The sequence below is a fragment of the Lutra lutra genome, chromosome 3, assembly GCF_902655055.1.
Source record: "Lutra lutra chromosome 3, mLutLut1.2, whole genome shotgun sequence".
Lineage (NCBI taxonomy): Eukaryota > Metazoa > Chordata > Mammalia > Carnivora > Mustelidae > Lutra > Lutra lutra.
Window position 1 is genome coordinate 119564802 of NC_062280.1, and position 288358 is coordinate 119853159.

Here is a 288358-nt window from a genome sequence, read left to right on the forward strand (position 1 = left end):
GATATAAAGAATATATAAAGAACCCCTACAACTCAACAACAGCAAAACAAAACAGTTCCATTAAAAAGTGGGCAAAGGGGGCACCTGGGTGGCTCAGTGGGTTAAAGCCTCTGCCTTCGGCTCAGGTCATGATCCCGGGGTCCTGGGATCGAGCCCCGCGTCGGGCTCTCTCCTCGGCAGGGAGCCTGCTTCCCTTCCTTTCTCTCTGCCTGTCTCTCTGCCTACTTGTGATCTCTGTCTGTCAAATAAATAAATAAAATCTTTAAAAAAAAAAAAGTGGGCAAAGGATTTGAATAGGTATTTTTCCAGACAGATACATACAAACAATTGATAAGACACTCAACGAACTAATCATTAGGGAAATGCAAAACTAAACAAAAATGAGATACAACTTTACACCAATGAGGATGGCTATTATAAAACAAACAACAACAACAAAAGCAGAAAATAACAAATTCTGAGATTATAAGGACATTTGGAAACCTTGTGTGTTGCTGTTGAGAATATAGAATTGTTTAGCTGCTGTGGAAAACATATGGCAAACCCCCCAAAAATTAACCACAGGATTATCATACGATCTATTTCTGGTATATGCCCACAGAAATGAAAATAGTGACTCACGCAGATATTTGTACACCCATTTTCAAAGATTTTATTTATTTATTTGACAGACAGAGATCACAAATAGGTGGAGAGGCAGGCAGAGAGAGAGGGGAGGAAGCAGGCTCCCTGCTGAGCAGAAAGCCCTATGTGAGGCTCTATCCCAAGACCCTGGGATCATGATCTGAGCCAAAGGCAGAGGCTTTAACCCACTGAGTCACCCAGGCCCCCCTGTATACCCATTTTCATAGCAGCATTATTCACAGTTGTCGAAAGGTGACAATGAAGACACTATCTAAACATCTTATCACTTCTGAACTTTAGAGGTCCTATCATCTGCAGACATGGCTGGACAAACCAAGGAACACAACAGCTCAGGCTCAAGGGATGAGAAAACTTGCCTATCAGGAACCTGTAGGACAAGTAGTTACTAGAGATATCATCACCAACTGTACCTAATGAAATCTCTAACATGAAGAATAAAGTTATTTTTTAGATTCCAAGTCTCTTGAGATGGTAAAGACTTCCAGGGACCTTGATGAGGTGGCACCAGAATGCCTGCTCCCATGACCTCATGGGCCTCCAATCAACTGCACCCACCTTCCCAGGAGACTCTTGCCCCTGTCAGCTAGGATGCAGGAGGGAGTTATTTAGAGTAGAGGCTGAAATCTATCAGCAAAAGGGAGCAAGGGGAAAGGACAAAAACAGGGAAGGAGTGTGTTTTGTTTTGCAGTTCCCACTAAGGAGCTGCTTAGCTAGGTGTTTTGCCTGATAGCCCCTTATGTGAGTGAGTTTGAGGTGATTTGGAGCTGAGGACCTACCCAGAAGCCCCCCTGAGTTGTCCCAAAATTACCTGTAGCTCATTATAATACCAAGATCTTCTCATATGGGCTGGGTTTTCCTCCGTTTTTTGAATATCCAATGTATGTTGACATGCTAGACATGTGCAAGTGAACCAAAGTGCCTAAATAATAGAATATGCATAGGTTCCTTAATGTATGGACAAGCTCCCTTCCCCCACCACCTAATACACTGAATGAAATTTCCTGTACTAACCCTATGGTGAAACAGTACCTTGAAAGCTATTTCCCTGTCTTCGAACTTGTAATATGTAATAAAAGTCCTTTGCTTTCAACACTTCCTCGGGCTGTGTTCAATTTAATGGACCCCAAGCAGTGAGCCCCTTGAGTTCGGCTACAATAGCAACCCAAGTATCCATTGTCAGAAGAATGGATAAACAAAATGTGATATATACATACAGTGGAATATCATCCAGCCATAAGAAGAAAGGAAATTCTGACACATGCTACAACATAAATGAATCTTAAGGACATTATGCTTAAGTGAAATAAACCAGTCACAAAACGACAAATAATGTGTGATTCCACTTATGTAAGGTACCTAGAAGGGTCAAATTCATAGAGACAAAAAGAAAAATGGTGGTTACCAGGGTCTCGGGGGAGGGAAAATAGGAATTATTGTTTAATGGGTATGGAGTTTCAGCTGCAGAAGATGAAAAGTTCTGGTACTTTTCATCTTCTGATACTTAGTACCCCTGACCTGCACACTTAAAAAAGGTAAATTTTATGTTGTGTGTTATATTTTGTCACAATAAAAAGAGTGGAGGCAAAGTAAAGACATTTTCAGACATGAAAACTTACCACCTACAGACTCTCACTGAAAGAGCTATTAGGTGACTTATTTGAGCACGTAGAACAGTGATCAGAAAGAAGGTATTCGAAACAAGAAACAGTGGTGAATACAGCCGTTGGTAAAGTATGTTTGTGAATTTAATTGTAACTAATGCAAAAGCTTAAAACAACCTTCTTTTATGTTTAAAAAAGAGTAAAAGGAAAGCTCTGGCCAGTGGTAACCAGATGAGGGAGCGGATGGTACATAGAGGTAATTAGATGTTAAGCTTGGTGAGAGGAAAAAAAAAATACAAAAAAACAAAACAAAACAAAACCCTAAAGGCCTGAGATATAAGGAAAGCCATTTTAGATTTCTTTTTAAGTCAGCATGACTGTACATAAACTTTGTATAGTCTGATTTATGGCCCATCAAGCATACATATATGGTGCGCCTACTTTGTAAATGAGTAGCCTAAAGGGAAACCATCTTGTCCTTAAGATATTGATCAATGCTCCTACTCTCTGCCTTTCTTGAGGTTACACTTGTGATTTCTGCCTCTATGCTAATCTATAATCTTTTGAGCTTTTACAAGATTGAAAAAAGATATAATCCTGTAAAACTGTTCATTCTTCAGAGCATGTTCTTCCCTGTGAAGAATATGTTTTCCTGGCAGCTGCCTAACTTGGGATCAAATAAAACTCTCTGACTTTTAGAGATTCAAAAAAGTCTGTTCATTTTGTGTGGAAAAGCTTCTTTTAGTCACAAACTGGAGATGAATAGTGAATAATTTTGTTAGAAAAAAATTTAAATATGTATGCTCAAGGGTATTCACTGAAAGAATAGAAATACAATTTCTAACTTATAAACTATTAGAATAGCAGTTGAGAAAATAGAGAAAAGTTCTTCAGTCCAAAAGAAGATAGGAAAAGAGAGGGAAAAAATCGACAAAAGAAGATTAGAAACAGAAAACTTATATGAAATGAGAAAGCTAAAATCAACTAGATAAGTAACTACAATTAATACAAACAGAGTAAACACTAAATTTTTTTAGCATAAAAGTGCTTGGGAAAAAAACTGGAAGCAAAATGTTAGCAGCAGCAATTGCTTTGGTATTTTCCACAGTTCTGCAAAAACATACTTTTATATGTGATCATTTTTAAAAAGAGGAAAATCCCTGGCATACAGGAATGGGTAGTAATTAATACTCATTAAAAATGTCAAGATAGGTGTTGGGGAGGAATAATTTTTTTCTCCCCTGAGGGTCCTTCTAGCTAGATTGCGAATCAAATTGACGCAAGACAGATTAACAGGAGAAAATCAAATTTAATAGCATACATAAGGGGAATCCACACAGACATGGAAATTCCAAAGGCAGTGAGGAAACATGAAGTTTATAGGAGCTAAGGAGAAGGGTTGAGGTTTGAGGATACAAAGGGAAGGAAGACCTTTAAGGAGGTGAGAGGAGATGTTTGGAAAACTTTGCTCTATTAGGCAGAAACGTTTCTTAGGTAAAGAGGAATATGTCAATAGCTCTCTTGTGGTACAGATGGAGGGCAGCTGAGGGGGAAGTAAATAACTTCCCCTGAATCTGCTGGGTTTCGATTGCTTTTAACCCCAAATAATCTTCATGCCAAAGTTGCCCAGGCTGCCCTTGGGGCAGGCTGCCCTGGACCTCCACTCAGGCCTTTGTCTTGGCTTTCTTATTGTAGTGAGAATGAATCTTACCACAGTCTTTTGAATATGTCAGGCCATCCAAGTGTAGGGGATAGTCTGAAACACATGAAAAAACAAAGCCTTGTTTCCCTATTTCTACTGAGAATAAAACAATATTCTTTGAGGATTTAAGAATGACTGTGTCTTGCTTTAGGAGCAAGTGAGTTGGGGAAATTTACAAATCCTCATTCTTTACTGATGCATTCAGAGGAGAGAAGGGAACAGGGGCAAGGTTGGGGGCAGGGCAGTAAAAAGAGGGGTGTGGACAGCTGCTTCAGGAAGCAGAGTCATCACTTAAGGCTGGGGGCCTGCTTCCCTCACTCAGTTGACTTGTCTCCCGGTAAGTCTTGTGTCTGCATTAGCTCATCCACCTCCCATCTGCTCTTCCCACACTGACCTCCTCCAATCCATTTTTACATATTCATTCATTCCTTTACTCACTCATTTAGTAAACATTTTCCGACTGCCTGCTTTGTGCCAGGCACTATTCTAAGTGGAACAGGGACAAAATCTTGGCTCACATGCAGTTTTTCTTCTATTGTTCTTTCTTGTATTCTGTTCACCTCCATGCCATGGTTGGAGTGAGCCCTTAGAAAATCAAATCTTAACACATTAAATGATTTGAATGATGTCTGATGGGGGCTTCAAAGGCCCTACTACCCTGTTGCCTTCCCACATACCCCCACCTTTTCTCAGCTCTTTCTTTCCAGCTTTCTCTGGGCCTAACACCCTTACTCACTTACTCACTTCCCTCTTTCCCCCATGGCTTCTTTCCTTCCCCTTGAACCTCCAGGCTTCCTCAGGTCCTGGCAATTCTGTTCTGTCTGCATATTCCCCCCACAAATTGTCCACTCTGTCCTCCTCACCCTGGTATTTCCCATCCTTCCTTCAGACCTGGCTCAATCCTGCCCCAGGGGAGCCTTCCCTGAATCCTCCTGTGTCCTGGCCTGGTTGTTAATGGGTTAGGTCCAGTTCTTAGGGGACCAACTTCTCCTCTGCAGACCACATCTTTGTTGAATGTAAAAGTAACATTCTATTACTTATTACTTAAACAGCAGACATGCGGTATGCATTAGTAGAGATGGATTCCAGCTTCTGGTGGCTTTTTCCCCTTTTCTTCTTTAATCTTTTTATTGCAAAATAATTTTAAATTTGCAGAAAAGTTATTAAGATAGTATAGAGAGTTCCTATATAACCTTCACCCAGCTTCCCTTACTGTTAGTATGTTACATAACCGTGCCATATTTATCAAAGCTAAGAAATTCACATTGGCACAACACTTCTAACTAAACTACAGACTGGTTTTTACCGGTTTTCCTTTTACCGGTAATTTCCTGTTCCAGGATTTGCATTTAGTTATCGTATCCTCTTCGTCTCCTTCTGTACACTCAAACTGCAGTAGGTGACTGACGTCAGCCTTCTGTGACTATCTCAAGTGACCTCAAGAAAATACCCAAAACAGGAAGAACCGGGAAACCAGTTAAGTAGAAGCATGCAGGCAATCCTTTTGAACCATCAGATATAATAGAAGCATAATGTATTAAGATGACCCAAAGGTCTTTCTCGTGTCTACGTGGAAATCAGAAAACCTTAATTTTTGCAACCAGAGTATATTTTGTGAAGCACAAGTATTTGGAGAACTGCTTACTGGCATGTACACCCCTTTACCTTTTTAAATATAAACTCCTTTATAACTAACAAGCCTTGGATCAGTTCTTCGAGCAATCTGAAGGAGTGTCTCCCAGGCTACAGTCCTCAGTAACACAAGGAATCAGGTCTTCCTTACCTACTTGGAGGTCGGCTTTCAGTCAACAATTCTTTCTCCGACTTTTCTCTGACTTCCCTTGCTTTGCATGAAAAACACTTTTGAGAAGGACTGATGAGGTATATTTGGGGAATACCCCTCAATTTGGTTTTGTCTGATGCTCTCCCATGACTAGACTGGGGTTATGAGATTTGGGGAAGGAAACCACAGAGATGATGTGCCTTTCTTGTCATGTCACGTCAGGGTGGGCATGATTTCACGGGTGATACTAGTGTCACTAGTGTATACTAGTGTATAATGATACTAAACCTCCACTAGGGTAAGATGCTATCTCTACTGTAAAGCCACGGGTTTCCCCTTTCCCTACACTATTCACTGGAAAACAGTCATTAAATCTGGCCACACTCAAAGGACAGGGAATTAAATTCTACCTCCTGGAGAGAGGAATGTCAAAGACTGTGTGGACATCTAGTCAAACCCTTACAGTGATTAGTAAGTATTTTGGGGGAGGTACTTTGAGGCTATACCAATACCCTGTTTCTCTGTGAGGTTTCTCCCACTAGTTTTAACGTCCCTCTGGGGACCTAGGCTGCAGCAAGGCCTTTTTCTTTGTGGCATAGTTGACTAATGATCTGTTTCTTGACTAATGAAATGCGGCCAAAAAGGGAGTCCAGAGATTTAGCTGTCATGGTGGGATGACAGATTCCTGTCCATGATTACTCTAAGAGTTTCTGGTTTGGTTACATTTATGTTTGCACATCTGGAAGTCTGTCCCCCAGAAAGCTTCCTGGCCACTTGTTCATCGATCAGACCAGGTATGTGTTACTGCTCACGTGTAGGTTACTGAGAAAAGTCTGGGCTTGGCTGTTGCCGTTGGAAACATTGATTGACTCCTTATGAGAGAAGAGCAGGTTTTTAACAAATGTTACACAACTCCACAGTCTCTGCTGCTGTGATAGCTCTCTATGATTTGGATTAAGAGCTGACAAGTTCTTGGAAAACAAAAGCAGAGAAGACACACCATGCTAGACAGGAGATGGGTAGACGCCAAGGTCTTGTGTGGGTGAGTGTGTGAATGTGAGTGTGTGTGTATGAGTGTGAGTGTGTGTGTGTGTGTGTGTGTGTAGGGGGTTCAGCATTTGGAACTGCCCTGTAGTCATGCAGTTTGTCTATGTAAAATTCCTGTATAATACGCTCAGGTATCTGTCCTATGGGTGATTATTTAATTAAAAACAGCCACTCTCCCCAGACTATAAACTTTTTGAAAGCATGAGTAGGTTCTGTTTTGTTTACCACAGAAAGCCCCGAGAATTGCCAGGGACCTAAAAGGCACAAAATCGTATTAACTGAACAAATGAATGACATGTACCCTAGAACTATGGATGTCCGTGCTTTCCCAATTTTTCTTGAACTCCCCATAACTTCAGTCACGGAGGCAATCTTGTATAGGAAGGTTATATTCTCTGGTGTTATTAGAATAGAGTTATAGTTTGTATTATGGGGTAAAAAACATTCGTGGACTAGCCTAGGGATTGACCTTTGACAGCACTATTCAGGATAAATTGACTTTGAGCAGAGTAGAAAAAAGATACATTGGGGAGTTCGTGATATTTGCACTCAAATCCTAGCTTCATCACTTGTGATCTATGTAGTATTGTAGAATTTATGTCAGCTCCCTGAGACTCACTTTCTTCTTTTGTATAACGGGGGGTAATAGCATCTATCTCATAGCATGTGTTGTGAAGAATAGATGAAATTTTAAGCACAATGTATGCCTGTGGGTATATATGTAGCATATGTAAAACAAAGTACATATATTCTTGTATGTATATACACATATGTATATAAGCACATATATTCTAATATGTATATGTGAACCCATCTATCTTTCTTTTTTTTTTTTTAGATTTTATTTATTTATTTGACAGAGAGAAATCACAAGTAAGCAGAGAGGCAGGCAGAGAGAGAGGAGGAAGCAGGCTCCTTGCTGAGCAGAAAGCCCGATGTGGGGCTCGAACCCAGGACCTGAGATCATGACCTGAGCCGAAGGCAGCGGCTTAACCCACTGAGCCACCCAGGCGCCCCCATCTATCTTTCTATGTATCGTCTATCTATATTATTATCTGTAATTCCTGCTATGTAGTCATGATGTCAGTTCTGGTTTTTCAGTATTTCAACAGAGAAAAGGTAATGTTAAGGAATGGGTCAAACAAGTGTTAGAGAACTAAAAAAGCAAAGGGCGACACAGAGAAAGTACCTGTACCAAAAGCTACCGCTCCTAAGACCAGGGGCACAAAGGGAAGAGGTTAGGGGTCTCAGAGTCTGGAAGCTTCAGGGAAAAGGCCCTGTCCTGCTCAGGGAGGGGGCACCTGCCAGTCAGTGCTCATCCTCTAGGACACAGTGAGCTTGGTTCTGGAAGGTCCAAAACAATCACAACAAAAGCCGGAGCCTGGTACCGACCGCTGCCAGGGCAGAGGCTGTGACTGTGGGAACACAACCAGGACAGCCTTGCAGAGCCTCCCAACAAAGGGGAAACAGGCTTTGCAGTGTCTGCCCAGCATCAGAGAGCAGAGCATATGGAGGGGAGGGATTGGAGCTGAGAGACAATAATAGCTTAGTGACCAGCAGAATCGTGTAACTTCATTTGATTCATTCCTCATTTTGACAGCCGCCTAGAATTCCATGGTACAACTGTAGCACGGTATATTAATTCATTTTCATGGCACTGTATATTCAAGTTGGGGGCCCAATTTTTCTCATTTGAAATGATGCTGCAATGAGCATCCCTTTAGTACTCTTTGGTTTCTAAAATTTTGTAGTTGGGGAAAGCTTTATGACGTTCTGCAAACAATAATGGAGTTATTAATTAATACTTTTTTTTTCTGCAATATTGAGGATCTAAATATTATGTAAATCTAGGTGGTATCAATGTTATAAGCAAGATATTTTCTCCCGTTTCCATCTTTTTGGAAAGAAAACTCTTATAGAAGGAGAACTAGCACCTAGCTAAGTGCATCAAACAGAGCAGGTCTCAGTAAAGGTTTGAGTCTAAGGCTGCTGAAGAAATAACCTGCCCAATTACAAAGTGTCACCTAGTGATTCCAGAGATTAATTTTCTTCCTCCTGAATGTAACCTATCACAAACAGCACATGTTAGTGGTAAATATGGTAACTCACTGTATTTATTTCTCTAAGACCTGGTAAATATTTAGTTTAGGCGTGTCGGTCCAAAGTCAGTCCAAAGTCAGTCCAAAGTCTCCTACAGTGCTTCTCCTTCAGTAAGGAAGTCCTCTTTGAAATGTTCTGTAATTTTCCGTACATTTGCTTGTTTTTTCTATTAAAGATCATGCTTGGTGCTCAAGGCAGATAAAACATTTCGGAAAAGCAAGACTGCCATCTTGTGGAATATTCATATTTAGTTTTTTTTTTTGTTTGTTTGTTTGTTTCTTTTTTTTTTTTTTTTTTTTAAATGATTTTAAATGAATTCTAGAGCTACTACAAATGATTTGCGGGATTGTCCTGAGCACGGTGTGAAGGCATGCACACGGATTGTGTCTTTCCACAATGTCAGCTTTATTCAATCGTAAAGCGAAGTTAAATCACAATGATAAAGCAGGTTCAGGATTCCAGACTCAATGACATTTCACCATGTGATTAAACTTGGCTTCTTACGCAGCACACAGAGGAGGACGGAAGATAAGCCACACAACGAATAAGCTAACAGAAGGGTGCAGGAAGTTAAGGAACTAAATGTGAAGTCAGTCTGGGGGCGCAGAGCTGAGATAAGGCTTTGGTGTGGTCCCGGTCAACTCCTACTGCTTATGATGTTCAAGCAGGGAAGACTCCCGGTTCTGTTCCCAGATCCGTAGTGGTCGCCTTTTTTAAGTGGTCAGACATAGAGGGCTCAGGCCTGAAGAGTCTGACAGTTTGCTGCCAAAATCCTCCCCTTTTTAAAGGGATTTCATCAGTTTGGGGTCTCTGCAGACCTTTGGTTCTATTCGTATCAGTTCTGGGGTGTCATCTGATGCTGGTCCTGTCGATAACTCCTTAAGTGCTTGTGTCATTGTTTGACACAGGCTCCCACTTGACATGAGAGACTCCATTTTGCTCTCTCCAAGGACTCTTTAAAATTTTCTCACTTCTTCTTCTTCTTCTCCTCCTCCTCCTCCTGCTCCTCCTCCTCCTCCTCCTCCTCCTCCTCCTCCTCCTCCTCCTCCTCCTTCTTCTTCTTCTTCTTCTTTTTTTACATTTCATCCTTTTGATATTGGGGTGGTATTGGTGTTGATTTGCACCCCAGCTTTTGAGCACAGGTAATTTCCACTAAACAAAACCTAACCCCTCCTGTCCTGTGCTGCCTTTATCTGTTTGCCTGTTTTCTTATTTGCATCAAACTCCGATTTTCTAGTTTGTCTTCCAGTTCCCAGGTAACATCTTTTAACCATTACAGTTTTGAGGTAAATATCTGCCACTTATGAGGAGAGGGGAGAGAATGTGGAGTTAACTCTCTAAAGGTGGCGTTCAGCTCAGCTGTTCAACATGTGATTTGTTGATATTGGTTCTGCTTTTCGTTGGAACAATGTTGGCAGAGAGGCTGCAGTCTGGAGAAAGTTTTCACATATCATAAAGAGAAGGATTCCAGGCACTAGTGCTTCTATTGAAATATGGGATACCTGAGGGCTTAGAAAGGAAGACCCAAGGACTGAAAGGGCTGGGAGCTGAAGGCCTAGCTGCCTGCTCTCTGCTTACCCAAAATTTCCTACTATTTCACCTCTTGGCCCCATACAAAAGTATAAAACATACCCTACCAAGAGGAGGAAAAAAATCAGACATACAAATCAGATTAAAACCTTATACACAGCTCTTCATTTATTGCATGCTATTGTGAAATGTATTGGTGAAAAAGGGTTAAGTATATTGAACTTTTGGAGTAACTTGCTCAACTGTATCTTTTTTTTGGCCAGACAGCCAATTTCTTGAAAGTTTCCCTAAAACTTATTTGTAAGTTTCACCCTGCTCCTCCAGCATGGAGTACTAGTATGCCCTGCATGCCTCTAGAGTCCGAAACTGGTTTTAGCTTATAGAATTTCAACTTGAGGAGAAAGAATCTACTGTGCGTCTGCCCCATACTTTCACACTCTTCTGAAAGCAGTAACCCCTTTTAGAAAAGGCCGCCTTCCAACCACGCAGACTCCCAGAAGCTGCCATGTTCGTACAGACCCCACCTTCCTGGCTGCAGTTGATTGGTCTAGGATGGAACCGAGCCAGAGGGTCAGCCAATCAGCACCTTTCCCAGGAGTTTCTGAATTTCACAGAGAGCAGCATTGGTCCTTCTCTGGTGCATGCGCAGTGGAAGAAAATGAAATGGATACATAAGCAGAGCCGAGCAAAGGGTTATGAAAGTACTAGTGGTTTTCAAGTCCTTCGGTGGAGTTTTTTTTAAGTTCCAGCAGCTCCTCTGACCTTCCCAAGGTTTGACTATGTGAGACACCTCTATGTGCTTTCATTAAATTCTTCTTTTGTTTAACCTATTTCAGACTAGCTTTCTACTGTTTGTGTCCGAGAGTCCTAATGAATACACATGGGAAGGACCACAGCAAGGTCATAGGATGGTCAGGAAAGACTGGTCTGATCAGAGTTGGATCGTTTTTTCCTTCCTTCCTTCCTTCCTTCCTTCCTTCCTTCCTTCCTTCCTTCCTTCTTCCCTCCCTCCCTCCCTCCCTTCTTTTCTTTCTTTCTTTTTCTTTTTTTTTTTTAAGATTTTATTTATTTATTTGAGAGAGAGATAGCAGGCGAGAACACAAGCAGGGAAAGGGAGAAGCAGGCACCCTTCTGAGCAGGGAGCCCAATGCAGGCTCATCCCATCCTCGGGATCATGACCTGAGCTGAAAGCAGATTCTTAACCGACTGGGCCACCCAGGCACCCGCTGACCAGAGTTTTTCATCCCTGTAAGCAGACAAGATGGAACCAGATTGTCAGAAGGTTGTTTGGTGAGCATAAAATCAGAACAGGGGGCACTAACTATGTGATCAGAGGGTTTGATAACCATAGGTTCTGGTAGCTTGATGTGCTCATCTTTTAATAGGGATCGATCTGTCTCAGAAGAAGGATGCTTCAGTGATCAGCCTCCTTCTCTCTGGAAAGTTCTGCATTGCATTGCTTTATTCCTTTTTTTTTTTTTTTTTTTTTTTTTTTTAAGATTTTGTTTGACACAGAGGGGGAGCTGCAGGCAGAGGGAGAGGGAGAAGCAGGCTCCCCACTGAGCAGGGAGCCTGATATGAGGCTCCAGCCCAGATTCCTGGGATCATGACCTGAGCTGAATGCAGACTCTTAAATGACTGAGCTACCCAGGTATTCCCAGGTTGCTTATTTCTGTAATGTCTTTTCTATGCTTTCATAGCTGGTCCATAGCTCTTTCTGAAATATTTATTGAGTGATTCAAAAATATTTGTTGAGCATCAATTATGTGCCAGGTGTTGTTTTAAGTATTAAATGAGAATTAAGAAAAATGGTGAGTAAAAAAAATTCCCTACTCTAATGAAACAGAAATTCTAAGAGGATAGACAGAGAAAAAATAGAGTAAGAAGAGGGAGAGTGATTGGACATCACAAGAGGATGGGCATTGGTCTGTGAGAGTCTCTTTGATAAGAATAGTTTGAGCAGGGGCACCTGGGTGGCTCCGTCAGTTAAGCATCTGCCTTTGGCTTAGGTCATGATCCTGCGGTCCTGGGATAGAACCCCTAGGTGGACTCCCTGCTCAGCCAGGGAGCCCACTTATCCTTCTCTCCCACACTGCCTGCTTGTGTTCTCTATTGCTATCTCTCTCTCAAATAAATAAATGAAATCTAAGAAAAAAAAAAGAAAGAAAGAAAGAAAAGAAAAAAAAGAATGGTTTGAGCAGAGAGCAGCAAATGGAAGAGTGAGTCCCATGGAAGACCCAGAGTCAGAACAGTATAGGGCAAGTGAAGAGCAGGAGCAAACAGCTTCAGGCAGGAGTGAGCCTGGGAAGGTAGGGGCGGTTCCAGGAGAAACAAAATGGCACAATGGTGGAGCAAGAAGGAGAGCAATAGGAGATAGAGTTGAGAGATTTCAGAAGGAAGGGGAGGAAGAGCCTTGGGACCATGGTAGCAGTTTATATTTTACTGTTAGGGGAAGCCTTTGAAAGTTACCTAAATGGGTTATTTATTTTTTTGGTGGTTACCATAGTTTTCAATATACATTCAACTGATACATGTCCCCCATGTCAAAGAACACTATACACTTCACAGACTGCTGCTGGGTCCTGCAAGGACGTTACAATAGGGTGTTGCCAATTCCTTTCTCATGTCCAGCGATTACAGCATTGCTGTCATTCATTTCACTTATCCACAAGCTGGTGATCACAAATCACCCAAGACATTGTTGCTGTTATTATTCGAGCAAACAATTAGATCTGTTAGATCAATGAAGAATAAGAAAAAAAAAAACTTCATCTATACCTTCTCTAGTGCTGTCCCTCTATGTAGAGCCAAGTTTCTGACCTCCATAATTTTCTTTCTTTCTGAAGGATTTCTTTTAACATTTAATGCAAAGCTGGTACACTGGCAACAAATTCCCTCAATTTTTGTTTGAGAATCTTTGTTCGTCAGCTTCACCTTCAAAGGATGTCTTTGCTAGATACAGAATTCTAGATTGGTGGTTTTTTCTTTCCAACTCTTACAAGTCTTTTAGCCCATTCTCTTCTTGCTTTTGTGGTTTCTAAAGAGAAGTCCAGCATATAACCCTGAGAGAAAATTTTCTTTGGGTATACTAATATATTCTATTAAATTATAATATGAAGCCATTTTACTAGGTGATGCTGCCTACCTCAGATCCTTTAGGTGATGATTCTTCTTCTTCTTCTTTTTTTTTTTTTAAGATTTTATTTACTTATTTGTCAAAGAGAGAGACTGGGAGAGAGAGCGAGAGAGAGAGAGAGCACAAGAAGGGGAGTGACAGGCGGAAGGAGAAGCAGATTCCCCACTGAACAAGGAGTCCAATGCAGGACTCGATCCCAGCACCATGGGATCATGACCTGAGCAGAAGGCTGATGCTTCACAGATTCAGCAACCTAGGCATCCATGGTGGCGATTCTATATTTTTGTTTTATATTGGACCTCAGGTGCATAGTGTTGAGTTAGTCATACATCTTATTTTGAGGCACACCATCATTATTGGTCTAAGCAATGCCTCTCATTTTATTTATTTTTTAAGATTTTTATTAATTTGTTTTCCCATTATTCCTTTTCCCCAGCCATTCTCCCACATCCACCCTCTGCCAGTATTGTCATTCTTATATTTTAAATTTGGGTAAATTGTATTTGTTGTCAATCTTATTTGTTTTTTTATGTTTTAAGCTCAATATTATATTTTGCAGATATATCCATGTTGTTCTGGTTTATAGCTCTCTGTTCTACCTAGTATTCCTAAGCATGCACTCACCACATTTTACTTATGCATCTCTTCGTGATGGACACTGTGTTCCTCCAACTTCCCACTACTACAGTTAATGCTGGGATGAACATCTTTGGACATGCCCTCTTGTAGATTTGTGCTCATTTCTCTGAGGGCATCTGTCCAAGAGGGAGACTTCTGAGTCACGGGGTGAACATCTACTTAATTTCACTAAAGACTGTCAGATTGTTTCTGACTGGTAGCACTTGAGGGAGGGATTCTGTTGCTCCATGTCCACATGAACACTGGGTATTATCAGATTCCTATTTTTTGCCAATCTGATAAGGTATAAATTGGTATCTTGTTTTAATTTGCATTTCTCTGGTTACTAGTTAGCAAACATTTCTTTTTTAATCACTCAGATCCATCTGCTGCTGAATCCCTCTAGTGATCTCTTTGATTACTTTTCATAATTTCTTTATTGACATTCTCATTTTGTTCAGACATCATTTTCCTGATTTCCTTTAGTCCTTGTCCATGGTTGTCTTTAGCTCATTGAACATATTTAAGGCAGTTAATTTAGTGTCTTTGACTATTAATTCCAATATCTGAGCTGTTTCAGGGATGGTATCTGTGAAATACTTTTTTTCCTATGAATGAATCATACTTGCCTGTTGCTTTGTATATGGAATTACAAATGTAATTTGAATTTGTAATTCCATATGTATGGAATATACAAAGCAAATTCCATAGTTTTTAGTTGAGAACTCAACATTATAGGTATATGCTGTAGGAGCTCTAGAAACCTAATTCTTCCATTCCTCTGGGATTGCTTGTTTTTACTTTTTTTGTGGGTAGATCCATCCTCTTGGCTTTTCCAAACTATTTTTAAAAAGCATGTATTTCTTGTTTTGTGGTTCCTGAAGTTTTCAATTTTCTCTGTGGCCAGCCACTGACCTGACAAAGATTTCCTTATATAAGGAGAAAAAGGTCTTGTCTCTTTAAATCCCCTGTAGCTGGGAAGCTACTCGTAGGAAGTGGGTGTTCAAACATGGCTGATCTCTGTGCTGGTCCTTCAGTGAGCAAAAGCAGCCATCAGCTATCAGTACAATGTTCTTTTTGCCCACCCTGAGTCTAGTAAGTAACACCTGAAATGTAAGCTATGTCCACAGCTGCTTGCTACTGGGCTGGAGACTGTAACCTTGCAAAAGGCTCAAATTCACCAAAATTTACCCGCCTCTTCACTGAGTTCTCCCACGTGCTGAACCTCTTCTACTAAGCTCCAGAGTTCTAAAATAGTAACTTTAGACAGTTCCTGTCAGTTCAATAGGTAGTTTATGTGGAGGGATAGATTCTTAGTTTCCTACTCTGCTATATTCCTTGACATCACTCTCTACATTATGTTTTGTTTATATGATTTAACTCCCAGAGGGTAAACCTATTTCTTTCTAACTTTCGGGTCGGCACTTCAACTTTGTTTCTGTCTCTAGCACCTGTTCTGTCTTCCAACCATAGCAGAGCCCCTGGCCAGATTCTTTCACTTGTCCTCTACGTTCAAGGCAGAGGCCAAAGCAGAGCTGTCTTACAGTTCTGAGAAGACAGCTCCTGAGAGAGTCTTTTCTTTTTCCTGCCCAGACCTGTGACAGAAAAGCTGAAGTATCAGGAAAATTCATGCACATATAGGGATATTACTTGTCTCATTTTTTCTTCCTCCCTTTCTGCCTCCCTCCTTTCCCTTTTTTACTCTGTATTTCCCACATATTTTTTGAGCAACCAACTCTTTGATGGATGCTGGGGAGATGGTGATAAAAGAATGATAGGTCCTTGTTCTTAATGAGCTATTATTTGAGTGAGAGAGGCAGATGAAAAATTCCAGTATTCTTGGTGAAGTTTGAAAGAGGTGGAAAAAAGACACTGAGGGAGCTGAGAGGGGGAATGCCTAAATGAGTTTGAGGGAAAAGCAGGAAGAAAAATGGGAAACTTCACAAATGAAGAAGTACTTGAGGAAGTTAGTCAGGTAGGAACCTCTCCCAGAGCACTAGCAAGTCCAAATACTTGGAGAGTGAGAACATGGACAGTTGGGGAGCTAGAAAGTAATTTTGGTGTAAGGTGTATGGGGGAGGGTCAGGAGATGAGGTGAGAGGTAGGTGGGGGGCAAGAGCATGTAGGAGTTGAATTTTATTTTGCAGTGACTGTAGTATCATGGGATTGTCAGTAGTGGTGGCATGATCGGATTTGTTTTAAAATAATTAATCTGTTGTGAGGCATATGGATGGCTTAGTTGGTTAAGTGTCCGACTCTTGATTTTGGCTCAACTCAGGATCTAAGGATCATGGGATTGAGCCCCACGATGAGTTCTGCACTCTGTGGAGTCTGCTGGAGGTTCCCTCTCTCCCTCTCTTTCTCCCTCTGTTCCCTCTGCTCATTCACTCCCTCTTTCTAAAATAAATAAATCTTAAAAAAAAAAAGAAAAATTTGGAGTGAAGGCAGATTTGAAAGACGTCAACAACAGTAATTTAACACAATTTGCTCCCATGCATTTTATGTATGTCTCATTTAATCCTCATAACACAGTATTACATTGGAATTCTGATCATTCCCACTTTTTAGATGAGGAAATGGGCACATAAAATTTAAATACTTCGCCAAAGATTAGAGAGTTGTTAAGTGATGGAGTTGAGATTGAATCCAGTAGTCTAACACTAGTGTGGATGCTTAATCATTGTGCTGTTAGTGGGGGCCAGCCCTGGAGGGCACCAGCATTCTGTTGTGGTGATCTAAGGGCTTGAACTAAGGCAGTGGCAATGGGGCTGGAAGGTGGAGAACAAGTCTGGGAGATTTTGAGGAAGTAGAATTGAGAGGGTTTCATTCAATATGGAGGAATAAAGGAGTAAGTAAGAGTCTAGGACAACTGCTTTGTTCCTGGTTTGGCTCTCTATTGAGAGACACTCACTGAAAAAAAGGAGCACATATGAAGAAGCAAGGTTTCGGAAAAGAATGGGGAGATGATCAGGTCAGTTTTGGACAGGTTGAGCCAACAAAATGGAGACATCCAGAAGGTGATGGGGGCAGGAATTCAGAGGAGGGAACAGAAGCCAGAGGTGTGCATGAGATCCCTAAGGGAGTGGACAAGAAGAAAAGAGGTGGAGGCAGGGCTCAGGAAAGGACAACTGCCACCCTCCTGCCTTCCAGATAAGCAGAGGAATACAAGGTAACCACCAAAATATTAGCGGACTCAATGATCATTTATTCAATAAAATCACAGGAAAGGAAAGGACTGAAGATTGAGTTCAGATTAGGAAGTGCAGCTGCTTTCACGGTGACTCTTTTCACAGTCCTGAGAGGAGACACTAGCAAACCCAGTTTGCTTATTTGATACAAATATTTCATCCATCTTCTTTTCAAATGGGATCAACTTGTTTGCAGCAATCATACAATAATGATGAAAATGAATTATTCATTTTTTGGACTTTTCTCAGTTGTAGAATATTTCCTTTTGTCTTGGAAAAATTGAACTGTCTCCTCAATCCCATCCCCGAAAACTCGTTTTAAGAAAGTCTACTCCTCTGTTCTCTAACACTGCTTTATTGTTAAAAATGTTATATTTAAAAAGTTTTCTGGTTAGAGGCACCTGGATGACTCTGCTTTGGGCTCAGGTTGTGATCCTAGTCCGGGATGGAGTCCCATGTCAGGCTCCTTGCTCAGTGGGGAGTCTGCTTCTCCCTCTTTCCCTTCCCCTACTCGTGGTCTCTCAAATAAATGAACAAATGAATAAAATCTTTTTAAAAAAGATTTTATTTATTTGACAGAGAGCGATCACAAGTAGGCAGAGAGGCAGGCAGAGAGAGAGGGGGAAGCAGGCTCCCCACTGAGCAGAGAGCCCGATGTGGGGTTCCATCCCAGGATCCTGAGATCATGACCTGAGCCAAAGGCAGAGGCCCAACCCACTGAGCCACCCAGGCACCCCAACAAATGAATAAAATCTTTTTTTTTTTTTAAAGATTTTATTTTTTTATTTGACAGACAGAGATCACAAGTAGGCAGAGAGGCAGGCAGAGAGAGAGGAGGAAGCAGGCTCCCCGCTGAGCAGAGAGCCCGATGTGGGGCTTGATCCCAGGACTCTGGGACCATGACCTGAGCCAAAGGCAGAGGCTTTAACCCGCTGAGCCACCCAGGCGCCCCCAAATGAATAAAATCTTAAAATAAAGTTTCCTGGTTAATTTTCAGTCTCTACTTTTAGACTATATGTTCTGTGACAACAGTGACCATTTATCTTAATTCACCATTTTGTTTGGCAACCTAGAAGGTTCTTGTTTGCATACTTATTGACTGATGTTAAAAGCCACCCTTCCCTATTTCTTTCCCACTCCTTGCCTTTCTCCTTCTCTGTCCCTTTCTCCTTTTCCTTCCTTTATAAAGATATTTGTTGGATGACTTCTATAAGCCAGGTAGATTTAAAATTTTAAAATTTTGTATATATTGTCTTTAACATATATTTTATATGTTATTAAATTTTATAAATTACATAAATTTTATATTTTAATGTATATATAAAATATAAATCATATATAACATATAAACATAAAATTTAATTACATAAAATTTTATATAAAATATATAGATGACTAAGGCACTGTTCCTAATCCTGACTTAACAGTTTAGCAGAGACATATTTGATATGTAATCAGAAAGTGGATTTCTAAAGCTTTGCCACAACGACAGGAGAGTGAAAAGCATTGCCATCAGGTGAAGCTGGTGTGTGTAAAGGCTTGGAGGTAGGGAAACATGGAAATGAAAAGCATGGGTGTATGTGGGGAAGGGCCAGAAGTCCTACAGGGCTGGAGCACAGTATTCATGGGATGCTGTGCAAAGTGGTCAGAGGGAGCCAGTGCCAGGCAGAAGCTGGAAAAATTGACACCGTGAAAACACTAGAAACTATTCTAGGTTTTGACTTTTATACCCCTAATCTTTACCCATAAGGACAGCTGGGCAGTCAGGTAGGAGAGAGTCAGATAGAATTTTTATGGCTATTGACCGAGATGCAAATCCTCTATTTGCACTACTTATCTTTTCTCGTGGTTTGGTTTTACAGTAAAGAAATACAAAAATTAGTTATTTCTAGAATAATGAGAACAAATTTATGTTTCCTAATCAGCAGCAAAATTAATTTTTTTTATAATAATTGGACAAAAGCTTTTACCATTTGTCGTTCTTAAGCATTAATTGTACAAGAGTCTTCCATGTAGCAGCTGTCAGGGAGCGGTCTCTCTTGTCCCATTAATCAATTAGTTAATTATCAGTGTTAAGCTCCCTGATTGTTAATTTATTCAATAGGTTATGATCCATTAGTGGCATTAATTACTTTGATACTCAAATTGTACCAGATTTGGCCAGAGAGAGCCCCTTGAAGTTGGCTCTTGTCCTTTTGATAAGTCCTCATTGTTTTTTGAGTACTTCTTTACTTTCAGGCTCATCTTGTACTTTTCCTGCTCCAGTCTCAGAATCAGCCATTTAACAAGAAATGGAATGTGTTTTAAATATTTGCAATATTCTTGTTTGAATAGCATATTTTTATTTTTATTTTAAAAAAGATTTTATTTATTTATTTGACAGAGATCACAAGTAGGCAGAGAGGCAGGCAGAGAGAGAGAAGGAAGCAGGCTCCCTGCTGAGCAGAGAGCCCGATGCGGGACTCGATCTGAGGACCCTGAGATCATGACCTGAGCCGAAAGCAGAGGCTTAACCCACTGAGCCACCCACGTGCCCGAGAAGCATATTTTTAAAAAATAATTTTCACTTACTGTGTTAAAAGTGCCATTTTATTAACAGCATTTTATATTTAATGCCAATTAATTTTTAGTGCCATTTTAAACATTTACCTACCACCCAATATATCCCATGAGACCCAGATCTTGCGATCAAGATTCCCCAATCACAGTAGTTTATTTGTTTGCCTTTATTTATTTATTTTTTTAAGTAGGCTCCAAGCTCAGTGTAGAGCCCAACATGGGCCTTGAACTTATGGCCCTGAGAGCAAGACCTGAGCTGAGATCAACAGTCGGACATTCGACCAACTGAGCTACCCAGGTGCCCCACTACTTTTTTTTTTTCCCCACTACTTTTTAAAAAAAAATTTATTTTTAAGTAATCTCTACACCTAGTGTGGGGCTCAAACCCACAACCCCAAGATCAAGAGTTGCATGCTCCACCAACTGAGCCAGTCAGGCACCCCACCAGTTACACTGGTTTTTAAGAACTGGTTTTTAAGAACACCAATGAGGTGGTCAAGGTTGTCAATACTAATGAGAGAATTTACGTTTATAAAAAAAAGCTTTAAAAAACACATGTAATTTTTGTATCTGAGTAAATATTTTATTTCTACATAAGATATTGACATTTACACATTTAAAAGACAACTAATATACAGCTAACTGTAATAAAATACACAAGAAGCTTATGAGATATGAGAACACAGATAAGAAAACTCGAGAAATTAATTTAATAAATTAATTTAATTTGCCCTACTGGGAACATCAGGACTCCTGGACTTGATATTGACCTTATGTACCAAGTATTTTTTTCTGTAAGTACTAAGGTGACACCCTTCCAAAAAGCACGTTGTACTACTGTGTCTAAGAAATCAGTGAATAATTACGTTTTCCGTCTTATCAAAGTACAAAGCATTGCTTCAATTCTAGGCCTTCTGACAGAATCCAGTATCTACTTTTACTAAGTTCTTTAACAAAATTTTATTAAGAAACTATTGATTCAGAAATACAAGGCATCTTTATATTACAAAGAAAATCAAGAAGACAAACTCTAGTATTTTAGACAAATTCCCAATTCTGACATCTGGCGCAATAGGATTCCCAGATTATCTTTTTCTAAAAGAGATTTCGTCCAGCTTGTTTCCAGACTTCTTTTACTCCTTTAATGCTCTCTTTTTTTACACATTTCCAGTATTCTTGTACACTTTGTTGTTGTGGTACCTGTTAACCAGAAGTAAAAGTAGAGATCATTCTCTTCAGTGTTAAACATGATTTCACATGAGCTCTGTTATTATTTCCCGCATGCCTCCAAAAAGTACTTGAGGTGGATTATGTTGTAAAAAATAAGTGCAACAACAGGACAGGACAGGACAAAAGTACAACAGGACAAAAGACAAAAAAGTGAATGTGATGTAGGAATATCCTCGGGGGAACTAGGGAATGGAGGCTGATTATACATACCCGATTGGAGCTTCCTCCTTAAGAAGATAATGAAGACTTTGGGTGATCTTCTTTCACATATTGGTTTAAAATGTAATCATTTCATAATACTTAATAATATTTTATGTTTCCCTTTTTATGGTGAACTTCATTTAGCTATGTGGAATAAAAATTAAAAGCCTAAAACTTTGATTTAACCTTGCTGAAGTTAAAATGAAACAATATATTTGATACAAACCCTTAAGAAGAAATAATATAATTCACCTAAGTGCTCTGTGAATTAAAAAGTTCTGTATGGGTATTATTTCTCTCAGTTAAACAAGAAAGTAAAGGTTAGAAAACATTTGTATCCTGGTCACCACAAGAACATAGCATTACAGGAAATCTGTCAAATGGAAGCAAAAGTTTACTTTAGATTATTTTATATATATATATATATATATATATATATATATATACACACACACACACATATATATATATAAATATAAAAGAATCAGAAAAAATTTATTTTTTTCTGATCGATTTACAGGTCTTCTATTTAATGTCTCTTGAGAAATGGCAAAGGGGTTCCTTAGTATATTAAACTGTTAACTGCAAAGGCTGGTTTAATTTCCAGGGGTATGATCATTAACTATGAGGTACTGTATGACTACAAAGCTTATAAAACATGTTTGCTAACAGAAATTATATTTGCTCATTTTTCCACAAATGTTTGTGAGAGGAAAACAAAGGTGTTTTGAGTTGTAAATAAACAGATTTGTTTATGAACCTACCATATTCTATCCCTCATTTTCCTTTCTTCTGGCCTAACGACCTACTTATCACATAGTTCTCTTTCCACTGTTGTTTTCAACCTGCAGACTGCTTTAAACAAAATTTTAAGCTTAATTTGTCCCACAGACCAATATATGAATTTGAATGGCTAACATTTACTTCAAGTGTCTCAGGCACTATACTAAGTATTTTATACTTAATTCTCACAAAAATTTTTTTCTGGTAAATTCTGTTAGTTTCCTCATTCTACACAGATGAGGAATGTGAGGCTCTGAAAAATTAAGTGGCTTTGCAAGATTAGGCAGTTCATAAGTGACAGAGTTGGGATTCGAATTTAGGTGTGTTCAACTACAGAGCCCAAAGCAAAATTCTAGCCCATGATTTCTGAATAGTGGTTTCTGATTAGACTCAGATTAAAAAAAAAAAAAAAGGCAAAGAAAAATACTGGATCCCATCTGTAGGAGATATCTCAGTGTTGTGTTCATAGCTTATAATCTCTTTATAAATGATAAAACCTCCATTTAAGACTATAGGTTCGTCTAAATTCTAGGCGAAATACCATTCATTTAATTACATGTAAACATGTAATTATTTAAAAACTCAAAATTTTTACCCATAAACCTCGATGCATCCTGTTTTTTAAAACCCCGAGAAACTCTCCATGACTAAGACATTCATCACCATCCACATCAAAGATCTTGAAGACGGTGTCCAAAATATTGTTGGAGAGCTCCTGTCCTGTTGCTACTTTCACGGCCCTCTTAAACTCCGCTGAAAGCAAACATAAAAGAACTCATCAAACATGTGAAATAGTCTAAGTGGAATTAATCCAAATTTTATTATTTGAGAAGCAAAAAACAAAACAAAACAAAACAAAACCCTAAAAGTATTCATTAATGGGACGTAAAACAAAACCAAAAATACTCAGTAAGAACATACTGAAATAACAAATTTGGCTGAGAAATGTCATGAAAGTAACTGAAAGAGAAGAAGGCTATTTTAATTTTAAAAAATTTATTTATTATTTATTTTTAAAGATTTTATTTATTTGACAGAGAGAGAGAGAGAGAGTGAGCACAAGTAGGCAGAGTGGCAGAGAATGAGAGAGGGAGAAGCAGGCTCTCCACTGAGCAGGGAATCCAACTCAGGGCTCCATCCCCAGGACCCTGGAATCATGACCTGAGTTGAAGACAGACACTTAACTGACTGAGCCACCGAGGTGCCCCTTAATTGATGTTTTAAAGAAGGTACTTAAATATTCCCTTTTCCTTCTTAGGGGAAAATAAGGAAAGTAAAAGCAAATAAAGTAATAGTTAAATGTGAGAGTCAATGTTGTAAGTCTAGAGTAACCACAAAGAATTAAAAGGCAAATAAACTCTTTTATTGATAAATGGCTCCCTGATTGGTATGTTCTAGTTGAAGAAGAGACTGATACTGTTTATAGATGATAAAAATTAAATTAAGTCATGTAACTTACCCAATCTGACAGGACGATGAGCTAAACTGAACATCTGCATAGCAATAGCAAAGTCTTCCAAGTGAGTTGTAAAATGACAAAATGATTTGAACTCATCCAAACTAATGCTCTAATAAAATAACAAAAGTGAATTTTAATTACAATTTTGTAAATACATTAAATAATCTTAGCATATAAGCCTAAGTCCTGTTTCTATAATAACGCTTATGAACTTTTATAGCTTTCTCAAAAAGCCTATTGAAGAGAATGGGCACACAGTGAATGGTTGTGTAGACTGCACAGTGGGTGAAAGGTCTCCTGGAGCAGGGCAAGACCTGGAGTGACCCTGTGGTACAGACTGGATTCTGTCTTCTCAAAACTCATAGGTTGAGCCCTAACACCCAACATGATTGTATTTGGAGACAGGGTTGTTAGGGAGGCAATGAAGGTTAAATGAAGTCATAAGGATAGAACCCTAATCTGATAAGGACTAGTGTCCCAATAAAATGAGGAAGAGACACCAGAGCTCTCTCACTCTGGGTGTAAGCACAGAGGATAGGCCATGTGAGGACACAGTGAGAAGGCAGTGGTCTGCAAACTGGGAGGAGAGACTTCACCCAAAACCAACTTGCCAGCACCTGATCTTGGATTTCCAGGCTCCAGAATGTGAGAAAATAAATTTGTTGTTTAAGCCATCCAGGCTGTAGTATTTTGTTATAGCAGCCTAAGGAAACTAATACATTCTGTTAAGTGGTCCGCCTCCTTCCTTTTCTGCTTTATCAATGGACACAGCACTGAGTAAGAGCACTGGGTTTTGGAGTTAGAGGAACCAATGTTGAAACTTCAGTTCTGCCATTTACTATGTGCATGGTCTTACCCTCTCTGAGCCTTAGGTAAGTAACCTTTCAGGAATTAAGTAATTTGTTCAAGGTCTACTAAATGGAACACTGGGATTTGAACCTTGATTCATCTGACTTTAAAACCTATGCACATAAAAACAAAACAAAAAATAAGTTAGAAAAACTAGTTTTTCTGTTGAAAAAGTAAACAAAGTATGAAAATTCTTAATTTGAAAATAAATTCTTCCCTGATTGAAAACATTTCTCTTTGTAAGGACCTTCAGGATCATGTTCTCTGTTTATCTGTGGTCTTATTCAGGTTTCACTGAGGAATTTTTACTTTTAAAATTTTAAGTAAGTTTTTGAAGACGTAACATATACACATGGTAAAAAAAAAATCTAGCAATATTATAGATAAAAAATAAAGTTTTCTTTCTTCCTTTGACCTTCAGTTCCCTTCCCCACAGGCGAAGCGAATTCTTTGTGTGTCCTTCCAGAAATATTCTACTCATATAAAAGAACACACACACACACACACACACACACACACACCCGTTTTACACAATGGAAGCATCCTCTTTGCATATTTCTATACCTTGTTTTATACTTAAAAAAAGATTTATTTATTTGAGAGAGTGGGGGCAGAGACAGAGAAGGAAAGAATCCTCAAGCAGACTCCCCACTGAGTGCAGAGACTGAAGCAGGGCTTGATCCCAGGACCCTGAGATCATGACCTGAACTGAAATCTAGACTCAGACGCTTAACCAACTGAGCCACCCAGGCAGTCCCCACCCCACTTACTTTATACTTTTAACAACAGATCTTACTAACACAAATAAGAGTGGCTGTTTCTCTGCATCATAATCTCAAAGCCGTCACTGGGTGCAATCTTTCTGATTTTTCTTTCACCGATAAGTGAAAAATGGTATGCCATCAATGTTTGAATCTGTATGTCTTGAATTGTGAATGATGTGAAACACTTTTCAGTTTTATGGTCTTACTAGTCATTCGTGGATTTCTCTTCTTGTGTCTTTTTTATGTCCTTTGCCCAGATTTTTAATGAGCTGTTATGTGACTTATTGCTGGGAGACAAGTCTCCATGGGCCTCTCATGTTTCTGCACATCTTTTAAAGAGAGGCTCCAACCACCTTTTTATTCCAGACTATCTTTCCAAGGACGTTTGTCTAGTGAACAGCCTTGAATATTGACAATGTCTCGTTTGGAAGCAGAGGACAGTTTTGCTCACTGCCCATTATAAAAGATTCAGATTCCTGAAGATGAGCTTTCTTGGCTATGTGCATGGGCAGCATCCAACAGGGCCCCCCAACGTGGTCTCTGTAGGACTTGGGAGATGAGGAGGAAGACATAAACATGATGCTCAGCTATTGCTATGCTATGAATAATAAAGTTTTTTTCTCTATGACCCAAGCATGTGTCTTTTGTCAGCATCCATGAAATGGCGCAGGCTAATTTCCAAATAGATAAAACCTCAGATACTTTAAGTTATTAACACGTTGATTTTTAGGATCCTATTATATATTAAATAGGGCAAAATGTGAGACCCTTTAAAGTTCTTTTTTTTTTTTTGTAAGACCCTTCAAAGTTCTTGATTTTAAAACAAATTTTTGAGGGGGAAGGAGCAAAGGGAGAGGGAGAGAGAAAACTCCAAGCAGGTTCCATACCCAGTGCAGAGCCCAATATGGGGATATCTCATGACCAAGAGATCATGACCTGAGCCAAAATCAAGAGTCAGACACTTAAATGACTGAGCCACCCAGGTGCCTTCAAAGTTCTTGATTTTTAAGATCTCATTATAAAGAAATGGGCCTATTACATGTAATGCAAATATTCCTCCTCTCACCATTTTGTTATTATTATTATTTTTTCTTTTCACTTGGATTATAACTTTGCGGGGGAGGAATGAGGGAAAGCAGTAGAATTTTAACTTTTAGGTAGCAATTTCACCAATTTTCCTTGAGAGCCTTCTGAGTTTTGCCTAGAAAGATATGTATATCCCACTCTAAGATGACTGCTTCCCAGTTTTCTTCTAAACACACTCAGTTTCATTTTTCTCTCTTTTTTCTAAGATTTTATTTATTTTTGAGAGAGAGAGAGAGAGAGAGAGAGAGAGCATGAGCAAGTGGGGAGAGGCAGAGAAAGAGGGACAAGCAGACTCCTGCTGAACAGGGAGCCTGATGTGGGGCTCAATCCCAGGACCCTGAGATCATGACCTGAGCAGAAGGCAGACGCCTAACCAACTGAGCCACCCAGGTACCCCATTTTTCTCTCTAACATTTAATTCTTAGATCCATCTGGAATTTTAGGGTAATGAGTAAGGAAGAGGTTTACCTTCATTTTCTCCCTCAGATGACCAGTGAATTAACCTATTATTAACTTATTAACTATTAACTTATTATTCCTTGTTTACTCAACTAATTTGCAGTATGAATTTACATATACTAAATTTCCATGCATATTTGAGTCTATTTTTGGACTTTATATTCTGTCCAGTTGATAGATCAGGCAAATTCATTGTCAATAACAGGCTGTTTTAATTATCAATGTTTGATAATACATATTAATATCTCAGGATTCTTTTTTTGAAGACTTAATTTTTTTAAAAAAGCTTTTATTTATTTATTTGACAGAGGGAGACACAGCAAGAGAGGGAATACAAACAGGAGGAGTGGGAGAGGGAGAAGCAGGTTTCCCGCTGAGCAGGGAGCCCGATGCGGGGCTCGACCCCAGGACCTTGGGATTGTGACCCGAGCCCAAGGCAGATGCTTAAAGACTGAGCCATCCAGGCTCCCCTAAAGACTTAAATTTTTTGAAGCAGTTTCAGGTTCACAGCAAAACTGAAGGAAGGTACAGAGATTTCCCATATAGCTCTTGTCCCCTCAGCATTCTTCTTGTATAAACTTTCATGGTTTGTCTAGGTCACTTGTGAGAATCCAGTGGCATTTTTTTTTTTTAAAGATTTTATTTATTTATTTGACAGAGAGAGATCACAAGTAGGCAGAGAGGCAGGCAGAGTGAGAGGAAGGGAAGCAGGCTTCCTGCTGAGCAGCGAGCCCGATGCGGGACTCGATCCCAGGACTCTGGGATCATGACCTGAGCCGAAGGCAGCGGCTTAACCCACTGAGCCACCCAGGCGCCCTCCAATGGCATTTTTATTGGAACCCCAATATCTGGCTCTCTTTTGATTCCTGCACATATGAAAGATTAGACCTTTTTGCTCTGTGTAGTTATGTGGCAGTCATGTGATTAGTCTGGCCAATAGCCAAGTGTGACATTTCTAGGCCAAAACATTTAATTGCTGGAATGTACTCACTCCTTAATTTTCCTGACACAGCCTCTGCAGATGATGTTTTTTCCAGATGGTAAAGCTCCAAGATGGCAGAGCTTGGAAAGTCTGGGTCCCTGAGCAACTGTATGCAGAGCCTCCTATCAGCCCACAATGGAAATGTAGCATGATTGAGAAAGAAATCTTTCTTGTGTTAGCCATAGAGGTTTCAGGGTAAATTTGTAACTGCAACAAATCTAGTCTGTTCTGACTAGAATAACCGTTACATTTATAGATGAATCTAAGAGAGAACTGCTATATTCATAATACTAAAACTTCCCATTCAATAATAGGAGATGTCACTCTAATTAGGTAAGTTTTCTTTTATATCCAACAAGACTTTAAAGTCTTTTTCATATATTTGTTGTTAATTTATTTCTAATTGTTACGTGTTTCTATCATAATTATGAATGGAATCTTCATTATATTTTGTTATCTTTTTCTTCACTATAGAAATAGCTTTAAAAAATTACATAAAAATACACGTCCACTCCAAAAACATGTATTGAACAATGAACTAAAACCAACACATAAAGTAAAAAAATCACACACAAAAATCTCACAACAGTATACTAGTCATTATTAGTAGTTTGGCAATCATTTCTTCATATATATATATATATATATATATATATATATATATATATCTACACACACACACTAATGCGTTTACATTTTCTAACTTGCAATTTGTACATAGAACAGTTACTGCTAATACATTAGGATTATAACAGGTACTTTCTTGAATTTTTATGGTTTCTAATGGCTTTTCAATTTGATCTCTTGGGTTTTCTAGGTATATCATCACATCTATGCAAACAAAGACAACTGTGACTCTTTTCAAATGTTTATACTCTTTTATTCTATTAATTTGCACTGGCTAAGATTTCAAGAACAATAAAAGTAATAGTGGTGACAGTGAACATTCTTGTCTTATTCCTGACTTTACTGGAAGTGCAAAACTCTCATACTTGCTATACTGATTTTATCTTAGGCAATAGTTCATTGATATGAAAATAGTATATAAAACATTTCTCACCTTGACTTTATACTTAAATAATAGAGCGTAACATGGTTTTTACTTTGAAAGTTACTTTATTTAATTACATAAAATATTTCTAATATCATTTCATCTTTACCAGAAGCATAATAAAAAGGTATACCAACCTCTCCTGCAGTCAACTTCTCTCTTACATTTTTCCAATAGATGTCTTTATTTTCAGTGTTAGTGAAAAAAAGCAGCCACTCTGCAAAGTCTTCTTTTCTCATGAAACTCAAACCTTTAGAAAACTGAATGAATTCCATTTCTTGGACCTCCGTTTGTAAATTCTCCATAAATCTAAATGTTAAAATACAAAATTGATGAAGGAGCTAGTAGAATGCAACCTTAATATTGTAAATAGAACTGCAAAGCACCTTCAGCACTACCTACTGGATTGGCTGGTCTCTTGAAATGTTGAGTCAAACAAAGTATTAGTGCTGTGCAAGGGGTAGGGGAGTGGAGGATGCAGAGAAGCTGATTAAGTCCAATACTTGCCTCAATCTGTCACTCCTTATACTCAATTTGTTTATGCAAATTATACTTGGCAACCTACATTCTGATAAAGATTTACAAAATTATGTAAAATGTTGCTTTGATGCATCTATAACATTTTTTTTCCCAACACAGAAAAATTACCCATAATCAGAGAAACTTAACATTCAGTTGTGCTACTATTTTTAGAATGTTAATTATAATTAACAGCTCCTAATATTTTTCAGATACCAAAGTTGATTAATGTAGTCAACGACTTTGCATCAAAAGCTTAGATTTACCTAAAAATATTTATAATCATTTGGATAATAACGTATGAATAAATGACTCAGCATTCTTTTAAAAATAAAAACACGTCACTCTGATCAAACTGTCACAACAGCTCGCTGAGAAAACGCCCTGATAAAGGACATCAGATTAAAAAAAAACCTCCTTTGAACAAGAACTCAGATATGCTGCATATGATTTATTTATAACCTAAGTCATATGAAAAGTCTTATTATCTCCCTGTGTTTTAACATGTTGCAGATAGCTTTATTCACCTCTCTACATGTTAAAAATCTGTCATGTCAAAATTCAATGGAATTATATACATGGGGTGAAAAATGGGTCTATTGCAGTTCAGTGGGAGAAAAACTGCCACTGTTCAAAACTACCCTAACCAAAGCAGCTCTACATTTCAGCTCTACATTTATCTCATAAATCTTAAAAGCATGAAGGGGGAGTTTGATTTTAGGCTTCTATCTGTGTGATAGGTAACAATCTGTTCCCTACAACATCTTCTGAATGTACTAGGTACACAGATTTATCAATGCCATGTGTCTTTCTGAGTCAAGGCAGAGGTTTACCTAAAATATGAAGCATTTCCAATTTGGGCTGATAGATCGATGAAACCTTTTACTGATATGCCTTGTCCTTTGTTAGTATTACTGAGTTTTATTATACTGTGTACTGAGAAAATTCAACTTCATAGGATTGTTAAAAAAATGCTTTACTTGCAAATGAATGTACAGTAAATTTAGTAAAGTAGAAAATACGATATAAACATATTACTAACTCATTCCTTCCCTTTTTCTTTTTCTTCAGGCCCTGAAGTTGAAATATTATAAATTTAACTGCTGTTAAACTATACATGGTCTGGTTTAAGCTACTTTCATCTTACTAATTATACTACTTCTGAAGAACACAAATATATTTTTGGAAAACCATCTTTCCTAACTCTAAAATTATAGATCTCGTTATGACTTGAAAATCCTGGAACATGATTACTGGACATAAATATATCAATTGAAGAATTTGTTGTAAATAGAGCCACCAGATACATCCTGAACAAATTAGTTTATAAATTAGTGGATTAATTGGGAACAATGGGGAAAAAAATCTGCTTTTCCTTATCTTCTTTTTTTTTTTTTTAATTTTTTTTTAGGTCACAGGGTGCTGGAACTGGCTTCTACAGCTCTGAGAATCCATTGCGCACATGTTTTCCCACCTCTATTTCATGTACAGCAGCTTGAAATTGGCTTGGTAGAGTATTTACATTACTCATTGGCAAAATGCAACAAATCAGGCTGTTCTTCCTGAGAGCAGATTGTTAAACATATTTATTAGCACACCATAGCTTATAGACATCTTTGAATTTATAAAAACTCCTCATGAATTTAGAACATCTTCAACTAATTGGAATTTTAGAATTATAGTACCTTAGGAACATGGCACATACACACACAGTCTCCAGTTACATACCAATCAATTCTCAGCGAAAAAGATTTGAAAACTAGCGGATGAGCTCCCCACAACAAAGGATAAAAGGACCACACTGTAGTCTCTGTAAAAGCCCCACCCCAGGAGAACCAGTAAGGAGGGATCTCACAAATAAGCCGGGTATCCCTGAGGAGTTACGGTCCTACTCTACATCAGGCACCCCAACCTCTGGCACCCACACTGCAGACAAAAGCTCCCAAAATGTGTGGCTCTGAAAGCCAACAGGGGAAACATACACAGTAGGAAAAGAAATGTAGAAGAAAAGACCCTAAAGAGAAAGGAAAGAAAAAAGGAAAAGAGAGACTCGAAAAACATAGAGGTAGTGAAGGAGAATCAGTAAGGGCTACCAATAGCTACCTGAGGAGCATTTTTTTCCCCCAGAGATATATATATCCTGGAAAGAAATGGGTTTTTCACAATTAAATGACCTCTTGATTTCATAACAATGAGTAAACACTGAAATTCCAGCAGACAGAGCTTAAATTATACTTTAGTTTTTATTTAAATGGCTAAGAGCTATTTCAGTCTTTTGTCGAATTGTAAAAAACCAACCAAACCGACACAAAAATCAATAACCCAAACAAATCACAAATCTATCCAGATACTCTCTCATTAACTGGTAAGTTTCTCTTGACATGTGGTAGTATCTACCTAATGTGTCTTCTATCCCTCTGGTCACCTGGTCTAGTGCTAGTTCCTTGAAAGCGCATCCACTGTACCTAACCACCTACCAGGGAACTGTGGGACTAATTCTTTCAGAAACTTTGTGACCATTTAAATCTTTTAAGAGAAACCTGGATCTGAATTTCTAAGATATTTAACTCTGGACCAAGTACCTTATTAATCTCATCAAATTTCAGCTGTAAAAAGGGAAGACTAAGGATAGGTGAAATAATATATATGAAATACTCAGATAAGTATCAGGCATGTAGTGATGGCATTGAGGATCAGGATGCAGGTGACCACCCTTCCTTTTCATCCTCACTCAAGCCAAGAATTAGCTACTATTGCTTCAGCTCCCTGGGGCTGTTGAATGACTTCTTCAAGGGCGGCCTGAAGAAAATCATACAATTGCTACAGTGACAACAGCAGAAATTAATGGTCTACACCTGTAACTGGATCCTCAACCCTGCCAACACCCTGCTGCGAGGCCAGGGAGCTCTCTTTTTTATTTCATATGGTGGCTATTTCAATTTGTTTACATTCTCTACAAATCTATCCCACTGGCTTTCTATTTGTCCTCCGCAGATGACTTGCCCCAACTTCTCAGAGAAATTAGAGGTCACTGCTTAGGAAATTCTCTCATTTTCTTGCTATCACTCTAGGAATGTAACAGTAGGCATTCCCATTCTTTCCACCCCCAATCTCTATTCTAATCCTAGTGAAAGGAGTCCCTTTTCCTCTTGAGGGCTACCTGTGCTCTTAATTCCACCTATATTCCTCTATTTCTTCCTTCTCTGGGGCCTTGCTCCTCTGGTGACTCCATTCACTCCTGCATTGTCTTTCCTTCTTCAAATCACGTAAACATATGGGGGGAAACCTTTCTTACATTCCCTTCCCGCTACTGCCCCCTCTCTTCCTTTGCTCTAGTTAGTCTCCTTCAAAGAATTACCTGTGTTTCTTTCTCCATTCACCCCTCACTCACTTCTCAACCCACTGCAGTTTGCCTTCTGCTCCCACTGACCACATCCACCCTACATTCATAATTTTTTTTTCTTAAACTTATTCTTGTGTTCTCTAGTTCAGTGAATAGGTATCACATGTGTCATTGGCTCCACTCAGAAATCAGGCAATAGCTTAGATTTCTCCTCATTTACTCTTCATCCAGTCACCAATACTATTAAGTCCCTTTTCCGAAGTAATCCTTCGGATTCCTCCACTTTCCTTCTGTTTCCCGCTGCCACCACGTTGGTCTAATTATTATCCTTTCTTCTCTATTAATGCAACAGTCTCTACCAGATCTCCTTGCCTTTTGTTTGATTTCCTTAGCCAAGCTGCTGGATCTGATGATCACCCTACTCCCATGCTTCAAGGCCTTCACGTCACTCTTGTTCTTGGCATGGCACAAAAGCCTTTACAACTGTGCTCGTGTTGACCTTCCCACCTTCATCTCTCATATTGCTGGTTAAGTCACAATGAACTTCTAGTTTCTGAATCTGCCATGTCTTCTCTTGAGTTCAGACATATTGCCTATTAGTAATCATTGGGTTCACACTAACACTGGCTTGATAATTCTTTCCAATATTATGCAAATATGGGTTCATTTCCTGAGAAATTAAAAACATGAAGTATCTGAACAGAGCAGTAGTCTATCTACATTATGTCAGTTAAATTATTCTGTGGAATGACAATAAACTTAAAAAAATTCTGAGAATTTTTTTCTAACTTAAATTCACTGTGTATTGGCAGTATGACATAATGGACCTATCTAGTACCAGATATTCTGTATATTGTCAGTCCATAATCAGAATTTTGGACCAAAGACTTAGATAAAAACATCAATATTTTGTAAAGTAAAATTTGACCCAGAGATTTAAAATTATTGTTTTATTGGACTGCAAAACAGATATTTATTTATTTATTTATTTATTTTTAATTAATTTATTTTTTAAAAAAGATTTTTACTTATTTATTTGACATACAGAGATCACAAGTAGGCAGAGAGGCAGGCAGAGCGAGAGAGGAGGAAGCAGACTCCCCGCAGAGCAGAGAGCCCGACTCGGGGCTCGATCCCAAGACCCCGGGATCATGACCTGAGTCGAAGGCAGAGGCTTTAACCCACCGAGCCACCCAGGTGCCCCAAAACAGATTTTTAAATAATGGCTTTTTCCTTAGTGTAAAGTTACTTTGGAATGTTTCTGTCCCAGAAACTTCTAAGTTCTTTTGTATGAAGAATTTAAATTTATAATTTAAGAATTTAAATAATTCATGAAACAAAATCTGGAATATTGGTTGGTTAAATGTGACATCAATACCTTTTCCTATTGATAAAAAAACAACAAAATGGAATGTTTTGCTAAAAGAGTCACTTAAAATGGAGTCGGGAGGACAATGAAGAAGTAGGGCCTATGCATATTTCCTGTCTCAATCCTCAGAAAAAAGCTAAACTTGGATTGTTGCCAAACTGCAAACATCCTGGATGAACATCTGCTGTATGCAAGAATGGACTCAAATGGACTTTCTGCCTAGCACTAATCTTAGCAACCGATCACGTACAGAAAAGTGTCACTAAAACCCTGCCAGTACCAATCATAAAAAAACAACTTATGTAACGTGCCTAAAATTCCTCCTTGCCTTTAAAAATCCCAAGCTCCTCTAGGTCTTTAAAGCACAACCTGGATTGCTGCCTTAATTTCTGTCCTCTGAACTGTGATTCCCAAGATCCCAAATAAATGCTTTTTTCCCCTTACAGTCTTTCCTTTTTTTATTTGACATATCATATATATATATGTATATATAATATATATATATAAATAGTTGCTTTCTAACTTTGTATTTGTTGGTTTAATTACATTACTAGTGTATTTCCAGAAGACTTTATAAAGCTAAGGAACCTTCATAAAACTGATATAACTTCTCAATTACTACTGAATTTTCAAATACAAAATTGGTAATGAAGGTGGAAACAACTTTGCCACTTGTGATGAAAAATACAAGTGGTGTGTAGTTTGCTCTTCTAAATGAAAAAAATCCTTCTCTCTGAATTTTAAAGCAGTCAGTCCTTGCGGAAAAAGAGGAACATGCTATAATTTTATTTTAGTTCTCATTTCTTTCTTTAGAAGTTGGATTAAAGAGCCTTCAGGAAAAGAGACCGAGGAAACTCTAAGCTGAAGAAGTGTCCTGACCAAGAGAGCTGGGGAAATGCAAACAGAGAAAAAAGCCAGAGAAAAAGAATTCCCTAAGGAGAGAGATCTGGGAGCTGGGAAACAAAGCTCCTAGAAACTCAAAATAATTTAAGTAAAAAGAGTTGGGCACATATTCTGAGTGCCTACTATGTGTTACACATTGTGTGTACTTTAATATGTTATCTCAGATCAACCTCAGACTTCTTATGTGGGGGGACAGAATATTAACATAAATAAGAGTAGAAAGAACAGAATAAAGATTAAGAAGGGAGAAATATGCATGAATTAGAGATCTGCTCTTTTCCTTTATTAGATTGCAAAATTGTTATAATTTATAATTTTTAAATTTACTTTTATATTTACTTATAACTCCCTAAAATGGGCAGGACAAGTATTATTTTATAAATTTTTACAGGGCACCTGGGTGGCTCAATTAGTTAAGTGGTTGCCCTTGGCTTAGGTCATGATCCCAGGGTCCTGGGATGGAGCTTGCACTGAGCTCCTTGCTCAGCGGAGAGCCTGCTTCTCTCTTTCTTGCTCCCTTTGCTTGTGCTCTGTCAAATAAATAAAATCTTAGAAAAAATTAATTTTTACGAAGAATAAAAAAGGTACATGATTTGACCAAGATCATACAGCTATATAAATGCTAAACAGCGTAACTAGGAATTACACCTATTTCTATCCCAAGTCCAGTGCTTTTTCCCTTTTATATTGGTACCAACTTCTAGATTTTTGGTATTTGTTAGTACTTGTACTTGCCTATTAAAGCATTAAGTGGTTTTAAAGAAAAAGAAGCAGAATTTTAGAAGCTGAAGTGAAGTATGCCTTCATGCTTAAAACTGTGATTTTAGTTGTTCTCTGCTGATAGATGCTATAAAAAAGCAGCCTGTGAAATCTGAAGTTTGCTGCTGGTCTTACTATAACATTAAGAATGTAAGTCCTTTTATTACACAGTGTCTTTTTTTATAGGAACCCATGGGAAACTTTCTTTCTGGCCCTATGAGGAATAATGCCCGCTCTCCCCGCTTACGTGGAATCCGTGCTAACTTAGGGATGTAGTGAATTGTGTAACTGATCATGTATGCTTTTTCGTATTGTCTGTCAGAAAGTCCAGAGTCAAATTTGTGGTTTCTTCTCAGCAAGCACATAGAATCTCATGATTTGTACTTTGTGTACTAGCCTATTTACTGACTCCATTTTATGATACTGCCATAGCTTTTCTTCTCTTCTTCCTTCTCACCTGCTTCTGATAAGCCACTTATTTATATTCTCTTACAAGTGCCAATTTACAGTTGGGCTCTTGTTTAGAAAAAGAAGTTATATACAAATCAACATATTAAAATTATGCATTAATCAATACCTTAATTATATATAATCACATAATAAATTAACATATATATATATATACATATGTAAACTTATTAAGTAGTATTGGGCACGGTCATCTCAGAAATGAAGAAATGGACTGCATTGGAGACTCAGGTTAAACCGCTTGTTCATCAAATCCCACTTAATAAACTGTGAAGTTCTGCATTTGAATCCAGGTCTGTCTAAATCACGTATTTTCAAAATATTGTTTCTCTAAATGAGAAGCTAATAGCTGTAGGCAAATACTGTAAGTAGCTACCACAAAAGCTGTAATTTTGTGTCACCTTCTTTGCCTTTCCTTGATACTAATAAGCTGTATCTCCTAAAATAATTTCCCTTATTAGAGAAGTTGTAAGAAGGTGGCTGAGACCAAGGACAAACATCTCTTTTATAAGGAAGAGGACATATTACACTCCCATAAAAACCAGACTCAAAGCTCCAAATAACAAAGACCACAAAAATTTTTGTGGAATTTTAATCATTAATATGGTCAGTATGTTGGTGAAAACTTTTTAGAAACGTTATACATACACAGAGGCTATTTTCTGTTACTTTATGACATGCAAAATTTTAAAGACATTTTATGATTATCCATTCTAGCTAGTATAATAATAATTTTAACTTTAGGAGAACTTTGCTCTGTCCAAGAGACAAGTTCTTAAAAAAACGCATTTAAAGCATTTGTTAATTGGATCTTTTTAAACTGCATGATGGCATGACAAATTTCACTGAGTCCATTATTTACAGAAATGCTAGTAAAAATTTTTTTAAAGTAAGAATTTTAAATAAAATTATCCCTTTAAAGAAAATTAAAGTTAGCACAACTGTAAAAATCAACTAGGTTAGGGAATCCTAAAATGAAGGGGGAGTAGTGTATTATTAGTATGAACAAGTATAGTTGATGATAATGGCTTTGCTTGGTTCTAAATCATGGTATTTATTTTAAAACTTAAAGACAGTAAGTTAAGTAAGTTAGTTAAGTAAGTAAGTAAGTTAAGTTAAGTAAGTAAGTAAGTTAAGTAAGTAAGTAAGTTAAGACAGTAATATTTTTCAAGTATATAAGAAGAGACATTTTAAAAAATTTTGTGGAGAAAAACTGTTCTAGAGAGGTTAAAATGACTTACTGGAGTTTAGCTATGGGGTACACACTGTGATTGGACATAATTCAGAAACTTGGGTCTTCACACAGTCCACCTCATTCCTTAATCACTAAGCCCTACAATTTCATCTCCTAAATACGTCTTGAAAACTCTATTTCAAAATCCTTATTGCCACTAAACCAGTTCAAGGCTCTCATCATTTCTTATTTGGAATATCTGAATGGGCTTCTTTCTCATAAAATCTATCCTTTATTCTGCTGCCAAAATGTCAGGCACATCTGACTAGGTATCCTTCATGCATCATTCTTCAGCACCTCCCACTGTTAACTCAAGCTTGATCTTTTGGAGTATGAAATCTTCTGCAGGCAAGTACACACTTTTCCACCCTCTGTTCTTAACTTTATCATACCACCTTACGTCTATTACTCTAGACTTAACTGCTTATAATTCCCTTTACAAACCAGACATTTTCATGCCTCTAGGTCTTTTCTCATGTTGTTGTCTTTTCCTCAGATGCTTTCTCGTCCACACATTTCTGCCTGGGTAATTTCTGCTCACATGTCAAGACTCAGCTTAGGTGCCATTTCCTTCAGAAATTTGCATTTACCTTCGAAATTCCCTATAATGAAGTTTTCTTTCTCCTCTTTTTCCAAAGAAATATATCTGAAGGGTTGTGGTAATTTCAGGTTCTTTCACTGTTGATTCCTATAAAAAATGATATAATAATTTCAAGTAATTATAACCAAGAACAAAAAAATAGTCCCTGTAGCCTGGACCTCTTTAGGATAATATCCATGAAAGATTCTTCTAACAATAACAACAAAGGCAAAAGAATCCTATCTGTTACTTTGCATAATACTATTCTATAACTGTCTCTGTTCAAGCAAGAGAAAAACGAGGGCTAAAATACTCAAGATGGACTTCAGCAGTAAACAAAATCTTAAATCAATCCAAAAAGAGAGCTTTAGAATAATGAAATATTATTTCAAATGTGATCTCGAGGTGTTTTTTAGTAAGACTCTATTTATTTATCTGACACAGAGAGAGAAAGGGCACAAGCAGGGGGAGCGGCAGGCAGAGGGAGAGGGAGAAGCAGACCTCCCCCCAGGCTGAGCAGGGAGACTGATGTGGGGCTTGATCCCAGGACCCTGGAATTGTGACCTGGGCTGCAGGCAGACGCTTAACTGACTGATGCAATGCCTGCAGCTCTGAAGGACAAAGATAAATTAGTTCAGATGAGGTGGGAAAGTATCAAGGAGAATTTCATTTGTGCTCTACCACAGCAATGAGAAGATCTGGATAGACCATGAGCATGAGCAAAAGAAAACAGCATGATAACTAAGCAAAGGCACCATACCAAGAAATAGAACAAATCCACAAAAGACAAAAAACACCCAGTCTAGAATACGTAATGCAAGGAATAATGTATGACCCCATAAATGCTTTATTTATATTAAAATTTTTTTCTATTTAGAGATAGTTGTAGATTTACATGCAACTGTACAAAATAATACAGAAAGATCTCTTGTACCCTTTACTCAGTTTCCTCCAATGGTGACTGGTGACATCTTATAAAACAATGTAACTTGACACAGTCAACACATAGAAGAACATTTCCTTCACTGCAACAATTCTTTATTTGCTCTTACACAACACTGATTTCTCTCCCACCCACCCTCTCTTTGACCTCTGGCAACTGCTAATTGACTTTCTTTTCCCATAATTTCGTTATTTCAAAATGTTATATAAATAGAACCAAATATTATGTACCTTTATATTACATAATTACAATACAATTACAATACGTATTATGTATTGGCATTTTTTGTTTAGCACAATTCTCTGGTTACTCATTCAGGCTGTTGCTGTATCAACGGTTTGTTCCATTGTATGGATTACCAGTTTAACCATTCACTTGTTGAAGGATATCTGGGTTGTTTCCAGTTTTTGGCTATTATAAATAAAGCTGCTAAAAACATCTGTGGACAGGATTTAGTATGAACACAGTTTTTCATTTCTCTAGGACTGATGCCGAGGACTGTATTACTGTTTTATCACAGGGGCAGTATCATTGTACTTTCCCACTGGTAGTAGATGGGTGATCCAGTTTCTCCACATCTTGTAGTCATTTGATATTGTCAATTATTTTATTTTAGTCATTTGATGGGTTTGTTAATTGGCACTGTCCTATGATTGGTGTTGAGCATCTTTTCATGTGGTTGTTGGCTATTTGTTTATATCCTTTGAGAAAATGTCTGTTCAAGTCCTTCACCTAGTTTTTAACTGGGTTGTCTTCTTTTCTTTAAGTCTTTAAGTTCCAGTTAAACATATAGTGTAATATTAGTTTCAGGGGTACAATATAGTGATTCAACACTTCCATACATTACCTGGTGGCCATCGCAACAGTGCACTCCTGTCCCATCACCTATTTAGCTCATCCACCCATTCACCACCCTTCGGTTAACTATCAGTTTGTTCTCCATAGCTAAGAGTCTGTTTTATGGCTTGCCTTTCTTTTTTCTTCTCCATATCCACTTGTTACATTTTGTTTGTTTCTCAAATTCCACATGTGAGCAAAATCATATGGTATTTGTCTTTCTCTGACTCAATGTTGCTTAGCATAATACTCTTTAGCTCCATCCATGTCATTTTAAATGACAGGATTTCATTCTTTATGGCTGAGTAATATTTGCCCACTTGGTATGTTTTCCTGCTTTGTTGAAGATTAACCAATTAATCTTCAATTGACTCTATAGTTGTGGGTTCATTTCTGAGTTTTCCACTCTGTTACACTTAACTGTGTGTGCCAGTATCATACTGTTTTGATCACTACAGCTTTATAACATAACTTGAAGTCTGGGATTCTGATGCCTCCAGTTTTTTTCTTTTTCAAGGTTGTTTTGGCTATTCTGTGTCTTTTATGGTTCCATACAAATTTTAGGATGGTTTGTTCTAGTTCTGTGAAAAATGCTGTTGGTATTTTGATAGGGATTGCATTAAATGCGTAGATTGCTTTGGGTAGTATAGACATTTTAACAGTAGTTGTTCTTCTAATCCATGAACATGGAATGTCTTTCCATTTCTTTGTGTCATCTTCAATTTTTCATCAGTGTTTTATAGTTTTCAGAGTACAGGTCCTTTACCTTTTGAGTTAGGTTTATTCCTAGATATTTGATTGTTTTTGGTGCATGTGTACATGGGATTGATTCCTTAGTTTCTCTTCCTGCTGCTTCATTATTGGTGTATAGAAATGCAACAGATTTCTGTACACTGATTTTGTATCCTCTGACTTTACTGAATTCGTTCACCAGTTTTAGCAATCTCTTGACAGAGTTTTTTGGGTTTTCTATGTAAGCTATCATGTCATCTGCAGAAAGTGGAAGTTTAACTCCTTCCTTGCCAATTTAGATGCCTTTTATTTTTTTTGGTCTGATTGCTATGGCTAGAAGTTTTAGTACTATGTTAAATGACAGTGTTGAGAGTAGACATCCCTATCTTGTTCCTATCTATAGAAGAAAAGCTCTCAGTTTCCCCCCATTTAGGATAATATCAGCTGTTTATTTTTCATATATGGCATTTATTATGTTGAGGTATATTCCCTCTAAACCTACTTTGTTGAGGGTTTTATCATGAATGTTGTTGTACTTTGTCAAATGCTTTTTCTGTATCTACTGAAATGATCAAATGGTTATTATCCTTTCTTTCATTAATGTGATGTATCACAACTGACATGCAAATACTGAACCACCCTTGTAAACTAGGAATAAATCTTAGTTGATTGTGGTGAATGATTTTTTTTTTTTGGTGAATGATTTTTTTAACGTATTGCTGGATTTGGTATGCTAATATTTTATTGAGAATTTCTGCATTTATGTTCATCAGGGATATTGGCCCATAGTTCTCTTTTTTACTGGTGACTTGTCTGGTTTTGGTATCAGGGTAATGCTGGACTCATAGTATGAATCTGAAAGTTTTCCTTCCTCTTCTATTTTTTGGAATAGTTTGAGAAGAATAGGTATTAACTCTCCTTGAAATGTCTGGCAGAATTCGCCTATGAAGCCACCTAGTCCTAGACTTTTGTTTGTTAACTACTGGTTCAATTTCTTTGCTGGTTATTGGTCTGTTCATTTTCTATTTCTTCCTGTTTCAGTTTTGGTAATTTATATGTTTCTAGGAATTTAACCATTTCTTCCAGGTTGTCCAATTTGTTGGCAATGGGTTCTCTTTCTGTTGTTGAATTGTAGGAGTTCTTTATCTTTCTTGATAATAGATAGACCCTTATAAGGTCTGTAATTTGCAAATATCTTCTACCACTCTGTAGGCTGTCTTTTTAATTTTTTTTTAAAGATTTTATTTATTCATTTGACAGAGATCACAAGTAGGCAGAGAGGCAGGCAAATAGAGAGGAAGGGAAGCAGGCTCCCTGCTGAGCAGAGAGCCCGACATGGGGCTTGATCCCAGGACCCTGACATAATGACCTGAGCTGAAGGCAGAGGCTTTAACCCACTGAGCCACCCAGGCACCTCTGTCTTTTTAATTTTTGATAGGGTCCTTTGATACACAAAAGTTTTTTAACTGTAATGAAGTTCAATACATCAATTTTTCATCTATTGCTTATGCTTTTGGTGTCCTAAGAAATCAATGCCAAATCCAATGCCATGAAGCATTTCCCCTTTCAAGAAATACTTCTAAGAGTTTTATAGTTGTAGCTTCTATATTTAAGTCTGATTGATTTCAGTTAACTTTTGTATATGGTATGAGGTAGAAGTCCAACCTCACTCTTTTACATGTGGCTATCCAGTTGTCCCAGCACAATATGTTGAAGAGATTTAGGCAAAAGAAGTCATTATTTATGTGTTTTGAAAACAGCTTTTTTTTTTCTTTTTAAAGGGGGTCACTTGCCATAACCAATATAGGTCTGTCATAATTTTTACTAGCTATTGCACTGTATGTGCCATTGAGCAGGTATGTATACACACAAACATTTTTTCAAGGTAGCAAGCATGGTTACCTTATTTCTTCTTTATTAACATGCACCCCTCCCCCCCACTCTTGTGTTTGTCACAGAAAAGAGCAAAAAGGTCTGAATTTTCCCATGCCTATTAGCAGTAGGGAAATTCCTGCATATGACATGTGAGCTAGTCAAGGTCGCTAGCAAAATATAATGAATGTGCTGATATTTAGACTGTTTCCAATTTTTTTTTTTACTATAAACACTGTTGTGAGATATACTGTTATGCACTTATCTTTGTACACTAGTCACTATAAATTATTATTCATTTGCACCTAAACTTTGTTAGATGTCTTTACAATTTACATTGCCAATCAATAGTACAGAAGAATGCCCATTCCCTCACATCTTGGAGAACACTAAAGATTATCAAACTTATCTTTGTTAATCTGGTAAGAAATAAAACAAAACAAGTCACTATTATTTCAACTTGCATTTCCTTGATTATTCATATTTATTGGTCATTTGTATTTCTTCTGCTAACTGCCCCTTCATGAACTTTGCCTACTTTTCTATTGAGATGTTAAGTCATTTTAAAAAAGTCACAGTAGTCAAGTTTACTACAATTTTCTTTTATAGCTTTTGGAACAGGACTACATTGCTTAGCTCAATAATATAAAAACATTTACCCACTTTTTCTTTTCAAATCAGGTATAACTGACATGCAATACTACATTAGTTCAGGTGTAGAACATAGTGAATTGACGTTTGTATACATTGCAAAATGATCACCGCAGTAAATGTGGTCACCATCTTCTACTTTACAAAGTTAATACAATATTATTGACTATATTCCCAATGACTTATCTTCTCCAAGTCAGTAAGCTGCCCTTCTGTTCAGCTGAGGATTTCCTTTTGTAACTAAAAGTATGTACTTTGTGATCCTATTCCATTTCTTCCGAACACACCTCTCCTCTGGTAACCACCAATCTGTTCTCTGTATCTATGATTCTCGGGGTTTTTTTTTGTTTTGTTTTGTTTTTAGATTCCACATATAAGTGAAATCCTGCGGTATTTGTCTTGCTCTGACTTACTTATATTACTTAGAATAATACCCTCAAGGTCCATCCATGTTGTTGCAAATGTCAAGATTTTCTTATCGCTGAGTAGTATTGGGTATATAAACCACATCTTTTTATCCACATATCTATCAATGGACACTTAAATTGCTTTCATACTTTGGCTTTGTAAATAGTGCTGCAATGAAAAAAGGGGTACATATACCTTTCTGAATTAGTGTTTGTTTTCTTTGATTAGATACCCAGTAACAAAATTGTTGTATCATACTGTAATTCTATCTTTTTAAAAAAAAAAATTTTATTTACTTGGGAGACAGACTGAGTGAGATAGAGAGCACAGCCGGGGAAGAGGCAGAAGAAGGGCAAGCAGACTCTCCCTGAGCAGGGAGCCTGATGTGGGGCTCAATACCAGTACTCTGGGATCATGACCTAAGCTGAAGGCAGATGCCTAGGAAACCGAGCCATTCAGGCACCCCCTGTAGTTCTATTTTTAATTTTGAGGAGTCTCCATATGGTTTTCCACAGTGGCTGTACCAATTTACAATGCCACCAACAATACAAAGTGTTCCCTTTTCTCCACATCCTTGCCAGCATTTTGTTATTTCTTGTCATTCTGACATTAGCCCTTCTAACAGATGTAGGTGCTATCTCATTGTGGTTTTGATTTGCATTCCCCTGATTAGTGATGTTGAGCATCTTCACATGTGCCTGTTTGCCATCTGTATGTCTTCTTTATGAAAACGTTTATTCAGATCATCTGCCCATGTTTTAATTGGATTGTTTTTCCTATCGAACTGTATAAGTTCTTCATATCTATTTTGGATATTAACCCTTTAGCAGATATATAATTTACAAATATCTTCTCCCATTTTGGAAAGTTGCCCATCTGTTTGAGGGTTTCCTTTGCTGTACAGAAGCTTTTTAGTTTGATGTAGTCCTATTTGTTTATTTTTGCTTTTGTTCCCTTTGCCTTTGGAGTCAGATAAAAAAAAAAAAGTCACTAAGACTGACTTCAAGGAACTTACTGCTTAGGTTTTCTTCTTCGGCATTTATGGTTTTAGGTCTTACATTCAAGTCCTGAATCCATTTTCAGTGAATTTTTTGTATATGGTGTAAAATAGTGGTCCAATTTTATTCTTTTGTGTGTAGCAGCTGTCCAGTTTTCCCAACACTATTTATTAAACAGACTGCCCTTTCCCCATTGTATAATCTTGCCCCCTTTGTTGAAACTTAACTGACTGTATACATGTGGGTTTATTTCTGGGTTATCTATATCTATAGTTCCACTGATCTACATGCTTGTTTTTATGAAAATACCACACTGTTTTGATTATTATAGCTTCATAATACTGTTTGAAATCAGGCACAGTATAACCTCTGGCTTTGTTCTTTCTTAACATTCCTTTGGCTACTTAGGGTCTTTTGTGGTTCCCTCCACAGAAGTTATAGTATTACTCTAATTCGGTAAAACAATGTCATTGGAATTTTGATAGGGATTGCAATACATCTGTGGATTGCTTTGGGTGTATGAACATTAAACAATATCAATTCCTCTAACCTATGACAAAATATATCTTTCCACTTTTTGTGTTATCTTCAATTTCTTTCATCAATGTCATATAGTTTTCAGGCAATAGATCTTTCACATCCTTGGTTAAATTTATTCCCTGGCATTTCGATGTTTTTAATGCAATTGTAAATAGAATTATTTTCTTGATTTCTCATATATTTTGTTAATGTACAGAAATGCAAGAGAGCTTTGTATATTAATTTTATATCTTGCAACTCTACTGAATTCACTTATTAGTTCTGATAGTTTTTTGGCGGAGTCTATAGGTTTTCTACATCCAGTATCATGTCATCTGCAAACAATGAAAATGTTACTTCTTCCTTCCCAGTATGGATGCCTGTTATTTCTTTTTCTTGCTTAATTGCTCTGGCTAGGACTTTCAATTCTATGTTGAATAGAAGTGGCAAGAGTAGGCATCCTTATCTTGTTCTTGATCTTACAGGAAAAGCTTTAGCTTTTCAACACTGAGTAAGATCTTAGCTGGGGCTCTGTCATATACAGCCTTTAATATGTTGAGGTATGCTCCCTCTATACTCATTTTGTTGAGTTTTTTTTTTTTTTTAATCATAAATGGATGTTGAATTTTCTTTAAAATTTTTATGCATCTGTTAGAATATAATTTTTGGCCTTCATTTTGTTGATGTGGTATATATCACCTTGATTGATTTGTATATGCTGACCATACTTGCAACCCTAGAGTAAATCCCACTTGATCATGATGTAAGATCATTTTAATGTAATTCTGAGTTTGGACTATTTTTTTTTTTTTAAAGATTTTATTTATTTATTTATTTGACAGACAGAGATCATAAGCAGGCAGAGAGGCAGGCAGAGAGAGAGGAGGAAGCAGGCTCCCTGCTGAGCAGAGAGCCCGATGCGGGGCTCGATCCCAGGACCCTGAGATCATGACCTGAGCCGAAGGCAGCGGCTTAACCCACTGAGCCACCCAGGCGCCCCTGAGTTTGGACTATTAATATTTTGTTGATTTTTGCATGTATTTTCATCAGGGATATTGGCCTGTAATTTCCTTTCCATTCTTTTCCCCCCTCCCTCCTCCTTTCCCTCTCTGTTTCTTCTTGGTGTTCTTCTTTGCTTTTGGTATAAGGGTAATGCTGGTCTTGCAAAATCAGTATGGGAGCATTCCCTCCTCTTCAAAATCTTGGAGGACTTTGAGAAGTATAGGCACTGAAAGTTCTTTGAATGTTTGGTAGAATTCACCAGTGAAGCTGTCCTGTCCTGGACAGCTTGTTAGGAGGTTTCTGATTACTGGTTCAGTCTCCCACAATATCTAAGGTATGCCTGCATTCTTGGTTGGAAGTTGTTTTCCTTTCATCATTTTGAATATGTCATGTCGCTCCTTTCTGGCCTGCAGTTTCTGCCATGAAATCTCCTAATAGCCTTATGGGATTTCCCTTCTATGAAATAATTTGTTTTTCCTCTTTCTGCTTTTGAGATTCTCTCTTTAAATTCTGAAATTTTAATTATTATGTGTCTTGGTATGGATCTCTTTGGATTCATCTTAATTAAAACCCTCTGAGCTTCCTGGACCTGGAGGTCTATTTCCTTCCCCTAGTTAGGGAAGTATTCAGCCATTATTTTTCAAATACATTTCCTGACCTTACCTCTCTCTTCTCCTTCTGGGTCCCTTATAATCCAAGTGTTATTCTATTTGATGTTGTCCTAGAGGTCCCTTAAGTTACTTAAATTTTTTTTTTTTTCCTTTTCATTGCTTTGCTTTGGTGAGTTCTATTGCAGTCTACCAGATCACTGATCTGTTCTGCTTCATCTGGTCTGCTACTGAACCCCTCATGGTCCTTTAAAAAAAAAAAAAAAAAGAGGGAGAGAAAGAAGTGGGGAGGGGCAGACGGAGAGGGAGAGACAGAATCTTGAGCAGGATCCATGCCCAGTGTGGATGCAGGACTCAATCTCACAACCCTGACATCATGACTTGAGTCGAAATCAAGAGTCAGATGCTTAACAGACTAGGCCACCCAGATGCCCCCTTCTTCATTCTTTCTTATACTTTCTATCTCTTTGTTGAAGTTCTCACTGTATTCACCACTCTCCCTGAGTTCCATGAGCATCTTTATGATTATTACCTTAAATTCTTTTTCAGACAGAACACTTTCCTCCACATTATTAAGGTCTATTTCTAAGGTTCTGTCATGTTCTTCTATTTGGAACACATTCCTCTGTTTCTTCATTTTGCTTGACTCTTGGTGTGTTTCTATGTACTACCTGAAGCAGCTATCTCTCTCACTCTTAAAGCAGTGCCTTGTGTAGGTGATGAAACTTCTCTTTCAGCCTTATTTTTTTAGCTCTTTGTTGTCTCTTGAACCTTTGTGATTATCTAAACCACCTGACTTATTCTTGATATGACCTTCACGTGATACTGTTAGGGTGTGCCACGACCTGCCTATTCCAAGGGGAGGAATTTCATTTAACACCCAGGGTTGATTGGAAGCAGACACTTAGGCAGCAGTTTTTAAAATATAAAAGTATATACAATCCTGTAGGAGCTACAATCATAGTCTCTGCTGCCTCCAGACCAGATTTAGAGGTGTCTCCTGGGTAAGAGCTGCAAAAACCAGGGCTCCAGGTAAGTGTGTAAGCTCCTGAGAGGTCTTGTTAAGATGCAGAAGGCCGAGGGGGGTGCAAGGGCGGCGTGTCTCTAACTAGGCTCCCCAGGGGCACTTCTTTCATCTTTATATGCTTGGGAACCTGAAGCTAAAGCTCTGAACTAAGCAAACAGGCCTCTTTTCCATAAGACTCAGGCTGTGTTTCAGTCTGCTGCTGTGCAGTGTCCTGATGGTGGTGGCTTGCCAAGAACTGTCTGGGTGTTAACATTCTTGTGGAGCTCAAGAATGCCAGCCACTTTGGCCACCAGGGCCAGGCGACTGAATGGTGATCCCATGTGGACTGCATGTATCTGCTGGCTTTATCCAGGCAGAGTGTATGGGGCAGGGCAAGTCTGCCAGCTTCAGAAAAGCAGGTGGCAAATGTCTTGACTGTACACCTGTGGGCTTCAGGAATGTAGTGGCTGAGTACCTTGTCTGTGCATGCACGCTGGCTTTAGGGTGGGAGGTGAGAATGACAGTCCCAGCCAGAGAGTGGGGGAGCGCTGCAACTGCCTACATTTACCAACTTTATTTAGGGAATGAGAGGATGCCATGAATGTTGTGCTTGCCTGCCCCAGCTACAGACTGGGGGAGTGCTACAACCTTCTGCACTCTCCAGCTTCCTCAAGGCAGTGGGATGGTGTGGTGACTGCTTGTCCCCACCTGTCTTAGCAATGCAGCAGGAGGGTGCTGCCTGTGAGCCCACCCACTTGTGCTAGAGAGTCAGTGGAGAGTGCAAAATTGGCTTCTGTCTGCACCTCTATTTCCAGGGAGAGTTTCAATGGTCCCTTGCCCTTCTAGCAGATGGTTTTAGATTGCCAAATGAATTTTACAACAGACTCTTGGCATTTTTCAAACTACTATTTTTCTGCTGGGTCTTGGGGACGATGAGACTGTATGTGAGCCCTTTAAAAGGGGCATCTCAGTTTCCTATAGCACTTTGGGTCCCTTAGATATCAGCCCCTTTGCATTTTCTAAGCCAGATGTTTTGGGGCTCATCTCTCTGGTTCAGAGGGTGCTGTGAGACACCATCCCCTCACTCTTCCAGGAGAATTACTGGACTATTGTGTCGCAGTGCTGGGTGTCACAGTGCTGGGGTGGGGTTTCTGGTAAGACCATCTGACTCTCCTACCTATCTTTTTCCCTTCTGTTGTGGAGAAACAGTTCATCTAGTTTTTAGATCTTTTTCAGAGGGAAATAATCCATATGTAGCTGTAGATTTGGTGTATCTGTGGGACAGGGGGACTTCAAGATCTTCCTATGCTGCCATCTTGCAGAAAATCCCCACATTTCCTCAAGCATTTCCATTGTTTGACTTTTGACATTATCTGTGATTCCTCTGGAATTTATTCTGCTATAGGAACTGATACATACACCCAGCACAGTCAGTCACACCATTAGTCACAAAGATGTAGTAAATGCCCATTATGTGTCAGACACCATGTTAGGCCTTGGGGCTTCATGGTTCTCTATTCCTGTTGGGTAACTGGGCATTCAACAAGTTATTAAAAATAATAATCTAAGCATGAAAATATTGGGAAGAAGTTCAAGAAGCTTTGGGAGCATATAAAGGGTGTCCAACTCACTTATCAGCTTAGACAAGGCTTTCCTGAAAAAAAAAATACCATTTAAACTGAGATCTAAAGTTTGAACCAAAGTTAAGAAAATAAGAAGTGGGAATAAACATTCCAAACAGGAAACATGTATAAACGCCTAAAGGTGCTAGAGAGCATGGTGCTCTATGGCTGGGGTGTAGACAGCAATAATAATAAACATAAAACAAATAAATATATATTGCTTATGTGTTAGCAGAGTTCTAGGAGATTTGAATAAATTAACTAATACGATCCTCAAAACAACCTACTGAGGTATATTACTATTATTATTTTTTCTTTTCTTCAAGATTTCATTTTAAGTAATCTCTACACCTAATATGGGGGTTGATCTCAACAGATCAAGAGTTGCACATTACCGACTGAGCCGGCCAGGCACCCCCATTATTCTCATTTTATAACGAAGAACCTTTTTATGCAAAGAGAAGTACACTAATTTTATGCAAGGAGAAGTATACTAATTTGCCTGGAGCCACACAGCTATTAAGAGATGGAGTAGCATATCAATGTAGGCAGTTGGTCTTTCTGAGTCTGAGGTTTTTTTTTGTTTTTGTTTTTTTTTTTTGACGATTCATTAGTTGCATGTAACACCACATCTCCAAATGTGCTCTCCTTAGTACCCATCACCCAGTTACCCCATTCCCTCCACTCCCTCCCTTCTGTAACCCTCAGTGTTTCCCGGAGTCCAGGGTCTCTCTCATGGTTTGTCTCCCTCTCTGATTTTTTTCCATTCAGTTTTCCCTCCCTTCCCCCGTGGCCCCCCACGCTATTCTTTATATTCCACATAGGAATGAAATCATGTAATTGTCTTTCTCTGCTTGACTTATTCCACTTAGCGTAATCCCCTCCAGTTCCATCCATGTCGATGAAAATGATGGGTATTCATCCTTTCTGATGGCTGAGTAATATTCCATTGTATATATGGTTCACATCTTCTTTATCCATTCACCTGCTGAAGGACATTTTGGCCTCTTCTACATTTTGGCTATTGTTATATCATATTTGTGCTTTTAGGTCACCCTGGCTATAATATGAAAATGAATTAGAAAAGACAGGAGAGGATGCAGAGAGATCAGTTAGGAGGCCACTGCAGTAAATGAAATGAGAAGTGATGGTAGTCTGATAAAATGATAGTCATGGAAAAAGAACAACAACAACAAATCTGAGACACATTCAAGAGGCAGAACAGACAGTACCTAGTGACTAAATGGATATGAGAGGTAAGGAGATTACTCCCTTTTTTCTGGATTACTGAAAAGTAATTTGGTAATTTTTTCCTACTGATTTAAAATGATATCTATATTATATGCTATTGCTCATATGTATTTGGGTTTATTTTATTTGAGTATTCTATTGCTCACTATACCATTTCATTACCCCTCTCATTACTTGCATTTTCTAGACTATTCTTGGCTACTCTCTCATCTTTATTCTCCCAGATGAAGTTTAAAAGCATTTTGGCAAGTCTCTGTACACCTCTTACCTCTCAAACACTATCACCAAAGAAGAAACCATCCAACTCCTTCCCCCAAACCTCAAAATATAACCAAACAAAACTGAAATCAGGTACTCAGGTGTTGAGTTCTGATGTAGATTGTACTGAATTCATAATTTACTGTGGATTGGTCACTTCGCAAGGCTCACTAGTCCTACCTAAGAATAAAGCCTACCTTTATTTCAATCTTCTCTTATTTCCTCAATTAAAATTTATTGTTTATAGTTTTCTTTATTTAATTCTTTTAAGTATTTTTTTGTTTGTTTCTGAACTTTTCTATTTGTGCATAGTTGACACACAACGTTACTTTAGTTTTAGGTGCACAACAGTGATTCAACATCTCTGTATGTGAGCTGTGCTCACAACTAGCTCCCACCTGTCATCAAACAACACTATTACAATACCACTGACAATATTCCCTATGCTGCACATTTTATTCTCTAGATCTTTAAAATATTAATCTATTTTTCATGTATCTTAAAAACTAGTTAATTATTAAATGGTCAGTGTCATTAATATAAGCTGCATCAAAATGCACTGTAGTTCATGCTTTTGGTATATAGTATGGCATTTATTTTAAAAGGTAAACTTTTATACTTTATTACCTATATTAGTTTACCTAAAATATTTGCTTTTGGAACTTACTCACCATGTTTATTAAAAGTCAATGTAAACCTATTGGCCAATTAAAATGTGATAACTGCCTTCTGATTTCCCACAGGACAGAATGACAAAAAAGGTTTTCCCCAAAAAGCAAACAGCTGGACAAAATGGTCATAACACAACTATTCAGGACCATGGAATCCAACCAAAGGCACATAATAAAGTGAGAAGCATTTTTCAAATTAACTATTAAACTTTGGGCAGCAAATGTCTATGGCCTTCTCGCCTTTTCAGTTTTACCCTATGGGAGTTCTACCAGAGAGTGTCAGGCTGTCAAAACCAGTTTCCCTGTTGCTGATGGAGGGAGTCTGCAGGTGATCTTGGTGGCTCCTTTAAGCGAGACTGCAGTCCTCTTTGGAGCAAGCAATGGACTCAGATGGTCAGGTACTTGAAAGTCTGAGGAGCTGAGACAACCATAAGGACTTGCTGTGCTCTCCTTTGTACTCTAGGTTGTGCTCCACATTTAGCAGAGACCACACCAGCTCCAGCTGCCCACACATCCTTGGCACAAAGAGCTGACACAGGTGTGTGCACTGACAGCTTAAAAGAGCTTACATGTGAATGTACTTCCAACCTTACACAGACACATTGGCAGGGGGGAAGGGAGGACGCACCTTATCTCTGTGGTCTTAGTACAATCTCTGGCTGGACACTTAAAACTGTGTGACACAGCAGTGACTCCTAGGAAGCCAGGCTAAAAATAAAAATCAAATAGATTTCCTGTGCAGTAATTCTTCCCTTGAGGGAAAAGAGTCCATTTATAACAGTAAAAAAGTAATGTCACTAGGGATGCCCTTCAGAAACAAATTTCAGATAAATGAAAAAATTCAATGTAAAAGTCCAAAAGCATAATTAAAGGAGAGGATAATACAGGTTAGTATTTATAACTAATTTTGATTTAAAAAAATGAAAGTAGTTAGATGAATAAAATTAAAAGACAAATAAATATGACCACGTAAAAAATAATATCTATAACCAAAATGTCATAAACAAAACCAAATCTGATAAATATTTCAATAATTTTGAAAAAATTTTTAAAAGTACTCTTAAAAGTAAATATGAAGAGAAATCTAAAGAAATTCCCAAAGAACAGAAAATTTGTAAGAAATATCTTGAAAAAGAGTAACTGAGATACCTTTTCCCCTATCTAACTGGCACTACTTAAAAAAAAAACAGAACAAAAACAGATACCAATCCTGGAGACACTGTTCACAGGGGGGCATGTTTACTCAATGGTGGTAGGACTGTAAACTGTTTTAACCTTTCTAGAAGGCAGTTTGACCATATGAATCAAAAGTCTTACAAGTATCCACGTCTTTTGGCCCAACGATCTCACCTTTAGAACACTGTCCTAAATTCACACGTTTAACTATTTACTGGGGCATGATTCTAACAGCAAAGATTTGGAAACAATCTTAATGAACAATAATTAAAATGTCATATTCATATAATTAAATACTTGTTCATTCATTTAAAAATATTTATTGAACATTTAGAGCATGCTCTGGTGCTTTCCCAGACTATATAGATACAACTCGTGCAGTAAAGAATTTACCATACCCAGATAGAGGTCTGGCTTTTGTCCTGGGCTGCTGGGATGTCATCTCTATGGTAAGTATCTTGTTTGCTTGAGGGCCTTGGGCCATACCAGACTAACCATGAGGCTTAGGGTGGTGGCTTGGGTCATGGGGTATAGCACCACCTCCAGAATGGCTAGACACGGGGGTCAGCAACATGGGTATCCAAACAAATTTATATAGCTGACCCCAAGAAAATCTATGGACATTAGGGCCCTAATTGGCACCCCTCCATGTGTACTGTTATATACCTTGTAGGGAGAGTTAGTGCTATCCATGATCCCCGTGGGGAGAGGACAACTGGAACCTCTGCTTGTGGAACTTTCTGGACCTCTGCCTCATGTGTGTCTTCCACGGGCTGATTTTAATCTGTATCTGCTCATTGTAAGAAACTACCCATGAAACTAACAATTTTCAGTTAGCTTTTTGAGACCTTCCAGTGAATAATGGAACCCAAAGGTGGTCTCGGGGTCCCCTGAACTTGCAACTGCTATCAAAAGTAAGTGGTCTCATCTGTACCCCAATGTTCACAGCAGCAATGGCCACAGTCGCCAAACTGTGGAAAGAACCAAGATGCCTTTCAACAGATAAATGGATAAGGAAGATGTGGTCCATACACACTATGGAGTATTATGCCTCCATCAGAAAGGATGAATACCCAACTTTTGTATCAACATGGATGGGACTGGAGGAGATTATGCTGAGTGAAATAAGTCAAGCAGAGAGAGTCAATTATCATATAGTTTCACTTATTTGTGGAGCATAGGAAATAACATGGAGGACATGGGGAGATGGAGAGAGGGGGGAGTTGAGGAAAACTGGAGGGGGAGACGAACCATGAGAGACTATGGACTCTGAAAAACAATCTGAGGGTTTTGAAGGGGCGGGGGGTGGGAGGTTGGGTAAGCCTGGTGGTGGGTATTATGGAGGGCATGTATTGCATGGAGCACTGGGTATGGTGCATAAACAATGAATTCTGTTACAATGAAAAGAAATTAAAAAAAAATGTAAGTGGTCTCGTGGACTGCTCCCTAACTTCAAACAACTATAAAGAGAGGAATGATACTTACAGTTTAGAGGAGGACACAGACAATTATATTAATGTGTGAGAGGTGTTATGATGGTGGACATACAGGGTACGATGGGAACACACAGGATATATACATCTAGGAATAGGGAATACCATTCAAGTATTCGGATGTGGGAAAAGGAAGTCCAGCACAGGATTGCTCAAAGGGATGAAATGTAAGAAAGAATTGTGATTTTAATAATTTGCAAAATTTGAAGCAGACATGCTCTAAAAAGATGAAATAATTTGGAAATTTAAGGAAATCTCATGGAAAGCATGCTGTGGAATTAGAGCTGACTGCGAGATTATCAACAGAAAATTTACTGATATACATTAGTGGTGGGAATGAAAATTGTTTCATTTTCTATAGGAGATACTTGGCAAATTTGTCAAAATTTATCAACTACCTTAGAAATATCATACCTTTTGACCTAGCAATCACATTTCTGGGAAGTTATCCCTCAGACATATTCACATATATATATAAAGATACATTACAGGGTTATTAACAGTAGCATTATTTGCATTATCAAGGGACTGGATAAACGTTAAAACTGGATATACTGTTTTTAAAGAGGGGAATGGTTACATATACTAGTACATCATACAAGAAAGCACTATGGCACTGTTAAAAAGGAGATATGCAGACGTATTGAGGAAAAAACGGGAGAGTGTGAAACAATGCACTGTGCTACTTCTTGCAGAAAAGTAGAAAAAAGTACACATGGATGTATTTAGTTACTTCTTTACAGATACACTTATACACACATGAGGTATCTCTGGGCAAATATACAGGACACTTAAAGCACTCACTGCCAGGGAGAACTGGGTGACTGGGATGAAAATGCTGCCCTCTGCACATTATCTTTTTGAATCTTTTGAAGTTTGGACCATGTGAATGTAGCACATCTATTCAAAATATTTAGAAAAATGAAGTTACTGATAATTTTCCCAATGATGTGAGAATATTTATTTGACAAACAGAAGAGAGAAACTACTGGAAATACTGGAAATACTCTGTCTGGAAATACTCCGTTTATTTGCACATACCTGGCATTCTGTTTCATTAGCTGTTGTTGTCTTCAAGTCATCTTGTTTACTTATGATCTTCTGTAGCTTAAAAAGATAGCAAACATGAATTCAGCTGTGTGGCTACTGGACTGTTCAAAATAGCCTAAGAAACAGATGCTAAGTTTTCATTATAAAATATATACTAATTGTTAAGTAGCAACCTAAATTCTGCATTATAGCTAATATTGTACTTTTTTTTTCTTAAATCATGTAAGAATTAAAGGAGTACTTACATTCTTAAAATTTGAATCATTTTCTTCCTCTTAAGAAAGCTGGTTTACATAATACATATTCCAAAGACATTACTCTATAAAAACTTCAAGATCACTGTCATTCTTCAAGGGAACTTTGATTCATAATTAATTTTTTGTATCACTGTTAGTTTACAGCCACATTTTCAAGTATATAGCCTTTTTTTTTAAAAGGGGGAGGTAGAGGAAGAGGGAGAATCTTTTTTTTTTTTTTTTTTTTTTTGAGAGAGAGACAGACAGACAAACACCCTTTAAGCAGGCTCTACACCCAGAGTGGAGCCTGACTTGGGGCTCGATCTCATAATCTTGAGATCATGTGAGATCCTGACCTCAGAGGAAATCAAGAGTTGGTCACTTAACCAACTGAACCACCCACGTGCCCCTCAAGTATATAGCTCTTCAGAAGCTACTTATACCATATAAAAATGGTCTTCTTCCCCTTATGCATTTGTAAAGCATCAAAATAATTTTTAAAAAATATTTTATTTATTTATTTGAGAGAGTGAGACCAGGAGCTCGAGAGACCAGGAGCAGGGGGAGGGGCACAGAGAGAGTCAGAGAATCACAAGCAGACTCTGAGCTGAGCCATCCAGGTGCCCCAAGCATCAAAATAATGTAAAAACCTACAGTTCTGCCATATATAAAATTGCCAATAGTACCCTGAGACGGAATACATTTAAAAACCTACCTTTCAGAGTCATTTGTACCAATCCTCATGTGGAAAGCAAATTAAAAAAAATTTTTTTTTAAATTAAATGTAGACAAAATCTGAAACTATGGATTCAAATGAATTAGGAGACAAACCTTTACTCATTTTTTTCTAGGCTACTTCTTTATTAATAGTTTGAAAATTGCTCCAACTAAATTCCAAATTAATTATCTCAAGTTTTGCTGCCTCTATCATGTTTGTTTTAGACAAATGGTTTATCTCTAGTTCTCGTAGTCCCTCAAACTTTTCCACATCTCCCCCACAATTATTTTAGGGAAAAAGTGTTGAAAAGTTTTACATTTGTCTTATCCTTATTTTTTAAGTTGATAGTCAAATATATAATGCTGAACTCAATACCTTTCTCCCTTTGCTTACTGTGTCTCCTTTAAAAATTTTTACAATGGAAAATTTTAAACATAGCGAAGTAAAGAGAATTTTGTAATAAACCAAGCATTCTTTAGCTTCAATTTATCAGTACTCTGCCATTCTTGGTTTATTTATCCTTCTACCTATTCCCAGGTTCCTTTTCAATTGTTATCATTTACAGCACTTTAAAAAAAAAAACAACCATTTTATTTATTTATTTGACAGAGAGAGAGGGACAAAGAGGGAACACATGCAGGGAGGTGGGAGAGGTAGAAGCAGGCTCCTGGCTCAGCAGGGAGCCTGACGCAGGCCCCAATCCCAGACACAGGGACCATAACCTGAGCGGAAGGCAGATGCTTAACAACTGAGCCACTCAGGCACCCCTCATTTATAGCTTTTGAGGAAAACTTTATATACACTAAATGTACAAATCATAGCCACACAATTTTGACAAATGGATATACCTGAGTAACCCATCCTCCTATCCTGGAATAGAACATTTCTGATTTCTCAGAAAGTTCTTTGTGTTACTTCCCAGTCAGTCCTTCCTCTCTGCATTCCCACAAAGAAAATATCAGAGTTTGAGTTTTTTCTCCCATCTTAATGAGTTCACTTAGTTTAGAAATTCAAATAAATTGCATCAAATGGTATGTATTCTTTTGTGCTGTCACCTTCTACTCTGCATAATGGTTTTGAGATTCATTCATGTTTGTACATAAGTAGTGTGTGTTTTTATTTATTGTTGAGCTGTATCCCACTGTATAAATATATCACTATTTATCCATTCACTTGTTGACAGATGTTTGCACTGTCTCTGGTTTTTGATTAGTGTGAATTAGTGATTAGTGTGAATCAAGCTACCATAAATTTTCTTTTTCTAGCTTTACTAAGGTATACTTAATATACAAAAAACTTGGACACATGCATACATCTGGATTTGGACATATGCATACATCTGAGATACATCAAGTTATAAACATATCTATCACTACCAAAAGATTTGTGTGTTTCTTTTTTCCTTTGGTATAAGAACACTTAGCATGTGATGTACCTTCTTAAGTTTTTAAGTGTACAACACCGTACTCTTAACTATATGCACTATGTTGTATAGCAAATTTCTGCCATAAGCTTTCTTGCACAATTCTTTTGTTTTTTAGTGGACATATTTTAATATTTCACTCAGATGAATTCCTTGAAAGGGAAGAATTAAATTCTTCTTAACTTTAAATTATTAAGTTGTTGAGTTCTTTATCTATTCTGGATACAAGTTCTTTGTCAGATATCTGCTTGAAAATATTTCCTCCCATCCTGTAGTCTGCCTATTCATTTTCTTAATGGGTCTCTGAATGAATAAAAGTTTTTGATTTGGATGAAGACTAACTTAATTTTTTTCTTTTGTGGTTATTGTTTAGTGCCCTAAGAAACTCTGAATATCCTAGATCCTGAGTATATTCTCTCGTTTTTTTTCCCAGAAGCTTAATGGGTTTAGTTTTATGTTTAGATCTATAATCTATCTCAAATACATTTTTATACAGACACACCTTGCTTTATTGCACTTTGTAGATATTGCATTTTTAATTTTTTTTAAAGATTTATTTATTTATTTATCTGACAGGCAGAGATCACAAGTAGGCAGACAGGCAGGCAGAGAGAGAGGGGGAAGCAGGCTTTCCGCTGAGCAGAGAGCCCGATGCAGGGCTCAATCCCAGAGCCATAGGATCATGACCTGAACCAAAGGCAGAGGCTTTAACCCACTGAGCCACCCAGGTGCCCCTGTAGATATTGCATTTTTTTAAAATTGAAGATTTGTGTCAACCCTGTATTGAGTAAGGCTCTTGGAGCTATTTTCCCAACAACTCTTGTTCACTTTGTGTCTCTATGTCACATTTTGGTAATTCTCATAATATTTCAAGCTTTTTCATTATTTTTATATTTGAACTGCTGCCATCTCATGATAACACTTTAATGGATTAAGAATTCTTATGAAAGAGCACAGAAAGTGGTTTCTTGAAATGGAATCCACTCCTGGAGAAGATTGTTGAAATGACAACAAAAGATTTAGAATATTATATAAACTTAGCTGATAAAGTAGTCAGCAGGGTTTGAGAAGATTGACTCCAATTTTCAAAGAAGTAACAGCATCATATGCTAGAGAGAAATCATTTGTGACAGGGTCAATCAATGAGGCAAACTCCACTGTCTTAAGAAATTGCCCAACTTCCAGTAACCACAACCCTGTTCAATCAGCAGCCATAAATATGGATACAAGACCCTTCAGTAGAAAAAAAGATTACCACTCACTAAAAGCTCAGCTGATGGTTAGCACTTTTTAGCAATAAAGTATTTTTTAATTAAAGTATGTGCATTCGTCTTTTCAGACATAATGATATTGCACTTAACAGATTAAATGCACTAGGAAACAAAAAAATTCATTTGACTTGCTTTATTGTGGTGGTCTGGAACTAAATTTGTGGTACCTCCAAGGTATGTCTATATATGGTCTGAGGCAGGGGTTATAACTAATTTTTTTTTTAATATACATATCCAATTGTTCTAGTGTTAATTATTGAAAAGACTTTTCTTTTCCCATGAACTGAGCTGGTGACTTTATGGAGAATTAAGCAACCATGTATGGATTCTTTATTATCTTCCACTGATCTACTTACCCATCCTTAGATCAATATCACAGTGTCACCATTATTGTAGCTTTGTAGTAAGTCTTAAAGTCAGGCAGTGTGAGTTATCCAGATTTGCTCCTGTTTCTCAAGACTGATTTGAGTGTTCTAGGTCCTTTTTTTTTTTTTTTTTTTTTTTTACATATATACTTTAAAATCAGCTTGTTAATTTCTACTAAAAATGCCTGCTGGGATTTTGCTTGGGAAGTTAAATCTTTAGACCAATTTGGGAAAAACTGACATTTTAACACTACTGAATCTTCTTACCATTAACATGGCATATTCCTCCATTTATTTAGGTTTCTTTGAATTTCTACTGGCAATGTCTGAAGCTTTTGGTGAATGCTTTTGTTAAATTTATTTCTACTTTATCTGATACCATCCAAAGGAGAACCGATTTTAATTTCATTTTCCAACTATTTGCTGCTAGTATGTAGAAATACAACTGATTTCTCCATACTGACATTCTGTATTGAGAACTTCCTAAATTTGCTTTTGGTTCTAGCAGCTTTCCTTTTCTTTTATTCTGTGAATAAAGTTGGATTTACTTCTTCCTTTCCAATCTTTTTACCCGCCCCCCCACTTGTATTGCTATTATTAGAATCTTCAGTAAAATGTTGAACAGAAGAGAGAAGAAAACACAGTATGCCTTGTTTCTGATCATAAAGGGACAGAATTCTATATTTGATCTGTAGCATGGTGCCACCTTTAAATTTTTTATAAACGCCCTTCATCAGATTGAAAAAGTTGTCTTCAATATCTACTTTGCTCAGTTTTATTATAAAGTGCTTATTTTCTTAAGTATTTTGTAAGCATGTAGTGATAGGATCATGTTGATCACTCCTTTATTTTGTTAATACACCGGACTGCACTGATTGATTTTCAGTCTTTAAACAAATTTTGTATTGTCTGCATAAATCTCACTTGATTTTGATGCATTATTTTATATAATATATAATGTGTTTTGTTCTATCGGATTAGGTATTCTGTGTCTTTGTTCATGATGAAAGCTGGTCTATAATTTATTTTTCTTGTTATACCTTTGCCAAGTTTTAGTTATCAGGGATATGCTGTTCTTATGAGAGGGATCTGTTCCTTTTTCTTGTATTTTCTGAAAGAGTTTGTGAAAATTTGGCATTTCTTCTTTCCTAAATGCTTGATAGATTTCACCAGTAAAACCATCTGGGCCTGGATATTTTTCTTTTCTTTCTTTCTTTCTTTTTTTTTTTTTTTTTTGTTTTTGTTTTTAAAGATTTTATTTATTTATTAGACAGAGAGAGAGAGAGAGAGATCACAAGTAGGCAGAGAGGCAGGCAGAGAGAGAGAGATAGAGAGCAGTCTCCCTACTGAGCAGAGAGCCCGATAGGGGGGCTCAATCCTAGGACCCTGAGATCATGACCTGAGCCAAAGGCAGAGGCTTAACTCACTGAACCATCCAGGTGCCCTGGGCCTGGACATTTCTTTATGGGAAAGTTTTTGATAACAAATTAACAATTTCTTTGATAAAGGGCTATTCAGATTTCTCTCTTTTGTTAGTTTTGCTAAGTTTTTTTTTTTTTTTTGAGCTATCAAATTTACAGTTACATATGAATAAGTTGTTCACAATATTCCATTTTAATCCTCCTGATATTTGCAGAATCTGTGGTGATATTTCCTTTTTATTTCTAACACTGGTAATTTGTACCCTCTTTAAAGTACTCAGATTGGATTCAGTACTGAAAGTTATTTATAATTTATCATACAGATAACAGTTTAAAAATACAAATAGATGTTATGCATAGTGATGGTAACTTTTTGTACAAAATTTTAAAAAACATATTTCTTTTATTATGACATTTAATATAGTTGTTACAATCTTCATAGTCATTAAATAATTACAAATAAACCAAAGCAATTAAGATTATTTCACTGAAATTAGAATTTTTTAGGAGACTTTTTACAACATTGGCTTATTATTATTTTTTTTTAAGATTTTATTTATTTATTCAACAGAGAGAGATCACAAGTAGACGGAGAGGCAGGCAGAGAGAGAGAGAGAGAGAGAAGCAGGCTCCCTGCTGAGCAGAGAGCCCGATGCGGGCCTCGATCCCAGGACCCTGAGATCATGACCTGAGCCGAAGGCAGCGGCTTAACCCACTGAGCCACCCAGGTGCCCAACATTGGCTTATTCTAATATGGTGTGGGATTTAGATGAACAAGGCTCTGTCCTAAAGTACTATCCAAGTGAGTATGGTGTGAGATAAAGCTTGCCATGTTAAGAAATACCAAGTGTTGGCAAGAATGCAGGGAAAAAGGAACCCTTGTGCACTGTTGGTAGAAATATAAATTGGTACAGCCACTGTGTAAAATGGTATGGAGGTACCTCAAAAAATTAAAGATAAAAATAACACATAATCCAATAATTCCATCACTGGGTATTCACTCAAAGAAAACAAAAACACAAATATGAAAAGACATATGGACCTCAATGTTTACTGCAGCATTATTTACAATAGCTAAGACACAGAAGCAACCTAAGTGTCCATAGCCAAAAAAAGGGTGAGATTTTGCCATTTGTGACAACATGGATGGACCTAGAGATATGGCTAAGTGAAATAAGTCAGAGAAAGACAAATACCATACGATTTTTCTTATATGTAGAACCCAAAAAACGAATAAACAAACAAAAAGCAGAATCAGACCTGTACATAGAACAAACTGATGGTTTTCAGAGACGAGGTTAGTGGAGGGGGAGGTGGGCAAAATGGGTGAAGTCAAATGAGAGATACAGGCTTCCAGTTATGGAATGAATAAGTCACAAAAATAAAAGCATAGGGAATACAGTTAATGGTACCATAATAGCACTGCATGGTGACAGATGGTATTTATACTTATAGTGAGCATAGCATAACACAGAGCTGTTGAAGCACTATGCTGTACACCTAAAACTAATGTAACATTGTGTCAACTATGCTCTATTTTAAAATAAGAATGAAAACAAAACAAAACAAAACACAAACCCTTGTCATCTTAGAGTTTTACCTAAAACATTTTGGTCTGTACTCAGGGAGAAGATTATAGCAGGTCTTAATGTACTCTGAAGATTATAGTGCTATACATTTAGTTCTATAGTAAAACCTTCATTTGAAAGAGCATATGCATTTTATACTAGCACAGCTGACCCCTGAAAAACACAGGGGTTGGATTTCGAACCTGTGCAGTTGAAAATCCATGCATAACTTCTGAGTCCTCTAAAACTTAATCACTAATAGCCTGTTGCTGACTGAAAGCATTACTGATAACATATTTTGTATACTGAGTGTCTTATATACTGTATTCTTTAAGTAAGCTAGAGAAAGGAAAATTTATTAAGAAAATCATAAGGAAAGAGAAAATACATTTACAGTACTGTACTATTAAAAAAAAAATCTGCGTCTAAGTGGACCTGTGCAGATCAAACCCATGTTGTTCAAGGGTCAACTGCATTCTCTTATGCCAAAAGGACTCTCTGGATTTAAGACTCTCTGGTTTTAAAATGGCTGTACATGATACTGATTCATGATAGCAAGATAGTTAAGTGCCTATCACGTAATGAAAGTGCTGTTCTAAGTGTTGGGAATACAGCAGTTAAGGACCGATAATATCCTTACTGTCATGAAACTTAACATTTTAATGGGCTAGAGATAACAAACACTGAACAAATAAGAGAATTTCAAATAATGTCAAGTATATAACTAGACCAAGATAAAATAAAAGTTAGGGTAATAGGATTCTAAGATTGCTAGGTATGGGTTAATGTTACATAGGTTTATTCTGTATAGTTCATAGTGAGAATATGTCATTTAGGCTGAGATGTGAATGATAAAAGCTACCAAAGGAATGGGGAAAGGACATTCCAGGCAGAGGGAAGAGCAAAGTCTGTGGAAGAAAAAGGGGTGCTTTGAGAGAAACAGAAAGTAAAGTGGTCATAATACATAAATGGTAAAAGGAGGAGGAGGACACATTCACTAAATACAAATTTTGTGATTGAAAAAGTACTGCCAAGTTGACTATTTAAATTTATATTGATCCATATTTTCAATCACAGGCTGAAAATGAAGAAATGTATGTATGATTGACTTAACTTATTTTTGCTTTCAGAATAATGTTAGCTTAAATTCTGAAACAAGAACACTGTCCCCAAATCAAGAAGAATAAATTCTACTGAAGGCTTTTATTATTTACTTATTTAATAATAACACTAGCACATATATTTGGCATGATAAAATTATACCACAACTATATTAAGAGCACAATCCTTCCTGCCAGTATGAAATTGATGTGAAATAAAAGGACCACCTATGGAGAAATTTACACTAGTAAACAGACATGTCATTAAGGTATTGTTTAAAGAAAGTGCACTAAAACCCTGGCACTTAGCCCAAAGAAGCAGATGTGCCATCTATCAAGGTAAAGATTAAATGTATTAACTTTTGCTGGCTTTGATCACTGCTGTATTGTTTATTATTATCTGACAGAAAACAGCTTATATAGATAGTTGCTATATTACTTGTTCTTGCGATAGAGAAGCAATTACTTCAACAGTTTCGAGATCTTGATATTAATAAAACATGAATGTACTGCATAACAAGAAAATAAACAGAGGCAATTTATATTTTAGGACATTTCTAAAAGACTTTATATTAACATATTTCATCATTACTTTTGCATTTGCTGTTCAAATCAATTTGTTATATCTATGTTTTGGGAATTAATTTTCATTATCTACTCTCATGCATTAGCACTTACGGTAGGAACAGCAATAAATAAAATTTACCAGAGAAACATTCAGATAATCTACAATACAAAACAAAAAATCCATGCCCTTTAAATATGTTCTTCTAATCTGAGAAGAACTGCTAGATTTGTTCAGTAAAATTTCAAATACAAGATGTTACATACTTAGGTTTCCTAAATAATGACCACAGAAATGAAACAGTTATTCAATTAATTAATGTAAATGTGCTTTTACTCTATGCTGTAGTTTTTAAAATTGAGGTCACATATGATCTTACTCATATGTGGAATTTAAGAAAGAAAACAAAACAAATGAGCAAAGGGAAAAAAAAAGAGACAAACCAAGAAACAGTTTCTTAACACATAGAGAATACACTGATGGTTACTAGAGGGGAGATGGGTGGGAGCTTGGGGGAACAGGTGATGGGGATTAAAAAGTACACTTATCATGATGAAAAAAAAAATGAATTGAGGTATAATTGACATATGGCATATTAATTACTGGTATACAACATAATAATCTGGTATTTTTATATATAATGAAATATCACCAAAATAAATCTAGTTTTCCCATCACCATAAGGTTACATAATATGCAAATACAATGTTACTGACTATAGTCACCATGCTATATATTATATCCCCATGACTTCTTTTTTCATGTCTGAAAATTTGTACCTCTTAATCTCCTTCTCCCATTTTACTCATCTTTCCCAACCACTCTCCTTTGGCAACCACCGATCTGTTCTCTACATCCAGGTGATTTGTTTTGTTTGATTGTGTTTTATTTTTTAGATTCCACATATAAGTAAAATCATACGGTATTTGTCTTTCTCTGACTGACTTATTTCATTAAGCATAAGCATATCCTAAAGGTCCATCCATGTTGACACAAATGGCAAGACTGCCTTATCAAGGCTGAGTAACACTGCATCACATATACATACCACTTCTTCATTCATCCGCTGATGAATATTTTATTTGCTTCCATATCTTGGCTATAGCTATGCTGCTAAGACAAACAGAGGGGTACACATATCATATCTTTTTGAAATAGTGTTTTTATTTTCTTGGGATACTCAGAAGAACTGCTGAGTAGTAGGTATGGGTATGTGGGTATGGGTATGTGGTATTCCATACCATAGTGGCCTGAAAAGCTGTTTGATATGATTTCAATCTTCTTAAATTTGAGAATATCCTGGAGAATATTCCATGCACACTTAAGAAGAATGTGTATTCTGCTTCTTTTGAGTGGAATACCTGTATATATACCCATTAAGCCTATCTGGTCTAATTTTTTTTAAGGCTGACATTTACTCACTGCCTTCTGTCTGGATGGGCTCTCCACTGATGTTAAGTGGGTTACCATGCTGGGGTAAGGTTTTTTTTTCTAAGAACATGTCTCTAACTCTCCTGTTCCAAGGTGACCTTTTTATCCTTTGGTGTAGAGGACCTGTTCAACTAGTTTTGAGATCTTTTTCAGAGGGCTTTGACCCATATGCAGCTACAGATTTGGTGTGAGTTTAGGGTCTTTCTACACCCCCATCGTCTCTATGTTGTTAATTTAAATTGATTGTATCAATTTAATAGCTCTATGAATTATCCAGTTTACTGTTCTATTTCTATGATCAGTATAAAGAACCCTGTATTGGCTTAAGATGTTGATCTTTATAATCTTACACTTAAAAAAAAAAATCAGCAGCATATCCTAACATGCTCTTTTTCTTGTTTTCTTAATTAATGAGTTGATCATCTAAAAATTTTCCAAACATTTAAGGAAAAAATTGTAGTATTCCGAAAGTGTTCCATAAATTCAGCATGTTAAGTTAGAGAAAAAGTATCTGAAAACTTTTAAAGCAGGTATGCTCAACAATTTCAGGAATACAGACTGTACATACAGTAAAAGAGATAAGCCTAGTCTCTTGCAATAGGAAACTATGTTTCAGTGTTAGAAGAGACCTGAAGAAGACAAAAAGAAAAACAACATGCCTTCTATTGCCTTTTTTCAAGTTCAGTGTCTCTTTTAAAGGCTTTGTCATTCAGACTTGATTATCATCAAATATTAGAATAGTGAATCAGAACTTTGGTTTGGTAAATATGACAGTGATATTGCCAGAGGTTCTATTATGTCCACTTCATAAAATTACCTCCAACTTTACAAATCTAGGGAAGTATATAGTGGATAAAGTACTTCTAAGATTTGGTTCCCTATGCCTAGTGACTGCTAGAAACAGAAGCACAAAGTTCATCCAGGTCTGAGGGAATTATGGTCTGTGCACACTCTAACGTGTTTAATTTGTGTAACAGAATTTTACCTTCATGTAGAATATCCTTTTCATAATTATTAGCCTCAACTTGAATAACAATCTTAAATACAACCTCTTCTTATACCTGAGGTAGATACAGTTAGGTAGGATGTAATGGTACCTTGTGACTTATCACACTCGTATTTCAAGTTCTACTTGTGCAGAGAGACAGGTTTTCTACCTTAAACTAATATCAATTTCCTTCCTTAAACATCAAGCATCGCAAAAGAATTTTTTTCTACTGGCATTGATTTTGCATTTTCTATCTACTCCTCTTTAGCCTTTTGCTCTGTGGAACTGGTCTCTACTACTCCTTTCAAAGTGCTTCTGTAATGGTTCCCAAAGACCTACAAAATTTAAGGAGTTCTCTACTCTGTCGCTATCCTAAAGAGTTTGATATTAAACACTTCCTCATTGTTGCTCTTTTCTTCCCTAGATTCCATTATCCTGCACTCTCTGGGCTTTCTTCATACTTTCTGGTACTGGTACTCTGCTGCTTCTCAGTTTCATTCTTTGGCTTCTCAGTCTCATTTTGACCTCTTAAATGCAACTGTTTTCCAAGATCTTATCCTTCTTCACTCTACAGTCTACCCTTTAGGTCACATACTCTCATGACTTAATTATCACCTCTATCAGGATGCTTCCTAATCCTGGCTATATTCTTATCTCCAGACAGTTGCTTGCCACACTTCTCTATCTCTACAGGGTGTCCCAACAGCTTATAAAGGTCAGATTTCCAAGCTCAGAGTAAAGGTATTTTTCAACCCAGTTGTCCTTTGCATTCTCCTTCAAATGAGGCAAGCTAACATTGAGGAAAGAGCAAGGCTTTGGAACTGAATGGATTTGGTTAAGTGTCAATTTTCTCATCTTTAAAATGGGGATATTACTACTCAACCTTGTAGGCTGCTGTAAAGATGTAATAATGTAACATATACCTTGAACATAACCAATCCTCAATAAGAAGTCATCTTATTTTCTCTTAGATCAGTTAGTACTATCATTATTCCTAGTTAGGCTAGCTGGAAAAAGGAGTAATCTTTGATTTCTCCTTTTTCCTAATCTCTCCAATCCAGCCAGAAACTAGGTTCTACAGAGCCTATTCCACTGCATGTCCCAATTATATTTCCAACTTTTCACTCAGTTGTAAATTGGACTACACTAAAGCTTAACAAACTTCCTGCCTCCAATCTCTTTTCTATTAATTCAGCTTTCATACTGTGGTCAGAGATGAATTTTGGAGCGCTGAAGTGCTACAATCTCCTTAACTGCCTGATGTTTTCTCCTGCAGCAGTGTTCAGTTCACATTAGGGGATTCTGTCTCTTAGGTCTCTGTTCACATTCCAACCATACAAGAACAGCAACAGTGTTTTTATAGTGGTCTATATTTTATAAAGTTTGTTTCCCCAAGAGATAATTAATAATGGTTATTTAATCACTGTTGATGCTAAATAGAGCAATATGTTTATTTTTGCTTTCCTTAGTCTGAATGAAATAGAATTTAAAGATAAATTTATGATGACTATCTTTTCTTTTTTTTTTTTTTTAAAGATTTTATTTATTTGACAGAGAGAGATCACAAGTAGGCAGAGAGAGAGAGGAGGAGGAAGCAGGCTCCCTGCCGAGCAGAGAGCCCGATTTGGGACTTGATCCCAGAACCCTGAGATCATGACCTGAGCTGGAGGCAGAGGCTTAACCCACTGAGCCACCCAGGCGCCCCTATGATGACTATCTTATACTTCCTTTCCTGCTTGCTTTTTGAGTATTTTTTAACCTGAGTTCCTGAGTAAGAGCCATAATATCTAGAAATCCTTTTTTTTGGTCTATTCACAAGTACCTTTAACTTCTCAGCAGAATTCCAGGCTTCTTTCATTACCTAGATCATTACCTTACATTTTTCTACAACTGTAAACATTATCCATACTGTTCCTTTGTAACAAGGAGATTTGCTAACATTTATTCACAATGATGTTGTAATGAAACAATTCTTTTTAAAAAAGATTTTATTATTTATTTGACAGAGAGAGATCACAAGTAGGCAGAGAGGCAGGCAGAGAAGAGAGGGAGAAGGCTTCCTGCTGAGCAGAGAGCCCGATGCGGGGCTTGGTCCCAGGACCCTGAGACCATGACCCGAGCCAAAGGCAGAGGCTTAACCCACTGAGCCACCCAGGCGTTCCGGTAATGAATAATTTATATTTTTTCAAACCCATATCTCTAACATATAACATGTTTGAATTTATGAAACCTTCCAAATATTCTTTAAGCAGTCACATAGTATAGTTTTCTCTATAGCTTTCTGTTACTTTTAACTTCTACCACTTTGACAAAGTGAATCCTGTAAGATTACTACCTTTCTCAACAGTAAATGAAACTTCAAGTATCTAAAGGTATACTTCAAGCAACTTCAAACCTCTGGAACCCTCCAGCTTTCTTAAGTTGCAAACCCATGAGAAAGATCTTTTTCAGCACTTGAAACAGTCGTCATGAGGGGCATATAATAAAATATTTATGAAGATTTCTCAGAATTTATAGTCTTATATATTCGAAAGCAGTGCTGTCCCACAGAAATATAATGGAGGTACAGAAGTAATTTTAGGTTTTCTAGTAGCTGCATTTAAAAAAGTAAAAAGAAACAGATGAACATGAATTAATATCCCAACATTATTACTTCATCATATATTCAATATAAAAATTGAGATATTTTACATAATTTTTTCTTCAAAATCCAGTGTGCATTTTACATTCACAGCATTTTCACTGTAAATACCTGATCTGTGTTAAGATTTCGTAAAATTTACAACTGAAAAAGTAGATCCAGGGGCGCCTGGGTGGCTCAGTGGGTTAAGCCTCTGCCTTCGGCTCAGGTCATGGTCTCAGGGTCCTAGGATCGAGCCCCACATCGGGCTCTCTGCTCAGCAGGGAGCCTGCTTCCCTTCCTCTCTCTCTGCCTGCCTCTCTGCCTACTTGTGATCTCTGTCTGTCAAATAAATAAATTAAAAAATCTAAAAAAAAAGTAGATCCATATACCCAGCTTGTTTCAAACATACGTGAAAATCTTCCAATATCTGAAGTAAATGTCAGGTTTTAAATTTAAATTTTATATTAATTAAAATTTAGAAACTCAACTTTCTTAGACACAAACCATATTTCAGGGGCTCGGTAACCACATGTAGCTACTGGCTACATTACTGGACAGCGCAAGTATAGATTCTGTACTTTATACATAATTCTAGCAAACTTTGTTGCCTGTTTTCCCAGTGCACTGGAGACTAGAAGAAAAACTAGATGACTGGAACTGACAGAAAGATCAACTGTTCATTCCTACTGATACCAGTGATAATGAACTATTATTATCCTAACAATGAGGACAAAAATCAGAAATAAAATTAAAAGCATGAAAGTCTAAGGCCATTCAGTGTAAGGCTAAGTAACTCATGCCCTTAATAGACTCTAAAAATCTAACTAGCCCATCACTATGAAACTGACCTTCATAATGATAATCCTGAGCTGTCAAAAAAAGAGAATAAATTATGCACATTATTAACTACTTTGAAAAGATGGAAATATATATATTCTTGAAGGGCTTATCAAAAAAGTTACAAGTGTTAAAAATTTAATCATGTTAAAAAGGTAAGCCTCAATTTAAAAAATCATTTATATGAAACATTTCATTGTCTGATACTGCCAACTAAGTACATATTAATGTTACTCCTATAAATTCTAACTTCTGTCATGACAGGTTTCAGCAAGATGTCTTCTTTAGTTTGTGTTGGAAAATTTGTTATTTTATGACTTTATAGACTTTGATCATTAATCTTTCTAGTATGTTAATAGTCCATAAGTCCTAGCTTTATCCAGCTGCATTGGGATATACCTGACATAAGATGTACAAGCATGATGGTTTGACTTATTAAGAAATGATTATGCAGTAAGTTTAGATAATATCTATCATCTCATACACATGCAATAAAAAGGAAAAGCAAAAAAAGGAAAAATGTTTCCTCCTTGTTATGAGAATCCCAGGAGCTACTCTTTTAATGACTTTCCTATGCATCACACAACAGTGTTAACTATGGTTGTCATGTTGCACATTACACTCCTAGTACTTATTTATCTTCTCACTGGAAGTTCGTATCTTTTGACCACCTTCCTCCCATTCCCATTCCCCCCAACCCTGCCTCTGATAACCACAAATCTGATCTCGGTTTTTTTTAAAAGATTTTATTTATTTATTTGACAGACAGAGATCACAAGTAGGCAGAGAGGCAGGCAGAGAGAGAGAGAGAGAAGGAAGCAGACTCTCCGCTGAGCAGAGAGCCCGATGTCGGGCTCGATCCCAGGAACCTGGGAACATGACTGAGCCGAAGGCAGAGGCTTTAACCCACTGAGCCACCCAGGAGCCCCTCCGATCTTTTTCTATGAGCTTGGTTTTTTGTTAGAGTTCACACAAAGACAGACCATATAGTATTTGCCTTTCCATGAGTCCCATTTTTTTTTTTTTTAGATTCATTTACTTATTTGAGAGAGCGAGTGAGCAAGCACACAGCCCAATGCAGGGATCAATCCCGTGACACTGAGATTGCGACCTGAGCTGAAACCAAGAGTTGGACAATTAAATGACTGCCACCCAGGCACCCCACCATGAGTCCTATTTTTAAAACCTCACCTCCTATTATTTCAGTTCAGTGTGTTTCATGAAGTGCCCCTAACCACACAAAAATCCAAATTTATCTGTTTTGGTGTGAAGGTATATTTTTTATGTATTTTAGGATACTTTCTAGAATTTTATACCTACACACTGATTTGAAATATTGAGGCTAGTCTATGGTTATGCTGAACTCATTCCCTTCTAATATTCCAGAATTCAATTCCCTATGATTGTATACGGGGTTCTTTTTTCCTTAAACAAAAGGTAAAAAAAAAAAAAAAAAAAAAAATCTTAACTGGCTTCCACATAACCAATTTAGCAGATTAATCGATGCTCTCTGCTCCCCCTGTAGAACTCCATGACAGATATTCACAGAAAGCTCTTGGCAAATTTCAAGTATGCTTGCACACTCCTGCTCTCAGCAGCTGAGCTCAATGTTTGTTTAGTTTAAGTCTTTTCTGTTTCCAAACCAATTATGCTCATTGCACTTGTTACTATAATTACCTAATTTTATTAAATATTAGTGTGAAGTAATAGAGTTTTCTGGAAACACCAGAAAGCTGGAGAAGTTTGCTTTTTAAAAGATCTTATTTATTTATTTGTGTGAGCACACAAGTTGGGGGAGTGGCAGAGGGAGATGGAGAAGCAGGGCCCTGGTATCAAGACCTGAGCAAAGGCAGACACTTAACTGACTGAGCCACCCATGCGCCCTGCTGGAGGAGAAGTTAACTACACGGGGACACTGGGACATTGGTCTTCCTTTTTGGCTTAGGTGAGAATGTAGCTTCAAAGACAAGTAAATTTGGTGAAAAATCAGAAAAGCCTGAAATGGAAGCATTAAGCACAGAGACTGTGTAAATCTTTTTTCTAAATGGTAATATAAACTCCACATATCAAAGCATAAAATTTAGTCTCTTAGATTTGCCAACCCAACACTCTGAAGTACGTGAGCCAGTATCACCTGCAGCTGCCAGATCCCATTAGAAACTGCAATGTCAAAAAAACAATGATGGGATATCCTGCACCTGTTCCTATTTTGGTAGTCAGCTTGATTCTCTGAGTTTATGAACCTTGGTTAAACACAGAAGGGGTGTGGGTGCGTGCACGTATGTGTGAGATAAAATAGGGAGGAGGAATACTTTAGAGTTTTTGTTACTAAGGCGAACTGCCAAAGAAAAAAGTTGCTTCTAATTAGGCTAAGACTGTAAAGAGTAGGAAAAATCACAAAGATCTTGAAGGATCCTACATGTAGACTGCTTCATACCTGTCTTTACATTTTTTCCTGCACTTTAAACAAACTGGAAACTGCAGATGATAAATTATAGGCATAAACAGGCAAGAAAAACAGGTGATTTCAATCAGTGGCTCCACTTCAAAGAAAAGGCCTTGGTTCTGGGATGCCTGGGTGGCTCAGTTGGTTAAGCATGTGCCTTTGGCACAGGTCATAATCTTGGGGTCCTGGGACTGAACCCTGCGTTGGGCTCTCTGCTCATTGGGGAGTCGCTTCTCCTTCTTGCTCTCCCTCTATGCACGTGTGCATGCACACTTTCTCTCAAATAAATAAATAAATAAATAAAATCTTCAAAAAAGAGGCCTTGGTTCTAAAATGGATGTGCATTTAAGTTAATTAAAATGTCTGTTATTTGGGTATCTTTATTTTTAAAAATTATTCCCCCTTTAACAGATTCTTTAAATTAACTGAACTACTGATAGTGGCCACACCAGGCAAGATGGGTTCTACTACACCTTAAGCTAAAACACTGAGACTGTATCTGCTACTTTATTGTCCACTCACATAGATGTTCATGTCATTTACCCTAGTTTCCCCCAAATGCTTAGATTTATACATTCTTTATACCCTCTTCCAGATAATTTCTATAATGTTAAGTAAGCCTACTTTTTATTGGATCCCACTGTTTTATAAATTTATTCTCTAGTTAGAACCTTTTGCTGTGTCCTTTGTAGTTTTTGAGACAGTTTCTTATATATAAAACCACATATCTCAGTAACTGAATTTGCAAAGCCTGTAGAATGACTCCTTATCAAAGGTGTTTACTGAGGTATAACTTGTATACAATAAAATGCACTTATTTAAATACACAGTTTGAGTTGTAACAAATATATACACCCATGTCTCTACCATCCTAATCAAGGTCTGTAATATTCCTAGCACTTCAAGAGATTACCTCATGGAAGCTGCAGTCCATCTGTAGTCAATTCAATTCCTTACCCCATCTCAACTCCAGGGAACCAATGATCTGCTTTCTGTTAGCATAGATATGTTTCTCTTCTAGAGTTTCATATCAAAGGAATCACACTGTATGTACAATTCTTCCTTCACTTCATTTATCCATGTTGTTGTACTTACTGGTAATTTGTTCCTTTTTTTTGCTGAGTAGTACTCTACTGTATGGATACAATTTCTTTAGTCACTTGATGAACACTTAGGTTGTTTCCAATTTGGGGCTATTATGAATAAAATTGTTAAGAATAGTCACATACAGGTCTTTGGGTGAACATGTGTTTTCTTTTCTTTGACTAAATACATAGGACTGGAATTGCCATGTCATATGCTGAGTATACATCAAGAAGATGCCAATTTTGTTTTCCAAAATGTGTATGCCACTTCACACTCCCACAAGCACTGTAAGAGAGTTCCATTTGCTTCATGTCTCAAATACTTAAAAAAAAAGTCATTAAAAAGAAAGTCGTAGTCATTTATATAGGTACTCAGTAATTATAAATGGTAGTTCTAAGAAATTAGTATGTACCAAACGCTGTATTATATATTTATCCACATGTTCTATTTTTTTCTCCACAAAACACTCCAATACATTAAAAACACTTAACTCTAGAAAATACCTAACGGTTTATACGCAGAGGCTTTTTAAAAAAGATTTTACTTATTTGACAGAGAACACAAGCAGAGGGAGTGCGAAAGGGAGAGCAGGATTCCCGCCAAGCAGGGAGCCCGATGTAGGGCTCGATCCCAATGACCTGAGCTGACGACAGACACTTAATGACTAAGCCACCCAGGAGCCCCCTAGAGGTACTTTTTAAAAAATATTACCATCAACATTCCTGGAATGGAGTGAAATTTAATAGTTGTATGCCTTACACTTATCTTGGAAACACATTTTCATTTAAACATATTTTCAGCTTTTCAAATAATAGCCTTAGCAAATTCCTGGAAAATCTGCACCCATTTACACCTATTTGTAGCTTTTTCATTTTTTCCCCATTCTTTTCTTTTTCTTTTAAAGATTTTATTTATTTATTTGACAGAGAGACACACAGTGAGAGAGGGAACACAAGCAGGGGGAGTGGGAAAGGGAGAAGCAGGCCTCCCGCTGAGCAAGGATGTGGGGCTTGATCCCAGGACCCTGGAATCATGACCTGAGCTAAAGGCAGACACCTAATGACTGAGCCACCCAGGGCCCCCACCCCCCTATTCTTTATGAAGGCTTAAGTGTTAATTTTTCTTATTCCTTTTTTGGGGGTAGGGAATATAAGAATAATTCTGAACATATCTATGAGACCCTATTATCTGCTGATATCATAAAATAAAACCCTAAAAAATGTAGATGCATAAGCCATTTCTCCCATAGGAATCTTATGCTCTGTTCCTTAACAGTTTCCTCAGTTGTATTATGGAAAATTAAACACTTTTGAATGTATAAATGATTTCTTGACATTTCATATGTAAGCAATGGATATAATTTTGATTTTTATGGAAATGTAAGATTACACAAGCATCCAACTGTTTTATGACAAACTAAGTAGAATGTACTTACCTTAAAAAATTCCTTTTTCTCAACCATCTCATTACCATCTGCATCCAGCATTTTAAAAGCAACATGAAACCCAGTATGGGGTTCTGCAATTAAGTGAAAAGTAAATAGTTATTTCAATGTTGGTGAAATGTAAATTGCTTACTGATCTATAGGTCTTCAAATTTGAAAAAAACTTCCAGAAATTATTATACAAGTGCCTAAACAGACAAAAAATGATTTCTTATTATAACAATTTTCAAAGGCTGATGTATTTTCATGGCTGTGCTATTCTACTATTAAGTGCTCTACTTTTCAAAGCAAAACTAACTTGAGAACTTGTTTAACTCTATCAGAGGCTTTCCTATATTCTTTTAGTAACTTGGCTACTTTCATACTGATTATTACTCTTTATTTCCCTTTCTCAGAGTAGGGTTTTTAAAAAAAATTTTATTTTGAAATAATTTTAGATATGTTTAAATATGTTGTTAAGATAGTATAGTGAGTTCTCATATATCCTTGAGCCAGCTTCTTCTAATGTTAACATCTTCTATATCTATAGCATCATTGTCAAAACTAAGAAATGGACACTAGTAATAGCATTTTAAACTGAACTATAGACTTTATTTGGATTTCAAGTTTTTCCACTAATGCTAATTTTTTTACTTTACGATCAAATACAAGAAACCATGCTGCATTTAGCTGTTAGGTCTCCTTACTCTGCTCCAAGCTGTGAAAGTTTCTCATTCTTTCCTTGATTTTCATGACCAATCTAAAGAGTACTGATCAGGAATTTTGAAGAATGTCTGATAAGGGTTTTTTTTTTTTTAAACATGTGAAGGCTAAGTCTGATTCTCTTCTGTTCAAAAGTCTTTTAAGGAGACAGAGTTATCGGGAGCCACAGTACAAAGGAAGCTGGAGGGATAAACTAATTCAATAGTATCATTTTGTTGATATAGAAACTAAGGTAGCAATTATGTTTCAATGATAAAGACATAAATACCATACTTCCAAAACCTTGTTTGGTAAGAAGAGAGAATCCACATGATCACTGAGAAAAACTGTGGGGTACTTACTAGTGAGAATTGTAAGCAAGAAAAGATACTCAGTATACGAAATTAGTCCTGAAAGAGATAAAATAAAAACATCAGAAGTTTGTTTGTTTGTTTTTTTCCCCTCAGAAGGTAAGTTTTAGAAGGTTTAGAAGTAATCATATATAGATACTATATGGAAACTTCACCTAATTAAAAACACATACATTTTGGGGCACCTGGGTGCCTCAGTTGCTTAAGCATCTGACTCTTGATTTCTGCTCAGCTCATGATCTCAGGGTCGTGACACTGATTCCTGCATCTAGCACTGGGCGTGGAGCCTGCTTATGATTCTCTCTCTCTCCCCCTCTGCCCTCCCCACCTCAAAAAAAGGTAGAGGGGAGAAAGAAAGAAAAAAAATTTTTTTTTTTTTACTTTATCTCACTTTGGTTCAGTGGAAAACTTCTATAATAGAGAGTTAAGTATAGTACTAGTACTTAAAAAAGATACTATGTTTTTTCATCAGGTTACCATTACTAGTAAAAAAGGGGAATGGCTGTTGGCTAGCAAATAACAGGTATCTGCTACAGGTTTTTATTTGCATGGCACTTCACACAATTTCTCCCCAAATTACACTATTAATAATACCTCAAGTAAAGCAAATTTAAAAATTCAGTAGAGTAACAGAGATCTCAATATACAAAACATCAAACTATATTATTTAAAATGAGATTAGATCTTTGCAGTAGTAACTTGATTTTCCTTCGGGAAACAATTGCTTCCCCATTCTCAAACATGTAGTTTTGGTAGGACAATCATCCTTACCTTTGATGGTAGATGCTGACAGGTCTAAGCCAATCATTGTACGCTAACTGAACTGGTGGAGAGATAGGCAAAAGGCTGACCCAAGCTAATGAGCAGGTTCCATTAGTCTGGCTGCAGGGACTAGTTCAGGGAAGGCCTTGACCTAAGCTGGGTCACTCTGAGTGGAATTTCTGATGAGAATGCTGAATCATTGACTTTATTTATTTTTTTTGTCCTCCCCCATCCCCGCTGGGATTTGATGATTTGAGAATGTTTCACTTAGGAATGTGAGGCAATGGAGAGAGTGCCTGGAACTGTCAGCCAGCCAGTGTTTAGGGCCTGAAAATTCAGCCAATCTTTAATTGGCAGGCCTGAAAGATGGATACTGGTGATGTCTGAGTCCTGAATTAAGTTGAACTTGAAGCTAGCTCTGTGTCTGGCCACTAGCTAGCTCTACATCTGCCCCTTTCTTGCTCAAATTGATAGTGCCTGGTTTTATGTACTTGCAATGAAAAGAATAGAATATAAATATATAATATATAATATAAACACAGAAACAGTATCTTATAAATCATGGCTTCCTAATAAGCTAAAAATAATTTCCTCCCTGGATCAAAAGTTTGATATAATAGCAAAACACACAATTAAAAAATCTTCATCATGGAAAACTTCAATGATAAACAAAAGTAGAGAGAATATAATAACTATATTACACAGATCAACTTCAGTAATTAACTCATGGCAGATCTTGTTTTATCTATATCTCTTTTCACTCCCTTCCCCCCACTTCCCACTGGATTTTTTAAAAAAAGATTTTACTTATTTGAGAGAGAGAGAGAGATACCGTGCACATGCACAATGGAGCAGACGGGCAGAGGAAGGAGAAGCAGACTCCATGCTGAGCATGAGCCCAACTCAGGGCTCTATTTCAGGACCTCGTGATCATGACCTGAGCTGAAGTTAAGACATCTGACAGAATGAGTCATCCAGGCGCCACTCGCCCACCCCCATCGGATTATTTTGAAACAAATCTCAATATATTATTTCATAGTAGAAAATTCAAGCTGTATCTCTAAAAAGACTGTTCCCTCCCCAAAATATATTTGGCACACCTAAAAAATTATCAATAATTCCTCAATATCATCAAACTCACATTACTTTTACAAATGTCTGTTTCAGAAAAAAATTTTTTCAAGTGTGCTCAAATCAGGATTCAAAAAAGTTCCTTGCATTGCACTTGGTCAGAGGATCTCAAGTCACTTTTTTTTTTTATTGTGGCAAAATACACATAACAAAAACTTTACCATTTTAGCCATTTTTATTTTTATTTTATTTTTTTAAAAGATTTTATTTAGTTATTTGTCAGAGAGAGAGCAAGCACAGGCAGACAGAATGGCAGGCAGAGGCAGAGGGAGAAGCAGGCTCCCTGATGAGCAAGGAGCCCGATGTGGGACTCGATCCCAGGACGCTGGGATCATGACCTGAGCCGAAGGCAGCTGCGTAACCAACTGAGCCACCCAGACGTCCCCCATTTTAGCCATTTTTAAATGTGCAGAGTAGTCGCATTAAGTATTCAGTGTTTTGCAACCATTATCAGAACTTTTTAATCATCAAAAATTGAAACCCCACAACCATGAAACACTAACTCCATTCTTTACTGCCTCCAACCCCTGTAACCTGTTTTCTGTCACTATGAAACTCCCTACTCTAGGGACCTCATATAAATGGAATCATACAGTATTTGTGCTTTTGCGTCTGGCTTATTTCACTTAGCATAGTGTCTTCAAGGTTCATCCACATTGTAGCATGTGTCAAAATTCCATTCCTTTGTAAGGTTGAAAAATATTCTACTATATGTATATACTACATTTTGTTTATCCATCCATCTGCTGATGGACATCTGGGTTGTTTCTACCCAGCTATTGGCTATTGTGATTAATGCTGCCACAGACATTGGTGTACAAGTACCTGTTTGAGTCTCTGCTTTTAATTCTTTTGGGTATTTACCCAGGGTGGAATTGCTCAATCATATGGTCATTCTATGCTTAATCTGAGGAACCTCTGTACTTTTTTCAAAAGTGGTGGCACCATTTTACATTCCCACCAACAGTGCACAGAGGTTATAATTTCTTCAAATCCTTGCCAACACTTGTTTTTTTCTCGATAATAATGGTATTAAGAGGTATCTCTTATGGTTTTGATCTGCATTTCCCTAATGGTTAATGATGTCAGGCATCTTTTCACATGGAAATTAGTCAACTATCTTCTTTGGAGAAATGTCTATTTGAGTCTTTGCCCATTTTAAAATTGGTTTGTTTTTCCTTGTTGAGTTATAGAAGTTCTTTATATATACTGGATTTTAACCCCCTATATATGATTTGCAAATATTTTCTCCTTTCCTGTGGGTTGCCTTTTTACTCTCTTCATAGTGTACTTTGATTTACAAGTTTTAAATTTTTCTTTTGTTCTGTGTCTTAAATCTTTATTTTTTTACCTTAAAAAAAAAAAAAAGGTTCTATGTCCAGTGTACAGCCCAACGTGGGGCCTGAATTCACAACCCTGAGATCAAGACCTGAGCTGAGATCAAGTCAGATGCTTAACCAACTGAGCCACCCAGATACCCTCCCCCCTCACCCTCCAACTTAATTTTTAAAGATGCCTGGTCATTTGACCTATAAAGTTTCTTAAAGTCTAGAATATTTTGCTAACTGCATCTTCTTGGTGTCATTTTACATGCTGCTCTAACTTCTATGTTTTCTATAAACTGTTACTTAGATCCAGAGGTTGTTGAGATTCAGGTTTGACTTTTGGCATGAATTCTTTTTTTTTTTTTTTTAAGATTTTATTTATTTATTTGATGGAGAGAGAGCACAAGCAGGGGTAGCAGCAGGCAGAGGGAGAGGGAGAAGCATACTCCCCAGTGAGCAAGGAGCCCAACACAGCACTTGATCCCAGGACTATAGATTATGACCCGGGCTGAAGGCAGATGCTTAACCGACTGAGGCACCTGGGCACCCTTTTGGCAGGAATTCTTAATAGATGGTGCTGTATACTTTCATCAGGAGGCCAGAATAAAAATGTCTATAAAAAATGCCAAACACTACTGAAAGACAATGATAGTAAAAGTTACAGATTTTAGAAATATGTGAAATCATTTCTAGAGTTTAGATGATCAGAGATGTCCTAGAGGAAGTAATTCTAAAAATGGTCTTCAAAAATATGGATGAAAATTTTAATTAAGAGGTGTGGGATAACAGATGAAGCTGAATATGAAACCTAAATAAAAAATACGAAAATTGAAAAGTGAAATAACGTCTATGTGGAAGAAGCAATGGGAAATAAGGCCAATATGGTAGCCCAGACATGAGGAAAAAAGCCTGCAGAGGGTGATGGCAGAGGATTTGCCTTACTGGCTCCCAATCAAGTAACACATAGACTCAGGGCCCAAGTTCACAGTAAGGCAAGGTAAGGACTTTATATCTAGGTAATTCAACGTTTTAGTTACAAGTAACTTCAGGTACATATTTTAAATGACTTATAATTTTGTGCATTACCAACTTTTTGGTTGTTTTTACTTTGGAGCAGGTGTACTTCTTTTTAATAAAAAAGCCCACAGTATGTCTTCAGATATTTTTCCTTAAAAAAATTCAGTGTTTATAAGGAGAGAGAAGAAATTAAACGTGTTTTGTCATTACCTTGTTACCTGAGAGAAGTACTCTAATGTAAGTTGAAGGATCAAAGTATTTCATTCCTTGGCAGACTCAAAAAAGCAGAGGATAGGTTTTTTCCCCCCTTTCTAATTTTCAAAGGAATACGGCACCAGGAAAAAATGGCCAAACTGCTAGACTGACATGGACTTGGTGCCAAGAGGAGGCCTCACTCTTCTCTACACACAAGTACATGTCCTCTACAAGGGGACTTTGTGAAAAAGAAAATTCCAGTGTCATTCTTTGAAATGCTGACTTAAAAAGCTTGAATAAACAGAGTTGAGACAATGTAAAAACAGCACCTATACTCTCAAGATAGATTATAAACAATATAGTTCTACAACAGCATTCTAGGCATCTGCCCTCTGAAAATGCTTTTAAAGAAAACTGACACTTCAGAATGTAGGAGAAAAAGTTTAATGCATATATTTCTTATATTTAATTGTAAAGTAAATGCTGTTAAATGGCAATGTTTTAAAAGTGCATGTTAAATAGGTGAAGTATTTTAAATAATTACATTTAAAAATGTGTTAATGAATCTGTAAGGAAAGGCCATTAGAAGAGAGGACTAAATTCTTTTAGTATGCTTCTCTACAAATATTTTAAATTTGAAACCATTCTAAAATATGGCTTGCTACTGAAAGCAATTTTGAGAACTCTGTTTCCCAAAGAGAAATTAACAAATGCATCATAAGAATATACTTATATATCTTACAATGTATCTTTTAATTTATATTCAGTACATCCTTAAGGACTATATTATACTGAGAATTCTGTTCAGTTCAAAAAATGCACAATAGTTATAACTTACATTTTTCTTTGTAATAATGTATGGTAGATGAGTTATTTTCTTATTTCAAGGATATACTATTATTTGCTAGTTAGCATATGGTATAAATTTTGATAGTTGTTTTACATGGTAAAATGGAATATTTTACACTGCTCCCAATGTAGCTAAATTTTATATTTTTTTCAAGTGACTTCATTAATATCAACAAAGAAGTATATGTGGAAAAAGTGAATCTGTTGAATCTCTCCCATATAATGTTCATATTAGTGTCTTTTCTTTAAGCTGGAAATGTACATTTCAACTTATGTATTTCAGAGTTTCATAGAAAAACAGAAATAACTGTTGTTAAGATACTCCCCAAGATTTTTTTCTTGATCTGTTTCCTGTAAATTCTCTAGAGGTAGGGAGAAGAGAGGATGAATTCAATAAATACCTAAGAGGCAAAAATAGGAAGACTTTGTTATCTGACTGCATCTGAAGGACTAAGTGGTAAAGAAAGAAAGGGTTCAAAGACATTTCCTGGGTTTTGTTGAGGTGGGTGAAAAGCAGTACTACCAAATGAAACCAAGAAAAGAAGGTGCTGGTTTAGGGAGAAGATGGTGAGTTCAGTTTGGGATATGATGAACTCAAGGAAAGAGAGACCCACAAGCCGGGATCTGGCAGCTGGTTTGGATACAGAAGCCTGAAACTCAGAAGAGAGCATCCTGGGCTGGAGAAACTGAAGGGGATCTGAGAGTCAGCAGCAGTATACTAAACAAGGGCACTAAACAAGAGGAGGAGAACAGTAAGCAAAGGACAGATCCTAGGGAGTATCAATGCTTAATGCGCAGGAGGAAGAGAAACCAACAACAGAAAGAGATGTTCCAAGAGAACTGGGATGTAGTTTCAAAGAATCCAAGAGAACTGGTGTCACATGAATTTGCCTAGTAATAATAAAAAGATCTTTTAGTGACACTTGATCTCAAGGCCCGGCGGAAAAGCATTATGTATGTTATTCCCACCATAACCGTTGAAATAGAGAGACTGTTACCTTTATTTTATAGATAAAGTAGGTGTTAAAGAAACTTACAAATTCCAGGGCATACAGGAATTGTGAAGCTCCACACGTTCGGCCTGTGACACTTCCCATCCTTAGGGACAGGTGCTCTTTTCCCAGCTATAGCACGGTACAGTAGATGTGTCCGAGGGATGGAGAATGTGAAGGGTTAGGACTGAGACCCCAGCCAGAGTAGAAAACAAGCAAGCACAGGAGAGCCCCACGTTAAGGGAAACCAGCATTTGGAAGAGTGGTGAGCTAGCAGTTCTTACTCTGCCCTTTCATGGCATTTCTAATTCTTCCTACGTATGCAGCCCTGCTGTTCCTCATTTCCCTGACAGCTGCTTAGTTTTCCTGTCATTGTTAAGCCACACTTTGAGTACTGATTTCCCTACCAGCCTTTTATTAATGAAGGCTGTTCTTCCATACGCTCCTGTATGGTAGAAAGACAGGTTTAAAATTCTCCTCCTGCAGGTCCCCAGCACCAATCATTTATTCCTTCTGACTGACTTTGAAATGAATGCTATCTCTATCATTATCCTTGCAGTTAGTTATTCCTCCTGGTTCCTCTTAAAGCCTCTCTCTCCCTTTCTCTCTAATCATCTCCTTTCCTTTCTTTTTCAAACTAATAACCTCATGCACTTTGCCTAGAGGAAAAAATACCAAACTTTCTGCTGTGGATTCCACTTTCTATTTTTCTAATAGTGCATCAGTAAGGACCCTCCCCCCAGCCATCTAGAAATACTGACTTTAAATGCTTTTAGAAATCTTGGAAATGTACAATGCCCCTATTCATTCTGAGAATATAAATAACTCTCCAGCTATGTAAGGAACAGGGAAAGAGTACTATCCAATAGGAAAATGTGTGAGTAGGCTGGTGAATTTATCTCCTTGACAGTTAAAAAGGTATATATATAGAAAGAGAGACAGAAACAGACATATAGAATATATGTGCCTGTAACTGAAAGTTAAAATAAAGAAGTTACTGATAATCCTCCTCAGCATCCTCTGAAAACAAACATTTATTTTATCTCCCTTATGGCAGAGAAGCTGTGATGCTTGTCAAGACATAGTCACAGAGCTGCTCCTAGAAACCAGAACCACGATTTCCAGAAGGGGCCACACTCTAACAGTCCTGACTGGATGCCTCTCACAAAGATGCCTCTCTGATTCCTCATATGCTGACAGCAAAACTGCTTCATGAACCTTGCTGCTGCAAGCAGAGACTGAATGAAGAGAACAGTGCCCTCAATTTTAAGAAGAGAACAAAACCTATTTTTTTTTTAAGATTTTATTTATTTATTTGTCAGAGAGAGAGAGGGAGAGAGAGCGAAGGAGCACAAGCAGGCAAAGTGGCAGGCAGAGGCAGAGAGAGAAGCAGAAGCAGGCTCCCTGCTGAGCAAGGAGCTTGATGTAGGACTTGATCCCAGGAACCTGGGATCACAACCTGAGCTGAAGGCAGTGGCTTAACCGACTGAGCCACCCAGGTGCACCAGAACAAAACCTTTTAAAATCCCTCCTTGACCCAAAAGAAGGGAATAAAGAAAATCTTCCATTATAACCTAAAAGCTCTACCACCATTTGCTATCTTCTCTATACCAAAGAAATGAATATTTGCTTACTGCTCTTTGAAATCTTAACTCCCACATTATACTTTAGGCCTCAAAATTATCGCCCTTCATTTGCCAGATGACCTCCCACTTCCTCTAGTTTGTTATATCTTCCTTCCAACTCCATTATCTCCTGTGAGATAAATAGTTTCTCACTGCTTGCTAGGACTGATGAGTCAGCCCTTTATTCAAACTCTCCCCATCAGAATGACCTGTTTGATTTCCCCAACTGAGGTGGTTCCAGTTAATTTCACCAAAGGAGACAGAGAAGAAACCACTAGGATGGTAAGAAAACAATACCAAGGAAGTATGGGGTCCTAGAAACCAAAAGAAGAGACTGGTTTGAGGTGAGAGCAGGTAATAGTGTTAGTACTGCTGGGGTCATGGGTGCCAAGAATACAGAATATCTTCACTGGATCTGACAACAAGGTCAGTGATGGTCTTGACAAGAGTGGTGGTGTTGGAGAATGGGTGCCAGACTGAAATGGGCTGCAGGATGACTGGGAGGTGAGGAAGTGAGCACAACACAAAATAAAGAGCTTGACTATGAAAAGGGATTACAAAGTATGGAGAGAGCTGGATGTAGGGTCACAGGAGGAATATCTTTCCTTAAATATGGGAGATGTTGATGTTATTATAAAGAGAGGAATGATACAGTGCCCAGAAAGAGAATATGGCAAGGGGAGGGAGTAACACTGGAGTGGAGAAGTCTTGGGAAGGCAACAAAAGAAGCCTGGGGCCTATACAGGGAGGAAGGACTATTTCTGCCATAGGGAACAATACTTCTGTAACAAAGTGAAGGTGGAGAAGATGGACATAGTTGCAGGATGTGGAAGAAGTAGATTTGGAGGCATGTTCTTTTTGCTTTATGTAAAGGAAAAAAATGCCTTTAAAATTCATTAAATTCTTCTCTACAAAGGATATACTTCATTATTAATTTTACTAATTTTAACAATTATTTTCATGATTGTGAACAGAGAATATATGATATTAAAGAAACACTCATGTAATCTATGGTGGGGTAGTGTAATTTAAAAAACTGTCGTGGCTCAAAACTGCCAAGATCAGGTTTATTTACTTCGATTAACTTAATGCATTTTATAGGTCATGTACTTTGAAATAACTATATGCTACATAAAATATGGTAATACAATGAATAACTTCAATTTAAATAGTATCTAGTTCAGGAAAAGCAAAAGTATTCTATACTATAGTTGCAGGTCATTAAACACTAAGCTGATAAAACATCGCTCATTAGGAGGCAGAAGTTTCACCTAGTATATTTCAGAAATATTTTACATCAAAAGGAAGCATCTTAATGAAAAAGAAAATAAAATTACTTGCTGATAATTCCATGTTTTTACTCTGGTGTTGATAAATAGTTGATGTACTCTTTCTAAAATTTATGAAAGCATTACTGCTTAGCTGGATTTAATCTTATTGATAACATAATACCAATTAATCTTAACTGGGAAGAAGCTCAATATAAATCACTGAAAATACTTATTTAAAAAAAAAAAAGATTTTATTTATTTATTTGCCAAAGACAGAGAGAGAGAGTGAGCGAGCATGCACAAGCAGGGGAAGTGGCAGTCAGAGGGAGAGGGAGCAAGTCCCGCTGAGCAAGGAGCCCAATGTGGCACTCAATCCCAGCACCCTAAGACCATAACCTGAGCCAAAGACAGACGCTTAACCAACTGAGCCACCCAGACATCCCATATCACTGAAAAGATTTAATTGGAAAATATTTTTAAAAAACACGTTGTCATTGTACTTTCAATTCACAGAAAAGCTAACTCAAATTACATAATGAAAAAAACTCAAGAGACTTACTGAAATAGATCAGAATAATTATAATAAGTGTGTTCATGTTAACATTAATGTTAATAACATTAACATGTTATGTGTTCATAACATTAATTGCATGTAATGCAATTTTAGATGAGTACCTGTTATGTGCTAGAGAACATTTTAGGCAATGTGCTATGCAAATGGCCACACAGATTTATCATCTTAGAGAATTTATGGTTTAACTAGAAAATATAAGAAACAGTACAGTAAAACAAAATGCAAAAAATGAGAAAGAACAAGATCTCTGGTGGTTTCAGAGATTACTTTCACAGAGTAGGACAGCTGATGAGCAGGAAGTTGGCAGGTGCTGGCATTTAAGGCACTCCTGATAGTGTGGAAGGTTAATGCAGGGGAATGAGGCTTGTGGAGGTAATTCTTTTCAGAAATGAAGGGTGCTTCTAAGGTCCTTGAAAATAAGTCTCTTTTTAAAAGTATTATAGATTAATCTCTTATATCTTAGATATTTTTCTCTTAAAATAAACTTCCTCTTCAGTTTTTACTTTATGAATTCACCTTAAAAATAACTTTTAATATAATTCCTAAAATTACATATTTATATTAATGATTTATAAAAAATGCTGAATTAACCTACTCCTAATTCTAATATTCTGCCACAAGGTCAAAATTCCCCTAGAATTCTCCCCACCCTTCCATCCTACAAGGGAAAAAAACCAATCAAATATAAAATAACTGAGGTTTTAGCCAGACATCACTCAAGTTTTCACAACTGGTAAATACAGCATTTTTGTTCAAATCCTAAAATGTTCAGAAAGTATTTATCATGAAAGGATACCTCAAAGCCAGAGCTTTTTTCTTTCTTTCTTTCTTTTCTTTTCTTTTTTTTTTTTTAAAAGCCGGAGCTTTGAGTTAAATATCAGTATTGTGGATTTAAATATTATTCCTAAAATCTTCTCTGAAGCACCAAATTAATGACACTTTCCTAAAATCTGTATTAACTATGATTTAAAAGGCATTATTTATTTTAATTTATAAGCTCACTAATAAGAGGCCAAGATTCAGTTAATAGTAAAATCTTAAAAAACATACAGCAATTAAAATAATGTTACTATTTTCAGTTATAAATTTCCAGCATGTCAGACACATAGTAAGGTAACAGAGACTAACTGGCCCAAGATCACACAGGTAACTAACGGAGCTGGGTATGCAAACTCAGCTTAAAGCCCATGCTCCTAATCTGTTTAAGCAAATACTATAAACATTGAAGACACCTTATTTTATTATATCCTTTCAACAATCCCATAAAGGGAGGCATTACTACCTTGTTTTATCTTTAATATTTTTAAAAGATTTTATTTGTTTTGAGAAAAAGCATCATCAAAGGGCAGGGGCAGAGGGAGAAGGAGAAGCAGACTCCCAGCCCAGCAGGGAGCCTGATGCTAAGGAACTTGATCCCGGGATCCTGGGATCAATGACCTGAGCTAAAGGCAGACGATTAACCAATTGAGCCACACAGGTGCCCTACTATCTTGTTTTAAAGTGGGGAAGAAAGAGACTAAGAAACTTCTTGAGGTCATAAAACCAGGAAAAATTAGAATTTAAGTCTGTTGATCTAGAACATACCCTCTTATTCACTACTCAGAGACTACTTCCCAGTAAACTTCCACTTAAAAAGGTAAGGAGATTTTTAATTTCTTTAAGGGCATAAGGATGTTCTGGTGCTGACTGGAAGGAATCAGGTAAGGGGTGGGATGGAGTGGCATAAGATAGGCAGTTTAGTATAAGGAACTAATACTTGTAGAATATAATTCAAGTTTATGTAGTCCACTATATATTGACTCACTGAAGTGAGAGTAGGAATTGATACTACTAATAATTTGATAACAGTTTGATTGCTACTGATTTCATTGACTTGGGTGCCAATGTTACTCCTTTTTTGTCGTATTTTGTTTTCTTTCTATACAGAGTGTTATATGATATACTTATTCTCATTTTAAAACTAATGTTCACATGCAAAAACAAGGTAAAAACAAATGTTGATAAGAAAACATCGTAAATCTCTTGAGCTAATGGTCACAAGTCTTCTGTATTCATGAACCACTGATTTGGAAATTACATTTGCTGCTTAATTCTCCAACTCCTTCAGACAACAGGAGAGAACATTATCACTTCAGGTGAAAATTGCTCTACTTGTCACAGACTTGTCCTTATATAAAAAGGACCAGTAGAGGTCCCCCAGCTATTTGTATGAGCATATTTAAATATATTCCATTGACACTTACTGAAATGAAATTCAGCTTAAATAGATAAGACAGCAGAGCTAAATGCTATCTATCTATTATCAAATTTTATTTACACTGTAGTTTGTTAACACATAGTGTAATACTGTCTCAGGAGGAGAATTTAGTGATTCAACACTTAATGTAACACCCTGTGCTTATGGCCCATTGCCCATTAAACCTATCCCCTGCCCACCTCCCCTCCAGCAACCCTCAGTTTGTTCTCTATAGTTAAGAGTCTCATGGTTTGTCTCCATCCCCTAATTCATCTGTTTTGTTTCTTAAACTCCATAGATGAGTGAAACCATATGGTATTTATCTTTGTCTGACTTATTATTTCACTTGGTATAATACACTGTAGCTCTATCCATGCTATTGCAAATGGCAAGATTTCATTTTTGACGGTTGAGTAACATTCCTGTGTGTGTGTGTGTGTGTGTGTACACACACCACCTTTTCTTTACCTATTCATCAGTTGATGGACATTTGAGCTCTTTCCATAATTTGGCTATTGTTGACAGTTTTGCTCTAAACATTAGGGTGCCTGTGCCCTTTCAAATCAGTATGTTTGTATCCTTTAGGTAAATACCTACTACTTCAATTGCTGAATCATAGGGTAGTTCTATTTTTAACTTTTTGAGGAACCTCCATACTGTTCTCCAGAGTGGCTGTACCAACTGCATTCCCACCAACAGTGTAAGAGGATTTCGATTACTACTCATCCTTGCCAACATCTTGTTTCCTGTTTTGTTAATTTTAGCCATTCTGACAGGTGCAAAGTGGTATCACATCATGGTTTTGATTTGTATTTCCCTGATGATGAGTGATGTTGAACATCTTTTCATGTGTCTGTTAGCCATGTGGATATCTTCTTTGGAAAGGTGTCTATTCATGTCTTTTGCCCATTTCTTAAATGGATTATTTGTTTTTTGGGTGTTGAGTTTGGTAAGTTCCTTATAGATTTTGGATACTAATCCTTTATCAGCTATGTCATTTACAAATATCTTCTCCCATTCAGTAGGTTTCCTTTAAGTTTTGTTGACAGCTTACTTCACTGAGCAGAAGCTTTTTATCTTGATGAGGTCCAAGGAGTTCATTTTTGCTTTTGTTTCCCTTGCCTCCAGAGATATGTCTATAAGAAGCTGGCTACAACTGATGTCAAAGAGGTTGCTGTCTGTGTTCTCTAGGATTTTGATGGCTTCCTGTCTCACAGGTAGGTCTTTCATCCACTTTGAATTTTTGTGTATGGTATAAGAAAGTGGTTCAGTTTTATTCTTCCGCATGTGGCTATCCATTTTTCCCAATACTATTTGTTGAAGAGACCTTTTTAGTTGTTTTTTTTTTTTTAAAGATTTTATTTATTTATTGGACAGCAAGAGATCACAAGTAGGCAGAGAGGCAGGCAGAGAGAAAGGGAGAAGCAGTTTCCCTGCTGAGTATAGAGCCTGATGCGGGGCTTGATCCCAGGACCCTGAGATCATGACCTGAGCTGAAGGCCAAGGCTTAACCCACTGAGCCACCCAGGCATCCCAACTTTTTTACATTGGATACTCTTTCCTGCTTTGTTGAAGATGAGGTGACCATACAGTTGTGGAACCATTCTGGGTTTTCAATTCTGTTCCACTGATCATAGGTTGGGTGTCTTTTTTTTTTTTTTGCCAGTACCATACTGTTTTGATCACTATAGCTTTGTAATAAGGCTTGAAGTCCCACATTCTGATGCCTTCAGCTTTGCTTTTCTTTTTCAAGATTGCTTTGGCTATTCCATGGTCTTCTGCAGTTCCATACAAATTTTAGGATGGTTTTAGCTCTGTGAAAAATGCTGGTGGTATTTTGATAGGGATTTATTAAATGTGTAGACTGCTTTGGATACCATAGACATTTTTACAGTACTTGTTCTTCCAATACATGGGCATGGAATGTTTTTCCATTTCTTTGTGTCCTCTTCAATTTCTTTCTTAAGTGTTCTGTAGTCTTCAGAGCACAGATCTTTTACCTCTTTGGTTACATTTATTCCTAGATCTCTTATGGTTTTTGGTGCAATTGTAAATGGGATCAATTCCTTGATTTCTTCTTTTTTTTTTTTTAAATTTTATTTATTTATTTGACAGAGAGAGATCACATGTAGGCAGAGAGGCAGGCAGAGAGAGAGAGGAGGAAGCAGGCTCCCTGCCGAGCAGAGAGCCCAATTCGGGACTCGATCCCAGGACCCTGAGTTCATGACCTGAGCCGAAGGCAGAGGCTTAACCCACTGAGCCACCCAGGCACCTGATTTCTTTTTCTGCTGCTTCATTATTGGTATATAGAAATGCCATGTACATTAATTTTGTATCTTGTGACTTTGCTGAATTTGTGTATCAATTCTAGCAATTTTTTGGTTGAGTCTTTAGGTTTTCTACATAGAGTATCATTTTGTTTGCAAATAGTGAAAGTTTGATTTCCTCCTTGCTGATTTGGATGCCTTTTATTTCTGATTGCTAAGGTTAGGACTTCCAGTACTATATTAAATAACAATGTGGATATCTCTGTCATGTTCCTGACTTTAGGGGAAAAGCTCTCAGGTTTTCCCCACTGAAGATGATATGAGCTGTGGGTCTTTCACACATGGCTTTTATGATGTTAAGATATGTTCCATCTATAACTACTTTGTTGTTTTTATCAAGAATGGATGCTGTATTTTGTCAAATGCCTTTTCTGTATTTAAAGGATCAAACGGTTCTTATCTTCTTTTTATTATTAATATGGTATATTATTAATATGGTTGATTGATTTGCAACTATTAAACCACCCTTGCAGCCCAGGAATAAATCCCACTTGATTGTGGTGAGTAATCCTTTTAATGTATTTTTGGATCCTATTATCTAGTATCTTGCTGAGAATTTTTGTATCCATGTTCATCAGGGATATTGGCCTGTGATTCTATTTAGTGCGGTCTTTGTTTTTGAAATCAAGGTAATGCTGGCCTCAGAGAATGAGTATGCAAGTTTTCCTTCCATTTCTGTTTTTTGGAATAGTTTTAGGAAAATAGGCATAAACTCTTTAAATGTTTGGTAGAATTTCCCTGGGAAGCCATCTGCCCCGGACATTTGTTTATTGGGAGATTTTCAATTACTGACTCAATTTCTTTCTGTTCAAATTTTCTATTTCTTCCTGTTTCAGTTTCGGTAGTTTGTATGTTTCTAGGAATTTATCCATTTCTTTCAGATCGCCCAGTTTGCTGGCACAATTTTTCATAATATTCTTTTATAACTGTATTTCTGTGATGTTGGTTGTGAGCTCTTCTCTTTCATTCATGATTCTATTCATTTGGGTCTTTTTTCTTTTCTTTTGTTAAATTTGGCTAGTTTATCAATTTTATTAATTCTTTCAGAGAACCAGCTTAATTGATCCGTTTTACTATTTTTTGTTGTTGTTCTTTTTTGTTTCTATATCATTTATTTCTGCTCTAATCTTTATTATTTCCCTTGTGCTGGCTTTAGGCTTTATTTGCTGTTCCTTTTCTAGCTCCTTTAGGTATAACATTAAGTTGCGTATTTGAGATTTTTTTTTTGCTTCTTGAGGTAGGCTCGTATTGCTATATACTTCCCTCTTATGACTGCTTTTGCTACATCTCAAAGGTTTTGGACTGTTGTGTTTTCATTTTCATTTCCTTCCACGTTTTTTTTTTTTTAATTTCTTCTTTAATTTCCTGGTTAACCCATTAATTCTTTGTAGGGTATTCTTTAACCTCCTGTATTTGTGTCTTTCCAAATTTTTTCTTGTGGTTGATTTTAAGTTTCGTAAGAGTTGTGGTAAAAAAATATGCATGGTATGATCTCAATCTTTTTTTTTTATTTGTTGAGGCCTGATTTGTGACCTAGCCTGTGATCTATTTTGGAAAAATGTTCCATGTGTACTTGACAAGAATGTGTATTCTGCTGCTTTAGGATGAAATGTTCTGAATATATCTGTTAAGTCCATCTGGTCCACTGTGTCATCCAAAGCCATTGTTTCCTTGTTGATTTTCTACTTAGATGATGTGTCCACTGCAGAAAGTGGGATATTAAAGTTCCCTACTGTTACTGTATTATTATCAATGAGTTTTTTTATGTTTATTATTAATTGATTTATATCTCCCAAGTTAGGGGCATAAATATTTACAATTGTTAGATGTTCTTGTTGGATAGACTGTTTTATTATGATATAGTGCCCTTTGTCTCTTGTTACAATATTTGGTTTAAAATCTAGTTTGTCTCAGGGCGCCTGGGTGGCTCAGTGGGTTAAAGTCTCTGCCTTCAGCTCAGGTCATGATCCCAGGGTCCTGAGATTGAGCCCCACATTGGGCTTATACTCAGCAGGGAGCCTGCTTCCCCCTCTCTCTCTGCCTGCCTCTCTGCCTACTTGTGATTTGTGTCTGTCAAATAAATAAATAAAATCTTAAAAAATAATCTAGTTTGTCTGATATAATACACCCATTTCTTTTGACATCCATTAGCATAAGTGGTTCTCATCCCTTCCCTTTCAGTCTGTAGGTGTCTTTAGGTCTAGAGTGAGTCTCTTGTAGGCAGCGTATAGATGGTTCTTATGTTTTTTACTCATTCAGTCACCATATGTCTTTTGATTGGAGCATTTAAGTCCATTTACATTCAGAGTGATTATTGATAGATATAAATTTAGTGCCACTGTATTACCTGTAAAGTTGTTTCTGGAGATTTTCTCTGTTCCTTTCTAGTCTTCGTTGCTTTTTGTCTTTCTTTCCCACTCAACGAGTCCCCTTTAATATTTCTTGTAGGGCTGGTTTAGTGGTCACGACTCCTTTAGTTTTTGTTTGTCTGGGAAACTCTCTCTCTTATTTTGAATGACAGTCTTGCTGGATAAAATACTCCTGGCTGCATATTTTTCTCATTCAACATGTTGAATATATGTCAGTCCCTTGCTGGCCTGCCAAATTTTTTTTCCCCCTAAAGATTTTATTTATTTGGAAGAGAAAGAGAGTGAGAGAGAGCGAGAGCGCGAGCGTGCACATGAAAGCACAGGTGGGGGGGCAGAGGGAGCTGGAGAAGCAGACTCCTAGATGAACAGGGAACTTGACGTGGGGCTTGATCTGACAACCCTGGGATTATGACTTGAGCCAAAGGTAGATGACTGACTGAGCCACCCAGGTGCCCACAGCCCGCCAAGTTTCTGTGGTAAGTTCGCTGCTAAATTTATCTGTCATGCTTAGTAAATTAGGGATTTTTTTTCCCTTGCTGCTCTCAGGATGTTTACCTTATCTGTGGATTTTTTAAATTTTACTAAGATGTCTTGGCACTGGCTTGCTTTTGTTGATTTTGATGAGGGTTCTCTGTGCCTCCTGGATCTGGATGCCTGTTTCCTTCCCCAGATTTGGGAACTTTTCAGCTCTAAGTTCCTCAAAGAAACCCTTTGCCCCCCTTTCCTTCTTTTCTTCTTCTGGGACTCCTATGATACAAATATTATTATGCTTTATGAAGTCGCAGAGTTTCCTAAGTCTACATTTGTGATCCAATATTTTTCTTTCCCTCTTCTTTTCAGCTTCATTATTTTACATAATTTTATTTTCTTTTATCACTTATTCATTCTTCTGCTTCTTCCTTCATTGTGGTCATTACAGTCAGTTGGTTTTGCATCTCAGTTATAGCATTTTCTATTTTGACCTGACTAGTTTTTAGGTTTTTTATCTCTGTAGTAAGGGACTCCCTGGTGTTGTTTATGCTTTTATCAAGCCCAGCTAGTATCCTTACAATTGTTGTTTTAAATTCTGGTTCAGGCATCTTACTTAGATCCGTTTCAATAAGATTCCTGGCCGTGATCTTTTCTTTTTCTTTCTTTTGGAAATGAATTCCTCCATCTTGGCATTTTGTCTAGGTCTCTGTCTTCTGTGTGCTGGCAAAGCCTATTATGTTCCCTGAGTCTGAGACTAATGGCTATATTAAGAAGACATTGTACACTGTCCAGGGCCTGGCACTTTGGGAAGTGTCTCTGGTATATGCTGTGTGCACTATGCTTTTGAGTTTTGGCTTATCTTTCCCTCAGGTCAGTCCTATGCAGTTTCTCTTTGCTGCTCTGAGGAGTGTTTGGACTTTGTCTACTGTGTAGCAAATTTTAACTAGGTGTGTTTTGGTCAGCTTGTTAAAAGAGGCTAGATCCCGTTTCCACTAGAGCTGAAGCTTTGCAGCCTTCTATGGTCAGCAGACTTGGTGTGTGTGTGGTGGGTTTGTGCTGGTCCTCTGGAGGAGGGGGCCCACTGCTACTCTCTCAGGCACACTTGCCTTAGTAAGAAAGCACCTGAAGAGCGCTTGGAGCTTGGTGTAAGCGGCTCAAGCCTTCACTGTGGGCACTGTGGTGCTCACTGAAGTCGGACTGTGCTGATGGGCAGGGGAGAGGGGAGTTTGTGCCCACCACTATTCAGGAAACCCTCACAGAAAAGTTATCAGTCTCTTCTTGTGTGTCCCAGACATTCTTCAGATCCCTGCCTTCATCCTGTCTGTGTCTGAGCTACCTGCCCACCTGGCAGCACAGTGCTCCTGTGTTGTATCTCAGAAGACTGTCTGGGTTTCAAAACTCCAAATTTTAGGGACCAGGTATGGCATGGACCCACACTGATCCTCTGGGGAAGGGTCTTGCTGCAATGTGGCTGGTGTGGGTTTGTTGTCCCAGAAGGGCAGTCACACAAACACACAGAGGCTTGGAGTTTATGGTAAAGCATAACAAAAAGTAAGCATCCAGGTTAGCTGCCCTGAGCAGGTACTTCTGCTTCTATGCTAATGAGTGGGGCAGCTCAATGGCACCTGCCAGTTCTTTTGTCCCCTGAGAAGCAGTGCTGTCTCTCCCAAACTCTAAGAAGGGGAACTCTCTCTGCCAGTGTGACCCAGGGGATCCTTAGACCATGTTGTCTGGTCCTGGGCCTCTGCCCTCTTCCTTCACAGGAGCACCAATATGCCTGCCAGGCTCAAGTGATTTTTAAAACTTCAGTCCTTGAGCTCTGCTGCTTGTAAAAACTTCTAACAATCAGCTCCTCTTTTTCCCAGTCATTGGTGCTGGGGAAGCACTTTTCTTGTGCAATCCCCTGCATGGCTCCTGTTTGCTCTCGTGTGCACTACCATCCCACCCAAGATCAGGGCTCCCTCCCTGCTGCAGCACCCGCGATTCTTTTCTTCCCCAAATCATGTCGCTGTATTGCCTACCTTCCATGCTATGGCCTCTTTTCTTCCTCCAGTTTGTTCAGTTTGTTCTCTCAGTCCTCAGATCAGTTTCTTGGATGTTCAGAGTGATCTGTATTTATCTGGCTGTGTTCATGGGACAAGGCAAGCATACTACTCTGCCATCTTAACTCTTCTTCCACTAAATGCTATTTGTAAATTGATTTTACTACCTGTATATGACTTCAGGCAGGTTACTTAACCCCTTTGTGCCTCAGTTAACCCAGCTATAAAATGGGGGTATGAAATGAAGATAGCTTCCTCAAAGGAATATTGTGAGGATTAAATGTAGTAATACATGTAAGAGGGTTATAGTATCTGATACATAGGAAACCTTTAGTAAGTATTTGTAGCTATTAAAATTGTTATTGATCATGTACATTTGTTTTGGAAGGAAGTACTTACAGCACTGCACTGGTGAGGTCACTCCCGTGGGTGAGTCCCTTACTGACCACTCCTTCTCAAGCCTTATAAAGGGCCCCTCTCTTTTTCTGTGTGTTCTTTAAACTGAGCTGTTTTTTTTTAAATATTATTTAAAAAATTTCTTTTAAAAAAGATTTTATTTGTTTATTTGACAGAGAGAGAGATCACAAGTAGGCAGGGAGGCAGGCAGAGAGAGGAGGAAGCAGGCTCTCCACGGAGCAGATAGTCCGATGTGGGGCTCGATCCCAAGACCCTGGGATCATGACCTGAGCTGAAGGCAGAGGCTTTAACCCACTGAGCTACCCAGGCGCCCCTTAAACTGAACTTTTATCTCAGGGACTCTTCTCTCCTAAGTGCTTCCTGTATGGTTGCATCTGCAACAGTGGCTTCAGGGGCCATTTATGGCTGACAATTTTTTTTTTTTCCTTTTAACATTTTATTTATTTATTTGAGAGAGAGAGCAAGCACAAGCAGGGGCGGAGAGAGAGAGGGAGAAGCAGACACCCCTGCTGAGCAAGGACCCCAATGAGGGGCTTAATCCCAAGGCCATGGGATCATGACCTGAGCCAAAGGCAGACAACCAACTGACCAAGCCACCCAGGCATCCCTAGATGTCTGAATATTTTTTTTTCTATTTTTATTTATTTTTTAAATTTCTTTTTCAGTGTTCCAGAATTCATTGTTTATGTACCACACCCAGTGCTCCATGCAACACGTGCCCTCCATAATACCCACCAACAGGCTCATCAAACCTCCCACCCCCAGCCCCTTCAAAACCCTCAGATTGTTTTTCAGAGTCCATAGTCTCTCATGGTTCGTTTCCCTCTCCAATTTTCCCCAACTCCCTTCTCCTCTCCATCTCCCCAAGTCCTGTTATTTCTTATGCTCCACAAATAAGTGAAACCATATGATAATTGACTCTCTCTGCTTGACTTATTTCACTCAGCATAATCTCTTCCTGTCCCATCCAGGTTGATACAAAAGTTGGTTATTCATCCTTTCTTATGGAGGCTTAATACTCCACAGTGTATATGGACCACATCTTCCTTATCCATTCGTCCATTGAAGGGCATCTTGGGTCTTTCCACAGTTTGGGGACTGTGGCCATGGCTGCTATGAACATTGGGGTACAGATGGCCCTTCTTTTCACTACATGTGTATCTTTGGTAGTGCAATTGCAGGGTCATAGGGAAGCTCTGTTTTTAATTACTTAAGGAATCTCCACACTGTTTTCCAAAGTGGCTGTACCAACTTGCATTCCCACCAACAGTGTAAGAGGGTTGCCCTTTCTCCACGTCCTCTCCAACACACGCTGTTTATTGTCTTGTTAATTTGGGCCATTCTAACTGGTGTAAGGTGGTATCTCAATGTGGTTTTGATTTGACTCTCCCTGGTTAGTGATAATGAACATTTTTTCATGTGTCTGTTAACCATTTCTATGTCTTCATTGGAGAAGTGTTTGTTCATGTCTTCTGCCCATTTTTTGATATGATTATCTGTTTTGTGTGTGTTGAGTTTGAGTTCTTTATATATCCTGGATATAAGCCCTTTGTCTGTATTGTCATTTGCGAATATCTTCTCCCATTCCGTGGGTTGCCTCTTTGTTTTGTTGACTGTTTCCTTTGCTGTGTGTCGGAATATTCTTAAATCTGAACTCAGTATGTCCTAAACTGGACTCATTCCTCGCCCTTCCCTCCCCACACTTAGTCCTTTCCCTATGACCCATGTGTCTTGGTGAATGGCACATTCAGCTTGCTGATCAAACCAGAAACTTGGGCACCATACACGATTCTGTTTTCTTTGTCCCCTCTCATATCCAATCAGTCATTAAGTCCTACCAATTCTATCACCAAAATACCTATCAAATCTATACTCTTCTCTCCATTTTTACTACCTCTTCTCTAGCATATAACCCCTTGTTGTTAATGCAAAACCTCTTGTTTCTTTTGCTTCCTCCTCAATCCATTCACCACCCAGCTGCTAGAGTGACTGTTCTCATCTGATTTGTCACTTTCTTATTTTTTAATGGCAATCTACTCTTCTTAGGATAAGGTCTAAACTCTTTTTTTTTTTTTTAAAGATTTTATTTATTTATTTGACAGAGAGATCACAAGCAGGCAGAGAGGCAGGCAGAGAGAGAGGAGAAAGCAGGCTCCCCGCCGAGCAGAAAGCCCGATGTGGGGCTCGATCCCAGGACTCTGAGATCATGACCTGAGCCGAAGGCAGCGGCCCAACCCACTGAGCCACCCAGGCGCCCCAAGGTCTAAACTCTTTAATACGTCCTGTAAAGGGATGTATGATTTAGGCTCTGTGTACCTCTTTGGCTTATGTCCTACCATTCTCAACAGCCTCATCACCCTTTCCAAAATAGTATCTATTCTCTTTGTTTATACATCTGCATGCTGGTGTATGCTTCATCTTTCCTGATTCAACCAATCTCCTACTCCTCTACTTCTACCCAAGCTTTCCTACCGTGCTCTCTGAAATTCTCTTTCCACAGTACACATCTTTAATCTATTTACTGCATGTGCAGTCTTGCCTTATCCAAAATCTGGATCTCTCTACTAAGGGTACTGGTACCTCTGCAGACTTCTAAAATGGAGGTTATTCATTTTTTTCTACCTCAGTGCTAATTCCAGACCTTTTCCCTTCTGACCTCTTATAAAAACTTTGTATCTTTGAGGTTAATTCCATCCAGCCAGGCCACCTTTTATTTTTCTTCTTAGTGGTCATCTACCTAAGTTCCCTCTCATCATCTTTTAGTCCCTGAAGACTTTAGAACTTGATTCACTGTCCTTCTCTCTGAAAATACCCTCTCTCTCAGATCCTTGAGAACTTTCACTATGTTAACTTTGCAATCTACTTCTGCTTTAGTCATCTAATTCCAGGACCACACCTAGAACCCTGAAATCTGCTGGAACCGTTTCATCTGTGAAATGATAAATCTAAACACTTTATGACTGCAAGTTCTTTTCTACTCTTGGACTCTTACTATACCTATTCTTCAACCTCACTGGCAGCTCCCTCTTGACTGCCCCACTTTCTTCTTTTCATCTCCCTTTTACTTTCTTTTACTATTCTACTTTATTCTCCATTATCTTGCTTAGATTCCATGGCTCATTACTAAAAACCCCTCTTGCCCTCAACAGCCTTACCCCCTGTCTGTGACTCTTCTTCCACCCATTTGCTCAGCAAAATCCTAAATCCAGTACAAATGTCCAACATTTCTGTTCCTACATGTAGCCTGCAGGAAGATCATCACACAATTGCACTGACTGGTGACTTTTCTTTCATGACCTACACTATCTTCTGATCCCTTCAGGCTTCCCAGAACTCTATGTTTCTCTGGTCTGGTCTCTTTCCTAACCACAGAAGCTACTTCAAACCTTCTTTCTCTATATGTCCTACTTTATAAAAAAAATAAAAGCTATCCAGAACAACCTGCTTTTACTTCCTGCCACTAAATTTGCAAATGCCTGCATTAAATTACCCACCTGTTCATCCTTTCCTACTGATACAATGAAAAAAGCTATGCACCCTGTGGAATGCTGATCCTTCCATTTTTGCTGTGAAGACAATCCCTTCTCTCACATTTTCTAGGATTCTCTCCCATTCACACTTCCTTTCTCTTATATCTTATTAGGTATTATATAATTATATTGCTATATTATATATAATATATTATGTATGTTTCCCTCTCATCAATAAGATATATGCTCAAGTATCTTCATCTAACATTTTATTATATATGTTTCCCTCTCATCAATAAGAAATGTGCTCAAGTATCTTCATCTAACATTAAACAACATTCCTCTGGCCTTCTATCTCCGCCCTCAGCTACTGACCTTTAAATCTCCTTGCTCACACCCATGTCTCTCAAGTGGCCTGAACTTACTTTTTTCTTTCCCTAACACTTTTTCCTCTTGACTTTTGTGATAACATTCTCCTGATTCTCCTCTACTTCTCTGGTCACTCTGTCCTTGTCTCTTTCACGAGCACTACTTCCTCTTCTACTCCCTTAAAAGCTGGTGTTCCTCTGGATCTCTCTGAGGCCTTCACTTGCTACATTCCTCCTCCCCAAGCTTTAATTAAAATTGATGTTTTAATAATTAAGCTGTAATCTCTCAGAGAGTTTGAGAAAATTATTTCTCAATGAACTTTTTTTTTGTTTGTTTTATTTTATTTTATTTATTTGACAGAGAGAAACATAGCGAGAGAGGGAACACAAGCAGAGGAAATGGGAGAAGGAGAAGCAGGCAGGCAGCCCGATGTGGGGCTCGAACCCAGGACCCTGGGATCATGACCTGAGCCGAAGGCAGACGCTTAACGACTGAGCCACCCAGGCGCCCCTCAATGAACGTTTTATTATGATTTAAAAATATCTATTAAGGAACTTGGCATTAAAAATCTATTAAAAAGAACATGGCATTTTCTACATTGGCTCTCTACCATACAGTTGCAGACTTCACAACAACCCCTTAACAATACTCTGGTTAGATGAAACAAGTAGAAATTTAACAAATCAAAATTACCTTTATCACCAAGGTCTCTAAAAAAGGTTGATCCACAACGAGCTGGTTGGATTCCTGCCAGTATATCCTCGATATCCTTTGAATACACATTGAAATTTTTAAATTTTAACTTATAAAAGTTCATTTTCTATGTGACCAAAAAACAGAAAGGAAGAAAGAACTCTCCCACACACATTGCTTACCTTTTTTGTCAGCTTCTTCACTGAAGTTTTACCTATAGTAAAGAAGAAACATTATTTAGTACCCATATTCCTTGGTAAAACTCAACTTCCACAAAGAAAGAAAATTATTTAAAAGACAAAACAAACAACTAGGGTGCCTGGGTCGCTCAGTTGTTAAGTGTCTGCCTTTGGCACAGGTCATGATCCCAGGGTCCTGGATTCGAGCCCCACATCCCCACACTGGGCTCCCTGCTCAGTGGGAAGCCTGCTTCTCCCTCCTACTTCCCTCTCTCGCTGTGTCTCTGTCAAATACATAAATAAAATCTTAAAGAAAAAAAACAACTAAATATTTGTAAGAAAATAAAACTTTGGCAAGTTAGCTAATATCTTTAAACCAAAGTTAAGAGCCAGAGAATTCTAAGTCTAAACACAAAGACACTATGGATTTTTTAAGACCTACTTTCCAATTTCACTCACCCTATTTCAGACATATAAAATCTTATCACCATTTTTGACTTCTCTTAGTTGTCTGCATCATAAATAAATTCTTACCAATATGATTTAAAAAACCTTTTTGCTTTCACTGATTAAAAAAATTCACATTCATCTCTTAGAAAGCTACATTTTTGAACCCTAAAAAGTTCTCTTAAGTTTGCAGCCCTCTAGTAAATTTAAAAGTCTAGCCAATATGACTATCCATTCTAAAATTATTTTTTAATAATCTCCTATTGGATAGCAGAGATTTATAATTCTTTCAGGTGTTTAGCCATCCTCTTTATCGCTTACATCATTTTCTTCTTATCCACTATAATTCTAAAGCATTGAGTTGCTTCTTTTGTTGAGATTTATAGCCTCAAGTCATTTACACATCTAGAATACTGAAAAATGTTTTATGTTGTTTCTTACATAAGCCACAAGCATCACAAACTTCCCTTTCTGGTCTCAAGATTATCTTATCTATGAAGTTCCTTCAGTACAATTACAAAGTCTCTGAAAGTTTAGGAGACAGGTTAAAAAAAAAATGAATACTTTTAGATGTACCTTTTCTGTACTTCAGGATGCTTAATTTGGACTATAAATCTACTGGGGACAAATTCTATCATTTGCTGTTAATAAACTGTGAAGATTTTAGCTTTGCATCATTAATGAAAAACATAGTTGCAAATATGACTATATCATTTTTAGAAACATTTATGACCATGTTTATAAACTTAGGTGTTACTATTTTGGGATAATTTTATTTTTTTATTTTTTAAAGATTTTATTTATTTATTTGACAGAGATCACAAGTAGGCAGAGAGGCAGGCAGAGAGAGAGAGAGAGAGAGAGAGAGGAGAAGCAGGCTCCCCGCCGAGAAGAGAACCTGATGTGGGGCTTGATCCCAGGACCCTGGGATCATGACCTGAGGCGAAGGCAGAGGCTTTAACCCACTGAGCCTTCCAGGCGCTATTTTGGGATAACTTCAAAGTATGTGTCACCCAATGATAACCCCAGATTCTAATGTTAGGTGCTAATATACCCTTTGACCATCAAATAGACAAAATTATCATTTACATTACAACCAAAGGGTTTATGTGAATGTGTATATAGAAATATGTGGTAATACAATGCTAGTAACAAATCCCAGATAACTATGTAATAGATATATTTTATCTATCTTTGTATATTCTATTAAAAAAAAAACCTGATGATTCACATTCCTTATATTGCTTTTCTTCAAGTCATGTTCAAATTATTCATTACCAGAGGCACTTTTATTTTTAGACAATTAAGGTTACTCCCCAGAGATTAATCCTTGTATCTAAATGAAACAAGTATTCTAAGAAGTAATAATTGACATATTGAAGGTGACAATATGGATGGTTTCTAAGTAATAAGATTATTTCCAGGGGGTCTTATAGTTGCTTCATACCTAGATTTCTTTTTGGTCTTTTAAAAATCTTTGTGTTTCAAAAAATCCTTCTACTTGAAACTGTATGAGGAAAGAAGGTAGCATTTGCTTCCCTGCAGCTAGAAGTCTAGAGGCCAAATACCTAAGCCAGTAAAATTCAATACTATTTAAATACAACAATAAGGTTGTGAATTAGTTGATAATGTAACACCAGAATCACATGTAAGAATGAAATTGTAAAACCCTATTGAGGCAGATTCCGTATTTGTCCTTCCTTTTATGTAGTCCAGTGATTGGCATTTAAGTATCTGCTGAATAATCGAGTAAAAACTAGAAAACATTCCAGAATGTCTTCTTATTCAGATCCCTGCCTTTAAGTGGTTAATCATTTATTATCCTCATTTTATAAATTAAACAAGTAAGACTGACTGATACGCAAGAGGAATTAGGTCACAATATGGACACTGGATTTTTCTTCTCATCCAGATTTTCCCAAAACAGGTATAAGATGCCTTCAGTTCCATTAAAGTAGTAATTGGGAACCACATTCAACACTTGACACAGAACTGAATGATTATGCATGAGATGATTAGAGAGGTAACACTGGTTATTTCATGTTGATTACAAGTTCTGCTTGGTACCTGAATATGTATTTTATTATCAAAAATGGAGAAACTGTGTACCTAGTGAGCTTTTTTTTTTTTTTTTAAAGATTTTATTTATTTGACAGACAGAGATCACAAGTAGGCAGAGAGGCAGGCAGAGAGAGAGGAAGGGAAGCAGGCTCCCCGCTGAGCAGAGAGCCCCATGTGGGGCTCGATCCTAGGATCCTGGGATCATTACCTGAGGCGAAGGCAGAGGCTTTAACCCACTGACCTACCCAGGCGCCCCGAGTGAGCTTTTCTTATAAAAATTACTTTTTCAGAATGGAATCAATAATTAGAAAAAGGCTAAGAAATTATCGTTAGCTGACAAAATGAGGTCATTTTCTTATATAAAATTCATTTTTAGAAAAAAAAATTAATGAGTTACCAGAATGAACATCTAATTTCTCTTGTTTTTTTCTTTCTTCTAAGTTAATAAACTTTTCCTTGAGTAAGAGAAGGGGTTATAGTGTTTCAAACCCAGAACACTAGGTTAGAGGGTATCTCACCAAATACCAAGGAGACCACAGATTTTCAAAGGAAGAGGTCCATGGTCTGATCTGTGGTATGATGAGCCACAACTTTGTTCTTCTGACAGCAATTATAAACACCAGGACATTTCAAATATACCCAAATAATTTTGGCCCCATTTTTCTATTTAAGAGTGAAACCTATCTGTACATAATCTGAAATTTTTATGTGTGTTTGTTTGGTCTGTCTGGTTTTTTTGGAGGGAGGGGAAAACTGCTTTTCTTTCTTTGGTTACTTCTACTTTCACATACATAAAAAATCCAGTCTTTTAATATGCATATGTATATATGTAGTCATATATGGAAATAACAGAATGGGGAAAAAGTTAACAGCAATAAGGTAGAGCTAGAGTTGAAGCTGTAATGTTTTATTATATGAGGATGAAGACTGGGAAATACATTGTGGCTTTTCTTGGCAGGGGAAGGCACAGATCTTGAAGATCTATGAAGCACTACAATGGAATTCTGGCTCAGGAAGTAGAATGTTTTTAAAGGTCTCCACCTCTTGCAGAGATTCCACCATGTGGGTTTCACTGTTTACAGAGGATTTCTGAAGTAAAAATCAGGAACAAGCCCATCTTGTTAAAGGCAAACAGCCATTTTAATACTTAAAATAAGTAAACTACGTTAATACATAGTAAGTACTGTTACAGGTCAAATAAATCTTTACCTCTAGCCAAAATAAAATTATTTGATGACTATAACTATAAAAACATCATTACTGGTATCTAATTCAATTTCATTTTGCTAGAGGTAAGTGGACTTTTGATATATAACAATTAGACAACAGAGACACTGCCATCATTTTATATCTTTTGCATGCATATATGAACAACCTGGTATCAATGTCAGAATTAGTATAAGACAGAACTAGTTACTCCAATACTTGCTTGAATTCAGTCACAGCAATTATGGAGACTGAGGGAGAAAATGACACATTAGCAAAACAAACTTTAGTACTAGTAAAAGTGATAACTGGAGGGAAAAAAAGGAGGGCAAATTAAGCGGTGCTATTTTCCTTCAACAAAGCATGTGGCTTGCTCATTTCTGCTGTAATATTTAAATAGGGGGAACAAGAACTATCCTCTGGTTGGTATTTTTTCTAGAGGGAGACAGTGATCTCCTAAAATGTCTGAATGTGGCTTATTTCTCAACTTTGCTAAACTGCTCTTCAAATACATTTAAGTTATTTTTGAAGGGGAAAAATGTGACTTTTTTTGCAACCTCAAGTACTGTGAAATAATAACAACAACATTATACACAACAAATTAATTACAGTTTAAGAGCTGATATAAAGGGGGAAATACAGCAGCTAAGAAACTAAATGATGGGGGGGGGGCGCCTGGGTGGCTCAGTCGTTAAGTGTCTGCCTTTGGCTCAGGTCATGATGCAAGGTCCTGGTATCGAACCCCACATCAGGCTCCTTGCTGAGCAGGAAGCCTGCTTCTCCCTCTCTCACTCCCCCTGCTTGCGTTCCCTCTCTCGCTGCGTCTCTGTCAAATAAATAAATAAAATCTTAAAAAAAAAAAAAAAAGAAACTAAATAATGGGGAATGCTTCTCCAAATAAGAGAAGCTGAAGGATTAGCATGAATTAACTCAGAGAAGTGGGGTTAAAAGCATTCTGGGAACAGCATATGCAGTACTGAGACAGGGAGAGTTGGAATACTCTAGAAACAGAGAGTAGGGCTTGTCAGTCACTTCTATTGTGATGAGGAGAGTGAGGGCGAGTGGCAGTTTTGGTGGCAGGAAGCTGAGGTAATTGGTATCTAAAGACTTCTATTTTCTCTTTGAGTAGGTAATCAGGTAGTTTGCTAGAACATGTATAAGAAAGTGTAAGAAAACTTAGCATGATGCATCAGAGATCACTAGTATTAAAGAAAAACAACTGATTTTCATATAGAGAGGCAATAACCTGACCCTGATAACTCACTAATTTTAGTAGTTCTATTATTTGTAGATGCTTTGGGATTTTCTATAAAGATGTCTCTGACCAAATATAGCTTTAGCTCTTCCTTTTAAAATCTAAACGCTTCATTTTTTTTTCTTGCCTTTCGGCACTGGGTAGGACTTCTAGTACAGTGTTGAATCTAAGTGGCAAGAGTGGAGAGCCTTGCCTAGTTGTTGATCGCGGGGGCAAAGCAGTCAAACTTTCACCATTAAAAATGATATTAGCAACTGACTTAATGTCTGTATGGCCTGTTAGGACCTAGCCTCAAAACTGCCAGACTATCATTTCCATGTGTGTCCTGTGAATTGAAGCAGTTACAAAGTTTCAAGGAGAGGGGACAAAGGCTCCACTCTTGCTGGCAAAATTGTGGAAGAGCATATAGGGCCAGAAACAGTACTGCAGCCATTTTTGGAAATACAATCTGCCACAGCACCTTAACTGACTTATCACCTCATGTGCAATACAATCTTGGGTTCTTTACCAGAAGAAACTCTATCCATTCTTCTCATACCTTCTGTTAAGTCCTGATTACTCCAGTCCTTACTGACCTCTCCACTGAAACTTCACCACACTGAAGACCATCTATTACCCACTCTTATATTAGATTATAAATTCTACAACAATATCTGTTTTATTCACCACTATATCCCAATGCCCAACACAGTGCTTGTGGGTTTTAAACCGGTTCTTCTCACACAGGAGAATGCATACTCCTCAGATGGGGGTGGGCTGGTGATGAGCCAGGGTACTTGGAAGTTTTAAGTTATTTGCCATGATGCAGTTTGATAACTACGGGAATCCTTATTGGGCTCCATCTAAGGTATGTGTGTGTTTCTAAGAAAGCCCGGGGTAGAAATGTTTAAGGGTGTAGAATGACCGACTAGAAAATCTGGTACTTTTGTATAGTGTTCAAATGCTGTGAGAGCAGATTATACCTACAACCCTGGTCTACTCAGGTACTGACTTCATGTTTAACTGGAGGAATGGGAGTAAGACTTCTTAGTGAGTCTTTGAAGGTCTAACATAGCAACTCTTTTTTTTGGAAAATGTGTTTATCATCAATCTGTGCTTTTAAAACTTTTAATTGTACTAAAAAAAAGCTACTGCCTGTAAATCAGTTCACTTTTCTATTAGAATTGCAGTAGATGAATGTTTTGGTTTACATACCTGCTTAGACCTACAAGAAATTAGTTCTCTCATATTAGAAAAGCATATAGTCATGTTTTTATTATTTTATTGTCTCCTTTATGTTTTCTAAAGTATAATAATTTTAAAACCATTATTTTTAATTGGGTACAAGAGCTGGTATATTTTTATACATGCATTTTGTATAGCTTTATTATATTTTGATATATTTCATATACCACAAAAGCCATCCATTAAGCTGTATAGTTCAATAGTTTTCATATGTTCAGAATTGTACAATCATCACCACAATCTAATTTCAGAACATGTCATCACCCCAGAAGAATGAAAACCCATTAGCAGCCACTCTTCACCCCCTAATCCTAGGGAACTGCTAATCTACTCTTTGTCTCTATAGCTCTGCCTATTCTGGACATTTCATATAAATGGAATCATACAGTTACATTTGTGACTAGCTTCTTTCATTTAGCATAATGTTCTCAAGGTTCATGGATGTTGTAGCATGTATTAGTACTTCACTGTACTTCATTTTTTATTTTATTTTTTTTTAAGATTTTATTTATTTATTCATTTATTCGACAGAGAGAGCACAAGTAGGCAGAGCAGCAGGCAGAGAGAGAGGGAGAAGCAGGATCCCAGCCAAGCAGGGAGCCCGATGCGAGACTCGATCCCAGGACGTGAGCCAAAGGCAGGTGCTTAACGGACTGAGCCACCCAGGTGTCCCAGTACTTCATTTTTTAAAAGAGCCGGATAATACTTCATTGTGCGAATCCATCACATTTTATTGATCCATTCATCTGCTGGTGGACATTTAGGTTGTTTCTGTTTTTTGGCTATTGTGAATAACGTTGCTACATGTCAAGTTTTTGTGTGGAGGTATGTTTTTACTTCTCTTGGATGGTATACCTAGGAGTGGAAATGCTGGGTCATATGGTAATTCTATGTTTAATAGTTTGAGGAAATGCTGAATTGTTCCCCAAAGTGACTGCACCAGTTTACGTTCTATAAGTAACGTGTGAAGATTCCAATTTCACCACATCCTTGTCAAAGACTGGTATTTCAATACAAGAAATCTGAAGCATAAACTTAAAACTAAAGGAAATCTAGAATATCTTGAAATCACAATGGGCTATGTGAGACAGGGTACTATCTTAGAGGTGCCCCAACAACGAATGTACACAGGTTTGAACTGCATGGGTCCAATTATACATGGTTTTTTTTCAATAAATACATAGTACTGTAAATGTATTTTCTCTTCCTTATGATTTTTTAATAACATTTTTTCTCTAGCTTACTTTATCATAAGAATACAGTGTAAAATATGTATAACATACAAAATATGTGTTATTTGACTATGTTATCAGTGAGGCTAATAGTAATGGAGTTACTGGGGAGTCAAAAGTTATATATGGATTTTTGACTACACGGGGGGTTGGCACTCCAAACTGTATTGTTCAAGGACCAATTGCACTAGTGAAGAATCTACTTCAAACACAACTAGTAAATTGAAACTAAGCATAAGCTCTAGTCAATTTAAAAAGCGTAAGACAGACTAAGAAGTTTCTTTAAAATGTAAGTTTCAGGGACGCCTAGGTGGTTCAATCAGTTAAGTGGCTGCCTCTGGCTCAGGTCATGATCTCAGGCTCCTGGGATCAAGCCCCATGTCGGGCTCCCTCTCAGCAGGGAGTCTGCTTCTCCCTCTCCCTCTGTGTCCCCACCAAATAAATAAATAAAATCATCAGAAAAAAATAAAATGTAAAAAAAAATGTAAGTTTTGGGGCACTAGGCTAGTTCAGTCAGAAGAGTGTGCAACTCTTGATCTTAGGGTCATGAGTTTGAGCCCCAGATGGGTGTAGAGATTATTTAAAAATGAATAAATATATTAAGAAAAACTCAAAAAAATAAAATGTAGGTTTTATTATTGGGAAGATGTAATTGGGCCTAAACCCTATTGTCTCTTTAAGAAAACCTATAGAAACAACTATATAGAACTCTTCTTAGTCACACAACAGCATTTTAAAAAAAATGAAATATTTCAGTAAAATCTTCCCTAATTTTTTCACTGAAAAAGAAAGAAGTTGGTGTAAGACTTCTTTAGGGAAACAGTCTTTTCAACAAATGGTACTGGCACAGCTTGGATGGATATCAAATGCAAAAGAATGAATTTGTACTCCTACCTCTTATCATATACAAAAATTACCTCAAAATAGATCTAAATATAAGAACTAAAACTATAAAACTTTTAAAACAGGTGAAAATTTTTATGAACTTACAGTAAGGTTCCAGTTTCTTTGATATGACACCACAGCACAAGCAACCAAGGAAAAAATGGACAAATTGGACTTCATCAAAATTAAACATTTTTATGTGTTAAAGGAAACTATCAAAAAAGGGAAAAAGAAAACATACAAAATGGGAGAACATTTCTGCAAGTCATTTATCTGACAATGGTCTAGTATTCAAAATTTATAAAGAACTCTTACAACTCAACATTAAAAAGCTAAATAAGCCTAGTAAAAATGGGTAAAAAAATATGAAGACATTTTTCCAAAGACATTCAAGTGACCAACATGTACACAAACAGATGTTCAGTATCATTCATTAGGACAATGCAAATGAAAACCACAAGGTAACACTTTACACTCACTAGGATGGCTATAATGAAAAACAAAAATTGGAAAATAACAAGTTTAGAGGAGGATGTAGAGAAAGTAGGACTCTCACATAAAAATGGTGTAGCCTCTGTGGAAAACAGTCTGGCAATTCCTCGAAAAGTTACACAGAATCAACATATGACTTAGTATTCCTCTCCTAGGTATACACCCAAGAAAAGTAAAAACATTATGTACACACACACACACACACAAAACTTATACATGAATGTTCAGGGAAGTGTTTGGTTATCTATCATAACCAAAAAGTAGAAATAACCATCAACTGATGGATGAAAAAAGAATGTCGTATCCATAAAATACAGTATATTCAGCCATTAAAAAACTGAAGTAATATATGCTATAACATAATGAACCTTGAGAACATTATGCTAACTGAAAGAAGTCAGATACAAAAGGACAGATACTGTATGACTCCACTCATGTGGTATCTAGTACACAAATTCAGAGACAGGAAGCAGATTAGGAATATAACAAAGATAGGCAGAGAGAGGGAGATGGTGTTTAGTGACTGATCCCAGGGTCCTATCTCAAACCTTTGGAACCGACAACATCAGGGGAGGCAGGAACAGAACTTGAGATTTTTTTTTTTAAAATTTTAAAAAGATTTTATTTATTTATTTGACAGAGAGAGAGAGAGAGAGATCACAAGTAGGCAGAGAGGCAGGAAGAGAGGTAGGCAGAGAGGAAGCAGGCTCCCTGCTGAACAGAGAGCCCGATGTGGGGCTCGATCCCTGGACCCTGAGATCATGACCTGAGCCAAAGGCAGAGGTTTAACCCACTGAGCCAACCAGGCGCCCCCAGAACTTGAGATTTTTAATAAGTGCTCCAGGAGAATTTACTCTCAAGCAAGTTTATAAAATTCTTTGTTATCACATTTGACTAGAAAGAATCAAATTATACCTAATTTTACAGAGCTGGAAATAATCTCAGAGAGAACTGGAGACTAGCCCCAAATCAACAACTATAATAGTGGCAAAGATAAGAACTATGTATTTTAATTGCAGCCATTTTAAAATTTAAGATTCATTTGTGGAATTCCAAAAGTCCAAGATAAATCCACAAAGACATAAGCAACTTTGGCACAGGCACCATAATAAATTCTATGGCCATCCTAATCACAACCCTTTTCAGAGTAAATTGCCAACAGGTTAATGCCAACAGGTTAAACTGAATTTGACTTAGTTATTTATTTGCAATAAAATCTATGTTGTAAGTATAAATATAGGTATCCAACATATAGAGGTAAGGAACAGTCAGGACCAGCATGGGGCAAAATTCCTGTGGTATCTCTCTACTGGCCTTATTGCTCTCTTCCAACACTCCCAGGCATCTCTTCTGTGACTCATTTTTGCTTGCTCTTGGCTTTTAGTAACAGAGGGTTAAGCTGTGACTTCATTCTTAAGGGGATTTATATTATAAAAGAGCTCCTGATTGTGGGAAAAAACTTTTCAAGAATTAAGCTAAAATCAAAGTCCAACAAGTGGTGGAACAGGTTTTTTTTTTTTTTTTTTTTTTAATGGGGTAATTGTAGCACTGAGTTTTCCCTCAATTATTATTACCAATAATGATTATAAAGTGTAGCCACATAAACAAGAGCTACAAACATCTGCTTTCTCTGTCTTAAGAAAGAGTTCTTAAGGTAAAAATCACTCTATTATCTCAGCCCAGACACTTCTGATTTTCCAAAGCTACATAAACTCATTAACATTTGGTTTTCAGTTTTTAACCACTGAAACTTTAGTTGAGCTACAACTAAAAAAACTTATTGTGTGTGTGGGTGCAATTTTGGGAATAATGCTTACTGCAAAATCTTTAAAAGATAAAAGAATGAAAGAATTAAAATCACTCATAATTCAAGAATTCAGATATAATTGCCAACATTTTTGCATTTTCCCTAAGAAGAATAACAATTTTATGAAGTAGCTAAAATTTCAGAGCTCCCTATATGCCAGGAACTCAGTGCCCTACTTGTATGACATTACCAAATCTTTACACTTTGAGATAGGTACTAATAGCATTCCCATAACACTGATGAAGAAATTTAGGCTTGAAGAGCTTAAATAACTACCCACAGTCACACTACTACTAAGTGGCAGAGTCAGCGTCCAAACTCAGTTTCTGTGCTATTCCAGGACCTGCACTATCAACTATGCTATATAATAATACCACTGTTCTTTTTTCCCTCATCTGCATGCCGACTCTAACCATGCCTTGATCCTACTGGGTCCTCCAATCTATTTGATACCAACATCTTTTCATTATTCTTTACCTACTTATGTTGTAACTTTCCACCTGGCTGAGCTTCGATGGCCAACTATTGTAATCATTCCCTTGCTTCTATTTCCCTTTGTCATATACTCTTGGCTGACCCTTGTTAGATCCAACTCTGCCTTCTCCATCCCAACACTGTACAGCTGAACACAGAGAAAAGTAACCACAATCAGTTGATTTAGATTCATTTTATATTCATAAGTAATGATCTCAACTGGGATTATAATAAGGCTATTGGTGATCATATTACATTTCTCAATCCTTACAATCAAACCATACTGTTTTAGAAGACTAACTGGCAAAACTCCAATACTGCAACCCCTTCTTCACTCTCAGGTGATGACCTGGATTCTTAATTGACTGAGAAATGGAAAAATAACTTTTTTTTTTCCAAGATTTTTTTTTTAAATTTATTCATTTGACAGAGAGACGCGGAGAGAGAGGGAACACAAGCAGGGTGAGTGGAAGAGGGAGAAGCAGGCTTTCCATGGAGCAGGGAGCCTGATTCAGGGCTCGATCCCAGGGCCCTGGAATTATGACTGAGCCGAAGGCAGACGCTTAACGACTGAGCCACCCAGGTGCCCCAGAAACATAACTTCTATAAGTTCCCACCAAGTAGTATGACTTTTCTAATGCCAAGTTTCCACAGTGTTATTAGTCTCTTTCTTCTCTTAGCTCCTCAAGGACGTTGTCCTAGAAACTGTTTTCTTTCTTTCCTGCACTGTCAAGTTTTCCTTTCATCTGTCAACACATACACAACTGTTTCTCCTGTCTTAAAAAAAAAAAATCCTCTCTTGATCTCACTTTCACTTTGATCTACTGCTTCGACTTTCTCCTTTCCTTTATGGCAAACCCCTCACTGTCTGTCTTTCTTCCATTTTCTCTTTTCCCATTTACATTACCAATGACTCTAGTTAGGCTTTTATTTTCACACCACTCCACCAAAACTGTTCCTATGAAAGTTATTAATAAACCCTCATGTTGCCATATCCAGTGAGCAACCCATTCACTTATTTATTTTTTAACTGAAGTATAGTTGGCAAACAATATTATATTAGTGTCAGGCATACAACACAGTGATTCAACATTTAACATACGTTATGAAATGCTCACAAGTGTAGCTACCATCTGTCACCATATAAAGTTATTACAATATTACTGATTATATTCCCTATGCTATACTTTATGTTCCCCTGACCCATTTATTTGATAACTGGAAGTGTGTACCTCTTAATCCCCCCTCATCTCTTTACCCATCCCACAACTGTCCTCCTCTTTGGCAACCACCAGCTTGATTTTTGTATTTATGAATCTGCTTCTGTTTTGTTTTGGTTTTTGGATTCCACATATAAGTGAAATCATACTGTATTTGTCTTTCTGACTTTTTCCACTTAGCCTAATACCCTCTAGGTCCATCAATGTTGTTGTAAATGATAAGATTTCATTTTTTTAATGGCTGAATAATATCCATTGTGGTATAAAAGATATACCACATCTTTTCTCCCCCTTCTTTTTTCTATGGGTATAGCTGACACACAATGTAACATTAGTTTCAGGTGTACAACACAGTGATTTGACAAGTTTATACATTATGCGATGTTCATAAGTATAGCTACCATTTGTCCCAAGATACACTGCATCTTTACCCATTTATCCACTGATGGACATTTGGGTTGCTTCCATATCTTGACTATTGTAAATGATGCTGCAGTGAACACAGGGGTGGATACCTTTTTAAATCAGTGTTTTCACGTTCTTTGGGTAAATACCCAGAAGTAAAATTACTGGATCATTCAGTATTCCTATTTTTAATTTTTTATGGAACCACCATACTGTTTTCCATAGTAGTTGCACCAATTTACATTACTACCAATAGTGCACAAGGTTTCCTTTTCCATATCCTTGCCAGTACTTAACATTTCTTATCTATTTTGATATTAGCCATTCTGACAGGTGTAGAGTGATGTCATTATGGTTCTGATTTTCATTTCTCTGGTGATTAGTGATGTTCAGCATCTTGACATGTGCCTGCTGGCCATGTATTTTTTTTTTAAATGTCTATTCAGGACCTCAATCAATTTTTTAAATCAGATTGGAAATACCCTCTTATCAGATACATTATTTACAACTATCTTTCCCATTCAGTAGACTATCTTTTCATTTTGTTGATAGTTTCCTTGCTGTGCAAAAGTTTTTTAATTTGCTGTAGTCTCAACTGATCATTATTACTTTTGTGGTCCTTGCCCGAGGAGACAGATTCAAAACAATATTGCTAAGACCAATGTCCAAAAGAGAAATGCAACAGATCTCTGTATATTAATTTTGTATCCTGTGACTTTATTTTTGTATTTTGTACTACTGTGACTTTACTGAATTCACTTATTAGTTCTAACAGTTTTTTGGTGGAGTCCTTATGGTCTCCATATACCATGCCATCTGCAAATAAGGACAGTTTTACTACTTCTTTTCCACTTTGGATGCCTTTCTTTCTTTCTTTCTTTCTTTTTTTTTTTTTTTGGTCTGATGGCCATGGCTAGCACTCCTAGTACTATGTTGAATAAAAGTGGTGAGAGTTAGTAGTAGGAAAGAAATGATAAAGATCAGACAAATAAATGAAATAGAAACTTAAGATCAGTACAACTAAGAGCTGGTTCTCTGAAAAGATAAACTCAAAAAACTGAAGAAGTCCGGGGCGTTAAGCTCCACTGATTTTCAAAGCCAGATATTACGGGGGCTTGCCTTCATGGTACAGATCCCTAGGGAGGGGGTGACTGATGTGGGGCTTGATCCCCTCTCTCCCCAGGGTGAACCTCTGTGCCTTTGATATCCCTTTGGCTTGCAATTTTCTATGCTGGGGATTTGATTCCCCACCTAATCATGTCTCTGTCCCTCCCACTTGTCTTGATTTGGCTTTTCCTTCATGTCTTTAGTTGTGAAACAGCTATTCTCCTAGTCTTCAGGTTGTTTTCAGAGTTGTTCTACATGTAGTTGCAGCTTTGATCTGTTTATGGGAAGAGGCGAACTCAGTATCTTCTTACTTTGCTATCTGGCCCACACCACCCTCAATGGTCAATTCTTACTTCCTGTCTTACTTGACTTGGCATTGACATTTTTCATGGTTGATCATTCCTTCCTCCTTGAAACACTTTCCTGCACTTTGCAACACTACTTTACTGGTCTTCCTTTTTAAACTGCCCCTATTTGGTTTCTTTAACTGCTTTCTCCTTCATCTCTCCACCTCTAAGTGCCAGAAAAGCTCAGGGCGCATTCTTTTTACTGCTTATTTTTGCAGTCTCATTAAATCTCTTAATTTTAAATAGCATGAATTTACTGAAAAGTCTTAAACTTACACTTTTGGTTCCATTCACTTTCTTACTTGTGTATCTAACTGCTTACCCATTATCTCTTCTTGGAAGTCTAGTAGAAACTCTTGTTAATGAATACCTACTATGTGTCAAGGACTTTTCTGGGCATTCAGTCTATGTCACTGAGTATAAGAGACAAAAATCTCTGCTGTTATGAAATAGGCATTCTAGGGGTAGAACAGAGACAATGAACAGTAAACTTAGAAAATAAGTAAATTAGATATAGTATACATTAGATTGTGAAAAGTGCTATGAGAGAAACCTGAACAACGTAAGAGGGATTAAAAGGTCAGCACAATGAATGGATGGGGATATGTGTGGTATCAGATTACATTTCTTCATTGAGAAGGCAATTGAAGCAAACAGGGAGGGATTAGCCAAGAGATATCTGGAAAATGTGTTTCAGACAAAGGGACTATCCAGTGCAAAGACCCTAGGGTGGGAGCATATTTGTTGTGTGAGGTAAAAAGCAAGGTGGCCGTGTAGCTGGAATAGACTGAGCTAAAAAAAGAGTAATAAACATTTTGGTTAGAGAAGTTATGGTAGCAGACAAATAACTTTATAAAATATTTTAATGCTAAATTTTAAAATTTCAGCCTCATGTATCTATCTAACTTGGATTTATGAGAAATAGAAAAGCTTCTAATCTCAATTGCAATGCTGCAAATGAGCCAATCTTAGCATATCCTTAATCCAAATCTGTGTCTCCTGCCTTGGTTTGGCCAGCTAAATAAAAATGCAGCTTTGTATGACAAGATTAATTGAAATGATTTCAAAAATTTATAACAAATTTCAACAAAATTTATAAGGTAGGCAGACACTGTACAACTTTCTATGCTATTAAAACAGCATTTGTTCTAAGGCATTATATAACATGTTAAGGCATTATATAATATGTATAAGGTACCCATATTAGAACAGTACCTTTAATTTAGCACAATGGCAAAAAGAAAAGTATGCTTGACCACAAAATCATAATTTTCTAACATAATATAATGTTTTAACAGTATAAAGACATTTTATGGTACTCCTAAACACATTCTCAACAACCTTTTAATTCTGACTATGCCAAAATTAATTCACTAATATTACAATGTACGAGGAATACAACATCATATTCTACTAAAACAAGTAGCCTGTTAAAATTACCATGAGAAAAAGTTACAAGAAATTTGACTGTTTTTAAAATTTTTAATTTAAATTCAATTTAATTAACACATGCTGTGGTATTAATTTTAGCGGTAGAATTCAGTGGGTATTGCGTACAACACCCGGTGCTCATTACTTCAAGTACCCCCCTTAGTGCCCATCACCCAGTTACCCCATCCCTCCACTTCCCCCCAGCAATCCTCAGTTTATTCCCTATAGTTAAGAGTCTCTTATGGTTTACCTCCCTATTTTCTTATTTTTCCTTCCCTTTCCCTATGTTGATCTGTTTTGTTTCTAAAATCCCACATGTGAAATCATATGGTATCTGTCTTTCTCTGACTGACTTATTTCGCTTAGCATAATACACTCTAGTTCCATCCATGCTGTTGCCAATGGTAAAATTTCACTCTTTTTGATGGCTGAATAATATTCCTGTGTGTGTTTGTGTGTGTACACCACATCTTTATCCATTCATCTGTCAATAGACATCTGGGCTCTTTCCATAGTTTGACTATTGTGGACATTAATGCTGTAAAAATTGGGGTGCATGTGCCCCTTCGAACCACTGTTTGTATCCTTCAGATAAATACCTAGTAGTGCAATTGCTGGGTCATACGGTAGCTCTACTTTTAACTTTCTGAGGAACCTCCATACTGTCTTCCAGAATGGCTGTACCAGTTGGCATTCCCACCAACAATGTAAGAGGGTTCCCCTTTTTCTGTGTCACCAACATCTATTTTCCTGTGTTGTTAATCTAAGCCATTCTGACCAGCATGAGGTGTTATTTCATTGTGGTTTTGATTTGTAGTTCCCTCATGCCGAGTGATGTTGGGCATTTTCCCATGTGAATGTTGGCCATTTGTATGTCTTCTTTGGAGAAATGTCTATTCATGTCTTCTGCCCATTTCTTGACTGGATTTTTTTTTTGGGGGGGGGGATGTTGAGTTTTATAAGCTCTTTATAGATTTGGGATACTAGCCCTTTATCTGATAAGACATTTGCAAATACCTTTTTCCATTCTGTAGGATGCCTTTAGGTTTGTAAAATTTGACTATTTTCAATAACATTTCTCCAAATAAAATTTAAGTGCACTTCTCACGGCAAGGATATATTGTTGCTTTGTTACATACATAGCTTTATTACAAAAGGGTTAGTTTTTAAGTTGCGCTGTACGAATGAGGCAAAGGGCACAATATAGAGAAGTAGGCACAAGTTAGAGCAACAAGGGCTCTGAGTGTTAAGCTAAAAGTTATGGGAAACACTAAATAATTTTAAGTAGGAGAGTAAAAGGATCAATTACTGGTATGGGAAAAAGATGTCTAGACGGAAGGAAAGGAGGCTGTTGCAATAATCCAGGGAGAAGTGCTGAAAGCCTAAAATAAGGCAAAGTAAATAAGAATAGACAAAGGTAAGTAAAGAGAAATTAAGGAGGCAGAATAAGCAGATCTTGGTGATGAACTGGATATAAAAATGAGGGAGATGGAGATGTCTACAAAAACTCACAAAACACTCTGGGTGACTTAGGAAAGTGATGAAGGTTGTGCCATCACAAAGAAAATACAGGAAAAGAAAAGACTTGATGGGAAAGATGATGAATTCATTTTTAGACATGTTGAGTTCTTAATGCCTATGGAGATAACACCCAAGTGTCTAATGGGCGGCTAAGATATGTGATTCTAGTGGCCAGCAGAGTTTGAGGCTAAAGACAGAGATACCTCAGATAACAGTCACTTAAGTAGTTGCAGTCATGAGTGACAATAAAATCATTCAGGGATTACGTATAAAGTGAGTAGAGCTGAAGGGAGCATGGGCATTTAAGAGTTGACAGGAAGAAGAGGAACCAGGAAAACAACTGAGAAGTAATGAATACATTTGTTAGAAAAAAACCTAAGAAATGTGTGTCACAGGGAGACCAAAGTTTCAAGGAGGGAGTAAATGCTGTTGAAAGATCAATTAAGCAGGCAGAAAAAACAGCCATTGGTCTTGGCAATTTGATAGTCACTGGTAATCTAAAAAATAATATTCAGTAGAAAGGTGAGAGAAGCAGCCAGGTTGTGGTGCACCAAGGAGTAGTAGGCTGTAAAGGAAAGAGTACAGATGGCTGAAATCTGGCTGATAAGAGAACAACGAGAGACAAGTATGATTATATTAGGGATTTTTCAAGATAATAAAGACATAAGACTACTAGTAAATTTCAGAGAAGGAGGCAGTAGAGATAAAATAATGACAAAACTAGAGGAGATGGTGGGGGAACCAGTCTTAGGGTGTAAGGAGCTCACCACCAGGAAAAAGCTAATTAGGGATGTATAAATGCTTTAGACGATTTAGGTGAAGTTGAAAAACATGAATTTAGTGGCTCCGATCTGCAGAACCATGTGATTTTCTCCCAATAGTTCTTAGCAGGCGAGGTTCAATAAAAAGGACAGAGAAGAAAGATATTTGAAAGCAATTATTAGTGAGTGACAAAAAAACGATGTAGCTACAGAAAAGGAGGAAAATCCAGAAGAGCTGAGAGTTTAGGAATAATGGAATAATTGAGATTAGAAGCTTTTCTGAGGTCAAGAATAGGTGTATTGGATATTAGGGAGTGGGTAAGGTGGAAGGATAATTGATAACGTTGTTGCCAGAGAGTGGACTTCTGTAATTTGCAATTTCTAAACTGAAGCAATTTCAGATAATGGTCATGGGATATGAATAATAAGAATACAGTTCACTGGAATTGAGAATAAAAGAACTGTAAGGCTGAACAAATTTAGTAGAAAACAGCAACTTGGTATTCAACGTAAAAGAACTTAAATAAGGAAAATGGTGTTTCAACCACATAACCTAGTTCTCAAAGGAGTATGCTTTTACAGTATTAGGGTATGCAACAGCAAATTAAGGATGACACTGATCTTCCCCAAATCCAGGAAAAAATGAAGAATAAGCATCCAGCATCCACTTGGATGATTTACATCTCCATCACTTACTATTAGCAAAGTATATTATTTGCAAAAAGTTCTGAAAGATACAAACTAGGCAAAAATGAGTTTAGGATCTAATAAATCTCAGATTGTTTTTTTTTCTTTCTGTTTATACACGAAGATCATGGGTCACTGGGTTGGCTCTGGTTTTCCTTGTTTTGCTGTTCAGTATGATCCGCAGGAATGCACCAAGATTATTATTCTTCTTGCCCATGATGAAAAATAAAGGTGAAGTACATCATAGGTATAAAGGATGTATTATTTGGCCTGCAATTACTGAATTCTTGATTTAGCTAAATGCCTTCTGATAGAGTTTAACTACATTCCAATGCAATTAATAAAGTGCAAACGTTATAAGAACCTAAATTGGTTAAATCAAGGGTTACATAAAAACAACAATGAAACAAAGAAAAAAGCCATATAAACTTTGAGCTTAATTAGAAGACTTAGCATAGGTCTGTGGCTAAAGTAAGGTAAAGCAAAAACTAGATTCAACTGCAAATGGAAGGGATTCTTTGATGACTTTAAGCACAAGAGTAATAGCTGATGAAGAAGAAAATACAAATGTTTAATGAAAATCAAAGAAGCGAACCACTGAATTAGGTGAAGAGAAAACAAACACTAATACATATTATTTACAAGTATATAATCCCCTAATATTTTGAGGATGATGATCAATTTTTATAATCTCTACTCGAAACACTTATATGAAAAAATGAGCATAAATTATAGTACAGGACACAGCACTGACATTTCTGATAATCAAGAGTTGTTTGGCTATAAAATATTTCTAAAGAATTCTTCCATTATCCTTTGTTTTCTCCTATACTATCATTCTGTTTTGTCCCCTTTATAACCAAAATTTTTAGAAAAAGCTATATATACCTGTTGTTCTCATCCTTCTAATTCTCTCTTTAAGGTCCTAATGACTCATGCTAGTGACCATATCCAATAATCTCTTTCCATTTATCATTCTACTGTACCTTCCTGGAACACTCATACTACTGACCAAACATTTCCTAAATATATATGTTTTTTAAAGATCTTACTTATTTATCTGACAGAGAGAGACAGAGAGGGAGGGTGAAAACTCTCTCTCTCCTTCTAGTCTGAATGATAGCCTTGCTGGATATAGTGTTCCTGGCTGTGTATTTTTCCCATTCAGCACATTGAATATATCATGCCACTTCCTTCTGGCCTACCAGGTCTCTGTGGACAGGTCTGGTGCTAACCTTACGTGTCTACCTTTGTTGGTCAAGAACCTTTTGTCTCTAGCTGCTTTCAGAATTATCTCTTAACCTTTGTACTTTCCAAGTTTCACTATGATATGTCTTAGTGTTGACCTGTTTTTGTTGACTTTGAGGGGGAGTTCTCTGTGCTTCTTGGATGTTGAATGCCTGTTTCCGTCCCCAGATTAGGGAAATTCTCATTTATAATTTGCTCAAATAGATCTTCTGCCCCCTTTTCTCTTCTTCTAGGACTCCTATGATATGGATATTATCGCACTGTGGAACTGCTGAGTTCCCTAAGTCTATATTCATGATCTAACAGTTTTCTTTCCCTCCTTTCAGCTTCCTTATTTTCCATGATTTTATCTTCTATATTACCTGTTCGTTCCTCTGCCTCTTCCATCCTTGTTGTGATTATATCCAGTTGATTTTGCATCTCAGTTATAACATTTTTTATTTCAGCCTGACTAGTTTTTAGGTCTTTTATCTTGGCAGTGAGGGTTTCTCTAGTGTCTTCTATGCTTCTTTCAAGACCAGCTAGTATTCTTATGGCTGTTGTTCTTAATTCTTGTTCAGATACATTACTTCTATCTGTTTTGAGCAAATCCCTGGCTGTGGTTTCTTCTTGATCTTTCTTTTGGGGAGAATTTGTCCACCTTGTCATAATGTCTAGGTTTCCGTCTTTTGCATGTTATGAAAGCTTGTTATGTTTCCTGCTTCTGAGACTAATACTATATGACACTGTCCAGGGCCTGGTGCTTTAAGAAGTGTTTCTGGTGCATGCTGTGTACATCTGCTATTGTATTTGGCTGCTCTTTCCCATGGGCCAAGTCCTCTGCAGAGCTCCTTCTTGCTTGCGGTGGGACATGTTTAGATCGTTAAGTTGTTCTTCTTGGATTTATTTGTTAAGATAGGCCTAACAGGAAGAAAGGAAGGAACGAAGGAAGGAAGGAAGGAAATCAATCCAAGAAAAAAGGAAAAGGAACAAATAAGCAAGCAAACAAATCAAAAAGTATATGCCTGATTTCAAAGAAAAAGAAATTGGGAGGGTAGGGAAGCTGATCCAAAAAACTAAAAAAGAAAGGAGCCAACAAATGAACAAAAAACTGCAAGCCTGATGCCAGAGGGGGGAAAAATAATGGCGGGGAGGAAGCTGAAATGAAGCTGATGCTTTGGAACACTCTACAATCAGTAGCCTTGATGCATGGGAGGGCCTCTGTTGTCTTCTGAGGGAGACCTGCCCTTATAAAGATTCCCTTGCCAGTGCATGTGGAGTCGAGAGGGGGCGGTGCAGAGTTTGGTGTAAGTGACTACAGGGGTTGTGTTTCTGTATGAAGTCTGACTGTGCTGTTGGGCATTGGGGGTGGGGTAGATGGTGTCAACCATCTTATTTCTATGTCCTCTTGACAGGGGAGGGACACTCGAGGCTGCTGCCCTTCAGGAGGCCCCCACAGAAAAGTGAACAATCTCCTCTCTGTGACCCAGGCTTTCATCAGAATCCTGCCTTCAGCCTATCTGTGCTTGGCTGTTGGTCTGCCTGAGGCTAATTCTCCAGTGTTAAATCTCTGGCTGGCAGCTGGGATTCAAAACAACTCTTAAAAGTACCTGGTGGCATGTGGACCCACTCCCTTCCACTGAAAGAGAGCTTCACAGGGCTGCATCTGGCACCTTTCTGTCCCAGAAAAGCAGTTGCACACCTACACATGTGCTCAGAGTCTATGTTGAAAAAGCCGCAAACAGGTTATCTGCCATCCGCAGGTGCCTCCGTCCCCTGCTGCTGAATGGAGGTTCAGTATTGCCTGGTGGGTTTTTGTCTTTGGAAAGGCAAAATATCCTCTTCCAAATCCACTCCATGAAGAGGAACATTCTCTTCCCCAGCGACCCAGGATATCCCCACACCCCACACCACTGAGCCTTGCTCCAACCCTCATGCCACTCTCCCTCCATCCCTGACTCTGCTCTATGAAAGGGGTTCCCACCACTCTGTAATACTACGGCTTTTCTCTCTCCCAATTCACTCTCTGAAGCTCACATATGTCACGTTCTCTCCTTCTAATTGTGCAGATTATTTTTTTTCTAGAGATGGATTTCCTAGTTGTTTAAAATGATTTGATGTTGATGTAGCTATGTCCCAGGATCCCCTTATTACTCCGCCATCTTAACTCTTCCCCCATCCCATAGTTTCAGAAGAGAAGTATGATATAATTCTTAACCCTGTTTCCCTTTAGGTAAGGTCTTTTTCCCCTCTGACTTCTGTTAAGATTTTTTCCTTTATCTTTGATTTTCTATTGTTTGAAGCATATATGCCTAGGTATGGGGTTTTTGGTGTTTTGTTTTGTTTTTTTAATATTTATCCTGCCTAGAATTCTGTGAGCTTCCTGAATTTGTGGTTTGGTGTTTATTAATAATTTTGGAAATTTCTCAGCTGTTAATAACTCTGAATATTTCTCCTGTTCTTTCTTCTTCTGGTATTGCACTAGCAATTTTTGAATTGTACCACACTTTTTGGACACTGTTTTTTCCAGTTTTCCTTCTTTGCAGTTTAAGAAATCTCAATTAACATGTCTTCAAGCTCACTGATTATTTCCTTGGTGCAGAGCATTATTTTAATGAGCCTATCAAAGGCATTCTTCATTTTTACTATACTGTTTTTTATTTCTAGCATTTCTTTTTGATTCTAAGAGTTTCCCAATCTCTGCATACATTACCTGTATGTATTGTATTATATGTATTATATGTACTTTTTCTATTAAAGCACTTAATTATATTAATCATGGTTATTTTAAATTCTGGTCTGCTAATTCCAAAATCTTTGCTATATTTGAATCTGGTTCTGATGCCTGCTTTGTCTCTTCAGACTGCCTTTTGCCTTTTGGAATGTCAGGTGAGTTTTCTGAGAACCAGGTAAGATCTATCAGGTAAACTTTACTTAAGGAGATATTTTAAGTATGAGGTTCTATGTTTATCTGAATAACATTAGGATGAGTTTATGGTCTGCTATAGTTGTAGGTGTCAGAGGTTTTTAAACATTTCCTCTGGTGTCCTTGTTTTTGTCTCCTCTGTTGTTCTTATTTTCCTAGAGACTCCTTCATATATAAGGTCTGAGAGGTACAGTTCTTTCTGTTGTATCCCCTTTAGACAGGAACCTTCCTGGTGTGTGGTGAGGTGTGGGGGAGGAGAAGTGTCTTATAATCTTATGATTAGGTCTCAGTCTGTTACTGGCCTGTGTCCCAGGGTTGTGATCCTCAGTCCCAGGGTTGTGATCCTCAGAAGTGCTTTCAGTTTTCTGTTTTCCTTCAAAAGTGAGACAGGAAGGCCAAAGTTGGGCATTTCCATTCACCTTCGATGGTTAGACTTTGGTAAAAGTTTCCTGTCTGTGCAGGCCTTTGCTAAGGAGAAGAGAATGCTCTGGAATTGTTTCAAAATGATTACTTTTCCCCTCCCGTTGAGGGAAGATTTTTCTCAGATCTTTACTCTTAGTGGGGCTCTACTAGGTAAAACTTCCAAAAGTACATAAGACTGTCAGGGCTGGTTCTTCACAAGTTTTCATCTCTCAAGCTAGCCCAAGCTCAGATTCTAGCAGTTAGCCAAACTGCTCTTTAAATATTCCCACCAGATGCTGGCTGCAGTGGTGGTTTCTGGGTAGTTTCTGCTCTAGGTAAACTCTGCGTCTCTGTATCTGTCCATCTCCAGTTTTCGTGTTCCTATGCCTTATGGTCTTGATTCTCTCAATTCTCTGATGGATCTAAGAAGAACTGCTAACTTTCAGTTTTTCAGCTTTTTTTCTTGCTGTGAGTACAGGAGTGATGATGTTCAAGTTCTTTACATGCTGGAAAGTAAACTACCTTAAAAAAACCTTTTTGATCTCTCTAGTTATTTACTTAGACTAGTTTTCTAGAAGTTTTCTCACAAAGTGAATACATGTTTTAAGGATTTTGATACATACTGCCAAACTCCCCTCCAAAGAGGAGGTACCAAAATAACCGATATTTATTTTTCTGCTCATAAACCTTCACTGCTCCCTCACTGGTCAAAGATGATGTCCACACATTCCAACCAAATATACAAGTCTCTGATGGTTGCATAGGGTCACTGAAATGCCCTATACAATATGATCCTTATCTGTTTTTCAATTTGATCTGTCATCACTCCCTAACACAATTCTTTGGTTTTAGTGACCAGTGAACTTACTGTGTAGAGCATGTCATAATCATTCATTGTGTTTTTATTCAAGTCATCCCTCAATATTGAAAATAATTTCCCAAGTCTTCATAGTCTTTTTCAACCAACTTACACTTGTTACTGCTCACTCTGGCCTAGCCCATATAAGCTGTTCCACATATAGCTACCTACAGGGCAGTACTTCCAGCATCCTGACAGGTGGCAGGAAGTTAAGAAGTTTTCAGAGAATACTTTTGTAATAAAGGGCACAGAGTATAGGGCCATATTTACTTTCTGCAAAGTAAAAGGAACTAGTTTAGGTAATATAACTAAGAATTTCTAACATCATTTGAAATAATTAAAAGTTGAGGGTTTATGAATTAAAATTACGTAATTATAGCTTTTGGATTTTTGCATCTCATTGTATTTTTGGTCCCCCCTGACCAACTGCTCTAATCTGGTTTTTTTCTTTTTAAAGATTTTATTTATTTGCCAGAGAGAGAGAGAGAGAGAGAACACACAAGCAGGCAGAGAGGCAGGAAGAGGCAGTGAGAGAAGCAGGCTCCCCGCCAAGCAAGGAGCCTGATGTGGAACTCGATCCCAGAACCCTGGGATCATGCCCCGAGCTGAAGGCAGCAACCTAACCAACCGAGCCACCCAGGCGTCCCTAATCTAGTTTTATTCTTTGCCCACTTTAAAACATCAGTACTACCAAAAACTAATATTTTAGATAAATTAATTATTCTATTAACATATTTAGTGACATTAAAAACTTACCTGTTTTTCCTTTGGCTCTTTAGAAAAACCCATAAACAAAACAAGTATTTCTTAGATAAATACATAAACAGTTTAACTACACTTGTGTCATGAAGAATGTAAAGTCTAAATAATAAGCAAATACACGGCACAAAGAATTATTATAATTAAAATGAAGAAAAGCTGTTAGCAATTCTGAAAAATAGAAGTTTATCAGCCTTAATGTTTGATTTTTTAAAAAAACTTTAAAAAATCCAAAAAAAAACTTACGTTCCATTTGGTCAAACATTACTGAAAAGAGGAAGTCTCGTGGTGTCATATAATATTCTCCTTCATGTTCCAGTGAAGAAAACTGCATGAAGCGCTGTTTACGAAGGGACAATTTTTCTCCCATCTCTCCAGAGACATTATCCTAAAAGAAAAAGAAACTGCATTTTAAGACTTTTCTCAGTATGATTCCCCAACTTAGCTACTTCCAGAATAATCTTTACAGAGTACTTTAGTATTTAGGTCTAACAGCCTCCAAATTTTTCAATCATTGATTTAATAAATATTTATGTGATTGTCTATGTATCACTCTTTCAGGCATGAAGACAAAACAGTGAATGATACTAACTTGAAGGAACTTCTATTCCAGTTAATGAATGAAATGACAGTTAATGAATATATGTAGAAAATAAGGTGAGCTAATGAGAAATGCCACAAGGAAATATTAAACAGGATAAAAGAGTCATAAGGAGTAGTATTTTAGATAGGATACTCAGAGGAGGGCTTTCTAAAGAGGTGACATTTAAAGAGACTAAATGAGGTGCAGTTAGTGAGGCCTGGGGCTCTCTGGAGGAAGAGCATCCTGAGCAAGAGGTAAAGTAAGATCAAAGACTATGAGATGTGTGTGTGTGTGTCTGTGTGTGTTCGTTCCTAAGTAAGCCTGGTGTATTTAAGTGTGGCAGAAGATAAGATCAGAAAGAAAGGTAGAGGCAAGAGATCAAGTAAAGTGCTTTTTCACAAAGATTAAAATATATCATGTCTGACAAATAGCTCTGCTTTCAGAAATATACTTACATCATGGATGGAGAGTGCTAAAAGGATAAGAACTGGTAAAGTATTGTCAGTGTAAGATTCTGGATATCTCAGGCAATGGCACCTAGACCTTGACTCAATGCTGATAGAGACAATACTGGAATATTTACTGCTAACCTTTATTGAGCACTCACTATGTGCTAGGGATTATATTAATAAAGCACTCTACATCAATTATTTGGTTAGTCCTCACAATAACTGAACAACAGATACTAGAGTATATACAACAACTAAAGGAAATGGCACAGCCAGGATAAAATACCTGGGGTGTCCAACTCAAAGTGTTTCAATCCTTTAACTACCACACTAACCTCCTATCCATGGCTGGGCACTGTATCCTAAGCAAATGGAAGAAAACAACACAGCAGTTAACATAAACACCAATGTCAATATAGCAATCTTGACACAGAATGTGAGTATTATCTGTGAACTCCAAAAGCATACTCTCACCTTGGACTACTTTCCTTAAAGTACTGGTCCGACCTGGACCACAACATCCTTCCTGGACACACATTACTTCCTTTTCACAGTTACTGCTACCGCACCTATTATTTACCTTGACACAGTGACATTCACTGATTACAACTGAAATGGGGGAAAAATGAGAATTCCAGTTGCTCAAATCTCTGTAAGTTCAAAGTCAACAAAATTCAAAGTTAACAGCTCCTTTTTGGCTGATCTCAGTTTTCTAAAAATATTAATTCTCTTTCCTTATTTTGACACTTGGTTTCCTTGAACAGCTAGTTTTATAGCTCCTTTGTGTTCTACACAGTGCATACCGAATGCGAGACATATGTAGAATACTCAAAAATACTGGATGATCTGAATCCCTATCTTCTTTTTCTTTTCTTTTTTTTTTTTTACTGTATTTTTATTATTTTTATAAACATATAATGTATTATTAGCCCCAGAGGTACAGGTCTGTGAATCACTAGGTTTACACACTTCACAGCACTCACCCTCCCCAATGTCCATAACCCAACTACCCTCTCCCTACCCCACTCCCCCCGGCAACCCTCAGTTTGTTTTGTGAGATTAAGAGTCTCTCATGGAAAAAAAAAAAAAAAGAGTCTCTCATGGTTTGTCTCCCTCCCTTCCTACCCTCCAAACCCCCCACGTTGCATCTCCACTTTCTCGTATCAGGGAGATCATATGAGAGTTGTCTTTCTCCGATTGACTTATTTCGCTAAGCATAATACCCTCCAGTTCCATCCATGTCGTCGCAAATGGCAAGATTTCATTTCTTTTGATGGCTGCATAGTATTCCATTGTATATATATACCACACCTTCTTTATCCATTCATCTGTTGATGGACATCTAGGTTCTTTCCATAGTTTGGCTATTGTGGACATGGCTGCTATAAACATTCGGGTGCATGTGCCCCTTCAAATCACTAGATTCGTATCTTTAGGGTAAATACCCAGGAGTGCAATTGCTGGGTCGTACGGTAGCTCTATTTTCAACTTTTTGAGGAACCTCCATGCTGTTTTCCAGAGCAGTTGCACCAGCTTGCATTCCCACCAACAGTGTAGGAGGGTTCCCCTTTCTCCGCATCCTCGCCAGCATCTGTCGTTTCCTGACTTGTTAATTTTAGCCATTCTGATTGGTGTGAGGTGGTATCTCACTGTGGTTCTGATTTGTATTTCCCTGGTGCTGAGTGATGTGGAGCACTTTTTCATGTGTCTGTTGGCCATCTGGATGTCTTCTTTGTAGAAATGTCTGTTCATATCCTCTGCCCAGTTTTTGATTGGATTCTTTGTTCCTTGGGTGTTGAGTTTGCTAAGCTCTTTATAGATTTTGGATACTAGCCCTTTATCTGATATGTCGTTTGCAAATATCTTCTCCCATTCTGTCAGTTGTCTTTTGGTTTTGTTAATGGTTTCCTTTGCTGTGCAAAAGCTTTTGATCTTGATGAAGTCCCAATGGTTCATTTTTGCCCTTGCTTCCCTTGTCTTTGGCAATATTCCTAGGAAGAAGTTGCTGCGGCTGAAGTCGAAGAGGTTGCTGCCTATGTTCTCGAGGATTTTGATGGATTCCTTTCGCACATTGAGGTCCTTCATCCATTTTGAGTCTATTTTCCTGTATGGTGTAAGGAAATGGTCCAATTTCATTTTTTTGCATGTGGCTGTCCAATTTTCCCAACACCATTTGTTGAAGAGGCTGTCTTTTTTCCATTGGACATTCTTTCCTGCTTTGTCGAAGATTAGTTGACCATAGAGTTGAGAGTCTATTTCTGGGCTCTCTATTCTGTTCCATTGATCTATGTGTCTGTTTTTGTGCCAGTACCATGCTGTCTTGATGATGACAGCTTTGTAATAGAGCTTGAAGTCCGGAATTGTGATGCCACCAACTTTGGCTTTCTTTTTCAATATTCCTTTGGCTCTTCAAGGTCTTTTCTGGTTCCATATAAATTTTAGGATTATTTGTTCCATTTCTTTGAAAAAAAAAAATGTATGGGATTTTGATAGGGATTGCATTAAGTGTGTAGATTGCTTTAGGTAGCAAAGACATTTTCACAATATTTGTTCTTCCAATCCATGAGCATGGGACATTTTTCCATTTCTTTGTGCCTTCCTCAATTTCTTTCATGAATACTTTACAGTTTTCTGAGTATAGATTCTTTGCCTCTTTGGTTAGGTTTATTCCCAGGTATCTTATGGTTTTGGGTGCAATTGTAAATGGGATTGAATCCTTAATTTCTCTTTCTTCTGTCTTGTTGTTGGTGTAGAGAAATGCTACTGATTTCTGTGCGTTGATTTTTTTATCCTGACACTTTACTGAATTCCTGTATAAATTCTAGCAGATTGGGAGTGGAGTCTTTTGGGTTTTCCACATATAGTATCATATCATCTGCAAAGAGTGATAGGTTGACTACTTTTTTGCCGATTTGGATGGCTTTAATTTCTTTTTGTTGTCTGTTGCTGAGGCGAGGACTTCTAGTACTATGTTGAATAGCAGTGGTGATAATGGACATTCCTGTCGTGTTCCTGACCTTAGCGGAAATAGCTCTCAGTTTTTCTTCATTGAGAATGATATTTGCAGTGGGTTTTTCATAGATGGCTTTGATAATATTGAGGTATGCGCCCTCTATCCCTACACTTTGAAGAGTTTTGATCAGGAAGGGATGCTGTACTTTGTTGAATGCTTTTTCAGCATCTATCGAGAGAGTATTATATGTGAACCCCGATCTTCTTCAGAACTTGTTTATTCATGTCTTTCCTTTTCTTTTCCCTTAAGTTACTACTACAAAAATGACTCAAGAGGCATGTTTTAATTACATGAGTCCATACTCTTATAATAATAATCAGAAAATTGAATTTTATTAATACTCTGAACATTTTATATGTGAGGCAGATACAGTAATAGATATATTATTATTTTAATGAACTGATACTGAATATATGCAGGAAAACAGTGGTAAACAAGACTAACATTAATTTCTAGCAGAACATACTAAGTGCTTTGGCAGTAAAATTACAGCAAGTACACAAATGAGACAGGAAAGGGAGAGTGGGTGAGAATCTTCTCAGTAAATGTCACAGGACTGTCAAAGTCCTAGATATGAGAGAGAATATAGTGTATTAGAAAAACTGAAAGAAGTTGAGTAAGGGCGTATACATTATTAGCTTATAGAACAATTCCATTTATACTAAAATTAATATGTAGCCTATTAAGAGAGTAACAAAAATAACTAACCCACATGGAAATACAGTATATTTCCAAATCCTTAAACAAATGCTGCCTTTCTTTATACTTCCTAATATCTAAGTTGTTCCTGACTAATTAAGAGAGTACCTTTTTACCCAACTCCATTCTTTCTTGTGTAAATAAACAAACTTTGAATTCCAACCAACTAAAAGGAGTCAATTACTCATTTATTCTCCTCCTCAAATGGTCTCATAACAGGACGGACTGCTGTTAATGCTGTCTCTCTTGGTTTTCATGTTGTCCTCCATCTTGCAGCAGTCCTATTCTTTCCTGGTATATTAAAAATGACCAAGAAGTAAAAGCACAAACCTCACACTCTTTGATAGCAAGACATGAAAACTATTCTCAAAGAAATCCAATTTTTTTCCTTCTAGGATATTTAGATCCAAAAAAACACCCTATTTCATTGTTACCATTTTCCACATGCCTGTATGTCTATAACTTGCACAAGCATGACATTTCTCAAGACTCTCGAGAAGAAGAATTGTCATCCCTTCCAACTTTGGTTAAATATCTTCTCCAGTGAATAAGAAAAAGTAGAGGAGGTAAAATTAAAACTCCCTTTCATGGACTGATTTCTGAGCTTAAAGTTGTCATTTGAATTACAGGCCATGAACTTAGAAAGTCATTTATAAACAAATGACCTCCAAAAAATTTGTCCTACTACTATGACTCTATTAGTAGATGGTGTGATATTCAACCATCTAACCATCTAATCAACTTGGTATTGTGGCCTTTAATTCCTGCTATTTCATGGTATAAAGAGACTTATTCTCCAATCCCCAAATCTTTTATCTCCAATGTCAGCACTACTAATGTTTCCCTTTTTTCTAATCCTTTCTATTCCCTCTCACATTCTGCTTATTGAGTACCTAGCTATCACCTGGAGGTCCCCACCACTGTAGATTCTAATCCTACCACTTCCTTATGGAATATAAAGTGGAAGCCCCCAAGTTACAACCTCTAACTACTGGTCTTTCCCTGCATCCTCATCCACCCTTCAAGTAAATACTTAATTGAGCATCTACGAACTTGAGGACACTCTAGGAAGAGACAGAACACATATGAATTACAGTAGCAGTAGTGCAGTTGTTAATCCTAACAGTAATAGCTAATGTTAACTAAACATGTAGTATATGCAAGGCAAGGTGCTAACATCTTTACATACATGGTCTCACTCAAACTTCATAATAATCCGAAGGAGAGATATCATCTTTATCAACCTTAAATTACAAAAGAAGAAACCAAGGCTTGTCAAGGTTTACCAGCTTGCCTAGATTAACACAGCAAGTAAACTGACAGCATAGGTGGTATGACAACCCCAGTCTCAACCACTATCCTATACTAGCTCCTCTAAGAATTATATAAATTAGGAAAGAAAGAAAGTATTGTGGGTAAGGATGGCTAAGGAAGCTCATGAAAACAGTGAGATTTAAGCTAGACTCTAGAGAATTAAAAAATGACTATAAGAATTAGACACCTTTTAGGCCTGGACTAACTGTTGTCTATTTCCTAAATGATATGTATTACTGCTCTTGTTCAATCAAACTTAAAAGTAGGATTTCTAATATGTTTCCTTGCTACAAAAGGATTTATGTAGACAGAAAAAATACTGTTTTAAAGCTAGAGCTAGAGCTAACTGTTAGAGCTTTTGTAATTCCAAGCTGATGAACCAACAAATCAGTTTTATTTAGGCCACCTTTATCATACAGTAGTTGAATTTTTAAGTTTATTTATTTTTTTAGTGATCTCTACACCCAACATGGGGCTTGAACTCATGACCCTGAGATCAAGAGTCACACACTCTTCTAACCAAGTGAACCAGGTGTCCCAGTAGGTGAATTTTAAAGTACGTTTTAAAAGACCACTAGTATAATTGATGTGCATTATATATGTACGCTTACTCCATGGAATTTAGACGATTAATTTACCATTTCTATTGAAGTATAAACATATGACATGTAATGTTACATTTAATTTGTTATTTTTATTTACCTGTAAGGCTATTCCTGCCTAACTTCATTTGTATAACCATTTTTTTAAAAAGAGATTTTTATTTACTTATTTGACAGAGATCATAAATAGTCAGAGAGGCAGGCAGGGAGAGAGAGGAGGAAGCAGGCTCTCTGCGGAGCAGAGAACCCGATGTGGGGCTTGATACCAGGACCCTGGGATCATGACCTGAGCCAAAGGCAGAGGGTTTAACCCACTGAGTCACCCAGGTGCCCCTGTATAACCATTTTGATCAAACCTCAGACTGACTGGATGGATTTAATTGTCAGGAATGAAAAATTCTCCATTCCTCCCCAACCCTTTCTTTCATCTCTGTGCTTTTCCTACTCACATCCTTGCATGCTCTCTCTTTTCCCACCTCCCCTTCCTTTCTCTCCTTCCCTTGCATGTTATAGATGGCTTTATTTATTTTTAAAGATTTTAACTTAAGCAATCTTTACAGCCAATGTGGGGCTCAAACTTAAAACCCTGAGATCAAGAGTCGCATGCTCTACCAACTGAACCAGCCAGACACCAGGAGTTTTCAGGGCCTTTTAAAAAATTGTTAGCTGCTGTTTTCATATTCCCTGAATTATTATTGTTATTATTGTTACAGATATTGTTGCAGATAGTCATTTCCTTTAGTCTCTTTCTCACTTTGGCATATGTGGGGCCTATGTGTGGTAGGTTGGACTTGACAAACTGAACTAAGGCAAAGACAGTGGCTTGTAGACTTTGGTAAGTATAGTTAGAATACCAGTTTGGAGGGAGATGACGAGGAATAATAAAGGTCAAAATATTAAAGTTTTACCTGAGAGTAAAGATTATAAAAGCAAACCCTAGCTTATTAGTACTATTACATATCAGGCAGTGAAAAGTCCATTAATTCATTCTCAAACATTTAAGAATCTCTTTTAAAAATTTAATTTCAGGGGTGCCTGGGTGGCTCAGGTCATGATCCCAGGGTCCTGGGATTGAGCCCCGCGTCGGGCTCTCTGCTCAGCAGGGAGCCTGCTTCTCCCTCTCTCTCTGCCTGCCTCTCTGCCTACTTGTGATCTCTCTCTGTCAAATAAATAAAATCTTAAAAAAAAATTTAATTTCAAGTTAGTTAACATATAGTGTATTATTAGTTTCATGGGTAGAATTCATGGGTAGAATTCAGTGATTAGTTACATGGGTAGAATGCATGTAACCCCCAGTGCTTATTATATCAAGTGCCTTCCTTTTTTAAGAACCCCTTATGTGTCACATTCTATAGACATATGATGGATATTATGAGGTCTTCCTTTAAGGAATTTACAAAGAAGAGTGTTGGATTGAAAATAAATAATTAAGAACACTGTCTTTGAGGTCAAACTGCCTGGGATTCAAATTCGAGTTCTGTCACTTACTAGATATGTGACCTTGGACCAGTTACCTCTCTGTGCTTCATCTGATAGGTATGAAAAATGTGGAAACTGGAATCAAACTGCCTGGATTTAAATCTCAGCTCTACCACTTGGCCAAGTTATATTTTCCTTCTCCTTCACTTAACCCCATTTTGGAAAATGGAGAAAATAGTAATTATCTACTTCAAAGGGTCTTTCATTTATTTTTCATTCATTAAAAAAAGTATAATTAACATACAATGTTATATTAGTTTTAGGTGTACAGCATATTGATTCAACAATTCTTTTTTTTTTTTTTTTAAGATTTTATTTATTTACTTGACAGAGATTACAAGTAGGCAGAGAGGCGGGCAGAGAGAGAGAGGGGAAAGCAGGCTCCCTGCCAAGCAGAGTCCGATGTGGGGCTCAATCCCAGGACCCTGGGGCCATGACCTGAGCTGAAGGCAGAGGCTTTAACCCACTGAGCCACCCAGGCACCCCTGATTCAACAATTCTATACATTAATCAATGTTTACCATAATAATGTAGTCACTATCTGTCACCATACAAGTTATTACAATATTATTGACTATATTCCCCATGCTGTACCTTTTCGTCTCTGTGAATTATTCAAAGGGTCTTTTAAAGAATGAGTATTCAATGCAATAATACACATAAAGCCCTTAGCATAACACCTGGTACATAATAAGTGCTTCAGAAGGTTAGCTATTATGACTATGATATCATAATTTCAACAAATGCTCTAATAGAAATACATAAAAAAAATCTGTGAGAAGGCAGAGAGAGGACCAATTAACTGCTTTACTATTTGGCAGACTTAAGAAAGGCATCACAGAGCAGGAGATAGTTGAACCAGATCATAAAAGAGGAGTACAAGAAACTACAGTACAGAAATTATACTAAAGTCAGTTCTGAGCTTTGGTGTAGGTCTCTGGGGTACATGAAAAAAATGGATCAAAGAGGAAATAGCAGACATACTCTACTGGAAAGATCATCCTGGCTACCAACATTTTCTTTTGTTAATTTATACAACAGTCACCATATATGTAAGACACTGGAACCTACACAACTGACTCTATAGGATATCTTATACCATGATTCAGCACTTACTTTTAACCTATACATCAATCTAATATAGGGTTTAACAAATCAAAAACCCAATGAAAAACTTGGGTTTTTTAGTTTCAAAATCCCAGCACATTAAAAACATTGAGTTATACATATTAGAGTCACATATACTGACGGCAGAAGGGAGATCTAAATAGCATAACAGTGACAGGAGAGAAAAATAATATAAAACAGACATAGCGGCAACAGTCTGGTTGCCAATCACTATTAAAGAACCAATCAGTGGCCTCTGGATCTATTTATGGTTATGATCTTCAGGCACTGAGAAACTACTAATTATGTAGAGAATATTCTGTTAAAAAATGTATGAAAATATGTAACATAGTTTAACTGTTTTAAATGCATATCTTGCATAAAAGGGATATTTAATTACTTACAAGGGTAATTTTAGTCATCTGGAAGACTCACTCACATGCACACTCCCAATGATGCTACATAGATTCAGCATTACTGATTCTACTATATATCCAAAGTACTTTGCAGAGTGCCTGTTATATAAAAACACCAGCACTATGTTTATATAAACCGAAAATGATTAGAATCAGGACTGAAAACAGAATGTCTTTCAGAAAAATGTAAGTAGATATAGTTGGGGTTGTCAAAATACTACTATGTGTCAAATAAAATTAGACCACAGGGTACAAATCTATTTATCTTTCCAATATAATTAATATACACCTTTAAAAGAACTTACCACTAGTGTATTCTTAGTCATAATGAGGTATCACTTACAGGAAAAGCAACTACAAATGGCATTTCAGTATGATGACATATAGGTTTGGACGTCAAGAGAAATATGACTGCTTTTTCCTAGGGCTAAATCAATTCCTTTCAAAAATAAAAAGCATTAAAAAGCAAACTATTTAGGATATAAATGTCAGCATAAATATCAATATTCATGTCTAAAATCCTTGTAAGTACTGAGGGCTGTTTCAAGGCTCTGAAGAGAGTATCAGCACCAATTGAAGTTGGACTCTCCAGGTATTAAAGGATCTACTACATAAACAAGTTTTCCCTTTTTTCCTTCGGATTTTAGGTTTTTATCTCAATCAATATAATAATCCACTTGAAAATAAAATCTGAGACAATTCTATTATACTAGTTTCCTTTAAAAAGGGGATGTAAGGTGCCTTCTAGAGAGAGTTAACTCTTAATAAAATCAAAGGTTCATTAAAAAACAAAACAGAACAAAATCAAAAACAAAACCCAACAAACTGAAAGAGGTAAGTAAGAGTTCTTAAAACCTCCCTCCCACAACATGACAACCCCAAAAGCAGTAAGTATAGCCATACTGTTGGTAGCTCCTAACCTCCTACTTTAAACTGGTCCTAGAAGGATCTTCTGATAATCTGCATTAAACTGTAAGACAACACTGGGACTGAAAATTAGTTTCTTCTTCCAGAGAAAAGAGTACCATGAAGGGGAACGAGAGGTTGAAATCCTCAAATTCCTCACTGATTAGGGCCACTCTATGTAGAGCTGTGTGCACTACACAACTCTAAGGGGCACCATTCACTGGAATCACCATGCAGTTAGTCAGCAAATGGAAGCAAGTGCACTGAGGAAGGGATATGTTTCTCTCATCTGTAAAAGTTACCACATGGGACAGGGGTAGTGCTGTCACTGGTGTTTCCCAGTTTGAAGGGACTGTGCAGGCCAGAGAAAAGGAGCTCCTGTCACTCTCTGCATTCACTATAGGCCCAACAGCTGCCCTTTTATCCCTCCTCTGTTCTATCAAAGGTGGGCTAGAATCAGCAAGTTATGACTTGGTTGAGCAGAGAGGAAATACTGTATTCATGACCACAGATCCCTCAGGCAGCTAAATGACTGAACAGTTGATACAACTGCAACATCCTGTTCATTGGCTAATATTCTAACACAAAGATAAAAAGAATGCTTAGATCAGGATGGAAAAGAGTCAAACATTCACCTTGTTTTAGGCAAACAACATACTTGGCTGGAATGTCTGTTTAAAATGTAGTGTTGGGCCTATGCAAATTCTGTGGGAAAAAATGAAGACGAGCAATAAGACACAATAAACAATGAAAATCACATTCTGAAAGAAAACATGAAAAAGTTATAGGAAATGAAAGTGGCAACTTTATGACATCAGAGATTAAAGATAAGATGCAAGACAATAGAAATAAATACCTGAAAAGGGAGATGGCCTAGTTAAATAAGGGGAAGACACCATTATAAACCTTAAAATACTTTTAGAATCAACCTTGTGGAAAATATATGGACTATGTGATAGGAAAAAAAAATCACACAGAAGGCAAAGAAAATCACATAGAAAAGCAATCACAGAAAAGAATATCCACACTTACGACAAACATGAAGGACTCAACATATGAGTACCTGCTATGCTCTAGGATAAGAAAGAGCAAAATCAAACATCAATTTCCAAAACACAGTGGGGAAAAAAAACCTACTGAAATGAAGACTTGAATTTGCTACTCTGTTTGCCCCTGCCCTAAGCGTATGTACTTTAGTTTTGAATAATCCTAGAAGACTTCAGGGGATATCAGTTTTAGTCTCTTTCAGAAAACCTAAATAAGGTAGAAAACCTAAGTAAGGTTAAAACCATGATGCTTCTATTGCTGGATATCTTAAAAACTGTTTTCTAAAGGGTTAATACCAAAAAACCAAAAAGGCACAATAAAAGATGTCATTTATTTCTAAGGTTATCCTTAAAAGACATGTATCACTCTTACACGTTATGTGGAGGAAATGAAAGCAGTGCCCAGGGGATAGCACACTGAAGCTGCTCAACCTGAAGGGCTGGAAAGAACTTTTTGCCCCTCCTCATCTCAACTTACTTACTGATGTTCAAGAGAACTGTTCCATTAGGAATGGACTAAACAATATTAATTTTAACCTTTATCTAAATAATGAGATTTCATAAGAAATTTCTAGAAATCTACTCTGTTGGCCAATGTATACTGTTACACATAAATAACCAATGGCCTGGCATGAGGGAAGCAGCTGCCAGAGGAACTAGCTCCCCAGAAAGAAGAATACAGAATACAGTGGTGGAGATCAAAGAGCTGCAGAGGGCCTGTTGGTGGCTCTCTGTCATCTGAAACCCACCAGAGACTGAATTTAGAGTCTTGGTAGGTGGAAAGTGATGGCAGTGGGATGAATTCCTATTACCACAACTATTTGCTTCTCAGACCTGCATCTAAAACTAAATACATGGGAAAGGAGGGGCGGCAGAAATGCTGGGATTTGGGGTTACACTGAACACGTGAGAACCATCCACATGGTTCTGGTTATATATAAAATGCTCCATGGATTTCAAGGATTACTTGTAAGTCAGGAAAAAATGTGACAAAGGAATTAAGAGCAATGAGTGATGTGAGCTGGATAAAAGAGATCTTTGAAAGCTGATGACTTCTGTTAAAACATTTCCCTAGTTTATTGCCTTTAAAGCAACAGGTGCTTCACCATTCTGTCTCTACTTTTTATCCATGAACTGACAAATCTGAAAAAGTTAGTTCTGTTCTTTGTTGGACATTCTTTGGTTTCTGCATTCTCAGGAAGAAAGTGAGAAAAGAAAGCCTTCCTTGCAATGCTTTTAATATATCCAATATACCCTATAATGCATTAGATAAAATGTAGTAAAACCATATTCATTTGGCACCTTTATTTTGGGATTTGTAACAATCTGGATACAATGTAATTGCTTTGTTGTCTTTGAACTTTCTGTGGCTAACTGAAAGACCATCTTAAGAAAACTTTACAACTGGAAAATTTCAGTCATTAAAACTTCTCCATTTTGTTCTGAATTGGGGAGATTTTATTGTACATGAAACAAAGTAGTGTCAGACTAAATTAGAAATATTCACCGCTTAAGCAGTACTTTACAATAAACTCTACAAAATGACAGAGTATTAGCCAAGGAGACAAACTTCCCTCCTGGGAGTCCTGGAAGCTCTAGCAACTACACTGGGTGGTTTCTGAACATTGTCTGATCTTGTGATGGCCTAGTCTAGACTTCTTCCCACATACTGAAAGAAAGCTAGTGTGACTATTCTTAGATAAACACAGTAATGAAATGGCACGTGCTTACATATATTAATTAATAACCCCCGCCCCCACAGAATTCTGTATATAGAAGTGGCCACTGTCAGGAGATGCTGATAAGTAAAAAAAATAAGCATCTTCTATTAACTGGTTTCTCTTTCCTGATGAGATCACTGAGCATAATACTCACTTTCCCTTCTTCCATAATTACCTTGCAAGGAGGTACATAACTACATAAATTTTTGTTTATGCTCTTAATGAAAGGTTTAAATTAGGCTTCACATGTTTGAAAAAAAAAAAAGGATAGAGTTTTAACTTAAAAGTTCAATACCCTCCTAAAGTTTCATCGATATCCCTCATTGAAACCCTAACTAAATAACTTTTTCTTAAGAAATGATGGGGTTACTTCAGCTTATTACTCCCGACCCCCCAAAGCTCCGACCCCCACAATAGGAGACGTAAATACTACTTTGTGAACTGTTTCTACAACTATTCAACACAAACTTATTTAATAAATATCATGTATCTCCTAAGACCAAGCATTGAATACAGGTAAATTAAAAGACATTCACTTTCTAGTGGGGGAAACACAATGGAATGGAAGGTGGGAAGTGCTAGACAGTAGTATGAAAGGAACAACTAGCATTTAGCAGATGTGTATGTCTCACAAGGATAAATTTCAAACTATGATAACTATTTCTCATGTTATTTATCAACCATGACATTTTGACTTCTTGAACTTTTTAAAATGAGATACATACCAGACTAATATTTTCCAAGATGGTACAATTAAACTTAAGTAGAAAACTAGTAACAGGTCTAATATTAATAAATTTATCTAGATTGTGATCTTCTTTGGGCAGCATAGCAGTAACAAGGAACCTTTTGTAATGGAAGATGGATCTAATTTCTGGAACCGTATATATTCATGCAAAGTGGTCTCCTCAAAACCAAGAATTTCAAGTAAGCCTGGGGAAAGTGCTGCTATCAGAGGACTGAGTCATAAACAGAGGATACCACTAGAGATAACAACATTTAGGATATTGTATCCTCCAATACATGACACAGTTTGGAATAAAGAAGGGATGGATTAGGGGCGCCTGGGTGGCTCAGTGGGTTAAAGCCTCTGCCTTCAGCTCAGGTCATGATCCCAGGTCCTGGGATCGAGCCCCACATCAGGCTCTCTGCTTAGCAGGGAGCCTGCTTCCTTCTCTCTCTCTCTCTCCGCCTGCCTCTATGCCTACTTGTGATCTCTGTCAAATAAATAAATAAAAATAAAATCTTAAAAAAAAAAAAGAAGGGATGGATTAAAGGATCCCTCTCTCCTCCCTCCCACCCCTTTATAGGAAAAGCTGCAGTTTGTAGCTCTAAGTATTTTATAGTTTGGGACTGAAGAAGGAAAGTAATTCATTCCTATGGTATTTTGCACTGCTTTTCCCCCAGGATCCCACATTCTCTGTGATCTACTCACACTTCCATATCCACTGTCTGTCCCCTCAGTTAACAGGAAACCCACTGTAAGGATGGTTGTGTAAAGCCTGTGGCTGAATACTGATAGCAATTTGCCTATCACCAAGTCTCTTAAGCTCCATACCCTTACTCTACCCAAAATTTGGTCAAAGACTGGAATTATTTTTTGAAAACAGCAATATGTTGTTTGCATACAAACAGAAATTATACCCAAAACAAAAAATAAAACAAATTCTAAAAAAAAAATGCTTCAGGTAAATGGAAAGATAATGAAAACCTAATGAAGGGGCAGATTTGCAATCTCTTATTAAAAACAAAATCACATATCTATTTAAAAATTCTATTGTTACTATTTTTTTTTTAATGTACTGGGTCTTTGTGCAAAATATATATTATACTAACTTAAAATGTCAACCTTAGTTTTGTTCATTGCTAACATAATTTTCCTAAACTGACTGGCTTGCTGGTGTCCTTAGCTTCAATACTGACCTGGCTACCCTTCAATGAGCTTCAATAAGCCTTTACTGCATACCTTTCCAGGAGACAGATTAAATAACCACTTACTACTTCTAATTGTAATTAAAACACTTCACAGAGCTAAGCATGTAATATAGTCAGTTATTTCTTGTCCCTTTTTTCATTTGGCTAACTTGTTTGTTAAGAATTCTGGTAGTTAACTGCTCTAGGAGTCCTTTCTCAAGTACCCATTTTAGGTTAGGCAGCCTCTCAGTAGAAGCACAGAGAACTCTGAGCAAATTTTTATTAAGTCCTAATGATTCCGTACTAGAATTACAATTGTCTGTGGCCCAATACAAAGACATCTTTAAGAACAGAAAACATCTTTTCTCCCCTCCCTGTATCACCAGTGCCTATGACATGGTTAATATTGCTAAATGGTTTAAAAAAAAAAAAAAAAGTGTGGCAGGAATGCATGAATCTTTATAAATGGGAATCAATCCCCAACTCAAAGTGTGACATTAAAAAAATAAAAGATTTTTGGTTTTGAATATACAAAAGTTTGTTTTCTGTGTTTACATGTGTTAAACCCTATTAATTTATTGAAATATCTTTAGATAGCTATGTATATACTTTGTTGTGTGCAACTGCAATAAAGAAGTTTGCACACAAATGGAAATAAATGCCCTTTGTTTCCTTTTATTATAACCACAAATTACTGCATCCTGTTAAGTACTTCAGATTTAAAAAGTGCCTTCAATTAACAAGAGGAAAGAGGTAAAGCCATTGACAGGTGGCAGCAGTGTTAACAATACCAAAGAACATTGCCTTATTTTTTGCCTATCATAGAAATCATGGAATATCAGAAACAGAATGTTCTGAAACTAGATTATACCAGCTGCTTCACACTCTCCTGTGAATATGAACGAATGATCTAACAGATTTCAGGCCTTAGAGCATGTTTGGTTTAGGTTTTAAAGGATTTTTTTCAGCTTTGGCTTGGAGTTTACTGACATAACTTAATACAGTATATTTATGATAAGATTTTACTATTAGAATGTACTTGTAGGAAATGAGCAGGGGATGAGCCAGACATTTTACCAAGCACTAGCAAACAGGTAGAGTCTACTAGCAAAGGTACTAAGATGAATGCCATTTGTATTTCTGTTGACAAAACAGGTAGAGTCTACTAACAAAGGTACTAAGATGAATGCCATTTGTATTTCTGTTGATATTTATAAATTACATTACCAGTAAATAAAGTGATATATAGATTACACACAAAAAGACAACTAATACACAGATATGACTATTTATTTTGGCAAATTAATTTATTATTCAAGTAAATCACTTAAGACCTGGCAAAGATTTGCCAAAATTTCCCTTTCTGCTTTTACCTTATTCTTTGGACAAATTTCTTGAGAAGATATCCATGCTCTCATTCAGTAATTTCTGAAAATAGTCCAACAGGAAAGATTTAAAAATATTCCATAATAGAATTTGCTGTATACTGACTGGAATACCAAACAGAATGTTTTGGTTTTGTTTTTTTGGTTTATTATTATTATTTTTTTGCTTTAAGGTAGCACCAAGCATAACTAAAGTAAATAACTGCTAAATAAATAAATGGAAAAGAATTTTCATTTACTAAGTTAGCAGAATTCTTAGCATTTGCCTAGGCAACAGTGAGGTGTGTACTAAATATGAAGTTGTCTGGGTGCATGTTAAAGAACAATCTTTATCTTGGCATGCCTCAGTCAGTTGGGCATCTGCCTTCCACTCCGGTCATGATTTCAGACCCCTGGGATCAAGTCCCGCACTGGGCTCCTTGCTCAGTGGGGAGTCTGCTTCTCCCTCTCCTCTGTGCTCACTCTAAAATAAATAGATAAAAATCTTTAAAAAAGAGAGAGAGAGAGGGAGAGAGAGATCCCTACAACTACATGTTCAAAAGAGACTGAGTCTGACATTCACCTCACTTATTTAAAGTTAGTTAACTATATACACTATTCTAATATGGGCAGTACTTAAAATTGGAGCGTTTTATTTACTAATCATTGTATTTCACCATATTATCACTTTTGCTGATCTGTCAATCTTAGAATAGGTTGTGAATCCATTAACAATGTAATAAAAGTTATATGCTTTGTTCTAGAAGTACATATACAATTTTCACATGAAATTGCAGGGAGTTATGAATACCAAGAAATATGACCATGTGGTATAGAGTTTAGAGCCTCTGTTCTGATTTTTAAGAATACATCTCTCTTCCCTTCTGGCTTCTTAATATTTGCTTTTCTTCATATTACAAAATGTTATATCTAAAGTTAACCTCTAGTTCACTTCTTTTATTGTGTCTCACTGCATTACTCTAGCTTTTCAATGATTTTACCCTGAAATCAGATAATTTAAGGTATTTACCTTTATTTTTTGATATTTGCTTTGCCTTCTCACTAGTTCAATTCTGTTCTGACTTTGTACATTCCCTTTTCTAGCCCAGTTTATGTTCTGTTAGCCTTATTATACTAGCTTATCCTGTGTATAGCTTTATAAATGGTATACCACCTTTGTCAATTACCATATCCTTCTCCTTTAAATATTAAAGGCCTGTTGTCTGAGGGAGCGCCTTCAAGTTTATTCTCTTTACCCTCTAGCCTGTGAGTGGGTTGAGTTATTCAAATTCTCAGAGCCTAAGGAGTCTACTTATAAGTCCATTGGAATATTACTAATATTGGTAATACACATTACATATATAAAGTATTTTTTAAAAACTTCATTTATATTAGAGAGCAAGAGAAAGAGGAGTGGGGAGGGGCATAGGTGGAGAGAAAGAGAGTCCCAGGCAGACTCTGTGCCAAGTCAGGAGCACCATGCAGGGCTCGATTCCACAACCCCAGGATCATGTCCCAAGCTGAAACCAAGACGTCCAACCAACTTAGCCACTCAGGCGCCCCCATATATAAATTTTTTAAAAGTTTTTAAGTTAAAAGTATCTAAACAATAGCCATAAATATTTAGAAACTAATTTTACAGAATCCATCCAAGTCTTTAAATATTCAGTTACTCTTTGGGACCTCCCTAACAATTCAAGTTTGAAGATTTGGGTTCCCTGAATCATTTCAGCACTTTCGACTCTGTTTATTCCAGCCTACAAATATATCTGTTCCTTCTTTCCCCCATGCTTCCCAAGATTTAACTAGAGTTATTCTCTTAGTTATAAAGAGTATAGGAATAATGATCAACAATAAATTTTAACAAGATTACCCAAGTACTAGTTCTGTCCATGACTACCCTTAAAGTACATATGTAACAAGTTATCATCAACTACAGGTTGTCACTGGTTTTGTTTTCTTATGTAAGATTTTAAAGTTCTCAGGGGTCAAGACAAAGATTTTTCTTTTTCTTTCTTTTTTAAAAGATTTTATTTATTTATTTGAGAAAGAACACAGAGGAGAGTAAAAGGGAGAAGCAGATTCCCCATTGAGCAGGGAGCCCAACACAGGGCTTGATCCTCGAACCCTGAGATCATGACCAGAGCTGAAGGCAGATGCTTAACTGACTGACCCACCTAGGGGCCCCTGTAGGGATCTCTTAAAAATTAAAAGGAAAAAAAAAGCTTCCAAAACAGAACTATAAAATGAGAAGTCTATTAATTCTAGGTCCTTTAAAAATGTCTTACATTTTCCACCAGCTAAAGAAGATTAATTTAAGAATACACAATTGCAGTCTAGCCCGAACAAAGCAATGTATTAAAGGACATCTCTGCTATATACACATTCCAAATGAAAGCTTGGTCTTAATAAAATCTTATATGTTTATCTGCACAACTCTTTAAAAATTGAGGTACAAATGAAATACAACACTATAACTCACAATTCTGATTTTTGTATCACTATACTTTTCCACTGATATGGTACTAAAGCTATTGCAGGTTGCCGTCCCCAAACTAGGCACTACCCTATATTAGGAAACTGTTATCACACTAAGCATAATAAATACTTAACAGCTTTCAGCAGAAAAACTAAAGAGAAATATGGATAAGGAGTGACTGGGCAACAAGGATATGGGATAAGAGATAGTCCCTAAAAGGGCAAGGACAGCACACTTTCATTAACTTTATTTCTATAACATGAAAAAATAATACTTTGTTAATAATATCTTGTAAAATTTTAAGAAAAGCCTTCCTACTCAAGATGTAAAATCCAAAACTTCAACAATGACAAGTTTTTTTAAGTCATAGTAAAGAGAAGATGGCTTTTACAAAAATCCTTTTTGCCTTTTCAATCTTCTATAATATACACAAATTTCCAGAAAAAAGCCAATATAAGTAATCTTTAAGAATCAAGATATAGCCAACTGCTCCAACTCTGTTCCTAATATATTTCAAGGAATTTCAATAACCACAATAAAATAGTATTTTGACAGGGTTTCAAGAAGCAATCTTTTCATGACTGTAATTTAAGAAGGATTTAATCACTGCCTACTAGTGGTCAAGTGTACTCTTGAAACTCAAAGTCCTAATTTAAAAACAATTGTAGTACTACATAAAAAAAGTCAATTACAAATAAAACATGATTAGTAATATTACGTTTGTGTCTTTGACTAATATTATACCACTGACTGTCCACTTTCTATTGCAATGGTTTGCTGATTAAAGCCCAATGTTTGTTTATAATCATTCTTTCCTTGCTTGCCATTAAAGTATCTTAACACTTGGTATGTCTACTAGAAGAGATAAGGCTTTCACATTATACTTTGATGTATGTAGGACTGATAATCACATGAGTCTTTAGGAGGTGCTCAGCTGTTTACTGCTCTTCCTCTGCAGTAAGCAAGCCACAGCTACGGGACACATACTGAAGCAACACATAAAAGTAGTGCTATACTACAACAGCAGTCTCCTGACGGAGACTGCAACCCTGGAGCAATTCCAAGCAACTCCTCAGGACTGGGTTTAAACAGGCAGAAGCCATATTAGGGCTTGATTTGAGCTGGTTCTTAACTAGGCAATTATGACCAAATTAAACTGAAAATAAAAATGTCTTTAAAACACTTTTAGTAGTGTTATTTAATTTCTTGGTATTTACATTGCACACACACAAAAAATACAGAAATCAACCCATTTAAAATTTCTTATGTATAATCTTCTAATTGTGTATACTAGCAAGTGAGAAAAATGGCACGATACTCCCAGATTTACTAAGTCAGTCACGTTCTGCTTTGAAATATCTAGAGCAACTTATGAAAAAAACACTGCACTTCTATTATTTAAGGTTTATTTTGTCTAATATAAAAAATGATTTCCATTTCCAAGGTAGATACCAGCTAAGTCAGGAAGAACTGAGGAGGGAGATGCTTGGAACTCACATGTAATAGGATAACAAGGTGTAAAGTTTCTAATACATAATACATGGATCATACAATGTATGTGGATAAATTTAAGACTTTATATGGCTGTATTTCTTAACTGTGACCACAACTTTTATTGTACGTATTACACATTCATGCAACTTTCATAGATGTAGATAAAAATTTTCCACATGGACCAGGCTGTACTAAACATATGATTTATTAAGTATTATTTCTAGAGTGAAATTATTTACAATTTGAAACACTTAATCTTATTTCATTCAATCTTTTAAAATTTTAATTCATATATTGCCACTACTGGTGGCTTACAATAGGTTTATACACTGTTATAATTCATAAAACTCTAAAATTCACAATAACAAGATCATTAATTTGTATACATGACCTACTAGAACCTATGTTTTATAGAGTAAGGGCAAATAGGAATTTTTTACTTGGGTTCAGCTAAACAAATGTAATTGCCAAAGGAAAAATTAAAATATACTTCTGCTTTGATATTACAATTTGTTTTTCTTTTTTTCCTTGGTCCCCCTAACCCTGAGAAAAGTACCACAGAAGATTTACAGTAGGATATATAAGTACTGTCCTCCTATTATACAAGGAAGGAAAGTAAGACAACCTCTCATTCGTGTAGGACAAATGGCTATGCCAAAAGCACAAATTACATCTAATTACAGGGTATAACTGTGTCATCTTTTTTTTCCATAATCTAGCCATTTACACACTTTGATTTTTTACTTCCATCTGGGTTTATTAACATCAAAGCTTTGTCATCACTTATCTGTTTCTAGAGACATTTTTACCTGGGGCAATAAAGAATAAAAACGTCTTTGCATTCTCGCTTTACTGTTGACTAAAGAAAGCTTTAGTCTTTACTGGCCTTTCAGCATTTCATGGTTATTAAACTTCTGTATGTTGCTATAAAGTCTACTGCCCTTGGCATAGCAATTTTAAATGTACTATCATTAAACCCAATGCACTGCACACAGATACGTACACTCCAATCCAAGTATATACTCCAGTAAGTTCGCGTTTTACCCATTGCTTATGGTATTATTGTCTTTTACCCACTTTTCACAAAAATAATTACCACAAATATAGTCAGACAACCTGGGATAAAAGAAAGTAACACCAATTTAATTTTATGAATTGTGTAGGGTTGTCAAAGCAAATTAAAATAGCTCCACTGTATTAATTACATGTTGGAGTTTTTTGGTTTTTTTTTTAAAGATTTTATTTATTTATTTGACAGCGAGAGATCACAAGTAGACAGAGAGGCAAGCAGAGAGAGAGAGGAGGAAGCAGGCTCCCTGCCGAGCAGAGAGTCTGATGCGGGACTCGATCCCAGGACCCTGAGATCATGACCTGAGCCGAAGGCAGAGGCTTTGGTGGGTTACACTGAGCCACCCAGGAGCCCCACATGTTGGAGTTTTTATATTATTCACTGATAAATAACAGAAATGCATTACATTTAATGAAACTTGCAAATTCACTTCCCAATTAATATTTCTTGCTTGTATTTATTTAAAATTGATGACCATTTGTTTAAGTCTGGTCATACCCACAAAATATAAAATATGAATTCAAATGTGAATTTAAATATTATCAGAGGAAAACAAATCATCCTTGGTGTTCTCTTACTATTTTAGACTTTAAATATTAAGTTTTAGTAATTTTTCATACCATTTTAATTTTTAATAAATATTTTAATTTTTAATATAATATTTTAATTATATTAAACTCATGGTACAAACTTTTCTTCAAAATAACTTATTAGATGGTACTTTTAGCAACACTGGAAAAACTCACCAAAACAAAGCCATTAGAATTTTATGGTAATTAGTCCTATACTCATTGAAATTTGTTTTTAAGCTCTCATTCTTCATGAACTCTGTTATCTCCTTCCTGCTATCTCTATGGGTTTTTCTCTCTAGTGGCAGTCATTACAGATTCCTCTGACATGGCCCATTTTCCTAGAGCAGTTCACAACCAGGCTCTTTTTGCCTGTTTGTTTTTTAATAGAAGGAAAGTGTGGAAAAAAGTCTATAGCCAGCTTCTAGGACTAACCAAACCCTTTGCTTTTACTCCTGTTACAACAGAAGAATCCTTTCTACCTGTGGTCTTGACTCCATATAACTTCCTTTCTCAAAGACTTCAACCTATGATTACCCTCTCATAGATCTGTGACAATTTTTGCCTCCTTATTACATTATTTTATCAGCATTCAAATGTCTTCTATTGTCTCACATCTTAAAAACAAAACGCTACCTTGGTCTCGTATCTTGTGTCTTCCTGAATATCCTCTACAGTAACACTTGTAGAATGAATTATCTCCATTCATATTCTTTGCTTCCTTACTTCACCATCTCTCCTCAACAAATTCCAATTAAATTAGTCCCCAGTATTTCACTGAAATTCCTCTTCTCAAGTTCACCAACACCTTCCCTACTGCCATACCCAAAGCACAACTTTCTGTTCTCACATCTCAGCAGCAAAAGACTTAAGTAGGTACCCCTTCCTTGAACGGATTTTTCAAGACTATACTGTAATGGTAAGCATTTTGCCACTTATCTAATATTTTTTGGTTATGCAAATGTCCCACTTTGAGATTATAAAAAACTGCCATATGAAACTTCTTGCTAGTCTTCTTACTATAATGATGCTACAGTATCCTCTTTATGAAACAGTAGAAAATAACTGTCTTATTCCCAGATTTAGTTGTTTCTAAGCAACTGACTACTATGAAGCATATAACTGGCTTGTTCTCCTCTTTGAACTTGTTGCTAAATTTAAGATCAAATTTGTAGTTAACTTCAAATATAACACCAGAGATCTTATAGCATTATTTTAATCTTTTCTATAACCTCATCTGTATGCTATTTTTCTCTCCATTTAAAGATTATTGCCCACAATAGCACTTTTCTAAGCCATTTAAAATCCTTTCAGCATCAAGCAGAGCATAAACATTGAAATACAGTTAAAACAAACAAACAAACTATGACAGCATTAAAGTCAGTGGGAGAAGACATCTACTTTCAGCTTCCTAGAAGCTGCTTTTCCAGGAATCCTCTTCCCTCTTTCCTTCCAATATTTCAGAAACTATCACTTATTATATCCTAGGTAAGTTGTTGTTTTGTGTTACTTATGCTAAAAGTCCTCTTCTTTTAGAACAATTAATCAAGAATTGGCTGTAGGACCTCTGTTTCTTCTTCTCCTTTGCTAGGGGTAAGGAGAGTGGGATATGGCATATCCAAGGCATAGCTTTCAGGAGACTGATTACATACAGGAAAATCCATTACCAAAATACAGATTTTCCTCAAGTTATGATGGCATTGTGTCCCCAAAAAACCCATACTGGGCTGAAAATATCCCAAGTCAAAAATGCATCCAATAAACTTAACCTACTGAACATCACAACTTAGCCTAACTTACCTTAAACGTGCTCAGAACACTGACATTAGCCTACAGTTGGGCAAAATCATTGAGCACAAAGCCAATTTTATAATATAGTATGAACAGCTCATGTAATTGACTTAAAATTGTACTGAAACTGACAAATATAATTTGTATGGGTGCAGAATGATTCTAAGTGTATCAGGTGTTAGCCCTCTGATCACGTGCCTGACTGGGACCTGGACCTGCAGCTTGTTGTCACTGTCCAACATCATGACAGAGTAGGTACAACACATTGCTAGCTTGGGAAAAGGCCAAAATTCAAAGTACTGTTTCCACAGAATGGGGATCACTTTTGCACCACTGTAAAAAGTCTAAAAATTGTAAATCAACCACCATAGGTTGGGGACTGTCTGTGAATTATGGTCATGGACTGAAACCCCTTGAATAAAGTAGGAACCCATGAATCCAAACAGATAGGAATGAATTAATGAATGAATAAACAGTGGAGAAGAGAAAGCCTCATGAAGCTTAAAAGTACCTCCCACAAAATACTAGTTATTGAGTATAAAAAAAATTATTTAACTTTACAATGGAGAAACCTGGCAGATGGCATCTTACCAAGTGATAAAAGTTAATATCATCAGTAGCAATCTATATCATATGCTTCCTTAATAAGACACATTGAGAAGAATACAGTATAGCTTTAGTGTTATTCTTAACAAAAATGCATAAATCAAGAAGAAACATCGGCCAAATCTAAATTTAGGGACATTCTCCAAGGTAACTAGCTTTTGCTCAGTGAGAGGTCAAAGGGCTTTAAAACTGCAAAGAAGCCTTAGAACAATATAGATGGACTGAAGCATGGAGGAAAGGCACACTATTTTTCAACTGATTTTAGCCATTTAAACACAGCTTTAGTTGGGTACTCTATCCTTCATTCATTTATTTATTCACTTACTTATTCATTCAAAAATTAAATACTGACTATGAGCCAGGGACTGCTAAGTATTGTTAGTAAAATGATAATAAGAGCCAAAAGTTATGTGTAAGTACTTTATAATGGTGGTTGTGTAGTAAGGTGTTTTTAAAAAATTGAGATACAACTGATATACAACATTATATTAGTTTCAGGTGTACAAGATTCGGTATGTGTACACATTGTGAAATGACCACCATGAGTCTATCATCCATCATCACACAGTTACAATGTTTATCCCTTATGAGATTTATTTTTAATTGTGTTATGTTAGTCACCATAAATTACATCATTAGTTTTTGATGCAGTGTCCCATGATTTATTGTTTACATGTAACACCCAGTGCTCCATAATATCTGTGCCCTCCTTAATACCCATCAACAGGCTCACCCATCCCCCTCACTCCCCTGTCTTCTAAAATCTTAGTTTGCTTCCTGGTGTCCATAGTCTCTCATGGTTCATCTCCCACTCCGATTTCTCCCCCTTCATTTCCCCCTTCTCCTAATGTCCTCCATGCTATTCCCTATGTTCCACAAATAAGTGAAACCATATGATAATTGACTTTCTTTGTTTGACTTGTTTCACTTAGCATAATCTCCTCCAGTCCCATCCATGTTGATGCAAGTTAGGTATTCATCCTTTCTGATGACTCAGTAATATTCCATTGTGTATATGAACTGTATTTTCTTTATCCATTTGTCTGTTGAAGGGCATCTTGGCTCTTTCCACAGTTTGGCTATTGTAGACATTGCTGCTATGAACATGGGGGTGCATATGGCCCTTCTCACTACGCCTGTATCTTTGGCATAAATAATCAGTAGTGCAACTGGTGGGTCATAGGGTAGCTTTATTTTTAATTTTTTGAGGAACCTCCAAACTGTTTTCCAAAGTGGCTGCGCCAATTTGCATTCCCACCAACAGTGTAAGAGGGTTCCCCTTTCCCCACAACTTCTCCAACATTTGTTGTTTCTTGCCTTGTCAATTTTTGCCATATTAACTGGTGTAAGATGGTATCTCAATGTGGTTTTGATTTGAATTTCCTGATGGCTAACGACGATGAACACTTTTTCATGTGTCTGTTAGCTGTTTGTATGTCTTCTTTAGAGAAGTGTCTGTTCATGTCTTCTGCCCAGTTTTTGACTTAACTATCTGGTTTTTTTGGTGTTGAGTTTGAGAAGTTCCTTATAGATCTTGGATATCAGCCCTTTGTCTGTAGTGTCATTTGCAAACATCTTCTCCCATTCTGTTAGTTGCCACTTTGTTTTGTTGACTGTTTCCTTTGCTGTGCAGAAGCTTTTGATCTTGATGAAGTCCCAAAAGTTCATTATTGCTTTTGTTTCCCTTGCCTTTGGAGATGTGTCTTGAAAGAAATTGCTGTGGCTGATGTCGAAGAGGTTATTGCCTATGTTCTCCTCTAGGATTTTGATGGATTTCTGTCTCACATTGAGGTCTTTCATCCATTTAGAGTTTATATGATGAAAATTTTTAAGATCTACTCCCTTAGCAACCTTCAGACATACAATACAGTATTATTAACTACAGTCACCATGACATATGTTACATTCCCAGGACTCTGCTTTGTAACTGGAGGTTTCTCCCTTTTCACCATCTTCACCCATGTCAGCCCCCTTAGAGTAAGATATTAATAACTAAATGTGGGCTTAAGGTGAATGGAATTTCAGTGAGTCCGGGATCTTAATTTTTTTTTTTTTTTATAGTTTTAGAGAAGTCAGACTTAGAACTGCACTGTTGGAAACATTTTGCTTTCTCCCAACATGAAGGCATCCTAAATCAAACATATTAAGAAATATCAAATATGACATTTATAATATATTTCTACAACAGAATTAACTACAGAAATAATTATATAAAAATTAATGTAAACACATCAACAAAGCTTTATAATGTGAGACAGTGAATGAAACATGACACTCCACCATGTTTTTTTCTTCAAGGAAAAAAAGCTTCAGGTCCAAATTCTAGGTAGGTTGTAAAAATAAGTGAAATATAAGAAGACTGAAGACGTTAAGGCAGTCTAGATACCTATTTAGGAAGACTCTTTAATACTATTTGTTAATCCTCAAATTATGTTAGTCTACCATGTTTTGACCACAGTGACAAAAAAAGCATCTTTTTCTGACCATTCTTAACCTGTTCTGACTTTCCTTTTCTTGCTCTAAGCATCACTTTCTGATCTCAGGGAAACTGTTTTTCCTGTTTCTTTGAAAGTATTTCTATGCCCATGATTTCTCTTCTAAAGACTAAGGTTTTGTCAAACAATGCATGTATCTCAATTTAAGTGATAAAAATGTGGACAAATTCTCACAGTAACAGACAATAACAACTAGGTCATGATTGCCACCTGGTCAAAGGGGATTCTGTAAAACACCACTGACTCTAAGACATATCCTGATTTTAGACATGTTAAAATGTTAAAAAAAAAAAAAAAGAAAGAAAGAAAGAAAGAAAGGTGCCCTAGAAGGAGGGAAATGTAAGTATGGGAGTGTTGTGATACCGTATCTAATTAATTCCACTTTAATAAAGATTTTTTTAAGTTATTTGATATTTTACAAATTAAAATGATATGGGCCAGAATATAAAAAATAGTTCCTGAGCTTAAAGGCTAATAATATTGTTAGAGAGACCAGACATTAGATTTGCTCATAAGAAAATGCAAATGCTAACTGATGGCACAAACAAAATTATGATGAAAATTTTAAGAAAGGAAATACTAAAGTAGGCTTCAAGTAGATCATCTCCATGGATAGAATTAAGATGGTCAGAAGGAGGGAATTCCTAGCAATCAGCAGGAACTGATAAAAGAGAAACTGATAATTATGATGGATGTCAAAATGTAAAAATTAAGGGTATGAAAAAACCAGGCTGTTCTGAGAATATTAAAAGTTTCTACAAACTAATGCTGTTTTGTAATGCAAGTTGCTAAATGATTAATATTGCTACAGTCTACCTTAAACCCATTAAAAATGCTTAATCATAGGACAATGGTCAGTTAAGCATCTGCCTTCAGCTGGGGTCATGAATCCCAAGGTCTTGGGATTGAGTCCCATACTGGGCTCCTTGCTCAGCCGGGAACCTGCTTCTCCTTCTGCCTGCCGCTCCCTCCTCCTTGTGTGCTCTCTCTCTCTCTCTCTCTGACAAATAAATAATAAAATATTTTTAAAAAATGCTCAATCATAAATCTAAGGTGAGGGAGGATTAAAAGGTAAAATATCAGTTTAGAAATAAAGGTCAAAAAGATCATTAAATGGGATTTAAAGACAAAAATCACATCAACACACACATTAATTATAAGATATGTTCATGTGTGAGACATTTTGTCATGTATGCAAGATATTTATATGAATATATCTTAAAGGTGTTTTTTCCTCTAATTTCTTTTAACTTACATAAAAGTAAGCAAATTAAGCCAGTAAGAGAAAGGAAAATATATTTATGAAATGTCAATAAGGAATACATGAGAAATCATTCAAATCAGACCTGACAACTAAATCATAATCACAATTACATAAGAAAATAATTTTATTTACCCAGAAAGTAGCACATTACCTTAATTTATATAACATCCTCCCCTTGGAAGATCAAAGTGATTCTCCCATACATCAAGCCACATTTTTCATAAACCTTGAAATTATAAATTTCTTATAGTATGGTTTTAAAATGCATATTTTCTGAAGTGTAACAATATTTGGTCACCACAAGACCAGTTTTCATATTGGTAATTTACTAAATTTTCTCATTGAAAATATAAAATTTACTGGGAAATTCAAAGGCATTATAATACCTGATGTGTGCTAAACACAAAATAGATGTCTAGTTCAAAAATCTAAAATTGATTTCAAGTTGTAGTAGCAGAGTTCTAATTTCTACACATAAAACAGATATAAAAGGGATCTCTCAAAGGCTGCCCATTCAATTTTCTTCTGGATCTTGAGAAGTCTCTCTCATAGAACACAGCTGGAAATCAATGCTCTTGGACCCATGCTACATATTAACTGCATTCATTTCCTAGGGCTCTTGTAACAAAGTACCAGAAACCGAGTAGTTTAAATAACAAATTTATTGTCTCAAAGGTCTGGAGGCCCAAAGTTCTGAGATTGAGGTGCCCACAAGGGCATGATCCTTCTCAAGGCCTGAGAGAAGAATCTGCTCCAGGCCCCCTTCCTAGTTTCTGTCAGTTCTCCAGCTTGTGGCAGTATAACTCCAGTCTTTACATGGTGTTCTCCCTTTGTGTGCATCTAAATTTCCCTTTTTATAAGGACATCAGTCATCCTGTATCAGAGGTCCAACCTACTCCAATATGATCCCTCCTAGGTTTTAACTAATTACATCTGCAATGGTCCTATTTTCAAAAAAGGTCACAGTTTGAGCTAGTGGAGATAACGACTTCAAAATACAAATTTTGGGGGAACAGAACTCAACTCAAGAGTCCACCCTCTGGCCCCACCCAGATTCATCTGCTTTCACATGCAAAATGTACTCATTCCATCCCAAGATCCTCCAAAGTCCTAATCATCCCAGCAGCAACTTTAAGTCCAACATCGCATGAAAATGCCATTGACTAAGTCCCAAATCTCATCATGTAAACTCTCATAATCACTTCCAGGTAAGTTTCAGAGTATGACTAATCCTGGGGTGAAAGTTTACTCCTGTAAACCTATGAAACTAGACAAGTTATCTGGTTTCAAATACAATGGTGGGAATATGTACAGGATATACCTTCCCATTTCAAAAGACAGAAACTAGAAGAAAAAAAGGGGGTCATAGGTTGCAAACATGTCTGAAATTTAGGGCAAATCTGATTTTATGGTTTGAGAATAATCCTTTGTGGCTGGGGGCTTTGTGTTCTTAATGTTAGTCTCTCCATCTCTTTTTTTTTCTGAAGGATTTAATTTATTTGAGAAAGAGTGTGCATGAGAGGGTGGGGGGAGCAAGCAGAGAGGGAGGGAGAGAAATTCTCAAGCAGACTCCCTGCTGAGCATTTTGGCTCCATCTCAGGACCCTGAGATCATGACCTAAGCTGAAATCAAGAGCTGGAAGCTTAATCAACAGAGCCACCCAGGTACCCCTCCTTAAGTTATTCTTCTCTTTTCTGGAAAGATAACACATTCGTGGCTAGATAGCTCTACCAGCCCATTTCTTGCCTTTAGAACCCTAGAAGTCCTTCCTTCATTTCATCCCTTCTCTGCCCTCTTCAGTCTAACCCTAGTAGCTTTTTTTGACTGGATTCAGGAGTCACACTCCTAATCTCTTTAGTAAATGGTTGTCTAGCCACACTCTTAATTTTCTCTGCGGAGCATCCTTCTCATTTTTTAAAAAATACAGACAGGGTAATAATTTTCCAAATCTTCAAGTCCTGATTTTTTTTTGTGTGTGTAATAATTCCTTCTTTAATTTCCTTCTTTCCTCTCAAATTTTACCATGTACAGCAAGGAGAAACTAAACCATGACTTCAACAGTCTGCTTAGAAATCTGCTCAACTAAATATCCTAAAACTAAAAATTTTATCACTCACAAGCTATACCTCCCATAAAATAGTAGAGCACAATTTAGCCAAGTACCCTGCCACTTTATCCACAGGAACTGTCTTTCCTTCAGTTTCCATTACCATGTTCCTCATTTCCATCTGAGACCTCCTTATCAGAAGCACCTGTAACATTCATTATTTGCACCAATAGTCTCTTCACGGCAATATAGACCATTTCTATCATGGGCCTCAACTCCTCCTGCCTCTATCCATTAATCAATTCCAAAGCTACTTCCACAGTTTTAGTATTTATTACAGCAGCATACTAATTCCAGTGCTGAAATCTGTTATTAGTCAGGGTTCTCTAGAGGAATGAGACCAATAAGATATTCTTATATTCTATATGTATAAAGGGAGAAAGAGAGACAGAGGGAGGAAAAGATTTATTTTAAGGAATTAGCGCATGGGATTGAGGGGGACAGCAATCCCAAAACCTGTGGGGCAGGCTAGAATTTCTGGTAAGAGACCTAAATTCAGGCAAGGGTTTCTATGTTGCCTCCAGAGACAAATTCTTTCTTCCTCAGAAAAGCTCAGTTTTGCTCTTAAGGCTGTCCACTGACTGAATTACACCCATCCACAGTATGGAGAGTAATCTGCTTTACTGAAGTCTACTGACTTAAATGTTAATCACATCTCTTAGTGCCAGGGTGGCTCAGTCATGAAGCTTGATCTCAACTCAGGTCTCGATCTCAGGGTCATGAGTTCAAGCCCCAAGTTGTGCTCCACATAACTGCACCTGAAGAAAACCTTCACAGTAGTATCTAGACTGTTTAACCAAACAACTGGGTACCAGAGCCTCGTCAAGTTAATACGTAAGATTAACGATCACAATGACCTAATTTTCCTGTCATCATTAATGTTATCTCTCTCAATAATATAAAAATGACAATTTCAACAAACCTTTAAAAATTTTTTCCAACAATGAAAATATTTGAAACCTCAATTACTGTACCATAATATCAGGAATTTTACAAAAGGCAATAATTAATTCGATGAGAAGTCTCTGATGGAGAAGGGTGTACCTTGCAACCATGGAAATGTACATCTAACAAACATTTAATGAATAACATCCAACAGCCAGGCCCTAATTTTAGCACTAGAGAGATAATATGAAAGAAAAGCTCATTTTACTGAGGTCTTTTATTCCTCAATAACAAATAACTGAAGAAACACAAAGGACAAGGGGGCTCTATTAAGTGCCCACATCCTTGGCACTGCATATAATGCCAATAAGAAATCCAGACAGTACCCTTTATAACAAGTGGTCAACTGGAGTTTTTCCTGTTGAAACCTGGGTGAAACACTCTTGAACTCAGTACAAGTCATCAACTATCCCAGCAGCTAATTATCTTTTGTTCTGCTTCGTTATACTGGAACTGAACCCCCTACAGACTTCTCTCCTTTGTCTGCTAGAACAATTTTAGCCTCTGTCAATAGAGGGCACTGGAGTGACACTGCAAGAAAACAGGCGGGAAGGCACTTCTGCCTTTTTCATTCAGAGCTGGAGCCAGGCGGCCCTCATAGACCAGCCAGTTTCCAAACAGATCTACAGAGTAGCTTCCGACATACCAGGTCACCTCGTATGTGCAGCTCCAGGTGCCACTTCTGCAGCAGCTCTGGCCATGTCCTCAGGCCACATTCTCCTATTCAGTGGGTCCATTCTATAGACCAGTTCCAGCCCCTAAACATCTACCAGCAATGACAAGTTTCTTCCAAAGACTAGCTCTGGCCTGAACCATCTGGCCAGAGCTATGGACAGCAGACTTTATATTTCTGTGGTAACCATGCCCTCTTCAAAAAGGCTAAATCTCAGCTTCAGGGTTGGAGGAGCTTTCCCAAGTACTGAGTATCTTCACTATCTATTCTCCTTTTGCTTACAGGTACTGGCTACCTTTTGGCATCTGCTACTTCAGAACCCCTTAAAGTACTTTACTCTTTTAGAAGCCAACCAGCTTTACCAGATAATTCTTTGTTATTAAACTTCCCCATTCGAATTACTGTTTTAAGTTTCTGTCTCCTGACTACACCCTGACAGGGATAAATCCTACCTTTCATTTCATAATCCATAACTGTTTAAAACCATTCCAGGAATTAATATTATTAAAATGTCCATATTGCCCAAGTGATTTAAAGATTCAAGGCAGGCATTCCCCTTCAAAATCCCAATGGCATTCCTTATGGAAATGGGAAAAAAATAAATCCTAAAATTCATATGGAACTACAAAGACCCTGAAAAGTTAATCCGATCTTGAGCAAGAATAAACCTGGAGGCATTATGTTTCCTAATTTCAAAATACACAAAGTACAGTAATCAAAACAGTTTGATACTTGCATAAAAACAGACATATGTCACAGAATACAGCCCAGATATATGACCAGACAAAGGGGAAAGGACAGTCTCCTCAACGAATGGTATGAAGAAAACTGGATATCCCTATGTAGAAAAATGAAATTGGATCCTTATCTCACACCACATATGAAAATTAATAAAGTGGATTAAAGACTTAAATGTTAGATCCAAACATTAGAACTACTGGAGGAAAACACTGGGGAAAAGCTTCTTGACAGAGACCTGGATGATGATTTTCTGAATATGTGATCAAAGGCACAAGCAACAAAAGCAAAAATTATTATGTGGAATTGCACCAGACTTTTAAAAAAGCTTATGCAGAGCAAAGGAAATCAGAGTGAAAAGCAAACTACAGAATGGGAGAAAATACTGCAAACCATACATCTGATAAGGCATTAATATCCAAAATATATAAGGAACTCAAACAACTAAATTGCCATAGAAAAAAAATAAAATAATCAGATTAAAAAATGGGGAAAGGGGGCGCCTGGGTGCCTCAGTGGGTTAAAGCCTCTGCCTTCGGCTCAGGTCATGAGCTCAGGGTCCTGGGATTGAGCCCCACATCAGGCTCTCTGCTCAGCGGGGAGCCTGCTTCCCCTTCTCTCTCTCTGCCTACTTGTGATCTCTCTCTCTCTGTCAAATAAATAAATAAAATCTTTAAAAAAAAAATGGGGAAAGGACCTGAATAGACATTTTTGAAAAGAAGACATACAAGAGACCAAAAAGTATATGAAAAGGTGCTCAACATCACTAATCATCACGAAGATGCAAATCAAAACCACAATGAGGTATCACCTCAAACCTGTCAGGATAGTAATTCTCAAAAGACAAAAGATAACAAATACTGTAGGGGATATGAAGAAAAGAAAACCCTTCTATACTGTTGGCTGGGAATGAAAATAGGTACAGCCACTATGAAAAACAATACAGAGAGGTTCCTCAGAAAATTAAAAATAGAATTACCATGATCCAGCAATACTACTTCTGGGTATATGAAGGAAGTGAAATCAGTTCTGCAAAGAGATATTTGCACTCCCACATTCATTGCAACATTATTTGCAATAGCCAACTGTCCATCAATGGCTGAATGGAAAGGATGTGGCATGCATCTGCACACAAAGACACACACAAATATTATTCAGCCTTGAAAAGGGAAATCTTGCCATTTCCAACAATATGGATGAACATGGAGGACATTCCACTAAGTGAAATAAGCCAAATGCTACATGATCTCACTTATCTGTGAAATCTGAAATAGTCAAACTAACAGAAGAACAGAGCAGAATAGTGGTTGCTCTGAGTTGGGGGAAAGATGTTGGTCAAAGGGTAAAAGTTTCAGTTATGCAAGGTTAAGTCCTAGAGATCTAACATATGGCATAGTGACTACAGTTTATGATGCTGTTATTATATACCAGAAATTCGTAAAGGGGGTAAATCTTTACTGTTCTCACCATACACAAACATGCACTCAGTGATAACTAGGTGAGGTGTTGGATATAATTAACTTGATATAGTGTTCATCATCCCAATGTCTAAAAAAAAAAAAAAAATCAAGTTGTACACTTAAAAGTTTTTTTAAATATATTAAAAATTTTTTAAAATATTTACTTTTAGAAAGAGAGAGTGCACATGCAACGCAGGAGCAGGGGGGCAACAGGAAAGCCAGAAGGAGAATTTTAAGCAGACTCCCTGCTGAGTGTGGAGCCTGGAAAGGGGAGGTGCTCAATACCAGGAACCACACGCTCCAAATTCTTCTGCCTCCATTATGCAAAGCAGCCTTCCCTTACCCCTGAAGCCTGAGCCACCACATTCAGGCTCTTAAGGGGCTTACTCTCTACCAAAAACACTCAGTTAAATAAACCAAAACCACTCTCTCCATAAGAAGAATTTTAACCAATCGTTAAGGTATAGATCTTGTTATATTTACATCTTCAGTCAGTGTAATAAATATGACATACACAGTATATATATACATGTAACGGTAATATCAAAATATAATATCAGAATATAGCATCAGTATATCCAAACAGAGTTTTCATTTTTATGGTTAGTTTTCATCACGTCAGGATTACTTCCAAATTTAAAAACAGTTTAATTCAAGACCGAGTCAAGATGGTGGAGAAGTAGCAGGCTGAGACTATATCAGGTAGCAGAAGCTTATCTAAACATTGCAAACACCTACAAATCCTAAGAAGAACAGCAATTCTAGAAACAGAAAATTGACCACTTTTTGAAAGGTAGGACTGGAGGAGAAGTGAATCCAATGCAATGGGAAGATAGACCGCGGGGGGAGGGGCCAGCAAGCGGTGGAGCAACAGAGCACAAAATCAGGACTTTTAAAAGTCTGTTCCGCTGAGGGACATCGCTCCAGAGGCTAAACCGGGGTGAAGCCCACGCAGGGTCAGCATGGCCCCAGGTCCCACAGGGTCACAGAAGGATTGGGGGTGTCTGAGTGTCGCAGAGCTTGCAGGTATTGGAACGGGGAAGCCGGCTACAGAGACAAGAGCCGAGGAATGAGCTCTCAGCTCGGGGTTACCTTGAACAGGTTGCAGGCTGGGTGAGTTCGGAGCGCGGCCAGAGGCTAGGGAGACGGGAGTGATTAGGTGCTATTCTCTGAGGGCGCACTGAGGAGTGGAGCCCCTAGCTCTCGGCTCCTCCAGAGCGGAGACTGGGAGGCCGCCATTTTCATTCCCGTCCTCCAGAACTCTGCGGAAAGCGCTCAGGGAACAAAAGCTCCCGAAAGCAAACCTGAGATGATTACTCAGCACGGCCCCTGGTAAGGGTGGTACAATTCCGCCTGGGGCAAAGACACTTGAGAATCACTACAACAGGCCCCTTCCCCAGAAGATCAACAAGAAATCCAGCCAGGACCAAGTTCACCTACCAAGGAGTGCTGGTGCAATACCAAGGAGAGCAGCGGAATTCCAGAGGAGGAGAAAGCAAAGCACGGAACTCATGGCTTTCTCCCCATGATTCTTTAGTCTTGCAGTTAACTTAATTCTTTTTTTCAATTTTTTTTTCTTCTTCTGCTAAATTTTTTTTAACTTTTACCTTTTTCTTTTTTAACGTTTTTAAACTAGTTTATCTAATATATATGTATATTTTTCTTTTTTTTATATTTTTTTCTTAATTTGTTTTCTTTTTAAAATTGTTTCTTTTTTCTTTTCTGAACCTCTTTTTATCCCCTTTCTCCCCGCCACGATTTGGGGTCTCTTCTGATTTGGTTAAAGCGTATTTTCCTGGGGTCTTTGCCACCCTTTTAGTATTTTACTTGCTCCTTCATATACTCTTCTCTGGACAAAATGACAAGGCGGAAAAATCCAGCACAAAAAGAGAACAAGAGGCAGTACCGAAAGCTAGGGACCTAATCAATACAGACATTGGTAATATGTCAGATCTAGAGTTCAGAATGACGATTCTCAAGGTTCTAGCCGGGCTCAAAAAAGGCATGGAAGATATTAGAGAAACCCTATCGTGAGATATAAAAGCCCTTTCTGGAGAAATAAAAGAACTAAAATCTAACCAAGTTGAAATCAAAAAAGCTATTAATGAGGTGCAATCAAAAATGGAGGCTCTCACTGCTAGGATAAAAGAGGCAGAAGAAAGAATTAGTGATATAGAAGACCAAATGACAGAGAATAAAGAAGCTGAGCAAAAGAGAGACAAACAGCTACTGGACCACGAGGGGAGAATTCGAGAGATAAGGGACACCATAAGATGAAACAACATTAGAATAATTGGGATTCCAGAAGAAGAAGAAAGAGAGAGGGGAGCAGAAGGTATATTAGAGAGAATTATTGGAGAGAATTTCCCTAATATGGCAAAGGGAACAAGCATAAAAATCCGGGAGCTGCAGAGAACCCCCCTAAAAATCAACAAGAATAGGTCCACACCCCGTCACCTAATAGTAAAATTTACAAGTCTTAGTGACAAAGAGAAAATCCTGAAAGCCTGGGAAAAGAAGTCTGTAACATACAATGGTAAAAATATTAGATTGGTAGCAGACTTATCCACAGAGACCTGGCAGGCCAGAAAGAACTGGCATGATATATTCAGAGCACTAAACGAGAAAAACATGCAGCCAAGAATACTATATCCAGCTAGGCTATCATTGAAAATAGAAGGAGAGATAAAAAGCTTCCAGGACAAACAAAAACTGAATGAATTTGCAAACACCAAACCAGCTCTACAGGAAATATTGAAAGGGGTCCTCTAAGCAAAGAGAGAGCCTAAAAGTAGTAGATCAGAAAGGAACAGAGACTATATACAGTAACAATCACCTTACGGCCTATACAATGGCACTAAATTCATATCTTTCAATAGTTACCCTGAATGTTAATGGGCTAAATGCCCCAATCAAAAGACACAGAGTATCAGAATGGATAAAAAAACAAAACCCATCTATATGTTGCCTACAAGAAACTCATTTTAGACCCGAAGACACCTCAGATTTAAAGTGAGGGGGTGGATGGGGCAACTGGGTGGCTCAGTGGGTTAAAGTGAGGGGGTGGAAAACAATTTACCATGCTAATGGACATCAGAAGAAAGCAGGGGTGTCAATCCTTATATCAGATCAATTAGATTTTAAGCCAAAGACTATAATAAGAGATGAGGAAGGACACTGTATCATACTCAAAGGGTCTGTCCAACAAGAAGATCTAACAGTTTTAAATATCTATGCCCCTAACGTGGGAGCAGCCAACTATATAAACCAATTAATAACAAAATCAAAGAAACACATCAACAATAATACAATAGTAGGGGACTTTAACACTCCCCTCACTGAAATGGACAGATCATCCAAGCAAAAGATCAACAAGGAAATAAAGGTCTTAAATGACACACTGGACCAGATGGACATCACAGATATATTCAGAACATTTCATCCCAAAGCAACAGAGTACACATTCTTCTCTAGTGCACATGGAACATTCTCCAGAATAGATCACATCCTGGGTCCTAAATCAGGTCTCAACCAGTATCAAAAGATTGGGATCATTCCCTGCATATTTTCAGACCACAATGCTCTGAAGCTAGAACTCAATCACAAGAGGAAATTTGGAAAGAACCCAAATACATGGAGACTAAACAGCATCCTTCTAAAGAATGAATGGGTCAACCAGGAAATTAAAGAGGAATTGAAAAAATTCATGGAAACAAATGAAAATGAAAACACAACAGTTCAAAATCTGTGGGACACAACAAAGGCAGTCCTGAGAGGAAAATATATAGCGGTACAAGCCTTTCTCAAGAAACAAGAAAGGTCGCAAGTACACAACCTAACCCTACACCTAAAGGAGCTGGAGAAAGAACAAGAAAGAAACCCTAAATCCAGCAGAAGAGAAATCATAAAGATCAGAGCAGAAATCAAAGAAATAGAAACCAAAAAAAACAATAGAACAAATCAACAAAACTAGGAGCTGGTTCTTTGAAAGAATTAATAAGATGGATAAACCCCTGGCCAGACTTATCAAAAAGAAAAGAGAAAGGACCCAAATCAATAAAAAATAGAAATGGAAGGAAAACTTCCAAACTCATTTTATGAGGCCAGCATCACCTTGATCCCAAAACCAGGCAAGGATCCCATCAAAAAAGAGAACTACAGACCAATATCCTTGATGAACACAGAGCGAAAATTCTCACCAAAATACTAGCCAATAGGATCCAACAATACATTAAAAGGATTATTCACCATGACCAAGTGGGATTTATTCCAGGGCTGCAAGGTTGGTTCAACATCTGCAAATAAATCAATGTGATACAACACATTAATAAAAGAAAGAACAAGAACCGTATTATACTCTCAATAGATGCTGACAAAGCATTTGACAAAGTACAACATCCCTTCCTGATCAAAACTCTTCAAAGTGTAGGGAGAGAGGGCACATACCTCAATATCATCAAAGCCATCTATGAAAAACCCACTGCAAATATCATTCTCAATGGAGAAAAACAAACTGAAAGCTTTTCCGCTAAGGTCAGGAACACGGCAGGGATGTCCGTTATCACCACTGCTATTCAACATCGTACTAGAAGTCCTAGCCTCAGCAATCAGACAACAAAAGGAAATTAAAGGCATCCAAATCGGCAAAGAAGAAGTCAAACTATCACTCTTCGCAGATGATATGATACTCTATGTGGAAAACCCAAAAGACTCCACTCCCAATCTGCTAGAATTTATACAGGAATTCAGTAGAGTGTCAGAATATAAAGTCAATGCACAGAAATCAGTTGCATTTCTCTATACCAACAACAAGACAGAAGAAAGAGAAATTAAGGAGTCAATCCCATTTACAATTGCACCCAAAACCATAAGATACCTGGGAATAAACCTAACCAAAGAGGCAAAGAATCTATACTCAGAAAACTATAAAGTACTCATGAAAGAAATTGAGGAAGACACAAGGAAATGGAAAAATGTTCCATGCTCCTGGATTGGAAGAATAAATATTGTGAAAATGTCTATGCTACCTAAAGCAATCTATACACGTAATGCAACCCCTATCAAAATCCATCCATTTTTTTCAAAGAAATGGAACAAATAATCCTAAAATTTATATGGAACCAGAAAAGACCTTGAATAGCCAAAGGAATATTGAAAAGAAAGCCAAAGTTGGTGGCATCACAATTCCGGACTTCAAGCTCTATTACAAAGCTGTCATCATCAAGACAGCATGGTACTGGCACAAAAACAGACACATAGATCAATGGAACAGAATAGAGAGCCCAGAAATAGACCCTCAACTCTATGATCAACTAATCTTCAACAAAGCAGGAAAGAATGTCCAATGGAAAAAAAGACAGCCTCTTCAATAAATGGTGTTGGGAAAATTGGACAGCCACATGCAGAAAAATGAAATTGGATCATTTCCTTACACCACACATGAAAATAGACTCAAAATGGATGAAGGATCTCAATGTGAGAAAGGAATCCATCAAAATCCTTGAGGAGAACACAGGCAGCAACCTCTTCGACTTCAGCCGCCGCAACATCTTCCTAGGAACATCGCAAAAGGCAAGGGAAGCAAGGGCACAAATGAACTATTGGGATCTCATCAAGATCAAAAGCTTTTGCACAGCAAAGGAAACCATTAACAAAACCAAAAGACAACTGACAGAATGGGAGAAGATATTTGCAAATGACATATCAGATAAAGGGCTAGTGTCCAAAATCTATAAAGAACTTAGCAAACTCAATGCCCAAAGAACAAATAATCCAATCATGAAATGGGCAGAAGACATGAACAGACATTTCTGCAAAGAAGACATCCAGATGGCCAACAGACACATGAAAAAGTGATCCACATCACTCAGCACCAGGGAAATACAAATCAAAACCACAATGAAATACCACCTCAAACCAGTCAGAATGGCTAAAATTAACAAGTCAGGAAATGACAGATGCTGGTGAGGATGCGGAGAAAGGGGAACCCTTCTACACTGTTGGTGGGAATGCAAGCTGGTGCAACTGCTCTGGAAAACAGCATGGAGGTTCCTCAAAATGTTGAAAATAGAACTACCCTATGACCCAGCAATTGCACTATTGGGTATTTACCCTTAAAGATACAAACTAAAGATACAAACCGAAGGGGCACGTGCACCCGAATGTTTATAGCAGCAATGTCTACAATAGCCAAACTATGGAAAGAACCTAGATGTCCATCAACAGATTAATGGATAAAGAAGAGGTGATATATATATATATATATATATATATATATATATATATATATATATATATATGATGGAATACTATGCAGCCATCAAAAGAAATGAAATCTTGCCACTTGCGACGACGTGGATGGAACTAGAGGGTATCATGCTTAGCGAAATAAGTTAATTGGAGAAAGACAACTATCATATGATCTCCCTGATATGAGGAAGTGGAGATGCAACATGGGGGGTTAAGGGGGTAGGAGAAGAATAAATGAAACAAGATGGGATTGGGAGGGAGACAAACCATAAGTGACTCTTAATCTCACAAAACAAACTGAAGGTTGCTGGGGGGAGGGGGGTTGGGAGAGTGGGGTGGGGTTATGGACATTGGGGAGGGTATGTGCTATGGTGAGTGCTGTGAAGTGTGTAAACATGGTGATTCACAGACCTGTACCCCTGAGGATAAAAATACATTATATGTTTATAAAAAAAAATGATAAATTTAAAAATTTAATTATAAAAAAACAGTTTAATTGGCTTGAGGTTTATAAGTTGAAACATCTCAGTAACTGGAATGAAAATGCAATTAACTTTATTTAAATTCTAAAATTAATTTTGCTATTTTAATATGATAGCAGAGGACAAAAGCTTGCCATATGAAGACAAACAAAAATGCTAATAAGGGGATTAAAAATGAAATCTCAGGGACACCTGGGTGGCTCAGTGGGTTAAGCCTCTGCATTCAGCTCAGGTCATGATCCAGGGTCCTGGGACTGAGACCCACATCGGGCTCTCTGCTCAGCAGGGAGCCTGCTTCCCCCCCTCTCTCTGCCTGCCTCTCGGCCTACTTGTGATCTCTCTCTGTCAAATAAATAAAATAATAAAAAAAAATCTTTAAAAAATATATTAAGAAAATGAAATCTCATACTCATTAACAGGTGAAATGGACCCATCTTTACATTTTTGAGAGAAAGATATATCTATTATTGTTACATTATAAATTCATTAATTTATTCACTCCTTCAATAAATATTTACCTCACCTACTATGCACAAGACTCTTTTCCAGGCCCTTGGGATATAGCAGAAAAGAGCAAGACTTCCTATTACTATGTTTTCTACTGGGAATATGGGATGACATATCTTTATGACTTGTATATAATTGAGTATACACAGAACATTTAGCAACTTAGCTGATTCTAACCATTTTTGGATACTGCCTAATATTTCTATAAATGCCAGTCAAACAAAAGTTCGACCAGGTCATTTTGTTATATATTACAGTTCATTTATTTACTTTTTGAATAATCATTTATTATTTACCTTCACATGAGCATAAATATACAGAGATGAAAAAGACCAAGAGACCATTCTAATGGGAGAAGACAAATAGATAAAATAACTTCGGAGAGTAGTAAGTTCTATGAAAGAAAAAAACTGATTCAATGTTATTGGGGAAAAGTTTCAAAGATTTATAAATATACACAAATAAACATATAAAAATAAATCTCATACCTATGAACCTGTATAAGATATTTGAATTTATTTAGAATAAACATTTATACCGTTTAACAGACTAGGTCATACAAAATTAATTTTACTTTTTAGGAGGATTTATTTATTCATTTGAGAGAGAGAGAGAACACGTGCACATGAGCATGCCTGCGGTGGAGTGGTGGTGGTAGAGGGGCAGGGAGAGAATCAGACTCCCCACTGAGCGTGGAGCTCAATGAGGGGTTCGATCTCAGAACCCTGAGATCATGACCTGAGCTAAAATCAAGAGTCAGATGCTCAACCAACAGAGCCACCAGGAGCCCAGTAATTTTGCTTTTTAAATATAATTCTTTTTTTTTTTATTAAAGATTTTATTTATTTATTTGACAGAGAGATAGAGAGAAAGCACAAGCAAGCAGAGCAGCAGGCAGAGGGTGAGAGAGAAGCAGGCTCTCTGCTGAGCAGGAAGCCCGATGTGGGGCTCGATCCCAGGACCCTGGAACCATGACCTGAGGTGAAGGCAGCTGCTTAACCAACTGAGCCACCCCACTTTTTAAATATAATTCTTAAACAAATTTTTCATGAAAAGCAAGCCAAAAAATCCTATTATGAAGTCTGATAAAAATACAGTATCCAGTATCACATAAATAATTTGAAAATTAAGGTAAAAAATACAAACATTTAGAGAATAAATGAAATATTAATACAATTACCAAATGAATAAAACAAATAAAATACTATTACTGTTTTGTCAACTGTGAAGTATACTGCACTTTATTTTGGCTTTACAGCTTTTTACCTTTTTTTCCCCGCCAGTTTCAAGCCTTATTATTACAATGATTTATAATACCCATGGTTCAAAAAAGCTTTATAGTCTGATCTGATATGGCACTGAAGATTTACTTAGTGATATGGAAATCTGTTAGTTTTCATCAGTTGTAGTTTATCAATATATTATTTCTAGCTTGTGAAAACAAAATATGGTAATAGCTATAAAACTTTTGTTACTGCAATACCTGCAGAAAGAAAGTAATTTTGCCATTCCAAATCTAAAACTCTCTAGCTCCTAACTCCTATCACTACTCAAATAGACCTATGTTTTTAAACATATCATTTTTTAAAAGATTTTATTTATTTGAGAGAGAGAGTGAGAGTGGGTATACTAGCAGGGGAGGGGTAGAAGGAGAGGGAGAAGCTGACTACCAGCTGGGGCTCCATTGGAGGGAGCCAAAGGCAGACGCTTAACTGACCGAGCCATCCAGGTGCCCCTAAATCACTGTTTATGAACAAGGCAGCTACCCTTTTATAGAAGAACGGATTGGAATAATATAATACTTTTGTCTTTCCCCTTTCTTATCGAATTCTACTATGCCAGAAGCAATTAAAATAATATTGTAAAGGGAGTAACAGTAAAATCTTAGAACAGTTTTCAAATATTCTTAAGTGTTTCAGAAGAAGTTTACAAAAAAGTAATACACTCATGTGCTCCAAAGCAAATTCTCTAAGGATCTGTAGAATAAAATGTTTTGTTGCCCAGTTGAAATCACTACATATTTTTAAAAACACTATAATTACATTTTATATATCTGCAATTCCAATTCTTTGCAAACTTACCTTCTAAATGTCTTTCAAATTCATCCACTAATTTAGCCATCATCATCCCTCTCTGAAATTATTTCAATAGATTCCCTCATCCAGTTTTCAAGACTTCACTGAAGTCTTGATACTCTTTCCAAAGGTCAATGCGAAATTTGTGATAAAGAAATATATGTAATTCTTTATGCATTAAATAACATTACATAGTGGCAGGTTGAATAAATACTCTGACTTCGAAGAAGTGATACTTTGCAATATCTGTAACAATTATAATAGGAAAATATCTGAGATTTCTGTTGATAACAAATGCTATTATTACTACTACAGCTTGTTGCCTAAATTCATAACTGAAGAAAATAGCAAATTATAGGTTAATAAAAAAGAAAGTAATCTTTTTCTGTTTAAGTTCATAGACTCTCTGAATTCCATGTCTGGATCTTTTGGGGTACAGGAGGGTTAAGAACCCCTACAATGTCCCCTTGTTATTCTCAAGACAAAAATTTCTGTCATATGGCTTAAGGGGCACTTCTTGATGATTCTTTGCCACCACTCATCCCCTAGTTTTGAACCTCATCTTTTGCAGCTCATAATCTACTGAGTCAAACTCTTATCTTCAGAACTCTGCAATAAACCCTTTGCTTGTAATATTCTTCCCATTCTCTTTGCGGAGCAAACTCCCCATCATCCTACAGGTGTCTATTTGCCCATTATTACTTCATGAAACCAAGACTGTTAGGTGCTCTTCCACTGTGTTCCCATAGCACCCAAAACTTACCCCCTATCACACCATTCACCAATCTGTATTAAAACTGCCCTCCCCCATTAAACCATAAGCATTTGAACTCTGTTTCAAATCCCCACTCCTTTCATACTGCCTGGCAGAGAGTAGGCACTTCAGTAATTACAGAGGGAAGGAAAGAAAGAAGGGAAACTCCAATTTACTTGCTACTTCATGACCTTGATTTCTACCCTGTTTCTGATTGACCCTCACAAATGCAAGCTGTTGGTCACAATGGGAACCATTTAAGTGTAGGATTCAATGATCATAAATTCCCTATTTTTACTGGAGAACTGGCCTGGTGTCCTGATTGAAAATAAAGGTCATTACTACTATTATTAAAAATTTGTATCAGGAAGAGTCTATCACCTTGCAGTACTAAGTAAAATATACTAATACATAAAACTGTATCAAGAAATGGTATGTACCTATCATTGATTCTCAACTATGCACACATGACTCTAAAGTGGTGGTTATGGTAGAGGGATTAACAGGTCTCCTTTTAGGGAAGTATTACCAGAATCACTGAGGTGGAGGGAGAGTTTCAAACTATATGCCCCTCAATGATTGCTGTATTGAGCCACCGTTGCAGAGAGCAATGTGTGGTCATTTTTAAGTCTACTATGGTGGTAGAAGGAGGAGAACCACTGTTTTGAATTAGTCCAACAGCAGATCAAGCAAATGCTGTGTCAAAACACTTTGTTAAAAATGGTAATAAAATGGGGGGCACCTGGGTAGCTCAGTTAGTTAAGCTACTGACTCTTGATTTTTTCCTCAGGTCCTGATCTCAGGGTAGTGAGACTGAGCCCAGTCTCCAGCTGCTTGCTGGGTGTGGAGGCTGCTTTAGATTCTCTCGCTTCCCTCCTCCCAGCTCATGCGTGCTCCCTCTCTCAAAAAACAAAGAAACCACTACCACCAAAAAACCAATGGATAATAAACTGGTTTCTAAGCCTAAAGTACTAAAGGTTGGGGGAGGGGAGAGAGCTGGAGAGAATTCAAATATACTGGTGTAAAATTTTTAGTGTCATGTCAGGAATTTAAAACACAAGTAGGCTAGAAGTGGGCCAGAAAAAAAAGAGACAGATTAACTGAAATCAGTATCTACAAATGGCTAAGGGGATAAAATTGAAGTCAGGTTCTAGGTGAATCACTTTGATTGGAAGGTATATATGAGTAGTGATAGGTCAGAGTGTTACTAAAAGGGCTTTGAACGACAAAATTTTTAAATGTGGATTTTATCCTAGGCCAAATGAGGCACAATGGTTTCTAAAGAAGGGTACATTATGTGATATACTTGGGATGATTAACCTAAGGGTCCTAAACAGGATGAATTAAGAGGCTGAGAAAAGAGAGGCACCAATGATAAGTTGAATCCTTGACACCAGAAGAACAAAAATCCTATAAAACACCACAAGACAGATCCTTCCACCTATGATCAGAAATGGTAAAAGGATGGGAAAGAGTTATTGCATGTATTATCTATGTGGCATCTTAATTTAATACAAGTAAATATTATCATTTGTCAATGCTTAACTTTAATTCACAAAGCCTCTTCCCTCTTTCAGGGTATCTGACTGTTGCTTGGGTTTTTCATTAGAAAGGTATAATGTAAAACCTAACAAACAGAAGAGTGCTTTTAATTTTCAAAACAATACACACACTAAAACTTGTTAAAATTAAAAGTCCATAACATATGTAAAAAGTAGTACTTTTCAAATTTCCAAATACTTTACATGGCAATTTTATATCTAAGTAGGGAACTTATACCTTTAATACATGGAAGTTTTAAAAGAAACGTTTTTCTTAGTGCTCATAGTCCACTGAAGCATTAAGGTTTACAATCATGTAATAAGGTTCCTTAAAGTTGATCATAAAATCTGGAAACTGTCACCTGGCTAATTTTTATGATTGACATTTTTATGATTAAAAATGTCATCTATTAAAACAACTTCATCATACTATACAAAGAACCAGTCGTAAAGGCTTTAGTTATAAAACGTACTTAAGAAAGGTACGTCCGGGTAGGGAACTGGACACACACCAACTACAGATCTGTGCACCACTTCACCAAAATAGGGAGGGGCGGGGGGGTGTCAACGTGTAGCGAGAAAACTGCAAATTAAGAGTGTTGAAATAAGACACGCCCACACTCATCACCGCAAATTTGTTATCGTGGGCTTCGTGTATTCAGCGTTCGCGGGATCCTCCAAAGGGAGGCTCAATCTCCTGCACTGGCCTCCAATGCCCTCCGGGCGCGCCGTGGGAGTCGAGTTGAGGAAGGAACACTTACCACCTGTCTAGAGTCTTCTGCAGCGATGCCCCTACCTGGGCTCAGGAAGAGGAGCTGGGGCCGCCCGCTCCAGACCCTCGCCCTCCACCACCCGGAGTCTGAGGACGGAGAAGCTTGGTTAGGGGGGAGAAAAGGACAGGTCCCATACCTGTGCTAAGACGGTGAGGCTGCCCTCGGGTGCCACGACATTCATGCGGCCATGGTACCAAGCCACTCCTGTGCCTGCGAGGGCCACACCGGCCACTGCCGCAGTCAAGGGGCCGGGGCCGGGGCCTGGCAAAGCTCGCCGGCCGGCAGTGATCCCGCGCCGCAGTCTTCCGCCCCAGGCCGCCAGCCAGGCGCCTCTTGTCACAGCGGCCGCCATCTTTGCGGAAGCGCTCCATCCCAGAGTCCGGCTCCACCTCCTCTTCGCGGGACTCGAGAACTTCCGCGCAGCCGCGTATCTCGCGAGATCCGGACGGCTTCCGCCAGGCCCCTCGAACCTGCGTTCGGTGGTGGCTACTGTCTGGAAGCTCTGAGGCTCTGGAGGGGAACTTCTGCAGGGAGGCAGGGAAGCGGTCGGAACAGAACCCAAAGTGGTTTCCCCAGTTGAAGACGAGATAGTTCCCGTATTGTGTAGGAAGGTCCTACCGTTTTCGTAAGGAAAGTGTGTCATTCACTAGGGGGAAGCCAGTATTTAGTGGGCACTGCGGACTCGAGAGGAAAGCACGAATGGGTGGGATAGGCTTCGGATGATAATTGTGAAACTTGTGTAGTTTGCCTTTCTGATGGACATGATTATAAGGGTGGAATCCCGTCGCTGAAGAAGTTGAGGCGTGGAACTGAAAAATCTGCATATTCCTGAAAACTACATTTGCTCTGAATTCCGCAAGCCCACGCATGTTAAGAATTTCTTTATTGTTGTTGTTATTATTATTAACATATAATGTAGTATTTGCTTCAGGGGTACAGGTCTGTGAATCATCAGCATTACACAATTCGAATACACTCACCACCATAGCACGTATCCTCCCCAATGTCCATAACGCAGCCACCCTAACCCTCCCCCGCACCCTCCAGGAACCCTCAGTTTGTTTCCTGAGATTAAGAGTTTCTTCTGGTTTTTCTTAAAACTACTTATGTATCAAGTTATTCTGAAATCTGCAGAAGCTGCAAATACTTTCCCGCAGACCATTTAAATTAGATCGTCCCACCTCTAGTAAACAAAAATTTTTAAAAATGTTTTAAAATGTGTGTGTTTTCTAATTATCTTACTTTAATAGCTAAGCAAAATTAAATTTATATTTTAATTGTGGTAAAATATACACAACACCGCCATGTTGACCATTTTAAATATATAGTTCAGTGGTGTTAGGGACATTGATGTTGTTAGGTAATCATCACTACTGTCCATCTCCAGAACTTTTTTAAAAAAATATTTTATTTATTTATTTGACAGACAACAAGAGCAGGAACACGAGCAGTGGGAGTGGGAGAGAGCGAGGGGGAAGCAGGCTCCCTGCTGAGCAGGGAGCCCGTTGTGGAACTCCATCCCAGGACATTGGGATCATGACCTGAGCCCAAGGCAGCCGCTTAATGACTGAGCCACCCAGGCGCCCCCAGAACTTTTTCACCTTGCAAAACTGGGAAACTTAAAAAGAAAAAATAGTGTCTCCCCCATCTGTCTTATTCATCTTTCCTATTCTTATAGCCTTGACTGCTCTTTCGTTTTTGCTAAATCATAGCCTATTCCAGCCTTCTAACTTTGATGAAGTATTTTCTAATGAACTCTGGATGAAATCCACTCTATCAGGCAATCACTATTTGCTGAATATAAACCCTGTTCTAGTAAAGTGTTATCTATTATCCCATCTGGGGCCAAGTCAGATGCAGCAGAACACCTACCCCATATGACTGTTGTCAGTGTTTTCCGTTTTGTAGGCTTAGAATAATACCTCAGTCCTGGTTGTTCCACTGGTCATAAGAAATGATTTAGCTGAGGCACATGCCTTTAGCAGAGGCCTTTGTTTTGCAGCCTCTGATCCTCCATTCTTTGGTCTTTACTTTTCAGAATCCATTTACTTAATAAACTGTGTTCAGCCTCTGAAATGTCCTTAGCCATTAGAAGCTTTACTTGGAGATGCAGTAACTTTACACCTAAAAATTAGGTGCCAAGATCTTGATCACATAATCACTGCCATGTTGAAGTTTGTAAAACAAACAAACAAAAAGCCAAAACAAAAAAACAAGTACCACACTAAATCTAATTTGACCACTTAATTCTCGGATCATTTTGTCATGATCTGCCCTTAGTTCTTGCTCCCTTTTTCTTAGCCAACTTGTCTAAAACTGCACTCAGAGCTTCCTCACTTTCCCCCCAGCTGCTGAAACCACTTTTAACATGCCTTTCCAGGCGAGAAGTAAGTAGATGAGACTTTGTACACATCGTGAGCCAGACCACAGGGTTGGAATCCTGTCTGTACTAGGATGATCACTGTGATTTGAGGTAAATTAGTTAATATCTCCAAGTCTCAGTTTTCTCCACTGTAAACAACTCTGTCGTGGTTTGGGGTTTGGGGATTAAATGAGATATTCTGTAGAAAGGGATTAAATGAGATATTCTGTAGAAAGTGACTAATCAAATGCCTAGCACATTGTAGACTCACTACAGGTCATTTTACCTTCTTCCAGTTTTGGCTTACTCCCACCCTCTGATCACAAATGAGGTTGACTGGGACCTTAGCTTCTGCTTACCTTGTAGTAAAGTCTTGATTTCCAGAAACCGTAGTTAAAATGGTAGTGTTAGGTATATACATACTATCTAATTCACACAGTTCCACTACCCATTTAATGAACCCCACGTCTATTAGTCATTGGTGCATATTCCCATTAAAGCATTTGGCATATTTCAAAGCATTGTTTTTAATCACACAGTTTGACATCCTTTTGGGAAAGGCTATCTTATTTTGGTCTGGCACAATGCCCAGCGTATATTATACATTCAACAAGTGAATGCATGAATAAGTTAAAAAAAATGGCACAAATGAAACTGATGTGCCTATTTCCATTCTTTGAGTATCAAACATACAGAAATATACATAGTTTATTTTTTAAGACAAACTGCATTTTAAATTATTTTGCTGAAAATCTTTGTACTTGGAAAACTGCTTTGTAATTAGGTCTTTTTGGTTTTGGTTTTTGGGATTTTGTTTTGTTTTGTTTTTGCATTATGTGCCCAGGCCTGTAGAACTCTCATTAAGACTTAATATTTTCAACTTTTCTTTTGCAGAGGAAACAAGTTCTTATAATAGACCCAATCTCTAGCTGACTAACCATTCTAAGTATGAAATCTTCAGGCAGCTGCTGACATTTGTCTAAGTGCATTGACTATATTGGTCTTTTTAAGCTCCACTTTGTTCATTTCTTCATCATCAGCTGTAGAGAAAAATATACATCCTTGGCTGGGATGTATTTTCAACCATGTAGAGAAAAATATACATCCTTGGCTGGGATGTATTTTCAACCGTGTAGTTTATAAACCAATCCCCAAATAAGAAACTGCTTCTAAAACTATAAGATCTATGCTGCTTTAAATGATAATTGGAGAAAAACAGAATAGAAACACTGATAGTTCCAAAATATTCTGAATTCACTTACTCTGTGTTCCTTTTCGGTAGGAGGGACATAAGTTATATGACAGAAAAACTGTTCCCAAGGGATTTCACTTTTACTAGAGGCCAGGCCTGAATTCAAAACAATGCAAGATGGCATTTAAATGATAGAGGAGAAGAAGTGTGGTTGGCTAGAGCAGGGAGGGAAGAGGGAAAAGAGGAGATTGATCTGGAACTTGGGAAGTGAGAAAGGTTTGGATAGGTGGGATCCTCAAAGATTGGAGGACAGTAGGGTTGAGAGCATGGAAGAAAACTAGATGGCTCAGGGCAGAAGAACTGGTTTAGGTCTGGCCTTGAGTGGCTTCAGCCACAAGGGGATCATGCAGTATTTCCACCAATATGTGAAACAACTGTCAGCTCTCTTGACCCTCTACACGTGTTTGTCTTTGGGGTATTTATGCCTCTTTTCTGGTATCCCCATCCATCCCACCCTGATCTCCTTCTTTGTATGTCAGACACTCTCTACCCAGTGACTGCCTTCTGCCTGTCTAGATTTTATCCTGGCCTTTCTCACCCATTATTCCCTGGGCTTCTCTAAATTATTTTCCCTCCTACCTACTACCAAAAGTTTGATTTTCTCGGGGTTGTTGGTCTTGAACAAAAGAGATCAACTAGCTTTTCTTATTGAAGACATTTACTTTATTTTATGTCCATTTCAAAAGATGAAATTAATGCAAATGAATCTTTGATTCATTTCTTTGATCTTAGCATGTTTAGGGAAGATAAATAAAACTTGCTATCCTGATTCTAAAAGATTCCTTACTGTTGCATTACAGAACAATGTGAAGATTGATTATCTTAGGTGGAGGAGAAAAAAATATGGAGGTCCTCAAAAGGTAAAGAGGCAGGACTCAGTCCTATAGCAATAGAGCAAGCGGCATACAGATGGACATTATAAAGAACCATTGCTTGGAATAAACAGAGGTGAAACTATATTTATGGTGGATAATTGTGTAGTGAAGGGTATGAATCACTCTCAGAGGCCCTAGATGAGTCAAAGAATTGCTAATTATGTCTTTTTTGTGCAGTTTGGGGCCATGGGTAAAAATATCTGGGTATCATGATTGATACCAGCTTGTGTAGAAATAGGTCAAGATTAAATCTTACTGACAGTGAAAAAGCAGTGCCAAGGGTTGCATTTTCAATGTCTTTCAGATCCTCCTCTGCTTCTCATTCCCTTCCCATCATCCTAGTTTACACTCTCATTACTGCATGCTTTGATGATTGCAATCGTCTCTTAACACATACTGTTGCTTCTAGTCTTCTTCTCCTCTGAAGCATCCCATAGATCTATGTCAGATCAATCTTCTTAAAACATTTCTTTCACCATACTTCCATTAGCTGTGTGATTTAACCTTCCTAAACCTGTCTCCTTGTTGGAAAATGAGGAGTTTGGTTTCAGTTTATTTTTCTAGTTCTAAAATTCTCATTCTATGCCACTGCAAAGTGCTCCCCCCTCTTTTAAAAAAATACAGCAAACTGTATTGAGTGTAAAATATGTGCCAAGCTTATTGCCATAACTTAGAAATGCAAAGACAAAGAAGTAACAGCTCCCCCTGTGGTGTTTTCTCATGGGCAAGGGGTCTCCACATAATGGAGTGTGGCCCCTATGCTTAAAGCTTTTTAAAGACATGTTGCCCCCATTTATGTATGTTTATTTATTACTTAAACCTACACATTTACAATGAAATTATAAACACATAGTAAAACATTTAATGATGATAAAAATTAAATAGTATTTGTAAAATAAAATTTTAATTTTGTTATTAAAAGTGAAATAAATTTTTCCTCTTTCTAAAAATGTTAATCATATCTAGTGAGATCAGTGTGATTAAATTGACTTTATGAAGTTGGATAATTTTGCTTTAAGTTTTGGGAGATAGAAATACAAAAGTCTGACATTGTGTTTAATTTAGACATAGTTTTTGTTTGTTTGTTTGTTTGTTTTTTTTAGACATAGTTTTTAATGACTGTAAAAACTCAAAAAGATATCTTATAAAAATACATTAATTCAAAGGAAGGAACTGGATCTGTTATTAACTGAAGTAATGAAATCATGACATTTGTGTCTTTTTAAGCTTTTTATTCTGAAAAACTTAAAAGACATACAAAATTGGAGAGAATAAAATGATGAGCTTCCCTGTACAACTAACGTGACTTGAACAGTTACCAGCTCATGATCCCTCTTGTTTCATCTCTAGTTCCGCCTTTTCCCCCAACCAGTTTAGGTTGAAGTATGTCTCAAGTTCATACAATTTTATTTTAAATATTTTAGTATGTATTTTTTTTTAAAAGATGACTTAAAAGAAAATCCATATACCTATTTCTTGTTTTGTATTTCTTTTTTTTTAAATTATTTTTATTAACATATAATGTATTATTTGCCCCAGGGATACAGGTCTGTGAATCATCAGACTTACACATTTCACAGCTCTCACCATAGCACATACCTCCACAATGTCTATAGCCCAACCACCCTCTCCCTTACCCCCTCCCTCCAGCAACCCTCAGTTTGTTTCATGAGATTAAGAGTCTCTTATGGTTTATCTCCCTCCTGATCCCATCTTGTTTCATTATTTCCTTCCCTACCCCCCACAACCCCCAGCCCTGCCTTTCAAATTCCTCATATTAGAGAGATCATATGATAATTGTCTTTCTCTGATTGACTTATTTTGCTCAGCATAATACCATCTAGTTCCATCCACATTGTTGTAAATCACAAGATTTCATTTCTTTTGATGGCTGCATAGTATTCCTTTGTATATATATACCACACCTTCTTTATCCATTCATCTGTTGATGGACATCTAGATTCTTTCCATAGTTTGGCTATTGTGGACATGGCTGCTATAAACATTCAGGTGCCCCTTGGGATCACTACATTTGTATCTTTAGGGTAAATACACAGTAGTGCAATTGCTGGGTCATAGGGTAGCTCTATTTTCAACTTGTTGAGGAACCTCCATTCGTTTTCAAGAATGGCTGCACCAACTTGTATTCCCACCAACAGTGTAGGAGGGTTCCCCTTTTTCTGCATCCTTGCCAACATCTTTCATTTCCTGACTTGTTAATTTTAGCCATTCTTACTGGTGTGAGGTGTTATCTCATTGTGGTTTTGATTTGTATTTCCCTGATGCCAAGTGATGTTGGTTTTGTATTTCTTAATAGTGTTTGTAATCCAATGGACACACAAAACGTCACTGAGGAAAAAAAGTCACAAAGATTGCATAAAATGCTAGGAAGTTAAGGGGAAATGAAGGCAATGGGAAGAAGAGTATGACTCAAGTGTGTGTAACACATCCATGTTGTGGGGAGAGTGGCCCATACTGTAATGAAGCATACTTATGGATGGGTGATGGCACAACTTTTGAAGTTGCAAATAAGCTGTTCTCTGAAAACATATTTATGTAACAGATTGTATATGCTTGGGAAACTTGATTATTTTCAGTCAGTTATAGTATCTCCAAAGTTCTGCAATCTCACCGAGAAAGAAAAATAACACTTTTTCCTTCCTTTGCCCCTTTTCGACTGTAAACCCAATATTTCCAGCAAATCAAGATGAAGAATGGAGGAGTTTGGAAATATGGCATATCCAGATGAGCAAGGGGGAGAACAGGACAGGAACTAAAAAAATCTAATAACCTTGATCCCAAGATTTCAGTAGAAATTTTCAAGTCCATGATATGGATTCATGTGCATCAGGACATCCAGAATATGTTAGCCTATCTTCTACTGTGCAAAAGATGAAGGCATTTAGTTTGCACAAAAGCTTCACATTTTCACTGTTTCTTTAAAAAAAATAATAAAAAATTTCAATTTCTTATGCGTTTCTTTCCCTTAAGAGTAGTTCTGTTGGTTCTGTCTTTAGGCGACCAAAATATGTGAACCTGTGGTAGCAGCATCACTAGCCCAAGGTGATTTGTGCCCCGGAGGCTGGCAGGGCTAGGGGCTGGTCATCTGGCAGCAGAATCTGAGTTCCTTTCAGAAGATTCTTTTTCCAACTGACTTGATTGCCCTGAGTTTGTTTTGTGCTTCAGGAACTCAGAAAAAGTACTTTGAAATGGTCACTATTCAGTGGCTCTCCCCAAGACGGTGATGTTCATGAAGTGTCAAGAAATGTTGGCACTCTGGCAAGAAGGGTGAGGGTGAGGTGTGATAGGAGAACCTCCGATAATTCATAGGGTGGATAGATCTACACCTTGAATACATGTAGAATGATGGCCGGGATGTTGGTGATCTGCTGCCTGCTTGGCTTGCAGGGAGGTGATGCAGGTGGCCTTTAGGGATGAGGAATTCAGTCTGGCTTACTTCCTGGCCATGACCTCAGTGACCTCTCCCATTTGTGAGGCTTTTAGCTGCAACCTTTGGTGGTTGGGGGTTGAAGGTTGGACTTCAGATGAAGAGAAAATCTTACAAGCCCTGAAGTTGTCCATGACAAAGACGAGCTGTGCAGAAGCTGGGTGGCTTTTGAAAGCTAGGAGTTCTTGCCGCACAACAGAAGGCTTGTTCAGAAGTGAAGCCAGTACAGTCAAATCTGTGAAGTCAAGTGCAGAGTGACATCATGTTTGGGGCTGGGCTTCAGTAAGGGATCTGGGTTTGTAGACAGTCCAGGTGGAGTGATAGGGTGGCTTCTGGACTGCCTAGGATGAAGAGGTGACCTCTAGAGATCTGTCTTCAATGAGTACCCACATGGCCCATTTGGCTTGTTCCACCTAAGCCCAGAACTCAGACATTCAGCCCTAGTGGCCAATTTACGGGTACACTTTGAAGGTTCCCTTGGCCTTTCCAGGAACTTGAGATGTTTTGCAGAGCTGGGCAGGCTGAGTGGGCTGGAGGGCTGCTCCCCTCTGTAGGAGGGACTGAGTGGAAGCCATGTCTAGAACTAAAAGGGCAAGTGAACTGAAACGCCAGGAAACCAGAGTGTGAGCCCTGAGCCTGGAAGGTTTGGAGGTCACTGTACCTGCTACTGTGGAGTATTAGTGAGGATGGAACTTCCTGCCAGGGGCAGGCACTGCTTTAATAGCTTCTTCCAGGGCTGTGGCAGGGCTGCTGGCCATTGGCTGTTCTCCGCTGCTCACATGCAACTCTACCATGTGGATGAGCTGTGATCCTGGGTCCTGGGGGTGGGGTGTAGTGAGGACAACAGGCAGGTGCATGACTGGCACTTCTGAGTGCAAGTCCAAAATACTACCCTGGTATTATGTCAGTTCTAGCCACCAGGAATTTGATGTCATTCACTTGTTCTTTCAAACTAATTGGGTTTGAAACTTGCCAAAAATCTTAATTTCAAAAATTTCGAAGAGATAAAGGGATGGTCAAAATGGGTGAAGGGGAGTGGGTGGTATAGGTTTCCAGTTATAGAATGAATAAGTCATGGGAATGGAAGGTACAGCATAGGGAATACATTCAATGGTATTGTAATAGTGTTGTATGGTGACTGTTGGTAGTTCCATTGTGATGAACGCAGCATAACATAGAGACTTATTGAATCGCTATGTTGTACACCTGAAACTGATAAAACCTTGTGTGTCAACTATACTTCAATTAAAAAAAAAAAAGGTTTTCACATGGGTTAGAAAATTTTATGTTCAGGCTTTGAAAGTATGTAGATAAAAGAGTCACACTTGAATCATTTTGGGGCAACATATCACAAGGCGATGCAGTCGTTTCCAAATATTGGTTTCCAAAATGTACTTTCCAAGGACAAGTTTCTTCCAAACAGCAATCACTTTCTTGGTCGGTCAATATTAAAGACATCACTTTTGTCCTTAAAAGATAGATTAATATGGGTTTTTAAAAAAATTAACTGTTGGGCGCCTGGGTGGCTCAGTGGGTTAAGCCGCTGCCTTCGGCTCAGGTCATGATCCCAGGTCCTGGGTTCGAGCCCCACATCGGGCTTTCTGCTCAGCAGGGAGCCTGCTTCCTCCTCTCTCTCTGCCTGCCTCTCTGCCTACTTGTGATTTCTCTCTGTCAAATAAATAAATAAAAATCTTAAAAAAAAATTAACTGTATTACTAACAGCCACTTGCAGAAGTGGACCACAAATCTGGAACATATCATTTCATAAAAGAAAGATGTACAACTCATCTTTCCATGTGACAGTTGCTTAAATTACTTTGCTGTCAGTTAACTAGCCAACTGTCGTGTGATCCAAAAGTTTCGTGATCACTTTCTAGCTCATTTTCAGAATATAGCAAAGATTCTATGGTATGTTAAACATCTTAAGAAATTAAGCTTTTGTGGTTTCTCAGTCTCAGCACTGTTGACACTTTGGGCCAGATCATTCTTTGTTGGTGCTGTGTACTGCAGCATGTTTACTAGCATCCCTGGCCCCCATCCATGAGATACCAATAGCACCCCACCCCCCTTAGCTGTGAAAGCAAAACTGTCTCCAGACATTCCTGAATTGTCTTCCAGGGAGCAAAATTTTCCCCAGTTGAGAACCCATGCTCTAAAATGTCAGCTCCAGGAGGGCAGGGAATTTTTCCTGTTTGGTGTAACCATTCTATGATTCCTGGTGCCTAGAGTAATGCTAACCACATAGCAGGGATCCAATAACTACTTATTAAGTGAATGAATATTATGGTTGTCATTTTTATTATAACAGGAAAAACAAGGATTTTCTCAATGGGTTTTAGGGCTTCTGTCTTTGTTTTATTTTTAATTAAAAACATTTTAAAAAGATTTTATTTATTTATTTGAAAGAGAGAGAGAACACAAGCAGGGGGAGTGGCAGAGGCAGAGGGAGAAGCAGGCATACCACTGAGCAAGGAGCCTGATGCAGGACTAGATCCCAGGACCTTGGGATCACAACCTGAGCTGAAGACAGATGCTTAACTGACAGCCGCCCAGGTGCCCCATGGGGCTCCTGTCTTTGTGGTTAACAAATCTCAGCAGGACTTCATGAACATTTATCTTTAAATTTTGTAAAGTTTAGTTTAACTACTGGATTGAATATTGCTGAAAAATATTTGTTTGCAGAGGTTTACCTTCATGTTCTGGATAGTTCCTTCTGAATTCTTATTTTGGTTTCATACCATTGATAGCTAATTATCTCAAGAGAGTATACATTTAAGATTAGGTTCATTATTAATGATAATGGATATAAATCCACTTTCAAATACCCTTCTTGATAGTTTGTTTTATCTTTACTGACTTTGTCTGATTAGATAGTTGTGTTCATCTCATAATAGAAAAGGAGAAGCATAAACCCTGCTATTTTTACCTTGTTCACTGGTATTTTAGTATTATCTTCTATTTTTGGCTTTGCAGAAGTCTCTTAAAGCCAGTTATCCATTATCATTAGGCTTATTTTTATTAATGCTAGATAATGTAATTTATCCTGGATGTGCAGAGACCTGATGATGATAAACTAGTGACAACTGGCACATTCCTTCAGGTCATAGAACTCTTACTCTCTTGTCAAGATACTTCACATGTTGTGATATGAGGCTATCTTATATGGTGTATATATGTATTATTTATATATGGGCATTGCTACATATATTATTGCTTATATGTGTATTTTTTCTTTCTGTTGGATTAGAATAGCACAATGCATAGTAACTGTAATATTTTGTTTGTGTGTCATTTGTCGTATGTACATTCACCTTTGAGAATCACAGGTCTAGTACATTTTTGGGGCAGACCCAATCTCCCAGCCTCACATTCTCAGCTGTGGCAAAGACAGTGTTATAAATCAGCCAAATCTCATTGTATTTTCCTCTTTCAGGGCATACAGGAAGTTACATTTCCCAGCTTCCCCTGCTGCAAGGTGTGGTCATGTCATCATGTCAGATGGCCATGTCTCATGGCCAACAGTGTGAAAGTAAGGGGAGTTGACTTGTGTTCATTCTGAGCTAAGGAAGTTGAGAGTCAGCATACCTTCCTTCATGCTCCCTCCAATGATTATCTTTCACAGTAATCTTGGAAGCCATGCATTCTGGATGGTGGAGCTCAGAGAAAGAGAGACCCCCCTGTTGGAGGAGAGCTGCCAAGGAAAATGCACAATCTACATTTGGCTGTGACTCTTTCTGTGTTAAAAATCCTAGACTTTGTTGTTGGGTGTTATGGTAGCTGGCATGAGTTGTCCTGCCTGATACATATGTTCTCTGTTAATAGTCCCTATCTAAATTCCTCAGTATAGCTCTTAATTATTGACTTTCATTTACATCACTCTGGAGAATATAGCAAAATGAAACTCCCTTTCATATTGTTCAAAGAGTGTTGAAGCTCTAGCCCACTAAGTCATATTGTATCTCCTAATGAGAATCCTGAGGGGAAATTTCTCTTAGTTCCAGCAATTAGAAAAGATCTCTCACGGGTGTACCTCATCTTCTTTAATCTTGCAGACATGATCAGTGTATGGTAACTAATCATGTTTTCTTCAGTGCCAACTTTGTGGCTTATGTCTACTAACTATGTAATATATATTATTCTGCTATACATTATTCATTTTTGCAATATACATTATCCTGATTTTCTAACTTTATTTACCTGTGTCACTATACTTTCTTCTATAACATAAAAATAAATCCCTCTTTTAATGTTTGTTTTAATGCCTCAAGTATTTTTGGCAAATATATTTATATTTTTAAATTTTTAAATATGAGTGTATTTAAAAAATATGTTGACTTTTACTGTTCTCTGGTCATATTTTTCAGTAAGAATATAAATTCCCTGAAAGTTTGTAACATGTCTTCTAGACCTTTGGTAACTCTCCCAATAACATTTAATAAATATCCCTTGGTTGATTAATTAATAGAGATATTAGTACATGTGTTAATTTAAAACTGTTATAAATTTAAAATGAATTAGATGTGACAACAGCACAGAAGTTAGGAAAAGGGACATTATAAGAGTAAACAGAAATCAGACATAAAGTATAGATGTATCTATATGGTGTGCATGACTTTTGTTACATTTATGTCTTCCTACAATTCAGTTCAAATGATCTCAGTGTGTATTGCACTCTTTCTATAGGAGCTATTTCATTTCTCGCTCAAATGTAGATATCAAGTAACTTATGATTTAGGCAGGAATATAGTGTTTATAAATTTCATTAGAAATCTTTTAATGAAATCAAAGGAGAACAGTCCTGAGGTAGCACATGGGACATTTTTTTGTTAAATATAAGAATTGCTTAGGTGTATTTTCCCTAGTGCAAATATCCAAATTATCATGGCTGCTGTAAAACAGATACTGGAGTACAGCACTGTGATTTTTCTTTAAAAGATGACAGCAATGATGAATTACATGTCACTGTGAGTGAAGATAAGGTGCTCACAGTAGCAGTATCAGCCAATGTCAGGTGGGAAAGCAGCTATGCCGTGCTGAAGTCAAGTCTCACCAGTGCAGACAGAAGGCACTACAGACCATTTCCATACTTCCCTAGATAGCCCCTGGGATAGGTTTTGAAAATCACTACGGTTCTGGGTCCTTATGAACAGGTAACTCCTCAAAGAACTGTCTGCAGCTTCAGAAAGATATACTGTTTAAAAGCCTGGTTTTTAGGGGTGAATTGTCTGAAAATAAATATGTATGGCTATGTATATGTGTGTGTATGTGTTTGTGTGAAAATTTGCTTATTTGTGAACAAACAAATGTTTGAATTTGTATAAAGTATCTTTCATAATATGATACTATGATAGGTCTAGAGGGTATAAAATTTAGGAATAAAGTAAAATATTACTAATCCATATATAATACAGTATATAAAGTATTAAATTATATAGCATAGATCTGAAGCATTCTTGAGAGGAAAAAAAGAAGGTAGTCCTTTGTTAAAATTTTACAGTGCTTCTGTCTTTGTGAAGCCTTATCAAAGTTCTAAATCCTTTTTCTAGCATGTGTGAGACTCTTCAAAAATACTTTCCTCAGAGATCAAAATTCTAAATTTCAGATTGGGTTAAATAGATTTTATATTTTGTCCTGCAGCTGTTGGAGCTATAACAGAGTAAATTGAGATTTGCCTTTTAGGGCAGATTTCTCAACAGAGCAGTTTTGAAAATGAAACCAAATCTTCATGCTCCACTTGACATTGGAATTTAAAGTTATTTTTACAAGCTCCATTGCAGTAACTATGTGAAAAATTTAAAGGTATTAGAATATAGTAAGTTATAGTTAAAATAATTTTCTTCCAACATCTCATTCAGTAAATAAAAAACAGGAATACAAATTTTATCTTGCTATCATGTTTCACAGGTTTTCATATTTATGCTTTGACCAAATAGCACATTTTCTTGTGTAAAATGTTTCCTCCCTTTTAATTATAGCCAGATTTGCTGCCTCGGCAGGTAGAGCTTTTATGAACTTGAAAAGTATGTTTGGTTTAAGTAGGGTATATGGGAGCAAACCCTTCAAGGAAAATCACATTTTGTCTGAAATGTGGTATGGTATCTAAATATAGCTTTGACTAAGTCCCTAGAACATTGAGGTACTGGAAAATATTCAGGTATCCCTACTGGGGATAGATCTACTTTTGATTTTACAAAGTAGTGACTGTATGAAGTCACTGGAGCTGAACAAAAAAAAAGAGCTTCGAATTCATAGTAAAGTCCACAAAAGAAATGAGCTGAACAAAAGCATGAGCAAAGGAAGGACTGTGTCTGTCTTCCTTTTCATATTTGACTTAAAGGGCCTTTGACCTTAGGCAAGACTGTGAAGCAGACCACTTTTGTTTTTGTCTTATTCGACTTCCTCCTTCTATTACACGCCCCTGCAAGTAGACTGTATATCATTCCTGGAGGGCCTTGGCCTGAGCGAACTGCCAACTAATCCCTAGTAAAGTAGATGTGAAAGCTTTCTTTCAGAAAATGGGGACTAGCTGTCTCTAATCTCCGCTGACTTTAGGGAATCAGGCTCAAACTACAGCTTAAAGATGGAAGGATTTAGGTTCGTTTACAGTGAAGACTGGTAAATATCAGTTCCATAGTAATTCCGGAAGTCTTTTAAAATGAGAATTCCTCATGTGTCTGAGACAGCTTAAATCTTGATGTTAATCTGAGAGGCAATGAAGGTGTGGTAGCTAAAGAGCAAATTCTGGGTAACCGTATGGTGGAATGTATGATTCCAGTGTTAGGCTTTTTTTTTCTGTACAAAAAGATATTTTAGGTCTGATCATTACTCATTTGTGAAATTCTAAAGATCCCAGTTTGGGAACAACTAGTAGAAAACTTTCATTTTATATATTTAAATGAATAATTAATGGATAAAACAGAAATAAAAATAAAATAACCGATACCTAAAAAAATTAATAGCTTGCTAAAAGTTTTATCACAAGATGATGACAAAGTCAAAAATAGAAAATTCAGATTTTCTAATGTCAATTGAGCACTCTTTCTATAACAGTATATTACTTCTTAAATTTAAATTATGATAGTTAATTGACAAGCTGTTCCCCAATAATTTGAATATCCTATAGAATATAATATCAGCTGAGTCCCAGCCTGTTACCATCTTTCTAAGAAGAACAAAACATGTATTGGGATAAGTGTGGACTATTCTGAATAGTTAGGTCAGTTGTTTTTGACACTGTAATGTGCAATCAAATGACCTGGGCATCTCCTTACAATGCAAGTTGAGCTCCATAGTAATGAGGTGGAGCTTGCATTTCTAACAAGCTCCCAAGAGACTCAGATGTGGCAGCTGGGGTTCAGAATAGGGATGAAAGATCCCTCAGTGCCCTAAGAAGGACAAGGTTTCTGTCTTTAGCGAACTTGGACTTCAGACCCCAGGTGAAAAAAATAAAGAAAAGCAAGACAACAGATAAATATATCTTGAATAGATGGTTTTTTAAATATGTATATTATTCTTTGTGAATGTTAGATTTTCCACTTAGAGGAAAACCCCTCCTGCTTAGAGCCATTTTTACTTTTTCTACTGTATAGAAAACCACTCAGTACACAGTGGTTGTTAAGAAATGCCGAATGACTGTCATTATCATACATCACTGGAAATATCTAGGTGGAACCAGAACATTCAGTCTTGTGATAAAATTCCTTTCAGTAATGGATTATCAGAATGGCTTGATGGTGGATTTCTTTGCACCTTCATTAATTCCCCAAATTCTTTCCACTTCACACGCAGAGTAGGGTCAGGCAGTCTCTTCAATTCCTGGGGAGATCCTGCAGGTTTTGAGGCTAATGGACAGAGTGGATGTAGATGAATGGCTATTAACTGTTTCCTCATCAAACCAGAGTTTGAGGGTGAGAGAGAGGGTGATGGAAGCAATGAAAAGACCGGGGTTTCCCAAAAAATAGTCTGGAGCTTGTGCTGTCCCACACAGTAGGTGCTTGCCACTTAACAAGATGTTGTATACTTCTACTGTGTGCTATGGGAATTAATAAAACAGGACAAAGGATTTCAGAGAACTGATTCAGCCAAAATTAATTTGTTTAAATTAACTAAAATTAATTTTTTTAAAAGATTTTATTTATTTATTTGACAGAGAGAAATCACAAGTAGGCAGAGAGGCAGGCAGAAAGAGAGAGGAGGAAGCAGGCTTCCTGCCGAGCAGAAAGCCCGATGTGGGGCTCGAACCCAGGACCTGGGATCATGACCTGAGCTGAAGGCAGCGGCTTAACCCACTGAGCCACCCAGGCGCCCTAAAATTAATTTTAAATTAACTAAAATTAAGGGAAAAAATGTGAACTCAGTTCTGGAGCAGCACAAGACACATTTGAAGTGCTGGGTAATGTGTGCCCAGGGCCTACTGCATTGTGTCGCAGTGCAGAGGCAGATCACTTTCATCGTCACAGGAAGTGCTAGTGGACACACAAGGGGCACAAAAGGACTGCAAGCTCGATTTGAGTGAAGGCTGGAAGTTATTGAGAAATATGTAACTAGACAGTGATTGCTTGAAAACAGCACTCAGACTGGAGGAGGAGACTAATGGGAGGGGGTGGGTTTAGTTTGAGTGGAGGGGAGTGGAAGAGTAAAATTAGTTCTCAGATCATATCACATCATAACCAATTCTTTTGATTCATTCCTTTTTTTTCTTAAGTGAGCAGTGTGTACACACATTACTTCACAGATTCATCCCATAACCCATCCTGTTAGGAAAACATTTTATATACCAGAGCACATAGCGCTTCCTGCCATGCTTTATACATATTTTATGTTATGCAAACTACTCTTGATTTTATGTCTCCCCAGTGGTAGATGTGTATTCTTTTGTTAGCTCAGTTTGTGAAAGTGCTTTACTCTGGTGCTCAGATATCAGGATCAGAGGTTCTGCTTTTATGTCTTATGACATTGTTTAATAATTCTGTTTTCATTCATCCATTCGCTCAACAAGTAATTATTAAACACCTACTAGGTACCAGGTGTTTGTTGACTCTTCCTCTTTCTTCTTTTTTCCAGTGACAGCTTCTTTCTTCTGATTGAGAGCATAAACATAATAAAATGAAATTACCCAGGCTGAACTTAATATTACAAAATATTTTCTAAGTAGAGCAAACCACATTGTTTAGAAATTTGGGTCAAATGGATGAACTTCTATCTTAGGAAGAGAGAACTTTTATAGCTTTTTCTTCTTCAGTCTAAGATAACTTCTGATTGCTCAATAGCCTTAGACCTTATATCTGTTTCTTGGGGCTGCCATAACAAATTACCACCAATAGTGTGACTCGATACAAATATGTTCTCTCATAGATCTGGAGGCTGGAAGGCTGAAATCAAGTTGTCAGTGGGGCCATTCTCCTTCTAGGGAAGCATCCATTTTTACCTCTTCCCACCTTCTGGTGCTCGCTGGTAATCCTTCGTGTTCCTCATCTGGCAGCTGCCTCCATCATCACGTGGCTATCTTTTGTCTGTGTGTTTCAGTGTTTCAGTGTCTCTGTGTCCAAATCTCCTTCTCCTTCCTAATATAAAGACATTAGTCACTGGATTAGGATCTAATTTAGTCCCCTATGACCTCATCGTAATGATTACATCTGCAAAGACCATTTCCATGTACAGTCATGGTCGTTAGTACCAGGTGTTATGACTTGAACATCTTTTTGGAGGATGTAGTTCAACCCACAATAGCCACTTCAAGTATATAAGCACATGTATGTATATAGAGGTCATTGATTTTAGCCCCCAAGAAAAGTAGCAAGGAAGCAGGACCACAAGGAGAGCCTGAGGTTCAACAAGAGAAGAAATAATATTACTCTGACCCTTGGTCCTTACAGCTTCTTCAGGGAGCAGATGGGATGAGCCGTGAGAAAGATCAAAGACAACCCAGGACCAGAGGGCAGAGTGATGAGCACACTGGACACCAAACGGATTATAAATCACTTCTAGTCCTTTTAAGTTACTTCTTATGCCTTTTATTCCCTCCTACCACTCTTCCTTCTATTTGCCTCTTTTCCCTCTCCCCCTGCCCTTCCATTTCCATTCAGTCTCTCAGTCATCCTTTTCCTTTGAGCCCAAAAGCAAAGAAGAAATATATTATGTGATCAAAGAACTTCCAAAGAACGCTTGTATATTCCCCGTTCGATTATGGGTGCTTTATGAAATATTATCTTTTCCAAATGAAACAGCCTAAATCTTGCATCCCGAGGACAAATGATAGGATAAGTTTTGTCAATTTCTTTGCTTCATGTCAACCAATTTTTGGTTGAATCAATTCTCTGAAATCCTTTGTCCTGTTTTATTAATTTCCATAGCACACAGTAAAAGTATACAACATCTTGTTAATCAATATGTAGACATAAAAACAAAGTAAGAAAACAGGAAGGACATCTGTTAACGTTTCCTAAAGAGCTGACTCATGTTGTAGGTTAATCTACTCTGATCTTCCTGAGGCTTTTGTTCATTCTCATTGCAAAAATTTATAAAATACTCACTATGAACAACGAATTTTCCTAGAATTGTAAATGATGCAGAAATAAATAGGACACAGTGCTTGCTTTCAAGAGGTTTCCAGTTTGGTGGGAGAAAGACTCATATATAAATAAGTCAGATGTAAGGTAAAATGAGATAAATGCTGCAGACAGGTTCAAAGTATTAGGTGAGTATTTGGGGAAAGAGGGATTAATTATAACTGGGAGTGTACTTGATAGAAGTAATGGAGTTTGCAATGGGAATTCAAGAATGGAGAGTTAGGTCAACTAGGAGATATTCCTTAAAGAACATTACCATCAGACTACTGAGCAATGGTGTTGAGGTAGGACAGAGTAGTGTGTATTTTGAGAGAACACCAACAACCATAGGGTATAGTTAAAGGGAAGTGAAGTAGAAAATAAGGTTGAAGAGAAGTTTAAAGATCCAAAAGTGAAGGTTTTCCTTTGAATTCTTGATTTCAGTGTTTAGACTTCATACTATTTTTAATAGAGACTCATCAAAGTTTCTCATTGGAGGACTGAAAGATCAGTTAGGAAGTGACTGAAATAGTCCAGGAGTCAGAACATAAAATCTGACAAAAGAAAGGAGCAGTGGATGCGGAGAATAGGTAGATTTGCAGCACAAAGGAGCAGTAGAATCAAAAGAGTCTGCAGCTGATAAGATGTTGAAGATGAGGAAGAAGATGGAGCAATGGGAATCTTGGCAGTGCCATGAAAGAGGAGAAGGTTCTGCAGGGGAGAAGGGATGTAGTGAGGAAGGGAATAAAAATTATGTTCTGGTCTTGTGAAATTTGTGAAACATAGATGGAGGCAAGTCCAGCAGGTAGTGAAAATGCATGTTTAGAATTTTGAAGAACAGTCAGAGAGTATTATTTTCTTCTTCTTCTTCTTTTTATTTTTTTTAAAGATTTTATTTATTTATTTGAGAGAAAGCACAGAGGAGAGTAAGAGGGAGAAGCAGACTCCCCGCTGAGCAGGTGACCTGATGTGGGGCTTGATCCCAGAACCCTGAGATCATGACCTGAGCTGAAGGCAGACACTTAATGACTAAGCCACCTAAGCGCCCAGAGAGAGTATTCTTGAGCTCAGAGATGAATATTGTTAACAAAAGAATGGATTTTAGAGAAAACGGGGATGACTAGCCCCTTCCCTGCTATGGAAATACCATACATCTACACTTAAAGTACATTTTATCATATTGGAGAAACACTTAGAAACAAAAGCATTAGCATTTGCTAAACATAACTGTGTTGAAAGAGGAAAACATGTATAAGATAGAAAAATACTAAGTGAGATAAGAAAAGGCTTATGGATCCGAGGGGGGAAAAGGGCCTAATTTAAAGATTTGTTTGTTGATTGAAGGAAATCTTGTTTTTGATGGATTTTATATTTTATAATGGGTCATTGAAGGGTTGTAGAATATATTTACATAAAAGTTGCTATCTAATATTTGGATGGGACAGTCAGAATAGAGAGCTGTGTGGGCAGTCAATTAACTGGAAAATAATGTTGTCTGTGATGCTTATGTCCTTCTAATCAGTTAGGAGGCATTTCTAGTTTTATTTAACTTGAAGGTGAACTTCCCCAGAGTAATAAGTGTCCAACAATGGAACAGGCTTTCTCTGGAGGTCTTAGACTTCCCACTCAAAGAAGTGTTCAAGAAAAGTATGGTTGGCCATCTGTTGAGATATTACAAAAAGCATTTTTACTTTAGGGGAAAACATTGGCCTAAATGTCACCCAAAACTGTATTAGCTCAGGATTAGAAGTTAAATATTGTGTTAGGCGCTGCCCAGTTAACTGTCCTTTGGTTCCAATGGCATCCCTGTTGCTGATTCTGTTGGAACCCAAAGTCAAAAGGATCACAGGAGATTGTAAATAGTCTTAGTGTCTTTTATCTTTCCTCAAGATTCTTATTTTCTAATCTTTAAACATTTTTAGGTCTTGTGTGTGGAGAATAAAAATGGAAATGTGTCTCATGGGATGTTTTGTTTTGTTTGAATTTTGAAGGCAGCCCCAAAGATAAGATTTACTTTATAAAGTATCTTAAACATTATATTTCAAGTCAATTCTTAGAGTTTAAATGGAAAAACTATCAAAGTATATTTATGCCGGTATAGTTAAAGTTTTGCTATTAATACAAAATACCTTAAAATTTTGAACTGATTATAGTGCTGACAGTTTTGTCTACACAGAAGAGATGCACTTCATTATTTAACTTACTTGTTTTTTCATTTGAATCTTACTTTCTTTTCTGTACTTGGAATATGTACTTATGCTTACTATGATTGTAAAATTAGTCCAATTAACTATGGCAAAAAAGGGGCGCTTGGGTGGCTCAGTTGGTTAAGCATCTGCCTTTGGCTCAGGTCATTATCCCATGGTTCTGGGATCAAACCCTGAATTGCTGGGCTCCCTGCTTCTTGGGGAGCCTGCCTCTCTCTCTCCCTCTCTGCTTGTGCTTGCTCTCTCTCTGTCAAATAAATAAATAAAATCTAAACAAAACAAAACAACTATGGCAAAATGAAAATAGTGTTCATAAATCTTAAAAACAAAGATAAAATATAACTGCTTAGTATCCTCTCCCATTACGTTTATGTTTTTGACATAAGATTGTGGTTCTATCATTCAGTAGTCTTAAAGCCAATCTTAATCCAGTTTCTAGTCTTATTAGCTAGAGTAATATTTACATATATTTTTTCAACAATAGGTGGCACTAGCATACAAGCATCTCCTGTGTGTTCAATCCAACAAAAATGCTAAAAGGTGGGAGGGAAATATAAGATATTTAAAATGCCTGAAGACTGGGAATTCAATTCTTTTTCCTTTTTTTTTAAATAAAATTCTTAATTATGTTATGTTAGTCACCATACAGTACATCTTTAGTTTTGGATGTAGTGTTCCATGATTCATTGTTTGCATATAACACCTAATGCTCGGTATACAATACGTGCCCTCCTTAATACCTATAACTGGGCTTACCCATCCCCTAATCCTCTCCCCTCTAAAATCCTCAGTTTGATTCCTGGAATCCATAGTCTCTCATGGCTCCTCCCCCCCTCTGATTTCCCTTCCTTCATTTTTCCCTTCTCCTAATGTTCTCCATGCTATTCCTTATGTTCCACAAATAAGTGAAACCATATGATAAATGTCTTTCTCTGTTCAACTTATTTCACTTAGCACAATCTCCTCCAGTTCCTTCCATGTTGATGCAAAAGTTGGGTGTTCATTCTTTTTGATGGCTGAGTAATATTCCATCGTATATATAGACCACATATTCTTTATTCATCTTTCTATTGAAGGGCATCTCAGCTCCTTCTACAGTTTGGCGATTGTGGACATTGCCTCTATGAACATTGGGTTGCATATGGCCCTTCTTTTCACTACATCAGTATCTTTGGGGTAAATACCCAGTAGTGTCTTTTTAACTTTTAAAGAACCTCCACACTGTTCTCCAGAGTGGCTGTACCAACTTGTATTTCCACCACCAGTGTAAGAGGATTCCCCTTTCTCCACATCCTCTCCAACATTTGCTGTTTCTTGCCTTGTCAATTTTTGCCATTCTAACTGGTGTAAGGTGGTATCTCAATGTGGTTTCGATTTGAATTTCCCTGATGGCTAAAGATGTCGAACATTTTTTCATGTGTCTGTTAGCCTTTTGTGTGTCTTCCTTGGAGAACTGTCTGTTCATAACTTCTGTGCATTTTTTGACTTAATTTTTTATTTGTTTGTTTGGTTGGTTTGTTTTTGGGTGTTCAGTTTGAGAAATTCTTTACAGATTTTGGATATCAGCCCTTTGTCTGAAGCGTCATTTGCAAATATCTTCTCCCATTCTGTGGGTTGTCTCTTTGTTTTGTTGACTGTTCAGGAATTCAGTTCTGAGGAACATAGGTATATTGGGGATCCGTGTGAGATACAAGTAGTTCTTGAGTGGGAAATTATTTCAGAACATGAACATAGGTGCCTAAACATATGAGGTAGTCTGCTCTCTTGTTGAGGAGAACAACAATAAAAACCAGCTCTTTTGGAGAATAGCTAGCCAGAAAATCTACCCAATTTCTCAATTCCAGAGAAAGAAGGAAACCAAAGATTGTATTTGCACATCCTACTGCAACACTAGCAGAAGTAGAAGTGTAGAAGAATGTGTGGAAGAAAAAAAAAGGGAGAAGTTTAGAAATGGGATGATTGAATGCCATCTGTATTTGAAATTTCAGAGAAAGTCACTGGGTACTTTCTGCTTATCTCTTCCTAAAAAGTATTAAAAAATGTGATGACTGCATAGATGTCTAAGAAAATGTCCTCTGGGGAGACAAAAAGCAATGAAGATGATGAATCAATTGTAATTATTGTAACATGTTTGTAGAGTTGACCTTTGAACTATATAGGGGTTAGAGGCACCAGCCCCTGCACAAACATCCCTGTATCATTTTGGATTCCCTAAGACTTGACTTCTAGTAACCTACCTTTGACCAGAAGCTTTACTGATAACATAAACAGTCAATTCCTGCAATTAAGTAAGCTATAGAAAAGAAAATGTTATTAAGAAAATCCTAAGAGAAAATACATTTACAGCACTGTACTGCAGTTTTTGGAAAAAGTCTGTGTATAAGTGGACCTGTGCAGTTCAAACCTGTGTTGTTCAAGGGTCAACTGTAATCATATGATAGTTTTCCATTTGAAAAGCTTGCACACATGAAGCTTTACTTTTATTAAATTCTGCTTAAGAAGCATTGCAGTTTGGGTGTTTGTTACCAGATTGCTGCCAACCATAGTCAGACAAATGCCTCTTGCTTAAATAGCTAAATTTAATTTTATACTACTGCATAAAAATCCAATTGCTATTAAGACTTTTCTTCAAATTGACAACTTTATTAGAATAAGAGCACAGCTATTAATGTGATCACTTAATACCTCTGGGTCTCCTTTTGTTAATTGGTAAAATGTAAGGACTAGATTATTTTTTTAAAAGATTTTATTTATTTATTTGACAGACAGAGATCACAAGTAGGCAGAGAAGCAGGCAGAGAGAGAGAGGAGGAAGGAGTCTCCCTGCTGGGCGGAGAGCCCGACGGGGGGTTCAATCCCAGGACCCTGGGATCATGACCTGAGCCGAAGGCAGAGGCTTTAACCCACCGAGCCACCCAGGTGCCCCAGGACTAGATTATCTTTAATATTCCTCTACTGGTCTATGACATTGCATATAAGAATGACATATGATTTAGAGCAAGATTTAAAGAAATATAAACACCCAAAGTACAACTAAGTATTTATTATTAATGCTTTAATAAAGTTAATCTTTAAATTTTTCCCATGTAGTAATAAGTCAATAAATTAATTTAGAATCTTTCCTAATATGAATATCTACAGATATCTGTATATATATATATATCTGTAGATATTCATATTAGGAAAGATTCTAAATTACTACAAAGGAAAAATTTAAAGAATTACTAAGAACTGTTAATCTTTTATTTAAAAGAGTTTATTTACTTATTTTCGAGAGAGAGAATGAGAGAATGAGAGAGAGAGAGAGAGCATGAGAGGCAGGAGGGAGAAGTAGACTTCCTGCTGAGCAGGGAGCCCAATGTGGGATTTGATCCCCAGACTCCAGGATCATGACCTGAGCTGCAGGCAGTTGCTTAATCAACTGAGCCACCCAGACACCCAGAGAACTGTTAATCTTAAGTATTTGATACAAATTAGAATTTTAAACATATTCATAACCTCAGTAGTCAACAAGGAAAAGTAGATAAGAAATATTTTATTAGCAGAAGATATTAAATAAAACAAATATATTCAAAGCAATATATTTTTACTCCAAAGACCACAGAAATCCAGGAGCTACCTGAAATATATTGCTTTGAATATATTTGTTTTATTTATCTATCTATAAAAAAGATTAACAGTTCGTAGTAATTCAGCTTTGCAACCTATCTTTTTACACTCATCAATGATAAAAACTACTGTGGAAGAGGAAGCATTAAAAAGGAAATTAAAAAACCAAATTCTTGCCACTCATATAACATATGGTGGTTTTAAGAAGTAGAATGAGTTCTTTTGTAAAATCTTTCCTTACATTCCTAGCTACCCAGCTTGACAGGGTTTGGTGATTGTTGTCTTCATTTGTGTATACATATACATATAACTCCAAGTAGATCCTGAGGTAATTGAAACCAAATTCCTTTCTTGTGTATTTCACTGATATATGTGTGTATGTATGTATGTATATATAGATATATTTTCTCTCTTCTTTTCTCCTTGAATTTCTATTAGTCTGATATCAGACATACTAGATTGATTCTGATCCTGTCCAGAGTTTATCAGGAGTAATTAGTAGCCTTTTGGCTTCAAGAAAGTTGTGATTTTCTTTATCATGGACTTCGCTACCATTCTCCAAGTGCTTTCTTTCAGAACTTTGTTGTGATTTCTTACTTGCTGATGGACTCCTCTTGGTCTCTTTATTACATTTTAGCTGAGTCTCAGAATATATGCATGTAATCTGTCTTCAATGACTAGAATTAAAAGTACTTTTATAGCTATTTTGTTTAGAGTTTAAAGACATTAACAGATCAGTGGTTCTTCAAGTTTGATCCTTGGACCAGCAGCATCAGCACCACCTCGCAGTTTGTTAGAAATGCAAAATCTTGGGCCTGTCGTGGACTACTGAATCGGAAACTTTAGGGATGATTCTGAAAACCCACGTTTTCAGCAAGCCCTTCACATGATTCTGTTACAAGATCAAGTTTCAGATCACTGATTAAAGGAATTAGACACGTCCTACTGGCATCATTTCTTTCTTATTCTTTTTGTTTTTAGGTTGAATTAATTTTGGCTCTTTTTTTTTATTGCTTCCTTCTTTGTAGTTTCTTTTTGTTTATCTTTTTTTCCCTCTTACTTAAGTGTACCCTTACATTTCATCTTTATTCTTTCTTTAAAGGATTTATTTATTTATTTGTGGGGGGCAAGAGTGGCAGGGTCAGAGGGAGAAGGAGGGAGAAAAATCTCAAGCAGACTCCATGCTGAGCACAGAACCTGATGTGGGGCTCATTCTTATGACCCTAGACCATGATCTGAGTCAAAACTAAGAATTAGACACTTAACTAACTGTACCACCCAGGCACCCTTGTCTTTATTCTTTTCTGAGAATAGGATTTTTCTATTTCTTTATTCTTTTCTAAGTCTTTAAATTTTCAGGAATTACTGCTCTTCCTACATCCCTACAGGTTTTTGAATATGGTAATTCTTTTTTTGTTTTGTTTTGTTTTACTTCACCATGTTTTTAAATTTATTTATTTTTAAGTAAACTCTACCCCCAACATGGGACTCAAGTTGAATGCTCTACTGACTGAAGCCAGCCAGGTGCCCCTCGAAATATGGTGTTTCTATTATTCCTTTATAAATATTTAAAAATTTCCATTATGATATCTTCTTTGATACATTTTAGAAGTTTAATTTCCAAATATAGGGACTTTTATTTATCTTTTTGTTAATACATTGTCTTGTGCTTAGAGAATGTGAGCTATTGTGATATTCTGTTAAATGTAGAGACTTGTCTTATTTTAATCTTTGTAAATATTCCCTTTGTGCTTGAGAAAAATGTGTATTCTCTGATTATTGGATCCATTCTAGATATGTCCAATAAGTAAAGCTTGTTTGTATATTTTATTCTTTTATAGCTATAGTTGTTACTGCTTTTTTGTTCATGTGACTTGTCTTATTTCATGTTTTGGAAAAATATATTGAACTCTCCTTAATCACACATATCTTATGATGGCAAATTTGTTACGTTTTTCCTGTAGTTCTAGCAGTATTTGTTTTTTCATTTTGAGGCATATAAGTTTTGGAATTATAGTAATTTGTTGATGCACTGAATCTTTTAATCGCCATGTAGTGATGGATCCTTATCAGTGCTTGTGGTCAGAGAAATTCTTTTGTCTAAAATAAATATAGTGACTCTAATAGCTAACTTTTGCTTATTAGTTTTCTGGAATTCTTTTTCCATATGTAAAAGTGAGTTAAAATTTACTTTAAAATTTTCCAAATCTGTATGTTTTGTTTTTTATGAACAGCATATGGCTGTGTTTTGCCTGTCTTTTTATGCGAAAAGTTTAGTTCACTAACTTTAAAATTTTTTTTTTAAGATTTTATTTATTTATTTATTTGACAGAGAGAGGTCACAAGTAGGCAGAGAAGCAGACAGAGAGAGGGGGAAGCAGGCTCCCCGGTGAGCAGAGAGCCTGATGCAGGGCTTGATCCCAGGATGCTGGGATCATGACCCAAGCCAAAGGCAGAGGCTTAACACACTGAGCCACCCAGGCACTCCATAGTTCACTAACTTTTATTGTGACTATAGACCTAAATTTGTTAATTTTTTAAAAATTAATTTTATTTTTTAGATTTTTTATTTATGTATTTGAGGGAGAGAGCATAAGCAAGGGAAGCAGCAGACAGGGAGAAGCAGATGGTCCTCTGAGCAGGGAACCCGATGTGGGCCTCGATCCCAGGACCCTGGGATCATGACTGTAGCTAAAGGCAGCCACTTAACCAACTGAGCCACCTGCATGTCCCTAAATTTGTTTAAATATCTTACTTGGTGCCTTCTATTTGACTACATTTTCCTATGCTTTTTTACTTCTTTCTTGCCTTTTAATTATCGATATTTAAAAAAATTGTTTATTTAATTCATTTTTTGTCTACGGGTTGGAAATGATACATTCTATTTTCATATTTGGAATTTATGGATGCTTAGCAGCATTCAAAGTTAATATTTTATCCCTTTTCTTTTGAACAGTTCAGGTCCTTAGAACACTTTAGCTCTGTCACTATCCCAATTTACTTGATATTTTTATTCCACGTTTTGTTCTAACCTTATCTTTCCAAATCAAACATTATTACTGATTCAAAAGATTTTCCTTGATTTAACGAAGTTATTTGCCCCCTGTTCCTTCCTGTATCAGTCCCTCCTTTGAGATCATTTTCCCTTTTCCCAGATATATCTTTTACAAGTTCCTCTAGTGTAGTCTATTACTGGCAAATGCTTGGCTTTTTAATTAATCAGTACATTATTTTGAACTTTGTCTTGAAATACAGCTTTTCTGGGTACACAATTCTGGACTGATAATTATTTATTCTTACATTTTTTTTCAAGATATTCTGTTGCCTTCCTACTTCTGTTATTGCTTCAGAGACGTCTGCTCACAATCTTGTTGTGGGTTCTTGGTGATCTGTCCTTTTGCTCTTAAGATACTCTCTTTTTCTGTGGCAAACAGTAGTTTACTAAGATGGGCCTAGCTAGGGATGTTTAAACATTTTTCGTGTCCAAAACATGTTCTGCTTCCAAAACATGTTCTGCTTCCAAAACATGTTCCATGTTCTATGAATTCACGTCTTTCTGGAAAGACATGTCATTACCTTTCAATTCCTGTCTCTTCTCCATTCTGACATTTTTTGCCTTCTATTAGACTTTTACTTTCCATTCCTCCATATCTATTAATGCTTCTTTCAAATTTTCCACTTTCCTATCTTTCTATATGTATTCTGAATTTTTTTTTTTCAGATCAATGTTCCAGTTCACTGACTTCTCTTCAGCTATGTTTTCTGCTGCTTTCTTTATTGGGTTTAAAAATTTTCAACAACTGTTATTAATGTATTTATTAATTTTTTTATTGTGGTAAGATGCAGTTAACATAAAATTTACCATCCTAACCATTTTTAAGTGCACAGCTGAGTGGTATTAAATACAGTTCCATTGTTGTGCTACCATTACCACCATATACCCCCATTAACTCTTCATCTTGTAAAACTCTATACTCATTAAATAGCGACTCCCCATTGTCCCTTCCCCCAGCCCCTGGCAACCACCATTCTACTGCCTGTCTTTATGATTCTGACTACTCTAAGTGCCTCATATAAGTGTATTTACACACTGTTTGTCTTTTTGTGACTAGTTTATTGTTACATAGCATAATGACATCAAGGTTTATCCATGTTATAGCATTTTGCAGATTTTTGTCCTTCTAAGATTGAATAATATTCCATGGTATGTATAACCATATTTTGTTTATCCATTCATCCATCAATGAACACTTGGGTTGCTTCTACATTTTAGCTATTTTGAATAATGCTTATGTGAGCATGAATGTACAGATATTTCCTTGAGACCCTGCTTTCAATTCTTTTGGGCATATATCCAGTATTGGAATTGCTGGATCATATGGTAATTCTGTTTCTAGCTTTTTAAAAAGATTTTATTTATTTATTTTTTTACTTATTAGAGAGAGAGAGAGCAAGAGCACAAGCAGGGGGAACAGCAGAGGGAGAGGAAGAAGTGGGTTCCCCACTGAGCAGGGAGCCCAGTGTGGGGCTCGATCTCAGGACCCCAGGATCATGACCTGAGCCAAAGGCAGATGCTTAACCAACTGAGCCACCCAGGTGCCCCTGTTTTTTAATTTTGGGGGGAGATATTTTCCATAGTGACTTTACCATTTTACATTGCCACCAATGGTGCAAAGCTTCCAATTTCTCCATATTTTTATCAATGCTTATTGTCTGTTTTTTTTTTTTTTTAAATAGTAGCCATTCTCATAGGTGTGAGGTGATATCTCATTGTAGTTTTGATTTGCATTTCCCTGGTGATTAGTAAAGTTGAGCATTTTTTCACATGCTATTGGCTGTATCCTCCTTGGAGAAATGTCTATTCAAGTTTTTCAGCTTTTGACCTTTGAAATATTTTTTCAAGTTTCTATATATTCTAGATTTAATTCTTTATCAGATATATGATTTGAAATGTTGTCTCCTATTCTGTATGTTGACTTTTTACTCTGTTCCTAGTGTCTTTTGATCCACAAAATTTTAAATTTTTATGAGGTCTAATTTGTCTATTTTTAATTTTATTATCTGTACCTCTGTGTCCTATCTAATAAATCATTGCCAAATCCAATGTCATGAGGTTTTATTCTATATTTTATTCTAAGAATTTTATTATTTTATATTTTATATATAGATCTTTAATCCATATTGAGTTAATTTTTGTATATGGTATTAGGTAGGATCCAACTTCATTGTTTTGCATGGGGATCTTCAGTTTTTCCAACACCATTTATTGAAGAGACAGTCCTATCCCTATGAAATGGTCTTGGCACCCTTGTCAAAAATCATTTGACCATATACATGAGAGTTTATTTCTGGGCTCTCTATTCGATTCCAATGGTATATATGTTTATCTTTATGTCAATACCACACTGTTTTAATTACTACAACTTTGGTAAATTTTGAAATCAGGAAGTGCGGGTCTTCCAGCTTTTGTTTTTCCAGATGGTTTTGAAATAATGTGGGATTCCTTGAGATTCCACATGAATTTTAGGATGAACTTTTTTATTTCTGCAAAAAAGTTACTGAGATTTTTTTTTTCATTTTTGAGATTTTGATAGGGATTGCATTGAATCTATAGACCATTTTGAGTAGTATTGACACTTTAATAATATTAAGGGCTCTGATCCTTACAGGATGATTGTGTTTTCATTTATTTACATCTTCTTTAATTTCTTTCAGAAATGTTTTACAGTTTTCATTGTGCAAGTCTTTTACCTCCTTGATTAAATTAATTCCTAAGTATATTATTCTTTTTGTTAATAGTGAGAATGAGATTGTTTTTTGTAACTTCCTTTTCAGATTTTTCACTGTTCATGTATAGAAATGCAACTGATTTTGTATGTTGACTTTGTATCTGGTTACTTTGTTATTGGTTCTAATGGTTGTGTGTGTGTGTGTGTGTGTGTGTGTGTGTGTAAAATCTTAAGGGTTTTTTTTTTTAAGATTTTATTTATTTGCTTGAGAGAGAAGAGGGAGGGAGGGAGAGAGAGATAGAGAGGGAGAGAGGCAGACTCCGTGCTGAGCAGAAAGCCTACCTGATGCAGGGCTCCATCCCAGGACCCTGAAATCATGAGCGAAGCTGAAGGCAGATGCTTAACAAACTGAACCACCCAAGCACCCCAAATTTTTAGGTTTGTTGTTGTTGTTTTTTAATTTTTTAATTTTTTATAAACATATAATGTATTTTGTTGTTGTTGTTGTTTTGACAGCACCTGCAAACAGACATAATTTTACTTCTTTCCAATTTGGACACATTTCTTTCTTTCTTTTTTTCTTTCCTTGTTTTCTTTTCCTTTTTTCTCTTTCTTTTTTGTTTTTTTCCTAACTGTCTGGCTAGAACTTCCAGTACTGTGTTGAACAGAAATGGTGAAAATGGACATCTTTCCCTTGTTCCTAATTTTAGAGGAAAAGCCTTCTATCTTTTACTATTGAGTATGATGTTTGCTATGGAATTTTCCTATATATCTTTAATTATGTTGAGGTAGCTTTCTCCTATTCCTAGATTGTTCAGTGTTTTTATCATGAAAGGGTGTTGAATTTTGTCAAATGCTTTTTCTGCATCAAGTGAGATGATCATGTGGTTTTCCCCCCTTCATTCTGTTGATGTGGCATATCACACTGATTAGTTTTTATATATTGGACCATTCTTAAATTCATAAATAAACCTCACTTAGTCATGGTGCATAATCCTTTTAATATGCGGCTGAATTCTATTTGCTAGTATTTTGTTGAGGATTTTTACGTCAATATTCATAAGGAATATTGGTCTGCAGTTTTCTTTTCTTATTGTGTCTTTGGCTTTGGTAGTTCTGGCTTCATAGAATGAATTAGAAAATGTTCTCTCCTTTTCAGTATTTTGGAAATGTTTGGGAAGTATTGGTACTAGTTCTTCTCTAAATGTTTGGTAGAACTCACTAATGGAGCCATCAGGTGTAGGACTTTTCTTTGTTGGGAGATTTAAAATTACTGATTCAATCTCCTTACCAGTTACAGGTTTATTCAGATTTTCTGTTTTGTTGTGATTTAATGTTGGTAGGTTTTGTGATCTAGGAATTTGTTTATGTCATTTAGGTTATCCAATTTGTTGGTGTACAATTGTTCATAACACTCCCTTAAAATCGTTTTTATTTCTGTAGAATTGATAGTAATGTTCCCATTTCCTTTCTGATTGTAGTACTTTGAGTTTTTTCTCAGTTCAATCTAGCTAAAGTTTCATTAATTTTTTTGATATTTTTGAAGAGCCAACTTTTGGTTTCATTGATTTTCTCTGTTATTTTTTATTCCCTATTTGTTTATCTTTGCTCTAATCTCTATTATTTCCTTCCTTCTGCTAATTTTGTGTTTAGTTCTTTTTTATCCTTGTATTTTAAGTTGTAAAGTTAGGTTGTTGATTTGATATTTTTCTTGCTTTTTAAATCTTTTTTTTTTTTTTTTTAAAGATTCTATCTACTTGTCAGAGAGAGAGGAGAGCGAGCGAGCACAGGCAGACAGAATGGCAGGCAGAGGCAGAAGCAGGCCCCCCGCCAAGCAAGGAGCCCGATGCGGGACTCGATCCCACGACGCCGGGATCATGACCTGAGCCGAAGGCAGCTGCCCAACCAACTGAGCCACCCAGGCGTCCCTTTTCTTGCTTTTTAAATGGCAGTATTTATAGCTACAAATTTCCCCCTTGACACTGCTTTCATTGCATTCCATGGTTTAGTTTGTTGTGTTTTCATTTTCATTCATTTCTAAGTATTTTATAATTTCCCTTGTGATTTCTTCTTTGACTCATTCATTGTTTAATGCTGTGTTGCTTAATTTCCACAATTTTGTGAATTTTCCAGTTTTCCTCTTGTTATTGATTTCTAACTTCACACCATTGTGGTCAGAGAAGATATCTTGAATGATATCTATTTTTAAAAATTTACTGAGACTACTTTTAACACATGGTTTATCCTGGAAAATGTGTCATGTTCACTTAAGAAGAATGTGTATGCTCTTGTTGGGATGGAGCGTTCTGTATATGAATTTTAGACCTTGTTGGTTTATTGTGCCATTTATCCTTATTTATCTTCCATATGGTTCTATCCATTATTGAGAGTGGAGTGTTGAAGTTTCAAACTATTATTATAGAATTATTTCTGCCTTCAATTCTGTCATTTTTTGCCTCTGTATTTTGTTGGTCTGTCATTAGATGTGTAAGTGTTCCTAATTGTATCTTCTTATTCAATAATTGAAACTTTTATTAATATATAATGTCCTTCTTTGTCTCTTCTCATTGTTTTGATTTAAAGTCTATTTTGTCTGATATTAGTATAACCATGCCTGCTCTCTTTTGGTTACTATTTGCATGGAATATCTTTTTATATTCTTCCACTTTTAACCTGTCTGTGTCTTTGGATCTCAGGTGAGTCTCTTATAGACAGCATATTATTGGATTATGTGTTTTTATCCATTCTGCCAGTCTCTGTCTTTTGATTGGAGAGTTTAATCCATTTACCTTTAAAGTAATTGCTGATAAGAAGGGAATTACTATTGTCATTGTGCTGTGTTTTCTATATGCCTTATGGCTTTTTTGTCCCTCATTTTTTTGCATTATTGTCTTCTTTTGTGCTTAATTGAATTTTTTTAATAGTTAAATGTTTAAATTCCTTTCTCATTTCCTTTTGTGTATAATCTATATCTATTTTCTTTGTCATTACCCAGAAGATTACATTCAATATCCTAAAGTTACAATATTCTAATTAGAATTTATACCAGTTTGCCTTCAATAACACACAAAAATGATATTTTACAGCTCTGCACCTCCACTTTCAATGTTAATGTTACAAATTAACATCATTATACATTGTGTGCTCTAAGGTGTAAACTAATATTTCTCTTAAATATGTTAATGTCTTAAATTAGCAATTGTTAATTTTTATTTTTAAATATTTTTTGAAGTTTTATTTATCTATTTGACAGACAGAGATCACAAGTAGGCAGAGAGGCAGGCGAGGGTGGGGGAAAGCAGGCCCTCTGCTGAACAGAGAGCCTGATGTGGGGCTTGATCCCAGGGCCCTGGGATCATGACCTGAGCCAAAGGCAGAGGCTTTAACCCACTGAGCCACCCAGGTGCTCCAAATATTTTCTTTTTAATAGTCTCTTACTGCTTACTAACTTGGTGATTCCATTTAAACATTAAATACTGTAGTGATTTAAATATCTGAAGTCCCTAAGAGTCAAATTCTGTTGTTTGTTGTTTCTACTGACCCTCATTTGTGGTGATTTATCTTTTCTCTTTTGATTTTGTGATTTTTGATTGAGAACTCATATTTGGTTGGTTAGTATGTGGACAACCTGGGGACTTCAGCTGAGGGTATTTGTTTCATCTGGAAGATCAAGGTTTCACTGGACCCTTGTTGAGTCTCTGGCTAAATCCTTGCATCTTTATTTCAACTCCCCTCCCTTCATGATGGCTGGGTTGATATTAATATTTATTGCTATGCAACACAGCACGTTACCTATGTTTATAGCTCACTGCTTATTTTTCTTCCTTGTAAGTTTATATTACAAATCAGTTAGAATAGACTAGGCTACATTGTGTTAACAAACAAATCCAAAAGTCTCAGTGGTTTAAAACAGCAGAAGTTCCTATCTCACCCATGTAAGGCTGGATGCAGGTCACAGTACCTTCCAGGGCACCAGTCCTTCATGCTGTGACTAAGCAGCCCAGGTGACTTTGCTCATAATGGTTCCACCATCTCAATGTAAGGCCTCTGCTTTCATGTTGTAAAAGGAAAAGAGAGCAGAGAGAATTATATATGAAACCTTTACTCTACCAACTCAAGAGGGACACTTGTGATCTAGCTCATATTTATTGGTTACTGATTCCTCCAGCTGCAGGGGACCGGGGAAATACAATCTTCCAGAGGCTCAAGAAGGAAAAGAGAACAAGATATTGGTAACCCCTAGGAATGATGAACGCAAATTAATTCCCCAAAGCCCAGCAATGTGGCAAAAATGGCTTTTTATGTGGAATTTATTTGATGCCCTGTGAGAGGGCCTTTCAGATTGTCTAGACTGCTGCTCTGCTTGATTGAAAGCTCCTAGTTCATTCCTATGTGCACAAACATTTGAGAGCCACTAGATGTCACAAGTCCTACTGTGAATTTTAAAAACCTCAATTGACTAATTTTGCTGAGGTGTATGGATATGAGTTTGGATAGAGGTAGCACAGAGTATAGGTATTTTATATAAAGGAAAATATTTGAAAACATGTAGGTCAAACAGGATTGAGAAAGGTGCATGATTTTTGGGAAAATTTACAAGGTGTGCACATATGTTATCATTTCACTAGGATCCTTTGAAGCAGTTGAGCACTTTCAGATTCTTCTCTGGTAGGTACTGATAATGGTACTCAGGTGAAATGATCAATTCTAGAACATTCAGGATGTATAACATTAGGGGATTTAGGTCTTTTATATTCTTACTACAATTATTAATTTTGTTACTTCTTTTATTGATAGCTTTTTCTTTAAGAAGGTATAATAATATGAAAATTTATATATATATATATTTGTATCTAAGCTCTGAAATAAACTGATTAAGAAGCAAAATAAAGCATGTCAGGATCAACAACGTTAATTGATACCTTTTACTCCAAACTCAAGTAAGATTTACTGGCATCTCTGTATCTAAGTCTAATGCCAATTCCAGAGTTTGAATAATTGCAGTGTGTGCAGCTGGAAGACACAACTTAAATAGGAAAGAAATCTATTACGTCACAACACTATTAAGGAAACAAATATAGAATTACTAGTGTTTAAATCTATTTTCAGTATTTTAAAATTATATGTTGCATGAAAATGCTAAACTTGAAGAAGCTTATTTAGTCTCTAGCTTCTCTGAGCAGCTGCCAAGGGCTAATGGTTATAATTATTATTATTACTGGTAATAATAATAATTAATAGTAAAATCTACCTTAAAATGTGATGCTTTTAAAAATAATATTGAAGATGACAAAGTGTATATGAATTTTCCCTAATAAAGTTTAAGATTGTAAAACTGCATCATAATTATTATTTCCTATAAAGCACATCACATTTTAACTGGGATTATTTCCTTTAGTCAAGAATTTTAAAGAAAATAACTTGGAAAAAATACCTCAAGTTCTTTGGGAATAGAAGTGTTATCTGAATGGGAAAAAATATTATTAATTCTTATATTGGTAATAATGACAAGGGAAGAAGACCCATTTGTCCTTTGTATGCAGTAATATTTGAATGCTGATTTAATTGACCATATAATAAAATACTCTTTTTTAATGATAAGTTTTGGTATGAGATTCTGCAAACTTCTTGTATACTAACAAAAAGAACAAGTTTTTTTCTTAGAAATTAAGTGTGGTGTTATAATGGCCAACATAACTGATGCCACATGCCTGGCACCTGACATCATGCTCAATGTGTATGAGCTCATTTAATTTCCAGGAAGCCCGAGGAGGTAAGTCACTACACTTGATGCACAGAGGACAGAGGCTCAGAGATTTGCCCAAGGAGAGTCCTGTTCCAGTCTTCCTTCTTAACTCTGGTGCTGTGCTCCTTCCCAGGGAGGAAGTCAGCCAACTACCCTACTAATAGCTCCTTTTAAACTTAACCTTCCTCTGACTGTCTGTGGGATAGTAGTTGATTTGTACACACATAATGAAAACAAGACAATATGTTGGTAAATAAAACTAGTGTTAATAAAAGTAAAAGGTGAAATTTGAAATCTCTTTTTTGAATAAAGGAATTATATAATTTTGGATTTGGAAAAAACTTTTAAAATTATTTATTGGCTCTTTAATTCTACAAAGGAAAGCAAATGATCCCAGAGACTTGAAGTTTTTGTGTTGGATCTAGCGGTAGAACCCAGGTCTACTGACTCCTAGATAAATACTTTCTCCTAGATAAAAAATTTTGGGTGTTTCTTTTTTTTTTTTTAAACACCATCTTGCTATTAGGCTTTAATAATTTAGCCTTCTAAATATAGACTAGCAAAACCAAAGTCTGCCATGTTGGGTTTAATTTTGCAAGTCTTATTTACTTCTTATTAAATAATCATGAAGCTACATTTCCTGCCTTCAGCTCTTTCTTTTTTCTTACCTGTGTTTATTGATTAATTCTTATATAACATACATCCACTCTCTATAGATGAAAGGTGGCCACAGATAAATCTGCTGCCTTTGACTGACAATAAAAAATAGTGATGTAAAAATAAATGCTCTATGTGTTCCTGACAATATCTTCAGAAAATGTTTTCTCCTGTGGATATCCTATTGGAAGGCAGAGGCAGATCGATTCCATAACTTGTGGCTACCAACCTGGCGTGGGTAACATTTTGGGGGCTAGTCTACATCTCAAACCTCCATGTCAATCTAGTCGGTAGTGGCATTGCTTCTCTGGGCAGTATTGTTAGCAGGTCCTCCAATTGACCATCACTCTGTCTTCAGTGCCTGTTGGACACTGTTCTACTGCAGCCCATAATAGCTATCTACTCCAGGACTGGTCTAACTCACCTGTGACAGTGACAGCCATCCTGGGACAGAGAGGTCTATGGTAATGGAAGCTGTAAGAGCTGTGTGCCTTGGGAAAAGGCCCAACTCAGATCTTGGGCATTACTAATGTGTGGACCCATCATTTCCAGTAGTTTTGGAGCTGTGGGATTGCAGGAAGAACAATAGCTTTGATAGCAGAGGACCAGGTGAAGAGAGGGAAAGTCATGATTATGAGGGGCCTACTTGGTGCTTGGTTTGTGCTAAGGACTGCATGCATTACCTCCTATAGTTATTCAATCTAGATGTAGATTTCTAGAGAGGTCAGTTCCATTCCTGAGAGGTCAGGGAACTTGACCACAGTTGCCCAGCTTATATGGGCAGAACCAAGACTTACTGATGTCCATGTGGCCTGTTGGGCCTGTTTACACTCAGGTCCTCACTGTTGTGCTGAACCTTGCAGGTTGCATTTCCCAAGCTCCCTTGAGGGGTGGCTTCCACCTTGGTTGGGCTCTGGGTTCTGATAACACACTTTCCTCTTTTAGTTCAGGGTGCTGTTGCCTATTTCTAGATTGCTTCCCTCAGCTCTTCCATGGCCTCTGTTAACACCTCTATTTCAAGTTTATTTGACTCTAAAGTTAACATTAAGAAAAAAAAATCTGATTTAAGACCAAGAGCTGTCACTTATTATTTGCCTTCCTTTCTCTAAAATTCAGTTAAAACTTTTGCCTTCTCTTTCTCCTAGGATTGTTAGAGGCTCACATGAAGACAACATAGGGGAAGACCCTGCAGGAAGGATGTTTTATTATTGCGTGTTTCCGTCACTGAAATGGATTGCCTATGCAGGCATCAGGCCCCAGGCTTTGGCAAAGCCTTTCTGTCTAGAAAAGTTTTTGTGCTTGTTTGGGGTATGGGGGAAGGCTTTAAAATTACTGCCACTTGTGTCCTGCCCACATGGATTCTGGGTTTAAGTTGTCCCGGGCAACCCAAATTTTAAGAAATTTCCAGGTGGTTCTAATGCACAGTTGGGGGTAAGAATCAAACATAGCTTTCCAGCAGTGGTTCTTAAAGTGTGCAGTCCTTGGACCGGCAACATCAGCCTGGAAATTTGTTAGAGCTGCAACTTCTTGGGCTCCACCCAGACCCAGTGAGTCCGAGACTCTGGAGGGGGGCCCACTAGCTGCAAGTAACAAACCCTCCAGGTGCATCTGTCACCCATTCAAGTTTGGGTGCCGCAGAGCTGAATGACCCTTCATCCCCAGAGGTATAGGTGTCCCTGGACTTTTCTCTCATTTCACCTCTGCTCTCCTGTGGCGGGAAAGGGGGAGCATCTTGCAATCCTAACCATGATTGATTCTTTGCACTTTCTGTTATCATGTGCGTGTACTGCTTATCTGGCTCTCTTGGCCTCTGCTTCTAGTAAGCCACCTTTAGGGACTGAAATGGAATTTATTTATGCAGATCTAGTTATTAAGCATACACCATATGCCAGGAGCTGTGTGAAGCCCTGAGAATGCCATGGTCTAAAGAGGAGGTGGTCGCTGTCCTCACTGCACGAACAGTATGGGGAGAGACCTCCGAGCAGCTAAGCAACGAACATCTGTCATAATAAATGTTGACAAAAGATCTCTTGCCCTAGTACGTAAGAACAGCACTATTATTTCTCTGAGAACAATGATCATAAGATTTATTCATATGAGGTATTCTTTTTCACATAATGAAGATAAACTTAATGTACAATGTTTGATAAAGAGAGAGACCAGTTGCACATATTTACAAGGCTGTGATGGCTTCAGTGTGTCCCAAATGGGCAGGACATGATGTGAGACCAGCAGGAGTCTCTGTCATCCAGGCCAGTCCCAGGTTTTGTCTGAAATTCCAGTGGCGGGAGGACACCTCATGGGTAAGCCCCTCATGGAGTTCATGGGGCTAAGGTAACGCACAGGTGGGCCTGCGAAGTATTTGGGAGGCAACACCTTTGCTTGTACAGAAAACGAAACTCTGACCCCTAGTACGATATGTATTTGCTTGAGCAACATCTAGGAAGGCGAAAGTCTTTTAAAATGTATGTATATATGGTTTGGGACCATTGCTTGTACAGAAAACGAAACTCTGACCCCTAGTACGATATGTATTTGCTTGAGCAACATCTAGGAAGGCCAAAGTCTTTTAAAATGTATGTATATATGGTTTGGGACCCACTCTGATTTGGAGAATGCGAGGTTGAAGTGGTAGTGTTGACTCTCTCCACAAGAGGGCGCCTATATTCTTTTGTTTTATTTTCTATCTGGACGCAACAATTTGTATTTTCCTACTGGCAGCAAATAAACAGAACAGTGACTTATGTTTTGCTGTTTGTTGAGCTGATTTCATGTACATTTTGACAGTTGTATTACATTCCAAACGGTTATAATTTTCCACTGGAGCTTAGGGATGTTAAATTAGGACATCTGAAAAACATGAGCTATGCATCTCCTAACAATCTGTATAATGTATGAGGTCTATGCTATTTGGATTATCTGCAAAAACATCTCCTTCATTAGTGCCTATGAACAAGACCTGTCAGTAAAATACTAGTCTCCAAAATATGTTTCTGCATATTTGAAAGAATATTTACATAACACAGAAAACAAGTGGTTGATTCATTTATAAATGGTGAAACAATTGAATGATACATTTTCTTATTATTCAGACAGTTACAGCACTATGGAGACATTGCCATTAATAAGTTCAGACATGAGTAACATGACACTTTTGCAGATTGCACGTGGGAATGAGAAAGGGGCTGGTAGTCTCGGAGGGGGCTGCGGGTGTGGGGGTGTGCGCTGCGGGGTGGGGGGCGGAGAGGAGAACACATGTATGCAAATAGGCAAGCTCCTTTCAGTGACCAAAAAAGGTGAGTGAAGATACCTGAAAATAAAAATCTGTGGTCTTTGATTTTATTGTGAAATTGCAGATAGATAATGAAGTCAGCAGAGAAGAGGTCGAGGAACTAGAAGTTAAATTTTGATGACACAAGACGATAGTATGTGAAGAGCAGTTTCTGTGGCCCAGGGGTCCTGCTATGCCTAGGGGTCTGACACACTGGCCTGTGGGTGACAATGCCATTTTGAAAAGCAGATTTGTGTGATTTTCTGCTTTCCCGAGAAGTAGTAATTCCCTCTCTCCCTCTTCGCTTGCCTGTCCCCACATTTTTACTCCTAAAGGAGTACGACTTGGGGAGCACGGAAGTCCAGGTTTTATATTCCCACATCTTTCTGCAAAGATAAGAGATATTAAAACTTCCAGGTCTAATGAATTTGCTCACGTTGCTCCAAGATTTTCTTTCCTTGTAAGATGAAGAAGAGCTGAGGCAGAGTGGGGGTGGGGAGTCCCTTTCTATACTCTATTAGGTTCAGCGTTTTCTCAAGAAATCTTAAGGATAGCTAAAAGCTCTCAGCTTTTAAATTACTGTGACCCAAAGTTCACACAGGCTGATGATGTGGACATGACTGCCTGTGAGGAGATTTGGGGTCTGGGATTGATTTCTGTGGATGTAATCAACAGAGAGCATGAATGGGAGGGATGGTTGGGAAGCTCTGAAAGTTTCTAGTGTGCTCCATGTTTTGTCATTATCTCAGGGTAATTGGAGTTGAGAGGGTAGGACCTCTAATGAGCGGCTTCTCTCCCCTAATGGATGGGGGACTGGAAATTAGTGCGGCTCCCGCTGTTCTACATGAGTGAACCGTGGCTGCCAGAGCCGCCAGCGAGTCCCTCCAGGAAGTTTTAGGCAACTGCCTAATGGTAGCCCCGCTAATGGCAACAATTACAGAATAGCCTTTTCAATAAGACCCGTGTGCATCAGTTGGAGACTAATCTCATTGAGCAACAACAGGCCTGCGACAATGTCCATTCAGTGACTAGTACTTCAGCGTGGCTGGCTAGAAGTGGTTTTCGTGTCTCCTGAGAAAGCCACAATAGACATAATGTGACCCTAACCTATTCCCCTCTGCAAAACCCAAAGTGCAATAGTGAGTGAGGAAGGAAGCATGCCTTCCACCTAAGGCACTCTATTTAACAAGTACATAGCCACAGTCAGAAGACAGAGCATTGGCTCTCCCTGCGTCGGTCTTCAGATTGACCTGTAACCTCTTCGAGGGAAGATGGAGGGACAAGAGGCAGAAGAGGGTTCTTGCAATGAGAATCCAAGAATACGAGTGGATTCCCTCTAGCTGTGAATGAGAGCTGGTTAATGCTATTTAAAATGACCAAATGGGCTTACTGCCACAGGTTTTAACACTTCTGGTGACAGACCTGGGGCTCCCAGGCCTGACTGTGAGAGCCACCATATTTTAAGGTTACGTGGCTTGGCTGTCTTTCATCTGTTGGAAGGACCAGCCTTGTGCTCATCATGGCAGCATTGACTTGACCCCAGAAGGACCCGGACTCAGAGAGTGAGTAAAGAAGCCCTCGCCTTGAGGTCTCCTCTGGTGCAGGGTCAGCTCCTCAGCGTGAGGGCCTCTCAGACTCTGCATCACCGGTCTCTTGCTTGCATCACTCTACTCCCAACCTGAGGAGAATCACTCCACTTTTCTTGAAATGATGTGAATTCATTTATTCTTACTGAATTTGTACATTCATAAATTTGGTGTAATAGAAACACATATACACCATCTCCTGTGTGGAAAGACATAGGTACTGAATGAGTTGCAAATGGTTTTAAATACAAAAACTATATAAGGAAAAAAAATTTAAGACAGCAGTATGTGTACTGGGTAGATTTCAAGATAAGCTAGGTCCTCTTCATCATGATACTTTTTCTTAAGTGTCACCAATTGACTCAAATCTGGACAATTTGTTTGGGGAAAAACCCAAGAGGCTTCAAATTTGTCTTAGCCCTCTGGGGTTTGTTCGCATATGACAGCTGTTGATTTATCATCATAGAAAAGTGGAGATGAGAGAAAGTAACAACACACTAAGTGTATTGAGCTCTAAAAAGAGTTCTTGCTGTCCTTTTCAGGGTTAAAGCGTTTGTTTCAACCATAGCATAGCAGACACAAAACTTGCTCGTAAAATGTAATTTCACTAGAAGATGATACTTTATCCAGTTAGAATGAGGAGACAGTGCTGAGTTCAGCTCACAAGTGACCAATTTGACTTAACATTATTTGTGAATGAAAATAATTGCAGGTGCAAACAGGGAGGGAATCTTTTGAGCAACTGGCCTTAGGTGTGCTGGCATCATAATGCCTGGTCAAGTTGAGTCCTGTAATATTCGTTCTCTGCTTTGGCTTGAGTCATTCCAGTTACTTGTAGGGTTTTTTTTTTTTGTTTTGTTTTGTTTTGTTTTGTTTTGGTTTGGTTTTTTTGGTGGAGGAGCACAAGGAAGAATCTCAGACTTCACCTAATTTAAAATAAGTTTCCTATTGACTGATTTTACTCTTCTCATTGCAGAATTTAGAGAAAGCAATAAGTTCACAAAGCACCTATTTCTGGTTTGCAAGGCAGGTTATGGTTTCCCACTCATGATACACTGGCTGTATTTTTGAGACACTTTGCCTAAGAGTTTTTTTTTTTTAAGACTTTATTTATTTATTTGACAGACAGAGATCACAAGTAGGCAGGGAGGCAGGCAGAGAGAGAGAGAGAAGCAGGCTCCCTGCTGAGCAGAGAGCTCCCCATGTGGGGCTTGATCATAGGACCCTGAGATCATGATCTGAGCGGAAGGCAGAGGCTTAACCCACTGAGCCACTCAGGTGCCCCTGCCTAAGAGTTGATAAAGTGTTTGTAAAGTCATGATTGTTTCCAACATCTGAAAAATCCTCCAGGAATGAAATTGTTGTTGTTTTTATTCTCCAACTAGAATGGGAGTTTGGCCAAGATGTCAGTGATTTCCTGCAGTGATTTCTGAATCAGAAGTAGATGTAAGGTATGAAGTCACTTTTTTGCGTGATCTCTGGGTTGAGAAGCAAATTCCTCACTTTGAGGGCTCAAACAGATGTTTATCTTTGGAGAAACAGGAAAAAGAAATCCAGTGGGCTTGGTAAACATGTTTGTCCCATATTCATTCCATTGTAGAATGAAACTTGGCCCATAACGAAGTGGTATCAGCATGAGGTGGTGGAGTTAGGCCCCGTCCTTGGGCCACAGAGACTTCAAGGGTGAGTGGAATGGTGATGGTCGGCAGCCATCAGGCCGTGAAAACAACATGCCAATTACCGGGGAAAACAAACAGCCAGATATTTCACCCATCTGGGAGATATGAATAACAGAATGCATACATTTTTAAATTTAGTGCATTTCTGCTGTTCAATAAATGCATAATAATAATCATCATCACATTTTTATTAGACACTGTGCATTTATGAGCAAGCTTGGTGGTCTCTTTGGGCCTCTGCCAAGGTCTAATGGAGCCTTCATAGCTGTTCAGATTCCTCTTTTGGGGCTTCCCCTCCCTTCTGCATAATCTAGGGAACAATAGCAAACCTACCTGGAGTAAAGTGAAAGTGAAGGAAGTAACTTTTACTTTTTCTGAAAGTCAATCTACCCTGGTTTCTCCAAGCCAAAGATGTTCTTCTAGAAACCACTGTGCTCTGTAACAAAAGTTGAGCAGAAGATAATCATACACAAAGGAAAAGAAAAATGTTAGCATTAGATTTTTGTTCAAAATTTGGTTTCTGATCCAAGTCTCAACATTCATTAACCTTATAATGACAGACACTATGCTTACTTACCAATAATGGCAAAGGTGGGGCTTGGCACAAAGCCATCTCCTTGCTTTTTTAGAAACCAGAAATGAAATACAGTTGAAGGCAAAGTTAATACTGTAACATCCTTTTTATCAGATATTATCTGACTTGGAACACAGAAAGATGAGACAGGGACATTCATTCAGTCAGTCAACAAATCTTTATTGAACACCTAAGATGGAATGACCCCTCTTCCTGGGACTGGGACATATTGCTGAATGGGGCAAAGACCCCTGACTTCGCAGAATTTACAGCTAGGTGATGTTGGAGCTCATGTGCTACTGAATAAAAAGTGCAGAGAAAATCCACACCTAAAGGAGAAGTTTGGAAGGGGAGGAAAATCATAGCAAAATGTTAGGCAGCTTGGGAAGATGCAGTTGAATTTAGACTTTTTAGTGTGATTCAAGTATATGAAGAATTGGTGTCTTGGAGAGGATGGGGGCCATTTCCATGGAGGGTGATACAGAAGGAGCCAAGCCAACTGCTAGGAAGGAAATCTAAACTAGAAGATATGGAAGAATGGCAATGAGAACCAGAGTGCAGCGACAATGAAAGGAAAAACAATGAGGTAAATTTTGTGTGGTCTTCCCAGAACTGGGCATGAATTATCTTTAAGCTTTATCTATTCTACATTTAAAACTTGAAATAGCTATAAATTTATTGAACATGAATAAGCAATAGATTGTCTAAAGGTGATAAACACAGATTAATGCACCATGCATAGACCCATATGTTTAGAGAACCAATGTATTTTGTGTCTAACTTGTAGGTAGAGGAGTGGGTTTACACAGAACAAACATTTTTCTTCCATCTGAGGTAACATCCATGGAGGAGGCTCGTTCACTACTTCTAGACACTACACCCCGACACAATACGTGTGTGTGAGATACATATTTATAGGCTTTTTTGTTGTTTGGATTGTGGTTTTTTTTTTTTTTCTTTCTAAGATATATAGTCAACAAATCTCCCAGAGAAGAACTATTTGAGATGTGCTTGGAGTACGTTCATCTCTTGAATGTCAGAGAGGTACTAGGAGAGCAAGCAGGTAGGTTTGTCTAGGAGACATAATTAGTAAATGTTTAGAGCAGGTAAGAGCCGAGCCAATGCGGTCATTATACCCACTTCCATTCTTCCTTTGCCTTTTGTTGCTGTTACTAGATTGACACCTGACGCAGCGTATTGTGAGATCCTTGAGGGCGGGGACCATGTGTTGTGTGGCATTGAATTCCTAGCATCTAGCACAGGGCTGTGCACTTAGTAGGGGCTCAGTGCATGTTTACTGGCTAGAATTGAATATTATAAACAGGTAAGGAAAGCCTCATCAGGGAGACTGGAATACCAAGAGCTAAGTTAAAGAAGAGCTTTGTGTAGGTCTTGTTGCCCAACACTAGGGCAGAGTGCTTAGTATCTTGAACACCACTCCGGCATTTGGTCAAGGAGGGGCATGGGCTTCAGGATGAACTGGGTCTAGTTTCAAATTCAAGGATGGTCACTGTGGCATTGTGGGTGAGAAACTGTTCACAAGTGAAATATCCATTGACAGGAGAAAATCGTTGAATTGTGGTGTATTGATGCTATGGAAAGTGAAATGGCTTTTAAAAAGGAATGAGGTAAGTCTGCATGTTCTGACTGAGGAGGCTATCAATGGTAGAGTACTGGTTTTTGAAAAACAAAATATGTGTCATTTGTTCCCATTTAACGAAACACCCCTATACCTATGTAGGTACTTAGAAAAAGGTCTGGAAGGATGCACATCAAGTACTAGTGAGTGCCTGTGAGAGAATGAGAGAGATTTTGAAATTTTACATCATGAGCTGTCTGGATGTTTTATAGTAAGCTTGTATTACTTATGCAATAACATATAAATATATATGTGTGTGTGTGTGTGTGTGTGTGTGTATATACACACACAGTTCTCCTTCATGAGAATTGTTTTTAGTAGCCTCAAATAAATACATAAATAAGGCTATATTAAATATTTGTTACTTACTAATTTACCATTTATTTATTGATTTAGTCTTGGCTAGAGAAAGCAGAAAAATTCTCATGAGGGAGAGAGACCATCCTTTACTTGTAAGAGAATCTTATTTTTCATGACTGAAAACCCTATCATTTGGTTGAGCTTGCATTTCTTTAAGTAAGGGACAGTGTCCCCAAAGGCCCTCTCTAGGATTGTGTCCAGGATGGGTAGGCTTTGGTTTAGGACTTCTTTCTACTTGGCATGGATGTTTAATTGCCATGACCTAGTTATCATCTGGATTTGGGGTCCTGGCCATGGGGCCTGGAACAGGCAGTTCCCTCAGGTGCTCATAACTTGGTGATGAGACTGGATGGGTGGGCCAGTCGGTTTGAAGATCAGCGACCATATCCTCAAACTGGACCATCACCTGGGAGCTTTATAAAAATGTACCCAGGTTGACCAAACCACCCCCCCACCTCCTCCCACCCCTGACAAGGACCTGACTCTCAGCAGATTCCAGTGCTCCAGTTGAGCTGGAGAACCTCTAAATAAAATTAGATAAGGGAATGAGGATCATTAGCAAAACTCAAGGCGGGGGGGGGGGCTTCAAAATAAGCCAAAGGCTACTCAGTATTACAGAGTTCCTCCAAGCGCAGGTTCCCTGGTCACCACCCAAACTCACTTGGGATATGCATTAAAAATGTGAATGCTTTGGTACCATCCCAGACATACTGAATTGGAGTTTCTATGGGTTGATCATAGGGATGTGCAGTAGTTAAGGATCCCCAGGGATTTCCAGGAAAAGTTCTGGAACCGCTGGTGCATAAACTCACTTCAGTAGCAGCATTTGCATTTGGCAGCCAGTGATAGGAAGCTTCTTCCTATGGGAAGGAGGGTCCTTTGACAAATTATTCAGTTATGTTTAAGAAAAATCACTTTATCGACTCTCCTGAGGTAATGCATCTCAGTAACTTGTTTTGCACAATGAAAGAGAAAATTTCTGATTATGTTGATTATGTTGCTATGCTACAATAATACTATAGCTTCAGAGTTTGTGTCTATGTGGCACTATTTATGTAAGGATCTTAATGTTTTTTATAGGCGTTCTTCTAATAATGGTTTTGGCAGAGTTTGTAAAGTTACTGTTCTCACTTTTCAGTTCAAGAACAACAGATTCATAATGAAAAGTCACAACTTGAAAATAAAAACCAGTGTTTCTCTAGACTCCCTTGCAGTTTACAGACATCAAATGGTACAAGAGGAATATTTTTGTCATTAGTATCAGAGCATTAAACTCTAATGGGGTGGCATTCAGATGTTTAAATATTTTTAACAGATATATGTCTCATAAATTTATAACTGAATTCAGAAAAGCTGGCCCTAGATACTTATCACGTTAAATTCACCAATACTCTATATTTTTACTTTTTGTGTGTGTGATTAACTTCAGAAATGACTGTAGTAAGACTTTCTCTGATACAGAACTTTATTTTAGAGGTGGGAGAGTAGTAATGAAAATACTGTTTCTCAAATTGTGGGTTTTAAGGAAAAATAATAATTTGCATGCCTACGACTCCTTTCTGTTTTTTGCTCTGGGCATGTCTATATATCGTAAGTCAAAAGTTTAAGTAAAACTCTAGATTAGCATTCTCACCAGAAGAGGAGGGAAATCCTGACAACAAGTCTGAGATGGGTCCCAAGCAACTGTATTTCTATGTCACTCCACACATAATACTGAGCAGAGCCAGGACTGAGACCTACTCCTGCAGTTTCTTTTGATCGTAACCATTCTCTGTAGCATAAAAAGCAACCACTCCAATGTAATCTTGACATGAACAAAAAATAGGAATAGTGGCACATTACCTTGCCAACACAGGTTTGTACTTTTCCCATTTGTTTGCATGGTCAACATCAAATCCTAATCTGATATTTAAATGCTTATTATTTTAAAGTGTTCAAAATCAAGGCTCTGTCCGTAATTTAAGAAAAATCTAAATCACCATCTTGTTTTCTTTGTCACTATTGGGGGGACTTGGAGATTACCACAAAGTTTCCTTCGTTATATGATTCCATTTAATGGCTCTTATAAGTGAGTACATGAGTGTATTAAATAGGTTTACATTTTTAGAGTTGGATGAGTTGTATTCTCAAGGCATTGTAAGAATTCATGTTTATAATGCCTGAGCCTGGTCAATGGTATTCAAGAAACTTTTCCATGACTCAAAACAGTTTTCTACCATACTAGAAAAATAATGGTTTTATTGTGGGACTGAATTCATCTATTTAACTGATTCAGTACTATTGAACATTAAGTTATTTCTAATTTAAAAAAATTTTGAGTATAGTTGACACACAGTGTTATGTTAGTTTCAGGTGTACAACAGTGATTCAACATCTTAATCATTATGCTATGCCCACAAGTGGAGCTCCCATGTGTCGCCATACAACTCTATTAAAATATTATTTACTATATTGCTATGCTCTACCTTTTATTCTAGTGACTTATTCATTCCATAATGGAAGCCTGTATCTCCCACTCCCCATTCACACTCTTTGCCCATCCCTCTACTCTCTTCCCTCCGGCCACCATCAGTTTGTTCTCTGTATTTATAGGTCTGATTCTGCTTTTTATTTATTCACTTGTTTTGTTTTTTGGATTCCATACATGAGTGAAATCATACAGGATTTTTCTTTCTCTGACTTATTTCACTTGGCATAATAACTTCTAGTTCCATCCATACTGTGGCAAATAGCAAGGTCTCATCCTTTTTTATGGCAGAGTAATATTCCAGTGTGTATAGAGATATTTTGGCTATTGTAAGTCATTTCTATTTTTTCCTCTTTTACATATGTCTTTTTCTTTCTGAGTGGGTGTGATGATTAATTTTATGTGTCAATTTAGGCACTAGATATTTGGTGAAACATTATTCCAGGTGTTTCTGTGAGGGTATTTTTGGATGTGGTTAACATTTATATCAGCAGACTGAATTGAAGACTGCCCTCCACATATTTGGGGGTGGGCCTCACCCACTCAGTTTATGGCCTGCATAGAACAAAAGGCTGACCCTTTTCTCTGAGTGAGAAACAATCTTTCTGCCTGATGGTCTTTGAACTAGGCATTGACTCTTCCACTTAGCAACTTCCAGCCTTCAGACTTGAACTGGGACATCAGCTCTGTAGATCTCAGACTTACCAGCCTCTGTAATCACATAAACCAGTTCCTTGTAATAAATCTCTTCATACAATCACTCCCTATATAATAATCTTTATACATATATAATCTTTATATATAAAGTCTAATAAATTTATCTGTAATAAATATGTATATATGCATATTTACACACATGTATATATCAGATTGACTGTTTCTCTGGAGTACCCTAATACAATGGATGATGAAAATACATGATTTCAGTGTATTTTCAACCTTTTGTTTTTCCAGTGACAAATACATTGGATTCTTGGCAGAAAAATATATGTTGTGCTACTTGTGTTGTACATTCATTGGGCGTGAGGATGCTACAGTTATGATTTAAAAAACCTCCTCTTATTTTACTTTTAAGATGAAATCGATTTTGCAAAGAGCAAATGTTTAATATAATTTCAATGAAAGAATAAATGAAAATTGAATAAATCACTTGAGATATGTTATTTAAAAACTTAATAATGTAAATGATGTCTCATGAGTTATGTTTCAGCAGTGTGGTTGACATATCATATGTGCTATTATATTTAAAGTTTTAATAATTTAGATATTTTTATTTTTAAGTAATCTCTACATCCAACGTGTGGCTCGAATCAAGAGTCACATGCTCCATTGACTGAGCCAGTAAGGTGCCCTGAACATTTTAATAGTCTAATTACAATGAATAGCTTTTGCTGATGCAGAACATTAGTATTTTCAGCCATTTAAAAAATGAACATATTTTCATTTTACCTTCCCAAATCACTGAACACTCTAACATAATTTTAAAGAACGATTTCAATGAAGTCTGAAAACTGAAGGTTAAGAAGATTTAACAAGCTTATTTTCTCCATAGATCTTGTTTTTGAGGAACTTAATCGGAATTTGTGGCGGAACTCATACTAATATGGTCTAGACCAGAGTTTCTCAACCTTGGCCCTATTGACATTTTGGGTTGGATAATTCTTTGTTGTGGAATCCTGTCTTGTACATCGTAGCAGCAGCACCCTGGCCTCTACTGTGTGCCCCCAACTGTAGCAACCTAAAATGTGTCTGGACATTGCCTCAAAGTCACCCCAATTGAGGACCAAGGGTATAGATACATATGGCATGAGTAAGGCTAGTTGCATAAATAAGTAAGGGACCACAGCCTAAAATAAATTTAAATAAGAGATTGTCTAATAAAAATAAAGTTTAATAAAGAACAATAGTCAAAACACCTTTGGAACCTACAGTGTGAGATCATAGCTGTTTCTTCTATTCTCCACCTTTTGCCTCTTCACATTTGACACTCTGGTTAATAGGGAGTGGACTGAACCTTTTGCTGACTTTTATAATGCCTCTCTGCCTTGGTTTTTACCAAATTTAAAGCAACAGCCTACCCAGAATAAAAATACTGTCCTAATTTGTTAAGGCATTCTCTAGTGAGAGAGCTTTTAAACCTGACGATTTTGTGTTTGATTTAGTGATAGTTCAGTGAAATAATCAAGTTCCCAATCCAGCAAGCATTGTGTTAAGCTGTCCTTGGAGGGACAACAGGGGTGTAGCAAGGGCATTAATCCCTGAGAGTTCTGTTTTTGGTGAGGTCTGAAATGAGCTGAGAAACTAGTGGCTTTAACTAAATTAGGAAGTAGGAGAAAATAGGAGAAATGTTGGGTGACTATGAAGGTCAGTTTGATGTGTCTTGGCAAGGCTGAGTCCCCTGTTATTTAACCACTCATCCAGGGGTCACTCTGAGGTATTTCATACATGTGGGTGCCATGTACAGTCAACTGACTTTAAGTAAAGGAGATTACCCTGGATAATATGGGTGGGCCTGATCCAATCAGTTGAAAGAACTTCAGAGCTTAACTGAAACTTAACTGAAGTTTTCTTGAGGTAAAAAAAAACATTTCTTGCTTGCCCCAGCAGCTTCAGGTTCTGCCCCAGGGTTTCTGGCTTGCAGACCTGCCCCAAAGATTTTGAATTTGCCTGGCCAGCCCTCACAATTCTTTGCAATAAATCTCTCCCTCCCCTCCCTCTCCCACTCTCCCCCTTTTCTGTTTTGCCTCAAGCCTTAATGCTTAAGCTGGTTTACAACAGAACTACCAGCATTGTTATCATCAAGGGACAAAATGAGGACAGGCCCCTATCTCATTTATTATGTTTCCCTCTGGAGTCTGGAACATGGCTCTCAATAAATGATGAATTGAATGAAGCGTGTTATTAGCAATTACAGCAAACAGCTCTGGAGTATCTAAAACAATATTTTTAAACATCTCTGCTAGGAAGTTGGTGATTTCTATGGAAAAAGGCATCATATTCCTTTCAAAATTCAAAAAGAAAAGTATTTTCATTATATAAGCAACACTAAGCACACCATTGAAAATCTAGAAAATAGAGGGCAAAATGCCTTATTTCATGATCATAACATAACTAGTGTTAGTATTTTCATACATTTCCTTGAGGCTTTCCTACTGAACCTCCACCCTGAGCAAATGTCATTTTTGATAGAGGCAGTCATGCTGTATTTGAAATTTCCCCTGCTTTCTCCTTTGTTATTACTTAATCCTCATAAATCACATTTCCCCTTTATTTATCTAGTTTTCTATTGAAAATAGCTTTACCATTCAAGCAAAATTGATTTACACTCATTAATAAGATGTACCTTCAGTAAGCCCTTTTAAGCTGTGCAGCATTTTACGTCAGCTGTATACCCTCCAAACAAGCATATGGCAAGTATTAGCTTCCCCATTGTACAGATGGGGAAACTGTTCAAGTCCCTGAAGAGCTTGTCTGCCAGGTGGCAGAGCTTCCTAAAAATACACTCTACACTAAAGTTTGCCATGTTGTCTTGTCTGCTTGTTTTACACCATCTTCTCTATTTGGAGAAAGGGAAATATGGATGGGAGAGCACCCCTTTTCACCCTGTTCTGTGGGAAAGTATATGTGCAAAGACTCAATATCTGGTTTGATCTTGTATCAAATAGTGTCGCTGTTTTTCTAAAATTTGAGAAAATGAAGCATGCCTTTTTTTTCTTTTAAGGGCATGACTATTCATGTTTTACTTCAGTTTACATTTTCAAATTTATTTCACGTTCCAATAAGTTTTACTGAGGAAAAGTTAACTACGGAAAACCATAGTTTTAGGGTTTGGGTTAGTTACTGGTAACCACCCCATTTGAAATCCACACAATCAGATACATGCTGAAGATTGACAGAGAAAAGTGCTGCATCATCATTCAACTCAATTGGAAGGATGTAAAGTAAAATGAATAAATAAATAAAAATAAGCAAAATCCAGCTATGATTAAAGAAATGTTCAAAGATTAAGAGTGAGCCTTGTCAGCTGAATCTCCTTTTCATGTGAAGGAGTAACTCAAAATACAATATTCTTCCCATATTGGGTATAGTTAGAAATACTAAGAAACTTTTGTTGTTTTATCATGTGTTCAACACACTGAAGTCAATAATGTCACATTAAAGTGAACAATCACAAATATGGCTGACCAATTAAAATTAAGTGCACATAATCAAATTATAGCATGAAAACATGGCTTCACTTCCTTTGCCCTCAAGTAGCTCCTGTATATTGCAAATAAGAATGCCTCCCCAGCACTGTCTATAGTGATGTTGTATGATGAGTGTGGTTATATTTTTTACTTTTCTTTGAACCCATGTTATTTATTCTTAACCAACTGAGCCACCCAGGCGCCATGTTATTTATTCTTGCATAAAATACACAAGTTGATATTAACAGTGTGTCTTCCGGGTCTGGCCAATTTACGAATAAGACTTGCTCTCCTCCCCACTCTGATTTCTAAAAAAATTGCAGTAATGCTGGGGGAGAATTTCTGACTGTAGGGACTCCTGGATCTCCTTCAGACAATACCAGTTAAGTATTTGCTGGCCATAATGCCAAACACCAGCTCAGCTGAGCAGCAACTACTCTGCTACAGTGAAAGGGACTGTGTTGAATTGCAAAAGCTATCTAGAAGGTACTTAAAGACGTTGCACATTCCATTTCTTTGAAAGGTCATCTTGGTAAACCTATCTAGAGAGATACTAAGGATAAACATATCCTCCCAGCTCTACAATATTGAGAGGCAAGCATGGTTATCTAGAGGTAAGTTTACATACCAGCATAATTCATGAAATTTATGTGCCAGGAGGTTCATATAGGGTACAATTTTACTGCTATATATATCCTTAGAGGATTTTGGAATGTTATTTTTTATTTTGTATTTTCTCCAATCAGTAACCGAGTGGACAATGATGTCTGAAGTGATTGTTTCATAAATGCTATAAACCCGCATTTATGAACATTTACCCTGAATCTGTCTGCATTCAAGCATTCTTATAAATGAAGACTAATGAGTATGAGTCAGTTGTTGAAGACTATGCTTTTTTGCCTGGTCAAAATCTCCCATTTATTTTTATATCCTTAATTTGGAGAGACAATAGATAAGCTAGGTCTCAGAAGAACTGAGAAGAGCCCACCTCCCTTTTCCCTTGGGCAGTTGTGCCCATGTGGTATGGCTTCAGAGATTTCCTGCCAAGGCAGGTATCTTAGTTTACCTAGGCCACAGACTTGGTAAGAGTCTTGAACCAATTGAGGTAGTGGGTGTACAAGACCCTAACCTACCTAACCCTATCAAACACCATGACATATAAAGTAGAATCCTTATAATAAACACCTGCTCATCTTCAAGAATAAAATGTGAACCTTCTACTTTTGGATAGAATATAGTTAGTTGAAGCACTAGGAAGAACAGAAGAAATTACAAAAATGAGATTTTGGAAGGCACCAGAGAGTCATGGAAGAAATGAGTACTGGATGAACTAAAATTACAGAGAGGGGAGGAGTGTTCCCAGGTGAGCTGAACAGATGGCCCTAGTGGCCTTTGTTGATTTTGGGCACAAGGTGAGGATCAGATGTGGCTCAGGGAGATGGTCCTTGTGAAGGGAAGAGAGACCAGCAAAACTCTAAAAAACACGGTGCCTACTGTGACAAATTGGAAACTTGGGGGGCTTCACAATAAGAGCTGGTTTTCACCACAAAATATTTGCTGAGTTCTCGGGATTCATAGGATGCTGGGGAATGGGGTTGAAAGTTTCTAAAGGGCAAATGAAGCCTTCCATGAGCTTATGTTCTTAAAAAAAAAAGAAATCTTTGGAGAATAGGGCCTGCATATGGCTGTTTCCTCTTGGCCTTAAGACTTTTGCCAGACTTTGACACTTTGTGGGGTAGTGGGGTAATGAACCTGAAGAACTGGTTTGAAAATGTCTGAAATCTTCCAGAGCTGAGGAAACTGACACCCACCAGGCTCTCCATCAGAAGCAGGGGAGGGCTATGCCCAAGGAGCAGGGTGAACCAAAGGTCTATAGAATCTTCCTAAAACTTCAATCCAGCCCCAACCCAGTTCAATTCCTCATTGGATTCATGTGATCAAGCACTCATATCTAAGAAGAAAAAGCATACACTCTCCAGTGGAAAATAGCATCATCAGGAACCTCCCACTTTCCTATATGCAATATCTGGCATATAATCAACAATATCTAGACATGCATGGATATAAATGAATATAGGCTGTACAAAAATAAACATTTTCTAAATGTTTTGTCCCATTGTAAAGAGATTCTGATTGAATTGGAAAGGCAATTCTTTAATAAAAGTAGGAAGTTTATGTTGGCTGATAGGTAATAGGAATCAGATGCCTACTCTTCATTCATTCTTCAGCACATTTGAAATATGGCTTCTAAAAATGTAAGTCACACCTCTGGTATTATTTTATTCTTCCTAATATAATTTATGCTTTTGTGTTTTTTTCTATTCTTCCCGTGTCTATGTTTTTAGGTACTTATTAAAAAATAGTAACTTGGTAATATCCATTGAATCGCTGAAAAACATTAAACGATAAGAAATGAAGCAAATAGATGTTCTATTACATTTAAATTAAATTTAAATTAAATTTGTTAATGATAATGAAGGGCAGATTTAGAAAAAATGGAGAAGAGAATATAGACAGATAACTCATTGGGAGTCTGATAGCAAATTAAGCTTAAACTGGGAAGACGTAGGAGCAGAGAACCCAAGCTTTTGTGTTGGAAGGTCTGCGTTAGAATCCTGCTCCATTCATTGCTCCCTTGCTGTGTGACTCTGGTCAAGTGTCTTAACCCCGCTAAGCCTTAGTTTTCTCAACCTGAACAAGTAGAGGTAATAATGTCAATTTGTAGTGTAATCGGTTCAAATGGAATAGTATATGTGAAGTTCTTTGCATGTACTGAGTGATAAATATTATCGGTTTTGTTATTTATACCCAATCTATATTCTAAAAGTAGGGAAATGGAAGAGAAAAAAAAGTTAAAATGGGTTATGCTGGAGTGACAAAAAGGAAAGTGGAAAGAAACAGGACTGGAGAGGCAAACAAGGAGGGGAAAGGTCATATTAGGAACTTGGGCTGCTTCACTGGCTATGAGAATGAACTTGGAGTGGAAGGTAGTGCATTTTTGAATCAGCAATGTGATCCAACATTAGAACAATTATAAGTGAAGAAAGTCCCAGGACTTTATCAGCCATGTTTTAAGCTGGAGAAACAAGGAGAGGCAGAAAGGTAAAAGGAACAGGAAAAATGCTGAACACTGCTAAGGAAACACAAGAAGAATGCTGAAATAGAAGGAAAGGATTTGATTCGATTACATTTTCAGAGATGTGTTAATTCATGCACCTGGATTGTGTGGAGGAAAGTGGTCCCTGATCACATTTTCTGCAGTTCCCTTCAAGACCTTTGCATTAGGCACTGCATGTCCATTCCTTACAAAGAAGAGGTAATGCCTTTAAAAAGTCAAACTGTGCTTATGTTTTTGTAAATAAACACTATATTCATGTGGTTCGAAATGGTAAGAAAGTGTATATAGTGAAAATACTCCCTCCTATCCATTGTCCTCTAACTATACAATTCCTTTTCTTGAAGACATTCAAAGCTACTGTCCTTGTTTCTTGTATGTATTTCCAGAGATATTACTTACATTTATAAATACGAAAGTTTTCCCTTTAGGACATGAGTGATACCATAACATATAAACTGTTCTGGATTGTATTTTTTCTGCTTAACAATATCCTTTGAGATTAGTCCTTAGGAGTATACAAACAGCTGCCTAACTTACGAAGCTGCTTAAGATTCTATTTTGTGAATTTATTTAAATTCATGTAACCATGAGGGTTGCTAGAGTGGAGGATGGTGGGAGGATTGGGGTGCTGTGTGATGGACAGGGGAGAAGTATGTGCTATAGTGAGTGCTGTGAATTGTGTAAAACTGATAAATCACAGACCTGTGTACCCCTGAAACAAATAATTCATTATATGTTAATAAAATAAAGATAAATAAAAATAAAAAAAACATGAGGGGAAAAATTTACATAACCAGTCGTTCTTGATGGACACATGGGCTGTTTCTACTCTTTTGGCTCTACAAAGAGTGCTACAGTAAGGAATCTTCTGCACACATGATTTTGTACATGGGTACATAGATAGTGAAGAAAAATTTCCAGAAGGGAGATGGTTGAATCAAAGTGTATTTGTGATTTATAAGTAGGTATTACCAAAAGTGCCCTTCTTAAAGGCTGTGTCAGTTTCATCTCCACAGTAATGTATGAGAGCATCTGAATTCTCCAAACTCTAACAGTGTTTTTATATTATTTTTTAAAATTTGTCAAATTCATAGGTAGAAAATGGTATATCTGCAGTTTTTTGCATTTCTTTTACTACAAATGGAGTTGAACATATTTATTAATATTTAAAAACCATTCATATTTTCTGTAAATGATTTTATTCTATTGTTAGTATTTTTGTTTTTTCCCCCCAGCACTTTAAATATCTTATTCCACTTTCTTCTTGCTTGCATGATTTCTGAAGAGAAGTCCAATGTAGTTCTTACCCTTGTTCCTCTACAGGAGAGATTTCCTCCCCCTCTGTAGGCTTTTTCAAGATTTTCTCTTTGTCTTTGTTTACACTGCAGACATGGAATATATATTGAATATGAGATACACTGTAGATTTTTTTGTATTTACCCTACTTGGTATTCTCTGACCTTCCCAGATCTGTGGCTTAGAGTCTGTCATTAATTTTGGAAAATTCTTCAATGTTATCAAGTATTTCTTCTGTTTTTTTTTTTTTTTTTTCTCTCTCTTTTCTTCTCCTTCTCTTATTCCCATAATGTGTATGCTACTTTTGTAATTTTCTCATAGTTCTTGGATATTCTGTCCCATTTTTTTCTTTCTTTTATTTATCTTTGCATTTTAATTTGAGAAATTTCTATTGACATATGTTCCAAGCTCACTGGTTCTTTCCTTGGCTATATTCCATCCACTGATGACCCATCAAACCTTCTTCATTTCTTTTGCTGTGTTTTGGATTTATCATATTTCCTTTAGATTCTTTCCTTTAGTCTTCTTCTCTCTGCTTACATTACCTATCTGTTCTTGCATGTTATCCTCTTTGTTCACTAGAGCCCTTAACTTATTAATCATAGTTATTTCAAATTCCTGGTGTGATAATTCCAAAACCTTTCATTGTTTTTTCATACTCTGCTTTTTTTTTTTTTTAAACCTATGGTATTTCATGTAATTTTTTGTTGAAAGCTGGATATGGTGTACCCAGTAAAATTTACTTAGGTAGACAAGCCTTTAGAGGAGATTTTATATTTACCTGGTGTGGAGTTAGGGTGTTGTTATTGTTTGCAATAGCTCTGGGTCAGGGGCTAAAATTTCTTTTGGTGTCCCTGTTTTTGTTTCCCTTATTGTCTTTGGGTTTCCCTAGAGATTTCTAAAATAGGGTCTGAGTCTTGCAGTTCTTTTAGCTCTAATCCCTCTTATTATACAGGAGCCTTTTGGATGTCCTGGTAAGATGTAGCGGGGGGCGGGGGGGGGGAGTGTTCTATACTCCAATGACTAGGTCTCTGTCTTTTAGAAAGCCCCAGCTGGGTATTTCCTTTTCCCCACAGTGAAGTCTGGAGGGGGTTGGAGTGGATATTTCCCTTCGTCAAGTTTCGTGGTGCTGGTAAAATATCTTCCTTTGAGAGCAGGCTTTGTTAAGGAGAACAGAGAACTCCAGACATATTTTAAAATGGCTATTTTTTCCCTTCCCCTGAAAGAAGCAGGAAGGAATTTTTTTCAGATCTGTGAGAATGTAGTAGAACTCCTGGAGGTACAACTCAGGAAAGCATAGGGGCCCTTCTAACATTAGGCCTTTTCTCTCATACTTGTCCAAACTGAGTCCCCAGGAATTAATTCATGAACTATAGTTTAGTGTTCCTACTGATACTGGTTCCAGATATGGGCTTCTGCTCCAGTAAGGGGTGATTCTCTATCTCTGTCTCTTCAGTTTTCACAGCAGCAGCTTGTCCTGTGACCTGCATTCTTTGAGGGATTTAAGAATAGTTGTTAGCCTTAATTTGTCTAACTTTCTTCTTGTTGTGTGGAGTGACTTCCAAGTTTTTACATGTCAGACTGGAAAACAGAAGTCATAGTTTTCTTATTGATTTATATGAGCTCTTTATATATTATGGAAATGAGTTATTTATCTTGATATGAGATGCACACTTTTTCCATTTTGTCATTTATCTTATGAATTTGTGTTTTCCCTCCATGCAATTAAACAAGTGTTTTGTTTTGTATGTGGTAGAATTTGTCATTATTCCCTTTTAGGCATTTGGGTTCTGTGATACAATTAGTCAGAACTTCACAACTGAGATTATAAAGGAATTCTTCCTTGTTTCTTTTAGTAGTTGTTATTTTTTTTAAAATATTGAAATATTTGCTTCATTTAGGTTTTATCCTCATGTAAAGTATGAGGAACAGATACCACTTATTTTTTTCCCAGTTGTCTATTCAGTTGTTGCAAAACCATTCACTTAGTAGTTCACTCCCTGCCCACTGCCCCCCCAACCCCCCATCCTCCCGCCCATGATTGCTTATCATGTATTAAATTATACTATGAATTTAGGTCTATTTCTGTGATTTCTAGTCTATGTTATTGCTTTATCTCCTTATTCATATGCTAATTTGAATAATTCATATGAAAACACTTCTTTGAGTATTATAGCTTAAAAATATTTAAAAATATTATGTGGCTAGTTACTCTCCAATTTTTCTTGTCAATTTCAAACATTTATCTGTCATTTTAAATTTAATTTTCTATGTTAACTTTAACATCAGGGTTAAGTATTCAGATTAATTTAGGAATGATTACATATTTAGGAAATTGAGGGTTTTTTTTTTTTTAAATCTAAGAGCACTGTATGCCTTTGTTTGTTCAAGTCTACTTTTGTGTCCCTAGAGAACTTTAAATGTATTTCTTCATCTAGATCTTGCCCATTTTTGTTAATTATATTTCTAGGAATTTATTTTTCTTTCCCTCACCCCTATTGTAACTAAGGTCTTTAGTCTTTCATTATGTCTTTTAACTGGTTGTTCATATATGTATATAAGCTATTTGCTTCTATATATTTATTTTATGGAAACATGCCATTTATAAAAATTTAAAAGTATATGTCTATTATAATAGAAGGCAGTGTGCATAATGGGGGTCTGAAGTATGTGAACTTGATTCCATCATTTATTGACACTGTAGCAAAAAGCATGCTACTTAATATATATATACATATTTTTTTTTAGAGCAGGAGGGAGAAAGAGAGAGCGAGGGAGTGTGAGTGTGGTGGGAAGGGGCAGAGGGAGAGGGAAAGAGAGAATCTCAAGCAGCCTCCACTCTCAGCATGGAACCGGACTCGGGTTTTAGTCTCATGACCCTGAGATCATGACAGGAGCTGAAGTCAAGAGTTGGACACTTAACCAACTGAGCCACCCAGGTGCCCCTTATTTAATCTTTATAAGTCAGTTTTCTCATGCGTAAAATGGGATAATAGTACCAATTTTATAAGGCAGTTTTGAAAATTAAAAAGATAAGGCACAAAAGCACTTAGTAGATTGTCTGGAACATAGCAAAGGAGTCAATAAATGTTGACTACAATAGTTCTGTCCTCTTACCAGAATTCTTAACCATTGAAGCTTAGATGTAGTCCATGGGATCAGATTAGGAGCAGACTTCAACCTTCCCAAACACTCCTCTTCACTCCACACTCACCACAGTTCCCAAACCAAAGGGCTGTAGAGTGGGGTGAGGAGAATGGGGAAATGGAGATGGAAGGGTGGAGGCCCAGTTATACCTTTATTGTTGTAGGAAAGGAATGAAAGTATTCCTTGGTGATGTGCATTTGGGGGGGTCCAAAGAAATCAAAGGAGGAGACACATGTTAATGAACAAAGCAGTAGAAGTGGACAGAGAACTTTCGTCCAGTGGTCACCTTAAATTTGTAGGTACTTCATAGCTTACCGGCCATTTTTACATACATGTATCATGAACCCATATTTATAGCCACTCACCCGGGGCCGTGAAGGGGTATTGGTAATCATAGGGAGCAGACTGTGGTGATGTGGGGGAGGGTTGGAGAAGCTGGTTCCGGATGTGCTGACCCCTATTCTAGAGCTCATTCCTCTTCATATCTCTCTTCATTTACCTCATAATGATGCCTATTTGGGTCTAAGCACTAAATTATCTGCAGAAAAGACAGATGACAAACTGGAAGAGGAGAAAACCAGAGGGATTAAAATATTTTAAGGAGAGAGACTGAGAGAGCATCGGGATTGAAATGAGTATTAGAGTTTGCTGAATATCTCATGGGCAGAATTCTAGGGGGAACTACGTTAGGATCAGCGTAATAATAGCTACCATGTCTCAAGTGGCTATTGTGTGCTGCCTGTTTTATGTGCATTTTTCCTTTTATTCCTAACAACAATCTTCCAAGGCAGGTGTTATTAAGCCAATTACACCACGTGTCTAGAAAGCAAGGCCTCATTCCTCTTGGAGCTTAACATCTATGTACTAATTGGAGAAGACTTGTAAAACATACATACAGGCGTGGACATAGGAGCTCACGATCATGGCAGATCAGGAAGGGAATCTTGAGGAAATCAGACAGACAGAGCCAGTGGAGAGAGTTCTGGAGAAAACGGGACGTGATCAATGAAAGGAGGGACATTGTTTGCATTTCTGTAATAGGAAAACAGGACCAAACAGAAGAAGGGAGAAACCTGCGGGGCAAGTTTAGGGGGCAAGGAAGCAGCAAAAGCTTCCTGCAGGTAGAGTTAGGGATGCGGATGAAATGTGGATTAAATTCACTGCAGTAGAAAAGAGATGCTTGAGTAGGCAGGCTGCTTCTAACTGGGAAAGTGCGGTATCAGCTACTTAACCCGCTCTCCCACTGCTGCATCCTTTTTAAAGTGACAGTCACGAGGCTGCGGGATTCGGAAGCGGAAATGGTCTTTGCTCATTGGCTCACAATCTAAATTCAGACGGAAAGAATGTGGTTGGAGACAGCTGGTGGAAATTGTCCCAGTCCTGTCTTCAGTGGAAATGTTCACGTGCTGCTCGTGTCTTCCCTTATCTAGCGTCTCCCTCTCTCTATCCCTCCCGGTCCGCCTGTTTCTCGTTATCAGGTTTTATAAAAAAGTAATCCACCCGGCACTCTGTACTGGAGTGGTCCAGGGACACCCATGCTTAACCCAGCGCTACTGGCTGCCTCCGTGATTAATGCCAGCTACTCGGGTGGTTTATGAGAAGTGACACTTCCTCCCGGGCTTCTTGTATCTGCCACTCAGCAGTTAACGTTAAAGCCCACCGTCGATGTGACTGCTGTAAATACCACAGGGCAGGGCTCTGGTGCTTCATAAACACGTAAGCACGACGCACGGAGTCAGCCCGCGGACACCCAATGACCTGGGACTGCGGCAAAGGGGTGTGGGAATGGCAAGAAGGGAGGACCACCTCGCCCCTCTCCTTCCTCTTTGCTGGGGTCCAAGCACGCCTTCCGCCCCGGGGGCAGCGGAAGGTCGTCGCTCCAGGTCACCGGTACGTCCTGCGCCCGAGATATCTGCAAATTCATGACTCCCTTTCGTCTTCGGGCGAAACCCTTTCTTCCCTTGTGGGGCCAACCCCTGTTCTTCACCTCCAGCCTTTAGCCGACTACTGAGGCTCTCCCTCCCCCACTCCCCCAAAAGGCTGGTTCCCTTTCCCACCACAGGGGTCCTGTCTCTGCTTCCACATTGCTTCCCACTCGCCTGTCCTGCAGTCTGGAGATGTGCTCAAGTCTCGGCAACTTTCATCATTTTGACCCGAGAGTCGGGCCATTTCTAAGACAATGTGAACAAAGAGGAGCCAGGAAGAGAGGGGCCCGCGGGCGGGCTGCGGGGCTAATGTGTGCGCGCCTGGATGTTGGGGACCCGGGGCGATGAGGGCGCCGCTCATGGGATCCCGGCGCCTGCGGGCTGTCCCGGACACAGAGCGCACAGCCTCTGGGCTTTTGCGCCGGTCTGGCCCGGTGGGGCGCCTGGAGGCCCGGGGTGGCGGATTTCTTTGTCCCGGCCTGTGGCTGGGCGCGAAGGCAGCCGGCCGCGAGGAGAAAGCGGAGCCTGGTCTTCTGAGCTCAGGCTTCCACTTGCGGCCCGGCGCGGCAGAGCAGGAAGGAGCGGCGGCGGGCCCCAGGGCGCCCCCCCACCCCACGCCCCGCGCCCACTCTCCCGCTCTGCGGCTGGTTTCAGACCATGGTGGGGGAGACACTGGAACTCCTCTTTCGCTTCCCCAACAGCGAAACAGGCTGAAACAGCGAGGAGTGGCACAGCTCTCCCTAATTAGCCTGGTTGGGGGAAAGAGAGAGCACACTGGCGCACTCTTCTCCACCCCGACTCTCCAAAGATGCGCGCGCTAGTCGAACTCGGGGACAGTGGCGGTTCTCTGGCGCCCCCCCTGCAGACTGCACCGCGGCGGCCGGGACCCAGGCGGCGGGGCTGGACCTAAGCATAGCCCCAACGGATGCCATCAGGAAACCCAGAACAAAACGGTGGCCACATCTGCCTCTGGGTTTGCGTGCGTGCGTGCGCGCGTGAGTGTGTGTGTGTGTGTGTGTGTGTGTGTGTGTGCGAGAGAGAGAGAGAGAGAGAGAGAGATGCAGAGAAAGAGAGAGAGATGCAGACACACACACACACGCACACACGCTGGTTCACATCCATCCGGCTTACCTGCAGTACAGTTTGCGCTTCTGTGTGTGTCTGGCAGAAGAATGAAAGAGAAACTGCCGTATCCATTCAAGCTCACTGAATCAAGCCCACTTCCCTCCAACTCTTTCAACTAAGTTTTATTTTATAATGCACTTCAAATTACAGAGTCCTTGTGAAAACTAGTTTGCCAATTGTAGTCTGAACCTCCATCAATGTATCGAGCAAGATTTTAGGTTACCAGATTCAGTTCCGCGGGACACTCAGGGCTTCTGCCTCCTGCCTCTCTCCATGCATCTTTCTTTGTAAAGCAAGTGTATCGCGGCTGTCCCCCAGAAGTCTCGTGCTCTGGCACGCTGCGCAGGGCCTGCGGCAGAGCGGCGCGGCTGGTGAAGGTGGGCGCTAGGACCGCGGGGAGCCCGGGCGGCCGCGGCGCTACCTTAAACCCAACCCAATGCCGCTGCCTGCGCCACTCTGCGCGCCGGCAGGGGCTGCGCAGGAGGAGCGCTCCGCCCGGCTACAACGCTCCGCGAGCCGGCGCGGCAACACCTGTTCGCGGCAGCCAGGGCGGCACGCGAGCTCCCGGTCGTGGCTCTCCTCGCTCGCCGCTCGCCACTCGTTCTAAGCCAATGGACATCTGCCGAGCCTCTGGAGAATTCTGGATACTAGCTTTGGACGCCTAAAGTTTTTTCTTCTTTTTGTTTTTTTAAAAATAATTATTATTTTTGGAGGGGGGAACCAGAAGGGGAGATTTTGTCGCCGCCGCCAACGTGAGATTTTTTTTTTTTTTTTTTCCCCTTGAAGGATTCGTGCTGATGTCTGCAGAGTCGGTTAGAGTAAAAACAGCGCATGCCTTCCTGGAGTCGGGATCCGTAAATTCTGACGTAGCCCGTGCATCTTAAAAATCCCTATAATAACGCCTAGGCATTTAAGTTGCTATGGTCATTCTGATCTCAAACCAAATGGAGAAACTACGGATTTTTTTTCCTTATTACGGTCGGATGGGATGAAGACCTTCCTGCCTGCTGAGAGCTGGGGATCTATCTATAGAGATACATAGATATGTTTATCAATATGTCAGTGTGTGAGTATAAAGTGGTGGTTTCTTAGACTATCAGTGGTTTGACCTTGAACCTGTGCCAGTGAAACAGCAGATTACTTTTATTTATGCATTTAATGGATTGAAGAAAAGAACCCCCCTTTTTTTCTCTCTCTCTCTGCAACTGCAGTAAGGGAGGGGAGTTGGATATACCTCGCCTAATATCTTCTGGGTTGATACCGTCATTATTGTTTATTCCTGTGCTCCAAAAGCCGAGTCCTCTGATGGCTCCCTTAGGTGAAGTTGGGAACTATTTCGGTGTGCAGGACGCGGTACCGTTTGGGAATGTGCCGGTGTTGCCGGTGGACAGTCCGGTTTTGTTAAGTGACCACCTGGGTCAGTCCGAAGCAGGGGGGCTTCCCAGGGGACCCGCAGTCACGGACTTGGATCATTTAAAGGGGATTCTCAGGCGGAGGCAGCTATACTGCAGGACTGGATTTCACTTAGAAATCTTCCCCAATGGTACTATCCAGGGAACCAGGAAAGACCACAGCCGATTTGGTAGGTATACCATTAACCCTTTAGTATCCGTGCGATGACATGTTCGGGTTATAACTACCAAGAAGGTGGTGGCCGGGCGGGGGATGCGGGAAGGGAACCTGTCCCTCTGTCTCTGTCTTGCTAGCTTAAAAAAAAAAAAAAAAAAGAAAAGAAAAAAAGAAAGAAAGGAAAAAAGAAAAAAAAAAAGGAAAGAAAAGGAAAAGATAAAGAAAGAAAAAAGAAAAAGCCTCGGTAATTGCAGATCTGCCGCTGGCACTGATGCAAGTCTACATTGAAAGCCCCCTCCCCCCCCCGCGACTTTTTTGAAAAGAGGGCATGATTTATAAATATAACAAAAGTCTCTAGTACTTTTGCATCAGATACTCGGGAAGATCGGGTTTAGGAAGTTTCTTTTGAATGGACTGATTCCACGAGTTTAAAGCTTTAATCATTAACTACTGAGAACTTGAAAATGCATTTTGCTGAAAGCAGTGGTTATCATCTTGTCCCCCAATGAAGTTTTTGCTCCTACTTTTTTTCTTCTAATAAGTATACTGCCTGAATTGTAAATTAAGCGTATTGTTTATTCCCACCGCGAGGGTCTGAAAACCCCGTAGGCGAAGGTGGCTGACTGATTGTTCTGTTGGGAGGACTAAAGTAAAAATTTAGACTCCTAGAGCAGCAGAGGCAGAGGCGCTGGGGGAAAATGACTTAGGAAAGGGCAGAACGCTCACCAGGGGCGTTTGTCCTTGCAGCTATCAAGTTATTACCGATGCTCCATATTTCTATATTGTGCAGCCCTGTGTGGGTTTCCTGGGTGGCTCTTTGGTGTGAGTGTGCGCGCGCGTGCAAAAGCTGTGAGCTAATTTTAAAGAGCATCCCGAGGATTTCATTTCCCAAGGAGGGTACTTGTGACTCAGCATTGAGGACTGCAGACCCGAGTGCTGGTGACTCTGCTCACTTTAGTGCCTGCACACACGTGCCTGCGGGGGCCATCCTGAGCCCAGCAGCACAGTGTCAGCGAGCACAATACCGATTGAGGGACTTTCGGGGGTTTTCCTTACTTACCAAAAGGAAAGCGCCAGTTGGACAACCAGACTGTTGGAAGGAGTTAACTTCTCAGTGAACCCACCTGACAACACTTAAACTAGGTCGTAAAAAACAAAGTCCTGTGGTGATTTTTCTTCCTCATGCTTTAATGCCAGATGTTGAACACAGCCTAAACTGTCTGTTTAGGCTCGTGGGGCTGTATATGATGCCAGAAGGTGAGGAAGATTCAGGCCTGGAATGGGGATGGTCCCAGATACACGAGGCCCAGGATTTTCTTCCTTTGCTTACCACGAGCCCAAGCCCCAGGCTGAACCTACTAGTGTAAATTTCTGGCAGTCTCCGCTCTGCTTAAAAAAAAAAAAAAAAAAAAAAAAAAGAAAAGAAAAAAGAAAGAAAGAAAAGGCAAAGCTGTCAATTTGCTTTGCAATTATTGAGTTGAAATATAACGCCACTCCCCACCTCCCCGAAATAAACTCAGCTCTGGTTGTTGCAAAGCGAGGACTAAACTTTACTAGAAGTGCTGTTCTATCTGGCCGCTTTAAGGGCTGCTACAGTGCCTAGCGTTCAGTATCCGAACAACAGGCAGTGGGCGGCCGTGGGTGGGACAGCCGAGTGTGCACCGGGCTGCAGCGGGCACCCGCTGGACGTCTGCACCGCTCAGGCACGGATGGTTAGTGGCGTGGGCTGGCGGCCTAGGTGCGCCTGGCGGCGGGAGCCCCAATCCTCCCGCGCTCCCAGCCGGCAGGTGCGGAGTCGGCAGCCTGGGCCCCACGGCGCACTGGGCGGCCGCCGGGCCAGCTCCGCGCGGTCCTAAACACGCTCTGTTTCCGTCCCCCTTTCTAACCGGCTGGAGTGCGCCCTTTGGTGCTGCAGGGACTCCTTGTGTCCGGGGGCGACGGGCTGGGGCTGACACACTTCTGGCCGTGTTTAGGGAATGAGATTTTTTTTGCCCAAGTTTAGTCCCTTCGCTTCCTCTTTGTGTGAGTGTGGGTCCGGCGGGGCTGACAGCCGCCGCCCCGGGCAGCGCGGTTGTTTGTGGTGTGGGAACCGCCGGAGGCGCGCACAGCGGCGGGAGAGTTGGTGGCGGGGACGGAGGACAGGCTGGAGGTCGTACCCCTGACCTCCCCAGTGCTATCTCGGACCCATCTCCCTCTTCTGAAGCACTCAGCCAGGTCTCGGAGAGTCGATGGCTCCGCTGTGCCCGGGAGGTGGGTCGGGGGGCCCCCGCCGACAAGGCCGGAGCCACAGGGGAAGGGGTGGAGGGGGGGACAAAGGGCCGCGGAGGCGGGCGGAGGGGGCGGTGAGCTATTGTTAACGGCGTTCGGGGAGCAGAGCTCGCGGCCGGTGGGCCTGCGTTTCAGCGCCCGGGCTTGGGCCCCGGCCTCTGGGCCAGGGGTTGTGGAGGAGGGAGCGTAGCGGGGTAGACCGCTACAGGGCCGGGGCAGCTTCATTGTGTGCATTTAGTCGAGCCCTGCCTTGGAGAGAGCGCCTCCGAACCCCGGCGCAGCCCGACTGGGCCCCGGCGTGGAGAGATTATGGGATGTTCCAGTTGGGGTTCCTACACGTCCCCCGCCCCCTACGGGCTTTTTTCCCCCTTTCCTTTTCTTTTTTCTTTTTTTCTAAATGCAGTCACCTTTAGGGTAAGATGTTTGCTGAATGCAGTCATTAGAAATCCAGTAAGTGCCACTGGGGAGAGTGAGGATTCAATGGTGGTATTATGGGAACCACGAGGGTGGAGAGAACCCAAGAGGCGAGTTCTGGGGTCAGCGGACAAGGACTGCTGGTCAGCAGCTGAATAGAGATCATAAAACAAAAACTAGACGTCGTCACCCCCTACCCCACCCCCAATCCTGGAGGTTGGAGAAAGGTGTCGCCAAGGAAGTGACATGTCTACTCCTTAGACTCGCTAGGCACTGTTGGCTGGGTTGGTAGGGGCAGTGCGGGTGGGAGGGGAGGAGAACCCTGGCCCGGGTTGGGGGGAAGGGTCAACGTACAGGCGAGCTCGGGGGTCGGCCGGGAACTGGCTGCGGGGGGAAGGGCGCGCCTGGCGCTCCGCTGTGCCACTCACCCTCGTTTGGATGGAGCTGAGTGGGTGGCTGTGCGCAGTGGGGGTGGGGAAGGAGGGTGAGGCAGGAGGGTTATTTAAGTCTTTCATCCGGTTGCAGAGAGAAGCGGCCCCCGGGGTGACAGCAGTGCCGCGGTCTCCCGCTGCTACCGCTGCGGCAGGTCCCAATATTAGCAACCTCTGCAGCGAGGTGCGAGTGCTGGGAGCCTCCTACCCCTGCTTTCTCAGCCCCGCCCGGAAGGAGGGCTGGGCTCGTCGGCGCTAGGACCCGGCGGGGAGTGCGAGGGGAGGGCCGGGGAGCCAGCGGGCTCCGGGTGGGGGCCGTAGGGCTGCGGCAGCTCGCCACACCTGGCGCTCCAGCTAGCTCCCTGCAGCCTTTCCTTCTGCCCTCCTCCCTCCCTTATCTGCAGCCTCCCTCTCTTTATCCCGGCTCCCTTCAGGGGACTTTGTTTTCACCTTTTTCTCTTAGATTCTCTAGAAAAGAGTAGCTGTAGGTAGGGAATGGGGGTAGGTTTACACCTTGATTAAAATAGAAGGTGCATTTCTACGTGCAGTGACCCGGCAGAAGGAAACGTGCTGGAAAATGATTTTTGCCACCCCCATGCAGCCGCAGGTGACTGCAGCTGCTGGCAAGCTTGGCGGTGACACAGCAGCGGCAGTGCAGAGGACATGGGGGCGGGGGAAATATTACTGTTGTCCCAGCAGGAGCTGCGGCAGTGACAACTTAGGTGGGACCTTGAGAGAGCCCTTTGTTTTTTCCTTTGGGGGTGGTGGTGTGGCGATAAGGTTGAGCATGGAGAAAAGGAACGAGGAATTGTATGTCTGGGTAATAGTCTGGGGGAGTGAGAGGTTTCATTATATATATATATATATATATATATATATATATACATATATATATATAAAATTTTTTTTCTCTTTAAAGAGAAACTTGTTAGAAACAAGTGAGCAGAAAATCAATGGAGGATATGGTAATGCAGAATAATAAAAAAGTGAGCGTTGGTCCTGATCCGCTATTTTACTTGGCACAAGGAAACATGAGTGGACTGACCACTTGACTTTGTGGAAAGATGGCTTGCTTCTCTGTTGCTATGCCTTTTGGCCTGGAGTGGTGGTAGCTCTGAAAGGCCAAACTCATCAGGACCCTAGATAAGTATGACCTGGGGTTTCCTCTTCATTATCTCACTAAGGGAAAGACTTCCTATGTAAGGTGTTATTTTCTGGATGGGTTTAGATTCTTGAAAAACTGGAGTTGTAAACTCCCCTTTAGTCAGTCACTTCCTAAGGAAACTCTGAGATCTGCTCAAGTTGCCACAGACTCAGACCTACTCTGTCCCTAGCTTTGAGATGATTGATTTGGCAGCCCTGGTGTGGTATTCTCTGGGTGAGCGGGGAGCTCTGTAGGGAGGGGGGTTAATCTATTTTCGAAAGCTTCATGTCATGCCTCTCTCCACAGCTTGCATACATTCTTGTCCTCTAAAGAATGCAGCTCTGTTAAGTGTTGGGGGCTTTTAGGCTAGAGGGTTGTTTAGCATGGGCCAGAGTGGAGCAGCTTCTGCCTGTCCTCCCATTTGCCATGGCTGGCCTTATTATGGAGGCTCACTTGGAGGTGAGGCTCAGTGCAGAGGGGCTCTTGGGAGCTGGCCAGCTTTGGGTTAATGGTCCATTTGAACAGAGCTCTGGGCTGACCACTAATACCTAGCAAGTCCGGAGCAAGGATGAAGTCTGGTGTGGTCATTTTCCTAAAGGGGTCCCAGAAACTGTCCTGGCCTCTTGTGGACCAGAGATGACCTCAGACCCCATCAGACCCCCTTGAGCCCAGTGAACACATCCTCAAAGAAACTGTTGGTTGCCATGAAAGAGAAGAGGCAAATGCCACTAGCCACTGACCCTGTGCTTCCCCTGTCACTTCGTCACTACCCATGACTATGGCCCTTTTGAACTGAGGATGTCTTGGTTATGTCTGCAGAAGAGGAGAGACAGCCCACCATGGCATGCATGTGAGGGTCACAGTTTTAACATTAGGCACAATTCCACCATTCTCCCCCTCTCTCTCTTCCAGTCTTCTTTCTTTTCTTCCTTGCTCTTCCCTTCTTAACCTTCCTCTCCTGTTGCTCATTAAACATTGAAATGTTTCTACACAGATGCCTCCTCCTGGGTTGCTATGGCTCCACCAGGCCTCTGTACTGCACATTCACGCAAACAGATAACCTGGGGAGTGGGCTGTACTCAAGTGAGTATGGTTGGAAGCACTTGCTTGGCTTAGGCCCAGAGAGAGGTTGGTTGACTTGGTGGAGGTTATGGAGTTTCTTGTGGGCAAGACGGTACCAGGAATGTTAAGGATTCCAACCTGGGCGTTGGGGATCTTGTTGCCAGGCTTGCCAGGTCTTTCTGACCTTACAACACTGGTGTTCTCCCAGTGTGTGCGGGAATGCTGTGACTCACACATTCAAGTGTTCTGCTTGCCCTTGGATCACTGAGGTGACCTCAAAAAGGCTGGGCTGTTCTTTTGAGGTCTCTGATTTCCAAGGAGCTACAGAGATATGGATGGTGGTGAGAGATGATGAAATCTTTTCCACCTGGGGTCACTACATAGGTAGTTCCTTTTCATAGGGAGAGCCCCTCAGAAACATGTTTCACTTTCAGGAGGCCCCCTCTGACTCCTCTTCCTAAGCCTATGTCACCGTACCCTAAGCATTTCCTCTCACTGCCTTTATCACATTGTTTTATTTATCTATTTGTCTCCTTCCACTAGATGGTAAGTACTTTGAGGATATAGGACTTTGGCTATATCTTATTCATCTTTGTATATTTAACAAATGGCATGTTTCTTGGCTTATAATGATCACTCAATAATAGTTTGTTGTTCAAATAAGTCAGTGCATATGAATTAACAGCTATCTTGTTGTTGCCAGAAAAAGAAACAAGACAGGTATTTAATACTTTCATTTCTGAAATATATAATAACAATTTCAGTACTTAGATGTTAACTCTGTGCACATAAACAATTTGGTGAATAGTCCACATACATAACAGATGCCCACCTTCCCAAACTCGGCATGATGAGAGAGCACAGTCCCAGGAACGTACCAGCTCTTTATTTTCTCTGCCTGCTCACTGGGTCTGTGGAGTCTGATCTGGGTAACATCTAGTCACTAGTAAAGGAATGAACATATAAACATGGTACAGAAATCACAGACACAGTGAAAAAAAGGTAAAAACAATGATAAAAGTACATAATCAGTAAGGATCCAGGCTTTGGTGTCTCATTGCTTGGGGGCAAGTTGTTTAACGTTTTAAAACCTCAGTGTCCCCATTTATGAGCTGGAGATGGACATATTGTAATGCCGAGTGTTGTTCTGAGGATTGAGTGAAAGAAGGCCTCTCCTTTGGCACAGACTAAATGCTCAAGTGTTCAAGCTATTAGGATTGTCATTGTTGTGGTTTATTGATAGTCTTCTTGCTGTTCTGAAGACAAGCTAGTCAGATGGTTTTGTAGGATCACAGGCCCCTGTTGTTTTGGGGCCTGATGGGCGATGATGATGATGAATATTCATGATTAGTTCTTCAAGCTGCCTTCTGATTAGGGAAAACCAAGAGGTCATCAAAGACCGTGTCCGGAGATGCAAGTGTCTTTTAGTTTTGTGATTAAACTCTTCCCCCTTGACATAGGATATTAAAGTGGTCAGACCTCAATGGGGGCAAAATATGTCCTGTCATTCATTTTATAAGGAAAATTGGACGTTGATGAATTCCTTACACTGATTTCAGGATCACTATGACTTATATTGTGGTGTGTTTTCAGGTAGCTAAGAAGAGGTTCATATGCATATGGCTCCTAATGGTAATAAAATGCCACAATGTAAGTTATTTTTTAATCGTAAGAATTGGAAATAGTACAGTGAAATGAAATAATTGCATCAATAAGGGAGGGCATCTCATGTGAAATGAATCTCATGGAGATATCTCCTTATCTATCTTTCCATTTGCTTTGTGAGGTAGGGAAAGCTAGTAATAAACTAGCTGCTTTTATTTTTTTTAATTTTTACTTTTTAAAAAGATTTTATTTATTTATTTAGAGAGGGAGAGCGTGCATGTGCAAGAGAGCATGAACAGAAGGGAGGGGCAGAGGGAGAGGGAGAAGCAGACTCCCCGCTGAGCTGGGAGCCTAACCTGGGGCTGGATCCCAAGACCCTGGGATCATGCCCCAAGCCAAAGGCAGATGCTCAACCAACTGAGCCACCCAGGTGCCCCAAACTAGCTGCTTTCAGATACATCTTCCAATACAGAGTCACAGATTATCAGATCCAAAATGCAATTTGTAATTTCTCTTTATATTTTTTTCCATATGCTATTTCCCATTTTATGAAAATAGTTTCACATGTGAATATATGTGATATTCTATAAAATGTAAACATAAGATATTTGTTACATTTTGTGCTTACCAAAGAATTAAGAATACCCCTTTATAAGAAATCTCTCTTTTTTTATGTCACCTTGAAACCCTTTGCTTCATCAGATTTATGTAGTGCATGTCTTCTTCCGATTGCTACAGAGTATTTTGTGAAAGTTGCAAAATTAATTGTTTAAAAATCCATGTAGGTGCTTTTTTATTAGTCACATGAGACTGCCTATAGCATACTGTTATCCTTAGTTTTTTTTTTTCTTTCTAAACTCTTAAATATAAGTGAATTTTTCAATATTTGAAAGTATTTTTAAAACAAGAAGTTAGTATTTGGTACATGTTAACTCAAGGTCTACATAAAGTGTAGCACTTTACAACAAACTTGAGCAAATGGCTAAGCGCAAGTAATGCTAGCATCATCCCAAATATACAGTGGGGTAATCATCTTAAAATGACACTATGGTTAGGGAAATTTAAACTGCTGTTAAATGGCCATAAAATTCTGGATTTATACCCAGCTTAGGTGCTATTATTCTTAGTGGGGTAAGCAAGGGGAAAGAAGAGGGGGAAAAAGAAAATAATTGTGTTAGTTTGATTTTAAGATATAGTCTTCCATGCCTATTTTAAATCAAGAGCACTTTTGGTATCAGTATTCCCCCCCCCCGAATATCATGTTATCTTAATTGCTTAACTAGCTCTTTGAGGTTAGATAAGTACAGCAAAAATCAATACTTTGTTCAAGCAGAAATATTTGGGATGTGTGTAGGCTATTTTCATTTTCCAGATGGAGCTTAATAAAGTTATATGATAAATTTATGTTGGTTTATTTTTCCATATAAACCAATCAGGTCTTTGGTTAATACCTGGCAATCTTGTTTTAAGGGACAGAAGACCATTCTCTCATTAGAATATTTTCCAATATATGCCCATACACAAATACTTGTTTTTTTTTTCCTTAAGTTGTACTCTTATTAGGTTAATTAGAAATGCATTTTAGTTTATCTGTCATATTGCTTCTTAGGGTATCTGTAAATCCTAGCTTTTTCATTTTTAAAATGTTTTGTTATATGTTGTGTTGGTAAGTACTTTTGTATCATTATTATAGAGTTTAGCTGAAAAATCAGTTCTTTTAGGAAGTGGTTTTAAGAGGAGAAACTTCTTTAATGAGTGTGAGATTATCCAAGTTGGGAATTGGGCTCAGTGTCCTCTCAAAAAGTCCTAGGGATGCTGAGACTAAGGAATTGCTCTGTGCTCTGACCTGTCTTTTGCCCTCTGCCATTTGTCTCACAGGCATTCTGGAATTTATCAGTATAGCAGTGGGCCTGGTCAGCATTCGAGGCGTGGACAGTGGACTCTACCTCGGGATGAATGAGAAGGGGGAGCTATATGGATCAGTAAGTACCAGGAGAGTCTTTGCCAATCTTTAGCCTCACATTTGATTTGAACTGCATTTTCTCTAGATTATAAATATCTAGAAATGAAACTGAGTTTGTTTGGAGAGAGTTTAAGTTTTTGCTTTTTGAGAAAAACCATTTTGTTTTTATTTATAGATATCAGCCCTGGATCTTCACTAGATCAGAGTTTCTGAAAAAATGCTTTATTTATATGCCAAACAATTTTCATTATCAAGTAAATAAAAAACTCACAAGTGTGAAAAATCCCATCTTCTTGTATTGAATGGAAGTTATTTTTGAAATGAATTGAAATTATCTTCTAAGCTTTGTAAAGCAGTGTAATTAAAACTAGAAATAGACCACCGTGCAGTGAGTATAAACCCTTTCTCTGAGCTACATAAGACTTTGATTATGTAGAGAGAAGAGGGAGATGGAAATTATTGTCAGATATTCTTGTATGTGAATAAGAATATAAAAATATTATAATTATTTGTAAGTATTGTGTCTTTCTTTCTTTCTTTTTCTTTTGCGTGTCTTACTTCCCATCTCTATTGGGTTGTAAGCAACTTGAAGGAGGCAGTGAAGAAGTGTTTATTATAGCCTAGCAGGTGCCAGGTGCTTTTCCATGTGCTCAGGGACACCAGTGAATGAGACAGAGTTCCTTCTTCTGCTTTGAGAGAAGGGTACTGACTACATCTTTGTTATCTCTACTTGTGCTGAGTTTCTAAAACACAGTGCATATTAGACAGTAGGAACTTGATACATTTTTGCTAAATGTATGCCTGTGAATCATAGATTATTAGTTACTATAGACTAACTTGAGTTTTCAACAAAAGACTCCTAGGGAAATCAAACTTTAGTTTTTCCTTGCCAATATTGGTAGCCAAATGAGAATTTAATCCATGTTCTCTCTACATAGGAGAACTTTGATAGAATCTATAAAAAATTGAAAATTAAAAGAAAATGCAGACTTGGAGACAGAAATAAAGGGCATTTTCATATATAGTTAGGAGAGACATTTTCTAGATCTACTCCTTTGCTATCCACATGTTAGTAAATATATATATGTGTGTACACACACACACACACACACACACATACACACAAGGGTTGGAATAGTATAAAATTTTTACTCAAACACTCCATATGACAAAAAATGGCCTATGTAATTTGAATATAAAACACACCATTTTTAATGGTGTAAGAATGGTTTTTCTGCCTTGGTAAAATTTGAATCTAGATTGGTTGATTTGTTAGTCTTTTTAGAAAAAGTGCTTCATTGAGATAATAGATTATTTTAAAATATGTTTTTAAGGGTAAGATTTGGTTTAGCATTTTAAACACAGTTTGTGGTTTATAAAAGTTATTTATTGCCTAAATTATCTTTGTCAGAACTTTTAAGGGCAAAGATAGAAGCTATATTATTATTATTATTAAAGAGGGAGGAGGAAGAGGTAGAGGTAGAGGGAGAGATCTTTTTTTTTTTTAAAGATTTTATTTATTTATCTGCCAGAGAGCGAGAGAGAGAGAGCACAAACAGAGGAAATGACAGGCAGAGACAGAGAAAGAAGCAGGCTCCCGCCGAGCAGAGAACCCGATGCGGGACTTAGTCCCAGGACCCCGGGACCACGACCTTAGCCGAAGGCAGAGGCTCAACCCTCTGAGCCACCCAGGCGCCCCGAGAGGGAGAGATCTTAAGCAGGCTCCACACCTAGCACGGAGCCCAACCTTGTGACCCTGAGATCATGACCTGAGCTGAAATCATGAGTCAGATGCTTAACTGTCAGTTAAGGGCACCCCCTAGGTGCCCTGGCTTTCACACTTTGAAACATTAAATGTTCTCCTTTTGTCACCCCCTCAATTTTTTTCAGTTTTAGGTATATGGAGATTTAATTTATGGATTAAATTAAGTTGGTCACAGTTGAACTTGATAAACTGCTTGTAGTGTGTAGGGTACAATCCAACCTTTAGTGGGTGGAAAGTTCCATGGTTTCTCATCATGATCTCCAGACTCTTTTGATCACATGCCACCACCAAAACAATTTTCTCATCATGGTCTCCAGACTTTTTTGATCACGTGCCACCACCAAAACAATTTTTTTGAGTATGAATCTCAACACTGTATATTAAATTACTAAAAGATTCTACATATAAAATATAGTTCATAGAAATTATTTTACTTTATAAAACTCATAGTAGGGTAAACATTTTAAAAGGTGACGAGTAAACACAGAGGCCATTTTTATTCCCCACCCCATGGGCCACCTTGTATGTCCCTGCAGAGTACTCTCCCCCCAGAGAGAGAGGACCAGGCTTTCAGATAAAATTGCCAACATGACAGCCTCCTGCAGTTTATTGGTTGACAAGGAGAGCAGTGGAACTTTTATTCAGCACAGTGGCGTCTATATTTGTTGTCCAGTCAAGCCTCATCTCCCTGTCTGGACTCTTCCCGTGGCTTCTTGCTCATCTCTTCTCTCCTCTGGCTGCCCTCCTGCCTTTATGTGCCCCCGTCTGCAGCACAGGCTGAGAAAAGAGTGCAGGCTCTAGAAGGTAACCTGAATGTAGACCCAATGAATATCAGTGAGGGTACTGCCTGAAGTGATGGCCAGGTGGCAGAGTTGGGAGAACATCTTGGCATGTTTTCTGGGAAGCCCAACTGCCTCATGTAGGGCTTTTTGAGCACACACAGAGTGTGTGGCTGGGAGGACGTGTCCCTCCTCCACTGCTACATGTCTGCAAACCCACATGGCTCGCTGATGACCCAATCATGGAACCCCAGCTAGGCAAAGGGACGAGTCTAAGAAAAGTCCTCCATTTCTTCCTGTGCTTGAGAAATACTCTTTACTCATGTAAAGAGTATATTCAGGCTTGGAAACTGCTCGGAAGAAAGTATAATAAGGAGGGCTTTTGCAAATTGTGATTTCCTTTGTGGAAGAGTTATCTCCGCATATGGCTTCTCTGCATCCAGCTTCTCCCTTCTCCAGTCCATTCTCCACACTCATGGGAGAATTACCTTTCCAAACTCACATATGAGTATCACTTCTCAGTGCAGATCCCTTCAAGTGCTTGCCTTTGAGGGCGAATGCCTGAGTACTTTAGCCTAGCATTCAGTACTTTTCACCAGCCACTTTGCCTGCTTCTGCACGTGATAGGTGCTCAATAAACACTTGTTGGATTAAAATGAGCTAAGCATTGTGTCTTTTTCTGATGCTTCATGAAACACATGGATGTGGATCTCACTGGATCTGCTTGTGTCTTCAGGGGTACTGAGAACTCCGCTGGAAGGGAGAATCTGCCTCTTCCATTCCCATGCTGAGTTGGACTGTGATTATGCCATTCATGGTGTGTCCCACCCAAGGGGGCTGGGGCTGGGTCTGGGGCTGGAAAGAGATAGTGTAGGGGCGAATGCCTGACTACAGGTCAGGAGACTTGAGCTCTTGCTCAAGTGAGGTGCTGGGCCCTGATTCTCCTCATCTTTGAGATGAGTAGCTTGACTTCAAGGTCTGGAGTGTCTTTTCCTACACTGGATCTCAGGAATTCATGCTTTGGATTTTTTAGGCTTTCCTCCTGAGTCTTGTCTGCCTCATGCATATTTTCTATGTACACAAAATGTTTACAGAGGAAGATCTTTTTGCTTCTTGTGTACAGAGCTGGGAAGAAAGCTTTCCGGGCAGCCAGATGGTTTTCCTTTTGCATGTACCTAAGGCAGGGGAAAGGGGATTGAAGGTGAGATCTGTGCTCCCCTATGGCTAAAAATCACATTTTCCATCCGGTTTGTGGTTATCGTATTTGGTGTGGCAGTAGACATGAGGAGTGACCAAAACATTATATTTTCAATGTGATGAGACTGGGAGGAGGAAAGAAAAGAAACAGGTGATGATTCTGTTATTAATTACAACTGACCCTCTAACAACATGTATTTGAATTGTGTGGGCCCACTTCCAGGCAGGGTTTTTCTTTTTTTCCAATAAATACAGTACAGTACTGTAAGTGTATTTTCTCTTCCTTGTGATTTTCTTAACATTGTTTTTTCTCTAGCTAGATTTATTGTTAAGACTATAGTATGTAACCCATATAGCATACACAATATGTGTTAATCATCTATGTTGTTGGGAAGGTTTCTAGGTAACAGTAGACTATTAATAGCTCAGTTTGGGGGCAGTTAAAAGTTCTATACAGATTTTTGACTGTGCAAGATGTCAGTGCCCCAATCCCTGTGCTATTCAAGGGTCAACTGTACACTAAAAATTGTAGCTTATCTATATGAAGTTTTTAAACTTCATTTAAAGTTTTAAATCTATATTTATCTATATGAAGTTGCATAAAGCTCAGTAAACTAAAGTGGAGAAGTTTCTAAACATTGGGGAAACCTTGAGAAAAACTTATCTTACTATGAAAGAAGGTAAATAGGAGATCTGGGGAAATAGCAAATTTCCCCTCAAAAGGTAAAGCAAAATATAGCAAATATTAATTTAAAATGTATTCTGGGATAAATTTTCTCTTTTCATGTATGTAATTTTTTGTTTACAAATTTATGTTAGGAATGTATCTAAAAAGCCAGAGGTGAATGGGGTCATATTTCTTCAGAAAAATGCATGGAATTCTGGTACCCTGTTAGAATGTGGCAATAGGAAAAACATTATTGCTAACGCGTATCATGATACGGTTGAAGGACAACCTGAAAAATTCTGGCTCTGGATGGGGTTCAGTTCTCACATTCATGTATTAATTCACCCATGGATCAATTCCTTCATTTGCTCATTCATTCACAAACATTTATACCCACTATGTGCCTAGCACTGTGCTGAGTGCTTAACAGTGCAACAAAGATCTCAAAATTTGGTAGGAGAAATATATTTATAAATAATTCAGTGCAATGTGAAGTGTACTACATTTGAGAAACACACAAATATCTTGGGGTCAAAACTGTGTTTAAATAACTGCTCGAGGAAATTGGGTGGTAATATTTAAGCTGGATCTTGAGGGATGAGTAGGAGTCTCAAAAAAGGTAGGGCAGACAAGTTCAGGCTCATGAGCTTTCAAATGTAAAGATTAGAATATCCTGTCTGAGTCATAGAGAGGGTATTAGACCGTATGCACACACACACACACACATACTTGGCCAGAGAACTCGAATTTATTAGAGTATTAGTTTACCTTTGTCACTTTTGTTCTTATCAAGGAGACTGGAAGTAAGGCTTGGATAGTTACTTTTAGCGTCTTCATCTAACTTACCTGAATGTTACCAAGATATTGTGTTTATTTTAAAAAAAAAAAGATTTTATTGATTTGTCAGAGAGAGAGAGAGCATACAAGCAGGGGGAGCAGCAGGCAGAGGGAGAAGCAGGCTCCCCACTGAGCTGGGAGCCCGATGTGGGACTCAACCCCAGGACCCTGGGATCTTGACCTGAGCTGAAGGCAGACACTTAACCAACTGAGCCACCCAGGTGCTCCTGTTATCAAGATACATTAAAGCATCAAGAGTAATTGACTATAATAAATATCTCTTTCAAAAAGAGTGTCATGAAAACAATCTCCTTCAAGAAGCTTGCCATTTAGTGAAAGCTATTTTACCTTTTCATTAAAAGAAGGTAGCATAATCATTAAAATCATAATGATACAGGAAAGCAGAGCATAGAATCTATAAAAGTGATACAAAAAGATGACGTGCAGATTTCGGGTTTGTATCCCTTTTATAGCACTTACTTTTTTTCTGTCTAGAATTTTAATTCCTGTTGGTCATTTCCACTAGATTAAATTTCCAGGCATCAGATTCTCTGTCTTTATAATCTTTCTGTTTTTTAAAGGCCCAGCAGTACACGTTCTGTGCAGTTGGCATATGGTCAGTGTTTGCCGAGCCAGCTCTCTGGCCTGTCATGACCCGCTTGGATGCAGAGCCTTGCTGTATCTGGGCACCGTGTGTCGACAGCACTACCTAGGATGTGGTTGCCTACTGACAGAGTCCTCTTCTTCCTTATTTAAAGACCCAGGCCTTGTAGATGGCAGAGTGTGACTCATGCCTGGTTCTTGTAGCCCTCAGACTAGTGCTTTGGAACCTGACCATCATTCTGGTGGAGATGCTTATAAAACATGTGTTTCCTAGTAGATTTGGTTATTATGTTTCCAGAGACACAACTGGGCCCTGGTTTATATGAATCCATGTAATAACAGGGTGTGATGGATTTTTGACCGTGTTTCCTATGCACATCAACTTAAAAAAAAAATACAGTGGTCTCAGCAGTTGTCTCTACTGGGTTAGAGGTATGCGAGTCAAAGAATTTCCCTTGCAAGGTGTCTCCATGGTGTGGGGTAGAGATGGGGAGATACCTGTCACAGAGTAAAGGAATGTATCAGTCTCTTTAAGAGGAAACAATGAAGTATCTAAGAGCCTTAGAAACTCATACTGATTTAAATGATTGTGACTATGTCATTTGAATAGGAATTGACACGAACTTCTTATACTTCTTTAGCAACTTCAATTCAAAACATATTAATGTTAAAATTTGTACTAAACTCTAAGACCAATAGAATCCAGATTGGCACAATTGATTTAGTATGACAGAAGATGTTGTCCGTCTGAGGCTAAGACACTGCTTCACTGTCAGTGTGGCCCTGAAGCTTTTTTGAGCTGAGCCCACCTATTCCTTGGAGCACCTCGGGAGGATAGTTATACCCCTACCACCACCCCCACCTCCCAGCCCAGCCTTCCTATTCTAATTCTTGGGAGACTAGATGATGGGCTAGGTATGTTTTTTTCTTTTCCTATTAACTCTGATGGTGAAAGTAGCACAGGTTAGCACTACTCAGCACAATTGCATTCTTGGGTGCCACTGTCTGGTTACAGGTGGTCATCTGGAGTGTCCAGAACAGCCTTAAAACAGTCCCTTTACTTTCTCATGAGGTGGAATGACCAAGTGAAAACATTTATATAGAAAACTTGCAGTTCTCCAAATTAAAGTCCTATGTCTTTCAGGGTCTGCAGATGCCAGTTTTGAAAATATCCCATCCCAGTAGGTGTGAAGTCCAGCAAGGAGGCTTAGTGGTATGCTGGAGAGGCAGCCTGAGGCCGACAGTGGAGTGGAGGCCTTCTTGTCTCCATTGAGCATTCTGCATCGGCACTTGTGAGAGCTTTTGAGCAAGCACGATAAACTAGTGTGTTTGTGGAATGGAATACTGTACCACATGGCAAGGCACCACTAGACTTAGCAATTTGTCACTGGGGTTTGTCAGTTTCAGATTACTTTGGTGGTAAATGTTTAGGCATGTCCTGTAGATAGTCTCCAAAGCATGTAATTCATATAAAGGAAATGAAAAGGGACATTTGTTTAGTAATCCACCTGATAGCAGCATGTTCTGGAAATAGGTGGTTTTAAACTGATGTTTTGGGAAATAGAGCATCGTCTTTTACTGCATATGTACATTGCCAATTTTCAAAGGATTGAGTAATAACTCTTCAGTGATAAAGAGGGCAGCACCTCAGAGGAACATCTTCTATATTATTTGATTTAGTTCATACACTGTCCTTGTTTTAGAGATGGGAGAGTGATGGTTTAGTGGCTTAGTGGCTTTTTCAAGGTCACCTAGTGTAATTTGAATGTAGGTGAATTTGGATTTGAGCATAGGTGAATGAATAAACTTTGTCTGATGTATATGCATAAGAGTTGCCATCCAGGGGCGCCTGGGTGGCTCAGTGGGTTAAGCCGCTGCCTTCGGCTCAGGTCATGATCCCAGGTCCTGGGTTCGAGCCCCGCATCGGGCTTTCTGCTCAGCAGGGAGCCTGCTTCCTCCTCTCTCTCTGCCTGCCTCTCTGCTTACTTGTGATTTCTCTCTGTCAAATAAATAAATAAAATCTTTAAAAAAAAAAAAAAGAAGAGTTGCCATCCATTTTTGTGAATACAAAATAATTTTACCAGAATTAACCATGTGTCAGAGAAGGATTTAGTATTTCCTTTACAGATATGATTTTTGGAACTTTTTTTCCCCTTTCTAATAGCCTAGTTTTTATTTTGTGGTTGCCTTGTTTCCTTAACATCTGTACCAATGGCCATAAGTTCATGGAAAAATCATCTTTTAACAAATATATCTATTTGTTTATTTAATTTTAGTTAAGTATAAGTTTAATTTTAGTTGTTTCGTGGATTAGCTTTACTGATTTATTGAGACATGTTTAAGACTTCCCACCTCAGTAATGATCAAAGTCACAGAACACGGGTCTGGAGACTTTAAAGGCCTTGGAAAGGATTTAGTTTTAGTCATTAATAGCTCAGGAGATGGCTCTCCTTTCTTCTGGAGGAGGAGGTTCTGGGTACCAGGCAACATGCTCAGTCATGGTCTTTGTTCAGGCTCAGGAGTCTCGGAGTAGAATTTTCCTCATGACAGGTGTAGACTTCACACAAGATCTCTTCTGTCTTCCCGACCTTGGTTTTACTCTTATTCCCTGCTCTACACTGCTGTCTCAGGGTCTGCTGGAGGAGTCTGGCGAAGAAAGCTTCAGAGTGTGACTGTTTCTTGGGGCAGAGCCTCCACTGGCTCTGGTTCTTCCATGTCCCTACTGGAATTTCATTTCCTAAAGGGTATCTCTGTGGAGGCAGGGATGTGGTTACCTTTGTTTCCTGTGGAACTGTCAGTACTTAAAACAGTGCCATGCATGCAGATGGCACTTACTACATGTTGAAAGTATGAATATATTGTCAGTGGGATCCCAGATCACCTGTTTCTTTCTCTCTCCATCTTTCTTTCTCTCTCTCCTCCTTCCTTCCTTCCTCCTTCCTTCCTTCCTTCCTTCTTTCTTTCTTTCTTTCTTTCTTTCTTTCTTTCTTTCTTTCTTTCTTTCTTCTTTCTTTCTTTCTTCTTTCTTTCTTCCTTCCTTCCTTCCTTCCTTTCTTTCTTTCTTTCTTTCTTTCTTTCTTTCTTTCTTTCTTTCTTTCTTTCTTTCTTTTCCTGAGGATCCTGGCTCCTAAGCACCTAATTTCTGAAGATTAGAGGACAGACCAGAGTGGTTCCTGATCATTTTGTGTGTAAGGTTCCCTTTTTGATAGAAAGTGTTAGGGAGTCACACAGGATGGTAATTGTGCTTGTGCCTTTTTTTCTTTTTTAAAGATTTTATTTATTTATTTGTCAGAGTATGAGAGAGAAGAAGCAGGGGGAGCAGCAGAGAGAGATGGAGAACCAGGCTCTCCACTGAGCAAAGAGCCGGATGCGGGACTCGATCCCAGAACCCTGAGATCATGATCTGAGCTGAAGGCAGACACTTAGCCAAAGGAGCCACCCAGGAATACCTCCCCCCACCATTTTTATTTTTTTTAAATAAATTTATTTATTTGAGAGAGAGAGAGGGCACATGAAGTGGTGGGTGGTACTGGCAGAGGGAGAGGGAGAGAGAGAGATAATCTCAAGCAGGGAGGCCTAGGTGGGGCTCGATCTCATAATGCTGAGATCAAGACCTGAGCTGAAATCAGGAGTCAGAGGGCTTAACCAACTGAGCCACCCAGGGGCCCCTATGCTTGTGTCTTTTGATTGAAAAAAAAAAAAAATATGACAAAACGTAGGTGAATTCATTAACATTGAAAAATGCATTTGTTACAGAGCAGTTCATATATACATTTGAAAAGAACAGCATATCTGTGCAATGGATATCTCACTTAAGTAGTTGACTGGCAATGCTGACTAATGGTTTTTTTGTCCTGAGCCTCCCTGCACACATGAAATCTGTTTAATTTGTAAACTGGGCAGTGTGAGGACCACCAAGAGAAAATAAACACTGGGGACGACAGGCACGAGCTGACCCCCTCCAGGCACCCCCTGCTTCTTCCACGCCTCACTTAGCTGCTACTTTCCCTCGCAGCATCCTCCGTCTCGCCTCTCCAACATCACCTCTCACGTCAGAATGGATTGTTGGTCACGGGACCTGAGCTCCTCCTCACTGGAGCCTGTTGCACAGACAGGTTCTGAATCGTAGAGCCTCCTGCTTCTCTTTGAAGTGTATCAGTCTCCTCCGGTTCCTTGAATTAGTGATGCCAGACAGGCTGATCAGAGTTGGGTCAGTCTCACTCATTCACATATTCACTCCTACATTTTGCTTACTCACTCAGACACATACTCACACCCTCACTTGCTCACGCCCTCACACCTTCACTCACATCCTTACTCACTTACACACTCAGACCCTCACACCTTCACCAGCTCATGCTTCACTCATTCACACACTCGCTCAGTTTGCTCACATCTTTACTCACGCTCCCACTCACTTGCTTGCACCCTCACTCACACACTCACTCATATCCTCACTTATAGACTCACTCCCTCACACCTTCGCTGGCTCTGCCTTCACTCACACACTCACTTGCTCATACTTTTACTTGCTTACATCCTTACTTGCTCACATACTCAGTCACTTGCTCACACCTGTACTCACTCATCCTCACCCACTTGCCTGTACAGTCACTTACTCACTCACACCCTCACTCTGCCACACCTTCACTGTCTCACACCTTCAGTCACATACACACACACATCTGCACTCAGACTCACTTGTTCATACACTCACTTGCTCACAACTTCCTTTGCTCAAACCTTCACTCGCTTACACCCTTGCTCACATACTCACATCTTCACTTACTTGTTCACACCTGTGCTCACTCACATCCTTACTGACTTGCCTACACACTCACTGGCACCCTTACTCTGCCACATCTTCACTGGCTTACACCTTCACTCACACACTCACACATATTCTCACTCAGGCTCACTTGTTCACACACTCACTTGCTGACACCTTCCTTCACTCAAACCTCACTTATACCCTCACTCACATACTTGCTTACATCCTCATTCACATACTCACATACTCACACTCTCACTCGTTCATATCCTCACTTGTTCGCCACTGACTCACTCCTCCATTTATTCGCACATACCTTCACTCACTCGCTCACACCCTCACTTACTCCCTCAGTCTTCCCTGCTGGCTTTTGTAGAGCCAACAAACACCACTGGCACCACCCACTACTAATACATGCTGGTCCTGAAATTCACTTGCTCCTCATTATTTGCAGATTGTATATTTGCAAATTTGTGTCCTTACAAATTTGCTTGTGACTCTAAGTCATTAATAGTGACACTTGCGTGGTCATCTATAGACATTCAAGGGAAAGCAGAAAGGAATGGCCTGATGGGTACGTTTTCAGCAGAGGTCTTGCCAGGTGATGCTCTCCGTTCTCTTTCTTCAGCTCACACTATAAACAAATGTCCTTTGGGGGATCTATTTAGTGCCACGTTTTCTCTTTTTGTGCTTTTTGTTTGTGCTTTTTGTTTAAAATGCCCCCCAGGCATAGCTCTGAAGTGCTATCTGGTGTTTCCAAACGCAAGATGGCTGTGATGGGTCTTATGGAGCACACTAGATTAGTGAGAGAGTCTTGTGTGAGCGTGAGCCACAGTGCTGTTGGCTATGAGTTCACTGTTAATGAATCTACAACATTAACTTAAATAGAAACCCACAAAAAACAAGCTTATTTCTTGATAGTTTGATGAAAGTGTTATGACTGACTTGCATGGAACCTGACCCGGTGTTTCTCTTATGAGCAGTGCATCCATATTCTCGACTTCAATGTTCATGGTGACTTTAGAGAACAGAACTATCGCAAATAATGAGATCAATTCTACATACAAATGCAAATGATGCTTCCTCTTCCCAGCTTAGAATTGGTCCCAGAACTTGCAATTTTATTGGGGGTGGCAGATATACAAACCAAGAATTATAATTTGGTATGATAGAATTATGTACAAAAAGGGTTCAGAGAAGTTAGAGGAGAGAGCTTAATTCCAAGGCAGGAGAGAACTCCAGGATTATTCACAGAGGAGATGGAGAAAAATAGGCAGGTGTCTTGAGGAGAGGAAGTCTTGCGTGAAGGCAGCTTTGCAGCTGGGCTCAGAAACATGGTGGCTGCTGGATATATCCTGATTTGTTATCTTTAATTCTGGTCCCCCTGCTGTGGTCCTGTCTCTGCTTCTGTTTCTCCCACCTGCTGCCCGAGGCTACACTGCTGACATTGGAAGGTCTTTTCTGGTCACTGTCTTCAGCCATGGCATGGGAGGTGCCCTTGAGCCCTACAAAGAAAGCTGGCCCCGCTGGAGGCAAGGAGGAGCCACTACCCTGAAGGCAGCTACAGTGGTGGCCGGGACACCTCCTCCCTCTTGCCTCCCCCATGCCAGGGACTGACGTGTACTTATGCAGAGACATCATTTCTCAGTTTTGACCGGTACACCTCAGCGGTGTACAAACAGGTGGCCGAGAAAAATGTCTGTTTTCTTGACACCCTTTCTGCCGAGGCCTCCCCCTCAGGATTAAAAGGTTATGGCATTAAGTGGGAGAGACATACACAGAGCTGTCTTTGTCCTCTTTATAAATGCTTAAAATCCTGACATGAGTTGATCCCCTCTTTTCTTACTCCTTTTTTGGTGTGTACTGGAATTCATGGAAATCTCCATCATTTGCTTTCTCCCTTGTAATGAAGCTCTCAAAGCTCAATGCAGTATTCCAAGAACAGACTTGCCAAGGTCATACCAAAGGCATCCCTTTCCCTGGGGTGCATGATGTGATTGCTTTGCATTGAATGATTTTTACCCGTTTAGCTGCCATGCTGCATTGTATGTTCTCAACGTAATTCTGTCCACACTTGGCCCTAGATTTCATCCCTCCTTCCTTTTTTCCACACGAATTGCTGTGTTTCATATAGTTTTTCTCTTGGTTGTGTCAATGTGGCCTGTATTCTTTTTCATTATCTTTCAAGTTGATTTCCAGTTTGCAGTGTTTTGGTGAAATACCAAAGCCTATACTTGCACTTGGAAAGGTTTGAAGCTGGAGGCAAAGCACAGAGTAGTGGAAACACAAGGCTTATTTGCATCCCAGCTCTGTGGCTCACTCGCTGTGCGACCTTGGGCAGGCTACTCAGACTTGCTGAGCCATAATTGTGAAACAGGGCTAATGACAGCCACATCACAGTATTGCTGCGAGGATTAGAGGAGATGAATGAAGCCCATAAAACAGCCAGTGCACTGCTTGGCTCCCAGTGGCTCGTTAGCACAAGCTTGTCCCCTTAGCATTCCTCATGGATGAGTGTGAGGAACGCTGCCCCTGTGCAGCCTCTCAGACACCTGACTGGACGTGAGATGCACAGAAAACGTGTTTCTTGCAAGTTTGAATTCTGGAACGAAGATGTATGACGAAGTCTATGAAAATAGATATAAATCTCCTTCATTCCTGCATCCCTGGAATCATTCTTTGAAGTGTTAACCATAAAGCCTTGCTTATCAAGATTAATCAAGATTAATTTTAGATACTTTATTTTTATATGTAGCTCACTGTTATTTTATCCACATAGTTAAAGAAGTTTCTTTCTTTGGGATTTCATTTACTTTTGTATTATTGTAATTCTTTTTTTTTTTTTTTTTTCTATGTTCACATATTAGTGGATTCACCAGGCTATCACAGCACCTGAAATGTCTACCACTGGAACTGTTTTTTCAGGATTAAAGCACAGTTTTAAAAAAGGATCTATGTCAGCGTATGAATTTTGCTTTGGAGCAATGGAATTATTAGTTGATGGTATTAGCTCTGATTACTGTTGGAAGTTGGTTGTTCCACTCTAGCAGAGAGAAGGGCCCTGAGAGAGTTAGACACAGTCACCTTTGTATTGCAAAGAGGAAAAGACAGCAACACTGGTCACTTTTTAAGAGAGCAGGGCCATTTATATGTCACAAAGTCGGGGTGGGAGGAAAAGTTTGGTTCTAGAGAAATCTGGGCTGGCATGAGTATGGTTGGAGCTAGGAGCTGGGGACCCAAGAAGTAAGGGGGATGCCAGAGGCAGGCTTTATCTCCCTTATGATTTTATTTTACGTAGGGTTTCTCTGTGGGTATTGGGTGGTGATGGGGCTGTAGGGCCCCCAAGCATTGGCTGGAGGGGGGTGTTGAGAAGTTAAAGAGTTCGGTATTATTTATCTTTGAGGTTGCATTTTGTCTACCCTATGCATGTGTCAGCTTTCCCATTGGGTTTGAGTTTGTTTTCTTGCAAGACTTGTTTTTTCCTCTCAAGTAAATTCTCCAAGGGAGAACTTATGATGTATGGTTTGTGGGTCAGGCAAGCATTCATTAATGAGCCATGTTTCTGGTGGCCAACATGGCAAAGAGGACAGTGGCAGGCTCCAAAGTGTAAGGACAAAGTAGGCAAGACCCCTTCCAGACAGGATCATTCTAATGGTCTCCCAGGGAGAAGAGAGAAGGGCGCCTTGTGCCAAAGGGATGTCTTCTTCCTTGTCCTCATTTCTTCCTTGAAATAGCAGTCTCATTCCCTTGGCTGCTTCTGGAAGCATTAATTCAGTCTGCATTTCTGATCAGCTGTCCCCACCCTCTCTGCAGTGGGCAACTGATGCAGCACATTTTATTTAGTTTCTTTCCCTCTTTTCCTCCACAACAGTTTCTTTTTCCATTTCCTGTTCAATATGTCCTTCCAGAGTTCTTGTGGATAGCTCTGCTTTTCCCATTTTGAGGTTCCAACACTGAATCACTAGAATCTTAGACCCAAAGAGACCTTAGAAATGTCTTTGTCCAATTCCCTCATTTTACAGAAAGGAAATTGAGGCCCAGGATTATTAATCAACGCACCCTCCCACCCCATTCCCAGAGTGTGTGTCTGTGTTTGTGGAAGTTCGGCATTCCTTTACATAAGGAAATTCTACAAATCTTTTAGTTCTTCAAAAATAATCTTTGGGCTTCTACTGTCATTGTATTTGTTCATTTTTTGATTTCTTTTAATTTTATTTCTACAAACCAAGTTCTTAATTTAACCCGTTTTGTCTATCATAGAAAACCTCTGGCACATTTTTCTTTTCCCACTCCCTAAGGTATATATTGTGATGGTTATCTTGGAAACAAAGTAGTTGGATTCAATTGCCTTTGTCTTTTTGGATCCCTTATTTCCTTAATTTCTCCTCCCAGCTGTTCAGCTTTAGGGGTTTCTGCTATTGTGTGTCAGTCAGATTCTTCCAGGGCCTTCCCTCTGCTCTGGGCTCTTCCCTCTGGAGCTAAGAGCGCTAGGAGCTATGCACCGGGAGTTTTCTTCAGCGTTTGCAGGTCTTTGATATATTTTTTAAGTGGTCACTGAATGGCCTGCTACTCTTACCAGATCATCCTGTAGGGTAAGAAATGTTACATGTGATTTCTTTTTACAATGGTGTTCTGAGATCCTAAAAGAAGTTTCATGAATTTTTCCTGTCAGGGTCTCAGTGGAAGCATTAAATGTGCCACATTTAATTGTCCACATAGGGACATAAGCAACGATGTTTCTTAAAGCGAATACTGGACTTCTCGAATTTGAATCCTCGTGCACCAGGAGCATGGTTTTCTTTCCCCTGTGGGACTACATCTCTGGAAATGAATTACAAATTGATGAGCTAATATAATTTGCTAAACAAATATCCATGTCTAGAGGCAGATTCTAAGGAAGGCACCTGAATTGAATAGACTGTCTGTGGGCAGGTTCAGCTTTGCTGGTACCACAGGATGGGGAACGCACAGCATAGAAAGTGTCTGTGTGCCCCCGGATTCAGATGGGCCCCAACCTTTGAACCCCCAACTGCCCAAGTAAGCTGCTTCTGGAGAGAAGGTCATTTGTGTTTGTTTTGTTTCGTGTTTGGTGAGGGAAGGAGTGGAGAGAAATGTCAGAATTTTTAATATTCTCTACATTTTGATGAGACCGAAAGAAAAATTGCCTGCCTCCTTGCTTCATTTTGTTTACATTGGCCAGACACAAGTGATTCAGTTGTTTCCACAATTCCAGGATCATGGATATGAAAGCAGGCCCATCTGGAATAGTGGGAATTTGAAAGAGGTTTTGAAAGAGGGGGGCTTACGGTGAGCCGTATCAAGGGCACAAGGGGGTTGGCTCTGAACTGGAGTCTAATAAAATAAGAAATAGTGCCTTCTTGCCTATTTTCCTCTGTGTTTGTTGCTTTCTGTCTATTTGGGGACCTCTCCCAGGAGAGAAGAGTTAAAAGACCTGGCTTCTTATTAATGGTCCTTTAGTCATTATATTTAATCACCCCGAACCTTGCAACAACTCCCATTAAGTCTTTACTGCTAGATTATTAATGAGGAAGAGTACATCTGTACGAGTAATTGTGGTTGAGGGAGGTTTAAATACCATGACTGTAATAAATGGGAGATATGAGAATGAGGGATTACATCAAATCATTAACTTGCAGAATGTTTGGAAACTCTACTATCAAGTTGGTTTCTGTAGAGTCGCTGACCTCGAATTTATGGGTTGGGCTAGTATTTACGCAACTAGTTTAAGTGACCCATTGAGTTGAATAAATGTAACCATTTTGAGTGGTAGTTAAAGCTACACCATATATATTTATAAATAGGTTTATAAATATGTAAACATAAATATATTTTTATATGCATATAAATATGGAAATCATGTTTTAAAATGATAGCATGACATAAGCCTATATGTTTTCCATGAGAAATGTTGAGCCTCACATTTTGAAAAATTCTGATTTCAGTTTTTAAGTGGGTATAGATATGAATTGGGCATAATAAGGCCTATGTGGATTACATATTTTCCAATTGTCTAATATTTTAAAGTGGTATCTATATGAGTTTATGTTTTATAACATTCCTAAGCATTCTCAAGGGTGTGCTGTAATTTTCACATTATTATCTCATTCTTTGGTTTTAATAGGATTCGTAAAAGTTTTGAAGTTTTAATTTCAGTTTTTCCCACTGCTTAGAATTTGATGATATAAAATGAAAAGAGGTTTCCATAGTTGCTAACATTCACCAGATTTTGTTCCAAAGCATGGACTTTAGTAGACTTTTGAATTAAATCCACATTCTCCACCCAAGCCTAGTGATATAATCCAACAGTTCAAAGATAGGTATGCCATAAACAGCTATAGTTAAATAATCTAAAAAAAAAATTAAAACATGGAAATACAATAAAACAAGAATTGATCACTTTATAGTGGAATACTCTATAAACTGTCTGCATTGGAAACATGTGGTGAGTTTTAAAACATCTGAGTTCTATAATTCTAAAGTGTAGAGTTGATTGGAAGGCAGGAGTTTTTTTTTCCTCCTCTGCATATATAGAAGAATACAGGCTAATATGTTTTTGCTGTCCCAATTTGCACTCGTTTGCTTATTTTTAATTTAGAAAAATCACTGCGAGGTACAAATATAAAGTATAGTCACCTCGACTAAGTATTTTGTCACTGAGTTCTAAAGCTCAATCATAAAGAAAGCAATTCTGTAAATCTTGCTATTTTATCTGTCTGTCCAAAAACAGAAGTCACACATGAATGTAATCCCCAATAAGAGGAAGAAATTATTAAAAGCATATACATGGCATAAAAAAGGAACAGGGTCTTTAATTCTTAATGATCATTTTAACTTTTGAAGTACATCAGTTTATCTGAGTGGCATTATACTAATTGTATTATAATTACAGGAGCTGAAATGTACCAGCGCTTTTTCAATGTAATGTCTGCACAATCTCATTTAACTTGTTAACTGAAGTCAGACAACCCTTCTGTGTAGGAGGCAATTGAACTCTTAACCATCACAAAAAGTGCTGGCTATAGATAATACTGTTTTAAATGGAATAATTCACTTCATTTTTCTGGGTTGCTTAGAAAGTTCTATTATGTGTATGTAAAAAAGTGCTGTAAGAGCCTGCTAGGGGAAATAGAGCAGTGTTTTCTGAGCAGTGAGAAGGCTAGTTCAGTTCCTTCACTTATAACTTTTTTTTAAAAAGTTTTTTTTTTTTAAATAAACTAAAAAAAAAAACAACAACCTCTCAGAACATATACAATGAGAATCTTTTCATAAATTCTGAAACCAAATGTGTTCCCTTGCTAGATTGTGATGTCCCTACCACTGTAGAATTTTGTTTATAATTTCTACATAGTCCTCCTACAAACCGAATATTGTTTTCTAAAAATTACATTTTGTTAAGGTAAAGAAGTAAGGAAGCATACATGAGTCTTAGAGTAACAGTTACTCCATGTAATTCACTAGCGTAGTCTGCGAGCCCTAGCCTTTCCCTTGCTCGGCCCTCTGTAGTGCCTGGCCCTTTGGAAATAGCACCAGTTGTCGGTCTGGAGGAGTCACAGTGCTTAGAGAAAAGCAAAAAATCCCAGAAGGAACTGGTCCCCAGAATGCAGGGCCTCCAGTAGGGCTCCTAGAAACTTCTTGCTCAAGTGGCTTTATTCCCATAATAAAGAGATCCTATGGTACAGACCAGGGGTAAGGCATTTCACATCTGGGTCCTGCTGTCCCATGTATTTAACAGGAGAAGTTGTATTAGTTCTTTTCCAAAGTTCCTCCCTGTTGTGAGAGGTTATGATGTTAACATAATGTCAACAACCACCATTATTTATGGAGGGCTTCATCTGTGCCAAGCATGTTCATTGACTGCATATTTGTAATAGCCCTCTCTCAAGATACTAACCTGCTTTAAAGTTGAAGTTACTGAGGCTTGTACAGGTTAAGTACGTAGTCGTAAATGTCCCACAGCTAGTGAAGGGCAAAGCTGGAATCTGCATGGGCCTTCAACGCCGCAGCTGGGCTCTTCACTTGCGTGCAAACTACCTGTTTTCTGCTGAGGTGACATGTCTGTGTTTCTAATCCAACAAAGTCCATTTTACTATAGGTGTGATAGTTCTATAAAGCAAACAGGACTAGTACATAACTCATGCTTCCAAAAGGAGACAGAAGTGTTCTGTTTTTTAAGTGAAATGTCTGTCAGGTGATACGATTTCCTGCTGAGAAAAAGAAAGCTTCATTTGAGTTAGTTTTTCATGTTTTTTGAGGAACTAAAGGTTCAGCATGCAGTTCCGTATGCTGGTCCATTTTATTAGGTAAAAAAACAAAAACAAAAACATAATTTGTTTGGAAAATTTACTTAATCACAGCAAACCCAAACCAGACATTTTTAGCCAGGAATAATCTTGTCTGTGAGGAGAATATTTATTACACAGATGGAAGTAACGACTAAAATAGCTAGTAATGTCTTTAACACACTATTTTTATTTTGTCAGTCTTAATGGAGATGAAAGAGAAATCACATGCAGCCTCGTCCTCCAGCGCAGGGGAGGGTAGAGGTTGTGTTTTCTCAGAAGAATGAGCCTCTAGGTTTCCATGTGGAGTGAGGTGAGGGGCTGTCTGGCCACTGCTCACCCCCTCCTTCTGAGGGTGGAGCTTCTCCTGGCACCCCAATGGGTAATCCAGCTGAGGAGGGAGCCCCGCATGACTTCTCACTCCCCACAATTCATTTTGTCCCTACAAACCCAACATCAGCATTCCAAAATTTCCCCATCGTTTCTGTCCTTGACAGACGCGTTGTTTTTCCTTTTGGCTTTGTCCTGTTTGATTTAAGAAAAACTTGTCCAGTGAGGTAAGAGGAGGTGCTGGTAAGCGCTGTGTGCTTTGGAGTGGGTGTTAAGCCTTTAGTTCATGAAAGAAGTAGGGGAGCCAGCCTCACATTGGACTGTTGTCAAATTCTCTCCCTTCCTCCCTTTGCTCTCCTGATTTACTCCATTGCAAGGACATGATGGATTCTGCCCAGCTGCCCTCTATGAACTCAGTGTACTAAATTGTGTCTCAGGTGTGTGCAGTGAAAAAGGACATCTGTATTTTGGTGATGTCTAGTTTGCTGTCTTCTGGGTCTGAATGTCAGAAAGGGAAAAACATCAAATGCCCTTATCCGTTCTGCTGTTTTAAGTCTGTGCATGGACATGTGTTGTTTTTTGGTTTGTTTTCTTATTTATGTAAGGTGCCAGAGGGGCAAGAGCAAGGGGAATATTTTTAAAGGTCATTATATGTTCATTTTTTAAAAGTACCATCAAGGAAGGTATTGATTTGAAAAGTTACGGTCCAGTGCTAAGAAGAGCAGAGGCCATTCAATCCTGTTGCCTTGTTTCTTCTTCAGAGGATAGATAACATTTGTGACTTGGGTGTGCTCTTGGTTTGGGGATATAAGGTGTCTGTTGATTCTGGTCATGACTACTGTCCATGAGACACATGACTGCAGGAGCCCTGGGTCGTGGGGTTAAATGGGACCTAGAGTTTTATAAAGCTCAGGTGGAGGGAGAGGTGTAATACATTTGTAAAAATGTGGAACCTTCTAACTTTGAGTGTAGGAATAAGTACAGCTTTTCTGTTGGTAGCTGTGTGCCAGAGAATGTGGCTTTTTAAGTTGGGGGGCTCTTTCTGTCTAAATTAAAGGAAGTAGGAGGGCAACAACAATTGTTTTTACTTCTTTGTATTCAGGAAGACTCAGTCACATAGAAAGCATTCTATCTTGAAATGTGGACCGTGGATTAACTGCATCAGAATTCCCCCAAGGGCCTGTTAAAAATGCATATTTCCAGATTTTCTGGATCAGAATTTTAAAGGGTTGGAATTGCAAATTTGCATTTTAAAGAAGCATCCCAGGTGATTCTTCCTTAACCCTGAAGTTTGAAAAGCACTCTTACGGAGTGGTAAGTAAACTCTCCTGCTTCAGAGGGCAGAAGATATCCAACCTCAGTGCTAATGCTGAGCATGTTGGTCTACACTGCAAGTACTTTATAAAGCATACATTAAAGATGAGGCAGTTGTCTGAACTTTTGGCTTCGGCTAAGGCTCTCCCTCACAGGATGCTCGCCATCCTAATTGCTGCTGTAAAAATGAGAACAACTCATAGCATTGGCCGTCCCTTGTTTGGCTTGTTCAAATAATGGGCATATGAAAAAAAATCTAACTAGAAAAGGTTTGGAATCTTTTGCACTTCAGTCAGCATGAAAAGCAATTAGCATGTAGTTAAGTTTATACAGTCAGGCACTTTTGCAAATACACCACAATGGTTAAAATGGTTAAAATCAGTGTTTTCTCACCAGAGTTATATTATGTCATGATTAAATATTGCTTTAAATACAGAAAGCAGGTATTTTGCCAAAATACTTACTTGTTTGTTTGTCTGTTTTAACAGGAAAAACTAACCCAAGAGTGTGTATTCAGAGAACAGTTTGAAGAAAACTGGTATAACACGTACTCTTCAAATCTATATAAACACGTGGACACTGGAAGGCGATACTATGTTGCATTAAATAAAGATGGGACCCCAAGAGAAGGAACGAGGACTAAACGGCACCAGAAATTCACACATTTTTTACCTAGACCAGTGGACCCCGACAAAGTACCCGAACTATATAAGGATATTCTAAGCCAAAGTTGACAAAGACAATTTCTTCACTTGAGCCCTTAAAAGAGTAACCACTATAAAGGTTTCACGCGGTGGGTTCTTAATTGATTAGCTGTGTCATCACACCAGCTCCACTGTTGCCAAACTTTGCCGCATGCATAATGTACGATGGAGGCTTGGATGGGAACATGCTGATTTTGTTCTGCACTTAAACAGGCTTGTCCTCCTAGAGGACCGCCGCTGCCCACTTGCTTGATTTATTGTGAGAGGACGAAAGGGAGACTGAGCGGGGGTGTGAGTGTGTGCGTGGATGAGTAGCAGGGGAGTTGGAAGAGAGAAGCAGAAGCAGAGAGGACCGCGGCCTGATGCATGCTGGGATTTAGACGCGCTTTTACATTTTTGATCAGTTGTACTTCATCTTGTATCAGCACAGCTGCCATACTTCGACTCATCAGGATTTTGGCTGGTGGCCTGCGCAAGGGTACGCTGCATTTTCAAAGGCATGGAGGGTGCAGTCTTACTTAAAGGACTTTTTCAGTTCATGCTCACGGGCGCCATCCCGGTGAATTTAAAGCAAAGACCTCTTAGTTTAAAAAAAAAAAAAAATTAAAAAAAAAAAAGGAAAAAAAAAGGAAAAAAAAGTTAAATTTATTTATAGAAATTCCAAAGGCAACATTTTATTTATTTTATATATTTATTTATTATATAGAGTTTATTTTTAATGAAATATGTACAGGCCAGATAGGCATTTTGGAAGCTTTAGGCTCTGTAAGCATTAAATGGCAAAGTCCGCTACGAACCTGTGGTAAATTCATGCAAGTAAATATAACGGTGCATGGATATGAGAAATTCTAATGACCCTAATGTACTAAAGGCGACAATCTCTTTTGTGCCCGTATTATTGTAAACTTATGCACATCATTCATGACACTGAGTATTCACTCTTCAGACTGCTTGTTTCATAGCTTATCCCAGAGGATTAAAGAAAAACTGGGTCTCAAACTTTTATTCTGTGTCTGTAATATTTCCTCTCTCATAAGTGACTTACTCCATCATTGTAACTTCACGGTTGGAAAATACAAGGGTTGGCATATATCCTACGTGTTTAAACCTATTGCAGAATATACCAAAGCTGAACAATTAACTATGCTTTTATTTTAGTTGGCCTCCAGGACAACAGGACTCACATCAAACATTATACTGATTTAGAATCCTCAAAAAGAAAAAAAAAAAAAAAAGAATTTCTGTAGCACAGATTTTTAAAAAAAAATTTTTTTTTAAGGGACAAGAGTCAGATTAAACAGGATCATTCTTGGAGACTTTTAATTTGTATACTTGGCTATCAAATATGACATTATACAAGCATCATAGGGGTCATTGTAATGTCTTTTATAGAAAATTGCTTTTGGTGTGAACCATCATAATACATGGGAATAAATAGCACCCTTCACGAAAAACTTGCAAAACGAGACTAATACATCTGCATCAGTAATGACAATGAGGGGGGAAAATATTATACCTGTTGACTGTGTTTTGTTTTTAAAAATGGTCCTCACAGCGCTCAATTTTTTTTAGAGGGGAGGTTACTATATAGAATATCTTTTACAAGGCTTTTATAACATTTTATGCTGAAAAGCATAAGAATACATATTTCTTTAGTAGCAATAATTTTGGAACTTGCCCTTGAGCAAGGAAGACTATTTCTTACTATATACTAAGGAGAAAAGAGCCAAATTCTTAAAGCAATATTTAAGAAAAAGGAATTTATAACAAATTCTCATACCACATATAACACTTTCTAGCCAGTTATGTTGGGAAATTGAAAGTGACAGTTAAAAAATGTGTTAGGATTTATGTAACTAATTTTAAAATTTAATATTCCAACTTTGTTTTGCTCTGATGCACATTCTTTATGAAAAATAAAAATATGTCACTGTTGAGTTAAAGCTGTTTTGAAGTAGAAGCGCATGACTTATTGCCATGAGCACATGTGGCCCTTCTATAGTCAAAGTTTGAATATGTAGCAAAGCCCTCCTGCTGATGTGCATTAAGGAAAAACTAAGTCTAACGTTTGGAATTAAGAAATATTTGGGGGGAGGGGACAGAAGCAATGTAAAATAGTTGACTTATGATAAACTCAGAATGTCCTCTTCATTTATTTTCTTGTTTTTTTTCTCTTTCAAAACAGAAATTGCATTTAATTCCAAGATGTAGTATTTTTTATTTATTACTTAACCCTTTGCTGCTGCTGAAATGTGCACATAATCAGGCTTTAGTTTTTCCAAAAAGCATTTGCTATTTTTGTCTGAAAACATTAAACATCTGACCACAGGGAAGAAGCAAGTTTCTAGGATGTCATAGGTACAATACTTAGCACTGAAGTAATTGGTTTTAGGAGGTAGCCAAAAGTAATCTTAAAGTAGCATGAGATGCTAGATAATCGGCCTAGACGAAAGCAACTGGTTTGCGAAAAAGATTAAAATCTCCATGCATTCCTAGAAAATGCTACTTTAACGTCTACTTTTGGACTTATTTTGTTTGGGTACCCTTTTCTTTTTCTTTTCTTTTTTAATTTTTTTTAAAGAAAAAATGTTATATGCTTTTGGCAATGGATACAATAAACTGTAATGGTCTGTAAATAAATAAATATTGACTTATGCAATTTATGTAAATAAGTGTTCTGGGAGAGTAGTTGGCTCAGGGTTTTGGCTGGGGATTGTCCTGTTGGGCATTAGAGCGAGTGGGTTTGCATCCAGTTCTTGTCATCAGACACCCAAAGCCCATTGGATGGCAGCTCCGAGCCACTGTGGAATGGGTGGTTCCAGTTTTCACAAACAGATGCTCAGATAGCCAAACCACTATCTTACTGGTGCCAGCACTTGCACCTTGGTCAGAGACTTAGCGGGCACGGACTGAACCACCCTCCCATCTGTCATGTGAATGTCCCCAGGCAGTGTGAAGGACATACTAGGTCAGTGTTGGGGAACCTGTCCTGCCAGGTCCTGTGTTGTAGATAAATGAATGGCTTTAGTTTATGGTGTTTTCCTTCTATTTCATCTCATTAACACTACAACATTGTGTTATTTACTTGATAATCTGTAATTGTATGTAAATACATACAGGATTATGTAATTTGTGTAAATACATAATTACAGACTTTTGAAAACTGGTATTTTTTACTTGATGTCCATTTTGGAGCTGCTTCACATTATGTGCCTACATGAACCAATGGAATTTTAAAAACATGCTCTCCTTGCTCTTACAGCTGTTGCGTGTGTGTTGAGGGGATGGGGGGTGTGGGGGCTGGAGAGGGAGGAACAAACATATCCAGATGTCTTTTCTTTTCTGTAAGCATTAGATGAAGAAACGAGTAATCTGGGATAAAGATTTATGAACTCGCAGCAAGCAAAACTCTGTATGCACACATTTTTGGGGATGGGTGAAAGGACAAAGGCATATTGTTTGAGGTCAAATTCTGTTTGCTGCATCATTTGACCTTCACATGTGCTGACTTTAGATCTACTGTCTGTGGTCACTTGCACAAAAGAGCAATGAAGTCGCGGGGGAGGGGAAATAGGCCAGATGGATTCCAAAGATGTGTGACCACCCGGCCCCCTCAGGTGTGTGCATGTATACGTGTGCTGTCTATGTAACATAATGCCCTGGGGGTTCCTCCATAGACGTTTCACATTTTAGAATTGATATTTTATTGGTAAAAGTGAAATGGGGAGGGATCATGAGAATAAACAGCGCCTACAGTGTGCTTTGGTGACTGCTTTCTCTTAGGTCTGTAGGGAACTGGATCCCAAGTTTTAGTAAGATAAAATGGATATGCATCCATTGTCTAAGTTTAAGGTGTACTACGTAAGGATTTTACTTACATCACCACAATAACTTTAGTTAACATCCATCATCTACAAGAATTTTTTTTGATGTAACATTTTCTTCACCAGACAGACACATGTGGAAATAAGAAATAACCTCTTGTTTCATTTTCATTGGACGGAAAGTGAAAATGAGTATTCTTCATGTGTATGCTCCCTCTTGCTTCTATGTTGACTTAGTCATCAGGCTGAGAGACACTTGGCTCTAAGGTTGGATGATTATTGTGACGGCTACCAGGGAGGCAAATGAAACACCAGAGTGAGGTCTCTTTGTTATTTTGGTTAATGGTCAAAGAAGATTCTTTGAGTTGTTATTACCCACCAATTACATTCCATCTGACATCTTGGAAACCATTTTTAAAACTTAATTTTAGTTGAAAAAAGTTGTAGGCATACCAAATATCTCAATAACCTTTGGCAAACTGCACTTGGAACCAGCTCTTTTTTTTTTTTTTTCTTTTTTTTCTGTGCCTTCTGAAGATATATGCATTCTTGGTTATGATTCTCATTGTTATTAGTGGACTTAGCCAGGAATACCTGGTACTGGGAACTAAAGAGTTAAAAAGCGTAATGAGGACCTTCAAAGCTGAACACTTAGTCCTGCCATCCTTACGCAGGGGAAGGACAAGCAATGTTGACGGTGTTCATGGGCCAGCTTGGAGACACTTATTTTTAAAAACATTCATGCAGGCTTTTTCCTAACCATTTTGTGGGCTATTGCGAAACATTCTGTAAGCTCCACCTGCCTGTTGCCTCTGGCTTCTAGTGTATGCATATGGACGGGGTAAATGACAGCTTTGTGAAATTTTTGTTTCTGACTAATGAAAAGAGGGCTTTACCTAGTCTGTGCCAATATTAGAATTATAACTCTTCTCTCAGAAGGAATCCATACTCTAAACATCTCTTTATGGTTGACCACAGTCTCTTTCCCTCCCTCTCTATTTTTCTTTTCCTTCCTTGCCTCCTCATCCCCTTCCTTCGTTTTATTGTCTGGAGCTGGCATCAGCAATAAATAGACCCAATTCCTGATGGCACCCACAGAATTTCAACAAATGCCTCCTTGTATATTGGATGAAGACGTGGTAAGGAAGTTACCGGGGCTTTGGGGGCATAATGTGCTCAGTACAGACTTACGGCTGGTGATGTCTAAGGTGAAATTCGAGAGATGATAGGAGGTACAGAGAAGACAGTTGTAGTCGCTGGCATTCTAATTGGGTCGAAAAAGTGCTTTGTCCTTGGAGAATTTGGACTCATCGCATCTTTTACTGGTGTCTCCTGGATACCTGTGACTTACTCAGCCTGAGGATATTAAAAAGTGCTGGCTGATTGGCTGATTGGTCTTGGAGAGTCTCCAACCCCTTGTGAAGGGGCATTGGTTCATGGAGATGACCAGAATCAGTTTTTGATTGGATCAGCTCTGCGGCCTGGTACTTTCTGAGGCCATGCTCTGAATGCTCTTTTGGTGGTTACTGTCGGTTTCTATCCAGAGGAAGGTGGCTCTTCGTTTTTGTTAATGTTACCCACTTTGGTTTTCCTCCTCACATTTGCCTTACATCCCAGGCAAAATCCATAACATAATAGCAATGAAAATATAGGATAATAGGATATGTAGAATAGTATATAGGATAATAAAAGAGGTACCGTATAACATAATTTTTTAAAAAAAGATTTATTTGAGAGAGAGAGAGAGAACAGGGTGGGGAGGGGTTGAGGGAAAGAGAGAGAATCTCAAGTAGACTCCCTGCTGAGTGTGGGGTCCCACCCAGGACTTGATTCCCGACCCTGATATCAGGACCTGAGCCAAAACTAAGAGTCCACCGCTTAACTGACTGTGCCACCCCAGTGTTCCTATAACATAATTTTTAAAATATGCACTTCATTCTTTCAATAAATATGTATTGAACAACTGCTCTATAACATGGAACAGTGTTGAGGATATGATAGGGGGGAAAACAGACATTCTAATCTTAAATACCAGGCTAGATTCTATGTCATTGATTATACAAACATATAGTATTTGTTTAAGATACTGTAGGACTGGAATGTCCACATTATAAGGTAATTAGGACAACACTGCCAATTTTCCATGAACTTCATTTTCTTTAGCTATGTCAGTTTACACTAATATATTAAAACTCAGAGGCAATCCCATTCAAATCCTATTGTTTTAAGCATTTTAAGAGTATTCTCAGATTTGATGATACAGATTCTCTCAGGAGATAAGCTCCTTCTTGACAGTAAATAGATTTCATTTGAAAGAAAAGCCAAAACCAGAACACTGTTTCATTTTTTCCTTCTTTAGGAAAATCCAAAGGAACAGGCAATAGAATTCTAAAAGTTTATCAGTTGTAGATTTGTGAGGTCTTTTTTTTTTTTTTTTTAAGATTTCATTTATTTAATTGACAGAGAAGCAGTGAGAGATGGAACACAAGCAGGGGGAGCGGGAGAGGGAGAAGCAGGCTCCCCACTGAGCAGGGAGCCTGATGTGGGACTCAATCCCAGGACCCTGAGATCATGACCTGAGCCAAAGGCAGAGGCTTTAACCACTGAGCCACCCAGGCACCCAGATTTGTGAGGTCTTTTAAGGGTACCAGAATTCAGTGACGCTAAAAGAACTTACAGAGCTTTGTAAAATACTTTATTTCCCATAGAATTCACCTCACTGAAATATAAGTGGTCATATAACCATAGCTTTAATAGCAGAGAGATGAAATTATACATCTTTCATTGTTTGTCTTTATCAGAATTACAAATCTGTAGTTAATTGGCTTCTCATTTCCGTGTTGCTTGCTTCGATTTCCTTTTCTGTTATAGCGTGACTTCCCATGCTCTTGGCTCTCCTTCTGCCTATTCCACACTTAAAGAGTACACATGTTTAGGTACATGGTATGGAATAAGGAGAACTGACAGAATGTGATGGATGGTCTTTGGAATTTTCCAAGAAGAGGTTTGTGATCCCAAATTTGGCTTAGCAAATGAAGGCTAATTGAATTAGAGGAGTACCCAAAGCCGGCCATTATTGGCAAGGAGAGAAATTCCACCCTTCAGGAGATAACATCATAATTATCCCTGGTTGGATAAGATCTAAGAGCAGGGCATTTATAACTGATGCTGCCATTCACCTGATATCTGAAGTGAGATAGATTCAAGTTATAAATGACTCTTGGGTAAATGGGTGAAAACTTAGAAATCAGGCTATTTCTTTTGATGATCTGCATCAGAGAAGCAACTTTAAATTTTGTGGTGACTCGAATGTGCCTGTATCTATGGTTCCTGTTTCTTCCTCCTGGAATATTTTGAAGCAAGAAGGCTGAATTCTACTATGCTCATCTCAGAGGTTTCATTTGGTTCCAGATGCAAAATGCTAATTTTTTAAAATATATCGATATCATGTGGGAGAGTTGCATTATTTTAACAATGCTCTGTGTTGAAGGAAGGGAATTAACCTGCCTGAAAATACAGTTTAGTCACATCTAGCTCATATCCATGAGCCATGGCCCTATTCTGTGTTCCATGTGGTCCTAAATGTGTTCTCAAATGCATCAGTACCTTGAAATGGCTGAACTGAATCTCAGATTAGTTGTGCTACATCCTAATTAGCTGGTTAGTATAGACACTTGGGTCATATATATATATATATTTTGAAGTAGGAGAAGCTCAGATTGTAGGAAAACTAAAAATAAAATGGAAATAATGAAAGCATTATTGTGATTTGAATAACTAAAAGTTATTTTTGTAGTCATGGCTCTTTTATTTATGTCTTTTATTTATTTTTTATTGTCTCTTACTTATTTTATTTATTTAAGTCATGGTGCTTTTATTTATTTATTCTATTTATTTATTTATTTTTTGTGTCATACCATCTTTGGTGCTTTTATTTTTAATAAACTTAAAAATTATTCAATGATTGAGTTTTATTCTTAGATAAACCCATGATTTTTCAGTATGTCTATATAATATCCAATGGATGATTTAGAGCCTGACCAAAATTTGAAGAAAGGGAACTTTTCATTGAAACTCATTAATTTATGCAGCAAGCAATTATTGATATATACTATATTCTAGGGATTATGAAAATAAAAACAGGCTTGTTAAAATTTGTTTTCATATACAATATGACTATTTGTCGACTCACTTGGCTTATGCCTACCCCTTGTAAAGTTGTGTTAAACTAATTGTCATAAGTTTTTCTTCTTATATAAAATATCGCTTCTTCTTGGAGAAGAGGACTAGGATGTGGTTTGAAGCAGAATACCATCTCTTTAAAGCAGGTACTTTAAATAATGGACTTAAAGCCATTTGGAGATCTTCTTTTGGTTTTCATTCAACTGGGTGCTTAAAATTGTTCCCAAAGGAATTCCTTCTTGGTTTGACTTTGAATTAAAAAATGTCTCTGAAAAATAAAACAAGCATAAAGTTAATATGATGTCATTTAGCATACCTTGTTGGCATGTTTTATAATGATTAGTCTATATTTTTAGCTTAGAACAGCAGTTAAGTTTCCAAAATTCTTGTATGACTGTTTTTATCTCAGAAACATGTGATGGCTTGTCATGAGGCTATCTTATTTGGGAACCACACCCAATGGTTCTGAGCACACTCAAGGAACTATATTAAGGAGCATGTGACAAATGTATGACCAATTTATAAATACATTCGATTAGTTACTGCCCTCTAGAAAGGGGCTGTACACTGATCAGTACATGAGTATAGGGAAATAACCTGAGGATTGAGAAAGGACCACCCTCAAGAATGACAGGTAAGAGTATTTGGAGCTTACAAAGAATAGTGACTCTTCCTACCAGCCAAACTAGAAAACCTCAAGATTCATAGAGCACTATGTAGTGTTCACTGAAGGGTCTTGCCTCAGTTGTGAAGAATAATGAGCTGCAGACTAAATACTGCTGCAGTCCCACCTAAAGTATTTTATTTATTTTCACTTAATGTATTTTTTTAAAAAGATTCCATTTATTTGAGAGAGTGAGGGAGAGAGAGAAAGACAGAGAGAGCATGAGTAGGGGGAGGAGCAGAAGAGAGGGAGTGGGGAGCCTAATGCAAGGCTGGATCCCAGGACCTGGACATCAAGACCTGAGCCAAAAGCACCCAGGGACCCCACATCTAACATACATAAATACCAAAAAGGATCAAACTATTTTAAGCCTACTTTATCCCAGAACAAGGCTCAATAAAATTTATAGACTTAAAAGTATCTGGCACCCAGCAAGATAAAGTACACAGTGTTTGTCATCCAATTAAAATTACCAGACATCCAAACGAACAGGAAAATACAACCCATAATGAAAAGGAAAAAAAACAAAAAACAAAAAACAAAACCCATTCAATTCAACCTGATGTGGAACTAACAAATATTTTAGAATAAGAGAAAAATAAATTGAAATAGCTATTATAACTATATTCTGTATTTTAAAAGAATTTTGGGACAGGGTTGGTGCAACACAGGATTAAAACGTGACTTCTAGAGATAAAAATTTCAATGTGTGATATGAAAAATACATCAGATGGGATTAATGGCAGGCTAGACATTGCAAAATAAAAGATGTGTGTACTCAAAATTAGAGCAATAGAAACTATCTAAAAGGAGGATGGAGAAGGGAATTAAAAAATATTGAATAGAGCATCAGTGAGCTGTGGCATAACTTAAAGCAGCTTAATATACATATAATTGGAGTCCTCAAAAGAAAGGGGGGAGAGGACAAAAATATACCTGAATATATTATGGCCAGAAAGTTTCTAAGTGTGATAAAAACTACAAGCACAAAGATCCAAGATGTTTTATGAACCTAAAGTAAAATAAATGTGAAGACAAAAATGAAAACACTGCACCAAGGCACATAATAACCAAATTGCAAACAACTAGTGGCAAGAGAAAAATCTTAAAGACAACCTACATACAGAGGAACAAAGTTAAGGATCACAGATTTCTTTTCAGAGAAAATGTAAGCAGTAAGACAGTGGAGTAACATCTTTAAAGTAGTGAAAGAACAAATCTATTGAACAAGAATTATATACCCAGCAGCAATGTATTTCAAAAAACAAAGGTGAAGTTAAGATTTTTTCTGACATGCAAAAGCTGAAAGAATTTATCATCTGCTGATCCATACTGTAAGAAATACTAAATTGTTAATATGGCTTGTTAATGTTAAAAATTCTAAAATCTTAAAATCCTTCAGGCAGAAGAAAAAAGATATCACAGGGAAATATAGATCTATACCATGGCATGAAAAGCACTAGAAATAACTACATGGGCAAATATGTGAGATTTTTCATATTTAAATCTCTTTAAAAGATAATTGGCTGCTTAAATAAAAATAATAATGATGTACTATAGGGTTTATCACATATGTAAAAGTGAGATACGTGACATAAACCTGGAAGGATATAAATTGAAATATATTATTGTAAGGTTCTTATATTATATATCCATGAAGTGGTATAATACCACAATAAGTTAAAGATACATGGTATAAAAGTCTAAATTAATCACTAAAATAATAAAAAAGAGTTATAACCAGATGATAGGTTTGAACCCATCCATACTAATAATCACATTAAACATAAATGATGTAAACATCTCCAGAGATAGACTGGATTTTAAAAAAGCAAAATTCAGCTGTATACTACTTATAAGAAACGAACTTTAAAGACACAGATGGATTAAAAGTAAGAAGATGGAAAAATAAGAAGTAAAAGATGGAAAAATATACCATGCTGACATCCTACAGAAGAAAGCAGGAGAAGGTATCTTAATGTCAAACAAGCCTGATTTCACAGCAAAGAATGATAGCAAGGGTAAAGAAGTTCATCTCGTGAAGATAAACTAGTCTCTTCATCAAGGGAACGTAAAAATCCAAAATTTTCGTGTACCTAACAAGACTTCAACATACATGAAATGAAATACGACAAAACTGCAAGGAGAAATAGCCAAATTCACAATTGTAATTTGAGATTTCCATAACTTTCTTAAATAATTGATAGAACAAGTAGACAGAAAATCATTAAGGATACAGAATATTTAAGCAAAACTATCAATCAGTTTGACCTAATTGACATTTATAGAACACTCCCCCCGACCCCCAAAGCAGAGTATATATTCTTTTGAAGTGCACAAGGAATATTTATGAATAATTTGAGCCATAAAAATAATTCCAATAAATTTTAAAAAAGATTTTATTTATTTATTTGACACAGAGAGACACACAGAGAGAGGGAACACAAGCAGGGGGAGTGGGAGAGGGAGAAGCAGCCTTCCCACTGAGCAGGGAGCCCAATGCAGGTCTCGAACCCAGAATGCTGGGATCATGACCTGAGCCAAAGGCAGACACTTACGACTGAGCCACCCAGGTGCCCCTAATCTCAATAAATTTAAGTCATACAAAGTATGTTCTCTAATCACAATAGATTTCAACTAGTTGAAAAATCTCTGGATGATCCCCAGCTATTGAAAACTAAATAACATGCAACTAAATAACCCTATTTTGTTTGTTTGTTCTAGATTTTATTTATTTATTTGACAGAGAAAGAGAGAGAGAGTGAGCACAGCAGGGGGAGCAGCAGGCAGAGGGAGAGGGAGAAGCAGGCTTGGTGAGCAGAGAGACTGACGTGGGGCTCAGTCCCAGGACCCTGGGATCATAACCTGAGCCGAAGGCAGACTCTTAACTGACTGAGCCACCCACTCACCCTAATAACTCTGTTTTGAAGAAGAAATTAGAAATGAAACTGTAAAGTGGTTTGAAATGAATACAAATTAAAATACAACATATCAAAAAGAGAGGAATACTGCTAAGTTAATACTTAGGGGGAAATTTATAGCATTAACTTCCTATATTAGAAAAGAAGAAAGTTCTCAAATCAATGACCTCAACTTCCATCCTTAAGAAACTAGAACAATAAGAGGAAATAAACCTTAAGTACGTAGAGGAAAGGAAAGATGAAGATTGGAACAGAAACTGATGAAATAGAAAATATAAAAAACAATAGGAAAAAAATCAATAAAACCTGAAGCTGTTTTTTTCACAAGATTAATAAAATCAATATGTCTGTAGCCAAATTGATGGTGGGGGGAAAGAAAACACAAATTTATAGATATCAAAAGGAAGAGGTGACATTGCTACAGATTCTACAGATGTTAAAGTAAGATAAGGGAATATTAGAAATAATTGATGCTGATGTTTGATGTTGAATAAATTAAACAATTTAGATTTAATGGACAAATTCCTTGGAAAATGTAAACTACCAAATAACAAAGCTGACTCAAGAAGCAGTGGATAACATGAGTAACCCTACTTATACTAATATTTAATATAATATTTAAAATTTAATAATATAATAAATCAATATTAAATATAACTATGGTAATATATTAATATTCATTATTTGATTAATAATTAAATTTATGTTAGTAGTTAAAAACCTTCCCACAAATAAAAGTCTGGGCTCAGAGGCATCACTGGTAAATTCTACCAAACTTAAGGAAAAAGAAATACAATTTTAAGGTAAGCTCAGAAAATTGAAGTAAAGCAATTAGTTTAAAATTTGTTTTATTATTAATCCAGAAAGTCATGACAAGAGGAGAAAATGACAGAAAATATCCCTTATGAACATAGATATACACATTCAAAACATAATTTTAGCAAACTGAATTCAACAATATATAAAATGGGTCATAAATCATGTCCAAGTGGAACTTATCCCAAGAATATACAGTTGATTTACCAATTAAAAATCAATTTAATTCATCTTATTACCAAACTAAAAAAGACAACATCATCATCTTAATAAACACCAGAAAAAGCATTTGGCAAAAATAAAATCATTCCTGATAAAATCCTCAGCAAATTAGGAATAGAAATAAACTTCCTCAATTTGATAAAAGGTGTACAAGGAAACTACATAAACATCATACTTATGAAAGATTGACTGCTTTACTTCAAAATTCAGGAAGAAGACAAGGATGTCCAGTCCAACCACTTCTATCCAACACTGTGTTAGAGATCCTAGCCAGAGTCATAAGGCAAGAAAAAGAAATACAAGTTATCCAGATTGGAAAGTAAGAAGAAAAACTATCTTTTTTCAGTATGACATGATTATCTATGTAGAAATTTTTTTTTAAAGATTTTACTTATTTATTTGACAGGCAGAGATCACAAGCAGGCAGAGAGGCAGACGGGGCGTGGGGAAGCAGGGTCCCCTCTGAGCAGAGAGCCCTACGTGGGGCTCGACCCCATGACTCTGGGACCACAATCCAAGCCAAAGGCAGAGGTCCCAACCCACTGAGCCACCCAGGCACCCCTATCTATGTAGAAATTTTGATGACATCCACAGAAAAGCTACTAGACTTAAAAAAATTAATTTAACCAGGGTGTAGAATGCAGAATCAATATACAAAAAATCAATTGTATTTCTATAAATTCCTAATGGATAATCAGATATTGAAATAAAATAACATTTAACAGGATAAAAAAATTTAGGGGCAAATATGACAAAAGATAGTTAAGATCAATTCACTGCAAATTATAAGACAGGATCGAGATAAATGAAAGAAGGTCTAGATAAATGGAAAGATATACCATATTTATGAATTGTTAAGATGTAAATTTTTTGCATATTGATATCTTGATCTAAGGCAATCCCAATCAAAATATCTCAGGCTTTTTTTTTTTAATTAAAAAAAATTTTTAGAAATAAACAAATTGAATCTAAAATTGTATGGAAATGCAGAGGATCTGGAATAGCCAAAACAACTCTGAAAAGGAACAAAGTTGGAGGACTGACACTATTTGAACTCAAGTCTTATAAAGCTACAGTAGTTAGGACTGGAATTGGCAAAAAGATAAATAGAGCAATAGAATAGAATACAGAGTCTATAAATAAACCATACATAAGTAGACACCTAATTTTAAAAAGTTATATTTATTACTCTCTATTTTATCTCAGAAAATGAATACCCATAAAGATAATGTACGTTAGCAACAAGATCACTGAAAAAGAGATTTGACATGCTATATTCATTATTTTTAACTATATTCTCTTTAAAAAATTAAGCTTTTTTAAGAGCAATTTTAGGTTTACAATGAAACTGAGGGGAAGTTTCAGAAATTTCCCATGTATTTCTTGTCTGCACATATGTGTAGCCTTCCCCATTATAAACATCTCTCGTAAGAGTTGTACATTTGTTACAACTGATGAACCTTCATAATCAAAGTCCAAATATTACATTACAGTTCATTCTTGTTGTTGTACATTTAATGGGTTTGGACAAATGTATAATGGCATGTATTTATCATTATGTTACCACACAGAGCATTTTCACTGCCCCCTAATCCATCCGTGCTTTTCTAATTTATCCCTCCTCCTCTCAAACCCCTGGCAACCATTGATGTTTTTACTGTCTCCATACTTTTACTTTTTCCAGAATGTTGTAAGTTGAATCATACAACCTATAGCGCTTTCGGATGAGCTGCTTTCACTAAACACTGTGCACTGAAGTTTCCATGTCTTTCCATGGCTTGATAGTCACTTCTTTTTAGCACTGAATGTTATTCCTTTGCTTAGATGTACCACAGTTTATCCATTTAGCTACTGAAGGACATCTCGATTGCTTCCAAGTTTTGGCAAAAACTGAAAAAATGAAAAAGCTGCTATAAATATCCAGGCGCACGTTTTTGGTTGGATGTAAGTTTTCAACTCTTTTGGGAAAATACCAAGGATTGCAATAGCTCGGCCATATGGTAAAAGTATGTTTAGTTTTGTAAGAAACTGTCAAACTGTCTTCCAAAGTGTGTACTATTTTGCATTCCCACCAGTGATGAATGAGAGTTCCTGTTGCTCCACATCTTGTCAGCATGGACAGTTAATTTTTGACAAAGATGCAAGGGAAATTCAGTGGAGAAAGACAGCTTTTCAACAAATGGTGTGGAAAAATAGGATATCCATACGCAAAAAATTGAATTCACATCTTGCATACAGACATTAATTCAAAATGGATCATAGACCTAAAACATAAAAAAAAAACCCTATAAAACTCCTAGAATTAAATAAGGGAAAAGATATTTGTGATATTAGGTAAAGATTTCTCAGATACAACACAGTAAGAGCACAATTTCTTTCAAAGATACTATTAAGAGAATGAAAAAAGTCATTCTGGCAGAAGTATTTGCAAAGTATGTCTCGACTTGTATGTCTAGGGACTTATATCCAGAATATAACTATCAAAACTCAAGAAAATGGGCAAAATATTTGAGTAGACACTTCACCAAACAATTTATGAATGGCAAATAAATACATGAAGATACTTGACATATTTGCTTACTAGGGAAATGCAAAATAAAACAAGAATGAGATAGACACCATTACATACCTATTAAAATGGCTAAAATTTAAAAAAAAAAATGACCATTCTAAGTATTGGTGAGGATTTGGAGGAACTGGAACTCTCATTCACAGCGGGTGTATATAAAATTTTACAATCTCTTTGGAAAACATTTTGTCATTTTCTTAAAATATTAAACATATATTTACTGTATGAGGCAGCTATTCCATTCCAACATATGCATCCAATAGAAATAGAAGCATTTGTTCATAAAGATATGCAGATTTTTAAATAATAGCCAAAAAACTGGAAAAAAACCCAAATGGACACTGCAGGTGAGTGACTAAACTGTTGAATATCTATACATTGGAATACTGCCCAACAATAAAAACAAATGAATTACTGAAATATGCTGCAGCATTGATGACTTTCAAAATAGTTGTGCTGAATGAAAGAAGCTAGACAAAAAGGAGCATCTTTGTACTGTAGGATTCCATTTAAGTAAAATTCTACAAAACTCAATCTGAGGTAGAGTTATAGAGAGTAGATCGGTGGTTTCCTGGAGAGGAGTAGACAGAGGTGGGAGGAAGAACTTCCAAGGGACATGGGAAGACTTTTGGAATGATTGATGTGTTAATGATCTTGATTTACTGGGTGTGTAAATATGCCAAACTTATCAAGTTATATACTTTTGTGAAGTTTATTGTATGTCAACTCCACCACAATAAAAATATAAACAATGTGAAATGATTACAAATAATATCGACCTTCCAGAGCCATTACATAGATAAGAGGATATAATCGATACTAGTGTGATCCTGTCACATCAGGGAATCCAAATACAAGTCAGCTCCCTTTACTTACAACTATAGTCTGATGTTTTCCCATCAAGGAAGATCTCCTAATTGGGGCGCCTGGGTGGCTCAGTGGGTTAGGCCGCTGCCTTCGGCTCAGATCATGATCCCAGGTCCTGGGTTCGAGCCCCACATAGGGCTTTCTGCTCAGCAGGGAGCCTGCTTCCTCCTCTCTCTCTGCCTGCCTCTCTGCTTACTTGTGATTTCTCTCTGTCAAATAAATAAATAAAATCTTTAAAAAAAAAAAAAGGAAGATCTCCTAAAATTTGCTGTATATCAGGCAAAAGGAGAATTCAGAGAAAGAGAAAGAGAGTTAGGATATTTGTCGTTGATGACCGTTTTGGACTGGAGTGATCTGCCAGAGAGGGGCAGATGAATCTGGGGATGAGCATTTCCTGATGAGTGAAGGCTAAAAGCATCCCCCATCCTAGATTTAAATGAAGCCTTCACGTGGAGACAGCACACTGTTCTTTAAGAGAGAGTGACTTGACTTAAAACATGCAACAAAGGAGATGTGGAAGCAAAAAAACAAAAACAAAAAAACAACAAAAAACCAACAAGAAAATCAAGGCGTATATGTAATATCATATAGAATACCTTTTTGGGGATGCTCTGTAATCATTAATTCTATATTTTTAGTTCAGAACAGGAGTTAAGTTTCAAAATTCCTGTTTAGCTGTTTTTAATCTCAGAAACACGTGACAGCTTGTCACGAGGCTAAATTGGGAACCACACCCTATGGTTCTGAGCACACTCAAAGAACTATATTAAGGGCTTTGTGACAAATGTATGAACAAATTATAAATGCATTTGATTAGCTACTTCTGTCTAGAAAGGGCTGAGCATTTGAAGCAAATGCCAGAATTCACTGTGAAGTTTGTGAGAGATTAAAGGAAAGAATTAATATGTGTAATCCAATGACAGAATTATCCTTTCTACTTATATTTAAGATATTTTATATCTTATGTCTTTATATATATTTTTTAAAGATTGTATTTATTTATTTGAAACAGAGAGAGAGAGAGAGATCACAAGTAGGCAGAGAGGCAGGCATAGAGAGAGAGAGGAGAAAGTAGGCTCCCCTCTGAGCAGAAAGCCCGATGCGGGCCTCGATCCCAGGACCCTGAGATCATGACCTGAGCCGAAGGCAGAGGCTTAACCCACTGAGCCACCCAGGCACCCATTATATCTTTATATCTTATATCTTATGAAGGTCAAGACCTTTGGGTTATGGATTAATGGTTTTCAAACAAGTTATATATAAAGGAGAAGAGACCCAATCAGGGCTTCAATTTTGTTTTCTACAACTAGAATGAGAACTTTTCACTTGGTGAACAGTAAATAAATCAGCAATGGTTTGTCTTAGAAACTGGGCCACTTTGTGCCTTGAAGTACAAATATGCCTACACAAAATGGGAATCTATTGGATTTAAGAATCACATGTGCTACTTATTTGCTTACTTTGTGCTACTTATTTACTTACTTTGTGCTTACTTATTTGTAAAAAGAGGTTGAGAGCCCAAGGAAATATTAACCATACTGGTGTCAATTCACATTTGAGTATTATCAGTTTAAAGAATACTTATTTGCAATTTCTCAGGAGATGGAAGATTAACGAGACTGATAGATATTTTAAGAATAGTGGAATTGCCATTAGTATCATTTTCAACATTTATTAAATACCTATTTTCCACCAAGCCACTTAGCATAGTGTTTGAAAGTATCAACTTTGTGATGTGGTTGCCTGGATTTGAATCCCCATCTCCATTACTTCTTCCAACTTTACGACCTGGGATAAGATTGCACACTTCTTTGTGCCTTAGTCTGGTCTTCTCTCCCTATGGGTGTAGGGTTCTTGTCAGGATTAGGGACATGAGGATTTGTAAAGTATTTTCAATAGTGCCTGGCACACCAACATTAGTTTCTTCTCCTCCTTCTCCTTCCTTTTTTCCTCCTTCTCCTCCTTATTCTAGTTTGAAACAAATGTAAGCTAGAGAAGTGAAGTGACTTGATTTGGTTTTGTTTCCACTGGGAGTGAGAGACAGTCCACCTTAGAAGACAGTGATCTAGTTTTCCCTTTATGTACCCCAATCACATGCCCACTTCTTTCTGTTTAATTTTCTGAATGCATTTACTTCATCTCTGTGCAGAGGAGATTTGGCCTATGGGTAGTCCAGGAATCCTGACACAATGCCTGCCTGGGCTTACCTTGTCACTGGGTTTGATGTGGGAACCACAGATAGGTGGGGACCACTGTCGATTCTGGTTCATTCTTCCCTTCTCCCAACTAGTGGGTAGCTGAGTTCATCACTACCCAGCTAGAGAACAAAATTCCCAGGCTCCCTTGCAGCTAGGTTTGACCCACCTAATTAATTTCTAGCCATGAAGCAAGCAGAAGAGATTTATGGCATTTTTGGACCTGGGCTGCAAACATGCTACACTCATTCTCCCACCTTTCTTCTTCCCATGATTTGAAACACATAGGACCTTGAGACTCAACTTTAACCATGGAATACAAGCCCAATGTCCTGGGGGCTGGTGGGATAGCAGAGTTTGACAGGAAGAAAACTTAGTTCCTCAAATACTTTCATGGAATAGAGCATCCAGCCCACATACTCTGGGCTGTTAAGAGAGAAATCAAGAGATATTATTGACACTATATTTCTAAATGCCTTTATTTCATCTTGTCTTTTTTTCTATCTAAGACCAGGTTCTTCATTTTTAGCAGCTTCACGGTGGGTGTTCCACAACAGAATTCTGACCATTTGAAATGAGTAACAAATTCTAATGACAAAAACAGAAAATTGCTGTGCTACCATCTATGTTTATTAAATGAGAAGGACTTGTGTCATAGAAAATGACTTTGCAGTCAGTTGGCAATTCCATTGTTTATCTTCTGCTCCAGAACTACATTTTTGAATAAAACCACCTTGTTGGTGACTGTTTGATGGGTACACTGTTATACATTCTCTCTGGTTTGGAATTCAGTGGTTTATTACTAAGGGACACACTTGTGTTTTATAAACAATTTTTGAAATCATTTCAGTGTTTATCTAGAGGAGACTAAAAATATGTATACAAGTAATCCAGCACTAGGAAAAGTGTGGTGGTGGAAGAATATATGATTGTCTTATTATTTTATCATCTATCTACTATCTATCTATCTATCTATCCTTAATGAAAAGTTAGCTCAGAAGATTCTGTAACTGTTTATTGCACCAATTTCAGAAGAGGCACAAACCCACATTCTTCTACCTCTATAACAATAGAAGAGAAACTCAAGAATGTGTTTCTATTTTTTTGCCATGTAATGGTACTTGAATTGCTTGCTACCATGTTGTTTGCATGATAACTCATCTCCCTGGAATTAACAAAAGAGGATGTGGATAGTGACCACCATTGGAGAGTAGGGGAGGTTGTATAGGGAGAGGTGTTTTGGTGCTAATGGGGCCCAGTGGGAGCAAGAAGCTTTGTACGTGACCAAGCCAACACAAGGAAGGCAGGAGGAATAGACAATTAGGGCAACTTGAGAGCCTTTTCTCTGCTTTCTTGCACCTGCCTCAACTGTACCTGACAACTGTACCTCAACTGTACCTTTCTTTAGGGAGTTTCTGGAGAGACTGGACAGAAGCTCTCTGCCTCCCTCTGCTTGCCAGGTGGAAAATAATTCTGCTTGGGATCACTCTATCAAATTTTAATTTACCACCATGCATTGCCAAACGTCTCCCCTGAGCTTCTGTCATGTATATCCAACTCCCTGTCAGACTATCTTGATGTCTCACTGGTCCAAATGTAACTCACTGTGTCCAAATGTAACCTATAATGCTTCTTCCTAATCCTGCCCTGCTTCCTATGAATACCATCTCTAAGGTGACAACACCATCCATACCCAGCAAAAGACTTGGAGTCCTTGTCCCTGCCTTATCCTAACCCTATTGCTCACAGTCACCAAATCCTGCTAACTTCTCTCCAAATCATTTTTCAAAATCATTTCTTTTTCCTCTATCCTTCTACCATGCCACCCCTCCCCCTACATCATTTGAACACACCGCAACAGCTGATCTCGATTCCCCACCTCAAATCACAGTCCCTCCTCTCCATCCTCCATGGAGCTGCTGGAATGGGATAGGTCTGCCACCCCACTCCCCTGGGGCCTGCTGGGTTTTGGAATGTTGTAGATTTTTGAAAGGTGATACATACCAAATATTATGTAACACCCCCAGCAGGATCTGAGGTAGCACCTCAAGTCCCAAAAGTTTAATATTACTGTTCAGAAAAATGTATCAACATTAATTGGAAAAATAAAGTCTATACATAGCTTCAGACCAGTGCAGGTCAGGTTTTCTGGCTTTAAGATCAGATTGGGGTCGATTTTGTCTCCTCAAGTGTTAAACTCCATCTGAACGTTTTGGGTTCCACGCTGTGCACTTTCCATTACATTTCACTGAACTGCTCCCTTCACTTTAGGAACTTCTATGGGTCCCCTTGGCCTAAGGGACAGATTCCAATATAATTTCCTAGCTTCCTATCACCTGGGATCCCTGCACTTCCTCAGGCTAACATTTGCTCTTCCTTCCCCTTCTGTCCCAGGGCCCCTGATATGATTCCCCAAGGGTACCAGGCACTTTCTTGATTCCATGTCTTTGTTCATGATTCCCTTCTCCCTGGAGTGTCCAAGCTCCCCTGCTGTGCACATTCTTAGACTCACTGTAGACATCAGCTCCTTCAGGGTCTTTATAGGCAAGACAGGATCTCTCCCTTCACTGACCACACAGCGTATCGTATTGAAATCATTTGTTTTTGTATCCTGGGCTCCCAGGGCAAGCCTGAGTCTTGGTTACCTCTGTATACCCCAGGGCTACGAAGTGCCTTGGGCCTGCGAAGCATTCAGCAAGTAACTGAGTCAAGTGAAAAAATGGCTCCCCCTTTTTGCTTTCTCTCTGGAATATATTTACCATTTTATTGTGGGTGTTAATGGGGGGGTTGGGATTCCATAGATAGACATTAGGTTTTGAGGTTGACTTTTTTAGAAACAAATTTATGCATCAAGGACTGTCTGGACTCATCAAGGGCTTGACTGACAAAGAAAGTCCTCCGTTCTCCACAAATCTTCACACCCTGGTGCTCTGTAGTTTTGTTAGATGAGCTGGTACAGAGAAATCTGGAGTATGGGAAGGGATCCTCAGGAGGCAGCAGAGAAGTAGGTGGGCAGGGGGGCTCAGCAGGTAGCCCCTGTGGTCTCAATCTTAGCTCCATTGCTTGATCTACACAGTTATTTAACTTCTTGAAGACTCCATTTCTCTGTTTGTGAAAAGCATAACATACTGGATGGCAGCAATAAGCTCCGCAAATCTACAGAACTATTCCTTTGGTTTTGGCTGTGCTGTGAATTGGGTCACTTGAGGCACACTCCACCTGATCTACAAACACGGTGGTAATCTGGAATAGCAATCTTGTCTACTGCATCTCGACACACAGACCAGGTATGAGTGGCGGAACATGTAATTTTGTTATTCAAAATTCAGTAACTCAAAAAATGAACTCCTGCATCTGAGAATGTACAGACTTGTGTTGGAGCTGGGCTGCCCCTGCCCACATGGAGGTTGAAGTCCACTAGAGGAGGCAGGCTGTGAATAAGTACACACAGGGTCATTAGGGGAGGGTTACTCAAAACAGCCCGTGAATTATTTACTTTTTTGTTTTTAATAGATTAGAGTGGCTTCAAGGTTACCCATGTGACAATGTCACTCTCATTGAGTTGCATTCCAATAAGGATTTTTTATGGCAGAAAGAAAGGGGTGGAAATATATTACTGTGCTGGAGATTGTGCACAAAATCCTAGGTGTAAATTAAAAAATGATCAATAAAAACATATATTTAAAATACCCCTAAATGCACACATGAACTGGTTCTATAAAAAAAAGTTGAGAATCATCAAAATATAAGACTTTTAATAGAAAGACTCTTGTAACGCTAAAATTCCATATCCTACCATCCGTAACAATGACCCTGCTAGGTCTTTGATGCTTTCACATCACCATTATTACATATCATTTTTGGTAATAAAGGCTTTATTTCAATCTTTTTTTTTTTTTTTTTTTTTTTTTTTGTAGAGTGGTCATTCATTTAGCCTTGCATTTGGCCAATATTCGTGGGACAATGACCATAAGGCAGACAGTGCATTGGGTTCTGGGAAGTCACCACTGAGCAAAACCGATTTCCATTCTCACTGAGTTTCCTGGCCAGTGGGAGTGGGGAATGATGATCCGTTTATTGACATTTGGGTAGCAGATGTTTGGGGTAGACTGGAAACCAACACAATTTCGAAAAGTGGGATTTCCTTCCGCTGAACTGGAACATGACCCCTTGGTATCTTCAATTTCTCTCTCTCTCTCTCTTCCCCCTCTCTCTCT

General features: G+C 38.1%; 2 protein-coding genes across 3 annotated transcripts; one reads left to right on the forward strand and one right to left on the reverse strand.

Moving 5' to 3' along the window:
• Positions 1-20470: 20470 nt before the first annotated feature.
• On the reverse strand, positions 20471-171747 carry MICU2 (mitochondrial calcium uptake 2). Of its 2 annotated transcripts, XM_047722900.1 has the most exons (12): positions 171489-171747; positions 124915-125056; positions 99937-99968; positions 99755-99830; positions 75611-75658; positions 74559-74641; positions 55037-55102; positions 37959-38056; positions 28911-29082; positions 23583-23691; positions 22719-22876; positions 20471-21109 (listed from the first exon to the last, which is right to left on the reverse strand). In XM_047722900.1, exons 1-12 carry the CDS (start codon positions 171702-171704, stop codon positions 21005-21007), a joined length of 1305 nt encoding a protein of 434 aa, XP_047578856.1. In that variant the 5' UTR covers positions 171705-171747; the 3' UTR covers positions 20471-21004. The 2 variants fall into 2 exon arrangements, with proteins under 2 accessions (XP_047578856.1, XP_047578857.1); XM_047722901.1 differs by lacking the exon at positions 75611-75658.
• Positions 171748-234630: 62883 nt separating this feature from the next.
• Positions 234631-269156, forward strand: FGF9 (fibroblast growth factor 9). Its single transcript, XM_047722902.1, has 3 exons — positions 234631-235740; positions 244530-244633; positions 265666-269156. The coding sequence occupies exons 1-3, from the start codon at positions 235464-235466 to the stop codon at positions 265909-265911; spliced, it is 627 nt and encodes a 208-aa protein (XP_047578858.1). The 5' UTR covers positions 234631-235463; the 3' UTR covers positions 265912-269156.
• The last annotated feature ends 19202 nt before the right edge of the window (positions 269157-288358 follow it).

What these genes read in the sequence shown, in the direction of transcription:
- MICU2 (XM_047722900.1), bottom strand. Translation starts at nt 171,704, where the DNA reads ATGGCGGCCGCTGTGACAAGAGGCGCCTGGCTGGCGGCCTGGGGCGGA. An exon ending in GCCTCACCGTCTTAGCACAG is followed by an intron (nt 125,057 to 171,488) that starts GTATGGGACCTG and finishes TTTTTCTTTTAG; the next exon opens with GATAATGTCTCTGGAGAGAT. An exon ending in GGATGCATCGAGGTTTATGG is followed by an intron (nt 21,110 to 22,718) that starts GTAAAAATTTTG and finishes TCTGGTTAACAG; the next exon opens with GTACCACAACAACAAAGTGT.
- FGF9 (XM_047722902.1), top strand. Translation starts at nt 235,464, where the DNA reads ATGGCTCCCTTAGGTGAAGTTGGGAACTATTTCGGTGTGCAGGACGCG. An exon ending in GAAAGACCACAGCCGATTTG is followed by an intron (nt 235,741 to 244,529) that starts GTAGGTATACCA and finishes TTTGTCTCACAG; the next exon opens with GCATTCTGGAATTTATCAGT. An exon ending in AGGGGGAGCTATATGGATCA is followed by an intron (nt 244,634 to 265,665) that starts GTAAGTACCAGG and finishes CTGTTTTAACAG; the next exon opens with GAAAAACTAACCCAAGAGTG.